Genomic DNA, 247,349 nt, shown 5'->3' on the forward strand with positions numbered 1-247,349 from the left:
GAAATAGGTATTGCTGGTATGTGCTGACCTTTACCATTAGTGGTATTGTTTTTTGTTTTTACCATTGTTGGTATGTAATTACTGCTGTTCTTTACCACTTGTGGTATTGTGGATTTTTTTTTGTTTTTACCATTGTTGGTATGTAATTATTATAATGTAAGTTGACTGTTAACTGTTACCTGTGGTAACACCACCAGGAATGTTCTTTGTTTCTATTTTTCACACACATTTTGGTTCTACAATGTAAATACTGTCAAATGTGTTCATTCTAATTTGGTATTAGCCTGTTTTGTCCATTGTTCTGGCTTGAAGTCAAAGGACAGGAGTGAGTATTTAAAATGTTATTATGTTCAGTTATTTGATGATGAGAGTGGGGATGGGATGAAATAAGTTTTTCTTCTTCCCACTCCTTTTCAAGTGTACAGTAGATGAATGATTTTGGAATTTTGAATTTGCATGTATTCTGTAAACGCTCGAAATAAACAAACAAATGAAATGAATGAAATATATCTGACCATTTACGAAGTATGCTGGGAAAAAATACTTTTTGGGAGGTACTGTTAATTGAACTGGGTCCTGTATAACATGTATGGTCTTTTTGTTTGTCTGTTTTGTATTGGGATGAATGTTTTTGGTTGTTGTTTGTGTTGTTTTGTTTGATTTTGTGTGGGGTGTTTTTGGTGGTTTGTGTATTGCAATGTAAAGACAATTGTGATGGGTATGGACTCCAGGAAGAATAGCAATGGCCTAAGCCAAAGCTAATTAAGATCCAAAGAAATGAAATGAAATGAAATGAAATGAAATGAAATGAAATGAAATGTTCTGCTGCTAATTGTCACATGGAAACATCTCAGCCCTTATCTCGATTATGGGAAAAATGTTGTTGTTGGGTTTGTTGTGTACATAGTGTGGTTTACCTTTGGTTTAACTTTGGTCTTGTCTTAGTATTGATACACTCTGGTCTTGTCATGACTATGTCTGTCTATGTGGTTTTGACAACACCACAGCTAAATGTAGAGCATCAGAACTAAGTACATGACTTTTCAGATTTTTAATCATTCTGCATGTTATTATTTTTCCTGTGGAAGTAAATCTGTCTCATCAGATTTTGAATTATAAAAGCCATTGAATTTCTAGCACTGAGGTTTTTTGCACTGAAATTAAGTGTCTGAATTCACCTATGTTCATAAACTTAGAATAAAAAAATTCAGATGCAAAAAACTCAGAAGCAAAAAATTCAGATACAAAAAATTCTGATGCAAAAAATTCCGATGCAAAAAATTTAGATGCAAAAAATTCAGATCACACATCCGTGCTGACGGTTTTCCTGCATCGGTGTCACATGACCAACCTAACGTAACTCGATTGGCTGGTTGTCGGTTTGACTTGAGATAGAATCGATTGCTTGTCTTTGGTGTCCCAGATGTGTGATTGGAATTTTTTGTGTCTGAATTTTTTGCATCTGAAGTTTTTTGCATCTGAATTTTTTGCATCTGATTTTTTTTTTTATTATAAATTTATGAACATTGTTAAATTGAGAGAGAAAAAATTCAGATACTTAATTTCAGTGCAAAAAAATTCAGTGCTAAAAATTCAATGGCTTTTATAATTCAAAATCTGATGAGACAGATTTACTTCCATACTTTTCTAATTTCCATAAATTCTAGCCCAGAAGGATGGTTGTAATAGTGGTCCAAATATATTATATTTATGTTGGAAAAATGCAGAATTTGAAAGTAACATATGGCCATATTTTTTCAGGTGCAGCTCAGTTATACAGCTCAGCATCATTACCTTACACAACACTGATCTGATGTTTTGTTTTGTTTTGCTTTTCCAAGATGGAAGGTTAGCTTTGCTTTTTAACACGCACATCTGACACACTGCAGCACATATGGGAGAGAGAATTATCACAAATTTGTGTCACATTTATTAATAGACTGAATACTTACATGTTGCACTCAAAATAATCTGTCTCACTGCATATTTTGACTTCTGCATACAGCATTTATTTAATAAAATCTGCATTTGTGTTTATGAGGGATGTCAGTGTTAAAAATGTTTAAAGAAAAGCTGTCAATTTCATTATTCATAGAGGGCTGTATGTTCACCTCTTATATAACACCAAATATCAGATATCTTTGGGCTACAAAGCAGAGGAGGTGGAACAGCTGAAATGCTTAAAAACACACATGTGAGACACTAGTTTCCTTTGCAGCATCTCCTTACAAAACCACTGCCTTTGCCTTTGTCAACATGCCTAATGTAGAGCACACTCATAACAGTCAACTGAGATAGATATCAAAAGCACAGAAGAGAATTTAAAATCACTGTCTGTGCAAGAATCCGAGGAAAACGGTGAAGTTTTAAACTACTTCTGCCTTTCTTTACATTAGATCACAGGTGTCAAACATGCAGGCCGGGGGCCAAAACCGGCCCACCAAAGGGTCCAATCCGGCCCAGAGGATGAGCTTGTGAAATGCAAAAATTACACTCAAGATGTTAACATACTATCATAAAAACCTACAAATAATGACAATTCCAAATTTTCCTCCGTTTTAGTGTAAAAAAAAAATTGAAAATACATGAAAATGTGTAAATTTACAAACTAGCCTTTCGCAAAAAAATATGAAAAACTAGAAATGTCCTAAGAGAAGTAAGTGCAATTTTATTGAAGTCTCTACACTGGCTCCCTGTCTCTCAGAGAATAGACTTTAAAATTCTCTTGCTAGCATATGAAGCACTGAATGGTTTAGGCCCAAAATCCATCAGAGACCTTCTAGTCCAGTATGAACCATCCAGACCACTCAGGTGGTCTGGTGCAGGTCTGCTCTGGGTTCCAAAAGTCAGAACTAAACATGGAGAATCAGTGTTCAGTTTCTATGCTCTGTAGATCTGGAACAAACTACCAGAAAATATCAGGTCTGATATCTGAGAGTCTGAGTTCTTTTAAGTCCAGGTTACAGACTCACCTGTTCACTGCTGCCTTTGACTAAAAGGCTTTCGACTTTTTAAATTGTATATTCTCTTTCTAAACTCTGCACTGCAACTCTTACTTTAATATGTGTGTGTTTTCATATTTTTGGATTTTATGTGTTGTTTTCTTACTTGCTGTTTTTAATCACCTTTTACATGTTTCTTTTATAATGTTTTAAATGTGTTTCTTTTCCCTGTCATTGTATTTCAATGAGCTGTGTGAAGCATCTTGAATTGCCTTGTTGCTGAAATGTGCTATAGAAATAAACTTGCCTTGCCTTGCCTTACTAATATTCTGCCATTTACTAAAATATTTTGTGTATTTGCAGGTCCATTGTGATCTGTAAGTTGTAATGCACATTTACAAATGATAAGCAGAGGCAGAATATAGCTAAAATTGCACTTATTTTTCTTAATAAATTTCATTTTTTTCATGGTTGTTCATGTTATTCACAGTTTTAAAAGGACAGTTTACAGATGTAAATGTTTCCATTATGTAATTTTACTTTTTCCACTATAAAACACATTGAAATGTTTGGAGTTGGCATTATTTATATATTATTATGTTATTAATTTACTGGTCCGGCCCACTTCAGATCATATTGGGAGGATATGGCCCCTGAACTAAAATGAGTTTGACAACCCTGCATTAGATTTTCAATTCAGCCCCTGATAGGCATGTACTTGTTGGCTCAAAACAAGAATAAAACACCATTTTTCTCTCCTTACACCACCTTCCCCTTTTCTTCTACGAGAGCCAACACTCCCCCATGTGTTTGCATTACTTTAACCTGACAATCTGACACTGGGATTTCCTACAAGCAAGTATAGTGTGTGGGCTGCTTTGTTGAGCTAGAAATGCGCAGGGTCGTGTGTGGATGAGTGGGAGGGAACGTACAGTATCACATTCTAAGTATATTCACTCATACACAATGAACTCCAAGACAGATTGGCAATCATGATAATTTAACTTGGTAAGAAGTGATCACAGACATACTTCTCACTTTGCAAAATCTGAAAAGACGTTAATGTCTTTAAAATTATGGTTCTGAGATTTAACAAAACAATCTGTCATCAAGACAGTAAATACAGCTGTGTTTGAGACAGACTGTGAAATCACTCTGCCATCTAGTGGAGGATGAATGAAGGTCCATTTGGATTAGAATAAATAATGAGCAAACTGACAAAACCTTTCTGTATCTAACAGTAAAAGTAACAGAGTACAAATCCCGACTGTCCCTTTTACTTATCGTTATTATTTTGTTTTTATTTGACAAAATTACAACCAATGCATCAAAACTAGGCCTAGATTTTAAAATATGAAGGTAAAATCAGATTATATATCTATTTCAAAGAACAAGCAAGAAAACAGAACAACATCAGTATTGATCATACAAAGATTATTAAAGCTTCATTTGTTTTAAGATTAAATAGTGTAGGCTACAAGCAACAGCATGTTAGTGAAAGCGGAATTTACAAGGGGACGTGAATGCAACGGTTACCACGGCAACGCTACACAAATGAATGGGCTAGCTTGGAGTTGAATGCTACAAACTTTTAGTTTGTACGAGGGGGATCAAACTTAAGGTACGTTTACCGCTTTATAAAAGTGAAACCGATGTGTAACTAAATAGCGAAATAAATAGTAACTAATAGTGTAGCTAAATATTTAACTAAACGTTTAAACGATTTTTACAGTCGGTAATGTCGTCATGTCAAATTAAGTTAGCTAACCCACAGCCACTAACACTAGCTTTGGTTTATGCCAAAGTGTTAGGAGAGCTAACTGATGTGGTGGTTTGAACTCAGACTTTTATTTGACAGACTCTGTCTCTGAACACAGCACAAAGGGGATCATTAATACAGATTTTTTTTTTTTTTTTTTTTGCCTTGAATAACTGCTAACTTAGATGATCTGTGTAATGCATCAGTAAGTTTACCCACATTTGTATGTTCTTTCTTTCTTTCTTTCTTTCTTTCTTTCTTTCTTTCTTTCTTTTTTTTTTTTTTTTTTTTTTAGCAATTTTTTATTTATTTTTATTGTACATCTCAGAAATACAAAACAAAAGAAAAAGAAAGAAATTCACATTTTATGATATAAGATTTTGTGACACACAAAGTATAAACCCCACCCCCCCAGAACCAATGGAGACTAGAACTGGATTGACAAAGACCTTATTTTCATTAATGACCTCTTTGACAAAGATGGGAACTTATTAAGATATGAATAATTCGTGACAGTAAATTTGTTTCCTATTTCAAATAAAGACTATAACGATGTATTCAAAGCAATCCCTAAAGGTATTTTCTTACTTATGAAAAGTCATCTTAGTTATCAAACATTACAGACAGATAAACCTTGTTTATTGATCAATGGCATTAATATTTTTAGCTCAAGCTGTAATAACAAAAATATACGCAATACACTGCATGAAAATCTCCCCAAGAGGTAAAGCATTATGGAACTCAACTTTCTCTAAAATTCAGTGGTCAAAAGCATGGACATCACCATATAAATAACGTATTACAAACAGAATAAGAATTATACATCTCAAGATTTTACATAACATATATCCCTCCAACGCTATTTTGTCTCGATTTTCTGACGTGGAAGAAATATGTAACTTTTGTCATTCTTGTCCTGAAACTACTCTTACATTTACTCTTTCTCTATGAACACTCCTCTAATTTCTGGTCCAAAATTGAAAATTATATCATATCTAAAAGTAATGAAAAAATAGATATAACATCTCAAAATGTAATTACATATTTTGAACATGACATTCATAATTTAGAATTTGTTGTAAATTTGATCATTTTATTTGGAAAATTTCATATACATAAAAATAAATATACCAAAAACACACCCAAATTTTAAAATCTCCCTAATGGAATTTGAAAAATATATTAAATCTTTAGAATTGATCTAAAACAAAAAAAAACCTCTAGCACACTGGCAATTTATAAAGAATTTTTTTAAAATAGACTGAACTCTCTGATGCATTTATTTATTTGTATTAGATATATGTTGTTGTTTTTTTTTAATACCATTATTTGTCTATTCTGCCTTGTGTCTTTAAATCTATGATTTTTTTTTCTTAAATTTATTTGTTCAAATGCTGTTTCTTTTTGACATCTTGATGTTTGTTTGTTCAAAATTTATATGTTTTGTATACCTGGATATTTTCAATAAAGTTGAGGGGAAAGAAAAAAAAAACAGCCCAACACTAGCAGTGGTTTATGTCAGAATGTTAGTAGTGCTAGCTGTTGTGGTGGTTTGAACACACAGACTTTTATTTGACAGACTCTGTCTGTGAACACAGCACAAAGGGGATCATAAATACAGATTTTTTTTTTTTTTTTTTTTTTGCCTTGAATAACTGCTAACTTAGAGGATTTGTGTAAATGCATCAGTAAGTTTACGCACATATGTATGTTTCTGTACCCAGTTGTAGTTGGATTCCAGCAGCAACTTCAGAGATGTCCTCACCACAGATGAGTAAGTATCTGATGCTTTACATGTTAAATAAATAAATAAATAAATAATCATTTAAAATCCTTAAATTCAATGAATGATATATATTAATAGCAGAATGACCAGAGATTTGTTCAGTCCTATTGGTTCAGAATCTGATTGTACAAAAATTCAAGGTACAAAAATGACGTATTAAATGAAAGATATCAAAGAAAATCAACAATAGTGCAGTGCGAGTTTCCAAAAATACCTTCTTTATTCTGTTCTGTGAAGATTTAAGAAGAAGGAGGGCCAGACAGCAGAGTCCATTCAAAGTGCCGCACAGTAGCAGCATTTTTCTACAGAGTTTACATGAAAAAGAAGACAAAAAAGAGGTTGGTTCGTGTTCAAGACAGCTCTGTTTAAAAGCTCTATGATACTTTAGTAACACATCATATCCATTTCTTTTTGCTGTGTGTAAATCCTGCTGTCATTCTCCTTTGTGCAGGAAATAAGTGAATTTCTGGCTCTGCCCATTGTGGAGAAGACAAGCCGTGCCACACAGATGATAGGCAAACAGAGGAAAGAGCTGGCAGCTCAACTGGAGGAAAAGAATGAGGAGCGTGACAATAGAGAGGACGCAGTGAGGAATGCAAAACAAACCAAGCCAACCAAAAGTAAAACCGTTTTCCCTAAACAGACAGCAGCCAGACGTGAGCTGAAGATGGCCATGATGAAACAGGGTGAGGGGAGGTGCTCCTTTTTCTCCACTGAAGCTCAGAATGTTGTTTCAGACATTAACACTCCTCATCTGTCTCATTATGTCCCCAGAGAATATCACTCGAGACAGAAAACATGATTTGATCACCATGGAACGGCAGAAGGCAGTGCTGGAGGTAAATGACCGTTAGAGTCACACACCTGTTTTACAGTCTTACTCATCCAATCTGAATTTGGATTTGTTTTAAAATCTTTTTACTCTTTTATCTTAGGTTTAGGTGGTGCGTGGTTGCTTTTATTTTTATTTTAAGAACTAATGCTTAAAGCTGGGGTCTCAAACATGTGGCCTGGGGGCCAAATGCGGCCAGCCAAAGGTTCCAATCCAGCCTGTGGGATGAATTTGCAAATTGCAAAAAAATCCACAGTCAAGGCTGTGGAACTCATTTTAGTTTGTTCCACATACAGACCAATATGATCTCAAGTAAAATAATAGCATAACAACCTACAAAAGATAATGACTCCAAATTTTCTTCTCAGTCTGATTTGAAAAAAATAATATTACATTATGCCTATTAATAATGACAACTTCAAAGTGCAGAAAATAACATTAAATTATGAAAATATTTACATTTACAAACTACCCCGTAACAATAAAGTGTGAATAACCTGAACAAATACGAACAACCTGAAATGTCTAAAGAAAATTCAGCCCAATTTGAATTCTTTTCTGCCTGTGTTTAGTGTCTTTGTGGATCTGATCCATAATGCATATGGACACATGATAAGTTGAGGCAGAATATTGTTAAAATTTCACTTATTTTTCTGGAGAAATTCCAGTGTTTTCAGGTTATTCACATCTTTTTTGTTTAGATAGTTTTTAAAAGTAAGTATTTTCATAATTTAACAGGGATTTTTTGCACTAAAACAAAGGCAAAAAACCTGAAAGAAAATGAGTTTGAAACCCCTGGCTTAAAGTTCAGTTTTTATTTAGTTTTAGTATTAGTTTGAGTTTTCAAGTATTGTAGGAAGGTCTTTATTTACACTTGAGAATTTCAAGACAGTAAGAAAAGCCTTGTTTCTCAGACATGAGTCTTATTTTTTTCAGATGCATCTATGTTAAGAGGTCTGTCCGTCACTGGTCCATCTATCTGTCCATCCATCAGTCCCCATTATATATCATAAATGTGATATCTCAGGAAAGGCTTGTTAAAATGTCTTCAAATTTGACTTAAACATTCACTTCTTCTCAAGAAATGATACTGAACATTTTGGTGGTCACAGATCAAAGGTCAGAGTACAGATGTAACGGTATGAAAATTTCATATCACGGTTATTGTGACTAAATTATCACGGTTATCATTATTATCGTGGTATTATTGAAATGTGCTCAAAATGTTCAAAAAGTACTTATACACACACTGAAATAATTTAACCAAGTTGTATTTTGGGGAAAAAAAAAAAAAATAATGAAATAGGCACAATGTACTTTCTGTTGGCAGAAACATTTAAATATTAACATGTAAACATCAAACATACAAATGTGCATTAAAGATGGAACCTTATAGACATTGTTGGACCATTTTCCAGATCAAGTCTGAGTTGTTTTAGTTTCTTTTTCATAGATAGATACATAGATAGATAGATACTCTTTCTCTCTCTATGCGCTTGGACCAGGTCTCTCTCTCTCTCTCTCTCTCTCTCTCTCTCTCTCTCTCTCTCTCTCTCTCTCTCTCTCTTTGTCTTTCAAAGTGCGGTAATCAAACACAGTTATCGTGATAATTAGAATTTAAACGGTAATACTACCCGTCTGAAATTTTGCCGCAGTTTATTGTTACTTGCAGCATTGTACCCGTGGTGCCATTGTACAATGGCATGAGAGGCTAAAATCAGCCAGAATACCTCACAACATTTGAATATGGACATAAAATTGTGCCTAGTAGATAGTCAGGTAATGTTTCTATTCATTTGGCGAGTTTGGTGGCGATCGGGCCTGTGAAGGCTGAGGAAAACCAAAGAAAAGCCCTCCTGTGCTGCAACATCGATCGGACACAGAACATGCATTACAGTAGGATACCGGTAATCGTTACACCCCTAGGTCAGAGTCACTAATAAAGTAATCTAAAGGTGGCTAAAGTTGAGTGTCTGTCACGACTGGTAGGTGGCTAATAACTGAGAGAACTGAAAGAACAGTTGTGTATGCTATAACAGTTTATCATGCAAGGATAGTGGGTGCATCTGATTGAACTTCTGGTTGTTGATTTTACAGTCAAATATGTTTTCAGAAAAAAGTAGGATTGTCTAATTTGGTGAAAAGGTCACATCTGTGTTTTTTTCCATTGACAGTTATTGCTTGATGAACAAAAACAATCATGATCTGTCAGCATAAGTGGTGGTGGTCTGAGAGGAGGACATTCTTCTGCATGTACTACTTCACTGTGTTTTCAGCCTGTAGAAAATCTATTAGATGGTGGGCACAGAGAGTGGGGCTGAAGATGTGGCTGACAGCTGTAATTACCATCAGCTAATCAGCTTCTGTCAGATGTAGCCTGGACATGACCCATTACTCCTCTACTGTGTGTCTCAACACAGAAGCGGAGAAAAGTGGCTTCTGTTTTCCACAACAGCATAAAACAAGAACACGTTTATCTGTTTTTATGCTCATTCTTTTAGACCAGGGCTGTCAAACTCATTTCAGTTCAGTTCCACATTCAGCCTAATTTGATCTCAAGTGGGCAAGACCAGTAAAATAAAAACAGTGCAAAAAGTAAACTTATATTATCAGGTTTACATCCACAAAGCTTCCTTAAAAATCTGAGTAACTTGAACAGCTTGAATTCTTAAGAAAAACAAGTGCAATTTTAACAATATTATCCCTCAGTTTATCAGTTTATCATTCACACATGTGCGTTACAATCGCACAAAACATTTAGTAACAGGCAGAATATTGGTCAAATTGCATTTACTTTTCTTAAGACATTTACGTTTGTTCATATTTGTTCAGGTTATTCACGTTTTTTGTAAAATTATAGTTTGGTAATGTAAACATTTTCATGTAATTTTACTTTTTTACACCAAAAAACACAAAGAGAGAATTTGAGGTTGTCATTATTTATAGGTTATAATGGTAATATTTTACTGGTTCTGACCCACTTGAAATCTAATTGGACTGTATGTGTCTGTATGTGGAACCTGAATTAAAATGATTTCGACACCATTGATTGTTAATTTCTTCAGTGTAAATTTTGCATTTCACAAAAACACTTTGGCGGGCCAGATTTGGCCCCCGGGCCGCATGTTTGACACCTGTGTTTTAGAGGAAAAACTCATAGAAAGGAAGTGATTACTCTGAAATTTTGGCTCTTGCAGCTTTAAGGAAAATGCATATTTCCTTAAACCTCTGCAGCTCAATGTAGCTGTTACTGATTTATATAGTGACTCTCATTTTGCATGTTTTACACAGTACCCCTCTGCTCAGTGACACTAAATACAAAATATCACTAAACAGCCAATGGTGTGTTTTCTACCCGTTTCTGCAGTTTGATCTCTGTAAATTATTTTACCTTTAATTTGTGACCTTTATTATGGATGATTTACTTGTACATATACATGTACATATGTACATACATGTACATATACATATATTGCAGTGATGATTGTCATTCGACTAATTGTGCAGCCCTAACTGAAAGTGAACTAATACTGAGAAAATATACCTAGCTTTGTCTTAAAGATATTCTAACAATTTAATATTGGCCTGGATTTAAGCAGTGTCAAACAAAAACTAGGGCATAATATCGCTGCAGAAGAATTAGATTTAGTAGTTTTTCTTACAGTAGGAGTGACACCATTTGCATAACTTTTCTAGTTAACAATATTTAATCGGTCTTAAATAACTGTTTTTTGCTTGCAATAAGCATGACTTCCTGAAATTTTGTCAGCTTTAAGAATTGTTCTAATTGTAAGAAATCCAGCCACACAAAATGTGTTTACCCCTCGGCAGATTTTTTGCTCAGCACAAGACAGTTAGGTTATATTTCAGAATACTTGGCTCCTTTGTTGAAAGGCTGTTTTGAAGTGAAGAAGCTGGGAGGAGAGAATGCAACACAAATATGATGCACAAAAACAGGTACCATATTGTGCAAACAAAAAACATAAAAATTGCTCAATTTTACCAAAAAAAAAAAAATGTTATAAGTGCGCAACTGTTTAATGACTGGATTGAAAACTTACTCTCTGTAATGAGTAACAAAACCATTTTCATTTGTGGGAATTATAATATTGATCTGATCAATCTAACTAAACATAAAATAGTTGCATTTCTCAGTATGAGTTTATTCCCAAGCAATACTAGACCAGGCAGAATTACACAGTGCCCCCCCTCGACTTTCTACTTCAACTTTCAACTTTATTTATCCTTAGGAAAGGAAATTCCGTGTGCAGCAGGGATCATAACACATAAGCACATACACAAAAAACACATACACAGAAACAGCACCACCAGATGCCACCACAATAAAATTACACAATACAGGACAACACACAATGGAGCCACTCCCTTCCCAACACAGGTGAAAAAAGGTCTAGTTAGGGCAGTACACAAGTTAACTGCCATAATGGCCATGAGCATTAATAAATAAATAATCACATAAAAAAATGTAAAAAATTGACATATAAAAAATTTTTTTAGATATCAGCTAAGTGAATTCAGATTCCTAATAGCCACAGGAATAAAGGAATCCTTAGCCCATCCGGTTCTCAACTGAGGAACCCTAAAACGGCGACCAGAGGGGAGCCAATTAAACCCCCCAAAAAGTGGGTGATCAGGACAGTTTAAAATTTGTTTGGCCTTACCGCTGACCCGTTTAACATACATGTCCTGCAGCTGGGTTAGCTGTAATAATAGCTTTATTTATATAGCACCTTTAAAAACAAAGTTTACACAGTGCTTTAACAGACAAAGTAAAGGGCACAACAGCAGGACACAAGATGCAAGTAAAAACATTAAAACAGAAGCAACACGATAACAGAGATGTGCACAGCAAATGCAAAAACATGACACTTCGAATAAATTAAGTGAATCAGAGTAAAGAGGGCAGGGATAACGTAACAATATGCTGTCAAATCAATGTAAAAATGAAGAAATGAGATAAAACAACATCATGTATGAGATTATAAATTAATAATCAAACAGGGTAAAATTCAAATTTAAAAAATTTAAATTAAAAGGGACAGACATCACATAAAAGCAAGTCTATAAAATGTGTTTTAAGAAGTGATTAAAAGATGTACCCCAACCACCTTTGATGCTACATTGACCAGCCTAGTTAGCTTCCTCTTGCTGGTCTTTGAAAGACCACCATACCACAGCACAATGTAAAATGTTAAAACAGATTGAATAAAACACTGGTAAAACAAAGTCATCAGAGTCCTGCAGACATTAAATGATTTCATCTTTCTTAAAAAGAAACGTCTCTGTTGGGCCTTTTTACACACCGCCTCGATATTACTCTCATGACCCTCATGCGTATCATGCATAGTAACATTGAATACATTAATGCCGGTGGCCTAATGGTATATGTGATATAACTGATCATTTGCCAGACCTAACACTTTATGATTAGAACTACAGGAAAAATAATACAGCCAACAAATGTATCTGTAAAGAGTATGAATGGAAAAAGCAATTAATTCACTGAATTCTGACTTAATGGTACAAAACTGGAACATGGTTTACAGAGAGAACAATATGAAGAGAGCATAAAATAATTTCTTTGAAATACTTAGCACTCTATATAATAAACGCTGTCCTATTCAGAAACACAATATCATGAAAAAAATTATGAAATGTCCCTGGTTAACTAAGGGATTTGTTAGGACAGATTGTACGAGTACTGGACCCAGATGCAAGACCCTCAGACAGGAGTACAATTAAAGTGGATTTATTAGAAATAATCAGAGTAACAGGTTCACACAGAATAGTAATGAATGTATCTTCAGCTGGACTGAGATGGGGAATCGTCTCGGCTTCGGATCTAAAGTGAACCTCGTTACGGCCCAGGTCGGGAGCACACGAGGGGAACCCGACTAGGAGAGAGCACAGGAGAATCAGTGGACAGACCAGGTCATACACGGGCAGACTATCAGACAGGCAAACGTACATAGGGTCAGGCAGGCTCACGTACCAGTAGTCCAGGCAGGGGTCAAACCAGGAAAAGGCACCAGGGCGGAGGAACAGACAGGGGTCAGGCGTAATCTCAGGTGTGATGGACAAACCAGGTCGAAGACAGACAAGCAGGCAGACGAGGAACAGGCAGAGTCGGAGGTCGATAGGCAAAACAGGTCACAACAGGCAGGCAGGATCAAAAAACGCTGGTAAGTTATCACACCGAGGGTTGAAAACGAACTGGCAACGAACAGGGGGAAACACAGGGTTTAAATACACAAGAGGGCGGGAAGACAATTGGACACAGGTGGAGACAATCAGGGAGGAGGCAGGTAATCAGGGCAAAGGTGAACACAAAGAGGAAGTAAAGACACCAGACAAGACACATGAGGGAAACTAACAAAATAAAACAGGAAACACACAAAACAAGAAAAAGTCCAGGGACTGATATGACAGGATTACAAAATACTTGTAGAAAGAAAAATACTCTCAACAGACATTTTATTAAACTAAGGATAAAGGAACCAGAAAGTAGGTATAAATTATATAAAAAATAGGTTATTTGATAGAATAAGAACTAATAAGAAATTATACTATATTAAAAAAAAAAAATTAAATGAAAACAAAACCCACACTGAAGGGTTTTGGGGTGTATTAATAATAATAATAATAATAATCTTTATTTATATAGCACTTTTCATACATTAAAAACTGTAGCACAAAGTGCTTTACATATCAGTTTAAAAATCAGTACCGCCCCCCACCCACACCCACCCACTCACCCGCACACACACACATACACACACACATATATATGCAAACCCACAAGCTCACACATACTTAAGAAGACTGGCTGAGCACGGGTAGACCAGAACAAAAATATAAAAGTAAAAGTAAAAGAAAGTAAAAGAGGAGGCGCTGTCTCAGGGAGCCATCCGCACCAGGAGGCAGCCGCCGACCCCGGCAACCAGGCACCAGCAACACAGCCCCGCATCCCAACCAGTGGGAGAGGGCCAACTGGGACCCCACACCCACCAGAAAGGAGCGGACCCCAGTGAGAGAAGGTGCCACAGCCCCCGGAGTTAAACAGTATAATAACAGATGGCACAACAAAGAATAAATATCTAGATTATTTTATTGATGGGAATGTCAATAATTATCATATCAATAATGTAGTAAATAATTTCAATAAATTCTTTGTGGACCAGATTTGGCAGCAAAACGAACTGCTTATAGAAAGAACATGATTTTAGTGTGTGTGTGTGTGTGTGTGTGTGTGTGTGTGTTCTTCACATGTTTTTCATGTTATTTTAATTGATATTTCAGTTAACAAATGTCCCAGTAACATCACCTGGACAATCTGATCAGTCTGCTGTTATAAAACTAGATGGAATTCCTGTGGTACTGACACTCCGTCTGCCCATCCTCAGTTATCATTACTGACTAAGAGGTCGGAGATTCTGAAGATGGACAAAGCCATCATCAAAGAGGAAAAGGAGCTGAAAGAGTTGGAAGCAAGCATCAAAAAGGATAACCTGTTCTTTGAAGAATGTCTCAAGGAGCATGAAAAGAAGTCTGTAGAGGCCAGAACATTGTGAGCAGTATCTACCTGTACTTCCCACTGCCTACAGATTCTGACTTTGTTTTTCCTGTTGGAGGAGAATACTACTAACAATATGTCTTTATATTAGATGTGAAATGGAATAATGGAGTGGTGCACATTGTTGTCTCTGTTATCAGCTTTGAGCGTGAGGCCAAATCCAAACAGGAGAAGATGGCAGAGATCAAGAGACTGACCGCTGAAATAGTGACCATAAGGAGGTACAACTCTACATAACGACATAACTCAACATGTTCATGTGTGTTTGAAGTGGAAATAGTCATTACTGGACATCCCACTGCATAATTTCCATCAAGTTCCCTCATCACTACACTGTAAATTGACTTTACATAAAAAAATCTGAGGTAACCCGTTGCCTTAAAAAATTTAAGTAATGAGTAATGAAAACTCGAGTGTATTAAACTTAAACGCTTGATTTGAATGGAATTGCTATTTTAAGTACAACACACTAAATGCCAAGTTAATTTAACTTAAAATTTGTTTCAATGTCAATTGCTTTAAATAATCACTAGACTTAATATCATCAGTTCATTGGACTCAATTCCAAGTTGATTTAAATTAAAATCTTTTGCAATATACCTTGCTTTGTTTAATTATTAATCTTAATATATTGTAGTGTGAATGGGAGTTAGGCAGGAAGTCTGCTCATTAATTTGCCAGCACAGGACGTGTTCTTAATCTGGTAAAGCATAAAGATTTTCAACAAACATGAATGCTACTTCTTGTTGTGACTACTGATTAATTAGACACACCTGGATTAACCAGTGTGTCCAGTAATGAAAGACAGGAAATAAAGGAGCCACCTGAAGTTCAGGAAGTAGTGGGGCTGTGCACAGAGTCCATTGGCCTAAGAGTCCAGTTTCAACCAGCTCTATTTGCAAAGTGTCATGAGATAACTTTTGTTTTGATTTGGCACTATATAAATAAAATTTGATTAATTGAAATTCTTACAATTAATCTGTTCTGGGTATAATTTCATTCTAATGGTCAAAGGATGCATAATAATAACAGAATGTACATCTAGTGCATTACAATATTTCCTGAAAGGCAGGTTATGTTGGTTATGATATCTGGTTAATAGAACTTTTTCACTACAGATATTTGGATTCCATTTATGTGGATCAGATTCAGGCCTTGGATCTGAACATGCTGGTTCATATGGAGGGATGAATCTTTTTGGACTTAATATCTTTCTGATTGTGCCTATTGTGCATCAGTCAGACTAAAATATTTTATGTCTTTTCTAAAAAAAAAAAAAAAAAAAAAAAGACATAAATGGCAAACAGTTCTTTTCATGTCCTGGTCACCATGAGTTTATTTTTTTGTTATTTTTTTTACTTAGTTGAAAATTTGCAAAGTGAATTATGCTTGTGCTGTTTTACAGTAGTCAATGGCACCACATAAACTGAAAATCAAATCCAGTATTTTACCAGAAAGATTAGATGACGGACAAATTGACATTGAAGTTTAATTATTGCATTGGAAAATGATGCATGGTATACTGAACAGGCTGGCAACTGACAAATATAAAGGTGGAGGTAAATCTGAATGTGCAGGGAGTACCTTACAGTCAAATGTTGTGTGGCTCTAAATCCTGTTTTTCTTCATCGTAGTGATCTGGAAAAGATTGAAGACACCCTGATTAACTACAATAGATACAAGGAGCTCCTGTTTAAACTCTCTCCTCCAGAGTGGCGCGAGGCGCAAAGGGTCAAAGCTCTAAATGCTAAAGGTAAATTCTACTCCTGGGATTTAGTGCAGAAAATACAATAGATATAACAGCTTAACACTGTGGACAAAAAAGGCTGATTTCACTGTAATTCTACCTAGTTTCAGTGTATGTTCCTTTTTTAATATTTTTATTCTGATTTCAGGCTACAAATATTTTTCACTTGTAGTTTTACTTTTTGTTTTAGATTTCATAAACACTAATAAACCTAGTGTCATTTTGGTTTTAATTGTATGTTGCATCTAGTAGAATAGGATAGTGTTTGTAGCTGTAAAAATGTACAGATTGAAACCTTAATAACAACACTGTGGCATTACTACCATTAACATATTGTAATATACAGAGTATATAAAAGTTATTTTGTACCATGATTGAGTTCTGTATCATCTTCACTGTTTGAGTTATTGGTTAAGAAACCATACATGTGCATTAAATGTGAAAATATTCAACACATTCAAACCCTTTAGAAGAATAATCCCACTGTTTACCAGGTTTGGAGGGAACAACATCTGTCCCAGCTGAAGACGAGTCCTCAGACCACAGCAACAAACAGTAAGGAAATGTCAGCTCACTCATTTCACTCAGCAGGGTGTGTGTTGGTCTTTACAACACACTTTTACAGTTAACAACCAATAGAAATGCACTGGAATTGATACATCAGTCAACACAAGTTTGTGTAACTACATCTATTATCCTCAAGCCTTCTTTGCAAAATTGTCATCCCAGGTCACCTTCTTTTTCCAAAGCACAACTGGATCCACATTCTTCTCCTTTCTGTCGACTTTAGATTTTTTCTGTTAGCATATATGCCATTATTTTAACAGGGTGATCACTGGATTAACAAAACATAATTGTTTAAGTATTGTGGTGGAGGTGGATGACATGAGCTGGGGAGGTTTAAATCTTGTAGCTTTACTTGTGTCCTAGCCTGAGATTCAGTAGTAGTCAGTAATAAATAATGATAATAAAGTTGAATGACAGCATGAGGACAAGTGAGAGTCATTCATTATGGGGATAATGTTAAGAATGGGGTTACATTAAGACTAGCGTAACACCAAATTATGTGACTGTTTTTGGATAGGGTTAGGTACTGTGTGCTTGCATGCAAGGCAAGGCATGGGGCTATTGTTCATCATATCTGTTATTATTATTATTATTATTATTATTATTATTATTATTATTATTATTATTATTATTATTATTATTATTATTATTATTATTATGTGGCCTAAAGCTTTGGAAATAGGCCCAAACATATTAATACAAAAATGTGCAGCCTGGTGTCAATAGATTAGCTATGACTTCTGTTAATGGCCCAATGTGCAGATTTTATTAAAATTGCGGGAAAAAAAACAGCCAATTTTGTCCACCCAAAAGGAACGGAGCCATTTCCAAATCGCTACCAATCCCTCAGGATTGAACCTCCAATTGTTCTACCGATACAGAAATTGTGCGGCCCGGCACAAAGAATATGTGTCTGACGTTTGTCACAGATATTATGCACGGTTTTCACACACAACAGTCAACCAAACCACACACACACAGGGAACAGAATGCTGACAGCTGATCTACAGGCCTCCAAGTGCACAAAGGTCTGATTTTCATCCCATTCACTGCCATGTTCATTTCAATCTCTAACATGTTTGTCAGACTCAACGTTCTCACAATCACTGCTTCCTCAGTTCAGACTTTTTTCCCACATATTATAATACATTCAGACTCACTACAAGTCTACTTGCTCACCCCAGCTAAATTCAGACAAGACTGAAGTCCTTGTCTTTGGCCCACAAAAACCAAGAGAAAGTGTCAGCAGTCATCTGGAATCTGTTACTGTAAAGGCTAAAAACCAGGTTAGAAATCTAGGGGTAATAATGGACTCAGACCTAAGCTTTAACAGCCAGATTAAATCAATGACATCATCAGCCTTTTACCATCTCCAAAACACTGGTAGAATCAAAGGTTTACTGTCTAAACCAGACTTAGACTTATCCATGCATTTATCTCTAGCAGGTTAGACTACTGGAACGGCCTTCTCACTGAACACTCTAAACCAGCTGTCAGACAGCTGCAGTACATCCAGAACGCTGCTGCTCGAGTCCTGACTAGAACCAGGAAGCACGACCATATTAGTCCTGTGCTCAGATCTCTGCACTGGCTTCCTGTGGCTCAGAGAATAGACTCTAAAATGACTCAAAATGTGAATTATGAAAGAGCGGCAGCATCTTAACTGTTAGTGGTCTGAGCTTATTTTAGCTGTTTTTGAGTTCTTTTGAGTTTGTCTTTATATACTATATAAAGAAATGTTTACTATACCTATGTTTAGTATCTTCTTTTTCAGCACGACTTCATCTATCTCATCTGCCTATTATTTTTTCACTTTAACCTACTATATCAACACAAAAGGCCAAAAAACACAAAAAATATAAAATCCGATTTGAAAAATGTATATAATTTATTGCATAAATGACACAAAGATGCTTAATGAACCTTTTCAAAGACTTCAAAAGTCAATAGTGGTTCCAAATATTAAGTATATAAAATCAAAATTGTAATAAATTAAAAATATACTCGAATATTTGACCTAAAAGCAGATCTTTACATAGGCGTTTTCTCCGGTTTTCTCAATCAATTACTAGAAATTCCAGGCGACCCCATGTGGGGTCCCGACCCCAAGGTTCATGCAGTTTACAAATTATGCTATTAATTATATGTGATTTGTAAATGTAAGTGTTGAAAAACAGTGTATTTTTTTCATATTTTTCTCTTTCCTGTTGTGCTGTTGCAGTTAAAGTGAACATTTTTTGTAACAAATAACTTGTACATACACATCCAATGTGGAACATCATTTTCATCCAGATATATGCAGCAGGCAAGCACACAGGAATATATTTCCTTCAGGAAATGTGCGCATGTCTAGTTTCTATACAAACCTTTAAATTCCTACTTGCTGATGTTGTTGTAAATAATACTTGTGTTTTGTTCTGTAGCATAATGTAACTGTTTATGGAAAATAAAATGTAAAGTCATCAGAAAGATTTTAATTTTTTATGTGAATATCCACTTCTCTTTCTGTGTCATTTCAGGTTGACTGACTCCAAACAGGAAGTTGACACTGTAGAATTCGAGGTCAGTACTTTCTGAAGTCCAACCGTATGAGGGAACATTTCTCAGTAAAAACTTACACAGCCTGGGCAAAAAAAAAAAGTCCCACACACAAGAGTTTGTTGGACCTTTAGTTTTGGTAACAGGAGACATTCTCTGTGGCATAGTCAGTGCCTCTGCAGTGTTACAGTAAATGTAGTGGTCATAACTGTCCATAGTTGCACTCATTTTTGTCTCAGATCTTGTTTTTTTTTCCCCAGCACTTTAGGCATCTCTATATGTTCTGTGTTGTGATTGTCAAATGTAGTCCATGTCTGTTTTATATGACAGACCAAGGTTCTAATAGTTTTGTATTTTTCATTATAGTTTAGTTTTATTATTTTTGACTTTTTTTTGCTCTAATTCAGTTAGTTGTAATTAGTTTTTAGAGCAGGTTTGCTAGTTTTTGTTAGTTTTTGTTAGTTTTTAAAGGCTTAGTTTTAGTTTAGTTTTAGTTTTTTCATATTTTTTCTCTTCTTCTCCGTCGTATTCAAATAAATCCCAGACAGGACTCTGCTGCTTTCTCCCAACTTTAGTCTCCATGTTTCCAGGTAGAATGGGGACCAGAAGACGACTCTAAACAACAAGTGACGAGAAGTGATGGACCGTTAAATATCATATGGGGTCAGGAGCTAAAATTGGTTGAGGGAAATAAATCGATTTCATATCAATCTGACATTGACAAAGACAAAAACGAAGGGAATTTTATCCATAATTTCTATATGTTTTAGTTAGTTTTGTAAACACACAATACAGTTTCAGTTAGTTATCATTTTTTTCTTTTAATTATAGTTTTTATTTACTTCAGTTAACGAAAATGTTTTTACAATTCTAGTTTTCGTCATTTCATTAGTTTTCGTTAACGAAAATAACCTTGTGACAGACTAACTGTCATTGTTATAATGTGTCCATGTGATGATGTTTTCTATCTTGTCTTGTGAAGCAATGATATGTAGCACTGTGCCCAAGATGAATTCCCCCCAGGGGACAATAAAGTTTATTTTGCTTTACTTATTTTACTTTACTTTACTTTATTAATGATGGAGAGTGAGAATGCTTTGTAAAGTCTTCATCACATCCCAAAGATTCTCACTGGTCTGGACTCAACTGGTGTCCAATTCATGTGTGAAAATGATGTGTCATGCTCCTTAAACCACTTTTTCATAAGCCTGATGAACCTGAGGGTGGTTAAAGAAACGAGACGTTATTCCCTGCATGGAAATCTTGTTTCAGCTCAAACATGCTAATCGCTGCAATAAGTATCCAATGGACGGATCTGAACTATTGGCCTGGTTAAATGTAGGTGGGAACTTTTTTGGCAGGCATATTAACAGTCTTTCACACACTGTGCCTCTCTTTTTGTTTGTGAGGAGGAAGAGCCAGAGTTATACTTCACTGATCCGCAGCAGTTGGTGGACCTGCTGACGGAGCTGACAGAGCAGAACCTGTCGCTGATTCAGAACTCTGCCAGGGTGGAGGAGACGCTGGAGGAACTCCGACAGGCCATGGAGATCACCAAGAAGAAGATGTAGGGCTCACGGTCGAAGGGTTATATCACAGGTGTCAAACACGCAGCCCAGGGGCCAAATCCGGCCCACCAAAGGGTCCAATCCGGCCCTTGGGATGAATTTATGAAATGCAAAAATTACACTGAAGATATTAACAATCCTTTTAGTTCAGGTTCCACTTTCAGACCAATTCAGTCTCAAGTGGGCAGGACCAGTCAAATACTTTCATAATAACATATATATAATGACAACTCCAAATTTTTCTCTTTGTAAATATAAATATTTTCATGTATTTATGCTTAAACAAAGTATAATTTTGCAAAAAAAAAAAAAATGAGAATAACCTGAAATGTCTTAAGAGAAGCAAGTAAAATTTTAACAATATTCTGTTATTAAATGTTTTGTGTGTTTGTAGATCCACTGTGATCTGTAAGTTATAATGTACATGTGTAAATGATAAACTGAAGCAGAATATTGTTAAAATTACACTTTATTTTTTCAGTTTGTTCATTTCATTCACATCTTTTGAAAGGATAGTTTGTAGATGTAAACCTATTTATAATGTAAATATACTTTTTTCGCTCTAGAACAGAGAGAAGTTTGAAGTTGACATTATTTATATAATATTATGGTATTATTTTACTGGTCTGGCCAACTGCGGATCAAATTTAGCTGAATGTGGCCCCTGAACTAAAATGAGTTTGACAGCCCTGAGTTATATGATTGAATTTACAATTTTAACCTTTTCTTTCTTGAAAATGAGCTGATTTCTCACCTCCCCAAAAATTAAGACACTGTACTTTTTTAACATTCTTCCTACTTTCTCTCGTTGTTTTTGATCCGTTTTGGCATTATCTTTCCCCATTTGCAGTGTGTTTCACTTTATATCTATTTAATTGTGATTTCTGTGTGTCTGAAGTGAACAGGATGAGGAGCATCTAACGCTGCAGATAAATGACATCAAACAGAGAATTGACACGGAGAAGGCGAGAGGCGCTAAACTCAAACAGAAAGTCCAACTCCACGTCTCCTTAAACACAGAAGACGAGGTAGGGAAGAAGTAGAACGTACACTAGGAAGTTAAGTCAAAACTAAACACTCCCATCTTTAAACTGATACAGTATGTGTGTCACAGCGTTATTTGACCAATTATTACAGGACATAATGCTGGATGCTCTGGGGGAGAAGGTTTCAGATGTGTATCACTGTTGCGTGGATGACAGGATGACCAACCTGAATACTTTGGAGAAGCTGGCCAACATTGAGAACAGTATGTCTGTGATGCTGCAGAGTCTGGAAAGCATCCCAGAAGAAAACCTAGAACTGATGAAGAAGATCAAAGATAGTGAACGGAGGACTAGGTACGCACTGGTATCAAGGGTCTCAGGCAGTGATTTTCAACCTTGGGGTCAGGACCCCACGTGGGGTCGCCTGGAATTCAAATGTTGTCACCTGAAATTTCTAGTAATTGATAAAAAATTTAAACTTACTAATAAAAATTTACATCATATAACCTAAATGTTGCCTAAAATTAACGTGTATTTGCAACATATTATAGCAAACTATTACACGATCAAAAACAAATTAATTTCAGCAAATAAGATATCTTTGTTTTGAATGTCTGGGGTCACCAGAAATTTCTGTCAGCACATGGTTCGCTGGTAATTGTAAACAGCTGAACACGTATAAGACAACATGTTTTGCAAGAATACTCATAAATATGTGCTTAAGTGGTAGTGACATTTCTTAAAATCAAAACTTATCAAGTTTAATTATTTAAAAAAGTACATATAGAACACCTGTACTCTTGAAACATGTTTTTTTGGTTCTGACATTTATATTACTGGTGTAATATTTGAGGATTTTCTAACACAATGTCAAATACCAATTTGATGCCACTTCTTAGGGAAGCATGTTGATGGATGGACAGATGGCAGCTTTGTGTGTCCTATAACCTGTTGCAGGGAGCGTGAAGAGAAGCTGATAGAGCAGAGAAAGAAACAAAAGGAAAGGATGCAGAGGTACCTGGAGAGATCTCTGGCTGACTCCAAGAAAATAGTAAGTCTGCCTTTACCGTTGGACATGTTTCACAGAACACATTACCACAGTGTTTTTCAACCTTGGGGTCGGGACCCCACGTGGGGTTGCCTGGAATTCAAATGGGGTCGCCTGAAATTTCCAGTAATTGGTAAAAACCAGAAAAACTTACTAATAAAAAATATATGGTGAGTTGAGAGAGACAATCCCAATACAAAAAAGACATGACAAACTGTGAGTGTGAAACTGCAGCACTGTGGTTCTGTTTATCTGTCAAATGTTCATTGTGGTCAGTTTCAGATGCTGCAGCTCTTTCATAATTCATAGTTTGAGTTCTTATTTGTTCAGTATTAATTGTCAGCCTTGTAAATCACAGCTGGACTCACTGTACAGATCCTGACCAAGGAAAATCAAATTCTCCCTTTGTGCAGTAATCTACACCTGGATTTACTGCCTCCGTCCACAAGAATATACATTATATAGACTAAATGTCCTCTAAAATTAACGATTATTTGCAACATAGTATAGCAAACTATTACATGATCAAAAACAAATTAATTTTAGTAAAATAATGTCTACGTTTTAAATGTCTGGGGTCGCCAGAAATTTATGATGTTAAAATGGCGTCACGAGCCAAAAAAGGTTGGGGACCACTGCATCACCATATCCTCTGAAAGACGTAGTATGACACTGGACTGTTCAAATAATGCAGTGGCAGGAAAAGTATATGAACCCTTTGAAATGTCCAGGTGTCTGCATGAATTGGTCATAAATGTGATCTGATCTCCATCTAAATCACCAGAATAGACAAACACAATATACTTAACCTCATACCACGCAAACATTTATAATATTTCATGGTTTTATTGAACACAGCTATTAAACACTCACAGTGTTGCTGGAAAAAGTAAGTGAACCCTGAGGCTACTGACTCCAGAAAGAGAAAATTAGTCAGGAATATGCAAACCTGAATTCTAATCAATGAAATGAGATTGAAGACATGCCTGGAGCCACTTTGACTCATAAAAAACAACAAAACTTCTTGAGTTTTGCTGTTGGCTAGAAGCATATCCTCATATGAACCATGCCGCACAAAAATGAAATCACTAAAGACCTTCAATCAAGAATTGTTGGTTTGCATGTGATTGGAAAGGGGTTACAAAGTAATCTCAAAGACTTCAAGGATTCACCTGTCCACAGTTCGACAGATTGTCTATAAATGGGGACGATTTAATAATGTGGATACTCTCCATAGAAGAAACGTAAGAAAACATTTATGCATGAGGCTTAATAATCAAACCTCAGTGTTTCTTGATTAAGCAATAAATAAATAAGTAAACTGGCCTTTGTTTCTACTACAGTGCCCTCTATGGGTCAGGGTGTGGACTTTTTGGAACTAATGTTCTAATACTAGTTTTGTATTCTATCATTATTATTATGGTACTTTGCAATAGTTTTTGTTTTGTGTAGTGTAGTGTGAACACTTTTGCATTTCCTCTCAATAATGTTTGCAGCCACAAGTCCATGTATCACTTAAATGGATACTTCTACTACATTTCTATTTTGTGGTTCCCATCATTGGCACCTGCAGGTGTGCATCCATATGGCTTATGCATACAGAGTGAAATTAGAGGGGGGGGGTAGATCAAGGTACTTATGAAGAACTCCCTCCCCTCGCTCTTACGTATTATTTCCCCGTTTTATCCCCCCCCCCCCCCCCCTTACAATTCTTAGAGGAAGTAGTAAAGCAGGGTTCTCAAACTCTTCTTCTTTCAGGTTCCACATTCAGCCCAATTTGATCTGCAGTGGACCAGACCAGTAAAATAAGAACAGAATAACCTATAAATAATGACATCTCCAATGTCTTTGTTTTAGGGCAAAAAACCCCCATTAAATTATGAAAATACTTATGTTTATAAACTATCCAGACAAAAAAGATGCGAATAACCTGAAACAAATGAAATTTCTTAAGAAAAATAAGTGCAATATTAAAAATATTGTGCCTCAACTTCTCATTAGTCCATGTGCATTATGGATCAGATCTACAAAGACACTAAACACTGAGGAACAGGAAGTAAAGAGTTCAAATTGGGCTGAATTTTCTACAGACATTTCAGGTTGTTTATATTTGTTCAGGTTATTCACATTTTATTGTTACAGGATAGTTTGTAAATGTAAATATTTTCATAATTTAATGTTGTTTTTTGCACTAAAACAAAGAAAAAAATTGAAGTTGTCATTATTTATAGGCATAATGTAATTTTTTTTTTTTTTTCACATCAAACCCGGAGGAAAATATGGAGTCATTATTTTTTGTAGGATATTTTACTGTAGATCATATTGGTCTGGATGTGGAACCTGAACTAAAATGAATCTGTGGAATTTTTGCACTTTGTAAATTCATTCCACAGGCCAGATTGGAACCTTTGGCGGGCCAGTTTTGGCCCCTGGGACGCATGTTTGAGAGCCTTGTAGTAAAGCCTCTTAAGTTTAACTTTCACTTTTCCTGTTGTATGGTCTGCGTGTACTTGTTGTGAGGTATGGCACGGACCGCAACCCTGTCTTACGATTCACACACACACACACACACACACACACCCCGGTCTGTGCGATCTGTGCATACGTCAGAATTCAGGTCTGCAGGCGTGTCTGGTTCCCATCACAACTTGTGGACATCCTTTCAGCCAGACTGGGAGTTAGTTTAAAAGTATCACAAGGATTGAGTAAAACTGGCAAAGACAGAAACCTCACCATGCACTCAGGACTCCCTATTCTGAATTTAGACTTGCATCCCAGAGGCAAGACTTCAACTCTCTGACTAAACTTTGTTTCAGATTGGGAGAAAGCTCATGCCCAGATGCATCCCTGTCACCCAGAAGGTCAAAGTCACCAATGTGGAAAACATCCCAGCTGAGGATGAGCTGCAGGCTTACCTCTTCACATCTGATGACATGGAATAAGAAGAGAGAAGACAAATAAGGAAAAATGAAAATCACAGGAGGAAAAAGTAATAGTCTGCTTAATCATCTAAGTCAGGGCTGTCAAACTCATTTTAGTTCAGTTCCACTTTCAGCCAAATTTGATCTCAAGTGGGCCAGACCAGTAAAATAATAACAGGGAAAAAAGTTAAAATTCTATTATGATCAGGTTTACATCTACAAAGTTCCTGTAAAAATCTGAACAACATGAACAACTTGAATTGTCTTAAGAAAAAAAAGTGCAATTTTAACAATATTCTGCCTCAGTTTATCAGTTTATCATTTACACATGTGCATTACAATCACACAAAAACATTTAGTAACAGACAGAATACTGGTAAAATTGTATTTACTTTTCTTAAGACATTTCTGTTTGTTCATATTTGTTCAGGTTATTCCCATTTTTTTTTGTAAACGTATAGTTTGGTAATGTGAACATTTTCATGTAATTTTACTTTTTTACACCAAAAAAACAAAGAGAGAATTTGGGGTTGTCATTATTTACAGGTTATTATGATAATATTGTACTGGTTCTGACCCACTTGAAATCTAATTGGACTGTATGTGTCTGTATGTGGAACCTGAATTAAAATTAAAATGATTTTGACAACATTGATTGTTAATAGTGTAATTTTTGCATTTACATTCATCCTGTGGGCCAGATTTGGTCCCTGGGTCGCATGTTTGACACCTGTGCTCAGAGAGCGCAGACCACTGCCAAGGCAGATCAGTACCCCCCCACACCCCCGTCCATCACCACCAAAATGTAATCATTTGTTCCTTGTACCAGTATCAACATTTCCTGAAAATTTTATCCAAATCCGTCCATAACTTTTTGAGTTATCTTGCTAACAGACAGACAGACAGACAGACAAACCCCAATGAAAACATAACCAACAGCAGAGGTAATAATAATAATGTGTGGTAAGAAATGTGTTGTATCTGTCACCTGCAGGTCACCCTAATAGATAATCGTGTTTACTGAATTAACCTGTAGAAGGCTGTGTGCATTAAGTATGTATGATTAAACAGTATGAAGACTACATTCTACAGGTCTGATGTGCTATGAAATTATATATGTTTATTGATAGAATCAAACCATCTGACAAGTGAAACTGCAGTATGTCCATGTTGAGAGTCTGGTTTTGACATATGTAAAGTGTCATTTTGTTGTGATTTGGGTCTAAATAAATAAAATTAGAATTTGAATGTTTGCAGTGTAAGAGTCTCCTTAAGTCATAAATATTCCAGAAGTGTTTCTATGAGTTTTTTTTTTTTTTTTTTTTTTTTTACATATTTATTTATTTAGTGTTTTACAGAGTACAATAGAAACATAGAAAAGTACAATACAATATTAATATAATAACATGAACAGAACAGAACATAGCCAGGGGACAAAATATGAAAACAAAAATGCTATATCAGTTTACGGAAAGATCATAACTGTTACATAGATCCGTGGTTTTGATAGCTTTTTTTATTTACAGAATACTGAATACTTGAAATATATTGAGTAAGCTCAGTTTTAAAGATTACAAAGGAAGGTTTGTGATTGGAGAATTTGGATATATGAATGTGGTATTTTGCTAAAAATAGAATTAGATTGATGACGTAATATTGAACTGATTTGTTAGCAGGATATGAGAAAATACCGACCCTCTTTGCTCATTTTGTCACAATACTGATGAAACATTAGCTCATCTGTTTTGAGAATGTGCCTTCAGTCAAATGTTCTGGTGTGATATCAGTCTTTTTTAAATAGAAAATTGGATATTTCTCTAAACTTTAAAATTGAATATATTTTATTTGGTTTCTCTGATAATGACCTGCCTGTTACTGCTGCCTTTGACTATAAGGCTTGTTACTTTTTAATTTTTTTTTTTTCTCTTCGAAACTCTGCACTGCAACTCTTACTTTAATATGTGTCTGTTTTTATATTTTTGGATTTAATATGTTGTTTTCTTACTTGCTGTTTTTAATCACCTTTTACATGTTTCTTTTATAATGTTTTAAATGTGTTTCTTTTTCCCTGTCATTGTATTTCAGTGTCCTGTGTGCAGCACCTTGAATGGCCTTGTTGCTGAAATGTGCTATAGAAGTAAACTTGCCTTGTTAGAAACTGTTTACTCTTAATCTCATTTCGTTATTTGCAAAATTTCACGTGCATGCAAGCAAATCTGCCAAACAGAACCCCAGCTTTGTGGTCTTTCAATCCTACTTAAATTCCTACTTGGACACTTTTAACTTTTGCACAAACTCTAAAGCTGTGAAAACTAAAGCCTGATGGAACGAATTTAAGTTGTTTTTTTTTTTTTTCCTTCTTGTTTATTCTTTTATTTTTATTTTATATTTATTTTCTTAAACTTATTTGTTCAAATGTTTTTTCCTTTTTGACATCTTGCTGTTTTTTTCAAAATTTATATGTCTTGTATACCCAAATATTTTCAATCAAGTTAAAAAAAAAAAAAAATCATCTGGAGAGGAAGGATGAGGAAGTAGCAGGAGATGACGGGATGTAGCCACCTGCACCCACAGACTGCCGGCTGTCAGCTCGGTACTAGCTCTGCAGCTGGAGTTTAGGAGGATTTTTGACAATGCGATGGGTAACTGCTGGGCATACTGTGTTGGGCTCTTCCGGAGAGAAGCCAACAGGATCCAGAGAGGAGGCGGGTGAGTGGACCGGGACGTTAGCTTAGTGAGCTAGCATGAAAGCATCATCTGAGGCGGCGTATCCGGTTACTGCTAAGGCTAAGGCTAAGGCTAACTAGCATTAGCAGTAGTTTAGATGACAGCTGACACAGTGAGTGTGAGGACCACCACAGGTCTGAGGGAAACAACACTGACTGGAGGAACAAAGGACCACACCTGGGACACAGGAAACCCACACACAGCTGGGTTTGACTGAAAACAGAAAGGCAACTAGCCATAGCAAAAACAGAAGACCCCACCCCTATTGTCAGATGTCTGGACCCCTGTGGTCTGGACCTGATCAGGTTCATATGAAAGAGAATCCCAGACTAAGGCAGACTGGAACACCTCTGGCATCCTCACTGTCACTGCTGATGTGTCGTCAGGTTGACACCAAATATTATTAATAGGGCTGTGTATTGGCAAGAATCTGGTGATACCGTACAAATCACAATACTAGGATCATGATTAGGGGTGGAAGAAAATATTGGTTCTGCAATATATCGCAATATTTCATTTCACAATACTGTATCAATATTAAAAGAACTGTATCGATATTTTTAGGTATTTACTCAACTGCAGATATTGTGGAGGTTCATTTTTGTTTGGTTTTTTGTTTATATTTTATTTATTATTATTTAACACTCTTTTATTAAATAATATCAGCTCCTTTGTTGGGATTGAACTAAAATACTGTTCTGATGTTAGTTCTGAATTAATAGAATATGAACATTTGAACAGGATCTTAAACTGTAACGTCTGTAAAACAGAATTTCAGTTTGAACACAAGAACATTTTGTGATAGAACATTAGATCCTGTTGTGATCAAATAAAATGTGTTTAGTATTTGTGCAGATTTCTGCTGTAATTCAATTCTTCAAGGAAATAATCATTTTTTAAAAATGCCTTTTTAATAGTATCATGATATATCATATCGTTATCCTAGTATTGGGATTTGTATTGTATCGCCAGATTCTTGCCAATACATAGCCCTAATCACGATACGATATATCGTGATACTGTTAAAAAGGCAATTTTTTTGTTTGTTTCTTTTTTTAAGTGATTATTTCCTTGAAGAATTACAGCAGAAATCTGCACAAATACTACACATATTTTTATTGGATCCCAACAGGATCTAATGCTATATCACAAAATGTTCCTGTGTTCAAACTGAAATTCTGTTTTACAGACATTACAGGCGGGGGCCCCCCCACCCCCGATCACCACCAAAATTTAATCATTTCTTCTTTGTGCCAGTATCAAATCAACATTTCCTGAAAATTTCATGAAAATCTGTCCATAACTTTTTGAGTTATCTTGCTAACAAACAAACAAACCAACACGCATACAAAGCAAAGCCATCACAATACCTGGCGGAGGTAAAAACAATATTTCAGGAACAATTAGTTAAATTGTGGCAAAACTGAATGTCAAAAACAAACACTTTTTGTGGCCAAAGGTACCTGTGACCTCATGTCTGTTGTTCTTAAGAGCAGAATTTTGAGGGAATTTCCTCAGTTTTAGCACAAACATTTGCTACATCTGCTGGATACGAGGGTGAATCAAAGGCATTAGTGTGAATCCATTCTAATCTGTAGTAATCGTTCACCGACAGACTCACACTCATACACTCGCACATGTACTCTGTAATGTGTACGTTTGGAGTGATGCATGTATATCAGTCAGCAAAAGAGCATTTTCCGTCATTGTCATCTAAACCATAGTTCTAATTCACATCAGACAGTGCCTCTAGAACAGGGCTGTCAAACTCATTTTGGTTCAGTTCCATATTTAGCCCAATTTGATCTTAAGTGGGCCAGACCAGTAAAATAATGACTTAATAACCTATAAATAATGACAAATCCAAGTTTTTCTTTTTGTGTTAGTATAAAAAAAAACCAAATTAAATTACGAAAATATTTACATTTTACAAAAAAGATGTGAATAACCTGAAAAAACTGAAATTTCATTTTAAAAATTTGTGCAATTTTAACAATATTATGCCTCGACTTATTATTTATACATGTACATTTACACACAGTGTTCCATAAACATTTGGTAACAGGCAGAATATTGTTCAAATTTTGGAGTTTGGAACTAAAATTTGAACAATTTCTACAATATTCCATCTGTTATTATTAACACAACTCCAGATCCCAGTGGATCCATAAATGCACCAAACATTTAGTAACAGGCAGAATATTGTTCAAATTGTACATTTCAGGTTGTTCATCTTTGTTTTTATTTATGTATTTATTTGCATTTTATTGTGAAAGAATAGTTTTGTAAATGTAAATATTTTCACAGTGTAATGTGATTTTTTTCACTTAAATTTTTTCCACATAGTTTTTCACAAAGAAAATTTGTCGCCATTATTTATGGGTTATTGTGTTGTTATTTTTACTTGAGATCACATTGGTCTGCATGTTTGACACCTGTGCTCTAGAGTATATTACCCTGTTCACTAGGGGTGTAAGAAAATATTGGTTCTGCAATATATCACGATATTTCATTTCACAATACTGTATAGATATTAAAAAGTACTGTATCGATATTTTTAGGTATTTATTCAAATGCAGATATTGTGGAGGTTCATTTTTGTTTATATTTTATTTATTATTATTTAACACTCTTTTATTAAATAATGTTGGTTCCTTTGTTGGGATTGAACTAAAATAATGTTCTGATGTTAGTTCTGAACATTTGAACAGGATCTGAAACTGTAATGTCTGTAAAACAGAATTTCAGTTTGAACACAGGAACATTTTGTGATATAGCATTAGATCCTGTTGTGATCAAATAAAAATGTGTTTAGTATTTGTGCAGATTTCTGGTGTAATTCACTTCTTCAAAGAAATAGTCATTTAAAAAACCAAACAAACAAAAAATTGCCTTTTAACAGTATCATGATATATTGTATCGTGATCTTAGTATTGTGATTTGTATCGTATCACCAGATTCTGCCAATACACAGCCCTAGCGACAATGTAACCTAATATATGTGGAAGAAATAAACAAAACTAGTGTGTAGGATAAAACTAGACAGATAAAACATCTGAGCACAGGCTGTTTTCAAATGTCGTCAGTCTGTTCATATTGTGCTTTTTTTTCCATACAGGTCCAAATATTTCCGCAGCAGTACCACAGGGGAGCATTACACAATAGAGGTACAGTCCAACACCCACAGCTGTATCTGGTGTTACTTGTTGTGCTGTTACTGTTCTTGGACTAATTGTGTATTGTGATTTTACAGTTCGAGAACCTGGTGGAGAGTGATGAGGTGAGTGTCCTCCTGAAGATGATGTGAACCTGTTTGCATTCCAGACCTTAAGAGTTTTACTCAGAGCTTTTCTCCCCCACATCGTAATGTAATAAATCAAGTGGATGTGGGTTCATTAAAGGTGCGGGACACTTTCATGACTAATTTTTCATCAAATCTGTCAAACCTCACTCATGTCCTCAGTATCACAAATCTGTAAGTCTTTCTGTCATTACTCACCTGAATCTCTTGCATTATGGTGAATAGTTTCTTAGTGCCATCCACCAGAAACAAACCATGTGTTTACAAACAGAGCTGGAAGGGAACTCGAGCATCTTTGGAATTTTGTCAAGATGTGCATTGTGGGAAACGAAGGCTTGTGCAGCCACTGCAGCACAACCATATGATATGATATAGATCACAGGTGTCAAACATGTGGCCCGGGGCCAAAACCGGCTTGCCAAATGTTCCAATCCGGCCTGTGGGATGAATTTGTAAAGTGCAAGTTAGGACATCAAACTCAAAAAATAATATCATAATAACCTATAAGTAATGACAACACTAATTTTTTCTCTTTGATTTAGAGCAAAAAACATTAATTTATGAAAATATTTACATTAACACACTATCCTTTAATAATAAAATGTGAATAACCTGAACAAATATGAACAACCTGAAATGTCTAAAGAAAATTAAGTGCAATTTTAACAATATTCTGCCTGTTACTGAAAGTTTTGTGCCTTTGTACACTCAAGGAAAAAAGGAATGCACCATTTTCATTTTCTCAATTTTTTTTTTTTTTCACAAATATGACAGTTATTGCAAAATTGAAAACTACAATGAGTTCAGTACTATTCTGAGTCCAAATGAAATGATTGTTTCCCTGGTTCCAGTTGATTGATTTTGATTAGCAGTAAGAACTGTATTTTTGTATTCCTCACCCATGTCTGCTCATGAGTGAAACTCACAGATGAATTGGACCTCTCCTCAATGGTGCACAACCATTCCCTATAAAAGACACCAAAATGGAGCAAAAACACATTTGTCCACAATGCCACGACTACTGCAACCGGAGAGAGATCGGACCATTGGCATGTTTAAGCTGGACGGAGCAGATGGGCCGTAGCCAGGGTGTTTGGAGTCCACCACTCTACCGTTGGACGCCTTGCTGAACGCTACCACACCACCGGCTCCTCCAGCGACCGTCCCAGATCTGGTCGGCCTCATGTTACAACCGCTGCACAGGACCATCCCAGTCGGCTGTTACATCTCCGTGACAGGTTTCGGCCGGCAACAAGAACTGCAGCCGAGACCACTGGGACACATCACAGGCTATTATCTGCTAGAACCATACGTAATCGCCTACGAGCTGACGGTATCAGGCCGTATCGCCCATATGTTGGTTCAGTGCTGACTCCACAACATTGTCGCGCTCAAATCCAATGGTGCAGTGCACATCGTCGCTGGACTTTGCAGAGATGGTCCCGAGTCGTGGCATTGTGGACAAATGTTTTTGGTGTTTTTGGCAATTTGGTGTCTTTTTATAGGGAATGGTTGTGCACAATTGAGGGGAGGTCCAATTCATCTGTGAGTTTCACTCATGAGCAGACATGGGTGAGGAATACACAAATACAGTTCTTATTGCTAATCAAAATCAGTCAACTGGAACCAGGAAAACAATCATTTCATTTGGACTCAGAATAGTACTGAACTCATTGTAGTTTGTAATTTTGCAATAACTGTCATATTTCTGAAAAAATCGAGAAAATGAAAATGGTGCGTTTCTTTACTCCTTGAGTGTAGATCTGATCTGTAATGCATATTTATAAATGATAAGTCAAGGCATAATATTGATAAAATTGTACTTATATTTCTTAACAAATTTCATTTTTTTCAGCTTATTCACATATTTTTAGTTTGGATAGCTTGTAAACGTAAATATTGGCATAATTGAATGTCATTTTTTTACACTAAAACAATTTGAAGTTGTCATGATTTATTGGCTATCATGCTGTTATTTTACTGGTTCGGTCCGCTTCCGATTAAATTGGGCTGAATGTGGCCCCTGGAAGAAAATGAGTTTGACACCCCTGATATGGATGAAACAGCTGAAACACGGAAACAGCTGGAGGAATATGCATAGAGGGAAGGGAGCTCCTGCCGTTTCTGCGTTGTGTCTGTAGCAATTGCCGCTGCTAGGCGGCTGCGCGAACCGGCATTTCCCACAATGCATGTCACAACAAAATTCCAAAGATGCCCAAGTTCCCTCCTGGCTCTGTTTGTAAACACATGGTTTGTTTCTGGTGGATGGAACTAAGAAACGGTTCACCGTAATGCAAGAGATTCAGGTGAGTGACAGACAGACTTACAGATTCATGATACTGAGGATATGACTGAGGTTTGACAGATTCGATGAAAAATTGGTCATGAAAGTCTCCCGCTCCTTTAAGAGTTTTCCTGAGACCTTTTCTCCCCCACATTGTAATGTAATAAATCAAGTGGATGTGGGTTCATTAAAAGCTGCATTCTGCTGGTACTCTCAGTCTCCCCTCTGACTAACTGTCTGCCTTCCATGATGAACAGTAAATGATGGGGGCATCCAGCCATGCTCTTGGATGCGAAATGGCATTCTTCCATCTTTCCTCCCAGGGAATAATTGGTTACCGCCTTCAGAGTGTCAGACTAGTTGTACTTGAGTCAAACAACACAGCAGACTAGGGTACGTTTTGGATTGGAATTCAATATTGTTGAGTAAAATGTGTTGTTTGTTTCATTAACAGGCTGAGAGCCCCCAGCCCTGCCCCAGGTATGACACCTGAATCTCTGAAATAATGTGGAGCATTCGACCTCTAAACACCTCTGAAAACTTGTGTAAAGTGGTGTGCGTCTTTTTCTTCTTTTGACAGGCCCATCAGTGAAGATGAGATCAAGCACCTCCGAGAACACCGCTACGCTGCGATCTCTGACAGACAGGTCCAGATTGACAAGAAGCTACAAGCGGAGGTAAGACATAGATGACACTTTGTTAAATTAGCATGTTGTCATAAGAAACCAGCCCCTTTATTCTTTTATTTTTAGACCTATGTTTGCTTACTTTTTCATTTGCTGCCTTGTTTTTTCTGTTGTGTAATTTTTCTGTTGTGTGTTTTTTGTATTCTGTTTCATTTGTTTTGTTTTGTTTTTTTTTTATTTTATTTATTTCTGCTCAGTTAGAGGCACAAGAGGAGAAGTTAAGGCTAGAAGAGGAGGCTAGAAATGCTGCCCAGCGTGAGGCCGCCAGGTTGGCACGTGAACGCAAAATGAAGGAGGTGAGGCGGCACAGAGCGCTCCCTTCTGCCACTTTACCTCAAAAACAGCAACTAGACAACACTTCTGTTATCTACTAGCCCTGCTCTGCACAGGCTGGTAGAACTTTTTCAAGTCCTCTGGCTTCTGTATTCTGAAAGTCTTCTTCTGGTCCTCTCTGAACTCTGTCACCCACCAAGAGAAAAGCTGATTTGACGGATCAGGCAGATGGACGGCCTGCTGTGACTGGTTGATGCATAGTGTGTGTAAAAAAAAAAAAAAAAAAAGTAGCCCCATGTTAGCCCACTGTAAGTTAAGTAAAAGAAAAGTGACATGACTTTAGTCAATAACATGTGTTCTGCAGTGAACATATAGATCACAGGTGTCCAACTCATGTTAGTTCAGTTCCACATTCAGCTAAATTTGATCTGCAGTGGGCTGAACCAGTAAAATAATAACATAATAATATATAAATAATGCCAACTCCAAACTTTTCTCTATGTTTTAGAGCAAAAAAAGTAAATTTACATTATGAAAATGTTTACATCTACGAACTATCCTTTCAAACAATGTGAATAACATGAACAAACTGAAAAAATAAGTGTAATTTTAACAATATTCTGCCTCAGTTTATCATTTACACATGTACATTATAACTTACAGATCACAGTGGATCTACAAACACATAAAACATTTAGTGACAGACAGAATATTGTTAAAATTGTACTTACTTCTCTAAAGACATTTCAGGTTATTCTCATTTTTTTGCAAAATTATACTTTGTTTTAGTGTAAATACATGAAAATATTTACATTTACAAAGAGAAAAATTTGTAGTTGTCATTATTTATATGTTATTATGATAGTATTTTACTGGTCCCGCCCACTTGAGATTGAATTGGTCTGAATGTGGAACCTGAACTAAAAGGATTGTTAATATCTTAGTGTAATTTTTGCATTTCACAAATTCATCCTAAGGGCCGGACTGGACCCTTTGGTGGGGCCGAATTTGGCCCCCAGGCTGCATGTTTGACACCTGTGATATAGATGGTACAAAAGATGGGGTCATATTAGCCACTATGACTTCACCTTTTGGTTTGTGGGCCACCATTTTGGCTTAGTTATCTTAGAACACACATATATGGAAAAGAACATTGAGCTTGAGTTAAGGAAGAACGAGGGCTGCCACTCACCAAGCTACTAATAACTTACTGAAAAAAAAAAACAACCAAACCAGCACTGGTAGGTTGAAATCTATTATTTACATTGGATCCCCACTGGTTATTACAGCAGTTATAACCATTTTTCAGTTGGTCCACACAAAAATAGACAAGACATTCAAACATCTCATCATTGAGGAGAACCAACAATAAGTGAAATAACACACAAAGTGGAATATTTAGTTCTTACACAAATTAGTACCACAAAAACAAACAAAACCAGTCAATATTGGGAACTGAAACTACAAGAAATACCAGGCGGACTACTTACTTCATAGACAAATTAGTATTGCATCTAAAAACAAGACTAAAGAACAACAAAATAATTAAACTAAGTGATTGAAACTTGGTTCAGAGATACTAGTTTAGTGTTAACACAATGAACTGAGCATTGCATTAAGATCTTATTTAGCCTAAACTGATTTCCTCTGTTAATACGTATTTCAGCCATGTAGATAAATGTTAACGCATGCCATGTTTGTAAAGGTGAGTTAGTTTGTATAATAATTTAAATATGTGAATTACTATTAGCTGGTCTAATTAATGCCTTAGCTGACAGACCATTTACAGTAGTAGTGTCAGATTAACACTAACATTAGTAAATGGAGCTAACAGGCTGGCTAATGTAATTGAACATCAGATCAACAGCCAAGCTGGCCGATGCCAACAGCTAACAGTACTTCAGCAAACAGTATTTTTTCCACTATATTTTACTTAGTTTTTGAAGTAAGGATGTGGGGAGGTTATGATACACTGTCTAATTCTTTCAAATACATTAAACTGTATATAGAAGTAGTGCTGAAACACTTCGTTGATGGACTGTATATTAATGAAATCTATCATTGTAATCTTTTAGGTCAGGGGTCTCCAACTCATTTTCTTCCAGGGGCCACATTCAGCCAGATTTGATCTCCAGTGGGTCGGACCAGTAGAATAATAGCATAATAACCTATAAATAATAAGAACTCCAAATGTTTGTCTTTGTTTTAGTGCAAAAAAAACCCCATTAAATTATGAAAATACTTACTTTTAAAAACTATCTAAACAAAAAAGATGTGAATAACCTGAAAATACTGACCTTTCTCTAGAAAAATAAGTGAAATTTTAACAATATTCTGCCTCAACTTATCATTTCTACATGTGCATTATGGATCAAATTTACAAAGACACTAAACACTGAGTAACAGGTAGAAAATTTTTAAAATTGTGCTTAATTTTCTTTAGACATTTCAGGTTGTTCATATTTGTTCAGGTTATTCACATTTTTATTGTTACAGGGTAGTTTGTCAATGTAAATATTTTCATAATTTAATGTTATTTTTTTACCCTTTGAAGTTGTCGTTATTTATAGGCATAATGTAATATTATTTTTTTCAAATCAGACTGAGAAAAAAATATGGAGTGATTCTTTTTTGTAGGTTATTATGCTATTGTTTAACTGTAGATCATATTGGTCTGTACGTGGAACCTGAACTAAAATGAGATCAACAGCCTTGACTGTGGAATTTTTGCTCTTTGCAAATTCATCCCACGGGCCGGATTGGAACCTTTGGTGGGCCGCATTTGGCCCCCAGGCCGCATGTTTGAGAGCCCTGTTTTAGGTGGTCAAGACACCAGTTTCAATCAGTGTACTAGTTGTATTAGACCATTTTAACAAAACGACCAGTCACAGCAGAGTAAAGCATCTCTCCAGCCAATCCATTTTGTGTCTTAGCATTTGATGCTAATATTTGGAACCTCTGCAAAATGAGGTGATGATCAGAGCTCTGTCATAAAACCCTACTCAGTGTCTCACTAGACTCCATGAATAGAAAAATGTGGACAATTGGAATGTAATATGTTGCAGAAGGGTTTTTAGTCAATATTTTTATCTCATGTTTCCCATAATGTTCCTTGAAGGCCTGCTTTAAGCAACTGTCCTCCCTTATGTAATGCTAAGAAAATGGAACTGATGTAAACACAATGTCAAGAATATGTGGCAGTTGAGATATGTTATTGCATTTCATTCCACGTTCCACAGCCTCTCTGGTGTTGCTTTGTTTGTTTATGTTGTTTTCTGTACCTGCTTTCTAAATGCTTACAGTTGGTATAGGCTTTGCAGGAATATGAGATGTACTTCTTACTCTGTGGTTTTTTTCTCAGCAGCTGTCTGCCCAGAGGACACAGGGGAAAGCAGATGGCTCTGGCAGTGAAACTCAGCAAAGAAAGTGAGTCACATGAGTTCATCAGACAACAGAACAGAATAGTGATGGAACTGTGGTTTACCAGACATGCATTAATGCTGGGTGTATTCAAAGGTGACTCAGTCTCTTAGAAATAATCAGTTGATGCTCATATAACCCATTACATCAGTGTTTTTCAACCTCGGGGTCGGGACCCCATGTGGGGTCGCCTGGAATTCAAATGGGGTCGCCTGAAATTTCTAGTAATTGATTAAAAATGTTAAAAAATTAAAACTTACTGCTAAAAATTTACATTATATAACCTAAATGTCGTCTAAAATTAACATTTATTTGCAACATATTATAAAAGACTGTTACATGATCAAAAACAAATTAATTTTTGGGGTTGGGACCCCACATGGGGTTGCCTGGAATTCAAATGGGGTCACCTGAAATTTCTAGTAATTGATAAAAAAAAAAAAAGACAAAAAAAAGACAAAAAAAAGCTTACCAGTAAAAAATATATGATGAGTTGACAGAGACAATCCCAATCCATAAAAGACATAATAAACTGTGAAGCTGAAACTGCAGCACTGTGGTTCTGTTTATCTGTCAAATGTTCATTGTGGTCAGTTTCAGATGCTGCAGCTCTTTCATAATTCATAGTTTGAGTTCTTGTTTGTTCAGCATTAATTGTCAGCCTTGTAAATCCAAGCTGGACTGACTGTACAGATCCTGACCAAGGAAAATAAAATTCTCCCTTTGTGCGGTAATCTACACCTGGCTTTTCTACCTCCGTCCAGAATAATATACATTATATAGACCAAATGTCATCTAAAATGAACCTGTATTTGCAACATAGTATAGCAAACTATTACAAGATCAAAAACAAATTAATTTTAGCCAAAAAAAAAGTCTGTGGTTTGAATGTCTGGGGTTGCCAGATATTTGTGATATTAAAATGGGGTCACGAGACAAAAAAGGTTGGAACCACTGCATTACATTCCTATAGAAACTTAATTCTGCTTTCCTCAATCAATGTCATGATTTTACAACAGTTGCAGGGATTGGGTTAACCTCTGAACGTACCTTGGAAAAGCAAAGTTTCCATTTGGTAAGGCTCTAATTTCTGATCCAGCCATCCTCAATCACAGTTGATTTGGCACACATCACTTCTATGGCACCATTTGGCCTTTTTATCAGTCAAATTTTATAGTGCAGTCGACTTTTGCCTTTTAAAGGTTTGGGGATTTCTCTTCCCTATATGTAAATTTCCATCAAAACAAGTTCCCCAAGACATATTTTTTACAAAAGTGGCAGTTGGCTGCAGGAGATTGGTCTGATTATGTGAGATTTGTTCAGCCGTAGATGATTTTTGCTGTGGTTTTGTTTTATTAGCTTCTGTTGTGCACATTGTTGTCATTACTCAGATGTACAGTTTATGTTCACATGACTTCCGGTCTATTTCAGACAAATGTCCGGGGAGGATTTTGACGTCTACCTCCAGAATGTACGGGCCCAGTCAGAGGCTTTTAGGAGCAACAGTAAGTAACATTACACAGTGACTCAACCTACCCTGCTTCCACCAACAGAGTTCCTAGGCTGGCTGCAGTTGATGCCAAATCTCAAGCTAGTTCTTTGGGTTTTTAAGATAAGATAAAGTAAGATATGACTTAAATGATCCCACCATGGGGAAATTGCAGTGTTTACAGCAGCAAAAATACAACAAAACAGAGTGCAGAAAGACAGGCAGAAACATTCAAGAGAGAACAGGAAATATAAAAGACAATCTTCTATTTCTGTTCTTTATTTTGTACATATTTACATAGTTGCATATGATTGTATGTGATGTTGATATTGAATTGTTGTACAGTCTGATGGCTGTGGGCATGATCCCTCCTGCTTACACTGGGGTGTAAGAGTCTAGTGCTGAAGGCGCTGGTTTTCTAAAAGCTGAAGAAAAAAAAAAGCTGGTTCCAGAGTGGCATCAACTAGGGGTGTAAGAAAATATCGGTTCTGCAATATATTGCGATATTTCATTTCACAATACGGTATCGATATTAAAAAGTACTGTATCAATATTTTTAGGTATTTATTCAAATGCAGATACTATGGCGGTTCATTTTAGTTTTTTGTTTTGTTTTTTTTTTGTTTTTCTTTTTTGTTTATATTTTATTTATTATTATTTAACACTCTTTTATTAAATAATGTTAGTTCCTTTGTTGGGATTGTACAAAAATCCTGTTCTGATGTTAGTTCTGAACTAATAGAATATGAACATTTGAACAGGATCTGAAACTGTAATGTCTGTAAAACAGAATTTAAGTTTGAACACAGGAACATTTTGTGATATAGCATTAGATCCTGTTGGGATCAAATAAAAATGTGTTTAGTATTTGTGCAGATTTTTGGTGTAAATCAGTTCTTCCAGGAAATAATCATTTAAAAAAAAGAAACAAATGAAAAATTGCCTTTTTAACAGTATCATGATATATCGTATTGTGATCCTAGTATTATGATTTGTATCATCAGATTCTTGCCAATACACAGCCCTAGCATCAGCACTTTGCTGGATTATGACTAACCATACCATACCATACCATACCGACTTTATTTATAATGCACTTTAAGAACTTTACAGCTGGCCAAAGTGCCGTACATGAAACATAAAACACAGGATTAAATACGAGGGGGGGCTGAAAAGTTCATAGCCTGACTAAGAACAAGTTATTGCACCGCAATGAAACTTGGCATACATTAAATTCAACCTTTCCTGACACTAACTGCATGGTTTCCTTCCAGATAAACCCACACTGGATAAATAATGTAGGACTTTGAACAGTAGTACTACAGACATTTCATGAAAATGCTTGCTTTTCACCCCTCCCTCGTTCTCCCTCCTCCTCTTGAATTCAGCTTCCCAGTTTTGCACAGTTGATAAAGCTGGAGCATCATCCCCTATAGCAACCATGTCAGCATAAATGTCCTTGGGGTCAAACCCCTTTTTCTGCAGACATTTGATAAGACCACGGTGCCACAGATGGTTCACATAATGTCTCTGGTACTACTTTTCAAAGTCCTAAATTATTTATCCATTGTGGGTTTGTCTGGAAGGAAACCATGCAGTTAGTATCAGGAGAGTTGAATTTAATGTATGCCAAGTTTCAGTGCTGTGGAATAACTCCTTAGTCAGGCTATGAACTTTTCAGCCCCCCCTCATAAGTAAATAAGTAAAAATAGTGATAACAGAGGCTGCAAAGCGGGCTAAGAACAGCAGAATACAACCATCATAAAAACAAAGACATTAAAATCTGATTAAAACAGCATAAAAAATATACTGTGTGTGTGTGTGTATACATACATATATATATACACACATATATATATATATATATATATATATATATATATATATATATATATATATATGTATATATATATACATATATATATATATATATATATATATATATATATATATATATATATATATATATGTATATATATATATATATATATATATATATATATATATATATATATATATATATATGTATATGTATATGTAAAGAAACATGTCACTCATTGATTGAAAACCAATGCGAAAAAGTGCGTTTTTAGACTTGATTTAAAGACAGGCAGAGACTGAGCCTGTCTAACATCTAAGGACAACTGGTTCCACATGTTAGGTGGCTAGTTCCAGGAGTATCATAACCAACAAGATCCATTACAACTCTGCAGCTGCCATTTATAAGAGAAAAATAGAAGCAGAATAGTGTCTAGTCTCCCTAATCCAAAGACCAGGAACAACTGCTACATTACAACAAAGTATTGATGGCTAGCTTGCTGGTCAGCTAACATCATCAACCAAGAGTTGGTTTACTGTTCTGATCCCATATCAGTGTTCAATGCTTGTAACGCTGACATAATAAATTAGTACCTATGTTTGATTTGGTAATGTGAGCCAACCAACAGCTGGCTTTCTAGCCACCTCTGTAACAACAGCTAACATTAGCATGCTACTTTCTAACATTACCTTTGATTCATCTTCTAACTCAGGGGTGTCAAACTCATTTTAGTTCAGGGCCCACATAGAGCCTAACATGAAATAAAGTGGGCCAGACCAGTAAAATAATGTAAATAATAGGATAAGAACTTAGAAATAATATCAACTCCAAAGTTTTCTCTCTGTTTTTGAGTGAAAAAAGTCAAATTCCATGATTAAAATGTTTACATCTATGAACTGTACTTGAACAAATATGAACAACCTGAAAATTCTTAAGAAAAATGAGAGTAATGTTAACAATATTACACCTCAGTTTATCATTTATACATGTGCATCCCAACTTACAGATCACAGCAGATCTACACATACACACAACATTTGGTAATAGGCAGAATATTGTTAAAATACTACATACTTCTCTAAAGACATTTCAGGTTGTTAATATTTTTTGTGAAAAGCCAGTCTGTAAATGTAAACATTTTTGTGTAATTTTACTTTTTTGATACTAAAACAAAAAGAACAAATTAGCTTTTTTGCATTATTTATAGGTTATTATGATAGTATTTTACTGGTCTGACCCACTTTAGATTGAACATCCTTGATTGATAATTTCCTCAGTGTAATTTTTACATTTCACAATTCATCCCAGGGGCTGGATTGGACCCTTTGGCGGGCCGGTTTTGGCCCCCGGGCCACGTGTTTGACACCTGTGTTCTAACATACAGATTTATTCAGTGACTACAAAAAATGGGAACATTAACTGATACTTAGAAGGTTTGCAATTTCTGCTAACTCCAAATCAGCACTAGCACCAGGTTCACTTGGGAGGAAAAGAGGGTATAAATCTGTGCCACTAATACACCCTATATGTTGTTTACAACGTACGCGTACATGGTCTTCTGCAGGACTTCCATCTGACACGAATGTGGTGACTCCAAACACAGAGTGCAGCTGGGACTTCACCACCAAGACCCGCTCCACCTACGATGATGGTACCTCATTAGATCTAGAGTGGGAGGATGAAGAAGGTGAAGCTTTACCTTTATAATTTCACTGAAAGACTTTGTTTTTTTAAGTTCTGCAGTTGTCCCCAGAGACTGCCTGTCCTTTCACATGAATGAAGTTAATGCAGAAGCAAACTGAATTTTTTTTCTCTATATTTGGGCTGTAGAAAAAACATAGACTTTTAAAAACACTTTCCAAAGAGAGGATTTTTGAAATCTCATGTTTGTGTGTATCAGTATGGAAGATGAGGATGAGGGAAGATGGAGAGATAGGAAAATAATGGTGTCACACCTCATCTGAAGTTACACCTGAAACATCATATTCAGGTGTGTAAATCATTGTGTGTGACCTGTAGTAGATGGAGGTCAGCATGGACACCTTTGGGGCATGGACTGGACAGGCGTTATGGACAAATCCACATCATGTAAAGAATTTACTTTCAAAACCCCAACTAAGGATGGGAATCGATAAGAATTTAACAATTCCGATTCCATTATTGATTTTGCTTATTGATCCAATTCCTTATCGATTCTCATTGGGTGAGGGGATAAAAGAGTACAAATGGGTGTGTTTGCATTAACTGTCTTTTATATTTCCATCTCTGTGCAGAAAATATAACATATACAATATGTACAAATAATAATAACAGATGATGCCAGGCCCAGTTTGGGGGGGGGGAGCATACAGTGAAAGTGAAGCTAAAGATGCTTTACTAATTCCTCTATCTCTGCATTTCCACTACATGGAACCTTTTCGACTCTGTCCGTCTCCTGTTGTTGTGCACCTCATTTCCTTTCTCCTACCCACAGAAACTTGTATTTGAGCGGGTACGACGTTTGTTGCCCGCACCTGAACTGGAACTGGGCCCAGATGACGGCCTGGTGTTCACTCTGCCACTAGATTCACAAGCGCCACTAAGTAGTGAATCAAATGCGTGACATTCCTGTCAATGAGTCACATGCTGTGGACAAATGTTTGAACATATTGGAGGGATTCCACCCTTTTGAAGACGTGGAAGCTTTGACAGTGTTCCAAATGGACCTGGTGTCGTCTTTTTAGACCGTTTCTGCCTCAACGCCATGTTGGCTACATTCTGACCAAAACAATGCAGCGTATGTGTGAGGTCATCACGGATGTGCAACGAAGGCGGAATTGATAAGCAGAATCGTTAAGCAGGCAAACGATTCCAAGGAATCGAGCTACTGGGATCCAGTTCTCAAAAAGAACCAGTTCTTGATTCCCATCCCTAACCCCAACCAACACTTAAATTCATAACTAAACTTGATGTTAAATCCACAGTGTCCATAGTTTTGAGTTCCGCAGAAACAATGATTTGTCCAAACATTTTTTAGCAGCTTGTAGTTGTTTTTGTTTTGCTGTGTGGATAAAGATATTGTATGAAACGACTGTCTTGTGGACAGAAAAAAAAAATGAGGACAAAAAATATGAGTTAGTGTTGACTGGACATGAGTTTTAACTTAAAGTATTTGCATTCCATCAGTTCCCTGCACTCTATAATGCAGGGGTGTCAAACTCATTTTAGTTCAGTTCCACATTCAGCTAAGTTTGAATTGAAGTGGGCCGAACCAGTAAAATAACATAATATATAAATAATGTCAACTCCACTTTTCTCTGTTTTAGAGGGAAAAAAGTAAATTTACTTTATGAAAATGTATACATCTATGAACTATCCTATCAAACGATGTGAATAACATGAACAAACTGAAAAATAAGTGTAATTTTAACAATACTCTGCCTCAGTTTATCATTTACACATGTACATTATAACTTATAGATCACAGTGGATCTACAAACATGCAGAACATTTAGTAACAGGCAGAATATTGTTAAAATTGTACTTACTTCTTTTAAGACATTTCAGGTTCATATTTGTTCAGGTTATTGAGATTTTTTGCAAAATTATACTTTGTTTTAGTGTAAATACATGAAAATACTTACATTTACAAAGAGGAAAAATTTGGAGTTGTCATTATTCATTTGTTATTATGATAGTACTTGACTGGTTTGACCCACTTGAGATTGAATTGGTCTGAATGTGGAACCTGGACTAAAAGGATTGTTAATATCTTAGTGGTATTTTTGTATTTCATAAATTCATCCAAAGGGCCGACTGGAACCTTCGGCGGGCCAGATTTGGCCCCCGGGCCATATGTTTGACATCTGTGCTATAATAGCTTCTGACTCCTTTTGCAGGAATCAACCGGGCACTTCCTCCTTGGGAGCGGTCTCGGACGGAGGAGGACATCTTGCGTGCGGCCTTGAAGCCCGGCTCCAAGCCAATGAACAGTGGGCCGACCTCAGTGTCCGAGGACTCCAATGCACTGGAGTGGGAGAATGATTTTGTGAGTACTCATCCGGAGGACAATGCAGACACTGAGTTTGAGGGCTTTGTTAATCCTGTCCTAGACACTCCGTCTGAGGACACGTCGGACTGTGGCCTCAGGTTGGACACCCAGGACAGATAGTGTCCGGCACCAAAGAGACGTTTCCTGTGCCCTGTTCGTGTCTGAGCTCACCAGCTTTTTGCTTCATCAAATAAAAATGTCCTTATTGCTCTTCATATTGTGTAATATGAGACTTTTATGCTGCAGGAATATGTTGTGTATCTCCACACTTCAGAACAATGTAGTGATGTTTGTCACAAACACTCATTTTTTCAGTGCCTTCATTTGCTCAGTTATCGGACCATTTTATGCATCGTAACAAAATGGATCAGTTATCATGTACAACCATGAGATACATTTTCCATTAAGTGCTCATCAATCTACAGTGCCCTGGTGATCATACACTGACCACTATTTTGCCAAGATACTCTCAAGTGAATCTTAATCACAGAAGCAGGAGCTAATTCATATGAGATAAATTTTAAAAAAAAAAAAGTAAAACATCTTTGAAAGGTTGGAGCTCTGTGATTCTCGATGTCTAATTAAAAAAGGTGTTGAATGACAGAAAGTAAGTTTTGAATGCTTACGTAGTGTTTGGATTGGCTGAAAAGTACCTCGTACAGCTCCACTTAAAAGCATTTGGACCCTATCAGCTACTTACAGGTTCAGTGTGTGATATTTGGTGAAATCCAGTGGTGAAGTGGCAGACTGCAACCAGCTCAATCCCCTACATGTCATCTCCCCCTGTGATGGCTTCTAAAAACATTAAAGCTCTCTATGGAGTCAGTGTTTGGCCTGGTTTTGGTTCAGGTGATATTAATTCTAGTCCACATGCAGGTCTGTTTACACATCTGAACAGGGTTTAGATCGAAGGTTCATGTCAGTGTACCACTGGACACATGATATACAGTTAATTTTAGTTTCAAATTGCAATTTTTTGAGAGGAACTTTACTGCTGTATAGAAGAAGGAGTCAGTGACAAAAAATACATATGGTCAATTAATCTTTTTTTAGCCCATTGCTGCGTTATTCAGCCTTCAAGTCATAGTTTTAATCTTCCAAATTCTGCATCAAAGCAGTTCCAACCTTTTGAAGCTAGTATTTTTCTTGATTCAGTTTTAAATTATTTATCTCACAATCAAATAGTGATGATGTTCGAATCCTACCATAGAAAGGGGGGGGGGGGGCATTTATCCACAGCAGTGGATGGACACAGTGAGTTTGCGTGTTTTTTCGGGGTGAGAAGAACAACACCCCCTTCGTTTTTTTACAGCAATAAAGGAGCAAAATTCCGTTCACAGCAAATTTAAAAGACCAAAAATATTAAAGTGATGTTTTTACTACAGTTATAATTCTAATCACTGTTGTGCATTACAGCAGAGTCTGCATCCAGACTTTTTTCCTCATAATGAATGTTTGACTACTCATCATCATATTTTTCTATGATTTCTGTCACTGATGGTGTAATATGTGGTTATGACTTGGTGCATGGAATGTCATAAAGCAACAAAGCCATCAAACAAGGCATGGCTTTAAAAATGTGCTATCAGTGATGTTCAGAAAACCGGGCTCATCGAAGTCGCCACTGCTATCGTCATGAGTGAGAATTTTTTGTAATGCAAGCTCTGATCTGGTACACAGTAACACTGCTCTATGTATTCTGCTGTTAAAGGATGAACTAAAGGGGTACCAAGGGAAAACGAATGGAACTTATGGGGATAACGGCCCCTCGTGCAGAAAAAACCAAAGCATGAACGCCTCATCATTGACTCTCCTGCAGATGAATTATATTATATAGAAAAACATTTCCAGATTACAAGAACCACTCTCCAAAACCACAAAGCACATGCAGTGACCCAGGCCTGGGCTCTTCACATCAGCACACTGGTGCCTAGCCAGTTCTTGGATATCAGACTGGCCTTTTTCAACAAAGGACACTTTTTAATCTCATATCAGGCTCTTTATTTGGTTTGTTTTTATTGTGTTAATATCTTTCACAACAGCCAGAACAGTATGGAAAGATACAAACAGTTCTGAACCTGACTTTCTGTCACACCTGTGGTGTTTTCACTCATGTTACGTGATTAGACCCCAGCTTTGGGACTGTGAAGGAACATACAGGCTGCACCTGATGAACGTCCCTGTTCTTCTACAGGAACCTTTTTCCAGAAGGGACACTGGATTAAATAGTTGCATACATTAAATAATTCCTAAAGTACATTTTGAAATGAAATGAGAAAACATGGTGTGACAAAGATATATGAGTCTGAGCCACTGCTGGCTCTACAGTCCCCTCATTTGGACCTTTTTCTCCACATACATTAAAGGTGTGGGAGGCTTTCATGACCAGTTTTTCATCAGATCTGTCCATCCTCAGTCATATCCTCAGTATCATGAACCTGTCCGTCTGTCTGTCATTACTCACCTGAACCTCTTGCATCACAGTGAACAGTTTCTTAGTTCCATCCACCAGAAACAAAACCGTGTGTTTACAAACAGAGCCGGGAGGAAACTTGAGCGTCTGAGGAATTTTGTTGCAACGTACATTGTGGGAAAGGGAGGTTCGGGCAGCCACCTGACAGCGGCAGCACGACCACATGATATTATATGAAACAAACACGGAAATGTCTGAAACACGGAAACGGCTGGAGGAATATGCACAGAGGGAAGGGAGCTCCTGCCGTCTCCGCGTCGTGTCTGTTCCAGCTGCCGCTGTCAGGGGGCTGCACAAGCTTTCGTTTCCCACAATGCACGTCGCGACAAAATTCCTCAGATGCCTGAGTTCCCTCCCAGCTCTGAATGTAAACACATGGTTTGTTTCTGGTGGATGGAACTAAGAAACTGTTCACTGTGATGCAAGAGCTTCAGGTGAGTAATGACAGACAGACTGACAGGTTCATGATACTGAGGATATGACTGAGGTTTGACAGATCTGATGAAAAATTGGTCACGAAAGTCTCGAGCACCTTTAAATGTGAGTCTAATCACCTAACTAAATGAAAACACCCATGTAGATGTGTAGGGACTGTAAGAAACTGCACTAAACATTGTTTTAGTATTTATTCTTGACAATTGATTATCAATCAGTTGATGATGGTACCATGATGTAGTTATATCTGAAGTTGTTTTATCATTTAATCTTACATACTGTATTATCTAATTGATTATTTGACTAATTGTTATAGCACCAGTTTTGGCAATCGTGGTTTCTATATTACTTTGGGCAGAGGAGTACATGTGAATGTGGAGGCTGATTTAACTGGGTTAGTACACATTTGAAATCTCAGTGTATTGTATGTCACAAATAAGAACAAGTAGTGTGAAAATAAATATTTAGCCTGTTAATCAATGTGAATGCTACATCTGATATAGAATGGAATAACTGCAAAATATATTGTATATGATGGGTCAAACCTGTTCACCACAACAGAAATATCCTGCTTGGTTCTTTACATTTGGATGTTCAACAGACAACCTGTACTGACGTTTAGTTTGATGTGAAATCCAAAACCAACAGCTTGAACTTAAAGCAGCGTATGACTTTCATCACAAATTTTTTTCAAATCTGTAAAACCCTAGTGATATCTTAATATCACTAATCCATTGTGTGGAATTCCCATTTCCACAATGGACTTTGTGAGAAAATTTCCGAAAACGCACGCGGGACATTTTGGTTTGTTCTGTAAACAAGCGGACTGTGTTTATGATGGAGTCACCTTCGAAGTTTTTTTACCTTGAGGGAAATGATTCATGTGCGTAAGCACGGAAAGACTAAAGCAGTGGTTTCCAACCTTTTTTGGCTCGTGACCCCATTTTAACGTCACAAATTTCTGGCGACCCCAGACATTCAAAACTGAGACTTTTTTTTTTTTTTTTTGCTAAAATTAATTTGTTTTTGATCATGTAATAGTTTGTTATAATATGTTGCAAATAAATGTTAATTTTACATGACATTTAGGTTATATGATGTAAATTTTTATTAGTAAGTTTTAATTTTTTTTACTTTTTTTTTTTTTTTTTTTTATCAATTACTAGAAATTTCAAGCGATCCCATTTGAATTCCAGGCGATCCTACGTGGGGTCCCAACCCTAAGATTAAAAAACACTGCATTAACTGCTCCCAGTCCCCTTTTTAAGTTGTGTGGCACAGTCTGTTCTTTCTCAAACTGACAAAATCTTGTACCACAAACATCTGAAACCAGTGTTCAAGGGGTTAAACTGAAAGGAGGAGGAAAGAGGGTCTTATTTAGAGGCTCACCTGGGGTCTATATCCACCAGCAGCACCAAAGTTTGCATTGGAATAACATCGATCCTTTGACCGTGAAACCTTGCCACTTTAATAAGTTTTTTTTTTTTTTTTTTGTCTTTTTTTTATCAATTACTAGAAATTTCAGGTGACTCCATTTAAATTCCAGGCGACACCACGTGGGGTCCAGACCCCAAGGCTGAAAAACTCTGGACTAATGGATTAGAGATAATTAGGCTAGCACTGGGGCTTTACAAATGTGAAAAAAAAATTTTTTGATGAAAGTCCTACGCTGCTTTAAGTACACCTTTGGAAAGCATGTCATTACAGCTATTTTTCATCCATCTCAAATTAGAAACTAAAGACCAAAGTTACAAAACATTCAAACAGATTTTGTGGTCCGATCTTTCCCTTAAACTGATTCTGAGTGGAAACTGCTGTTCACATATCGCTGATAGTACCACATATACAGGTGGAGACTGATTTGGAATGTGTTTTACTTTGTTTTCTTTTTTAATATGAATCAAAAATAGCTCACTGGTTTCAACTCTGATTTGAATTAGCTCGTAGAAGATGTCCACAGAGTAGGTTTCCTCATGAACTGTGTGAAACAGGAGCTGATCAAACATATGCACTACTGTTGAGAGTATGTAGAGTAGACACAGGAGATTACAGGTTTTTCTTTCTTATGTTTGAATTGTTTGAATGTTTGAATTTTTATCAATATTGGGTTTTGCTGTGATTACACAGTCACTGATCAATCACTGTAATTTTCTGTAAACAAGACAAATGTAACATTCCTTGTCACACTGAGCCTATGAAAAAAATAAAATAAAATACAGTAAACTGTCTTTGGCGTGGTCCACATTCTCTCTAGTATCATGTATGTGGTTTATTTCACAGGGGACGCAGGGCAGCTGTGATTGGCTGCCGTACCTGCGTCAGTGCCATGTTGAGATATTTCACAGTTAAGAAAAGAAAAGGGTCAACAGTCGAGCTTGTTACTTTACTTTGTGCACTTACATGAAGTTAGTGTCTTAATCTGTGGAGCCCTGGGAGCTGGTCTTTATTTTTTGTCAGGTCACTGTTTTCTAAGCTAATGATAACATGGTAGTAGATTATGTTTTCCATCAGTTTAGGCACATGATGGCTGCATTTTTGCAGGAAAACCAATCCCAGACGCAAGGTTATTATCATTAACAAAAGCTAACGAAATGACGAAAACTAGAATTGTAAAAACATTTTCATTAACTGAAATAAATAAAAAGTATAATTAAAAGACAAAAACTATAACTCACTGAAACTGTACTGTGTGTTTACAAAACTAACTAAAACGTATCAAAGTTACGGATAAAATTTCCTTCGTTTTCGTCTTTGTCAATGTCGGATTGATATGAAATCAATTTATTTCCCTCGAACAATTTTAGGATCCTTTTTTGGGCTGTTGTCTTTTTTTTCTTATAGTGGATCATTTTTTGGGCTGTTGTCTTTTTTTTCTTATAGTGGATCATTTTTGGGCTGTTGTCTTTTTTTTCTTATAGTGGATCATTTTTTGGGCTGTTGTCTTTTTTTTCTTCTAGTGGATCATTTTTTGGGCTGTTGTCTGTTTTTTTCTTACAGTGGATCATTTTTTGGGCTGTTGTCTTTTTTTTCTTACAGTGGATCATTTTTTGGGCTGTTGTCTGTTTTTTTTCTTATAGTGGATCATTTTTTGGGCTGTTGTCTTTTTTTTTCTTATAGTGGATCATTTTTTGGGCTGGTTTTTTTTTTTCTTACAGTGGATCATTTTTTGGGCTGTTGTCTTTTTTTTCTTCTAGTGGATCATTTTTTGGGCTGTTGTCTTTTTTTTTCTTACAGTGGATCATTTTTTGGGCTGTTGTCTTTTTTTTCTTCTAGTGGATCATTTTTTGGGCTGTTGTCTGTTTTTTTCTTCTAGTGGATCATTTTTTGGGCTGTTGTCTGTTTTTTTCTTCTAGTGGATCATTTTTGGGGCTGTTGTCTTTTTTTTTTCTTATAGTGGATCATTTTTTGGGCTGTTGTCTTTTTTTTCTTATAGTGGATCATTTTTTGGGCTGTTGTCTGTTTTTTTCTTATAGTGGATCATTTTTTGGGCTGTTGTCTTTTTTTTTCTTCTAGTGGATCATTTTTTGGGCTGTTTTTTTTTTCTTACAGTGGATCATTTTTTGGGCTGTTGTCTTTTTTTTCTTCTAGTGGATCATTTTTTGGGCTGTTGTCTTTTTTTTCTTACAGTGGATCATTTTTTGGGCTGTTGTCTTTTTTTTCTTACAGTGGATCCTTTTTTGGGCTGTTGTCTTTTTTTTCTTATAGTGGATCATTTTTTGGGCTGTTGTCTGTTTTTTTCTTCTAGTGGATCATTTTTTGGGCTGTTGTCTTTTTTTTCTTACAGTGGATCATTTTTTGGGCTGTTGTCTTTTTTTTCTTACAGTGGATCCTTTTTTGGGCTGTTGTCTTTTTTTTCTTACAGTGGATCCTTTTTTGGGCTGTTGTCTTTTTTTTCTTATAGTGGATCATTTTTTGGGCTGTTGTCTGTTTTTTTCTTATAGTGGATCATTTTTTGGGCTGTTGTCTTTTTTTTTTCTTATAGTGGATCATTTTTTGGGCTGTTGTCTTTTTTTTCTTACAGTGGATCATTTTTTGGGCTGTTGTCTTTTTTTTCTTAAAGTGGATCCTTTTTTGGGCTGTTGTCTTTTTTTTCTTACAGTGGATCCTTTTTTGGGCTGTTGTCTTTTTTTTCTTACAGTGGATCCTTTTTTGGGCTGTTGTCTTTTTTTTCTTACAGTGGATCCTTTTTTGGGCTGTTGCACCTCTGGGCCACCGTACAAGACCCCTGACCACACTGACAAACACTTTCTTGTCAGTGTGGTCGGAGTTGTCAGTAAGTTTAGCTTAGCTTAGTTTACCCTTACCTTGGTAAGTTTCATGCCTTTGCTCCTCATCAGCTTCACCACTTTTGTCCAAATATGGGCACTTTAAAAAAACTGTCAATAGCCACTCAAAGCTTCACATCAGCAGTCCACAAATCTGTGGGAGACATCAGGTAGGAGTCATTCACTTGAACGTACTGCATCAGGTGGTTATAGTGGCTGATGTTCACCTCTCAGGTACAGCATGTACTCGTAGACACTGAAACAGAATATTTTGTTGGAACTACCACCATAGAGTGAGAAGTTAGCAGCCGTAAAATGATCCCACTCATTGTATGAGCTGGTAGTAAGTGATGCCACTAAAAACAAAATGTCCCTCCTTCTGCTCTGATAAAATTTAAAAGAAAGTGGATGATTCAGCTTTGACCAGTTCAGGATGTTTGCACATCTGTTGTTTTGAACACTTTGTACCTCGTCACTCTTTCTGGGAAAATGCTCTGTGCACAGGAAATGATACTCTTTATATTTCTGCTTTCGAATTTCATAGAAGAACTTTGACGTTACCGGGAAATGTCAGACACTGTGGAAAAACAATTAAAAAAGACACACTACTGGACACTGTTTTGACAGCGGTGTTGGCACCAATTAAGTCTACGAAAAGAAAATGTGTTTGGTCAGTGCTTCAGTCACTTCTTTGATTACCCGTTAGTGAAGCCTGTTGGGATTTTGTCTTAGGAAATAAAATGTGGGTCAATGTACACTCACACCTATCAGATATATTGTAAATTAGATGAGTTTGTGGATATAAGATAAAGAGGGCCTGTCACTACACCGGCAAACTGAAGACAACCATGTTTTGGAGTATCTGGTTTGACCACCTCACCATCACAGAGGCTCAATATTTTATAGAAGAATGAACTACGCACTCAGTTCTGATCTGAACAATTTGAAGGTTTTATGGGAAAAAGACATTGGGGTTGTTTTTAGGAATGAGGAATGGATGAAAATAATTTCACAGTGTGGAAAATTTTTAAGGGAAGGTGAAGGCAAATTTACACAATATAAGATATTACAAAGATATTATTGGACTCCTGTAAGACTGAACAGATTAGGTCTGATGAATAACTCACTGTGTTGGAAATGTCAAAATAATAATGGTACTCTGATCCACTGTTTGTGGGAATGTCCAGTCATCAAACATTTCTGGATGGTTCTTGTTCATACTCCAAATAACTGGTTGGACAGAGCCGTCCCACTCTGTCCAAGGCTGTGTTTACTGTGTTTACTGGGTGAAAAAGGACAGATAGTTAACATATCAAACAGAACATTTTCTGTTGTCATGGTTGGGGTCTCAGTAGCAGTTAGGATTATTCATAAACACTGGAAAACACCTAAAGCCCCACAGTTTAACCTCCTCAGACCCAGCTATGGGTTTTCTGTCCACATTTGGGGACAAGAGTTTCATGATTTTTTACAAAAAAAAAAAAAAAGAAAAGAAAAGAAAACTGTCCACCACAAAGGACATTCCATAAAAAATTTAAAAACTGCATCTGAAAAAACTGTTGCATCATGATGTTTCCAATATAGGCACTCATTTAATGAAAAACAAAAAAAGCTGGTACTTTGCTGACATGTCCGGGGTCTTAGGAGGTTAAAGAATGGGTCAACATGGTGATAAAGACTGCTTCAGATGAATGTGTGCTTCATAAGCTTAACAAAAGGGATGGGACCACAGCACCAGTTTAGGAGCCATTCTGGTCTGACATAACTATGACCGACAATCAGCAGGATGACGGCTAAACTACTTCCCTCTTGTATTTGTTTATTTATTTACCTATTTAGTTATGTATTTATTTATGTATTTTGTTTTGTTTATTTTTTCTTCTTGAGAACTTCCACACTTTGTAGCATTTTTTGATGCTTTTTCATATATGTATAGAAGCCCCTATTGTTAATATTAAGCAACATTGTATGAATGTCATGTACCAAGTGAAAACTCTAATAAAAACTTGAATTATAAAGGGGTCCACACCAAGCGACTGGGAAATACGGGTCAATCTGAGGAAGCAGCTCAAGTTCTCAGAGGAGATCACCCACACTAGCATTAGACCAGATATTGTCCTCTGGTCAAAAGGCTCCAAACAGGTGGTGTTCATCGAGCTGACGGTACCCTGGGAAGAGAAGATGGAGGAAGCAGGCCCACGAGTGTTAAAGAAGTTAAGGAAATATCAAGCCCTCATCCTCAAGAGCCAGCAGAACGGATGGAAGGCCTGGAATCTGCTGGTGGAGGTCAGCTGCTGGGGCTTTGCTGGATGGTCACTTTGGAGCGCCCTGGGGCTGCTGGGGATCAAAGGGCTGGTGAGGAAGCAGCTGGTAGCCAACACCTCCAAAGAAGCAGAGGCAGCTTTGCAATACATACGGATACGGCAGGAGGTGCAGTGGCAGAGCCGACCGGCCAAGATGTACCAACTACGAATAAATGCATTTAAATAACTGACAATAAATAACACTGGGTTACAAAACAAATGTTTTTTGCAAGTTGTCTAGGTTTTTTCAACTGAATTAGGACCATTCTGCACCGCTAAATCCAAAAATGGCATCTGTTTTTCTCAATCAGGTCAGGTTTTTTTGCTAATTTGATTTTGAAAAATTTGATCTTCTCACAATCTGTGCCCAAACTTTATCTTGGTCACCAAGTTTAATACCAAAATAAGATTGGTAAGCACACTTTATGAAACTTGTGACTTGATTCCTGTTAGGTACAATGGTGTATTCACCGCAGATGGAGCAGAATACGTCAGGCTTATTTTTGCAAGATCTTCTAGTCGAAGCCATTTCATTCACCTGTAATATTAAAAAAAACATTCATCATAAATTGGCAAAAGTAAAATCTTCAGAACTCATTTATTGCAAGAAATATGGAAGAATTTTGTATCATATGATGTGAAAATGCCCATAAATGTAAGCAAAAGTGTTAAAAAGCCAATATGTAGCATAGTTCAGAAAGTTGACCTGAATGAGCAAAATGAATGTGATTTTTGGATTCAGCACCAAAATGATCCTAAATCAGCTCAAAAAACTGAAACAATAAATTTGTTGTTGACCAGTGTAATCAATACCAAAGCAAATACCAATGCAGACTAAAAGATTAAAAGACCCTATTGGTTCTGCTACCATAAAAAAAATCTCATATAAAATGACTTAAGTGGCTGCTGTCAGAGTTTAACCCTTTCATGCGTAGTGGTCACTCAATTGAACCTGAACTTCTAGAACAGTACCTGCATAATATAAAGGCAAGGACATAAAATGTTATTAATACTTAACCCATAGAGACCCAACGCTTTTTTTTATGGCAGTTCCCAAATGATTTTTTCCTCTCTATTCAACCTTTCTTAAGTATTTATCACCATTTATTGTTATACTATCCTCAGTATTTAGCGTTTTTTCATTGTAAAGTCGGTATTTTCCTATATTTAATCTGTTGATCATGTTAATGTCCACTGAAGCTCAGAGAAAATTCAAAGGTTATTAAATCAGAAACAGGAAAAACAGAAAAAAAGTGACTTTCTCAGCAAATTTATCATTAATCCAGTATGTCCATCCACTGTCATTGATCCAACTCCAGGGGTTTTACTGGTAAATCAATGTTGTAGAAGATGACGGTGTTTCCATGGTAACTATGGAGCCTCTGAACGTCCAAATGGGTCATATCTGATGACCATGAAAAGATGAAGAACTGTATTTGACACTAATTATTTACATTTTCATGGAGTTAAAAAATGTCCATCTGAGTGAACATTTTTTTAACTCCATGAAAAATAGGTTCATCACAAAATTTCAACTGCATTGTTTTTTTTCATGCCTAAAGAGGAATAAAAACACTCAAGAAAAAAATACTGACTAAGGTTCTCATAATTCATGCATGAAAGGGTTAAAAGTGTGATAGCTGAAGGAATAAAAGATTTTGAATATTTCATTTTCATTTCATTTTTCTTTTTTTTTTTTTTTCAGACATGTAAATAGTTACAGTCCATAGAGTATAATGAGCATTAAAAATAATAATAAAAAGGGTTATAAATGTCAAAACAACACGCATGCACACACCCTATCTTCAATAACAACTATAAAGATGCTGGTGCCAGTATTTAACAAGTGTAGAATCAGTATAAAAGTCAGAGTTAACAATTGTGAAAATCACAACATTTCTAGAATAACTTGAACGTAGTGTAAAATTCAAAATTGCTTTCCGTAATGTCTTATAATAAGAGTGAACATTATTAAAACAGAACATACCACTAGCACTACAGCTACAATAAAAGAACATGTATAATATGGAAAGCATTGTTAAAAGCAACTCTGACTGAGTGAGCAGTACAACGTTTAAAATTAACCCATAAGTGACAGAGATACATATTCCAGCAAAAAGATAGGAACAATTTATTCTTAACAGTAGTGGAAGAAAAATAAAACCTGCGAGAGATAAAATTCCTCCTGCCATAAAGACTCCTAACCTTAGTTTGAACGTCATTATCATCACTAACATTATCAGATACAATATGTCCAAGGTACTTGTAGGTTTTGACATATTCTGATGCACAGGTGTCAAACATGCGGCCTGGGGGCCAAATCTGGCCCACCCAAGAGTCCAGTCTGGCCCCTTGGGATGAATTTGTGAAAGGCAAAAATTACACCAAGATGTTAATGATCATTTTAATTCAGGTTCCACGTTCAGACCAATTCAATCTCAGGTGGGTCATAATAATCTATAAATACTCACAACTTCAAATTTTTCTCTTTGTAAATGTTTTCATGTATTTACACTAAAACAAAGGATAATACTGAAAAAATATCTGAATAACCTGAAATGTCTTAAGAGAAGTAAGTGCAATTTTAATAATATTCCACCTGTTACTAAATGTTTTGTTTATTTGTAGATCCACTGTGATCTGAAAGTAATAATGTACATATGTAAATGATAAACTGAAGCAGAATCTTATTAAAATTACATTTTTTTTCAGTTTATTCATATTAGTCACATTGTTTGAAAGGATATTTTGTAAATGCAAACATTTTCCTCATGTAATTTTACTTTTTTTTTCATTCTAGAACATAGAGAAAAGCTTGGAGTTGACATTATTTATATATTATTATGTTATTATTTTACTGGTTCAGCCCACTTCAGATCAAATTTAGCTGAATGTGGAACTGAACTAAAATGAGTTTGACAGCCCTGTTCTAATGGAAGGTTATTCAACTCAAGTTTTTGTGTGAAAAAAACTCAGAATTATGCATATTCATAGATAGCGTTCCGTTAGAAATAGTGTCAGAACACACATTTTTTGGTATAATTACTGACAATAAATTAAGCTGGAAATCACACATCAGATTCATCCAAACAAAAGTATCCAAAAGCATTTCCATCATTAACAAAGCTAAACACGTCCTGGATTAGAAGGCACTCTATATATTGTATTGTTGTCTGGTCCTGCCATACCAAACCTACTGCATAGAATTATGGGGCAATAACTAGAAAACTTCTCTACACCCTCTCTTCATATTACAAAAACCTGCAGTCAGAGTCTTACATAAAGTGGGCTATTTGGATCATACTCATTTATTATTCTGGCAGTCAAAACTATTAAAACTCTATGATTTGGTACATTTTTACACAGCTCAACTTCTATATAAAGCCAATAAAAATCAACTACCAGACAACATACAAAGACTATTTGCCTATAGAGAGGGGGGTATAACCTGAGGGGATGTGGGAATTTCACAGTCCCAGCGGTCAGGACATCCAGGAAAAGTTTGTATGTGTCAGTGTGTGGGGTCAGGCTTTGGAATGGGTTGGGGGTAGACCTCAAGCAGTGTCCAAATATTCAACAGTTCAAAAAAATGTACAAAGAAGTGTTATTTTCACAATATCTGGCTCAAGGAAGGGTATGATCATTGTTTGGATTGTCAGGTTGTTCTATTGTATGGTGTGTGTGTGTGTGTATGAACATGGGGGTGCAGATGTGTGTGTACAGCGGTAGACAATAAACTGGTGTGTATGTATGTGTGTATGTGACTGTATGTGTGTATGTATGTGTGTATGTGACTGGATGTGTGTATGTAGATGTGTATGTGACTGTATGTGTGTATGTATGTGTGTATGTGACTGGATGTGTGTATGTATGTGTGTATGTGACTGGATGTGTGTATGTAGAAGTGTACGTGACTGTATGTGTGTATGTATGTGTGTATGTGACTATATGTGTGTATGTATGTGTGTATGTGACTGTATGTGTGTATGTATATGTGTATGTGACTGTATGTGTGTATGTATGTGTGTATGTGACTGGATGTGTGTATGTAGAAGTGTACGTGACTGTATGTGTGTATGTATGTGTGTATGTGACTGTATGTGTGTATGTATGTGTGTATGTGACTGTATGTGTGTATGTATGTGTGTATGTGACTGGATGTGTGTATGTATGTGTGTATGTGACTGTATGTGTGTATGTATGTGTGTATGTGACTGTATGTGTGTATGTATATGTGTATGTGACTGGATGTGTGTATGTATATGTGTATGTGACTGTATGTGTGTATGTAGAAGTGTACGTGACTGTATGTGTGTATGTATATGTGTATGTGACTGTATGTGTGTATGTATGTGTGTATGTGACTGTATGTGTGTATGTATGTGTGTATGTGACTGTATGTGTGTATGTAGAAGTGTATGTGACTGTATGTGTGTATGTATATGTGTATGTGACTGTATGTGTGTATGTATGTGACTGTATGTGTGTATGTATGTGTGTATGTGTGTATGTGACTGTATGTGTGTATGTGACTGTATGTGTGTATGTATGTGTGTATGTGTGTATGTGTATGTATGTGTGTATGTATGTGTGTATGTGACTGTATGTGTGTATGTAGAAGTGTATGTGACTGTATGTGTGTATGTATGTGTGTATGTGACTGTATGTGTGTATGTGTGTGTGTATGTGACTGTATGTGTGTATGTATGTGTGTATGTGACTGTATGTGTGTATGTATGTGTGTATGTGTGTATGTGACTGTATGTGTGTATGTGTGTATGTGACTGTATGTGTGTATGTAGAAGTGTATGTGACTGTATGTGTGTATGTATGTGTGTATGTGTGTATGTGTATGTATGTGTGTATGTATGTGTGTATGTGACTGTATGTGTGTATGTAGAAGTGTACGTGACTGTATGTGTGTATGTATGTGTGTATGTGACTGTATGTGTGTATGTAGAAGTGTATGTGACTGTATGTGTGTATGTATGTGTGTATGTGTGTATGTATGTGTGTATGTATGTGTGTATGTGACTGTATGTGTGTATGTAGAAGTGTATGTGACTGTATGGGGGTACAGGTTAGTAGGGGTGTATTTATGGATAATCACAATCGTATGATTGATCCACGGACCTGTTTTAGCACACGCGGTGACAGGTCTTTTAAAGCTGTGGACCACGTCTATGGAATGACCTGCCTCTACACCTACGGTCCATGGACTCTGTAGAGAGCTTTAAGAAACACCTCAAAACCCTCCTGTTCAAAAAGGCTTTTTAGTCTCCCACCTGACCCAGGACCACCACAAACTGATTACACTCTATGTATTCATCATAACGTACTCCATGTGTCATCCCCCCCCCCCCCCCCAGTCTCTCTATATCTCTATCGCTCTCTCTTTTCTCCTCCTTTACTCTCTCTCTCTCTCTTTAACCCCAACTGGTCAAGGCAGACGTCCATCCTTCAGGAGTCTGGGTCTGCTCGAGGTTTCTGCCCGTTAAAGGGAAGTTTTTCCTTCCACTGTCACCAATCACAAGTGTTTGCTCCTGAAGGATTCTGTTGGGTCTCTGTAAACTTAATTTGATTCTGATTTGAATTGATAAAGCACTTTGTGACTCTGTCTGTGAAAAGTGCTCTATAAATAAAATTTACTTTACTTTATGTTGTATATCAAGTGATTCAGCACTAACAGTCTGAGGACTGGAATCAGGGGGTAGGACTGGATAAGCAGTGGCTTCTTCCTACTCCCTTTCAGGCACAACAGTTGTTCTTTTTTCTATCATTTGATTTTTTTTGTGTATTTATTATTATTATTATTATTATTATTATTATTATTATTATTATTCATTCATCCATTTTCTGAACCCCCTTTATCCTCACTAGGGTCACGGGGGTCTCTTGGAGCCTATCCCAGCTACATAGGGGCGAAGGCAGGGTACACCCTGGACAAGTTGCCAGTTCATTGCAGGGCTGAACATATAGAGACAAACAATCACTATATCACACAATAACTAACCTAACCTAATGTGTGAAAAATATGTGTATTATACATTTAAATGACCAAAAAATTACTACATGGATCATTTAAACCAGTTATAAAACAATAATACCCCCCCCCCAAAAAAAACAAACAGTGAACAGAACAAATGCATTTAGATGAGTAGGTTTCCGTTGAACATGCACATTATAAATAGGCCCAAACAGGCTCTCTGTCTCCCACTAGCGGCCGGACGGTGCCTTGGCTTTAATTGGGAATCCGAACACTCACGGTCCGAACACTATCATGTCGGATAGTAGCACTTCTGGTACCGAAAGGCTGAGGAATTTTAGTTCTTTGTTGCATTAAAAAGCTTCAAACAAACTAACAAAGCAGGAAGTGTGAAAGCTTCAAAGGCCTGAAAACAAAAGACAGCAGCAGACAGCAGCCCGCAGAGCCCAGACTCACTGGAGCCACGAACTTAGGAGACGTTCCAGAGCCGCAGCACGACTACCCGAAGTAAGTACAAGAACTTCAACCATCCAGCTCCAAGGAAAAGCAACAGCAGCGGTAACATCCAGGACAAGGCCAGAGCCTGCTGCTGCGTTTGGTGTTTCCTGGCAGTGATAATGTAGAGCTGTTAAAAGTGGAGAAAAGATGGTGCATTCACTGACCTAGAATGCGCAAAGGAAAAGCACACGATTGCATCGGAGAAAGGTGTGAATTTCGTGTACGTAAATTATTTTTAACGTGCATATTCAACACTAATGAAGGTATATGTTACACTAGAATAGTTTATCAGGACAAATTTTCCCAACTGTAACGCCAACAACCAGGCTCTAGTTTCTCCGTCGAGCGGATTAATATGCACTCCACCTCCCCAGCCTACTTGTCTCCAGGAGCTGGAGAACACGGCATGGGGAGACGGAGGGGAGTTCATGTCGTAAAAACCGGAGAAAATCCTTAAGAACGTACAAACTACGCCTACAACATCCACGGGGGAAACAATTACCGCGGCTTGTGCGCACTGTTAACAAAGGTATGTGACTTTGTTATTGATGTAGTGACCTGAAAGAAAGATGTTAAAGGAGTCAGACTACTATTAGCTACATCCGCGGGGTGCGCTGGGCAGAGGCTCGCCACTTTCCCTCGGACGGCTAGGCTAACTGCTAGCTAGCATAAGTTAGCTATAGTTGTGAGAAGTTCAAAAAAGTTTCTGGAATGGTGGAAGAAGAGGAAGGTGAAGTACAAGGCTAGTCGTCAAGAGGTGCAAAGCTCAATCACACAAAGTTGACTATATTCTAGAAGTACAAGTACCTCAAATTGTAGTTCTTGAACTGTATTTTTGCTCATTGATGCTGTTCGCTGTGAATTTTAGCAAAGACTGTTTGTTCTGTTAGAGTTAACCTAGCTATGCTAGTTAGCAAGTTCCCGAGGAAACTTGCATTAGCTTGCTACATACCAAGGTTAGCTAATGTATCCGAAATGATGTTTTGTGTTAGGCTCAGGTTCGTGGTGCATTTAACCACCACAGCGGCACTAAAAAGTTATTTTTACAACTGTATAGGGATTTGTGTAACTGTATATGTGTCTTTCTTAGTCCCCTTTCAGTCTTTCTCTGGGTGGGGGGTGCCTACTTGTCGCCGAACTGTTCTTCCATATTGTCTGTTCCTAATACTTCATGCTAATCACGAATTTTCTCAGATTAAAACACAGTAACTTGAGGTGCTGATTTTTGTAAGAGTTTACCGCCTTTTGGTTTTTCTCCGAACGTGCTAAACCAATTGAGGTGCACTAGTCATGCAATGGGTAGCTAAATCTAGGAAAGGACTAGGCTTGGGTAATCAGCAACAGGTTTAAGAAGATTTGTACTTTTTGCCATTTTTTATTTTCTCGTTTTTCGATGTCTAGGGTTTTGGCGCTTTGAAAAGTACTTCAAAGACATGTTAATCTTAAATTTGAAGTGATACGTGACATGTTATCATGTGTTGAAAGATGAAAGTATGCTGTGACCTTCTGTTTTGTTGAAATTAACAGAACGGCAATGATCTGATGTTGGTCCAAAAACATATGAATAGCATCACTGCTATATTTAGGGAGTTGACCTAGAACATCATTGTATATGCTGCAAATTAGTGTTTGTGCGCTCTGTGTATTTATTTGTGCTGTTGTTAAGTCTTGAAGTTTTGAGGACATCCTCTGTAAACCCTTGTTTAACATAGCCCAGATCACCTTAAATTACAGATGCATTTAATTTTGACTCAGATCAGTAAATGAGACATGTCTGGTCTCCCCCATGCCCACTATAAAGTGTACCCGTAACATGTAAGTTAGTGTGAGATTAATTTTTAAGATTCCCATCCTGTGAATGCACAAAGATCAGCGTGAACTCTTATCACTCAGTTTTGTCTGAAGGATTAGTCATTCAGAGGTTTTTACATTTATCCATTCGGGTGAATGACTGTATAGCTATGTTACGGTCATCAAACAATACGTTTTTGCATGTCTCAGCCAGTTGGACACGTCTCTGTGTTGAAATCTGTTCCTGTCGTAGTTCACTCTGTACAGTGAAGTGATGAATCACTGTTGATCCAGTCTAAAAGAAGTCTAGCTACATCTGACACCTCCCTCTAACTGCTCAGGTTTTATGGAGAAATACAGAGAACATTTCTTGGCTCATCATGTTTTTGTGTTCTGCTTCCATGTTCTACTTTTGGGAGGTTTCCCTCTGCTTTCATGTGCATGCAGAACAATGAGCTGCAGAAGTGGGTGCAGTGCTGTTGGACAGCTGTGTGCTGGAAGGGAGAGATCAGGGCAGAGATGGGATGAGGGAGGAAGCGGCTCTTTGTGGTCACATCCTCTTCTGTGAGGGCTGGTTTCACAGGCCCCCCAAACAGCTGCTGCAGCCCACAAGTGTCTGATTGTGTACTCTCTTGGACTGTGTGATAGTGTAGAAGTGACAATGAGTCATTTTTTTTTGAAGAGTTGCAACATTAGTGTCAGTGTTTTTTGCATATTAATCTGTTGATTATTTTTTCATTTAGATGGAAATGGTGTAAAATGTTGATCCATGTTTTTCCTCAAAGCCTAAAATGACACATTTTATGTAACATCTACCTGATATTTGAATTATCAATTCTCAGTGAGACTGAGACTTTTTATGGACATGGGAATTTTATTAAAGCGGTGTATGACTTTTGTCACCAATTTTTCATTAAATCTGTAAAACCTGAGTTGTAGCCTAAGTATCACAAATCTGTTGGTCTTTCTGTGATTACTGACCTGAATCTCTTCCCTCACAGTGAACAATTTTGAAGTGTACTCCACTAAAAACAATCCATTTGTTGACAAACAGAGCAGGTAGGTCACTCGGGCATTTTCGGAATTTTGTTGCAACATGCATTGTGGGAAATGGAAGTTTATGCAGCCACATTATGGTTGCAGCGGCCTGGCAGGAAATGCATGGCTGGAGCTTCGCTTCCCACAATGCATGTTGCGACAAATTTAAAAAAAAAAAACAAAAAACAGAGTGACCTACCGGCTCTGTTTATAAAGAAATGGATTGTTTTTGGTGGCGTACACTTAGAAATTGTTGACTATGAGGAAAGACATTCAGGTGAGCAATCACAGAAAGACTAACAGATTCATGATACTTAGGCTATGCCTCAGGTTTTACAGATTTGTTGAAAAATTTGTGATGTAAGTCATATGCCGCTTTAATCAGATTCTTCTTGGAAACTGTTGGCATAAGTTTTCAGTAATGATGCTGTTTGGAGAATTGGGATTCTAAACTGGAAATACTGAATGTGAAGAAAAATGATAGCTTAAAAGATAAAAATGATTCCCATCTTGCCTTTTTTATACTTGGTGTGATATTCAGTTCCAAATTTGAGTATAAATTTGTGTTGGATGATTAAGATTTGTTTGGGTATTTTGACTTAAACATTCAGTTCAACAGTTATCCACTTTCTTATAAAGTTTTAATGTTTCAGCTTTTTCCTGCTCCAGTCTAGTATTATAATGACAGTTTTTAAAGATCCACTACTAGTGGTCCTCTAGTTTTAATTATGCCCTCGCCTGACAAATTAACATTTTTATCACAGTGAGCTGAGTCTAAGCAAACAAATCTTGATTCAAAAAGATTGCCCAGTGTTATGGATGATTTCTGACTGAATTCCAATTTTCTCTGCAGAATCAACAAGGAACATGACCAAAAAGCAGTGATTGGTGCTAAAATAAGAATATAACAAAGTACCTCTTTTCACTGGAGAATCATTAGAGAAACATCTTATAAATCTCTATTAAGTAATAACTTTACAGTAGGGATGTAACGATAAGAAAATTTCATATCACAGTTATTGTAATCAAAATTATCACTGTTCTCATTATTATCATGGTATTGTTGAAATGCGCTCAAAATGTTCAAAAAGTACTAATACACACACTGAAATAATTTAACCAAGTTTTATTTTGAAAAATAAATGAATAAATAAAATAACATGCAAAATGTACTTTCTGTTGGCAGAAACATTGAAATATTAACATGTAAACATCAAGCATACAAATGTGCATTAAAGATGGCACCTTATGATCATAAGAGATGACTGCACTTTGTGCAAATTGTAAATGAGAACTAATAATACTTTACATTCAGCGCTCAAGACCAGATCTAGTCTTACAGGTTTAAGAACTGGTACAGAAAGAACACTTGCACTGTTTCATGGACCTGATCTAGAAATTAAATGTGCATATAAAAGTAACACTACCATTTCAAACAAAGTAATATGCCAGAAACATTATCTACGTTTGTACGTAGCTGGGTATTTTGAAAATGGAGATTTCCCCCTCTCCGTTTAAAAAACAAAAACAAAAACGTTGTGCAGACATGATCTTTTTCAGAAAACTCTGTTTCTTCGGCCCTGTATATCTATACTGTAATGAGCAGGCCAGGCCTGTAGATGGCAGTGTAATGGGACGATCGAGTACCATTAACCAATCAGAATCCTGAAAAGAATGACAATGAAACGTTACTTCCATTATGAACCTGTGGAGATGTGGTTTTCCTGGTTCCATGTGTGAGATGTGTAACCAATGAAATAAAATACAATGCGGATGGATGAGCCGGTGACTTTTTTTTAGCATCATAAACTGCTTTTCTGATATGACAGAGGGGGTGAAAAAAGGTTTGAACTCTGAGTCGAACCGTGTTAGTTCTGTAGTCGTTAACAGCTGCGATCTGTTTTTCAATCACGTTTTGTTTTTAGTTCATGAAGACTGCTGTGCGCAGATGTAAATTATGACTTCATTTACCTTCTACTGAACTGGACAGAACAGATAAAGGATGAACACATAAAAGAAACAAAATATGAAGTATGACAATGTGGAAATACCTCATAAAAGCCTTCTTTTATATCAAATAAATACACAAAGATCCTGTTACGTATATGTAGTGGGCGCTAATTAGCTAAGATGCTAACATTTGCTACCAAACGTCCTTTTTTTCTCATTTAATCCTTGTAACTTCACTTGTCAGCTCCATCCTCTTCTTCTAAACTGTATCCTCACGTGACTTTGTCGTGTAAATGATAGGGACAAATGCAGAGAAAAGTCCATTCTCAAAAATCCCTGGCTACGTGGGGGGGAAAATCTCCAGGGCACTGTCCGTGCGGTGGCCCTCCGCCATGTTTTCAGAGGCCAAACATTGTAAACTGCACATGGACGCCTGGTGTGCTGCTGCTTCTCCAGGAAATGAGCAGTATCACCATGAGTTTTTCAAAGTGTGGTAATTTAACACGGTTTTAATGATAATTACAATTTGAAAAGGTAATACTGTTGGGAATTTTACCGCAGCTTATCATTATACCAGTAATTGTTACATCCCTACTTTACAATTTATTTATTTTTCACATCTATTAAAAAGCAAAAACTCTGCTTATTGAATTGATTCAATATACTACACAGCCCAAATTGATTAGTTTCTTGGTCTTATTGATGAGTCTTTCCAAAGCCCACAATGAAACATCTTAAATCATATTCAGTTTTCTGTCGAGACAAAAGAAATTGGAAAAATATTCCAATTTTGAAGAAATCAGAGAATTTAAACTTTTTAAAATTTTAATTGACTCAAACTGATTAATTGATCATCTTGATTATTGGTATTGAATCTGAGTTGACAGCTAATTGATGTATCTTTCTTTTTGTGGTTCATAAAGTAATGAATGTGTCTATCTCTTTGCAGAATGGTGAAAGACTAAAACCCTGTGTGTGCATTGGTTGAAGAGGAGCAGGCAGCAGCTGAGGAGAATCGTTCACTTCCTTTTTCTTAGTCTGTCATCTTGCACCAGTGCGACCTACTGCAGTCCCGCCTTTAGTTGTGTGCACACTACACCCCCTCTCCATCAGTAGTGGTGACCCAGCTCTGGACAGCTTGCTGCAGGGCTCTTCCTGAGCAGCAGCAGCTGCGTCCTGCTTGCTGACTCCCCTCCCTCCCCCGCTTCCTGTCCTTGGTCAGACAAGGCTAAAGCCTCCTCTACCCTACCCCACCCCTCATCTCTGTCGGCCTCTCAGTCTCTCAAACACTTCTACTGTTGACCACACCTTCAGAGCACCATCTTAGGCTGCTAACTGTAGTTGGAGATAATTAAGGACTTGTGGTGGCCGTAGTCAGATTAGTATTGTCTCCTTGGACTGTCCAGACCTTGTACCAGCTTCAGCATGACTTCCATGTCCAGTCTCTTTTCCTTCACGAGCCCAGCAGTGAAGAGGCTCCTCGGCTGGAAGCAGGGAGATGAGGAAGAGAAATGGGCTGAAAAGGCAGTGGATGCACTAGTGAAGAAGCTGAAAAAGAAGAAGGGTGCCATGGAGGACCTGGAGAAAGCCCTTAGCTGCCCCGGACAGCCCAGCAAGTGCGTTACCATTCCAAGATCTCTGGATGGCCGGTTACAGGTGTCCCACAGGAAAGGCCTGCCCCATGTCATCTACTGCAGAGTGTGGCGTTGGCCTGACCTCCAGTCGCATCATGAGCTGAAGCCCCTGGATGTGTGCGAGTATCCATTTGGCTCCAAACAGAAGGAGGTCTGCATCAACCCATATCACTACAAGAGAGTGGAGAGTCCTGGTATGTAGGGTGCACTAACACTTCTTCCAACAAATACTTACTCACGTACCGTCATTAACCTGCTATTGTCTAAATTAGTTATTTGGTTACACATTATCAGATGAGTCAAAGATAATGTCGTCAAATATCTTCTTTGATCCATAAACCAAAGCTTTTAATTTTCTGTCATGGAGGAGAGAATCAACAAATCATAAAATTTTAAGATCTAAGAAGCTGAGAGCATTGGTCTTATAAAAATTACTCAAACTGATGGAATTGTTTAACAGAATAGTGGGAAATTAACTAAATAGAAGAAGTACTAATGGTGGTGGTTGTAGTAATGGGTGAAAAGAAGAAAAACATTGATCGATTAATTAGCTGTGATCTCTTTCCAGCAACCAATATTGTTATTGTATTGGCTTTTTAAATTTGCTTGACAAATTTGCTGTAGTTTTAATTTGCATATTTTTTTTTTTTTTTTTTTTAATTTGTCTTGGAATGTGGAAGAGGAAGTCATCAAATATGTTTTAATGGATGGTTAATGGATTAATGTTTTCCTTTGATGCCACCTTTCCACATTTGCTTCATAATTTTTGAGTTTAGAGACTAAAAAAAAGACAGAATTGTTCCTTTTTATAAAACATTTCAGGCTAAAAAATGTTTTTAAAATTAAAGTTCAAATTGCCGTTGTGCACATCCCTTTGCTCCACCTCTGAGTAGAATGTGGAGCTGGTAAACAAATCTCCAAAGGTCAGGAGGCTGTCATCACACGGCCATATCTTGCCCACCCCCTCCATTTCACAGAAAATCAATATCACTAGCTCTTTTGGAGTCTTATTAGATTATGTGCCTGAGGCACTCCAGATGGGGTGTGGTATCAGCCAGTGCCTTACTAAATGCATAAAGCACTCAGACTAAATTCCCAGCACTTTCTCTCTCTCTCCCTCCCCGTGTCACTCATAAACATCACATCCACTCACTGATGACTCTGAGGGGGCGGCCACTACTCAAACCAGGCTGACTTACTTCTATGTATTGACTGGTTCAAGGACAAGTATCACGTTGCCCACTCAGACCAAAAGTCATACTGTTTGAGGCACAACTCACCCAGTAGTTTTGGAGGGACATCCTTGGAGCCACGGCACTTACAGTCAACAAATGAAAATCAAGGCTGGGGGACCACACATTTCTTTTAGTTGAAAATAAAAAATAAGGGATGACCTTTGTGACTGCTTTTTACCAAGGTCTAAATTGTTTTTGTTTTGTTTTTTGTTTTTCCCAGGAATTCAGAATATTTTTGTGACAGATACTGGCTGTGTTTGAAAACAGTGAAACTACAACATGGTTAGGGCTGGGTATTATTCAGGAATATTAACTACTGATACCTTGGCTTTAGTACTAGTTTCTGAACAATACTTTTTTCAGTCCAAATTGTCCATTTTAACTGAAACAAAATTACACTTAATGGTACAAACTTTGTTTTCAGCTCCTTGGTAGTTTTGTAAATGCGAAGCAATTTCATAACAAAAACCATACCTATTTAATGAGTTTTTGCTAAGTTGTTTGTAAAAATAATTTTAATAAAAATGTCTAAAATGTATCCACTGACACACATGAGATTGATGAGATTTTTTCTTCAAGTATTGAATTTGCTTTCAAATGATCAGACATTTTTTCCATATTCAAAACAATTCAGTTGTTACCAGTTGTTAGGCCTTGATGATGCTGATACATAAATAAGTGCACACATAAATGAGTAATCTGCATTTGTAAGACACATGGGGACATATAGTCAGACATTTAGGCTACTCTTGTGGGCATTATCATCCAGCTTTTGATTGTGACAGTTTTAAAGCTGGCAATGATTTGGAAATGTTATTAATGATCTGTTATTAAAGCGCTAATAAAGCTCACAATTTACAAACAAACAAAAAACTTTTCTACAACATGAGCATTTTTTTTTTTTATTTTCCATTAAAATTTTTCCCAGTTTTCAGATCCATTGTGGTCTTTCAGTGACTAAATATTTATTCTAGTTTAAACCTAGAACATTTTTACACATATTGCCTAGCTCTAACAATAATAATTATAAATATCAAATCATTTCTTGGCAGTTTAAAGTCCGCTTTTTGGTCCTGAGTGAAATTTTAGGACTCCAAACAGTTTCAAATTAGTCATAAGACAAAATCGGATGGTAAAACGAGACAGTTTGAAATTCAAGAATTTTTGATTTGATATTTGTAGGAGTGTGATATTTTTTTTCCTCCCTCTGCTCACAATACTGGTCCTTAAAATCATCACTGCTTAATCCCTCACTTAAAGAAAAACTACACACAACAAGGGTTATTCATCAGAAATGTTCAGAGGTTTCATCACATATGAGTTATTAGTTTCACATATAAGTTGTTTGTTTCCAAATGATCATTGTGTGCTTTGCATTTTTATTCATTTCATTCAGTTTCCTTTTCGTGTCTCCCTCCAGTGCTCCCTCCTGTTCTGGTACCACGGCACAGCGAGTTCAACCCACAGCACAGCTTGCTCGTGCAGTTCCGCAACCTCACTCACAATGAGCCTCACATGCCCCTGAACGCCACCTTCCCAGAGTCCTTCCAGCAGCCACACAGTGGGAGCAGCAGCACTGGTGGTGGTGGTGGTGGCGGCGGCGGCGGCGGAGGAGGGGGTTCTTTTCCCATCTCTCCCAACTCGCCTTATCCCCCCTCTCCGGCCAGCAGTGGTACTTACCCCAACTCTCCTGCCAGCTCAGGGCCCTCCAGTCCATTCCAGCTCCCAGGTACGCCACATACATTCAGTACCTGACCCTGGGCAGCATGCCAGACTATTGTTTTTCTACACTGTTGCTGTCATTTAGCCAACAAGACACTCACCATACTATCAGTTAATCAACATGTTTCTCCACTGATGTTTCTGAAAGAGTGTAGTAGGTAAAATGTGTACTTAATTCAAGCTTCTGATTGATATAATTTCTAACACTCTGATAAACATTTCTTCAGTGAATATTAGTCCTTTATGACTCAGCTGGAAGTTGAAACCATATGTTGTTAGGCTCTCGAAACTTTGGTGGTTTAGTCCAGCCTTGAAATTTGTGGATTTTTTTTTCCCCTGACAATTAAATATTGTTAAAAACAATAGAGTTCAGTCCAGAGATTCACAATGAGTTGAGCAGAAGACTTGCAGCTACTTGCAAAGCATAGGACTTCAGTCAGTCTGAAAATGTGCCAGTCCACACCAATGTGGCAGGGTGTTGTTCTTTATCCACAGCAACAACACTTTATTCTATTCTAACTGCTGGATTTGGAGGTTTTATGTTACTGGATGTAACTTATGAAACAGTAACAATGTAAAAACCAGAGATGATGAAATGCAGCCCAGAGTTCCTCAGGAAAAAAATAAACAATTGAATGCTGTTTTCTAAAACAAGTGTCTTCAACGTCTTCTGTTTGTTATGAGATCTTATTAACAAGGACAAGTATAAAGCTCAAACAGGTATTAGATAGTTTAATGTTAAAGTCTATGGGAGTGGCCAGTGGTAGATAATTACAGAGAAAAAGAAAAAAAAAAAAAAGATGGTGGTGTTACAAGTTTAAGATACTTCTCTCCCCCCCCCCCCCCCCAGCCTTATTTTGGAGATGTGGTCCTTTCCCCTGGGATTGGCACTACAAAAAATCTGTGTGTGCTATGTTCCCTGCACAGGGAAATGATAACTTAAACTATTACCATGTAACAGTATGTCGTGGACTGGCTTTAAGGTTTCCCCTTATTTGGTGTGAGATTTTATTTTATTAAGGTAAAATGGTGAGGGAGAGAGAGATCTGGGAATCTTCCTAAAAATTCAGGGCTGTGGTCTTTAGATGCTGAGGCTTAACAATGTGTCTGGTCTAAAGCTATTTATGATACCCATAATACTGTAGATGGTAATGAGTAATATTGTACAACTTAGCACTGCTAACCAGGTCAAGTTATTATATTCACCCAAACTGAGCTGCACCCCTAAATGAGAACAAAGGAAGTGCCAGCTAAGCAGTGTGTGCCAGAGCCAGGGCTGCTGGCAGCTGTCAAGGCACTAACTCAGTGGACCAAGCGGTCTTTCCCCCTATTGTTATTGACTAGAGACCAAATGGATGGAAGATAGCGAAGATTAAGAAAAACTGCTAACTGAAACATTCCTCTATGTCCTGTTCAGCAGCCTTGGTGTAACAGAGAGAAACCTCTTAACTATTTGGATTATACTTGGTGTTTAGAAGTGACTACTGCTGTGTGTGTCTGGTTACTACAATAGTAGTCTGCTCCAGTTCAGATCTGCTGACACATCCGATGGTTCCAGGCAGCCAGGCAGAAAGTGTTTTTAATGGCAATCTAGGATTTTAGGGTTGGAGTGTATTAGTACAGAAAAGCCCAGGTCGTCATTGTCCAAACACCAGCATCATAACTATTTATTCTTTTTAGTGCAGTGTGTGTGTGTGTGTGTGTGTGTGTGTGTGTGTGTGTGTGTGTGTCGGGGGGGGTATTGTTTATTACTCTGCACCTCAATTCATGGCTGAAAAGCTCATATTGCATCTCTGTCGGGAATGGGTTTGCATGCGGCTAAGCAAGTGAGGGAAATGTGAAAACTGACACTGTTTCTGGGGCAACAGCTCCTGATCCTGTGCTGATTGTTCTGTGTGTGTGTGTGTGTGTGTGTGTGTGTGTGAGAGAGAGAGTGTGTGAGACCATTTGCCAGCAGCAACAACTGGTCTCATCCTTTTCTAACTGCTCTCTTCTCTGTCTCAGCTGACACCCCACCCCCAGCCTACATGCCCCCTGATGAGCAGCTGGGCCAGGAGAGCCAGTCCATGGAGACCAGCAGCAGCCTGGTGCAGCAGAACATGCCCAGAGGAGGTACAAGTTGTGGAGAAGCTACACTAATGCACATTCTCAGTAACACTAGATTGATTAACCCAGAAACACCACAGAAAGGGACTTAAGGGTCTAAGTCAGTGTTTTTCAACCTTAGGGTCAGGATCCCATGTGGGGTTGCCTGAAATCTCTAGTAATTGATTAAAAAAAAAAAAGTCCATCTATCCATAATCTTCCGCTTTATCCAGGAAACAAAAACGTACTAATAAAAAATATGTGGTGTACTGTTTATGAATGTCTTTGAATGTTTGGGGTTCGCCAGAAATTTGTGACGTTAAAATGGGGTCATGAGCCATTAAAGGTTGGGAAACGCTGGTCTAAGTGCTCTGCCACAGAAGATGATCCAGAACTTGGTTATTCCACAACTATTATGTGGTCGTATTTGAGTTAGGCTGCAATACACAATTGTTTTCATTGTTACTTAATTTGTTGAGCGTTTTCTTGATTAATATTCTTTTTTTTCCCCCTTTATTTGGCTATGAAATGCTGTACAATTCTAAATTAAGAATGTAATGTAAATGATACTGTCTGAATAGGGCTAAAGTTTTGATGGTTTTTGACTGAATTTATTCCAGTGAGTTTGTCAAAATAAAACTAAACTACTTATGCACTATGAAATCATTTTTATTATCATTTTTATTAGTAGTAGTACTTTATTTTACCAGGTAAAATCAATTGAGAACAGCTTCTCATTTACAATGATGACCTGGCAAGAGGCCAGACCAAGACAAAAGAAAAACAGATAAAACAAAAGAAAAACAGACCTGACCTAGACTACAATTCCAAATTTAAAGTAATAAATGTTTCAAAACTTTAATAATCCACCACAGTGGTGGTTATTAAAAAAAGTTAGCCACATTTTTATACACTATAAGGTATTGTTGATGGTTAATCTATTACTTAAACAAAAAAGATCGGAAAACTATGGAAATAATTCCATGCATTGAATGCATGTTCAAAGGTGAAACAGTAGGTTAATTTGGTTACAGATGGTGTCTACAATTCCACATGTGCACACCATTTGTGGAAAATTCTAAAAATGCTTCATGTAAAGTTTTCTGAAACTGGTTAATGCTGTAACGCCTAGAAAAAGTTACTAAAACAAATCAAGTCCTCAAAATGAACGTAAACTGATGTCGAAGACAAAACTGAACTGATCAATAAGAATACAAGCTAATGAAAAATGTCCAACTATAATAAACGTTCAGCTCAGTGATATCTCTGGGAAAAGTGAGTCTCATCATTAACCTCCATATATAGAGAACGTCTTGATTTTAAATTCAGTCCGAGAACTATAAAAATAACTCCACCAAGTCCGTAATCAAAATGAGAAACAAAAAGTGGTTTGGGGAGTGAGCAGAACCTGTGCCAGTTATCATTATCGTCACTGTTGTGTAATTCGACTTCTCCTCCCCCAAGGTATTCATTAATGCCCTAAACACCTGCTAGGTTTTTTCCAATAATTAAAGACTGTTCCCTTCAGACATTTATAATTTGGTGTCTGATCCACACATCACTGGTGTTTAATCTTTAAGATGTGCTAGACAAGGTTACCAAAGCTAATGAACACAACCCTATTAAAACAAATGTTAATACAAGTAATTAAATAGGTGTAATAAAACCTTTAGGCTAGACAGTGAATTAATATCAAACAGCAGTTAACAGCAAGTACGTAGAATTCTAATTACATTCAGTGTTTATTGACCCAAGTTATAAATTAATCCCAGCCAGTGGTGTTTTCATAAAATCTTTACAAGGTTTTATTGCTTAGAAAATATTAGTGTACCTAATGTGCAGGACATTTTGTATTAAAGTCCTGTTGCTTCACTCAGCCTGTCTGTTGTATGTCAGACCTATGAGGGCTTCATGTTGCATTTATTGTCAGTCACACATGTGCACTAGTGACAAATGCATACAGTACAGACTAATGCACAGCAGTACAACACCTCACAATTTTCTCCATTATGTACATCCTGAAGTGTCTAAAACCGTCCTTACGTTTGTAGATGCCATTTATAGACTTGGTTCTTATCTGATCTCTTATGCCATTTCACAGATGTGCAACCAGTTGAGTACGAGGAGCCAAGTCACTGGTGCTCGATTGTCTACTATGAACTCAACAATCGTGTAGGTGAGGCTTACCACGCCTCATCAACCAGCGTGCTCGTGGACGGCTTCACTGACCCGTCAAACAATAAGAACCGCTTCTGCCTCGGACTCCTGTCTAATGTCAACCGCAACTCAACAATCGAAAACACCCGCAGACACATCGGCAAAGGTATGATGAAGTCACACAACAGGACACACATGTTCTGTTTGTTTGTCTGATTAATTGTGGGCTGTCTTTGTCTGATTCCCAGGAGTGCACCTGTACTATGTGGGAGGAGAGGTGTACGCAGAGTGCCTTAGTGACACCAGCATTTTTGTCCAGAGCCGTAACTGTAATTACCATCATGGCTTCCACCCCACCACAGTGTGCAAGATCCCCAGTGGATGTAGCCTTAAGATCTTCAACAACCAGGAGTTTGCTCAGCTTCTTGCCCAGTCAGTGAACCATGGCTTTGAGGCCGTCTATGAACTTACCAAGATGTGCACCATCAGGATGAGCTTTGTTAAGGTAAAGTCTGGATGAGCATGAATGGGACCAAAGGGACGGCACAAAGCACAGTCTTGTAAGACTGGGTATCACCAAAAATGTTTCATACTAATACTGTTGCTTTGTATGCTCCCCAAAGTACTTTTTTGGTCCCCATTTTCTTAAGATGTTTTTTAGCTTGTCTTATTTTCACATACTCAAAACAGTTTGAGAACATACAACAATACATCTATTTACCATCGTTAACTATGATTTAACTTCTGTCTGTCATTTTTTTTTTTTGAGTATTTACATTCTTAGTACATTTTTTCCCCTCAAAGCTTTTTTACAACATAAAAAAAATAACCTCTTGACTTGGCATTGTCTATAAACATATTAAGATGTTTCATTGAACAACAATGAATACTTGATGATATCTGAGCAAATCAGTTGGTGCTTTATGTAAGTATAGTAAAGGCTACTTACATAATTTAACTTGCTAGAGACTATCATTATCTATGTCAAGTGGGTAGTGGTTTCAGGTTTGTAAATTCTATTTTTATAAAAGTCAAGCATCTTAATCAAAACAATAGGAGGAAACTCATACTTGTGCATTATAGATCTACCACCTCTGTCTAGGGGTGTAAGAAAATATTGGTTCTGCAATATATCACGATATTTCATTTCACAATACTGTATCGATATTAAAAAGTACTGCATTGATATTTTTAGGTATTTATTCAAATGCAGATATTGTGGAGGTTCATTTTTGTTTTTGTTTTTCTTTTTTTCATATTTTCTTTATTATTATTTAACACTCTTTTATTAAATAATGTTAGTTCCTTTGTTGGGATTGCAGAAAAATAATGTTATGATGTTAGTTCTGAACTAATAGAATATGAACATTTGAGCAGGATCTTAATCTGTAATGTCTGTAAAACATAATTTAAGTTTTAACACAGGAAAATCCTGTTCTGATCAAATAAAAATTTGTTTAGTATTTGTGCATATTTCTGCTGTAATTCAATTCTTCAAGGAAATAATCATTTTTTAAAAAGAATCAAAAAATTGCCTTTTTAACAGTATCATGATATATCGTGGTAAATCGTGTAGTGATCCTAGTATTGTGATTTGTATCGTATCGCTAGATTCTTGCCAATACACAGCCGTACCTCTGTCATTACTTGTCACAATAAAAGATCTAAATAATAGAAACTGCAACACTGCACTTGTCACTTGGAGGTAACTCAAAAAAAATATCCTAGCTTCATTTACATGACATCTTGTGATGACATGATATTTATATCATGTCTAACAAACCAAAACAACATGTTTCATTCCTGAATAATTGCAGATTTATTCCATGTCACAGCAGGCACAGATATGTGTTGTGGCAGAAAGTAGTTTTGTCATTTAGAGGGAAGTGCGCAGTAGTTTACCCACTTTTCCATATATAGTTATACTGGAGTTTTAGTGCCCTCAGTAGGTAGGATTGTTTGCTCATTTAAATACTGTGTTCTGTAGTTAAGTACAGTGAAGACAAATCAAAAGGAATCTAGCTTAAGTCGTGCAGTAGTGAGATTTCCAGGATCTATAAATCTTCTCACTTAACCCTCTGGGTTTCTTCAGAATCATTATCCACTCAGCCCGTCTGCAGCCAAAAATGACCAAGAAGAGTTAGGTTTTTTTTGCTACTTTTACTACATAAAGTTTTTAACTAACGTCAGTTTTTGTCATAACTATAAAATTTCTATTCCTTTTATTTTTAACCCTTCAAATGGCAGTTTGTTTGCACGATGCATTTGTTAGAAAACAACTTCAAAAAAGACCATTTAAATAGTCTGTGCTTCTGATTTTTCTTGTATTATTAATAGCACAGTCTGAAATATGAAACTGATTAACAACACCACTAAATATTATGCATTGTTGTTTTTGTGCAGAGAAAGAAAATTAGGTAAAACTCCCACTTGGCATGTTCGTGGACAAAAATGGCCACCTACTGTTGCATTCACAAAATACTATAGAATTGGTATATATTTAAAGATTTTTCCATTTTTACAACTTGTTTTTTTTTTTTAAAAATTTGTATCAATACTGGTTACGAAAACCAAAATGTCATTGCAAATTCAGATTTTTAGCCCTTTAAATGGATAATGCTAATGATTTATAAAGGGAGAAAAAACATAAAATCACTTTTTTTTTTAATCAAATGGTACATGCTACCTGATTATTACTTTTTAACCATCATTGCAACTAAATGTATGTATGTCATTAATTAGCAGAATCTGATTTTTCATTCATCATCACTTTTCATGCAGTGACAGAAAAAATATTTAAAAACTCAGATTTAGCATGTTCGTAGACAAAAAATATTTGCCATTTCATTGTATAAATTTAGAATCATGATGATGATGATGATGATGATGCACAGTTTACCCACAGGATTCCCCATAAGCTTCATTGTCCCTGAAGCATCCTGGGCGGGTGATCCTGGCATCAAACCAGATGTTTGTGCTGGTCTGAGCATAGTGGTTAAGGGGGATCATAGCAGGAAATATGGTCCATACTATCTTGTCATCCCACATGCCACGTGCTGCTTCACGTCTCGATCAGTAGATACCAACTAGAGTCAGGATCCTGATGTAGGGTCTCGTCTCCGCTTCATTCACATGCCCCCAATCATCACAACTTCATCTCCCGTGCAGATTTGTGTGGGAGGCGCAGACCTCAGGTTGCTCATGCAGGCGACTTCATACGTAGTGGGCTTTGGGGGTACCAGTGTGTTCTGGATTCTAGTGCAGCAGTGAGAAATAGGGGTGCGTATTGGCAAGAATCTGGTGATACGATACAAATCACAATACTAGGATCACGATACGATATATCACGATACTGTTAAAATTTTTTATTGGTTTTGTTTCTTTTTAAAAGATTATTTCCTGGAAGAATAGAATTACACCAGAAATATGTACAAATACTAAACACATTTTTATTTGATCACAACAGGATCTAATGCTGTATCACAAAATTTTCTTGTGTTAAAACTGAAATTATATTTTACAGACATTAGTTTTAAGATCCAGCTCAAATGTTCATATTCTATTAGTTCATAACTAACATCATAACATTATTTTTCTGCAATCCCAACAAAGGAACTAACATTTTTTAATAAGGCTGTTAAATAATAATAAATAAAATATAACGAAAAAGAAAAAAAAAAAGAACCTCCACATTATCTGCATTTGAATAAATACCTAAAAATATCGATGCAGTACTTTTTAATATCGATATAGTATTGTGAAATGAACTATCACGATATATTGCGGAACCGATATTTTCTTACACCCCTAGTGAGAAACCACATGATTTTCCCATCACAAGAGATCGGACTGTATGGTCCTAACCCCCTGAGGAAGAGGAATCAGGCACTGGCTGGTACTCTTCACCTTCAGTGGTGATGCTGTCGTTCTCTGAGGAGGATATCCCCTCATCTTGGGTGCAAGATGTCTCTTCTTGAAGTGCAGAGGATTTCTCTTCATCTTGCATGCTCGAAGCTGTGCTTTCTTGCCATCTTCTCAGAGAAAAGATGATGTGGGAGCTGTTTGGCGTACTATTACTGTGGACAGCACCTGCATGAACTCCACGACAGATTTATAAACAATGCCAGAGTTTTTTTATTTTCCTGCAGCTGTCTCTTTGACCTTGGAGAGATGGCCCATTATTTTTTTTTTTACGTATTTATGAGATATTAAAAATAATATTTGGGTGTGTGTGACATTTTTCAGTGAAAAGAATAAAGCTACAGGTACTGTCAACATGTGCACCAAAGCCAAGGTTGCCAAGGAGACTCAACAGAAATTGACGGCAACTCTGAGGCATTTGCAATATGCTTAGATTTTTGTTGGAATTTCTTGTCTTTGCAATTTTTTTATGTATAAACACAAATTTTTATCAGACATCCGTAAGATCACAAAATTGTCATTCATTCACTCCATTGGAGTGAAGTAATCCATCATACTCCCCTATTGGAAATTGCATGAAAGTTCGAACTTGGTCAGAAATTAATATTTTGGTAGAACATTTAAAGATTTCCAAATGTGCAATTTTCAGTTGTTGAGTTTAGAATGAAAGCCAATTATATGATTTAATTCTGTAAATTATGAGCAATTAAATGTAGTTTTCATTCATTTTAGTTGGTCAAAAATGGCCATGATAGTCAAGTTGTACAATTTCAGATGTATACAGTATATAATGTTTGAAGAGTTGAAGTTGAAATAAAAAAACAAACTGGACACAAATGGCCAGCATACAGCCTAGAAGGTTAAATCCCTTGATCTGTGACAGATTGAACAAACTGCTGTGTGACCCACTCTCACATCTAAAGGTAAAGTCTTTTACTGTATGGTAGACATGAGTTAACGTCACTGAATATTTGACCTTTTCTCAGGGCTGGGGAGCAGAGTACCACCGACAGGACGTCACTAGCACCCCCTGCTGGATCGAAGTGCACCTGCATGGACCCCTCCAGTGGCTGGACAAGGTCCTAACACAGATGGGTTCCCCTCTTAACCCCATCTCCTCTGTGTCCTAATGGTGGACTTGGGGGAGCGTGGTCCCTAATCCTCTACATTTTCTTTTCTTCTTTTTACTTATCTTTTCCCCCCTCAGTGATTTTTCTTTTTTTTTTTCTTTTTTTTTTGTAATTTAAGTGGTCTTAATGGCTGAACTGTTTACACTAAACTTTGGGAAGGGAGTAAACATGACAAGCAAACACCTGGGGAGAGAAGAATAAGGAACGCCCAAGTAGCAGGAACGACACAGACACACTACTGCTTGGCAATGCAACAACAACTGACGGCTCCATTGTCAAGCTGGAATCTGTCAAATGTTAATTTTTTGCATCAAGTTTTTTTGTTTTTTGTTTTTTTTTTGCAGATGGTTTTATTTCTCTGTACTTGTAGTTTTGAATGAAGCATTACTGTGTCACTACTTTGCCTTATGTCCGACAGACAAATTGGAATTTTGCCGAACACTTTTCTTACATTGTCTCAGTGTCCGATATTTACAGTTAAGATATAGACACATATGTTTACCATTAGGCTGAGATATAACAAATGCTTTCTTTTTATAGTCTTTACTGCTAGAAATGAACACTGAGCTACTGCCTTATCATGAAAGTTTATGTATGCCAACCTGATAGTTTTTTGGTTTTTTTTATATGGGAGATCAATCACTGAACAAGTTTTAACATGCCATAAGCTAACAACATTGTGAATGTTACAACTATTGCAATAGAAGTAGTCATTGATTATATAATCAGACAATGGACATCATTATTGATTCTTGTTTGTACTTTCGAGTTCAAGTAAGAGTGACTGTATTTTCCATACTCACTGTATTAACATCATTGTGCGCTCATGGATTTTGGAGGCATATTGAATTTTGGCGTGGGTACCAAGGCATTACCTTGATAGATAATTGACTTCATTAGCTCAATTAAATAAACAGGATATTTGATAACAATTGTTTTTTTTGGCTTTTGTGTGCTCGTGCTCTTAAATCTTTTAGTTTTACATTACAACATGCTAAGAAAATAAATACATCTTTTTAAATATTAAGGAAAGTGTATGAGAATATATTTTCGCTTTCTCTTTATATTGTGGGAGGAGAAATAATGTTACAGATTATGTATAATCTAACTGATTCTCAAATCCTAATGAACTAATACATTTGCCTTGAAGTATACGCATGGAAGTAAATCTGTCATCAGGTTTTTGAATTATAAAAGCCATTGAATTTCTTGCTCTGAATTTTTTTTGCACTGAAATGAAGTATCTGAATTTTTTGTCTCTGAATTCAACTATGTTCATAAATTAAAAAAAAAAAAAAAATTCAGATGCAAGAAATTCAGACGACACATCCGGGACACCAAGGATAAGCAATGATTCATTCTCAAGTCGAACCGACAGCCAGCCAATCAAGTTATGTTGGGACACCGATGCAGGAAGATGTGTGGATGGATGTGTGATCTGAATTTTTTGTATCTGAATTTTTTTAATTCTAAATTGATGAACATAGACATCAGAGACAAAAAAAATTCAGATACTTAATTTCAGTGCAAAAAAAAAAAAATCAGATACTTAATTTCAGTGCAAAAAAAAATCAGATTCTTAATTTCAGTGCAAAAAAAAAATTCAGATACTTAATTTCAGTGCAAAAAAAAATTCAGATACTTAATTTCAGTGCAAAAAAAAATCAGATACTTAATTTCAGTGCAAAAAAAAAAATCAAATTCTTAATTTCAGTGCAAAAAAATTTCAGATACTTAATTTCAGTGTAAAAAAAAAAAATTCAGATAATTTCAGTGCAAAAAAATTCAGATACTTAATTTCTGTGCAAAAAAAAATTCAGATAATTTCAGTGCAAAAAAAAAAAAAATTCAGATTCTTAATTTCCGTGCAAAAGAATTCAGATACTTCAGTGCAAAAAAAAAAGAATTCAGATACTTAATTTCAGTGCAAAAAAAATTCAGTGCTAGAAATTCAATATCTTTTAGAAGTGAAAATCTGATGACAGACTTCCTTCCATATGTCTGCCCTTCAGTGCAGACAGCAGAGCCAACCTGCTGACTTCCTATTGGTCCACGTCGAATTTTACCGTAAAGCTCCAAAATGTGGATAAACGAACGTCTGAGAATGTAATAAAATCAATTATTTTCGTATTAGTATTACATGTTGGCGTCCCTGAAAACGTCAAAGATAAAGTGACGGTCTTATCCCTCTGCTGCACTCGCAAATATTCAATAATATCAGACACACGGCTGTGAAATAGTTGGTGCGTGAATTTACCGTAAGAGCCGGAAGTGACGTGGCTCTGAGGAGCAAGCCAAAGATAAACACGTAGCCAGACTGTCAGGGGCGAGGAGAAAATATAAAGAGTGTGCGCCGCGAAACCAACAAAATGGAATAACTTCTAAGAATATAGGTACTTCAGCAGCCAAGAAAACATTCGTCAAATTACCCGAGGAGCAACTCTTCCGCAGACATCGTGTCGGTGAGTCCAGTGCAGCTGCACAGGACCGACTGCTGGGATGGCAACGGCGGGCTAACCTCAGCTAAAGCTAGCTAGCGAACAGCAATTAGCTACCTGTCTTTGACAGTTGAGTAGGTTGTGTCCAGTGTAAAGTAATGGTACTTTAAAAAATATACTTTCAGTAAATGTATTGTATATAACTAGCGTATAGTTTGAACAGTATATTAGTTACTTCGGTGGGTAACAAGTTACTCGAATTTCCGAGACTAAGCTTTTTAACTAATTTTTACCATCTTAGCTTTAAGGATATCGAGGTAAGTTAGCTAACTAGTAGCTTTTGATAAATGTTTACAAGCTGTTATTCAGCTCCCCAGTATAGGTACACTATGGTTTTATATAGTTAATAAATACTCTAACAAATTTTGCTTGGAAGGTAGCGATGAATTAGTCGTGAGAATAGTGTTTTTGTTTTGGGTTTTTTTTTTTTGCCAAACTGCTGTTAAGTTTTATGCAGAACAAAATCAACACAGGTTTGCAGGCAACTATTTTATGATCATAATGTACAGCTCTTTATCGGAGCTGGGTAAAAACAGTGCAGGCAGTGATCTGCAAGTTGTGTTAATGAAATTGCATTTAGATTGTACACCGTTGTTCATGTAATTCTGAATAAGTTGTATCCCTCCATCGCTTTTTCATTTAAAATGCATTTACATAACACTCATGTCTGTACCGCTGATCACTCTTTTTAGAGTTGCTTATCTTACTATTATTTATAAAGGGTCAGTAAAGTAATGATAAAAGGCCTGCTTCAGTCTACATTGATTTGGCACATCATCAGCTCTGTGTTTGTTCGCACTAACTGAACCGTTCCAGGTGTTGTGTTTGTTAGCCATGAAAAGTTCACATCTCAGAACATTTAGAGTTTAATTCAATTTCCACTTTGTCATATATTTGAAAAGAAGGAGTCTGTGTTTTGAGCTGTAACCATACTGTCATCTTATTTTGGGCAGATTACTTGACCCTTAAATGAGATTTCTGCATGTGTAGGTGGGGGTTACATCAGCATTGTCTGCTTTGACATATGGTACATGATGCACGAATGAACCACCTTAGATAAAAGGTATTTCTACCGCTAGATTTCAGTTTAGGGACTGAAAGGCACGGCAAGGCAGGTTTATATTTAGAGCACATTTCATGTACAAGACAATTCAAAGTGCTTTACATAAAACATTAAAAGCATTACAGCACAAGCAATAAAAAGTATAGGCATGAGAAAAACAAACAAAACAAAATCAGATAAATCGATAAAACAGATGAAACAGATAAAAACTTTAAGCTTAGAAGAATATAAACTCTGTTCAAATGCATCTGAGAACAGGTGGGTCTTTAACATGGATTTAAATAAACTGAGTGTTTCAGCTGATATGAGGTTTTCTGGGAATTTGTTCCAGAAAGATTAAACAAATGTTACCGTAATAGTCGATTTTTTTTCTTTAAGTGCAGTTTGATGGACACAGTAGCAAGATTTTTCTCAAATATTTGCAGCAGTGTGCTACCCTGTATGTTCGTTGTGTTCCACTCAATGACCTTTCACATTCAGCCTTCTCTCTGGTCTCTTTCCTCTCCACAGTATCTGTTGCCGAGTCCAGAATGGTGCGAGCAGCCTTGGTGACTGCCACCAGTCTAGCACTGACTGGTGCTGTGGTGGCACATGCTTACTTCCTCAAACACCAGTTTTATCCAACTGTGGTCTACCTCACCAAGAGCAGCCCGAGCATGGCGGTATGTTCAGTAAAACACAACTGAACACATCGATTAACATTTGAGACAGAATATATTGCAAACATCAAGTACTTCAGCTCTAAGTGATTGATGCCACCTTAACTATAGAATACTGTCACTTAAAAGACAAACAGCCTCAGGTTTTGCACATTACATATATAATTTGTTTCTGTGTCATCTGATTCATTTGTAGAGTTTAGTAAAAGAATAAAGGGACTCCTCTCAACCGTGAGCTGTATGTTGTTATGCCACATAATCACAGTATAGTTAACATTCTCCTCTATACTTCATGACAGCTCTGTGATAAATGTTCTGCGGTGTACTGTAGTCAAACACTGGTGCACAGACTGGTGGTGAATGAAACAACACATTTCTTCATGATAGTAAGAGCAAATGGTTACATGTGTTTTGCATGAGTGTGGTGATAGTAATAGTTGTATTCTTGAGTTAAAGCTCTTGACTTACATTTACAGCAGATATTTTAGAAAAATATCTACAAGTGCAGCTATAATTTGCCACTATATATGTTAATTTTAATGCAAATATGATAGAAGTTTTGTCATGATGGCCATGAGGTTGCACATAAACCACCTGAATGAACATTGTTTCTACTAATATCAACATAGTTTGTCTTATTTCAACCGTGTTGTTTCATTTGTATTTCAGAGTGCATCACATTTCCATTTAGAGTGATCTGAAGGTTGTGTTCAAAACTGAAAATGAAGTGTTTTGAGCACAGGATCTGAATATCTGAGTTTATGCAGTTTGTTCCAAAGTAATGCAAAACTATACACAGTTTAGTTCATCTACTGTACTGATATGATGAATATGTTAAGTGCTTTAAAAAGGAGGACATGGTTTTGAGAAGAGTGAAAAAGATTGTGGAAACCGTAAAATAGGTTAGTTCTGTACCTATTGTAATATTTAATTTTTAAGGAGCTTCATGCCAGTTTTCATACAGTATGACAGTAATTGAAGAGTTTTTTTTTTTTTTTAAACTGTCTACATCTGTTTTCAGGTGTTGTACATTCAGGCCTTTGTGCTGGTGTTTCTGCTGGGAAAGTTCATGAGGAAGGTCTTTTTTGGACAGCTAAGAGCTGCAGAAATGGAGGTAAAGTGGTTTTACATGTTTTATAACTCTTGAGAGGTCACATTGAATCAAACTTTTAATTCATGATGGGGGTTGCAATGGTCTGACATTTTCACAGAACGATAATCATCAACTTAAGTAATGCACAGTGACATCTGTTGTACTGACCCTTAAAGAAATGAAAACTGAAGGATTTTGATAAAAAAAAACATGATTTATCGTGGAAAACAGTAGAACAGTTGGTGTTTGTATAATTACCAATAGCTACAACAAATGTCTATAACTATTAATACTACTACTACAAGTGGATATACTACTACTGCAACTGTTAGTACAAATAATAGAAACCTCTGCCATCTATAGAACTATACAATAAACACAATCACAACAATATGGATAAGTGAGTGATGACGATGAAGGCAAGAGAGAAGAAGGAGAACAGGAGAGTCAGTCACAAGGATTTCCTGGTGCGTAAATAGAAGAGAAGTTTAGGAGAGAGGAGGAGCAGAGAGGAGGTCAGAGAGGAGGAGGAGCAGAGAGAAGGAGCAGAGAGGAGGTCAGAGAGGAAGAGGAGTCGAGGAGGTCAGAGAAGGAGGAGCAGAGAGGAGTTCAGTGTGTCACTGAATCTTGTACATGGCCGTGGAGGTATCTGGGCCCACTCGTCTTTACAGAATTGTTTGCCTTCAGCCACATTGGAGGCCTTTTGAGCGTGAATGGCCTGTTTAAGGTCAGGCCACAGAATCTCAATCAGATTTTAGTCTGGACTTTGACCAGGCCACTGCAAAACTTTCAGTTTGTTTTTTTGAAGAAGTGGACTTGGTGGTGTGTTTCGAATCGTTGTCCTACTGCAGAACCACTGGATCTTAACGTCATGAAATGAGGACCAGACATTCAGGATTTTCTGGTGGAGAGCGGAATTCATGGTTCCATCATTTACGACTCATCCAGGTCCTGAAACAGCAAATCAGCCCCAGACCATCACATGTGGTACGTGATGGTCTGGGGCTGATTTACTGTTTTTGGTTAAATATGAGACAAGCCTTTGTGCGCTTTTTGCTCATCAGTGGTTTTGACCTTTGACCACTCCCATGGATGCTATCTTTGCCCTTTTGTCTCTATCTTATTGTTCAGTCCTGGACACTGAACTTAACTAAGGCAAGTGAGGCCTGCAGGTCTTTAAATGTTGTCCGAGGTTCTTTAGTGACTTCTTAGATAACTTGTCGATGTGCTCTTGGAGTCAGGTTGGTCATCTGGCCACCCCTAGGAAGGTTCACCGCTGGTTCAAGTTTTCTCCATTTGAGGATTATGGCTTTCACCCTGGTTCCACAGCCTTAGAAAGGCTTTGGAATTCTTTGTAGACAGATAGATGCCAACTTTGCTGACTTTGTTTCTCTTTTGTTCTTGAATTTCTTTAGGTTACAGTGTGATGTGTTGCTTTTTGAGAGCTTTTGGCCTAATTCACTTTGTCAGACATGCTCTGTTTAAGTTATTTCTTGATTCCACTGGTCTGGCAGTAATCAAGCCTGGATGTGGCGAGTGACATTGAACTCAGTTTTCCAAAAATATATGGTTAATGACAGTTAATTTATGATGTAACACTGGGGGGCATTTACTTCTTCCTGAACAAATATGAACAAACAGAAATGTCTTAAGAAAAGTAAATGCAGTTTTACCAATATTCTGCCTGTTACTAAATGTTGTGTGCGATTGTAATGCATATGTGTAAATGATAAACTGATAAACCGAGGCAGAATATTGTTAAAATTGCACTTGTTTTTCTTAAGACAATTCAAGTTGTTTGTGTTATTCAGATTTTTAAGAAAACTTTGTGGTTGGAAAACTGATCGTAATATAAGTTTACTTTTTTCACTGTTATTATTTTACTGGTCTGGCCCACTTGAGATCAAATTGGGCTGAATGTGGAACTGAACTAAAGTGAGTTTGACGGCCCTGACCTGAAACATTTGAAGTGGGACAAATATGCAAAATTGTTAGAAATCAGGAGGAAGGGATAAATACTTTTTCATAGCACTGCATGTTAGTGCAGTATTCCACTGCATCCCTAACCATGATCTCTTTAACATTACTCTTTAAATGGTGATGTTTTTGTCAGGTTTTTTGTTTGTTTCTGGGCATTCTCATACTCTTTCTTTCTGCCATCAGCACCTGATCGAGCGCTCGTGGTATGCGGTGACCGAGACGTGCCTGGCATTCACCGTGTTCAGGGATGACTTCTCCCCTCGCTTTGTGGCCCTCTTCACCCTCCTACTCTTCCTTAAGTGCTTCCACTGGCTGGCAGAGGACCGGGTGGACTTTGTAAGTGAAGACACTGCCTCACCCTGCTCAGCACACCTTCAGTAATTTTAAAAAGGGAAAGAAAAAATGAGACGTAAAAAGATAGAGACTACAGCAGCAGTGTTCCATAACTCTGTAAATCAAAACCTAATGACAATAACTTCCTGAGACCCAGCAATGCATTTTTGTTCTCTGTAGTAGACAAGAGTTTCACAGCTTTACTTTAACCCTTTGATGCATGAATTATCAAAACCTTAGTCAAGATTTTTTTCCTCAATGTTTTATTCCTCTTTAGGCATAAAAAAAACAATGTGATTGACAATTTTTTAATTAACCTACTTTTTATGGCCTTATAAAAATGTCCACTCAACTGGACACCATGCATTTAATTTCTGAGGCAAAGAAACATGTACTTAAAACACAATATCAGAAAGTGATACACTGTGTGAAAACTATGAAATAAAAACATTTTTCATGCTGCTAATCTGATGTTTTCTCACATTTTAGTGTACTCTAATACTAGTTATTACTCACTTCATGGAGATAACATGCAAAAAAAATTTAAGAAAACTGTTAATTATAGTCTAATAACAACTAGCAGTTGATTTATACTCAAACATGTTACTGCAGATCAGGTTTATTAAGAACAGCAGAGTTACAGTAACTTTTTGCAGTGTATGAGATGATGCATAAGTGTCCACTGTGTTGGCAGATATGCAACTAAAACAACAAAACCTGTAAATATATAAGAGAACAACTGGAGAATGACTGTCTACTTAGTGACCAGTATGCACGAAAGGGTTAAAATAAAAAAAATACATAATGTCCACTGAAAAGGACATTATATTAAAAAAACTGTATCTGGAAAAACTGTTGCATCATGCTGTTTCCAATTAAGGAAATTATTTAATGTAAAATGGTAAAAATGTTTACTTACTGGGTGTCAGGAGGTTAAGACACTGCCATGTTAACATCTATGTTTGTGTTTGTATCTGTTTGTGTTAGATGGAACGGAGTCCTAACATATCTTGGGTGTTTCACTTAAGAGTACTATGTAAGTATCAGAAGGCATTTATTGTTTCCACATTAATTTTCTATATTTCAGTTCCTCCGCCCTCTCTTTCTGTTTCTATTTCATTGATTGTTCTTTTGAAACACGTCCTTTGGCTAAAAAAATCTGTATACAAATCATTGTTTTTGCATGAGGGGCCAGGTGCAGCACAGTTACACATGAAAACCAGGAAACAGGAAACATTAGTGTAAATGATTGAAATTAGAATATTTCAGTCCAAACGTTCATGAGACACAGGTGTTGTAAGATGTTGCAGCAGTGTCCAACAGCTTGATTGAAACTTCTGTAACAGAGCCAGACCTACCCTCACACAGAGGTGGCATATGATCTGTTTTTCAGAGGAATCATTCAGATCATGTCATTAGAAACGATAGTAACGCTTTCCCTCTCTGCTAACATTTTTAAAGCCTTCCTTATATTAGCGTCATTATGTGATTTTACAGAGAGTGTTTGACTAACCTCTGTCATCTACAGGTCTGGCCTCTGAACTCTGATGTACAGTGTGTCTGATTTACACAGATGCTTTAGAGTTATGCAACCGTTAGTGATTCACTATACAAAGCAGGCTGGACAAAGTCTTCCACACTGTCGAAGTCATATTTAAATGTTGATATTGTCAAAAAATTGTAATACTGTGGATCCAGAAATGAGAGTCTCTATTCAGCAAGGTTATCATCATAACGAAAACTAACGAAATGACGAAAACTGAAATTGTAAAAACATTTTCGTTAACTGAAATAAATAAAAACTGTAATTAAATTTTAAAAAAAGGATAACTAACTGAAACTGTATTGTGTGTTCACAATATTTAGAAAATAATGAAAACTCATAAAAACTAGCAAACCTGCCCTAAAAACTAATTAAAACTAACTGAATTACAGAAAAAAAGTCAAAACTAAATAAAACCAAACTATTATGGAAAATCTAAAACTATTATAACCTTACTATTCAGATCACGACAACTCACACAGTCCAAGCCTCCAGAACCGAGAGAAAACTAGAGGGCGGCATGTTAAATTTGGTTGCAACTCAACTGCATTTGTTTAAAAAAAATTGTGATCCAGATCATAGATGATGATTCTACCTCAAAAGATTGTCATGTCATCGTGATCTTTTGGCCAGATTGGCCAGCCCTACCTCCACAGTTGGAGAAGGGTCTGACTGGATGAATTCTGAATTCCTTTAAACCAGTCACAGTTGTCTTGATCTGTGCTAAACCAGGGATAGTGGCGTGATTCCTTTGCAAATAGAGGGGAACTAGTTAGTTTTGATGCAACATTTCCACATGACCAAACTTATAGCTTTTCTCATGTCAAAACTTTTTAAAACATGTATTTTAACGTCCACTTTGGGATGTGTATCGTATGAAGGAGGAGATGCAGTCTGCCGAGGTATTTCACACTAAACTGTGCATGTTACTTGACTATCTTTTTGAGGAAGCCTTCTTGAAATGATGTTTTTAGACAAACATGAAGGTTTGAGTCAAACCTGGTCAAAGAACGACTTGTTATATGTAGGGCTGTGTTTTGGCAAGAATTTGGCGATACGATATAAATCACAATACTAGGATCACGATACGATATATCGCAATATATCACAATACTGTTAACAAGGTGATATTTTTTGTTTTGTTTATTTGTTTTAAAAGATTACTTCCTGGAAAAAGTTTTAGTGTAGCATATGGATAAATACAGTTTTAACAGGCAGGTTTACCAGTACAAAAATCACACAAATAAATATATAATGTTTCACAGACATTACAGTTTTAAGATCCTGCTTAAATGTTTGTATTCTATTGTGAAAAGAATGCATTGTGTTCAGTCCCTGAATCATCCAACATCAGAACATTATTTTTGTGCATTCCCAATAAAAAAACTAACATTTGCCTCTTTCAGACAGTAAGAAGTGCTTTTAGGATGCTTGAAATAAACATCATCAATTTAAAAAAAACTACATGTATGATCTGCAATATCACAATACTACTTTTGTAATATACAAACAACAGAACAAAATACCCATGTGAATATAGAAATAAAAGAGTGTGATGAACAAAAAAGAAAAACAAAAATGAATCTCCGGAACCGACTCGACTCGACTCGACTCTGGTATCAGGTCCTATTTCTGGAGACCTTTTCCATTACAGAATACTACCGACTTTACAGTACCTGGACGTCATAGCGATGCGGCGCGTTACTTCTGTGTCGTCTGCTCAAAGAGTTGTAGATAAACTCACTCATTGCGTGTTGTCTCGTCAAGCTCATGCTGAATCTTTACGTCTGAACCTCCTCGACAAACCATGGTGTAGTTTTACAGGCTGTTAACATGTGGATTAACCTACCGCTATATTTACTATCAACTTCTGCATCTGTTTTTTGCAAAACGGCAGGTCACAGAGACGACTCTGACCAATCAGTGGTCTGCAGTGTGTACACGTCACCTTTTAGTATCTGGTCCACAGTCCTGGAACCTCGGTGCAGGTGATGCCAAAAAACTAGCACCGGGTACCAGATTCCAGGTCCTTTTTGTAATGGAAACGCAAAAAGGCCGAGTCGAGTCGAGCCGATACTACGTAGTGGAAACGTGGCATTAGTTGGTCTGATTTTTCAGAAAGGTGTTGAACAGATTATAGATGCTACTGGTCTCATTCTGACTTTTTGATCTGAACTTCGACTTCCAGTATTTTTTCTTTCTGTCATATTGCCAGGAATTACCTCAATAGAGGTTTTATTTCACACAAGTTGATGCACTTGAACTGTCGATAAGTGGGACTGTTTTCTTCTACCGATAACCTCTGAACTGACTGTTGTAGTTCACTCTCCAGGAAATCTTGTTTTTGCCATTGTTTCCATCCAGCTCTCATGGCTCTGCTGGGGATCTTGGACTTCCTCTTTGTCAACCACGCCTGCAACAGCATCATTACCCGAGGAGCATCAGTCCAGCTTGTTTTTGGATTTGAGGTGTGTGTCATTTGTCTCTTTAATTATTCTAATCCCACAGTCCTCTTCAAAAGACACAATCTGTCCAACTGTCTTGGTACATATTCATATTAGTGAACATTTTTCTTGTCAGAATTTGGTCAGAAAATACATTTTACTATTTTTACATTCCTGGTCACGGTCAGGTCTCATATTCTGGTATCACTCATTTTATATCCAGTTAATTAAAGATATCATAATGCAATATGTTTTCATTGAATAATAAACATGAAATAACCACATGAAACACTTATTCCTATTTGTGTCTTATTCATTTTATGTAGAACCTTTTGTGTACATTTTCAATTGCAATATGAATATCTATGAAATGTCAAAAAGTAAAACGCTTTTCAACAAGTAAAATAAATATTGACCATAATGTGTCATGTTCACTCTCCTTCACACAGGTGTGACATGTGACACAATGAAATAAACAATAGCACTTCATTTTTTTAATTTAACGTCCTTTTTATGTCATTGCACAATATAGATTCATATCTCGCTCTTTATCTTCTGTAAACTGCATGCGATCTCTTTGTTCTTCAGTATGCCATCCTGCTGACTATGGTGCTGACTACCTTCATCAAGTACGTTCTGCACACAGTTGACCTGCAGAGTGAAAACCCCTGGGACAATAAGGCCGTCTACATGCTCTACACTGAGCTCTTCACTGGTACGGCAGTTGATCCAGCGTCAAAATGTTTGAGCAGCAGTCATTGTATGTGTGCGGTAGAGTGTGAAAAGGTGGCACTCTGTCTTTCAGGTTTCATTAAAGTGCTCCTCTACATTGCCTTCATGACCATCATGATAAAAGTCCACACCTTCCCCCTGTTCGCCATTCGACCCATGTATCTGGCTATGAGGTGATTCCTTCGCAGATCTGAATCTTGCTGATGTTTTTTGAGCCATGCTTCAGTACTTGACAACTACTGGACATTTGAAATGAATATGTGGTTTTACTTTTCCTCTCAGGCAGTTCAAGAAAGCTGTAACAGATGCTATCATGTCTCGAAGGGCCATCCGCAACATGAATACACTGTGAGTATTGTTATTACTTCCCGATTGGGAATTAGTACCTCTTCTGTCACACATGTAGTAGCCACTGACTTGAATAAATCGACTTCTGTGGATTTCTATACAGGATTTAGCCTATTCATTTTTCACTGGATGGTAACAGACCATACATACAGATACAAGGTGTTTTGTTTCTTTTTCTTTCATCTTTTTCTTCCTTTCAGTGATTAATACAGTTCATGTTAAACAGATGTTTATGCTAGATTTTTAAAATCTTTCAGTTTGGCTGGTAATTTATTCATCCATTCATTCATTCTCTGAACCACTAAATCCTCAAGAGGGTCCTGGGGTGATGGGGCCTATCCTGGTGTAACAGGCCCATGTATCATATCAGTAGTGTTGACTGATATACACAAGAATTGCTTAATTTTCCAACATTTTATTGGGGGTTCAGCTTTGTCATGTAAGTTAAGTGAAAAAGCTAACTGACTTAAATCTTAAAACTTAAAACTCTAAAAAATTACTTTTACCAGAAAGACTTCAATCAGTAAAAATATCAGGCTTCCACAAAGACTTCCACACTTCTCAGTAGTGTTTACACATTAAAATAAAAGCACATTAAAAACAAAACATTGTAATACAACTGGAACATGATGCTCAATTAAGTTGACTTCATAATATAATAAAAGTCATAACATCCTGAAATTTCAAGTTCTAAGACTGGCATTTCATCCATACAGTATAAATGTTCAAAGGTAAACACCTAAGGATGCTCAAGGCCACACTTACACAAGGTCATGCACTCAGGTTAGAGCAGTGAGAGCAGCTTTACTAATTCCTTTAAGCCTCCTGTTGTTGTGCAGCAATTTTTTTCCCCCTATCTTCAGAAACTTACATTTGAGGGGGCAGGACATCTGTTCACTCAGATTTATTTTGCTCTAGCAATTTTAGCTAGCAGCCCCATATGACACTTCACGGTCCGTCACTTGTCGTCATTTGTGGTTTAGAGTCAGCTTTTCGTCCCCACTCTACCTGGAAACATGTAGACTAAAGTTGGGAGAAAGCAGCAGAGTCCTGTCTGGGATTTATTTGAATACAACGGCAAAGAAGATAAAACATACAACAAAACTAAAACTAAACTAAAACTAAGCATTTAGAAAATAACGAAAACTAATAAAAACTAGCAAACCTGCTCTAAAAACTAATTAAAACTAACTGAATTTGAGAAAAAAAAGTCAAAACTAAATAAAACTAAACTAGAAGGAAAAATCCAAAACTATTACAACCTTGATTCACACATTGATACTGAGTTCAAGTCCTGTAAAAAAAAAAAAAAAAGATTCTGCAGACAGTTTCATGTGAGCTTTCACCTCACATATGCTAATTGTGATGATGGTCATAAACCCTGGTATAGATGAATCATAAACCTTCATGAAACCCAAGTGTTACCACATAGATGAAGTTTTCTTTCTGCCTGTCCAGATACCCTGATGCTACTCCTGAAGATCTGCAGGCCTCTGACAATGTGTGTATAATCTGCCGAGAGGAAATGGTCACTGGTGCCAAGAAACTGCCATGTAATCACATTTTCCACTCCAGGTGAGCACAGATGTCAAACATGCGGCCCGGGGGCCAAATCCGGCCCACCAAAGGGTCCAGTCCAGCCCTTGGGATGAATTTGTGAAATGCAAAAATTACACTGAAAATATTAACGATCCTCTTAGTTCAGGTTCCACATTCAGACCAATTCGATCTCAAGTGGGCAGGACCAGTAAAATACTATCATAATGACATATAAATAATGACAATTCCATGTTGTTCTCTTTGTAAATATAAATATTTTCATCTATTTAAACTAAAGCAAAGTATAATTTTGCAAAAAAAAAATGTGAATAACCTGAACAAATATGAACAACCTGAAATATCTTAAGAGAAGTAAGTACAATTTTAACAATATTCTGTCTGTTACTAAATGTTTGGTGTGTTTGTAGATCCACTGTGATCTGTAAGTTATAATGTACATGTGTAAATGATAAACTGAGGCATAATATTCTTACAATTACACTTATTTTTTCAGTTTGTTCATGTTATTCACATCTTTTGAAAGGATAGTTTGTAGATGCAAACCTTTTTGTAATGTAAATTTACTTTTTTTGCTCTAAAACAGAGAAAAGTTTGGAGTTGACATTATTTATAGATTATTATGTTATTATTTTACTGGTTCAGCCCACTGCAGATCAAATTCAGGTGAATGTGGAACTGAACTAAAATGAGTTTGACAGCCCTGAGTTAGATAATATATAATCTGTAACATTATTTCTCCTCCCACCATACTATAAAGAGAAAGCTAATACATATTCTCATATACTTTCCTTTATATATAAGAAGATGTATTTATTTTCTTAGCATGTTGTAATGTAAAACTAAAAGATCTAAAGGAAAGGGAATCAAAGGTACTGCAGCACAGGACACAGCGCATGCAATGGGACTTATTTTAGAGCTGAACAAGTTCTGTTAAAATCATGACACACTGTAGTTTGCGTAAAAGCAGAGACTTTGGTGTATTTGAAGTTTTGAAGTCTTGTGGGCTTTATGTCCGCAGCTGCTTGCGCTCCTGGTTCCAGAGGCAGCAGACCTGTCCCACCTGTCGCATGGACGTCCTCCGAGCCTCCAACAACAACAACCAGACACCAGCCCCAGCCCAGGCCCCACCCCCTGCCCCAGCACCCCCTGCCAATGCCCCTGCAGCTCCACCCGCCAACGGTGAGTCTGCTTCTGCAGGTGCAATAACAATCCTACGGAGCTGAGAGCAGAAACACGCCTCGGCACCTTGTGTAATATTTGACATTGCAGAACCTAAATGTGATATTTCAGGTTGAACATTGTAGCACATAGTGAACCCTCATAGACCATGAATAGCTGGAACAGTTCAAATGCCTCTAGTCTCTAATGTTTTTGCTTTCTTCTTTACAGAATGGTTGTGTTTAGTAGGGCTGTGTATTGGCGAGAATCTGGTGATAAGATACAAATCACAATACTAGGATCACAATTTGATATATCATGATACTGTTAAAAAGGCAATTTTTAATTTGTTTATTTTTTTAAAATGATTATTTCCTTGAAGAATTGAATTACACCAGAAATATGGGCAAATACTAAACGCATTTTTATTTGACCAGAACAGGATCTAATGCTGTATCACAACATTTTCCTGTTAAAACTTAAATTCTGTTTTACAGACATTACAGATTAAGATCCTGTTCAAATGTTCATATTCTATTAGTTCAGAACTAACATCAGAACATTATTTTTGTGCAATCCCAACAAACGAACTAACATTTTTTAATACAAGAGTGTTAAATAATAATAAATAAAATATAAACAAAAAAGAAAAACAAAAATGAACCTCCACAATATCTGAATTAGAATAAATATCTAAAAATATCGATACAGTACTTTTTAATACCGATACAGTATTGTGAAATGAAATATCACGATATATTGCAGAGCCGATATTTTCTTTCACTCCTAGTGTTTTGGTATGTTTGTGTTTGTAATATTTTCCAGGTAGATTTTAGCTCTTAGATAACTAGTGACCATGTGTGCATTCGTGTACAGAACATAAACTCTCTTCTCTGAATCATCTCCAGTGGCTCCCGGCATGTTGCCTGGCTTCCCTCCTGGCTTCTTTCCCTTCTGGGGTCCTTTCCCTGCTGTGCCTCCCCCTCCCCCTGCTCCTGCTGCAGCCACTGCAGCTCCAGCTGCTGCTGATGCTCCACCAAGCACCACCGAGGCTGCGCAGACAGCAGGTAAGGGTGATGGGATGGTATCATGCTGCGTTCCAGTCCACCCGTAACTCGTGTTTTTCCAACCTTCTACCGGTGAAAATGCACTGGAATGTCAGTCAAACCTGTGACTTCCCACCCGTGAACTCATACAAGATCGATGTACTCCCAGTACCGAGTTCTGACGTCACGTAGCAATGGCGCCCCCCCATGGATGTGGTGTTTATGCAGATTGTTTATTACCTCTGCCAAGGAGGTTATGTTTTTGCTAGGGTTTGTTTGTTTATTTGTTTGTTGGTAGGTTAGCAACATAACTGAAAAAGTTATGGACAGATTTTCATGAAATTTTCAGGAAATGTTGATACTGGCACAAGGAACAAATTATTAAATTTTGGTGGTGATCGGGGGGTACTGATCTGCCTTGGTGGAGGTCTGCACTCTCCAAGTGCTTTTCTAGTTAAAACAAGGTATTGCTCTGACATTACTTATCTGCAAATGTTCTGCATAATCAGCAGCTGCTCTAGCGTTAGCTAGTTTTCAGTCCAATGAGGGCAAGAATAAATTAATACCAAATATGAATTCAAATATACAAATGACATAACATAAAAGGTAGAACAGCTTTTCTTGCCTTATGCACTGTTTTTCCTCCTGTTTCCCTCAAATAACCAAGGAGCAAGCACCTTTGGCGATAGAAATGATTGTAAATGAAAATAACATACGGTCCGACATGCTGGTTTGTTTACATCTAGCTCCCACAATTCCTTGCACTCAGGCAGTTTGGCATGACTTGCCTGGAACGTTACAAAGTCGTGAGTCGTGGTTTGAAGTCATGACTGACGGGCTCAAAAAACGGCCTGGGACGCAGCATCAGTGTGCGTTTGAAACCGACCGGTTTACTAGTACCATTGTAGCATTGCAAACTTCCAGATCATGTCGACAGTAGATGAAGCACACACTTCCACACAGTGACGGATGTGTGATGAAACTGCTGCTTAGCTCAGCTTCAGTTGTGTCTCTGCAGGTGTCGGTGCATCACAGTCACATTGTGTGTTTCCATCAGGTACCAGCCAACCATCTTCCTCCACGACAGACTCGTCTACTGGAGCTTCAGCTGCCGCCGCCGCCGCTACTGCTGCTGCTCCAGGCTCAGCAATTCCCGGGTTTCCCCTCTCCTTCCCTCCCCCTCCCTTCCCCACCCCTCCCTGGCTGCCCATGCCTCCACCTCCACCTTTTGGTAAGCTGTGTTTTCAGATACGTTTTTTTCACAGATGATATCCATATGGTGGTCCACAATAATATAAATATTGTGTAAATGAGTCAAACACTAATGAAAGTGAAGGTTTTTTTAAGTCCTTCATAAGTATTCAGATGTTATTATGCACATACTCATCATTATAGTTTTATGTATGGTTAATAAAAGTTTTGTAATAATGATTTTAAAAGGCTACAGCGTGTGAGGGGGCTGGTTTGTACATGTTCAAACCACGTAAAGTCGGTGAACTCCACTTGTACGTTCCGTCTTCCACAGAGTAAACTGTGCACATGACCAGTGTTTCCAGCTACATTTCCACTCCTCATGACAGACTAGTCTCAAACCTGAAGCTGCATCCTGTTTCTGTCCATTTCATATGGACTAGTGGGTGTTGACGTGTCCTGTCCTGTCCTGTCCTCCAGTGTCGTCGATGCCCCCTCCTCCTCCGTCTCTGTCACGGCTGTCTGAGGACGAGCTGAGGGAGCTGGAGGCAGAAGGGAGGCGGGGCCTTGAGGCCAGACTGCAGTGTCTGCAGAACATCCACACGCTGCTGGACGCCGCCATGCTCAACATCCACCACTACCTCACCACCGTGGCCACACTCACGTGAGTCAGACACACACCGCAAAGCAATGGTCAGCACAGGGCTGCCAAACTCACTTTGGTTCAGTTCCATATTTAGCCCAATTTGATCTCAAGTGGGCCAGACCAGTAAAATAATGACTTAATAACCTTTAAATAATGACCAATCCGAGTTTTTGTTTTTGTTTTAGTACAAAAAAAACCCCAATTACATTATGAAAATATTTACATTTTACAAAAAAGATATGAAGAACCTGAAAAAACTGAAATTGCATTTAAAAAATCAGTACAATTTTAACAATATTATGCCTTGACTTATTATTTATACATGTACATTTACACACAGTGTTACATAAACATTTGGTAACAGGCAGAATATTATTAAAATTTTTGAGTTTGGAACTAAAATTTGAACAAGTTCTACAATATTCCATCTCTTATTAACACAACTCCAGATCACAGTGGATCCATAAATGCACCAAACATTTAGTAACAGGCAGAATATTGTTCAAATTGCACGTTTCTGGTAGTTCATCTTTGTTTTTATTTATGTATTTATTTGCATTTTATTGTGAAAGAATAGTTTTGTAAATGTAAATATTTTCACAGTATAATGTTATTTTTTTCACTTAAATTTTTTCCACAGGATTTTTCACAAAGAAAATTTGTTGTTGTCATTATTTATGGGTTATTGTGTTGTTATTTTTACTGGAGATCACATTGGTCTGTATGTGGAACCTGAACCAAAAGGATTTGGACAACCCCGACTGTTCAGGTTCATTTTTGCACTTTCACCCGCGGGCTGAACTGGACCGTTTGGCGGGTTCAGATTTGGCCCCTGGGACGCATGTTTAACACCTGTGGTTCGACACGTCAGTGTCAAGAGTGAAATTAATGACCACACAGCTGCCCTTCTCTGTCATTGTTTCCTTGTGTTAGTCCAGTACTCAGGTTTGTTGTGTTTGTTCACATACAGTCCTCCCCGGACAGAAGCTGCCACTGGAGAGGCCAGTGAGACGAACCCTGTGTCATCGAGCCCTGCAGCTGGAGGCAGCACCAGCACTCCCAGCCCGGACAAGGAGAAGAACAAGGACTCCTCCAGCTGTAAGGAACTGTCTCAGAAAAAGATTTAGTCAGTGGTATTTGATGAAAAAAAAACAAAAAAAAAAACAACCTTGAATTAGGGATGCATCGATCCGGTACCAGTATCGGGCATCGGCTCCGATACTCAGTGTGTGTACTTATACTCATAAAAGTAATCTGATACAACTGCACCAATACCACTTACAGCGTGTGACATTCCCAGTTCAGTGCAGCAGGTACGAGGAGGAGGAATGTGTGTGAGTGTGAAGAGTGTGGAGACTGAACCAAATAACTGACGGCGATAAAAGTAACGCTGAAGTACCGTTCCAGACACAGACCGATACAGACGCAGCGTTCTGTTCGTCCTCTGCGTACATTCCATCCATTTTCCAGATGTTGGCAGATGTGTACCCAGACGGAGAATACCAGTGGAACCGAGGAGGTAGAGGATCTGTTCAAAGAGCCACTGTGTGAGTTAGAGAAAAACTACTGACACATTTAGGACAACTACCCAGAAAAACTACTGACACATTTAGGACAACTACCCAGAAAAACTACTGACACATTTAGGACAACTACCCAGAAAAACTACTGACACATTTAGGACAACTACCCAGAAAAACTACTGACACATTTAGGACAACTACCCAGAAAAACTACTGACACATTTAGGACAACTACCCAGAAAAACTACTGACACATTTAGGACAACTACCCAGAAAAACTACTGACACTACTGACATATTTAGGACAACTACCCAGAAAAACTACTGACACATTTAGGACAACTACCCAGAAAAACTACTGACATATTTAGGACAACTACCCAGAAAAACTACTGACACATTTAGGACAACTACCCAGAAAAACTACTGACACATTTAGGACAACTACCCAGAAAAACTACTGACACATTTAGGACAACTACCCAGAAAAACTACTGACATATTTAGGACAACTACCCAGAAAAACTACTGACACATTTAGGACAACTACCCAGAAAAACTACTGACATATTTAGGACAACTACCCAGAAAAACTACTGACACATTTAGGACAACTACCCAGAAAAACTACTGACACATTTAGGACAACTACCCAGGGCTGGGCCGGTTTACAGAAAAAACTACTGACGTTGACTTCTGGCTCATTTCTCTTTTCTCTTCCTGCTGAAGCTTCGCTTTCAAACCTTAGCAGAAAAAACGCTGCAACATTAGTATCACATTAGTGTTACCTCTGTCGTCTCCATGTTTGTTATTACTGACTTTCTTCTTTTCATAAAACTTTCCTCTTCTTCGTGGTATTTGTCCAGTATGGTTAATTCAGAGCAGCGCCCCCTGGTGGATTAACGGACAAACGCTCATTCCAACACATTAAATGTCAGTAGCAGCACTTTGTTCCAGTCAGACTAATGACAACGACAATAAAGCACATTTACAAAAGGAACTAACAACTGGAATGGGATTATTAAGTACTCGTATCGGTACTCTGTATCAGCAAGTACTCAAATGTAAGTACTTGTACTCGTTCTGGAAAAAAGTGGTATCGGTGCATCCCTACTTTGAAATATTCCATACATATGTTTTGCACACTGAAGAAGTTGAATCCTTAACCATTTTCAGTCCTGATCAATTAATTAACTTATTAATTAATTTAATTAATTGACATGAAAATTATCCCAAACAACAAACATGACAAATGCTGCATTTCCACTACGTGGAACCGGCTCAACTTAACTCGGCTCGACTTTACTCGGATACCAGATCCTATTCCTGGAGACCGTTTCCATTACTACAGACTTTACAGTACCTGGTCGTCATAGCGATGTCGCGTGTTACTTCCGTGTCATCTGCTCAGAGAGTCGCTGATAAACTCGCTCATTGCGTGTTGTCTCATTAAACTCATGCTGAATTTTTACGTCGGCCACCAAAGACTGAATCTCCTGAGTGAATGGTGTAGTTTTACAGACTGTCATCATGTGGATTCACCTACCGACACATTTACTGGAAACTTCTGCATCTGTTTTTTTTAAAAGGGCGGGTCACACAGACGACTCTGACCAATCAGTGGTCTGCAGTGTTTACAAGTCACCTTTTAGTATCTGGTCCCCAGTCCTGGAACCTCAGCGGAGGTGATACCAAAAAAGTAGTACTGGGTACCAGATTCCAGGTCCTTTTCCAAAATGGAAACGCAAAAAGGCCGAATCGAGTCGAGTCGAGTCGATACCACGTAGTGGAAACGCGGCAGAAGTGGTTCAGTCTGAATCTGGTGGCAGTGACTCTTCCCGCTCTTGGATTGTGTGTGTTGTGATGACATACTCCAACACCTGATGACTGACGCTTGTGTCCAGATAACATTTGATACTGAAGTTGTCAATATGTCATGTGCTCCAGCTGAGCAGGTGGGCGGAGCTACAGCCCTGTCAGAGCCCGGCGACTCCACCGCCACCGCCTCAGACACGGAACGAAAAGAAAAGCTGGATGACGGAGCAGCGGAGGAGGACGGGGAACCCAACGCCGCCGAGCTGAGGCGCCGCCGCCTCCGGAAGCTGGAGACGCCGACGTCATCGCCCCCTCCAGATAACTGAACGATGCGCCGTGACTCGGACATGTGGCTCTGGACCAACAGGAACTCTGGAGACAGATCACGTGTTGATGGATGATCGCTTTGGTTCTTCAGGGCATCTCCTGGTTGCGGCTCTGGCCTGGTGCAGGCTCAGGTTTTCAACTGTGTCCAGCTGGACTCAGGCTGCTGGGAGATGCTTCTGGTTCTGTTTGTGTGTCAGACAGCAATAGCACGGCCCCTTTTTTTTTTTTTTCCTGTTGTTTTCACAGCTTTTATTTTTGTCTCCAGAATGACGACTGCAATAAGCATACCACCAGGGTTCAGCAGATCGATCACACACATCTCAGACATATTCAGTCAGCGTGAGGGAGACAGGGTTTGATTTGTGTTTGGTAGTTGTACTGTCCAGGTCTTTGCTTGCACTTTGTCTTTGGGTTAATTCAGCTTTGTTCAGTATAAAGGTGGTCGCACCATTGTGTTACACTCGGATCAGTCAGATCCAATGATCCTGGATTTCTTTTCTTTGTCATTTTTCAGTTTCTTCTGGAGATGTTGCCACTGCAGATGTTGTAACATACAGATGAATGTGTACATACTGTATAAAGAGTTTTAATAGGATGATCTGTACATACTGCAGAATAAACTGTTTGACTGAAGTGGCAGCAGCACATTTTGTCTGTTTTTGGAAAGTAACGATATGAAACGTTCATATCACGGTTATTGTGACCAAAATTATCACAGTTATCTACAGGGTGGGGAAGCAAAATGTACAATATTTTGAGGCAGGGATTGAAAGACAGTGTATGACCAATTAGTTTATTGAAAGTCATGAGAATTTATTTGCCACAAGAAAATGTCCATAATAGAAAATGTTTTTATTCTATGTGTCCTCCTCCTTTCTCAATAACTGCCTTCACACTCTTCCTGAAACTTGCGCAAATGTTCCTCAAATATTGGGGCGACAACTTCTCCCATTCTTCTTTAATAGTATCTTCCAGACTTTCTGGTAATAGTTTTGCTCATAGTCATTCTCTTCTTTCCATTATAAACAGTCTTTATGGACACTCCAACTATTTTTGAAATCTCCTTTGGTGTGACGAGTGCATTCAGCAAATCACACACTCTTTGACGTTTGCTTTCCTGATTACTCATATGGGCAAAAGTTTCTGAAAATGTATGGATAATAGTGTTAGGTATGATTATGACATCAGTATATGTTTGGGTTCAAAACAATTGACGTAGTGTCTGCTGAGAAAAAACAACTAAATGTTCAGTGTACATTTGGCTTCCCCACCCTGTATTATTACTGTATTATTGAAATTGTGCTCAAAATGTTCAAAAAGTACTAATACACACACTGAAATAATTTAACCAAGTTGTATTAAAAAAAATAAATGAATACAAAATAATTGGCACAATGCACTTTCTTTTGGCAGAAACATTCAAATATTAACCCTTAGTGGTCTGAGCCTATTTTGTCTGTTTTTCAGTCCTTTTGATTTGGCCTTTATATACTATAGAAACAAATGTTTACTATACCCATGTTTGGGATCTGTTTTTTCAGCACAACTTCATCTAGATCATCTGCCTATTATTTTTTCACTTTAACCTACTATAAAAACATAAAAGGACAAAAAACAAAAAAATTATTAAAATCCGATTTGAAAAATGTACATAATTTATTGCATAAATAACGCACAGATGTTTAACGAACCTTTTCAAAGACTTTAAAAGTGAATATTGGTTCCAAATATTGGGTATAGAAAATTAAAATTGTAATAAATTAAAACTATACTCAAATATTTGACATAAAAGCAGATCTTTACATAGGCGTTTTCTCCCCTAAAAGTGCAGTAATTAAACACAGTTATCATGAGAATTAGAATTTAAACGCTAATACTAACCGTCTGTAATTTTACTGCGGTTTATTGTTATACCGGTAATCGTTACATCCCTACTGGTAAGTGAAGCTCAGACTGGAGCGCTTTGTCCTTGGCCTGTGACATGAAAACTACACACTAATACATCTGTACAGATTTGACATCAGTTTAGAATATTTCATTTTTTCTGCTGATTGTGAAATACTTTGAAGGTCAGGTGTATAAAATGTGTGCACTAATGGTTTGTGATTGACTGCCTTGGAACAGAGAAACAGACTAAACAGCAGCTGGAGAACAGCCAGGCTGGACAGACTGGTTTCTACAGTTTGAAAACTATGAGTATGACTGAGACCATGAAGCTAATTTACTGCAAAAACAAACAAATCATGTTTTATATTGAATATGACTGTGGCACCAAGTTCCAAGACTAAAAGCGGTGTGTGTCATCAGCAGTAAAAACACAATAACTCCTAAAACTTAAATGGTCAAAGTCCATGATGTTACAAACATGTCAAGAGAAGTCTGACACATTCTGACGTAGACAAAAGCGTTTGTATTCAGTTGTAATGACACGTAATTCACTGCATATGAAGTCATGTTTTTGATGGAGAATTCATGTGATCTTCTATTTCACAGGTGTCAAACATGCGGCCCGTGGGCCAAAACTGGCCCGCCAAAGGCCCCAGTTTGGCCTGTGGGATGAATTTGTGAAATGCAAAAATTAGACACAAGATATCAACAATGAAGGATGTATGGACAAAAATGATCTAAAGTGGACCAGACCAGCAAAAGAATATCATGATAACTTATAATGAAAACCTCAGATTTTGTTTGATTGAGTGTAAAAAGGTCAAATTACATGTAAATGTTTACATTTACAAACAAGTGTTCAGAAAACACAGACCTCCGCTAAGCACCCTGAACAGTGTGCATGTGTGGATCGACTATTTCTGTTTAAATTCAACAGTTTCCAGGTTGTTCCATACAGCAGAAGAAGTTGAAGCTTGGTACCAGTCATGTGTCTGTCAGATTATATTCAATTCCAATCAATATTTGTTGAGTTCTCATTTTAAATGTGTGGTAAATGGGATTTTCAGTGTTAAATGTAAATGTCCACAGAGTCCACATTCCACAGTGGATGTGGACAATTTTGTGTCAGATACAACATATTGTTCTAAGCTACAGGTGGATCCAATTGGAGGCTGATCAGTCATTTTGAATTTTTTGATGAAGTTTTGAAAATTGCTCAATGATGAGAGGCCAGAATGGACCCTTTGGCGGGGGGGCCAGATTTGGACCCCGGGCCGTATGTTTGACACCAGTTATTTAAACGGTCTAATTTCTAAACAGACTTACATGGGGTGAATCTTTCAGTCGGTGATATCAGCTGTCAGCGCCACCTGCTGTTGTGGAGGGTGACTTACACAAATCATCAGCACAGACAGTGGACAGACCGGCCAACAGAACAAATGGAAAGTCTGATGAATGTGGCACAGCTTTGCAACATTCACACAGAGAAGAGGAAGAACACGCTCATGTGATGTGTTCAAGGTTCTGCCGCTGTTTACGGATCTGACTGCAGTCACTGTGGTGTCATACGACTCAGACACAGGTGATCACCAAGGTTATTATCATTAACAAAAACTAACCAAAGAACCAAAACTAGAATGGAAAAAACATTTTCGTTAACTGAAATAAATAAAAACTATAATTAAAAGAAAAAAATATAACTGAAACTGTATTGTGTGTTTACAAAACTAACTAAAACACATGAAAATTATGGATAAAATTCTCTTCGTTTTCATTTTTGTCAGATTGATTTGAAATCGATTTACTTTGCTCAAGCCATTTTATCTAGTGGCACCATACGACACTTTTTGGTCCGTCACTTGTGTTCACTTGTGGTTCCCAGTCGTCTTCTGGTCCCCACTCTACCTGGAAACATGGAGACTAAAGTTGGGAGAAAGCAGCAGAGTCCTGTCTGGGATTTATGCGAATACGATGGCGAGGAAGAGAAGAAATATGAAAAAAAAACCTAAAACTAAGCATTTAGAAAAAAAAAGAAAACTAATAAAAACTAGCAAATAAAACAAATTAAAACGAACTGAATTAGAGAAAAAAAGTCAAAACTAAATAAAACTAAACTATAATGAAAAATCCAAAACTATTAGAACCTTGGTGATCACATGACCAGTTTTTTTCTCCTGCAGTGCATTCTCTACTAAGCAACAGGGCACACACACTCAGTTGTTTGTTAAATTACTGTCATGTTTGCATATTTCCTGTCAGTCATGTGCTAAAGTTCAAGCCACAGGTGAGTGACTCATGTGAGTAAACAGGAACAGATGAAATCAAAGAGAGGAACATTTAGATTCGGCAGCTACGATTAAAAAGATAAAATATTTATAATATACAATAAGTTAAACTTCTATCAAAATACAATTATACAGAGGGGATAAGAATATTGTAAAATAAACCAGTTCATTACAAACATTAGAGAGGACAGCTCTCACTAGCTCGAAAGAAAATGTATAAATAAACCAACAAGAGGAATGTAGCAAACAGACCTGCAACAACAGATGTGGAACGTTTTGTCACTTTGCTGGTAGACATTATCAGGAAATACCTGAAGAGACGATTATGAAAAAAAAAAAAAAAAAATCATAAAAATGGAATCACTGAATACTCTCTCATACACTCGGAGCAGCTTAAGTGACAAGTTCCCTTTTTTCAAAACCAAATCCATCATCAGGATTGTCAGTTCCACATGTTGTCCAGCGCTGCAAGTTTATACAACACATGATAAAGAGGCAGGGGTCTCCAACTCATGTTCTGTCAGGTTCCACATTCAGCTCAATTTAATCTGCAGTGGGCCGGACCAGTAAAATAAAAACAGAATAACCTAGAAATAATGACAACTCCAAATTTTTGTCTTTGTTTTAATGAAAAAAAAAAAACCCAATTAAATTATGAAAATACTTACTTTTATAAACTATTCAAACAAAAAAAGATGTGAATAACCTGAAAACACTGCAATTTTTTTTAAGAAAAATAAGTGTAATTTTTAACAATATTCTGCCTCCACTTCTCATTTGTCCATGTGCATTATGGATCAGATCTACAAAGACACCAAACATTTAATAACAGGCAGAAAAGAGTTCAAATTGTGCTTAATTTTCTTTAGACATTTCAGGTTGTTCATATTTGTTCAGGTTATTCACATTTTATTGTTTCAGGATAGTTTGTAAATGTAAATATTTCCATAATTTAATGTTATTTTTTGCACTAAAACAAAGACAAAAAATTTGAAGTTGTCATCATTTATAGACATAATGGAATATTATTTTTCCCAAATCAAACCGAGTCATTCTTTTTAATCGGTTCTTCTGCTGTTATTATTTGACTGTAGATCAGATTGGTCTGGATGTGGAACCGGAACTAAAATGAGTTCCACAGCCTGGACTGTGGAATTTTTGCACTTTGTAAATTCATCCCAGGGGCCGGATTGGAACCTTTGAGGGGACTCATTTGGCCCCCGGGCCGCATGTTTGACACCCCTGTAATGAGGTGAGTTCATCGAGTAAGGAATGTGAAGAAAGCTTAATGTGCCGTTTTTACAGAAGAGCTTTAACTTTAGTTTATGAACGTCAGATGATGCTCAGCGTCTTCCACCAAACACTGAGCATCATGAGTCTGGTCCCTTTGAACGACAGGGTTTTAAGGTGCATGTTTAATGTCTGCTAATGACGATTCCTGAGGGTTTTCAGTGCAAACGTCGAGGTCCGACAGCCTGGAGTGAATGAATGAATGAATGAATGTCAGCGACCCTGAAGGTGGGCGTGGCTGGAGGGGGTCAGTTCTGTGGGGTGGAGTAGAACGAGTGGTGCTGGTGGCTCTGGTCTGGAGGATTACTGGCAAACAGGAGAGGGGTGGTCTCCGATCCATACCAGCTGAAACGGAAAGAAGAGCACTGATGGTACAGCTGGAAAAATACACTTCAACACAGGAAGAGCTCACAGGAAGTCACATATGGAGCTCCTTAAACAGAATGTGTTTAACAAATGAAAGGCAGTTCATTAACTGACCGTGTGGTTTAAAGATCCAAAACATGCCCACAAATACACATTTATAATATGTCAACAAACACTGCATGCCAAGAACAAGTCCCATTACATGTTGTATTGTATTGTATATGTTCCAAACGTTAGGGCCAGATAAAGAATAATGTCAGAACACTACAGACAAAAAAGTTGGTATTACATACGATTAGGGATGTAACCATATGAAAATGTCATATCACAGTTACTGTGACCAAAATTATCACGGTTATCATTATTATTGCAGTATTATTGAAATTGTGCTCAAAATGTTTAAAAAGTACTGATACACACACTGACATAATTTAACCAAGGTGTATTTAAAAATAAAATAATTGGCACAATGTTCCTTCTGTTGCAGAAACATTCAAATATTAACCCTTAGTGGTCTGAGCCTATTTTGTCTGTTTTTCAGTCCTTCTGATTTTGCCTTTATATACTATAGAAACAAATGTTTACTATACCCATGTTTGGGATCTGTTTTTTCAGCACAACTTCATCTAGATCATCTGCCTATTATTTTTTTCACTTTCACCTACTATAAAAACATAAAAGGCCAGAAAACACAAAAAAAATATAAAATCCAATTTGAAAAATGTATATAATTTATTGCATAAATAACACACAGATGCTCAACGAAACTTTTCAAAGACTTTAAAAGTGAATATTGGTTCCAAATATTAGGTATATACAATTAAAATTGTAATAAATTAAAACTATACTCAAATATTTGACATAAAAGCAGATCTTTACTTAGGGTTTTTTTCCCCTAAAAGTGCAGTAATCAAACACAGTTATCATGATAATTAGAATTTAAACGGTAATACTAACCATCTGCAATTTTACCGTGGTTTATCATTATACCGGTAATCGTTACATCCTTACATATGAAAAAAAGTCATTATGTAAAAACAAAGTCACATTTTCAAGTAAACACCATATTACACAAATAATTTTAATATTATAAGACAAAAAATCATAATAAAAATTCAGTGAGAAACTGAAAGCACTGCAAGAATAAAAACATGTTCTCAGAAATAGTAATAATATCACAATAAGCGATTCATTTGCTTCTTCAGAAAAAAGGCCTGATATTACAAGAGTTGACAAATTTTCCAGCTGACCTACTTCTTTATTCTTGTTATCACAAAACTGTAACACCCTTATAATGTCTGAAAACAGGTGTATTATGTATGTAATTTATGTAAAAATCTTTAGCAGAAATATGGTACAAGGACTGTAACACAAGGCACATGATTATTTTTTATTTATAGAATATATTATTTGTTCTTGTGAGAGATGCAGTACTTTTTTTTTGGAAGCATGATGAAATATAAAACTATTAGAAATATTAGAAAGTAGAAATATGCATTTGTTGGATTAGTTTGTTAATCATGATCTGTATTATTTGCATTTTAATCCACAGTGAATCTCACAAGATACAAGATATAAGATGATTTCTTTGTTTCTTCATCAGTACAAGGTTCTAATAGTTTTGGATTTTTCATTATAGTTTAGTCTTATTTAGTTTTGACTTTTTTTTCTCTAATTCAGTTAGTTTTAATTTGTTTTTAGAGCAGGTTTGCTAGTTTTTATTAGTTTAGATTTTTTTTCTAAATGCTTAGTTTAGTTTTAGTTTTTTTATATCTTTTCTCCTCTTCACCGTCGTATTCTAATAAATCCCAGACAGGACTCTACCTGGAAACATGGAGACTAAAGTTGGGAGAAAGCAGCAGAGTGGGGACCAGAAGACGACTGGAAACCACAAGTGACGGACCGCGAAGTACCGTATGGTGCCGCTAGCTAAAATTGCTAGAGCGAAATAAATCACTCTTGTATCAATCCGACATTGACAAAAATGAAAACTAAGGGAATCTGATCCATAATTTTTATTCATTTTAGTTTGTTTTGTAAACACACAATACAGTTTCAGTTAGTTATCATTTTTTCTTTTAATTATAGTTTTTATTTATGTCAGTTAACGAAAATGTTTTTTCAATTCTAGTTTTTGTCATTTCGTTGGTTTTCGTTAACGATAATAACCTTGCATCAGTACCTTGGATGTGGATTTGAAGAACGCGCCCACGGGACAGGTGCATCATCCTCGCTGCCCTGAGGGTCATCAAAGAAATATGGACGAGGTAGAACCCGATGGTTGATGCTGCTGACCTGTGAGGACCAGAATGCAGATTTGAAGCCATGTTTTGTTTTGGTTTTTTTTTACATTCATGTTTATTTGCTCTCAACCAGACTTTTTACCTCCTGAGCAGGTCGGCGAACCCTGAAGATGAGGATGAGCAGCCCGGTCGGCAGCAGCTCCCATATGAAGAGGATGGCCCCGAAAGCCAGGTACCCCCTGTCACCCAGTTCACTCTGCAAATCAGCCTGTGAACACACACACACTCGGTTATCCAGTGTATGTTGTGAGCGATAACAACACAAATGTCAGCTTAGAGCACAGGTGTCAAACATGTTGCCCGGGGGCCAAATCCAGCCCGCCACAGGGTCCAATCCAACCCTTGGGATGAATCTGTGAAATGCAAAAATTACTATTATTAACAATCCTTTTAGTTCAGGTTCCACATTCAGACCAATTCAATCTCCAGTGGGCAGGACCAGTCAAATACTATCATAATGACATATAAATAATGACAACTCCAAATTTTTCTCTTTGGAAATGTAAATATTTTCATGTATTTACACTAAAACAAAGTAGAATTTTGCAAAAAATGTGAATAACCTGAACAAATATGAACAACCTGAAATGTCTTAAGAGAAGTAAGTACAATTTTAACAATATTCTGTCTGTTACTAAATGTTTTGTGTGTTTGTAGCAAGGTTATTATCGTTAACGAAAACTAATGAAATGACGAAAACTAGAATTGAAAAAACATTTTCGTTAACTGAAATAAATAAAAACTATAACTAAAAGAAAAAAACGATAACTAACTGAAACTGTATAGTGTGCTTACAAAACTAACTAAAACATAAAAATTATGGATAAAATTCCCTTCGTTTTCGTTTTTGTCAATGTCAGACTGACATGAAATCAATTTATTTCACTCTAGCAATTTTAGCTAGCTGCACCATATGATATTTAACGGTCCGTCACTTGTGTTCACTTGTGGTTTCCAGTCGTCTTCTGGTTCCCACTCTACCTGGAAACATGGAGACTAAAGCAGCAGAGTCCTGTCTGGGATTGATTTGAATACAACGAAGAGGAGAAAAAAATATGAAAAAAACTAAAGCTAATACTAAAACTTAACTGAAAATTTAGGAGAAAAAAATCAAAACTAATAAAAACTAGCAAACCTGCTCTAAAAACAAATTTAAATTAACTGAATTAGAGAAAAAAAAGTCAAAACTAAATAAAACTTAACTATAATGAAAAATCCAAAACTATTAGAACCCTGGTTTGTAGATCCACTGTGATCTGTAAGTTATAATGAACATGTGTAAATGATAAACTGATGCAGAATATTGTTAAAATTACACTTATTTTTCCAGTTTGTTCATGTTAATCACATTGTTTGAAAGGATAGTTTGTAGATGTAAATATTTTCATAATGTAAATTTACTTTTTTCGCTCTAAAACAGAGAAAAGTTTGAAGTTGACATTATTTATATATTATTATGTTATTATTTCACTGGTTCGGCCCACTGCAGATCAAGTTTAGCTGAATGTGGAACTGAACTAAAATGAGTCTGACAGCCCTGACTTAGAGCATCATTTACCTGGTCAGAGACATTGTACCAGTCAAAGTTGAACGACTCCACCCGGTGGTTCTGGGACAGAACCAGGACTGTCAGGTTGTAACAGGCTCGACTGGTAAACAGTAAGATCACCGCAGCTCCCAGTACTGCTGTCTGCCACACTGTGGTCCCCTGCACACACAAACACCATACCATTAGACTGAGTCTACAGGAACACTTAGATCCTCATGCCTCCTTTAGCTCTTATACACACATTTTACACTTAAATCACTGTTTCACTTTATATCACTGCCCTGAAATGTGTAAATACAATTGGAACTCTTTATTTACAGTATTGTACAGGAAGCTCTTTTACTGTAGTTCTTTAGCAAGTGTCTTTTAGAGTACATATACTAACCTTAATTTCAACCTGGTTACTAACCCACTGTTGTGTTGTGTTCTGGTCTGTTTGTTTTTGTCTTCTTGTGCTGTATGGAAAGCTGCTGAATACTTGAATTTCCCTCAGCATCAATAAAGTATCTATCTATCTATCTATCTATCTATCTATCTATCTATCTATCTATCTATCTATCTATCTATCTATCTATCTATCTATCTATACCATTCAGGTCGCTGACGTACCTTGCTCATCAGGTAGGGACTGGTGGTGCGCGAGTGTCGAGTCAGGAACAACAGCGAGGCTGCGAGTAACACTGCATCCAGGATGAACAGCGTATCATTGACCAGAACTCGAACCAGAACCAGGCTCCAAGTCCACTTTGAAGACCCACTGCTACTAGACCGGTCTCCGAGAACTGCACAAACCACGTTGACACAGAGGAAGATGGTGCACAGCCCGCCGTACACACACCGAGCCAACCAGCTGAAAGAAATACAAGAGATCAGAAACAGACACTACACAAGTCTGCATGTGAGTCCAAACCACAGACTGTATGTTAAGATGGTCCTGGTGAGAACTTCCAAAAATGAGGCGAAAACATCTGTGCTTCCCCTGGTGACTGGCTGCAGCAAACCGCTCACTTTTACTTTTACATAATGAGAGGAAGCAGCATGGCATGGTTCTTCTTTAGATACAGTCTATGGCCTGAACTGAACATGAACTCTGAATTTCTTAATGTTTTTTTTGTGAAACTTACAGTCCTTTGTGCACTTCAGAGCTGTAAGTCTCTCTCACTTTGAGTAATACCTGTGGTATTAGAAATAAAAAAACAAGCACAACATTGAGAATGAAAGTGAAAGCACCATTGTATGTTAACGTTGCGGTTTGGCAATGAAATGGTTGCTCAGAAAAGGGAATTTCCATGCTTACATACTGGTAACCAAACTGTTCCTCCATAATCTGAATCTAAAATTAGCCTGGATTTTCTCTTATTGTCAGTGTAGTGGGTGTAAGAACTTGTTCTGCCAGTCCTACCTGAGTGAAATACAGGTTAATAAGGCTTAGAGTGAAGAACTGCAGACAGACGGGGAAACAGTACAGCAGCCAGTACACTGCCACAGGGAGGTGGTTGGCTTCCAGAGCGTTCCAGAAGTAAAAGGAAAACAGGGTTGTACGAAGGGCAGCCCAGAGCAGGCAAAGGAACAGGAAGACGCTCTGGTAGCTCCATCTTTTGTGTCGATATAGGAAGAGGAGCCAAAGCTGTACATAGACTACCACGAACAGTCCAGCATACAGAGCCGTGTAGAGGATGGTGAAGCCAAGCTGGACCGAGGGGGCGACAGCCGGGCGCAGGGGGGACGGGGAGGGCAGAGTGGATGAGTTAGGAGGAGGAGGATGAGGTGAAGGGGGAGACGTGACAAAAGCTTCCATTGATGGGGGGTGGGGGGCGTGGCTGACCGGACTACAAACTATACATCATCACAGGAAAAGTGGCCACAAGTTGTCCCCTCAAAGCAAAGGCTTTACATCAGAGACCTGAGGACAGAAATACACAATCAGAGAGATCAACAACTCAGTCAGAAAACTCTTTATCAGCTGTTTCTTCTAATCAACATTTTAGCAGAAAACACACACATTTAGAGCTGGAACTAGATGTCCTTTGAGAAGTTGTGGATTATTATTTGGCAATTGTCTGACTCATTCATGGAGTCAGCTCTCATGAGAACTAAAGCTGTGGAGTGTTTTTTGGCATCACCGGATAAAAATTCCATAATTCCCTTTCACTTTTGTGAAAGGAATTTTCCTTTTGTGATTTGTATAGTCTGATCTGACCTATTCCTGCTCCGAGTTTTCAGGCTGTAGAAAATCTATCCTCTGACGCAGGTTTTTGTCAAAACACAGCGTTAAATATATGATTGACAGCTGAAATAACCAATCACTGTTCAGATTCAGATACCAGCTGGACACAGTTCTACTGCTCCTCTGCAGAGCATGACACTGTGTCAAGTTCATCTGTATTTATATTCAGTCTGTTAATTCTGGTGTTTTTTAAAATTGATTTCAGGTCCTGCAGCTTCAACTGTAGTCAAAATGCATCCGAAATAATTACTGTCAAATTATTTAAAAGCTAAATTTTCATCTTAGTTAAGCAACAGATTTAATACACAAGACTGTGCGATATGTCCAAAAATGTCCATATCAGACATTTCTTTTGAGTTTAAAGGCTTTGGAGCCAACCACGTAAACAAAACAAAAACAACCAGAAGTAACACTGAAAAAGATATGATGATGACAGAAATGCACATTTATCATGTGATATCACGTGAGTTTATGTTATTATGATGGGTTTACTATGTTATAACAGTGACGTAACGAGATGTTTTCATGTTATAACAAGGTGTTTTCCTACCATGACTTAATATTGTAATGGCATAAGAAGATGTTTTCACCTTACAGCATTATATATTTTCATGTCATATACTAAATGAGATATTTTCACAGTATGGCAGTTGAATTTCACCTCATAATAGTATATATTCTCAGTTAGCAATATCTTAACACAAAGTATACTTTAAAGACTGAGTTTAAAGTATAATGTGTAAACGTTATGGTGTAATACTGATTCTGGCATGTAAGCAAAACGCTGCCGACCTTTGAAACACATAAATGTTTAGAATAACATCTTTCTATGCTCTTTGAAACATTAACAACCACCCGTGTTATTGCATTTCGGCTATCCTACAGCTTAGCTAACTGCGTAAGCTAACTTATTTTGTTCACGGACGTGAAAGTTAGCCTACTCGACCGTGTTGTTGTTGTCTTGTGTTTTCATATCTTAATGAATCATTATGAAAACGCATTGTCAGTTATCATTTAGACAAACACAGACCTTATTGGAGTCGTCCGTCCAGCCCAGCTCTCTCTGACCCTAATCCTCCTTCGGTTCCGCATCGGCAAAACCTGCGTAACGTCTGATGGGCGGAGCTAGTACAGTTTTAATTTCAACCATCCAATCAGCGGCGACAGGAAATCGCGGTCTCTTCAATTTCTTGTTGTGATGTCTCGTGCCGTTGACATCAGACCCAAGCACTAACATAAGGTAGGAAATAAAAATACTCGTTAAACTGTTTTGGCGGCTGTATTAACTGCCCAGAGCTGAGTTTTGTCGGTACAGCTTCTGCTCCTACACTCAGCAGCGTTACGTTCGCACATAAACGTGCCTTTTTTTGCTCTCGTCGGAGTCCAGTCCGGGCTCATCCGCCACTGTGTCACCCACAGAACTGCATTATTAAAGATGCCAGTGGTGCTGCGGTCCAGAAAGCACCTCCACCCCAGGGAGGCGGCGGAGGAGCAGGAGTACACACCGGGCATTGAGGTGACTCGGAGGAGGAGTAGTAGTAGAAGGTCCACCCGCCTGAAGGGGAAGCCGGCTGCTACGTTCGAGGTGGGTAGTTATTTTTTTATTACTCAGCTTTTCCACCTCCTCCCCCTCCTCTTTCCCCCGCTGCTGCTGCTGCTGCTGCTGCTAAAAAGTTCGCAGTCGGCCACGTAGCTTCCTAGCTAACTGCAGCGATAGCGACGTTAGGTTAGCGGGCTAAGTGGAGAAAAAGAGGAAAAAAGATAACATTATATGTATTTTAAAACGTGAAACTAAGCCGTAATTATTGTTATAGTCACTTTAATATTACGTAGTTTATATGTGGAGCTGGGAAGTTTGACTATTAAGAGTTAAAATACATCCTACGTGAACCGTTGCTTCCAGCCAAAGTTATTGCATAGCAAGTTGCCGCATAATGGTGAGTTGTGTTTCATGCTTTCTTTATGACCATTGAGTAAAAATATGACTCTTTAGTTATATTTATTTCATTTCATTTCATTTATTAAGATCCCCATTAGCAACTGAATCATCAGTTTCTATTCTTCCTGGGGTCTCCTCTACATTACATTACAATTTAATTATTTACATTAATCTTACACCATTCACGCACACACACACACAAACGGGACATATACAACTGCCCAGTGCAATAAAAATAAATAAACAAACAAAATAAGTACTATACATTTATACTCCTTCACCAAACAATAGCTGTCTGATACAACTAAACAAACAAAATACATACTATACATTTGTTACTATACATTTATACTCCTTCACCAAACAATAGCTGTCTGATACAACTAAACAAACAAAATACATACTATACATTTGTTACTATACATTTATACTCCTTCACCAAACAATAGCTGTCTGATACAACTAAACAAACAAAATACATACTATACATTTGTTACTATACATTTGTACTCCTTCACCAAACAATAGCTGTCTGATACAAATCATAAGACATCTTTCAATATTATCAATACTCTTTCTATTTCATGCCTGCTGTGTGAACAAGAAAAGTTTTAATTTCTTTTAAAAAACATTTTCTGTTATTTTCCAACAACAGAAACCCTGGAAATCCATTCCATGCAACCATGGCCCAATAAATTATATTTATTTCCATTCTGCTTAACAAAGGGTTAGATTAAAACAATCCTCTGCAGTCTGTGATGAACGGAGCATGTGGTAGACCAGGGGTGTCAAACTCATTTTGGTTCAGGTGCTATATTTAGTCCAATTTGATCTCAAGCAGGCCAGACCAGTAAAATAATGACTTAATAACCTGTAAATAATGATAAATCCAAGTTTTTCTTTTTGTTTTAGTACAAAAAACCCCCAATTAAATTATGAAAATATTTACATTTTACAAAAAAGATGTGAATAACCTGAAAAAACTGAAATTTCATTTGAAAAATTAGTGCAATTTTAACAATATTATGCCTCGACTTATTATTTATACATGTACATTACACACAATGTTACATAAACATTTGGTAACAGGCAGAATATTGTGAAAATTTTGGAGTTTGGAACTAAAATTTGAACAATTTCTACAATATTCCATCCGTTATTATTAACACAACTACAGATCACAGTGGATCCATAAATGCACAAAACATTTAGTAACAGGCAGAATGTTGTTCAAATTGCACATTTCGGGTTGTTCATCTTTGTTTTTAGGGGGCCAAGCCCGCGGGGACTGGGGGACGCGTATGCCAGCATACGCGTTCCACAGTTCCAGCGGTGCTGTGGAACCCTATTGTTTTTGTACGGATTTTTATTATTATTCATCATCATCATCAATATTATTCTTTTTATTTTTCCGCCGATAAAACTGTTACTGCAGCCTAAACCGTACATGGCACAGCGGTGCAATTTGGAGGGTTGGTCCAGACCCCTGCAGGGACCTCAGATGCAAAAATGCGCATATATTCACCAGCAGGGGGCGCTATAATCAAGGATAATGCGTTTTCATCTATAACTCCCACACCGTATGTCGCACATTCAAAAACCTTATATCGTCAGATTCCCTGAATAGTAATGAATCAAGTGAGCTAGGCCACGCCCATTTCCGCCATGACTTTTTCCCCCGCAAAATCGCAAAATTGGAAAAACTTACTTTTTCGAACTCCGACTTGGGAGTTTGTCCAATCTGCGTGAATTTTGGCACATACAATCTTCTCATGGACCTGATCTAAACTTATCACAAGAATTTTTTTCAGTCAAAAAATGTGCAAATTATAAACAAACAAATTTCAGTAGCTAGCTAAAAAAATGCTAAGTGTTACATATCTCAGTCAAAGTAAATGCTATCAACACCAGATCTTAGATCCTTGGTTCTCATGTGACTGTGAGGGTATGAGCCAAATTTGGTGAATGTTGGCAACTAGGGGGCGCTGCAAATGTGGAAAATTTATATCTCTGAAATGGCTGCACCAATTTCTACGAAATTTGGTGGGTATGATGGAGGGCCCTTCTTAAGGCAATATCTTGAAAGTGGGTGTGGCTGAACAATGTGGGCGTGGCTTATTACAAGTTAAACAACAAACATTTCCTACAGCTGAACTGTTCTGCTGAGGGCTGTGAAATTTCTATGGACCCTATAGAATAGGACACAGATCTACCAGAGCAAAAACTGTGGATGTACTCCACTAGGTGGCGCTATAACAGACAAATACACGTTTTTGCCTCTAACTTCCACATTTTAAATGACACATTCATAAACTTTACATCTTTGTATTCCTTGGAAAGAGATGAGTTATTTGACATAGGCCACACCCACTTCCACTGCATATTTTACTTTCGAAGTCGCTACATATCGAAAACATACTTTTTCGAACTCCTACTAGGGTTTAAGCCCCATTAGCTTCAAACTTTGCACAGACAATCTCCAGAGGCTTCTGATCTAAAGTTATCACAATCAGCTTGCTGCTGTAAAAAATGTGCTAGTTATAAATGAACAATTTTTTTTGCTAGCTAAAAAAAACATATTGTTGCATATCTTTCTCAAAATAAATGCTATCAACATCAAACTTAATATACTTGTTTTAGAGGTCAGCCAGAGGCTCCGTACCAAATTTGGTACAAATCGCACAATAGGGGGCGCTATAAAAAGAGAAATTTCAAGTCACAAAAAAGTTGGTCCGATTCACAAGAAATTCAGTGAGCATGATGTGGGGTCACTCCTGAGACCAGCTGTAAAGTTTGGTAATGATTGGTCAATGTGGGTGTAATTTATTACAACAAATCCCATTCCCACACATTCCTCCTTTTGCATTCCTAATGCATTGGTCCCATTCCAGTGAATGCAGGGAATCCGGCTCCAACTGTTCCTGCAGCCTAAAGCGTACATGGTAGAGCGCTGACATTTGGAGGGTTGGTCCAGACCCCTGCACGGAACTGAGACGCAAACAATTATATATGTCCACCAGCAGGGGGCCATAGAACCAAGGCATATGCATTTTGGTCTATAACTAACACACTGTATGTCACATATTAAAAAACCTCATATCCTCAGATTCCCTGAATAGGGTTGAATCACATGGGCATGGTCAGGCAGATTTGGGGGACGACTTTTTAACCGGCAAAATTGCAAAAACTGGAAAACCTACTTTTTCAAACTCCTACTTGGGATTTGGTCCAATCTCCTTGAATCTTAGCATGTACGCTCTTCTCATAGACATGATACTAAGTTACCAAAAGGATTTTGTTCGGTCAAAAAATTTGAAAATTATTGATGAATAAATTTCTGTAGGTAGTTAAAAAAATGTTAACTGTTACATATCTCGGACAAATTAAATGCTATCAACACTAAATATAAGATAGTTGGTTGACATGTCACTGTGAGGGTATGAGCTGAATTTGATGAATGTTAGCCTCTATTGGGCAGTGAAAATATGTAACATTTTTATCTCGTAAACGCCTTTACAGATTTCTATGTAATTTGTTGAGTATGATGTGGGGTCACTCCTGAGACCAGCTGTACAGTTTAGTAATGATTGGTCAACGTGAGTGTAATCTATTCCAACTAATCCCAGTCCCACACATTCCTCCTTCCACTCTACTGGTGCATTTGTCCCATTCCAGTGAATACAGCGGCTCAGACGGTGGAATACTAACTCCAACTGTAAACCCTTATGAACGGGGCCCAGCCTCCACCAGCTCAGCCCCAGACCCACGTCCTTCGGGGACGACTTCCGTGGGCTCTGTGGGGCCTGGGGTCCGAGTGGGCGGGGAGGCTTGGCCCCCGTTCATAACTGCTCGCAGTTCTAGTTATTCATGTATTTATTTGGATTTTATAGTGAAAGAATAATTTTGGAAATGTAAATATTTTCACAGTGTAATCTTTTTTTCACTTACATTTCTTCCACATAATTTTTCTCAAAGAAAATTTGTCGTCATTATTTCTGGGTTATTGTGTTGTTATTTTGGAGATTACATTGGTCTGTATGTGGAACCTGAACCAAAATGATCTGGACAACTTAGACTGTTCAGGTTAATTTTTGCACTTTCATCCTGCGGGCCGGAATGGAACCTTTGGCGGGGGGCCAGATTTGGCCCACAGGCCGCCTATTTGACACCTGTGGCTTAGATTAAAACAATCCTCTGCAGTCTGTGATGAACGAAGCATGTGGTAGACTCACCAACACCACACATGTGTAACTACTGATCTAAGTACAAGGGTGTGTCTTTGTTTTTTTTGTTTTTGTTTTTGTTTTTTGGGTTTTTTTGGTGTTTTTTACTAAGAATAAAACGAACTGATCTTATCCCCATCAGGAGACAGATGAGTCCGATTCCGAGTCCATGGTGATGGAGAGCCATGTGAGTCCCCAGGCTGAGCAGGAGGAAGCTGCTGAGGAGACACATGTGACGGTAGGTTGTAATTCACCCTGTTTAGGAAAGCCCAAACAAACACACCTCCAGCCATTTGTGTGACTGTTGTCTGCTGTTGGCAAGAGGAGCACGACCTCTTCAGATGTCTGGGTGTGGTGTTTAGTGCAGCCCTGTGATGAGATGAAATAAGGGGGTTGTTTTAGTTCAGCAGTGCGTAATCATCACCAGGAAACAGCAGCAGACAAAGACGGAAGTTTGTTTATATCTTTTACACTACACAGGAACAGTGTTTTGGTTTTTTTTTTAACTTGTAGCATTAGTTAAATTAATAAAGAGAGATTGATCATTAGTGGTGGGAGCTCCAGTCCACTGTCTTCATTAGTAGGGCTGTGTATTGGCAAGAATCTGGTGATACGATACAAATCACAATACTAGGATCACGATATGATATATCATGATACTGTTAAAAAGGTAATTTTTTATTGGTTTTGTTTCTTTTTTAAATGATGATTTCCTGGAAGAATTGAATTACACTAGAAATATGCACAAATTCTAAACACGTTTTTTTATCAGAACAGGATCTAATGCTATATTACAAAATATTCCTGTGTTCAAACTAAAATTCTGTTTTACAGACATGACAGTTTAAGATTCTGCTCAAATGTTCATATTTTATTAGTTCAGAACAAACATCAGAGCATTATTTTTGTGCAATCCCAACAAAGGAACTACCATTATTTAATAAAAGCATTAAATAAGAACAAATAAAATATAAACAAGAAAGAAAAACTAAAATGAACCTCCACAATATCTGCATTTGAATAAATACGTAAAAATATCGATACAGTACTTTTTAATATCGATACAGTATTGTGAAATGAAATATCACAAATATTGCAGAACCGATATTTTCTTACAGCCCTATTCATTAGTGTTTGTAAGTCCATATTATCAAGTCTCTGTTTTTACTATAATCACATCCAGTGCACGTAGATTTTGCCAATACATCTAATCTTTACATGTGGCTATTTCACAAAATACTCTCACTACACACTCTATTTTTATACCCCCTTTACTTTTGATTACAGCATGCATTAGCTATTGCATTGTTTCAGTAAGCTTGCCATAATCTTTTGGACATGTAGGCTAATATTGCCAAACCTAGACCTGATCAACTAAATTTTCGCCAGCTCAAAACACTGCCCCCACAGGCTTGTACTGTAGGCACTAAGTATGATGGGTAATAATAATAATAACAATGGATTGGATTTATATAGCGCCTTTCTAGACACCCAAAGCGCTTTACACTATTGACCCATTATTCATTCGCTCTCACATTCTCCCTCTGGTGGTGGTAAACTACATCTGTAGCCACAGCTGCCCTGGGACAGACTGACAGAAGCGTGGCTGCCATTTTGCGCCTACAGCCCCTCTGACTACCACCAAACATTCATACACCAGTGTAGGTGGCACTGGAGGCAAGGAGGGTGAAGTGTCTTGCCCAAGGACACAACGGACTGACTAGGACAGAGCGGGATTCAAACCGCCAACCCTTCGGTTATTGGATGACCCGCTCTACCAACTGAGCCATGGCCGCCCCTAAATCAATAATCACTTCATCTACCTCTGTTCTCACCCTGATGTGTCCATCACTCTGGAACAGGGTCAATCTGGACTCATCAGACCACATGACCTTTTTCCATTGAAACACAGTCCAGTCTTTATGCTCTCTATCAAACTGATGGTTGTTTTAAGAAACAAGAGCCTATTCACTGCATCAGTTAGGGTTAAGGAAACTGTTGCATCAAAAACATTCATCAGGGCTCTTGATTGCGACCGAAATGGGCGCATATTCGCCAATAATTTTGGGCGTGCGACTTAATCAGAAATCATGGTCGCACTGGTGCGACTATCAAAAATTAAAGCTATACCTACCGATGTGGCATTTCTCACAGCACTTAGTAAAAGTTTGAACATGAACAACCCGCCTTCCTCCAAAGCCCCGCCCGCTTCCCCCTGCCTGAGCAACACAGTCTCATCCCAAGTCGTCAGAAATCGATGCATGGTCAGAGTCCTGTAGCAGCACTGTTTGACGCAGGGGGAACCCCTTCTGCATCGAAATCCAACGCAGAGGGTGGCCTGATAGAACTGCATGTAAATTCCTCAGCGTCGTTGAGCTCTGACACTTTCCTCTTACCTGATGTGCGTGGTGGCAGCGGAGGTGGAGGTGGAGGTCCGGTCCGCTTTGGCGTGTCCTTGGACCCCTCCCTCAGTAATCAGATACATCATCCACCTGCCGCGGCTCCTGTTTCATCAGTAGACCCAGTATTTAAGGGTCTGGTCTGTGCAGCGCTGGGTCAGTGTCTTCAGCTGATGAGGTGCCCAGGCAATCGGCACGTGCATTGTGAACACGTGGCCTCCACAAATTTTCTGTGGACATTTGAAGTTTCATAATCCATACATTTATCATCCTACATAATCCTACACTGTGTGACACCAAACACATGTACGTGTATGAGTCCCACGGTCATAAAAGCAGAGCTTTGTGCAGACCTGTCTGTTTAGTCCAGTACACCAGACTTCCGGACTTTTATCTCCATCCTTCATTAATCAGACTTTTGTTTGTTCCCCTTAGTTGTTGTTTCTGTTAATAAATCTGTTTTTTCTTTCCACATGTGCATTTCAGTTCTATCCATTCACATCCTTAAACAGTAGACTGTGGTCAGTGACAGGAGAAGCAGCGCGAGTGAAGCGTCAGATTCAGAGGTAGACAGCGGTAATGGATCGGATGCTGAATGGCTATAATGGATGATTGACAGGAGGCTCAGTCAGGTTCGGCCAATTATTTCATTCGGACCGAATAAAATGATTGGTCAGAATTTTATCAGAAATATGAGCAATATATGAGAATTAAACATTTTTGAGTTTCAAAACCTGGTGGATTTCTTTTACATTTTAGTTTGACACACGCTTATTAGTAGCATTTTAAGATGACAAAAGAAAAGTGTAAAAATGCCACATCATACGGTATAGCTTTAAGCAAAAACTATAGGCCTGCAACTCGATAATGGGCTGCAGAACAAAGCCACATGCACAGGAGTGCTGGAAAAAAGCCCCAACGCCTCACTGGCTGACTCAAGCACGAAAACAAACGCCCCACCGGCATAAACAAGCGATCAAATAAACTCCCCTGCCGGCTGACACGTGCCGGTAATGTTACACTTCCTGCGATTCGCCCGCTTGCGTGAACCTGGAAGCGCACTGGCTGGCAGTAGGGCCACCGACAACATAATGGTATGGTTATTTCCATGATGTCATACGTGCTGAGAGTCACCTGATCATGGTTTACGAATCAACTTGCTACACGATCAGCTGACTATAATTGGCAAATCACGGCGCAGATAAGGATAAAAAATCAACCATGAAACCCCGCACAGTTAGCAAGCAAATGGAAGTATTTTTTAATCGTAAGTATTGGTGCTCTCAGAGAGAGCAGACCACGTGCTTAGTCACCATGTATGGTTCTAGTTTGAGCTGATATGAGTCTATCATGTAGCTGTATGATATGTGTTTATAAGTATTAGTGCTCTCAGAGTGAACATATCAGGTGCTTAGTCACCATGTAATGTATGGTACAACAGTCATGTGTCATGGTCCTGTGTCACAGAGTGAGTACAAACTAAGACCACAGGCTGCAGGTATTATTTTTAAGTATTTATTTGTCATCAGTTAAATTGACATCATCAGTGATGACTGAAAATCTGTGGAATAAAGCAGTTGGCTGTAACAAATTGTGTGATTTGTCCTCCATCCCTAAGAACCACCTAGAATACCACAAAGTTCTTTTCTACCAATCAATATAGGACTTTAATGCAGCAGAATTATGTTTTTTTCTTTTGTAATCTATTCAAACACCTTATTCCAAGTTGTTAACATTGATCAGTAAGGGTATTACTTGATATATCCACAAGGGTTTTGCTTTGGCCCCAACTTTATAGTGGTACTCCTAGATTTTTGCTGGTGCTCCCAACTTTTTGGAGTTGAGAGCACCAGTGCTCCTAAGTCAAAAAGTTAGTCTAGAGCCCTGTTCATCACTACAGTAATTACTGCAGAAGGATCTCCTTATTACCTATTTGATTAGTTAAATCCAGGTGGGAACTTTTTTGGCCAGGTAGATTATTTTGCAGGTGCAGACCTTTTGTCCTAAAAAACTAAATAAAAATTAAGTTAATTAAGGCCTCAATCGTTAAAGAAATGCAAAACAAAATCGATAAAAGGCAGTTCAGTAAATGGTTGCAGACATTAAAACAAAAAACAACTGAATAAGCTATAACAATTGTTGTGGAAAAAATACTCTCCTCATTCGTCCTCAGAATAAAAAATGGTCATTAGACGATCAGTGTCTTTTAATTGGAAAAGACGTTTATAACGGTGAATATGTACAAGTGTTGCTTCTGGACGAAGTAAAAGTTATACTTTGTTTACTTAGCACCTGGCTGGAAAAGCACAAGGACTGTCAGTGTTTATGTCATCTGTGTGCAACACTGAGTCCCATTAGAATTTGCTTGTAGAAGTCTTCAGAGTTTGTCTTGAGTAGGCCTGTATGTGTATGTTAGTGAAATTGTCATACTAACTGCGGCACATCGAACTTCTGTTGTCATTGCTATTCTGTGGCTAAATTAAAATAGCTAATAAGAGGAAATTCATGTTTAAGCTGTAAGATTTCTTTTCCAATAACTGCAGTAAATTTGAATGTGGGAGAAAGCTTTCAAAACTAGTTTATCTGCAATTTGCACATTTTTGTGTAATTTATGTTGTAGGCCTCTTACTATAGCACTCTACTTGGAGATTGTCACTAATCGCTAAAAAATGTTTTAAAAGGGTCATTTCATAACTTTATTTGAATAGTGAGTTAATTCGTTTTCAGATTTCAGCCTTAATTAACAGTAAAATGTTTTCCGTTGTGATTAAATATTATTGGAATATTTTAAGTCTTAAAGGGATTGAATGTTATCGTAATACCTTTGTTTTTTATTTCCTTCCTAGCTCTTATGGTGTGTTAAGAGCAAAGTTTTAAGAGTTACAGTGTTATAAAATAAAGATTTTCATAAACCATCAGTTGGAAAGTGGAGACCATCATTCAACCGGGGATGCTACATTCACCACCATACATATTCCAGTATTGTGGAGCAGGCCTTCTGTGGCATGCACCTTTTACATAAGGAATTACCAAGGAACATACTGAGGGTAGGAAAACCGGCAGAAACATGGTATGCATGGTTTGTAAAATAAATAGCAATTTCAGTTCTGTTATTAATTAGTGATTAGAAATTTTATAATTTAATTGCATTTAAAAAAGGGTGTTACACGATTGTAATATAATATTTGCTTTATTGTTTGCACGCTCATGGCATTTTGGTTACTTTATGTCAATGTACAGACAAGTTGCTAAGGATAAATATAAAAGCTTGTAGCTTTAAGATGCTCAGGTGAGCTGGGGGGTGCTACGTGCCTGGGGGGCATACGGCATTAGAGCCGAGAGGAGCTCACGGTTTTCCTGGCTGTGCTCGGACTGTGTGGTTAAGTTTGTATGTATTTTATTCTTTATTTTTCGTATTTTGTTAAATATGAGAAGACGAACTTTAGTGCAGGACACACTTTTTACAACACGAGTCAGCCATAAGCTCTGCTGGGTGGTTTTATTGGAAAACTTACACATGGGATGGATTCTTAAACATTTGGTTTGTACCATGACACAGACCATACGGTGGAAAGTGGCTGACGTGGGTGACTTTACTGGCTTTGGCATGACTTCCTTTATCAGTGGAGTTATCGAGGAAAATTAGGGAGAGAGTGCACAGAGAGTGACAGATTGCCTGTGATGAGGCAGATTTACCCAGTTCTCTGATTGCGGCGTTCTATGTGTTGTGTTCACTACCGTAGTGGCATTGTCAGGAGTAGGAGTAGGGGCAGAGGGTTTTTTTCTAACCAGAATAAAGGTGGAACGACTATGAAAAAAGACAGGAGAATGAGGCAACACAGGGTGCCCCTGAGGCCACAAAATCCAAACCCCCGGAACGGGTGCCATGGTCTAGGTCTGTCCATGATTAACACTTAACATTTACGTTGAACCTTACAGAATACAAGGATAACTATTACAACAACAAGGAGAGAAAAGAAAATGATCAGTACAGTAAGGGTCGCTGCTTGAGATCGTTGGTTATCCCGTACGACGACCATCAGCTGTGTCCAGGCTCTTTCTTCAGGTGCGGATGTAGGAGTGATGTCTCCTGGTGGTGGATGTTCAGCTTATACCTGTTTGTTAGTTTTGTGGATGTTGTTAGTGGCACAACCAGTAAGGCTAACCTGTCAGACGGAGACAAAAAACATTTGGAGAGACAAGAGAGAGTCGATGGGGGGGGGGGGGGGGTGAGTGGTGTGTGTATGAGAGTGAGACTGAGAGGAAGGGAGAGGAGGAGTGAGAGGCGTTCTTCGTGGCCCTATACGCCTCAGCATTTTCTGAGACACGGGATCTGTGGAGGAAATTCATCATGTCATTGTAGTGTTATACCCAAATCACAATTATTCACATCTAAGCAGATGTCACAGTCGCAAAACACGAATGTTAAGTAAGAAAATATAAAGAAATTACAGTACTATAAACGTTTAGGCCCATCGGTGTCTTTACACTTTCACAACAAAATTCAGACTCACATGTTTTCCTATACTGTATCCTTTTGCAGGCGACACAGTGGTGCACTGGTGCCTCACAGACAGAAGGTCTTGGGTTCGATTCCAACACCAGTCGATGGGGGTGGGACCTTTCTGTGTGGAGTTTGCATGTTCTCCCCGTGTCTGCGTGGGTTGTCTCCGGGTACTCCGGCTTCCTCCCACCATCCAAAGGCATGCATTGATAGGTTAATTGGTTAATCTAAATTGTCCATAGGTGTGAATGTGAGAGTGATTGTTTGTCTCTATATGTTCAGCCCTGCGATGAAGTGGTGACTTGTCCAGGGTGTACCCCGCCTTCGCCCCCATGTAGCTGGGATAGGCTCCAAGCGACCCCCGTGACCCTAGTGAGGATAAAGCGGGTTCAGATAATGAATGAATGAATGTATCCTTTTGCATATATTTGCTCTATCAAATATAAAGTACACTTAAATGAAACAACTGATCAGTTTACGTTACTTTACATTCACAAACACTATTTTCACAGTGACGTCAAAACCTCAAGCATCCCTCAGGCAACCCTGAGGTATCACCCCAAGTTAAACCAACACCCAAAATCCACACAAACACTTGTACTGGTACCTTACTCACACAACAAGAACAACAAAACCACAAACATGCAATACAAACATTTTATCACAGCCATGGCACAACACAACAGAGCTCTTAAAAAGCAACAATTTCCGCTCAAGGGTGAACACTTTCTCCAATTTCCTTCATAGGAAAAATGGGTGAGCATACAGGTGAGATGGGGGCGGGTACCATAACTCCAGTGCAAAGGAAGGGGCTAAAACTAGTTTAATACCATTGATGGTTTTCTGTCTAAGAGGATACTGAAAACAAACTGGGTGATAATCAGATTTTAAATGCAATATGGATTGGAGGGCAGTTTTTAATCAGACCTACATCGTACTTATGTGAGGTCCAAACTGCATATCAGGAATTGATTCAAGATCAAAATCAGGCACATGTGAAGGGGGAAACGGTAAGTGCATCATTTCGTTTCTGGGACGACTTTAACTTGGTTCTTAGTAATGAACGCATTTGAATAAGCTGTGCGGTACAATATTCTCAGGAGGATAGAGCACATTGAAATTTGGAAGAACGGAAACTGATGGTGAGGGCTGCCAGTCAGTGATCAAAAAGGCTTGGCATTGCTGTGGGACCTAAGTCCTATTAGCTCTGTGAGCGAGGATGTGCAAGAGACGTGAGGTGTCGATTTTCTCACTGTGAACAGTGGTTGAATTGAGGTTAAGGTTGGATCCTAAAAAGTAATGTAATGCAGTTGGTGGCATACGGTCTAAGGTTTTTGGTGACAGCACTCCTGCTAGGTGTGTCAAGCTGAGATTTAGGGCCGAATTCAATAAGTGCCACTCATATGCATAAGTGTGAGACTGGTGATGTATCAATGAAGTTGAAGGATTGTTGCCCATCGTTGACAAAGAGATACCCAGTTTAACCATAAAATCTCTGGCCAGGAGATTTAAAAAAAAAAAAAAAAAAAAAAAGGGGTGGGAGGGGGGGGTGCCTTTGAAAACAAAAATGAATGTATAAAAAAAAAACAAAAGGTGTCTGACAGTGAGCACAACATTGGGTTAGTGAAATACTCTGACTGTTTCACCACTGGCTGCTTTGGAAAGGATGGGTTTATCAGATAATTTTCGTCTGAGTAAAACCCTCTGTTCCTGATAAAACCGCATTTGTAGCTTCTGAATCTACCATGACAAGAAGTTGTTTACCATTAAAAACCTGAAGATATCATTGACAACTGTTTAAAACATGCGAGTGTGTACTTGGCTTAGGTGTGTGATGTCAGTATAGACCAGGGGTCGGCAACCTTTAACACTCAAAGAGCCATTTCGACCCGGTTTCCACGGAAAAGACAACACTGGGAGCCGCAAACACTTTTTGACATCTGAAATGAAGATGTTAGCCTATATATACCGTAAATTCCGGACTATAAGCCGCTATTTTTTCCCACACGTTAAACACTGCGGCTTATACTCCGACGCGGCTTATACAACGATTTTACCCTGGACAGCTGATGTGCAGATGCAGAATATGGGTTAGTAAGCATGTGTATGACTTCTGCTCCAGGGGAGGGGGAGGAGAGGAGATAGAGAGGTGTAGGTGTAGGTGTCTCACAGCCTAGTTGGTTTGGGAACCGTTGTTGCCTGTATCCTCCAGGTTGTTGCTGCTGGCGACCAAACACTGTTCTCTGTTGTATCTGTCTCGTCTATGTCTCCTGCCTTGGCCACCCTTGCCTTGATGTCTTTCGGTGACCATGGACAATGAACCAAAACTGGACCATCTAGACCAGAGACTTCCACCATGAGACATGAGACGCCGCTAATGTCTTCATATTCAAAGTCTGGTGGGGATTCAGATTAAACAGTCTTTCTCAAATTATAATCAGTCACAATCTCACCCCAGCTGCTTTTCCTTTGGCTCTGAGTTTGTTGCTGATGTTGGTAGTTGCTCTGGCATGACGCTGTTGAGGTTGATGCAGAGGGGGAGGAGGAGGAGGAGGAGGAGTGGCTGCAGGCTCAGGGGGACGGACAGTGGCTTCCTGCTGCTGCTGGTCTGACTCTGGGTGTGCCACTAGCTGTGGTCGACGCAGGCAGGTGTCGTCATCTTCTGGGAGGTGTAGCCTCAGAGCTGTGAGGTTGGGGTACAGAGAGGAGCAGAGAAAGGGGAGGAGTATGGGGCTGGAGCAAAAGTTGATGCACTAGATGCATTTTCCTGTTTTTCCTGTGTTATTCACCTTTTTTCAAGCCTTTTCTGTTACACTTTCTTTAACTTTCAGCAGTTTTTGTAAAGACAAGGTACCTTCAGAATAAAAATCATCATTGTTCAACCCATTCAGAGTAGAGCCCAACTGATTAATCGGGCCGATTATAGCGTATCACCGATTAATCAACATCGGCCAATATGTAGCCGATGTAGTTACTTTTTGCTGTAAAGTAAAGTAAGATAGTTTCACTTTCACTCATGCTTGGACAATGACGCTATCACCCCCACACACATAATCACAGAGCCCCCCCCGACAAGGATGGACTTCTAATACTCAGAATTAGGACATAATTTTAATTGGTAAAACAACCCCTCACCTTTTTTCAAGGAGGACGTAGAGTTTTGAGTTTGTTGGATAGATGTAAAGTTGACCACTTTCACTCCAGACATCGGACCCTCTCGTCTCTTAAGGTTTTAAATGAGGTAGAGGAGAAGCTGTGGATTGTGGATTCTTGGTGGCTAACCTGTCCGACGCCTTCGAGTTTCACATGGTTGATCTTCAGCTATCCTGCTGACAGCGCCAAGCTGTTGTGGAAAAAATACTCTGCTCATTCGTCCTCAGAATAAGAAATGGTCATTAGATGATCAGTGTCGTTCTGTCTATTTTAATTGAAGCTTCAACAAGGTACAGATCGTAAAGAGGCAACGCTGTCTGCAGGAGTGTACAAAAATTACAGTCGGTCATTGTCTCTTATATGAAAACTAACAAAAAAAAGTCTGTGCCAGACTGGAATGTCTTGGAGTACAGGAAGAGATAAAGTTGTTGCGATAAATGTCTGTGAGAACGCTCTTCTCAAACCCAGGTGTCCGTGCATCCTTGATCATCCGACTAAACACAAAGTACAAACAACCATTTGTCTAAAAACCCAGTCTCATATAATACAGAGTTCAACCAGTCTTACATGTAATATGGAATATATGTAAACTTGCCATTACAATACCAACAAATGTAGACACAGACAAAACGAAACAAAATAAAACAAAAATAAAACAAAACAAAACTACTGGGTATGTGTATGTGTGTGTGTGTGTGTGTGTGGGGGGGGGGGGGGGGGCTTTGCTCTTTTGGTTCCAAACACTATGAGCAACACAGGGGCCCATCTCCTTAGGAGTTTCTCCCTCTGGAGCCTTAAATTATAAGTTATATCCTCCATTCTATAAAGTTCCCATACACGGTCTTTCCATGACTGGACTGTTGGAACATTTGGTGTTGACCAATTGACAGTCATACCCTTGTATTCTTGAGAAAGGAAAAAAAAAACAGGTGGTACCTGGAACATAATATTGTCATTTGACCATGTCCCATAGGGCCCACCTTAACAGACAACAGCAAGGTGAGATACAGGGCAAAAGACCAGTAGGGGCTTTATAAATAAATAACGCCCAATGCCTGTCATAGGTTACAAAGGGGTGGGGGTGGGGGGGCTTGCCTGCAGCTCACTGATGTGGATTAGAATCATCACTAATAAGAAAACAACAGAAGCACAATGATGAACACCCTAAGACTTAATAAATGCAGCATCTATAGAATAAGTCAAATTAAATGTAGACATTTTTGATCAGTCAACTTAATGGGAATTACTTGTGATCTGTCAGTTGCTGCCAATGTTCAGTTTTTTTAACAGACTGTTAAATTTCTAAGGCATCCTGGGGCCCTCCATTGGTCAAGAAAGTGAATAACACCTCCTTTTTATAGATTTGCGCCACAAATCACAAGTGGTTCTCACTGCAGAGCAAACAGGCAGGGTTGGTTCATCCATGGGCCATGACCTACTCCTCCACCAAATTTCATGAAAATCAATAACAACAATCACTTTTCAGGTCAGAATTTATGACAATTGACACATTTTACTGGAAAAAACAAACAACACAGTTCTTAATTGTAAGATTCATGTACAGTGCAAGGCAAATTAAATTATGGAGCTTTTTTATACAGCTAAAGATCAACTTAATTTATCTTGTCGTGGAAATTTAGTTTCCATTGACTCAAAACAAAAAGAAAGGCAAATAAAAAATGAAAGTTATCGCTCATCTTAAATTAGATAAAGGTATTGTACAATCTAATGGCAATGGGAATAAAGGATCTTCTTTAGCTCATGCCACCAGAATGTGAAAGTTCAGTGATGTTGTAGCCATGACATGTTAAACAGTCAGTCCTCTGCTTATGCTTATTTGAATAGGTGTGGCTTTTCTAGTCGGAGGCTTCTCTTGGTAATACACAGCATCATATTGTTTTTCAACAGTGTAAACGCAAAGAACAAAGGACCTGGCCATATCAACTTTGAATATGTCTGCTGATGTTTAACTTTTAAAATGTTCAAAGGTGTTATAAAAGTTTTTACAGTCAGTGCTGTGCTCAGAACGCTGCTGCACAAACTGTTGTCACAGAGGACAGTTGCTTCATGTGTTGTATTGTGAAATGTTACTAACATTCTGTCTTCCTTAGGAACTGAAGCCTTGCAGTGTTATGCTGGACCGTCTTGAAGGTGACAAGACTGAAAAAACAGAGCTTGAAGACAAAGAAGATATGAACCGGAAGGGAGGCAAACCCGTCTCCAGAATCCCAACCTTTCATAAACGGCCTACCGGCGTGAGCCAGAACACAGAGCTTCCTGTTCCCAAAAAAGACCCTCCTGCCAGTGTAGTTCCTGAGATGGCTGGAAGTGGAAGTGTGGAGGTTTCAAAGTCCAAACTGCCAGATGTCAGAGAACGAGTACTTCCCCCGCCATCAGTACGAGCCCCCACCACTGGCTTTGATGGCCCCTCTGCATTCACCGGTACGGAATCCACAGCATATAGCTCGTTAATCACTGGACCCAAGATCAGGAGTTTGTTGGAGTCTGTGCAAAACCCTCTGATGACTGTAAGCCCAAGACCTGCGATCAGACCAGGACATGACCAAGAAGTGAGTGAATCTCCTGAAGTGAAGCCTGACGTCCCTGTAGCTCACCTTCCACATGAGCATTCCCCCGGCCACAAGTTGCAGCGCAATGAAGCAGAGAAGACAGAGCCTGAGATCAAAAGCATGATGGCTCCTCCTGACTCTGGTCATCTGAATCTGGAGTCTGGGGAGCCTGCTCAGGTAACGGAGGAGATACCAGACACAGTGGACGCCATTATGGATGAAGAACCGCCGTGGGAGACAGAGCCCAGTAATGTCCTAGAACTAAAGGTCAGTGAATCGTCATCAGAGGCTGAATGTGAAGAAGACGGCCATGATTCAGAGCAGCAGAGTGACCTCCAGGAGATGCAGGTTATCCCCACACAGGTTGCAAGTCTTGCAGAGAAAAAAGCCAGCATTGATGAATTCCCATCAAGTGCAACCCAGGAGATGCCCGCTAAGGCTGGATCAACCCGGTCAAAGAAGGTAAGATGGATAATAAGAGGAATTTCACCACACCCTGCACTCACAGCTTTGGAATGCAGTAATGTCCTGAAGCAGCCCCGCCTGGCACAAAGTAGGAGTCACAGGAGGTAGTCCTGTTGGAGGAAACCTAACATTGGACATACATGTGGTTCTGCCAAGGATGCTCCACCTTTCATATACAATGCACAAATCACAAAAGGTTAAAAAAAAAGTTGATCAGTAAATATGTTATGCTACTGTCAGCTCTAATGACCAAAATAAATCTTTCACTGCAAAAATGTAAATCAGGGGTCTCAAACATGCGGCCCAGGGGCCAAATGTGGTTTCAATCCAGCCCCTGGGATGAATTTGCAAAGTGTAAGAATTCCACAGTCAAGGCTGTGGAACTCATTTTAGTTCAGGTTCCACATACAGACCAACATGATCTACAGTCAAATAACAGCAGAAGAACCGACAAAAAAGAATGACTCCATATTTTCTTCTTGCTTTGATGTGAGAAAAATAACATTACATTATGCCTATAGATAATACAAACTTCACATTTTTGTCTTTGTTTTAGTGCAAAAAAAACCTTTAAGTTATGAAACTATTTACATTTACAAACTATGCTGTAACAATAAAATGTGAATAACCTGAAATGTGTAAAGAAAATTAAGCACAATTTGAACTCTTTTCTTCCTGTTCCTCAGTGTTTAGTGTCTTTGTAGATCTGATCCATAATGCACATGTAGAAATGATAAGTTGATGCATAATATTGTTAAAATTGCACTAAATCTAATTTTTTTTTAAATTTAATTTTCAGTTTTTTTCAGGTTTTTTTTTTTTTTGATAGTATAGAGATATATAAAGATGGTATAGAAGTATTTTCATAATTTAATTGGGTTTTTTTGCACTAAAACAGAGACAAAAATTTGGAGTTGTCATTATTTATAGGTTATTATGTTATTATTTTACTGGTCCGGCCCACTGGAGATCAGATCAGGCTGAGTGTGGCCCCTGACAGAAAATGAGTTTGAGAGCCCTGATCTAAATTTTACCAATCGTATTTTTCTCATTTCTAGTCAAAATGTCTCATCACACATAAAATAACACATAATCACCTAAAGAATAACTTTTCAGTGAGATATAAGAATTTATTTTTAGACAATAGGTCTTGAAAATTTTATTTCAAGAAATCTTACCAGATAATTTTCACTTGTTCTGTTGGCAGATATTTTTTTTTTCTTTTTTGCTTAATTCAAGATTTATTTGCTTAATCAAAAATTGAGTTTTAAGAGGAGTAAATCTATTTTTGGCCAAAACTGTGCAGCTCTACTCTCAATGTATTTATTACCATGTAACATCCACTGACAGCTCATTTTAGGGTTAGGATTTAATGTATGTAAGTATGTAATGTAGTTTAGATTGTTTCAGCCATGTGTGAAATACCAAAATTACAAGGTCCCTAGTCTAATACATGTATTGTGGCCAATACACATCTGTTGTAATACTAACAATAACCTTAAACTGAGCTCTTAAAAGGTTGTCTGTTATTAGATTAAACCAAATAGTAGTCTTTTTCCAACTGTACCAAACACATACATCAGTTAATATCAGGAATTTGTAAATCCACCGTTAATCCCAACTACTTATTGCCTGTTAAGTAAAGTTTTCTTTGAAACAAAATGAAAGCATTTGTAGCAGATGCAAAGCAGACAACCATTCATCTATGACAGGGGTGTCAAACTCATTTTCTTCCGGGGGCCACATTCAGCCCAATGTAATCTGAAGTGGGCCAGACCAGTAAAATAATAGTATGATAGGCAGTAAATAATGACAACTCCAAAGTGTTTTAGTGCAAAAAATAACATTCACTTATGCCAATATTTACATTTACAAACTATCCAAACAAAAAAGATGTGAATAACCTGAAAAAAATAGAATTTGTTAAGAAATATAACTACAATTTTATCAATATTATGCCTCGAGTTATCATTTATACATATGCATTACAGATCAGATCTACAAAGGCACAAAACATTTAGTAACAGGCCGAATATTGTTAAAATTGCCCTTAATTTTCTTTAGACATTTCAGGTTGTTCATATTTGTTCAGGTTATTCACATTTTAGTATTAAAGGATAGTTTGTAAATGTAAACATTTTCATAATTTGATGTTTTTTGCACTAAATCAAAGAGAAGAAAAATGGGGTTGTCATTATTTATAGGTTAATATGATATTTTTGAGTTCAATGCCCTAACTTGCACTGTGCAAATTCATCCCACGGGCCAGATTGGAAACTTTGGCAGGCCGGTTTTGGCCCCTGGGCTGCATGTTTGACACCTGTGATCTATGAGAAAACATAATTAGATTTGCAGTTTAATATGAGTTCAATATGAGCATCATTTCTGTGGTTCTGGTTGCCTGAGCTGGTTCTGTCTCTTCCAGATTTGTTCAAATTCTATTCCTTGTCATTTTCCAGAGGTCAACATTCTGCAGCTTTGCCCTCCTCTGCTTCCTGCCCACCGCCTTGTTGATTCTGGGAGGGTTTGGTCAGCACGTCTGGCACTACGGCCTTCCCTTGTCTGTGGCCCAGCTCACAGCCCAGTTGGAGCTGCACTGGCTGGAGGGCCTCAGGCTAATGCCAGAGCCTTGTAGCACTGACTGTCGGTAAGACATGAGGTTACCTGGGTGTCAGTCTCCAGAGGGGAGGTTAGGATAAAAATAGATACTTGTAAAGTAAGCAGTTGTAGTTTCTTAAAAGATCCAATCATCTGAATTTAAATGTCAAAAATTTCATGAAATTAACATTAATTATTAGGCCTGTAACGGTACACAAAATTTTCGGTTCGGTACGTTTTCGGTTTTCAAAGCCGCGGTTTGTTTTTTTGTTTTTTGTTTTTTCGGTTTGGTACAGGAAGAAAGAAAACCCCTCAAAATGTCTTTAATGCATTTATTATGAATTTTTGAACATTTTTGCCCCAATTTGTGAAAGCAATAGAATATAGAAAAACTAGTAATATAATTCTGCTGCAAAAAATCTACTAGAAAATAAAATGAATAAAATATTACTAAATGTATTTTAAACATTAGTTTTGCACTTTTCCCAGAAAGGGACTTTTGAACAAAGAACAAAAATCAGTCACAGTTCTGTCAGTTCACATTCTGCATATAAATAAGAACAAAAAAATTCCACATGAAGTGCAACATTAAGAAGACTGGTATTCTGTTTGAACAAACTGAAGAGAAACACTGACAACAAAATTAACCCAATTATTTATTTTAGGACAGAGAACAAACTGTTTAGGCCACTTTGTGTATTTGTGTGTGTGTGTGTGTGTGTGTGTGCAGGGTGTGATTTGTCCAAACGGGGGGGGGGGGGGGGGGGGGGGGGCAACTAACGCTGGCGTGAAACTTTACATACTATTCTACAGTATTCCTCTATTATACAGCGTGCGTGAGAGAGAGAGAAACAGACAGACAGACAGAGCTAGTGTAAGTGTTTTAGAACTACCGTAGTTCCTAGGGGCCAAACAACGTTCGTCTTATCAGCATCTCTTTCCTCATTGTTGCCTTTCACCGGGACATGAAGTGATCCCAAACGGGACTGTAATGATGGAGGAGGGTCTTCAGTCTCTTCCTTCCAGGTTCACATCATATTTGTTGCTTTTTTTTAACCTTATATCAGCTACTGTTTCATATTTCAGGTCAATGTGCGCTCCTTCAGTATGTCCGTGTGGAACTTGCGCGGATTTAAAGTTCCGCATCGAATGACGTCTTTTGTTCCTTTTTCTTTTTCTCAACATACTGTGCCGTTTCGGTACAGGTGTTCGGTTCGGTATGTGTACCATTACAGGCCTATTAATTATTATGTTTTATTAACTTAACAGTCTCACTCTTTCATATGTTTTTGGAGAAAATAAGTTAGTTGACATGTTGATCTTGTAACAATATTTGCTGAGTGGTTTGCTGTCTGTTACCCAGAGTTCACCTGGTAGAGAGCATCCCTGCTGGTCTATACGAGTCCTCTCCTCCACCCCATCAGAGCATCGCACAGAGCTGGCTCCGACTCCTGCACAAAGCCAACAGCTCCGTCCACATCGCTGCCTTCTATTTCACACTACGCAGCAGCGACATGGACTCGTCTGACTATGAGGTAAACTGTGTCCATGGTGACTGGTGTGAGAGATTTCTGGGATTCATATCTGATAGTTTTGTGGTCTGTGTGTGTGTGTGTGTGTGTGTGTGTGTGTGTGCGTGTGTGTGTGTGTGTTTTACAGGGCAAAATGGTCTTCAAGCACCTGAAAAAACTTGAATCCAAAGGTGTGAGGTTGCAGATTGCTGTCAATGCACCACAGACCTCAACCCAAGACACAGCAGACCTGGCTGCATCAGGTAATACATCTGGCATCATGGAGCACACATGCTTTAGATTTGATGCTAATATGAAGTGGAACTCTTCTGGTGTGTTTCTTCAGGTGCAGAGGTGAGAGAAGTGAACCTGAAGGCTGTAACCGGAGGCATCGTCCACACCAAGCTGTGGGTGGTGGATCAAACTCACCTGTACGTGGGCAGCGCTAACATGGACTGGAGGTCTCTGACTCAGGTACTGCAGCATGTGGCTACTGCACAGGACACTGAGGATACATGAGCAGAGGCAACAAATGTAAATGAGTTAACACTGTAAAACAGGGGTCTCAAACTCAATTTTCCTGGGGGCCGCTGTAGGTAGAGGCTGGGTGAGGCTGGGCCGCATCAAGTACTCTGCAACAAGAACACTTCCTCTGAACATGAACGCTTCTTCTGAACATGAACATTTCTTCAAACATAAATGTTTCTTCAGAACAGGCTTCTGTTGACTACTTCTTACTACCAGATGTCTGGCAGTGCTTCCTCTTGCACAGATGAGCCACATTTGGCTTCAGGGAGGAAGCAGTTGAGACCCTCAATATGTCTTGAAGATGCTCATCATGCCGAGTTGAATAATGACGTTTGATGTTGTATTCTTTGTACACGGCAACTTTTTCTGTGCATATAAGGCCCGTCAGGCTCCCCCTGTGCTCAACAAAAAAATATTCTGTCTCACACTTCTCCTGGAACTGTCTGTGCTCATCGCTAATCTTTCTCTTCACGGTAGGTTTTGAAAAAGCCATGACTGGGGCAGGATAAATTTTTATGTCACCTACTTGTCACGTCCTCCTTCATTAATCGTGCTTACGTGAGGTGCATTCACAGGCATTGGAATTCCAAACATCAACATTAATGAAGGGGAATGTAACAAGTAGCTATAAATAATTACTATTTAAATAAATTCCCCCACAAAAAATAGATCCTGTGAGAAAAACTTGTGGGCCACACTAACACTAATTTTTGGTATCAAGTGGGGGACCACAGATTCATGTGCTGCGGGCCGCGAGTTTGAGACCCCTGCTGTAAAATGATAAATAGAATGCGTTCATGGTGTCAAACCCGTGCTCCTCTGCTCTGCTTTCAGGTGAAGGAGGTGGGTCTGCTGGTGGAGGACTGCAGCTGCCTGGCTCAGGACGCCTCTCGGATCTTTGACGTGTACTGGAGTATCGGTGGGACCACCAACGGCTCCCTCCCCCCATACTGGCCCGCTCGCCTCTCAGCGCTCTCCAACTCCCAGAATCCCCTGCAACTGAAATTCAATGGCGTGCCTGCTCAAGTCTACCTGTCTGTGAGTTCACCTTGACATATTTAGCATAAGACCAGGAGCAGACGGGGAAAGATTCCTTCCCCCAATTTTTTCCCATGATCCTGTCTGCCTGTGAACAACTAGAAGATTTTGCCCTGTATTCCAATATAATGTTCAGAAGATATGGAGATCCAATCTGAATGTATTGTCATAACCTGAAAAGCAAACTCCACTTCTACTGTCCTGCATACTGCTCTATAGAGTCAGGTGTGTTTTGTGGCCCAGTCTTCCATGCTGCTTTCCCACTGCCTGTAGCTCACTTAGAATGGCTGTTTTTGTTTCCTTTACATGAGAGCAGGGACCGTCAGGGGTGTTCAGATACTGTTTCTAGTTTTCTTTGTTCACCTTCTCTGAGGTTCCAAATGAGCCACAGCAGCACTAAACATGGTGTTACATCGTGTACAGGGTGGGGAAGCAAAATGTACAATATTTTGAGGCAGGGATTGAAAGACAGTGTATGACCAGTTAGTTTATTGAAAGTCATGAGAATTTATTTGCCACAAGAAAATGTCCATAATAGAAAATGTTTTTATTCTATGTGTCCTCCTTCTTTCTCAATAACTGCCTTCACACGCTTCCTGAAACTTGCGCAAGTGTTCCTCAAATATTGGGGTGACAACTTCTCCCATTCTTCTTTAATAGTATCTTTCAGACTTTCTCGTAATAGTTTTGCTCATAGTCATTCTCTTCTTTCCATTATAAACAGTCTTTATGGACACTCCAACTATTTTTGAAATCTCCTTTGGTGTGACGAGTGCATTCAGCAAATCACACACTCTTTGACGTTTGCTTTCCTGATTACTCATATGGGCAAAAGTTTCTGAAAAGGTATGGATAATAGTGTTAGGTATGATTATGACATCAATATATGTTTGGTTTCAAAACAACTGACGTAGTGCCTGCTGAGAAAAAACAACTAAATGTTCATTGTAAATTTTGCTTCCCCGCCCTGTACATCACAGATTGGTGGATCATGAGTAGGAGTGTGTATTGGTGAGAATCTGGTAATGATACAAATAACAATACTAGGATCACGATACGATATATCATGATACTGTTAAAAAGGTAATTTTTGTTTGTTTCTTTTTTTACATGATTGATTCCTTGAAGAATTAAATTACACCAGAAATATGCACAAAGACTAAACACATTTTTATTTGATCTGAACAGGATCTAATGTTATATCACAAAATGTTCCTGTGTTCAAACTGAAATGATGTTTTACAGACATTACAGTTTAAGATCCTGTTCAAATGTTCATATTCTATTAGTTCAGAACTAACATCAGAACATTATTTTTGTGCAATCCCAACAAAGGAACTACCATTATTTAATAAAAGAGTGTCAAATAATAATAAATAAAATATAAACAAAAATTAAAAACAAAAATGAACCTCCACAATGTCTGCATTTGAATAAATACCTAAAAATATCGATACAGTACTTTTTAATATCAATACAGTACTGTGAAATGAAATATCGCAATATATTGCAGAACCGATATTTTCTAACACCCCTAATCATGAACTGTTGCTGCATCAGTGTGTATTATGTATCATCATGTTGCAAAGTGGGACACCAAGCAAAGCTGGAGGGAAATGTCTGAAAATGTTGGCTCTATCTTCATAAATCACAGACAGACTTTAATCTTGGCAACTATTTCCACCTTAAAAAAATTTTAAAATGATGTTTTTTAATTCAGAAATTCTAACTTGTAACCAGCTGTAAAGTTCCTCCTCTACCATCGTTTCCTTGATTGTAACTGCGGTTGAACTGAAGACAAAGTTGCATGTTTCATCATGTTATTCTGACAATGCAACATAAACATGGCATCACTGAGGTGTGTTAGAGATGTCACCAGAAAAGTTGCATTAGGTCCACTCTGTGGTTTTCTTGCAGTCATGGGCTCCAGATGCATCCTTTCTTTTATGCAACATCAAATGTAAATATATGTATGGCTTCCATCTCTCATGTCAATCTAATAATTCCTTCCTTGGTTCTCCTGCAGAGTGCTCCTCCTCAGGTCTCCACTCGTGGTCGTTCTGATGACCTCACCACCATCCTGTCTGTCATTGATGATGCTCAGGAGTTTGTTTACATCTCTGTGATGGACTTCATCCCACTGTCTGAGTTCACAACGCCGCTCAGGTGAGGGATTACTCTGATGGGTCACAGTCCCATGCATTCATCCTTGCGTTCTGCTGACAAAGCAGGGTATTACCATGAAATGGGATGAAGTACAGTACTGATGAAATGATGTTTCATTCCTGTGCCTTTAATTCAATGTTGGCTGATGTTAAAGATGTAATTTTTCAAATATGTCACAGTTTTGGACCAGGATCGACTGACTAAGCAGCTTCTCTAATTAAGATACAAAAGGAGAAGTAAAACACTGGCACTGAGCCTGACTGCTTAGCAGAGTATTGTCTTAGGACACCTGTCTGCATAGCTTTTTTCCCCTGGCATAGTGTTTTAACCACTGGGCTACAGCAATTGATGGGTTAGACAACAGAAAACTCTGATGCATGATAGATTAAACTGTGGCACTCGCCACAAACAGACTGATCTGCTCCATAAATGGGCTTCTTCTGTCTCTGTTGTGATGATTGGAGTAGACTGCTACAGCCACAACAAACTTCTCCACTTTTGATGTTGCCAAGAAGGCCCACTGTAACCGGATTCCACAGAAAGACTGCCGGTGACATCAGCACCAAGGTTATTATCGTTAACTAAAACTAACGAAATGACCAAAATTAGAATTGAAAAAACATTTAACTGAAATAAATAATAACTATAATTAAAAGAAAAAATGATAACTAACTGAAATTGTATTGTGTGCTTACAAAACTAACTAAAACATGTAAAAAATTATGGATAAAATTCCCTTCGTTTTTGTCTGTCAATGTCGGACTGATATGAAATCGATTTATTTCGCTCTAGCAATTTTAGCTGGTGTCACCAAACGGCACTTCACGGTCCGTCACTTCTCATCACTTGTCGTTTAGAGTCGTTTTCTCGTCCCCACTCTACCTGAAAACATGCAGACTAATGTTTGGAGAATTCAGAGTCCTGTCTGGGATTTATTTGAATACGACGGCGAAGAAAATTAAAGATACAACAAAACTAAAATTAATACTAAAACTAAAACTAAGCATTTACCCTAAAAATGAAAACTAATAAAAACTAGCAAACCTGCTCCAAAAACGAATTAAAACTAACCGAAACAGAGAAAAAAAGTAAAAACTAAATAAAACTAAACTACAATGAAAAATCCAAAACTATTATAACCTTGATCAGCACTCAAAAAATTACACTCATAGCAGCCACCCAAAAAAACAGCAGATAAAGAGGCAGTCTCTCTTTTTTTTTTTTTTTTTAACCCTGTCAGAATTTTGCCATTATTTACACATATGTTTGTCAGTGTAAAAGATAATTTAACAAGTCAAGAAAGTCACAGTTTGTTGTAAAGATGTTTTAAGTATCAAACTGTGAAAATACAGGAAAGAAAAACTACACATCTTAAAGTGACTTTACCATACCTTTCTCTCCACAATCTGTTCAGAGTCTGAAGATGTCTCTGTGGCTTCATAACTAGACATGGAATGAGTTTCACCTCTTTGAATGGTTGTAGTCCTAAAAATAATAATAATTAGAACCTTTGTGTTTTCTGCCCATGAATACATTGTTGTATCATCTGTGTGTGTGTGTGTGTGTGTTTAAAAAAAATAAATTTATATATATATATATATATATATATATATATATATATATATATATATATATATATCCACATATGCATGTCTTAATACATATGGATAGGGATGTAATGATATGAAAATTTCATTTCACGGTTATCATTATTATCGTGGTATTGTTGAAATTGTGCTCAAAATGTTCAAATAGTACTGATACACACACTGAAATAATTTAACCAAGTTGTATTTTGACAAAAAAAACCAACAAATAAAATAATTGGCACAATGTCCCTTCTGTTGCAGAAACATTCAAATATTAACCCGTAGTGGTCTGAGCCTGTTTTGTCCATTTTTCAGTCCTTTTGATTTAGCCTTATATACTATATAAACAATGTTTACTATACCCATGTTTGGGATCTGTTTTTTCAGCACATCTTCTATGTCATCTGCCTATTATTTTTTCACTTTAACCTACTATATCAACATAAAAGGACAAAAAACACAAAAAAATATAAAATCCGATTTGAGAAATGTATGTAATTTATTGCATAAATAACACACAGATGCTTAACGAACCTTTTCAAAGACTTTAAAAGTGAATATTGGTTCCAAATATTAGGTATATAAAATTTATATTGTAATAAATTAAAACTATACTCTAGGGCTGTACGATTAATCGATTTTAAATCGAAATTGGATTTGTTAATTAGGACGATTTTTTTAAAAAGGGAAATCGTAAAATCGATTTCATCTCTCTCGTGCCTTCGGGCCGCGCGCCCGCGGGCTACCGTAGGCTCTCCCTGTGACAGCGGTCTGTCACAGAAGTCCATGTAATGACCACGGACGGTAAATCTGTTCATGAACCCGCAGTACTCATAGCAATATAAGCCGTGGCTTCACGCACGAATCCCGCAATTGAAACGTAGCGGCATGGGGATCACTCTTACGTTGTCCCGGATCCGTACCGTACTGTCTTCTTCCGATCCGGGTCCGGGTCTCAGGGTCATCAGCCTCAGCAGAGGAGCCCACACAGCCCTGTGCCCACACACATCCACCAGCTCCACAGACAGAATCCCTCCAGCGTGTCCTGGGTCGGTCTGTTCCACACACAGATCCTCCAGTTTAAATAGAACCGCATGTGGATCACTCATATTAACCTGGTCCACGCACACACGACTGATGCCTGTCACTGACTGACACTGGTATCACTGCTGTGGGCCCAGATACCCAGAAAAGAAAGAAAAAAAAAATTATTATTTATTTTTTTTTTTTATAATTAATTTAGTCCTCTTACTTGCTAAATTTTTCATTCACAAATGTAAGTTCTGTAACACAAAACCAAATAGTATTTATTTTTTGTAAGATGTTGAACTTTATTCAAAGCTGTTAGATAAATCTGGAAACAAAAAGGCTCTAAAAAAACCATAAGTATTTACTCATATTTGGACATTGTATTGTAGTGTATTCCCCCTGGCAAACTTATGTTATTTTCTTGTTGTATACATTGTTTGTATACTCTACTTCATTTTAAAGATTTAATGAAGAGAAAAAACAAACTGTGGGTTCATCACATGATACCATCACAGATTTGAGGTCAGAGCAGTGCCTTGCATTGTGGGCTGCTCATGAAAACGACATGCTGACTTCTGTTGTCTTTTGTAGTTTTACCCAAAAATCGAAACTGAAATCGAAAATTGAGTTTTTAGAGGAAAAAAATCTGGATTTTTTTTTTTTTTTTTTTGCCAAAATCGTGCAGCCCTACTATACTCAAATATTTGACATAAAATCAAAGCTTTACATGGGTTTTTTTTCCCCTAAAAGTGCGGTAATCAAACACAGTTATCATGATAAGTAGAATTTAAGCAGTAATACTAACCATCTGTAATTTTACCGCGGTTTATCGTTATACCAGTAATCATTACATCCCTACATATGGCACAGCATTCATAAAAATGGAATGTATTGCTATTTTTTGCTACTCTGAGATACTTAAGTCATTATTTTGAGATTTTACATCCAAATTATGGGATCTATTTTATTGAAACTGGCATAAGTAGGATGCACTGATTGAAAATGTTCCTTGCGGATATTGATGCAATGTTTATACTGACATTTTTGCCAAACGGGGATGAAATACACACTAGAGCACAGGTGTCAAACATGCGGCCCGGGGGCCAAATCTGGCCCGCCAAAGGGGGATGAATTTGTGAAATGCAAAAATTACACTGAAGATATTAACACTCAGTTGCGTCCTAATCATTTTATTTCAGGTTCCATACATGCACATATAAACCAATTAGATCTCAGTTGGATCAGACCAGAAAAATACTGTCATAATAAGCTATAAATAATGACAACTGCAGATTTTATATTTGTTTTAGTGTAAAAAAAAAAAGTTAAATTACATGAAAATGTTTACATTAACAAACTATCCTTTTACAAAAAAATGTGAATAATCTGAAGAAATATGAACAAGGTGAAATGTCTTGAGAAAAGTAAATGCAATTTTATCAATATTATACCTGTTGCTAAATCTTTTGTGTATTTGTAATTGTAATGTAAGTTGTAATGTACATGTGTAAATGATAAACTGAGGCAGAATATTGTTAAAACTCCACTTGTTTTTCTTAAGACATTTCAAGTTGTTCACGTTATTCAGATTTTAAAGGAGATGATGTCATTATTATAATGTAACTTTACTTTTTTCACTGGTATTATTTTACCGGTCCGGCCCACTGGAGATCATATTGAGGTGAAGGTGGAACTGAACTAAAATGAGTTTGACAGTCCTGCACTAGAGCCTGAACTTTGGAATGACCAGAAGAGCCCAACTTCTGGATCTAAGGCGTGTAGAGAGTTAACAGTTAACAAGAGTTATTTACTTTTATGCCAAAATGTTAGTGCTGGTGATGTGTATTACATGTAATAATACGGTCCACTGAGCTGTTACTGAGCTCCTTACAACAAACTGTGACTTTCTTGACTTTGACTGTCAGGGTAGGACTGAGCTGCTCTGAATTTAACATTGGAAACCAGCTCTATATGTGGATGGGCGCCTAGGGGGTTTTTGTTTTGTTTTGTTTTTTTCCCACTCAATTTTTTTTTTCAAAACTTTATTTACATAATGCCATATACAAATAGATCAACAGAACATGGAAAAAACATAATACTCAAGGTGAGAAAGGAAGAAATTAAACATAAATACACAGATAAGTAAGTAATTTAAATAAAAGTAAAAGAATAAACAAAAAGGGGGAAAAAAATAAAATAAAAATTAACGACTTAAATTTGTTACATCAGGCATTAGTTTTCACAGCTTTAGAGTTTGTGCAAAAGTTAAGAGTGTCCAAGTAGGATTTTAAGTAGGACTGAAAGACCACAAAGCTGGGTTTGTGTTTGGCACATTTGCTTGCATGCACATGAAATTTTGCTAATAACGAAATGAGATTAAGAATAAACAGTTTCTTAACAGGCAGATCATTAATAAAGAAACCAAATAAAATATATTCAGTTTTGAAGTTTAGAGAAATATCCAGTTTTCTATTTAAAAAAAGACTGATATTACACCAAAAAGATTGGCCCTTAGGTGACCCCCCCCCCCATATGAACACACACTTTTGAGTTGTCCGCATCCATCCACCAACATCAGACCCTCTACTATCACACATGCTGTGTCTGTTGTGTGTATTTGTGTGTGTTCACTCTGCCTGTGTGTTGTGTTGCGTTCAGGTTCTGGCCTGCCCTGGACTCTGCTCTGCGTTCTGCAGCCTGTACCAGAGGGGTTCAGGTCCGGCTGATGGTCAGCTGCTGGGAACACTCCAGTGCCTCCATGTTCATCTTCCTCCAGTCTCTGGTGGTCCTCAACAGACCTCCTCTGAGCTGTGACATTGAAGTGGTACGTTCTATTTCCTGAACAGAGAACCACAGGGCACTAAATGGAGTGCTGAAGCCCTCAACTCATTTATTCATTTTTTTTTTCTGTACAGAAAGTGTTCACGGTGCCTTCAACAGCAGAGCAGAAGAAGATCCCCTACGCACGAGTCAATCATGCCAAGTACATGGTCACAGATCGAGTACTCTATATAGGTAAACTTGATCATCACAGTCCACTGGGGTGGCTTCAGTTTCATTTTCTCCTGCTTTATCTTCAGTATTCACATTGTTTAGCTGATGAAGATGAAACTGATGAAGTTTCTTAGATGAAACATTTTTAAGAACAAAAAAAAAAAAACAGTCCAATTGAACTTGAACACAAACTGTGGATGAACGATGAACTGGACAAATGAGAACTTACACAGAAAACTACCAAACCAAAGATGAAATCATTAAAGGTGTGGGAGACTTTCATGACCAGTTTTTCCTCAGATCTGTCCATCCTCAGTCATATCCTCAGTATCATGAATCGGTTCGTCTGTCTGTCATTACTCACCTGAATCTCTTCCCTCATGGTGAACAGTTTCCAGAAACAAACCATGTGTTTACAAACAGAGCTGGGAGGGAACTCGGGCATCTGAGGAATTTTGTCACGACATGCATTGTGGGAAGCGAAGGCTCGGCGGCGCGAGCGTATGATATTATATGGATGAAACTAACACGATGCGGAAACGGCTGGAGGAGTATGCATAGAGGGAAGGGAGCTCCTGCTGTTTCCACGTCATGTCTTAAGCAGCTGCCGCTGCCCAGAACACACTCTCAGCTTCCAAAACCATTCATGAATTCCTGTTAAACCTCCACAGACTGTATCCCCCACTGAATTCATCTGTTATGGTTTCATTAAGATTTCTTCAAACACAAAATAACCATGTGTTGTCATTTTTCCTTGGTGCATCAGCTGATAGTTTACATCATAACTCTGTTAGCTTAGGTCTGTTGTTAGACTGAAACAGCCACAGAAAAACCACAGATCACCTCCATTTTCTGTACCGTTTGTGTTGTCAATAACTGCACTAAAAATCTGTTTGGAATCCAACAAAGGTCAGAACTGTCACAGTTTAGTCCGAACGGTGGATCAACCTGGGATAATAACATCACACAATAACTATACCTTCATAAGCCTCAGAATCAAACTCACCCATTCAGAAGAAAGGCAGGAATCCTGGTATTTCCTTCTAAATGCAGCTCTAGTGACTAGATGTTTTCCTGCCGTACTTTGTGCTGATGTGTGTTTCCTGTGTCCACAGGCACATCCAACTGGTCTGAGACCTACTTCACACAGACTGCAGGTGTGGGTCTGGTTGTGAACCAGACGGGTTCTGATGTCCGAGCGGGCCAGCAGACCCTGCAGAGCCAAGCAGAGGAGCTGTTCCTGCGAGACTGGACGTCCCAGTACTCCGGTCCGCTGACTGTGGACCAGCAGCACGTCTGCTCTCACCGCTCACTCTGACACCGCTGTCATCCAAACCTGCCATGTTGAACATTAGCGTCTGCTTCTCCTGCTACTTGAATTGGAACTGAATCTGCTTTCTGCACTATGTTTACTACAGTTTTCTGTATATAGGAGCTTTTTTAAGTTGAGTTGAATGTGTTATTTTTATACTCTGTAATTTTCTGACTTCTTATAAGGGTCCTATGCTGTGTACAATTAATTTTATGCCTGGAGCATTGTGTATATTTCCGCTAAAGGTGCAAAGCGTTAATGCAGGGAATCCCAGGTTTCCAAAGAGAAGCATGAGGCAGTAGTTCGTGGAGGCTGTCCGCAGCGCTGTACATCCACGTCTTATACTGTCAGTTCTAGGTTGATGTAAATACTAGTCAAATCTGGATGTGCATGTTTGGTAGTGCGATAATTCCTACTTTTACATTTCTGTTTCTGTTCTATTTCTGTGTTCACATCTCATTGTTCCTGTGGTGTTGCTTTTGTTTCCCTCGTTCTTCCTTTGTACCCAGTGTTTGCTTGAACCTGTCCTTGTCAGCTCATTGAAAACGCTGCTTAAACAGTTTTAACTGTTCAACAATAGGACCTCCCAGAGATTTAACAAGCCTTTGGTGAATTCCTGCCAAACGGATGGATGTACTGAGCAAATAAAAGCTGTGCCGTGGTTGGTCATCTCAGAGCTTCTGTAGCCGGCAGCTACAGCTATGAAATAAAGATTAGTGTTCAGTGAGTAGACTGTATTTTCATTATTATTGCAATATGAAAACAAGATGAACCACTCAGTCAGCCTGTAAGTATTTGAACACTCAGATGAAGTCACATTAACTAGTGTCAGTTTGACCAGGACTCCAAGGGTTTTTGTTGCAAGTCAAATGGAAAACTGAACAATGCATCATCCAACAGACACATACATGAAGCTGACTGTCAAATCAAATAAAGTTTAATTCAAAACTGCAACAAACTGGAGGGGCTGGAAACAGGAATTACAAGTAAATGTTTCCTTATTTCAGTGTTTGTTATTATTTATGACACAGGTGTCAAACATGTGGCCCATGGGCCAAAACCGGCCCACCAAAGGCCCCAATCCGGCCCATGGGATGAATTTGTGAAAGGCAAAAATTAGACACAAGATATTAACAATGAAGGATGTATAGACAAATATGATCTAAAGTGGATCAGACCAGTAAAAGAATATCATAACTTACAATGAAAACCTCAAATTTTCTGTTTGATTCAGTGTAAAAAGGTAAAATTACATGAAAATGTTTATCAAATCAAATTTTATTTATATAGCGCCAAATCATAACAAAAGTTATCTCATGACACTTTACATATAGAGTTGGTCCAAACCAGACTCTAAGCCAATTTACAGAAACCCAACAGAACCCTCCAGGAGCAAACACAACATTTACATTTACAAACTATCCTTTTACAAAAAAAATGTGAATAAGCTGAACAAATATGAAAAACCTGGTGTGTCTTAAGAAAAATAAGTGCAATTTTACCAATATTCTGCTTGTTAATAAATGTTTTGGGCATTTGTAATTTTGACACAAGTTGTAATGCACACGTTTAACACGTATGCACACAGAGGCATAATAGTGTTAAAATTGCACTTATTTTTCTTAAGACATTTCAGGTCATTCATGGTATACAGATTTTAAAGGAAAGTTTGAAGATGTAAACATTTTACCGGCCTGTTTCAGATCATATTGGGTTGAATGTGGAACTGAACTAAAATGAGTTTGACGCCCCTGATTTATGACATGTAGCCAATCACATAGTGCTGTGGGCGGGACATACAGAACTGCAAATAGATTTAAGTGATTAATGATATGATCAAAATCTACTATAGTATCATTATTTCCTTTTACATAAACAATGAAAATGTGTGAGAATATACTGTATTTATATATGTATACACATATATATATATATATATATATATACACACACACACACATATATATATATATGGATCCAATCAACCAGTAACACATGGCTACATTTCATGTTCAACAGTTTCTGTCATGTAATCAGAGTAACTTATATGCATGTATTATACAGATTTGAGAAAGTATTTATGAGCCCTTTAACATTATGTACAACAAAATTTGGGGAGATAAAAGTTTAAGGTGAAAAATGTCAAATTACTTCTCAGTAACACGTGATCTTGAAATGGACATCAATTTTTCAAGCTTTACGCAAACATTCAAAACATGCGGTTCTCGACAGAAATTGCTATCAAGTAGTAGGGCAAAATGTTTTAGATATTATGTTCAACTATGATGAAAATACATTTTGGAGTAAAATATTGAAAAGTCTGTTTTATTGACATGACAGTGTGGTAACATGTGGACAGTTTGCCATAGTAACACTTGGAGGACTCTTACCATTGTATGCATCAAACAAAATGTTGACTTATTTTTGAAAACAACAAACCAGATATCATCACAATGGTTTATTTAATGTATTTAAGACTAACACAGTGGTATTTACAACTTGTGGTGGTTCATACTGATATAGGTACATTACAAATAAAGAGTCATTTCTCTGTAACAGTTCACAGTCTTAAGAAATGTGACAGACTGAATACATTTTCAGATTTTTTAGATTTTAATTTTTAGCGTCAAATTTGAGCTATATTTTTAAGTGAGATGTGGCAAAGGTGTAAAAAGTACAATCGATAAAATCAGTTGTAACTTTTTTTTTCTACAAGTGGTATTTTACAAAGGATAACAGTTTCATAAAATAGAGATCTTTAGCTCAAAAATGAGCCCATGTGATAAATGATGTGTGCAAATGTACGTTTTCATGTTGATGTTCACTTTCATGTGATCAGACCCACTTACAAATAAACAAAGCATGATTCTGGAGTCATCAGCTGTAATCTATGACCACAGTGAAGTCATCTACCAACACTCCAGCTTTAGGGTTTTGTGTCTTTATTTTACATTGCAGATATTTTCTTTGACATCACAGTTTATTTAGATCATGTCAAACACTAAAACAACAACAACAAATAACTTCTACGTTTGGAGGACGTGGGTCCACCTGATGCACGTTCCTCTCCTCAGCTCGGCTGACCTCACAGTCGTCCAGTTTGAATTCTGGCTGTTCTGAACTCAGTCCAGTTCATCCAACAGATGCTCAAAGCTCTCAGTCTTTCTCCACACCGTACGGGAACAGATGAGTGGCAGTTGTTGTGACCTCTCTAAGCGCTGGTTGGTTCCAGGTCCTTTCCTGTCTGTGTGTACAGGGTTAAAGGACACACAGCGGTTCAATGTGGCACAAAGGAATGTGTGAGCTCCTCCTCCTCATTCCATAGAGAGCTGGACGCTGTCCGTCTGACCCAGCACCTGCTGCTGCTGCTGCTGCTGCTGCTGCTGCTGCTGCTGCTCAAACTTCCGGGCTAAAAGAAAAGAAACCGTATAAAGATGGTTTATGCAAATGGACAAACTAATCCCACACTGTGAAAACACTCCACTACAGGGAAAAGCTGTACAACTGGGAACTATACGTAAACTAGTGTTCAGAGAACGCAAACCTCCGCCAAGCACCCGAACAGTGTGCATGAGTGGATCACTATTTCTGTTTAAATTCAACAGTTTCCAGGTTGTTCCATACAGCAGAAAAAGCTGAAGCTTGGTACCAGTCATGTGTCTGTCCAATTATATTCAATTCACATCAATATTTGTTTAGTTCTAATTTTAAATGTGTGGTAAATGGGATTTTCAATGTTCAATGTAAATGTCCACAGAGTCCACATTCCACAGTGGATGTGGACGATTTTGTGCCAGATACAAGATATTGTTCTGAGCTACAGGTGGATCCAATTGGAGGATAATCAGAGTCGTTTTGAAATTTTTATGAATTTTGGAAAATTGCTCACTGATGACAGATGGAAAACTGTAGATGTTGTGACCTTGCTGTGACCTTGAACTTTGGCCTATTGGGACCAAAATGTACTGGGTTGGTCCCAGGGCCTAGGCCTATCTGTGGGGAAGATTTGGGAAAGATGGGTGGAATAGTTTGCCTGTAAAGTTGCTAACAAACAAACAAACACACAAAGCAAAGTGATCACAATACCTCCTGGTGGAGGTTAAAAAAAAATAAGGTCCTGTTCAAATGCTCACATTCTGTTAGTTCATAACTAATGTCACAACATCAAATCTAAACAAAAAAGAAAAACAAAAATGAACCTCCACAGCGGAGGTTCTCACAGCCACCTGACAGCAGCAGCTGCTACAGACACGACATGGAAACGGCAGGAGCTCCCTTCCTTCTGTGCCGATTCCTCCAGCCGTATCCGCGTCATGTTTGTTTCATCCATATAATATCATATGATCACGCTGCCGCTGTCAGGTGGCTGCACAAACCTCCATTTCCCACAATGCACATCACAACAAAATTCCTCAGACGCCCGAGTTCCCTCCTGGCTCTGTTTGTAAACACATGGTTTGTTTGTGGTGGATGGAACTAAGAAACTGTTCACTGTGATGGAAGAGATTCAGGTGAGTAATGACAGACAGACGAACAGGTTCATGATACTGAGGATATGACTGAGGATGGACAGATCTGACGAAAAATTGGTCACGAAAGTCTCCTGCACCTTTAAGTACTCGTATCGGTACTCGGCATCGGCAAGTACTCAAATGTAAGTACTTGTACTCAGTCTGGAAAAAAGTGGTGTGGGTGCATCCCTAATCAGGTCCATTGTGAGCTCCGGTGCCTCTTACCCAGAGAGTACATCTCCAGCTGCTGCCGCAGACGGACCTTCTGCAGGCTGTCGTAGAAGTTGGGCTCTGGGTTGGTGCCGACGGTTGGAGGCAGGGCGAAGATACGCATGATCTTCCTCTTGTTTCTTATAGAGACGGAAAATCAGATTTGAAAGGAACACAGCGAGAATGAACCACAAGTCATTATCAGTTAGATTAACGTGAATATGAGGATTAAATGCAAACCAGTCCATAAAATACATTTACAGAAGACACTATGCGAGTCGGTTTCTGCCACTTTGATGGAAAACAGTTCTTCAGTCAAAATATTGACTTGGGATCTCAATGGAAAATCCTACTGAGAAAAAACACTAATATTTTATCTCCAATTTTTGACTTAGTAATTTTCCATTTAAAGCATTTAAAACTACCCAAAGTTCCCAAAGTGCTGTACGAAGCCTGCAGATACAAATGCAAGATGTGCTAAAACTAGTAAAATAAGAACAAATACAAGATAGACTCAAACTGATAGACATGGACACACAATAATAGGATAAATAGCACCTAAAACACAACCAGACGATAAAACAAATAAAAGTCACACACTTGTGTTAAAGCCAGTGCAAATAGATGCGTCTTTAAAGGAGACTGTGCACACATGATGTTGGGGCAGAACAGTTCAGAGCTTTGGACCGAGCACAGAAAAGGCTGTGTGGGCTTTTTGTCTTCAGACAAGTTTATGGTACGTCTTAAATCAGCCAATTCATCAAAGTTTATTATTTTGATAACACTTTCCATTATTCTGAGACACTGAGTCATTACTGTGAATTTCTATGTCGAAGGTACAAGATCATATTAGTTTAAGATGTTAAGTCATCATTTTGAAAATATCGGTTCTGCAATATATCACGATATTTCATTTCACGATACTGTATCGATATTTAAAAGTACTGTATCGATAGTTTTAGGTATTTATTCAAATGCAGATACTGTAGGGGTTCATTTTTGTTTTTCTTTATTGTTTATATCTTATGTATTATTATTTAACACTGTTTTATTAAATAATGGTTATTTGAAGCATCCTACAAGCACTTTTTACTGTCTGAGAGGCAGATGTTGGTTCCTTTGTTGCAATTGCACAAAAATCCTGTTCTGATGTTAGTTGTGAACTAATAGAATCTGAACATGTGAACAGGATCTGAAACTGGAATGTCTGTAAAACAGAATTTCAGTTGAACCCAGGATCATTTTGTGATACATTAGATCCTGTTGAGATTAAATAAAAATGTGTTTAGTATTTGTGCAGATTTCTGGTGTAATTCAGTTCTTCAAGGAAATAATCCTTTTAAAAAACTGAAACAAACAAAAAAATTGCTTTTTTAACAGTATCATGATAAATTGTGATCCTAGTATTGTGGTTTGTATCGTATCTCCAGTTTGTTGCAGGTACACAGTCCTACATGTCAGTCATGTCCCTTTGTTTTAGCATCTGCTGTTTTCTGTGAATGTTCTTCCTCTCTCTCTCTCTTCCATCTTTCCTCCGCAGTCACAGCTGCTCTCATATATTCAGGATCAGACCGTCTGTCTGTCTGTCTGCCTGTGTGTGTGTGTGTGTGTGTGTGTGTGTGTGTGTGTGTGTGTGTGTGTGTGTGTGTGTGTGTGTGTGTGCTGGATGTCCTCTTACTTCCGGGCGTACATGAGCAGGCCGAAGCTGACCAGGATCACCAGCAGGTACACATTGGTGGCTTCGTTCCAGGCTTCATGGACGGAGTAGTCTAAGGCCTCCGGTTCGTTCCCCAACATCCCGTGAGCCCCCATCGAACCAGAACCGGAACCAGAACCGGAACCAGAGCCCACACCTTCAGCCCTTCTGTTCAGAGCGGTCCAATTCAGTGATGTTGAATTCGCTCCTGTTAAGCTAATGGACGCAGCTGAGCGGTGTAAACATCACGACGTCACTTCCGCCGTCTTCCTTCTACATTTCCGGAAACGGGTTACTTCCGGGTCTCAGTGCTGCCCCCTGCTGTTCGGTTCAGCGCTTTGGCTGAAAGTCAGTGGAAACCCTCAGACTGTGCACAGTGTGGACTACAGAGGTTTCACTTTCACACTGTTTTCTGACTGTTTCTGACTTTTACTGATTTTTTTTTTTTTCAGACTGTTTTCAGACTTTTTCTGTTTTCAGATTTTTTTCAGATTTTTTCCTTGACTGTTTTCTAACTTTCTCTGACTTTTTCTGACTGTTTTCTGACTTTTTTTTTTTTTTTTTTTTTACTGTTTTCGGACTTTCTCTGACAGTTGTCTGACTTTTTCTGACTTTTCCCAGACTGTTTTCTGACTTTTTTTTTTTATTGTTTCCTGACTTCTTCTGATTTTTCTGACTATTTTCTGACTTTCTCTGACTTTTCTGTCTGTTTTCTGACTGTTTCTGACTTTTACTGATTTTTTTTTTTTTTTTCAGACTGTTTTCAGACTTTTTCTGACTGTTTTCAGATTTTTTTCAGATTTTTTCCTTGACTGTTTTCTAACTTTCTCTGACTTTTTCTGACTGTTTTCTGACTTTTTTTTTTTTTTTTTTTTTTTTACTGTTTTCGGACTTTCTCTGACAGTTGTCTGACTTTTTCTGACTTTTCCCAGACTGTTTTCTGACTTTTTTTTTTCTTTCCTGACTTCTTCTGATTTTTCTGACTATTTTCTGACTTTCTCTGACTTTTCTGTCTGTTTTCTGACTGTTTCTGACTTTTACTGATTTTTTTTTTTTTTTTTCAGACTGTTTTCAGACTTTTTCTGACTGTTTTCAGATTTTTTTCAGATTTTTTCCTTGACTGTTTTCTAACTTTCTCTGACTTTTTCTGACTGTTTTCTGACTTTTTTTTTTTTTTTTTTTTTTTTTTACTGTTTTCGGACTTTCTCTGACAGTTGTCTGACTTTTTCTGACTTTTCCCAGACTGTTTTCTGACTTTTTTTTTTCTTTCCTGACTTCTTCTGATTTTTCTGACTATTTTCTGACTTTCTCTGACTTTTCTGTCTGTTTTCGGACTTTTTCAGACTTTTTTTCTGACTCTTTTCTGACTTTATTTGACTTTTCTTTTTTCTGTCTTTCTTTCTTCTTTTTTTTTGACCCGCCACCACCCCCCCTCTTCGGGGGACAAGTTTATTATTTATTACAGCTTATACTTAACAAGTGACCAGTAACAATTTCAAGTTTATACTCCTATTGACCTACATTCCTTGCTAGTATATATGTACAGGGGTTGGACAAAATAATGGAAACACCTTAAAAAATCAACAAAATATAATTTAATATTGTGTAGGTCCGCCTTTTGCAGCAATTACAGCCTCAATTCTCCAAGGTATTGATTCATACAACTTGTGAATTGTTTCCAAAGGAATTTGAAGCCATTCTTCAGTTAGAATACCCTCCAACTCTTTTAGAGACGATGGCGGTGGAAATCGACGTCTTACTTGAATCTCTAAAACTGACCATAAATGCTCAATAATGTTGAGGTCTGGGGACTGTGCCGGCCATACGAGATGCTCAACTTCATTAGAATGTTCCTCATGCCATTCTTTAACAATTCTAGCTGTATGGATTGGGGCATTATCATCTTGAGGTGAAGGTGTTTCCATTATTTTGTCCAACCCCTGTACATAGAGGGAGGGGTTCATATAAACAAAAGTGCACAGGGACAAGACTTAACAAAGTGGCAGATTGGCACATGACAGTGGTACAGAACGAACATAAAACAAGACCGTAGGATGGGACAGACATAAGACGAGGTGTGTGATTCCCTTTGTTTCCCATGTGGAGAAGTGAATGGGTTTATTTTGTAGAGTGAAAGTTGGGTTGTGCCAGAGTGGGCTGAACTTATTTGGTGCAAGTGATGACTTTTTGATTCGATTTATTTTCCACCAGGCTGTCAGGGTTGTGGAGACAGTGTTAATCTTACAGATGTTAGATTTACTAATAGATTGTGGGAGGAAGGGGAGATCTGCAGTGGAGATGTTTTTACACTGATACTGTTCTATTTCAAGCCAAGGGGAACTGTGGTTCTGTTTGTGGATCCATTTAGCTAAATACTGGAGTTGATTGGCAAGGAAATAGTGTAGAAAGTTTGGAGCCTCAAGTCCACCATGTGTTTTTTTATTTTGCAGAGTTGATAGTGAAATTCTGGGTTTTTTATTTTTCCAATAGAATTGTGTTGTTATTGTGTTAAGTGTTCTGAACCAATTGTCTGTGGGAGTGGTAGGGATCATAGAGAAGAGGTAGTTCATCTGAGGTAAGGTTTTCATTTTTACTGCTGCAATTCTTCCAATAAGTGTGAGTGAGAGTTTTGTCCAGCATTTATGGTTGTCTTCAATTTTTTTTAGGAGGGGGGTGTAATTGAGAGTAAAAAGCTCTGACAGTCTGGAGGAAATATTCATGCCCAGATATTTAATGTTGGCTGTTTGTAGGGGGAGTGAAGAAACCTGACTTCCAGAATCCCAAGCATCATCAGAGAGGGGTAAAACTGTTGATTTTTTCCAGTTAATGGTATAAATGAGAGATTTCTGAGAATTTGTTGATGATATTGAAGGTTTCTTGGAGGGATGTACGTGGATTCTGTAGGTACAGTAGTAAATCATCTGCATATAAGATGATTTTGTGTTGCGTGTCCATAACCTGTATTCTTTGAATGATGTTGTTTTGGCGTATTGCTGCTGCGAGGGGTTCGATGAAAATAGCAAAAAGGGAGGGTGAGAGTGGGCATCCTTGTCTGGTTCCCCGGTGCAGTGTGAAACTTGGTGAAGTGATTCTGTTAGTAGTAACTGTGGCCCTGGGTGATGAATATAGTGTCTTAATCCAGTGTATGAACGACTCTCCAAACCCAAATTTATGGAGGGTGCTGAATAAAAAGAGCCAGTTTACCTTATCAAAGGCTTTTTCTGTGTCGAGGGATACAATGATAGTTTTTTGTTGGGTTTGTTGTGATATATTGATAAGATTGAAAAGTCTGCGGACATTGTCTGTGGCACGTCTATTTTTTATGAAGCCTGTCTGATCTTGGTGAATAAGAGTGGGGGTAACGCTAATGCTTTAGTTATAATTTTCAAGTCTGTGTTAATTAGTGAAAGCAGGCGGTAACTAGATGGTTGGGTGGGGTCTTTACTGGGCTTTAACGGTATTGTCATGGCGGCGGTGTTCGTATGTGTGGGTATGGTTGAAGTGGCTTTGATCTCTGTGATTACTCTTTGGAACAGTGGTGATAAAATGTCCCAAAAAAGTCTGTAAAATTCAGCTGGTAGTCCATCTGGTCCAGGAGATTTATTATGAGGTATCTTATTTAGAGCAGACGTAAGTTCATTGAGGGTGAGTGGTGCGTCTAAAAACGCCACTTGTTCTTTATGTCATTTTGGGAGATCTAATTTGTTAAAGAATTCCTCAGTGTCGGAGTATGTGGGTTGTTGAGGTGAGGAGTATAGGTCACTGTAAAATTTCTGGAATATGTTGTTTATTTCTTTTGGGTTATCTGACTTTTCTGACTGTTTTTGGACTTTTTCTGACTGTTGTCAGACTTTCTCTGACTGTTTTCAGACTGTTTTTGGACTTTTTCTGACTGTTTTCAGATTTTTTCAGACTTTCTCTGACTTTTTCAGACTGTTTTCTGACTTTATTTTTTCTGACTGTTTTTGGACTTTCTCTGATTTTTCAGACTGTTTTCTGACTTTATTTTTTCTGACTGTTTTTGGACTTTCTCTGACTTTTTCCTGACTAATTTCTGATGTTTTCTGACTGTTTTCTAAATTTCTCTTACTTTCTCTGACTGTTTTCTGACTTTTTGGGACTGTTTTTGGACTATTTTCTGACTGGTTTCTGACTTTTTCTGACTTTTCCAGATTGTTTTCTGACTTTTTTTTATTGTTTCCTGACTTCTTCTGATTTTTTTCCTGACTTTTTTCTGACTGTTTTTGGACTTTTTATGATTTTTTTTTCTGACTGTTTTCTGACTGTTTTCTGACTTTATCTGACTTTTCTGACTGTTTTTGGACTTTTTCTGACTGTTTTCAGACTTTCTCTGACTGTTTTCAGACTTTTTCTGATTTTTTGGGGCTGTTTTTGGACTATTTTCTGACTGTTTAATGATTTTTTTGGACTGTTTTCTGTCTTTCTCTTACTTTCTCTGACTTTCTCTGACTGTTTTCTGACTTTTTCAGATTTTGTCTGACTGCTGGAACAATTCCTGGACGTTTTGCTTTTCAAGTGTCTAAAACCCCTTGCAGATGCTAAGTTCATAGCTGGTGGAGTGATGTTTTATTATTTGTTTTACACTTGGATTTTAACCTAGTGTCTGCATTTTATTCTGTTTTATTGGTTGGTTGTATTTTTTATTTGCAGTGTAATGTTTAACTGCCAGTACATGGAGCCTACTGCAATGAATTCCAACTGACTTTGTTGACATGGTCACAAAGTATTGAGTCTTAATCTAAATCTCTTTTTTTTTTCTTTCTATCTCTAATGCTTTTATCAACAATTAACCAAAACTTTAACAGAGAAGCAAATAAATAACAAAAACAAAAACTGAACTACAGCATGCCAAATATTTTTGTATCTATCAAGTAATTACATACAATATAATATACATATAATGTACAATGTCTCTCCAGAGACTGGAAGTCTAAAGATTTTTGTTTTCAACTTCAAACAAACCTTTTTTATTAAAATGGTATTCACTTAAAAGACACAGAAATGGTATGAAATCATCAGATCCAGTCTCATTCATACCTTTTGTAACAGGGACCAGGACCTGGTCACTTTCCAGAATCCATGAAATTTGATTCAAAAAGTTAAGAACGTGAGTACAAGCACAAATTAAATGAGACAAATAAAGAATATAAATGGGTTTAAATTTATGTATAAATTCATTATATGGACAGTAACTGGATCAAATTTTGTATTAACTTCTATTTTTTTTTAAAGGTCTTAAAGTATTGGTTAAATGTTAGTATTTTAAAGTATAAAGACAAAAAATTCTACCAGTCATTCCAAATATTTCTGCCAATGAGGAATGTGAAGAACTTCCCAATAAGAAGTTAGGACACCAGCTGTGGCACATCTGATGTGAATGTTATTTCACAAACCGTCCTCTAGAGCCTGTCTGCCACTCACCAGTTTGTGCATCTGACTCAGAAATGATACAAAAGTGATGCTTTAACGAGTGACAGCAGCTCAGTGGATACACAGAGATACTGAGAATGACAAACAGTACCCGTTTGTCAGTAATTGTAATTTTGCTTAAGTGCACACTGGGAGTTGTAGTTCTTTCATTTTCCTATAGCTTACAGAGAACATTAACCTCCTCAGACCCAGGAAATGTCAGCAAAGTACCAGCTTTTTTTTGTTTTTTATTCAATAAGTGCCTATATTGGAAACATCATGATGCAACAGTTTTTTCAGATGCAGTTTTTTTAAATTTTTATGGAATGTCCTTTGTGGTGGACAGTTTCCTTTTCTTTTTTTTGTATAAAGTTGTGAAACTCTTGTCCACAAATGTGGACAGAAGACCCATAGCTGGGTCTGAGGAGGTTAATGCTACATAAGAAAACAATTCTTTTCTGTGGTGATACAAAAGCACAGACAGCTGATGGGACTTGAAACAATGAGAACAAAACATTTACACCAAATCAACTTCATCATGTTTAATACAATTTATTTTCAGCAATTACATGGCATCTTATTTACAAAAAACAAGTTGTTGCATAACAAGGAGGCCTGTTTAATTTTATTTTTTTCAAAATTGTCTTATTTCCCAAAATAGAGCTTTACTAGTTAATTACTACAGAATACACAAAGCAGATTTTAACATACTTGCTGCAATTAAGAACTTTATACAAGGGATAAAGATGAGAGCCTGAGCTCAGTCCACAGGGAGCATTTACAAAGCAGTGGTTCATTTCATAAAAAAAAAAAAGTTAAACAGGAAAGAAAATACTACCGTCACTACTGCTACAAATCTGAAATCAAGTTCAGCTGGAGTTCAGCACTGAACCCCAGTACAACCAGTACAGCCAGTACAGCCAGTACGTGGGCAGACACGAAGGGCAAAGGAAAATCTGCTAGTACAATTTCACCAAATTCAGTCGAATCAATCCAAAACAGATACATACATGAAAAACGTTGGAGTGGTAACAGAAAAAAAACAGTAAGACAAAACTTAAACAAGACATTAAAAGAATCGTTCAACACACTGAGAAAAGAACCAGTGGCATTTTCCAGACGGGTCAGGTGACTTTTCTTTTTGTCTATTATACAAACACAGAGGAAAAGCTGGAAATCAAACCTTTATCACCAGGGCAAACCTGAAAGCAAGCAGTAAATGTTTATTCATCTTTTATTTACAACACAGACTCTAGTAGTTAATGTCAGTTGTTAGTCGTCGGACCACAGGCGGTGGTGTAGGTGACAGTTGAAAACATGCAGTGTTTCAGTGCTCCCTCTAAGCCTTAAAGAGTGAAATGAGAGCACAACGCTCAGCGACAGAACGACAGACCGGCTCACTTCACGGCCTCCCACCTCTACTTCTGCACCTAGAACATCTGTGGAGCTCTTCTCGTCTTCATACAAAAACAGAACAGAAACCCGCTGACGGTGCTGTGTGTAGCCCTGCAGGGTTCAGGGTCTGTGGATGTGCTGCCGTTTAACTGATGAGCACAACTGGACACAGCCGTGAGGTGCAGGACTGGGCCACAAACCCATCTGACGACAGAAATGCACGTCGTCGGTTCCAATCCCTTATTGTTGTATTACCGTCTAATATTTACATCTAAGCAACACCCTCCGCTATGGTGACCACCACAAAACAGTTACATAACAAACACAATAGTTGTCGTTTTCTGGTAATTACACACGATCATTAAATTTCTTCGATTAAACCTCTAAATATTGCACATGGGACATTCAGTTATGCTCCTGCATGTTGGTGTATGAGCACCGTCTCATCAGTTTTTACCAAAGTCATTCAGTGAATTTGTCATTTCTCTCTTCCTGCCACTTTCTCCTTTTTTGTCATCCTCTAAACTACTCCTCTGTCACCTTAGGAGCTTTCCGAATGGCGAAGATACTTCATTAAGAACACTTAGCTTTACAAAGAAAATGTCTATACTCACCATTTTTTTTTAGTACGCTGTCACTAGAAGCAACCTGTATGACTATGACTTCTTGCTTCTTCAACAGTTTAAATAGTAAAGAAATGATGATTTGATAGTTGTGAATGAACTGCAGAGGGGCTGCTGAGAGTAGGGGTGTTCGAAAATATTAGTTCTGCAATATATCGCGATATTTCATTTCACAATACTGTATCGATATTAAAAAGTACTGTATCGATATTTTTAGGTAGTTATTTAAATGCAGACATGGCAGAGGTTTTTATGTTTTTTGTTTTTCTTCACTGTTTATGTCTTATTTATTATTATTTAACAGTTTCATTAAATAATGGTTATATGAAGCATCCTAAAAGCACTGTTTACTGTCTGAGAGGCAGATGGGAGTTCCTTTGCTGGGATTGCACAAAAATAATGTTATGATGTTAGTTCTTAACTAATAGAATATGGATATTTGAGCAGGATCATAAACTATAATGTCTATAAAACAGAATTTAACTTTTAACACAGGATGATCCAAAAAATCTAAATCTAAAAATCTAATGTTATATCAATATAACATTAGATCCAGTTCTGATCAAATAAAAATGTGTTTAGTGTTTGTGCATATTTCTGGTGTAATTCAATTCTTCCAGGAAATAATCATTTTCAAAAAAGAAACAAACAAAAAAATTGCCTTTTTAACAGTATCATGATATATTGTGATATATCGTATCGTGATCCTAGTATTGTGATTTGTATCGTATCGCCAGCTTCTTGCCGATACCCAGCCCTACTGGAGAGTGGCCTAACTCCATGGTCTGGTGCCTGATCTGTCCTTCTGCAGCTGAAGGCTGTTATTAGTAGCAGCGGACATAAGCGGTCACATGTAGAAGCAGCTTTATGCTCTTTACACTGAGCTCAAGTATCTGACATTAGAGGTGGATGTGAATGCACATCTGAAGCTTCTAGGCTGTAATGCATTAGCACCATCTAAACGCAAACAAAAACAGAAGTCAGTACTATCAAAGTATTCGCAGTATTTCAGCAGGGCTACCGGAGCTCGACTAGCAGAGCTAACTAGACAAGAGCAGCTATATGTTTGGACACCAGCACCACTACTTTAAATGTATCTCAAGCTATGCTAGAAGCTACTGGCATCAGACGTCCATCTTAAAAAATGCGTTACTACGAGCCACGACTCAAAGCTAAAACATGCAGTTGTGTGGTTGGGTGAATGGGTTAGTGCGGTCTGGATGCTCTATGGCAGCGGCTTGGCGGTGAGAGAGCAGGCGTAGAGGGAGCACTGATTGGTTCACTGGTGTCACATCAGTATGTCCAGGTCGTCTCCGTGGTCGTCCTCCTCCGTCACCCGCAGCGACAGCACCTCCTCGTTCAGAAACAGTCCGCTCAGACGCTCCTTGCGGGCCTGCCGTTGCTCTTTGAGCTGTCGCTTCCGAAGGGCTTTCTGCTGAAGTTTACGCTGTTTTGAACGTTTCTGAAAGGACACGATGGAAACAGGATAAAACACGTCATTTACAAACAGAAGAGCAGGTTTTATTTGGATGTGTTCTGTACAGAGTTCTTACTTTGGAGTCTCGTATGCGTTCTGCAGCACTGGAGAGGTTTCCATCACTGTGAGCTCTGCTTATGTTGGCAACACTGCTTCCACTGCAGGCTGAAGCAGTAGCCCCTGAAACACAAACAAACACTGGGATGAACAAGAAGGACTCCAAACAACTCAAACTGCTCATTATTTTACTTCAATATTTCACCCTTAATTTAAGTTTGGATCTGTGCATAGTCATCTCAAACAATGCTCATGACACTCCAACAGTCAAACTAAATACTACAGTGCAGTTATTAACCCTTTAGGGGCCAGAGTTTTTGGGGTTTTTTTTAACTCAAATTTTAATATCAAGCTTTCAAAAAGCTTTGTGTTTCATTCCTCTATGTGGCTTGTCACAGTATTGTGGCTTTGGTGCTTAAAGGGTTAAGATAACCCCATATTATACTGGCTTTGTCCATTTGCACTGAACCAAAAACAGGTTCCCACATAATTTCCAAGATAAAACATAATACAAATGCCACGATTCTGGCAAACGTAGATGTTTTTACCTGGCCAATTTGGTACCTACAGTTGAGGAATAGTCCCATCTCCACATTAAATATCTCGGTAAGTTGATAGGACCAATATCTTCAGAACTATTAGTCATTTTGGAATACAACTGCCTTACAATCACAAAAGCAATATACCACACTGCATGACAAGAAGCCAAGTTAAAAACAGGAACACTGCATTTACTAGTACAGTCCCCACATATCAGTATTGGGGCTGCTTATGGGGGTGGGGGGTGGGGGCTTAAACAAACATCCTGCCCCCTCAAATGACAGTTTGTAAAGTTTCAGGAGGTAGGGAAAGAGTAAATGAGCTTCACAACAGTGGGAGAAGTAGAGGAATTAATAGCGCATGTTAAGTTTCACTTTCACTTTGCAAAGGGAAAGAGAAGACATACGGTTGTATGGTCTGCACGTACTCATGGGGGGGGGGGGGGGGGGTTACAACCCCCGCCTTACGACGCATTATTCACCCCCCACCCTGTGGTTCACAATTTCACTCTGCTGGCGCGCCTGCAAATTATTACTATATTAATTGTCGTTGACCTTTTAAAGAATTGCTTACCAAACAATTTTTATGTCAGTACTTATATAATATAGACTAACATCTTTTCCCAAAAGTCAGCCCTCCCCAGCATAAAAACAAACACATCTAGAACCAGTGGTTTGCCATGGGTTACACACTAGTAACTACATAAATATTCAAGCCTCATTTGAGCATTACATCACTTTTACTTTCAAGACACAAATAACGGTGTAAGAAAATATTGGTTCTGCAATATATCGCAATATTTCATTTCACAATACTGTATCGATATTAAAAAGTACTGTAACAATATTTTTAGGTATTTATTCAAATGCAGATACTGAGGAGGTTCATTTTTGTTTTTTTATTTTTCTTTATTGTTTATATCTTATTTATTATTATTTAACACTCTTATTAAATAAAGTTAGCTCCTTTGTTGGGATTGAACTCAAATACTGTTCTGACGTTAGTTCTGGACTAATAGAATATGAACATTTGAACAGGATCTTAAACTGTAATGTCTGTAAAACAGAATTTCAGTTTGAACACAAGAACATTTTGTGACATAACAGACTCTGTTCTGATCAAATAAAAATGTGTTTAGTATTTGTGCAAATTTCTGGTGTAAATCAATTCTTCCAGGAAATAATCATTTTCAAAAAAGAAACAAACAAAAAATTGCCTTTTTAACAGTATCATGACATATTGTGATCGTATCATGAGCCCAGTATCGTATCGCCAGATTCTTGCCAATACACAGCCCTAGACACAAATGATCAGTGATTTGCTCTTATGCTCAAAGGACCTCCTGGCCCTCACTGTTCTGCCCATCCACTCATTTTCCACACTCCTTTCTTTGTTAACTGCTCACTGCTTCTTCAGACACTTTAAAATCCCACAGGTGGTGGGTTACACACATAACATCCTATTAAAACATTACATCCCTCTCATAAAATTCAGCTGTCATATCACATCTGCTACCACCTTAAGAGCAGACCAACATGACAACAGTTGCCCCTACTGTTACAGTCAAAAAACCACTAGTTCAATACGTAGTGCAGCAGCTTACCAGCCACAGAGTTGGATGCTGTGGAGCTGGTGGAGGAGCTGGCTGAGCTGACCATGCTGGCGTTGCTGCTGCTGGCTCCACTGACTCCTCCAGTGCTGGCGCTGCTGTGACTGCTCCTCTTCCAGCCCTCTCTGGTGCTGCTGGCCCTCTGCCTCGGGCTGTGCTCTCTGATGTAGTTTCTCACCTGATAGCAGTACACAGCACAAACAATGAAGCACTGCTGTAAACGACCATTCTGGCATACGGGCTTCATCTGTCAGAGGAGTATTCCTGTATGTGATGTGGTGTTGCACAGTCACTGCTCACCTGCTTGAGTTTCTCATCAGTGAGACAGTTGAGTTCTATGATGAACTCGCTGTCAGTGGGGGAGATCTGAGCACAGGGGTCGATGATCTTAATGATGTCCAGTTGTTCTCTGAGGCCCATCTCTGTGCTGACCTTCCGACTCAGGTACTCAATGTATTCCACCTATAAACACACAGCATTCAGAGTCATCGGGTCGACAGTTACATTCTGTGAAAACTATAAAGTAGTAGCATGTCTGAGTAAGACTTTCACGTTATTCAGCTGCACCATCAAAACTATTATCTGCCTGAGAAACATGAGCTTCAAACATTTATAGTACACCCATACACTGCAAAGTGTAATCCTGAGTGGAAAATACCTAGCAGACTTGGACTTGGGAAGTTACAGAAACAAGCGAAAAAGTAAGTGGAGCTTACCAATACCCCCACCCGGTTACACAACACTTTGCTCCTCCTGCTCACTGATACCCTGCCTACCCCAGAATTAATTTTGAGACTTAACTTTCAATCTTTTCAAATATGAAAAAAAAAAAAAAAAAAAACTGAAAGGCACATGTAAAGAACATGTGCGTGAACTCTAAAAAGTATCAGTTGAATGCTGTCCAAGAAATCGGTTGAACAAATTTGCTAAGTTGAAATTTTCAAGAATTTTGTAAAAAACCAAAAACATTTTTTAATTTAGCCATCAAATTGTGCACTGCACCCCACTTAGTGATAAACAACATGTATGCTGAATTAGAAAACAGTTAAGTGAATAGTGTCCACGAAATGGGTTGGAAAAAATTTCGGACGGATGGAATTCCGGGTGTAGCCTATATATTATACCCCCCCTGCCCCAGAGGAGGGGCTATAATAAGAAGAAACATTGAATAGCAGTAGATAAAATTAATAAAAGTAAGGCAACCCAGAAAGACACTTCAGACCAGCCTCCATTCAAACTCAGTGAATAAACAAATACCAACCCCGAACAAACAATGCCGTATTCACAGCTCTGAGTGAGTGGGAAGGGAATAAATGTGCCTTTAAATAATGTAATAATACCAACTGAAATCCACCATTGACTATACTGTAATACTTGCGAACCCTATGCTGTAGTATGACAGAACACAGTTTGTTTACTTGCTCGTCGTTGGTCATGGCACTCCATGGCAGCTCGTCCAGGTTGCGGTGGGGGTGGGGCTTGGGCTTCCTCTTGGAAAACAGACAGGGTGAACTTGGCACACTTGGAATGATGTCAGAAAGGACATCACTGCCACTGGCTATGTCACTGCCTGGCAACTGGAGGAACAATAATCACACAGATGAGAAACCAGAGAACCACAGGGCTCGTATCTTAAGTACTAATGTTTAATTGAAATGTTTGCATAACAAATATCTAAGAACCAACCTGCCACTCAAACTCGCTGTCAGACCAGTCCCAGTAGGTGCTGATGGAAGAGGAAACATCACTGCAAACACTACCCTCTGGAAACAAGTCCAGCGATGTCAGCTCCTGATCATCCAAAAGGGAGTAACAGTCATCCTGATCTCCGACAGACACGGAGGAGAAGAGCTCCTCACTGCACTCTGAACTGGCAACACTGGTCCCACAGGAAGTCAGGTTCCACCTGGATGGAACAAAGGGTGGACAGATACATTAATTTATGACAAATTTAGACCATGCTGCTGCACATATCAAATCAACAGCTATAGTACTTGATCAGTTCATTTATTCATCACTTTGAAATTTAAATAATGCATTAAATCACCAGACTCAGTGCAGTCTACAGATTCAGTTCAAGGTTCAAGGTACTTTATTATCTCTTAGGGGCAAATTATTGTACAGCCAGCAGAACACACATCAAAAAAGAAAAGACAGACACAATAAAAAAACACAAATCACACACTATTCAGGAACCTGATAGCAGCAAGAATCAGAGTTGTTATGCCTACAGGCCCTGCAACGTGGTGGGGCATATCTGCGACCAGATGAAAGCTGCAACCATAGAGGGTGGCTGGGGTCATTCGGGACCCACTAGTCCTTATTCAGAGTTCTGACCTAATGCAGGTGTGTAAGGTCATTAAAGGTCACTCCTGAGATTCTGCTGCACACCTTCACAATACCCTGCAGTCTGATTTTATTTTTGATGTTAAGTAGACTTCAAACAAATCCTTTCAGAGCTTCATACGCTTCTGCATAAATGTTTGTAATTCTGTCACACATCCACAGCAGGACATTCAGCCCCTCTTCAACACCACTGCCGCCTGTTTCCAACTTTGTTGAAATTTTTCTCAATGATGTGGTGGGTAGAGTTAAACACTATGGAAGTGTATTATGTCAATTAACTTAATTAACCCTAACCCTATTATGCTATATCAGGAAAATAACAATTGGTCAGTATCTCCTAATAATGTGAAAAGTTTCACATTATAACATGACAATCTTTATGTTACAATGTGATCATTTTCAGGTTAATATGACATTAGAACTTTAGAACATATTAACTTATCTTATGATAACATGATAGCATATCGAATCTTAACATGATTAACACACATAAAGCATGAAACTCATATTTAAGGAAATGGTTTGTTTAGAACAGAGAAATAGAGGACTGAAGATCATTTATGCAGTTTGTTTCAGTTCTGTTTGATACACAGTGAGACTTTGCTGTTAATGAACTCCAAGGATAATACTGGATATGATGCATGGGGCAGCACAGAAGGAAGAATGAAATGTAATTATGAGATGTAGCAACAGAATCTGGAAATATCATCCATGGGCTATATCCACAAAGCCTCCCAATCCTCCAGCTGATCAATGACAAACACACAAACCTGATCAGATTCCCTCTTCCTTCTGTTCATTTGCATCATCTGCACCAGAGGTTGTGCTACACATTTTTATTGTCCGTCAAAATGACGGACAGGATCGTAAACATTCCGTCATGACACATTTTTATCCATCATTGAAAAATGCTGGATCGGATATCGGTAAAGAAGTGCCGATCCAAAGTGCTTATTTTATTCATCACATCACTTTGCTGATCTGTGTCGCACACTTTGTGATGCCACTGTTAATGCGACGGGCGAGTTATTCATTGTGGTAGAGATCTTTGATTGGGGGAAATTAAAGTTAACAGTAATTTAGCATGGAAGCAGCTAACAGCAAAGGGTCAACGGTGTGGCAATACTTTACACTTGTCATGCCAACAGCTTCCACTGCCATTTGCAGTATCTGTAAAGCATGTGTTTAGAGAAGCAACGGCAGCATTGCAAAGTACAACACAACTAACCTTATTAAGCATTTACAGAAGCATCACCTCAAAGAGTACAGCGAGTAAAGCAAAACTAAGGCTAACAAGCAGTTAATTTTACTGAGTGTCAATAGGCTTAGGTTTCCTGGTCTTGCATGTGCTCTAAAGTTTCTAAGGAACACCTAAAATGTATAACATTTACATTTTTCAGATATATAACATACCAAAACAATCATTACTTTAGATGTGTAAACACATCTTTTTTTTTTTTTTTTACCTTTCTTCATACCAATACCCCTACACAAAGTAGACCTACTGTCACCTGTTGTGGCTCTTCAGTCATGGTTCACGGCACGGCCCAGAAACAGAGGCCAGCCGGTGCCAGTGTCCTGTCGAGCCAGAACACTGGAGCTGCACCCTGCACCCAGCCCCGTTTGAGCCCAAGGGCACGGCGCACAGCTCGGGCTCCACGTCTGGCCCCAGCCAGTCCTTGCACCCGAACAGTGACCCAAGAACCACAATATGGACCAAACCATGGATAACCTGTACCGTTGCATCCCTATTGTTCGCCACTCTTAATGGTTATACGCAACATACAGCCGACAGGTGATCATAGGTCTACTACCATACTTGGTACTCTGTCTCTAGGCACTAAGTTCCTTATATTTTTCTCCCTGGTTGGTTCAAACAGAGGGGATCCTGTAGAAAGACTTCTCATCATGTCCTGCTCTGTCTGAGCAGTCTATTACTGCACAAAAGTTAACCATGACTAAAATTATTAAGTACAATTACCTGTCTAACAAGCCTGGGACTTCTCTTTCTAACTTGTGGGTTGCCTTCCAATATGGCCATCTAAACATAAATCATGTGATCCGTGACGTCATGTGGCTTTGGTCAATACCTGCTTTACTTCTGGTTAACTGAGATGATAAATGTGTTTTACACTAACACACACACACACACACACACACACACACGCACACACAGTTTACATTTTCTCATTTGATGTTCTTAAGTACAGGCATTATATTTCCTGACCAGTTGGGTGCCTCAATTAAAAGACACATTTTCATTGTTCTTTCTTTTTGTCTTGATTGTTTTAGATACAAAGACTGGTACATGTAACAGTGATACAAGTTAAGAACTCAATCAATACTAGTGCTGATACATTAGCTTTAGTATCTATTATCTATGGATATCTATGGATTTACTAAACTACATTTTACCACTCAGTACAGTACAAAACCAATAGTTCTTTCAACTCCTCTGAACTGTAAGCACTTAAGTTGTTTCTCTAACCTTAACCCTATAAAAACGATACATTACGCAATATGGTTAAACTTCAATTATCTAGGTCAACTCTTATGTTTTGTTAATGCACTCTTGCATATTTCCACTCAAAGCAGTTTCATAGTAAAAGAAATAAGCCCATTTACCAGAACGTTTAATTGTTAAATTGCTATTGCTGAATAAATGTATGGTCATGCGTGCATACTGTACAGAAGGTATACAATCAGGACTAAGCCCTACACTAGTGAGATAAAGGCATTTAGTAGACAGACCATTAAATGGTAGAAAAATACACACACACACACACATATATATATATGCAGATATGTAGTCACACATCCAGTTCACCTGTTACTGTGGAAACGGTGCAGAGGATCTGTCCTGTGACAAGAGGACAGCTGACATCCAAAATCGCTGACATCCAGGGTCCCCACATCACTGAGATTGGCTCTCTGTGAGAGGAGAGGGAAAGGCTCCTCTGGGGCCAAAAACTTCTCATAAAGAGATTCTGACATGGCTAAGTGTATCTGAAACGAATGCAAGGAAAGAGAAAATTACACGTACCCTTGATATAAACTGCACTAATGCTGTACTTACTGTATTTGACATCGAGGTTACTAAAGCTACCCTAACCCTAAAGTTACATTATTTACTTCATTAACTAAATTACCAATGCTGCTGAATAAAATGTACATTTACAAAGCTGAACGAGTATTTGACTGAAATGACGTCAAAGAGAAACTCTGGTCAGTGTGTATCTATAGTTTTAATGGTCTAATGACGTTAAAAGGGATTTTTTTTTAGCTAGGTTAACGCTAGCTTAGTTGCCGATGCCAGATGTCCAAGTTAAGCACCCCCTGAACTGCTATTTTATTAAACAAATAACATTAAAACAAGCCCGTAAACCTATCGGTATAAAACATATATCTAGATTTAACATCAAATAAACAACACTTAGTTGGGTATATATTACAATAAGTTACTTGAGCATCTAGCACATCGAATAGGAAGCCTGTGAGTGGAACACAACACCAGCTAACATTACTAGCTGGTTGCTAATGCTCCAAACGTTTACGTAACATTTACCAAGCGACAAAGCCATAATGTACTGCTTCTCTAGCCTCAGAAACGTCTCCGAACTGATTATTAACACGACACAGTTGAAATTTAAAGCCTACTTGCACGTAAAAACCAACCTTTAGTCGTCTAAAGAACGGTCTTTTCTGCCATCTCCATTTCCAAATCCTTTCTTTTCTATCGATGAGCTGAGCTGTCACCGCGAGACTCCCGGGAGCTACGTCACGTGACGTCACTGCGGAAGAAAAGCAGTGGTCACGTAAACAGGGCTAGCATACATAGCACTGTAGAGTTTATCTATCAGTTTTTATATGTACATTCACTTTTCAACGCATTATCAGTCATGTCTACGAGCCATACAAAAGATTCCAGCTTTTTGGGTGGCAGGATACCACCAGAAATTGAATCATTATCCAAAAACCTGAAGGACGTGGACCAGGAGACATTCAGGAAAATACTGAAAGGTAACGTTAGCCTTTAATCCAGTGGTTTCCAACCTTTTTTGGCTCCTAACCCCATTTTAGCGTCACACATTTCTGGCGACCCCAGACATTCAGACATTTTTTTTTTTTTTTTTGCTAAAATTAATTTGTTTTAGATCATGCAATAGTTTGCTATACTGTGTAGCAAATAAACGTTCATTTTGGATGACATTTAGTCTATATAATGTCTATTATTGTGGACAGAGGCAGTAAATCCAGGTGTAGATTACTGCACAAAGGGAGAATTTTATTTTCCTTCGTCAGGATCTGTCCAGTCAGTCCAGCTGTGATTTACAAGGAGGACAATTAATACTGAACAAACAAGAACTCAAACTATGGATTATGAAAGAGCTGCAGCATCTGAAACTGACCACAGTGAACATTTGACAGATAAACAGAACCACAGTGCTGCAGTTTCACAACCACAGTTTGTCATGTCTGTTGTGTTCTGTGATTGTCCCTCTCAACTCACCATATATATATATATATATTTTAGCAAGTTTTTTATTTTTATTTTTATCTATCACTAGAAATTTCAGGCGACCCCATTTGAATTCCAGGTGACCGCACGTAGGGTCCTGACCCCAAGGTTGAAAAACCCTGCTTTAATACTAACCTCCGAAAGTACCATCTTATCTTTTTTTTTTTTTTATCGCTATATGTATCATGTATCGTTATAGACATAACAACATGTCCATTAGTTATTTACATGAAAGAAAAAAACAAGAACCAGACGTTTATCTTTTAGGAAACCCATCTCATCATAAGGATTCAGTTTTTTGGGCATAACAAATGTCTTTAAGTGTTGGAGTGACTGTGTGTTCAGAGTATCTGTGTGATTCATATTGTAATCAGACCTGAGCCCCTGTGATTCTCAACAGGGGGTGAATAATAAATGCCCTGACATCTGAATGGTTGTCTCTCCAGCTGTGGTCAGTGCCCTGGAGGGGAAGGACTGCAGAGAGGTGATGAAGTCAATAGCAGAGAGCAGCGTCATCTCTCAGGAGAGGCTGAGTCACATTGTGGCTGGAATGTACCGAGTTCTGTCTGATGCCATCCGCATCCCCACATCATCACTTAAACAGGAAGTAAGAGATGATGACACAAAGCTAATGTCTAACATTTTAACATAAATAAATATTTAGGTCATGGACCTGAATATGAAGACTTATACCGAGTTCATGAAGGAGCGCAGTGTTTATTTACCTATACAACAGATATTATAGATACTACATAAAACAATAGATATGAGACGAAACCAAAACAATATTGTTCAGACATGCATTAAAATCAACAGGAAAAGTAATACTAATATCATATGTTGATCCTTCTTGGGGAATATTTCAGCAAAACTGTTTTTTCAGTGGTGCTCCAAGGCTATATTTATTAAGATCTTAGGCATACATTTTTTTTTTTAAATTTTTTATGTTGTGCCAAAAACATTCTAGATGTGATAGAACTGTATTGTTTCTAATTTCTTTCTTTTTTTTTTTTTTTTAAGCAACCATTGTTTCATTCACAACACTAGTTGTTTATGTTTTTCAATATGATTTCACCATCATCTCTTTATAAAAATCTATGGTATAAATGATCCTGAGTTTCTTGGATGTTACATAGAAATTAGGCCATTTTATTGAAAATGAATCCATTAATGAGTCTCACAGTACACGTACTGATGATGAAATTTAGACAAACTGAAACCAAAAGTGTATTTGGAGTAGAGTTTTTAGGATTTTGTGAGGTCACTTGAAGTTGATAGATGTGTTTGTATGAGTTTTACCCCAAAAAATCCAGAGCATGATTAGGGAAAAGTAATGACCTCTGGGTGAGTTGACTTAACCTCCTAAGACTCTGCAATGGGTTTTCTGTCCACATTTGTGGACAAGAGTTTCACAACTTTATACAAAAAAAAGAAAAGAAAACTCTCCACCACAAAGGACATTCCATAAAAAATTTAAAAACTGCATCTGAAAAAACTGTTGCATCATGATGTTTCCAATATAGGCACTTATTTAATAAAAAACAAAAAAAGCTGGTACTTTGCTGACATTTCCTGGGTCTCAGGAGGTTAAGGACATTTCATAAAGTCTGCTATGAAAAAGGTGTGTTACAAAAAGGACATTGAGCCCAAATGCACACAAAACTTACAAAATAAAACAAATCTGTAGCACGTGGTAAGTAGAATGACCACTTATAGTAATTTATTTCTAAGCAGAGAATTAATCAAGCTGAAGAACTGAAAACAATTGTGACTGTTGTGTATATTTAGGGCAGCAAACACTGACTTGTTCCTCTTCTTTAACATACTATATTTTGGCTTTTTGTTTTCTTTTTGTGTTTTCATTTGTAGGCTTTTAAAGAAGATCTCAGAGACCTGAGGTGAGACATTTTTAATACCATCACTTTTTGATATCACCTTTTTTTTTTTTTACACAGTATTGAATTTGGTCTTTTTCATTTTTTCATAACAGAATACCCGAAGAATTTATCACAGATTTCTCCAGCGTGGTCTTTGGAAATCGGTATGTTTCATTTGCTCTTATTGATGACTTTCAGAGTAGTTATAGATGTATACAGCTGTTATAGATGATGCAATTCACATGATCATTACTTTACATAACACCTCTGTTGGTATTTGCAGCCGAGCAGCTCTGGAGGCACTGACCTTGCAGAATGATCCACACCTGCCCACTTTAGCTGAGCTTAAATGGAGAGTGGATGTGGCCATTTCTACAAGGTAATAAAGAATAGGACTTTAAAATAAGATTTTAACAACCTTAATCAGTTGCAGTGATCATTTCGATTGTTTATTAAGATTATTAGAACGAGTCAGTGGTAAATAGATTGAGCAAAAGAGCATGCCTTTTGTAATCATCTCACTCTTATTGCCGGTGTCTGTCTTTGTCTCTTCAGTTCCTTGTCCAGAGCCCTGCAGCCCTCAGTTCTAATGCAAATGAAACTATCAGATGGGACTTTTCATCAGTTTGAGGTACTGCTTTGACTTCAGGCTATTTATGAAATTAAAGGAACAGTGTGGTATCATAATAATAATAATAATGATGATGATGATGATGATGATGATGATAATAATAATAATAACAATAATAACAATAATAACAACTCAAGTATATTTAATCAGTACCTGCTGACATTCAATACAACTCTAACTGTTTATATAAAGTAGCTGCTGCCAGGCTGTAATAGAGCTGTAACAGATATGGTCTAAAGGACAATGCATGTGGAATGTAATGTAAATAGCTTAATCTGACAACAAAATACATTTATGGCTTTTGTTATTTTACACAGCAGAGGTAATAGAGAAAAACATAATCATGCTTGTAGTAAAAAGTGTGAAAAGATTTCAAAAACTTAAGCACACATATAGGGTATGAGTCACGAAGAAAAGATACAGTTAATTAAAATCAGGGTCAAAAATAGTTCTTGAGGTGTTTCTCAGCTGAACCTATTTGTCTAATTTGGTGGATCAGACAGTTTGGACTGGTTATAAAGTGTAGCAGGTTCTTGTTTTGCATCAGTAGGTGGAGTGTTTTTTGCTAGTTTGACAATGATCACATCCGTAGGATACAAGGTCTCTGAATGGCATGAGGAGTGAAATGATATGAAGGTCTCAACCCAACTAAATATTTATGGAGGGGCTTCTTACTAATTTCTTAAAGCAGGCTCTCGACCTCCATCTCCAACATCAAATCTGCAACAAGGTTCTGATAGTTGTGGATTTTTCATTATAGTTTAGTTTTATTTAGTTTTGACTGTTTTTTCTCTAATTCAGTTAGTTTTAATTCGTTTTTAGAGCAGGTTTGCTAGTTTTTATTAGTTTTTGTTATTTTCTAAATGCTTCGTTTTAGTTTAGTTTTAGGTTTTTTTTATATCTTTTCTTTTCTTCTCGGTCGTATTCAAATAAATCCCCGACAGGACTCTGCTGTTTTCTCCCAACTTTAGTCTCCATGTTTCCATGTAGAGTGGGGACGAAAAGCTGACTCTAAACGACAAGTGACAGACCGTTAAATATCATATGGTGCTAGCAGCTAAAATTGCTTGAGGGAAATAAATCGATTTCATATCAATCCAATGTTGACAAAGACGAAAACGACGGGAATTTTATCCATAATTTTTATCCGTTTTAGTTAGTTTTATAAGCACACAATACAGTTTCAGTTAGTCATTGTTTTTTCTTTAAATCATAGTTTTTATTTATTACAGTTAACGAAAATATTTTTACAATTCTAGTTTTCGTCATTTCGTTAGTTTTCATTAATGATAATAACCTTGATCTGCAACTAAGGAATTATCTCTTGGTGGAATGGTTTTATCATTCTAGTAGGATTTGCAGATTTTTCAGAAACAACGGAAGATGCATTGCTTGTAAAAAATCTGCATAACTCTAGTTGTTGGAACAGAGCGGGGGAAAAGGAAAATGAATAACTGGAAAAGCACTCGGAGAGCGCAGACCTCCGCCAAGGCAGATCAACCCCCCCCCCCAACCCTACATCCCTAATGAAAGTATGGGTGTACGATACATTTATGAAACATGATGGAGTTCTTATTTTCAGAAACAAAAACCATTACATTCAGGTTTTGCAAACTGTGGATGTTTAAATCCATCAGTAGTCAAACCCTCAGATGTCATATTTATGGGTCCTGTGTCCACATGGCCGCTGACACTTTTATGACACAGTGCAACGCACGTACACTGTTTGAGTAAATAGAGGGATTATCTACCTGTGTCTCAGGTGTTACACAGGACAATCAGGTGGAACAAAGTAACATTTGAAACATACAACCCAACATAAAACCTTTGGCAAGTGTTTATGATGAATAGGGCTGTGTATTGGCAAGAATCTAGCAATATGATACAAATCACAATACTAAGATCATGATGCGATATATCATGATATATCACAATACTGTTAAAAAGGCAATTTTTTGTTTCTTTTTTTAAAATGATTATTTCCTCGAAGAACTGAATTACACCAGAAATCTGCACAAATACTAAACACATTTTTATTTGATCACAACAGGATCTAATGTTATATCACAAAATGTTCCTGTTTTCAAACTGAAATTATGTTTTACAGACATTACAGTTTAAGATCCTGTTCAAATGTTCCCATTCCTTTTGTTCAGAACTCACATTATAACATATTCTTTTTCTTTTTGTGTGTATCATTATTTTATGCTTCCTTGAATTTTCATTTCTATATTATGTTGCGCAATGAAGTGAGTTAGTAGCAATCAGGAAGCTTGTATCATTTCCATATTTGAAATAAATCAATTAAAAAAAAAAAAAAACATTATTTTTGTGCAATCCCAACAAAGGAACTAACATTATTTAATAAAAGAGTGTTTATTCATTATAATAATGATAATAGTAATAATAATAAGATTTTGCTTCTAGCCTATTCCTTTTTTGATTTTTATGTTTATTACAATTAATGTACTGAGAACAATGACTGATGTAAAACCAAAAAAATAAATTTATTCATTCATTCATTCAATAATAATAATCGCTAAGTCGCTTTGGAAAAAAGCGTCTGCCAAATGCATAAACATAAACATAATAATAATAATAATTAATAAAATATGAACAATAAACAAAACTGAACCTCCACAGTATCTGCATTTGAAGAAATACCCACAAATATCGATACAGTACTTTTTAATATCGATACAGTATTGTGAAATAAAATATTGCGATATATTGCAGAACCGATATTTTCTTACACACCTAATGATGAACATACAAAAAAATCCATAAAATCTGAGACAGCAGAAAAAGAACTCCAGGACGGTTGTGCCTCTGGGAAAATTAGACAGTCCTTACTTTTACTGCACTGTTTTCTGTCCATCTTCAAGCAAACCCAAAATAAGTGTATTAGTTCTTTCATTAGGTTTTTAGTCCTGTCTGTCTTATCATGAGAAAACTGTATTTTAGTTCACAAAAAATGAGTGCCATGGGTGCATTACCTCAAATTCTAACCTAGTAATGGAGTATAATCTAAGTCTAATCCAAATGTTTTCCAGTCACAAATATGTGTGTGCTACTTGAGGACAGTTCAGGTTGTTTCTAAACTGTGTTTGGATGTAAGTCCTGTTAACGTGGACAGCAGCAGGAGGGAGACTTGTAATACTGTGGTGGTTGCACCTAGTTCAGCACTTACATAATCAGATTACAGTGTAATGAGAAGATTAGCACTAACAACATCCGATGTAAAGATTCTATTGATGGATTCACCTTATCTGGACCTGATACGTGTTTTCCAGGTTGTGTCTGGGCATGACTGAAGGATAGCAGCTGCTGTTTCCATTCATTGGCATTAGAGCTGAAACGTTTAATGGTGCTTGAAGCGAATGCAAAAATTCACAATTCGATTAATCGACTTGAATTGATTGAAGGGAAATATCCTATTGCAGTTTTCCTGAACTGAAGCTTCTTTGTGCATCACAATAAGCGTCCGTGTGAAACACAACAGTGGAACCAATGTTTAACAGCAGAGAAATGAAGGAAACAAAGGTTTGATTCAGGAGAACTGTGGTTGAAGGATTTTTTTTTTTTGATCACTTTGAGTCTGTGACAAACTGCAGTGGGATGAATAAGAGTGAATGGTTGGGTGTGAATGAATATTTTATACAGATGGGGTTATAAATATGCTTTTTTTTTTTTTTTTTTTTTTTTTTTACTGTTTTTTATTGTTTTAGTTTTTATTAATGTCTGTTTTTTTAATGATAACATCAGCCTGCCCAGGGACTACAGGTGGAAATTAGCACTAGTGCTAGAACCTGGCACTCTACATCTCTCCTTTTTAAGGTTAACGTATAATGTACATTATCCCTGTCTAAATAAATAAATCAAATGAAAAATCAAATGAAAATTAATCATTTCACCTCTAACTGTCATTGTGACTCTCCCTCTAGCAGATATCAGCCCTGAATAAAATATCACACATGAATGCTATGATTTAGGAGGAGTTAGTTGTACACCCTTGTTGCCTGTGATACACTCTCAGTGAATTATTGTTGTCATTTTCCTCTCCAGCTTCCCGTGTCGAAATTTCAGGAGCTCCGATACAATGTGGCTCTGATTCTCAAAGAGATGAACGATCTGGAGAAGAGGAGCATTCTCAAGATTCAAGACTGATATGTAGGACTGTTTTTTAGAATTAAGATGCCCTTTGTACCTTGTGGGATTTGTACATTTACAACAAATGACTACTGTTAATGTAATGTTTATGTTTGATGGGTTGGCATCCAACATGAAGTACTTCGCTGTTGACAATGTAAAATGAGAAGAACTCCTAAATGTGTGAAAGTAAGAGGACGACAGAAGAAGGGCGCATAAGTCTCAGATTTTTTTTCACGTTAACTGATGCTCTAATGCACAGGTCTCAGACATGAGGCTGTTGGGATGACTTTGCAAAGTGCAGAAGATATTAACAGTCAAGGGCATTGAACTCAAAAATAACAGCATAATAACCTAGAAATAATGACTCCAAATGTTCTTGGTTTAATGTGAAAAAAATAATATGATGTTATGCCTGTAAATAATGCCAACTCCAATTTTTTCTCTTTGATTTACTGCAAAGAACATTAAACTCTGATGTCCTTTAATAATAAAACATCAATAACCTGAACAAATATGAACAACCTGAAATTCTAAAGAAAAATAAGTGTAATTTGAACAATATTCTGCCTGTTTTTGTGTCTTAGTAGATCTGATCTGTAATGCACATGTACAAATCATAAGTTGAGGCAGAATATTGATCAAATTTTTCTTATTATTTCTTCCTATTTTTCTGCAGAAATTTCAGTTTTTTTCAGGTTATTCACATCTTTTTTGTTTGGATAGTTTGTAAAATGTAAATGATTTCATACTTTAATGTTATATTTTGCATATAAAAAATTTGGAGTTGTCATTATTTATAGGTTATTATTTTACTGGTCCGGCCCACTGGAGCTCAAATCAGGCTGAATGTGACCCCTGAAAGAAAGTGAGTTTGAGACCCCTGCTCTAATGCGTTCTTGAATGGGAAATGACCATATTTGGACAACATAGGGGGGCGTGAGAGGGGTGAAACTTGTCATGCTAAACACAGACTGCACTCTTGACACTTATTAAACACTGCACCAAAGTAATTTCAGCTCTTTCCTAAATGTTACAGTTGTGTCTGGTAACTGTATAAAGTATAACAGTGGAAAGTGGAAATGCTCTGATTAACACACCCTCACCGAATTAGCAGGCTAGCTAACAGACCATATAATCCACTATGAATGAATGCTAAAATGAGTTTATGAAATGCATTCATTCATTCATTCATTTTCTGAACCCACTTTATCCTCACTAGGGTCACGGCGGTCTCTTGGAGCCTATCCCAGCTACATAGGGGTGAAGGCGGGGTACACCCTGGACAAGTCTCCAGTTCATCTCAGGGCTGAACATATAGAGACAAACACTCTCACATTCACACCTATGGGTGATTTAGATTAACCAATTAACCTATCAGTGCATGTGTTTAGATGGTGGGAGGAAGCCGGAGTACCAGAGAGAACCCACGCAGACACAAGGAGAACATGCAAACTCCACACAGAAAGGTCCCACCCCCATGGACTGGTGTTGGAATCGAACCCAGGACCTTCTGTCTGTGAGGCACATGTGCTAACCACTGCACCACTGTGTCGCCTTATGAAATGCATTTATGCTTAAATGCTTGGTACTGAAATGAAATACAACATTTATGAGATACAATGGTGGTTTTAATGTTCAGTAACTCCATAACTACACAACTGTCATGTAGGAAATAATATTCATAGGTTCATTCAGATGTGTTCACTATCTTGCATCATAGCATTGTTCATGCGGTTCTCTCGATTACTGGGAGTTAAGGCCTTAATTGTGTTTGTGAGATTATGAAATTGACTGAAATGTAATCATTCCATCCTTCAGTCTGAGGTAACGCCAAATTTGAAGAAAATCCCTCAAGGCGATCATTCCTGAGATATTTTGTTTCTAATACCAGACAAAATGTGGTGCCAATAACACGGACCTTTCATCACCATAATCATTTCAGTATAGCTTTGCTTCCAAGTGAACATTTGTTAGTAATTTTCCTGCATTCTGTGAAACTGTTCTTGAGATTTTGAGTTTAAATTCAATGGGAGACAGACCAATGGACCAACACACTGTCGAGTAAAACTGCACTGTAGACACTTCTAAACATGTTTCATTCATTACATTGAAGTTCTGAAAGCCACATTCTTATAAATATGCATAGGTTCTGACCTTAATACAGTTTAAACAGCTGAGTTAAAAAAAAAAATAAAAAATTGGTACTTCTACAGTTGCAGTGAATATAAAAATTAGCTATACAAAAAAAAAAGGATATCAGGCTCCAAACATGTTTATTCTGCTATTACATTGTTATTACATTGTTATTACAAGATGTATTTAATCTTAACATACAAATTTGTAAATGTTCCCACCATAACGTGAAATGCTTCATGTCATAACGTGAAGATGTATTGTTGCAGAGCTTCCTTCTTCATCATAACATGATACATTTGTATGTTGTAATGAGCTAAAAGTACCTTATTACATTATCTTATGATTTTAAAATTTACACATAATAACATGGTACTAATCTATGTTCCTTGCCTTGTATTGTACTCTTAAACTATATAGTCTCTACAATGTTTTATACGGTGTCCATATTAGCATTAATTAGTTCAATGGTTGCACTGAGATTGAACCGCTGCATATGTGGAAGTAAATCTGTCTCATCAGATTTTGAATTATAAAAGCCGTTGAATTTCTAGCACGGAATTTTTTTGCACTGAAATTAAGTATCTGAATTTTTTGTCTCTCAATTTAACTATGTTCATAAATTTAGAATAAAAAAAATTCAGAAGCAAAAAAAATTCAGATGCGAAAAATTCAGATGCAAAAAATTCCGATCACACATCTGGGACACCAAGGAAAAGCAATCGATTCTATCTCAAGTCGAATCGACAGCCAGCCAATCGAGTTACGTTAGGCTGGTCATGTGACACCGATGCAGGAAGACGGTCAGCACGGATGTGTGATCTGAATTTTTTGCTTCAGAATTTTTTGCATTTGAATTTTTTTTATTCTAAATTTATGAACATAGGTGAATTCTGAGACCAAAAATTCAGATACTTAATTTCAGTGCAAAAAAATTTCAGTGCTAGAAATTCACTGGCTTTTATAATTCAAAATCTGATGAGACAGATTTGCTTCCATATCCACAGCCTTTATTGTGCCAAAATACAATTGCAGTCAAGTGAGTTCTTATGGACTTCCTCACAAAATGTCATGATCAGTTATTGAAAATGAACCATATCTGATGATGTGTTTGTGATTTTGTAAGATTTTTTTTTTTTACACCCATGAATGAAAACTAATGATAAATGAAGATGACAAAACAGTGTTTTCCTTTCATTTACTCTTTTGAGCCATATTTCACTAACATTTACTTTTAATAGTCACATTTTGCTCTTCCTCCACACATTCCTCCAGGACTTAGCAATTTCAACTGTTTAGCTGCATTTATTTAGGTTTATAACTGTTGTCCAAGTCACTTTTACCTATTGCTCAGTGTGTTTAACATGTCTTTATTTTTAACAGATATCATTGACGAAGATAAGCTTAAGCTCTTTTGATGATTTGACCTCTATGACTTATAGCACAGGTGTCAAACATGCGGCCCGGGGGCCAAATCCGGCCCGTCAAAGGGTCCAATCCGGCCCTAGGGATGAATTTGTGAAATGCAAAAATTACACTGAAGATATTAACGATCATTAGTGTCAAAATTATTTTAATTCAGGTTCCACATACAGACACATACAGTCCAATTAGATTTCTAGTGGGTCAGAACCAGTAAAATATTATCATTATAACCTATAAATAATGACAACCCCAAATTCTCTCTTTGTGTTTTTTGGTGTAAAAAAGTAAAGTTACATGAAAATGTTTACATGACCAAACAAGTGTTCAGAGAACTGAAACCTCTGCCAAGCACCCCGAACAGTGTGCATGTGTGGATGAACTATTTCTGTTTAAATTCAACAGTTTCCAGGTTGTTCCATACAGCAGAAAAAGTTGAAGCTTGGTACCAGTCATGTGTCTGTCCAATTATATTCAATTCCAATCTATATTAGTTGAGTTCTAATTTTAAATGTGTGGTAAATGGGATTTTCAGTGTTAAATGTAAATGTCCACAGAGTCCACATTCCACAGTGGATGTGGACAGTTTAGTTCCAGATACAAGATATTGTTCTAAGCTACAGGTGGATCAAACTGGAGGATAATCAGAGTCATTTTGAATTTTTTATGAATTTTGGAAAATTGCTCAATGATGAGAGATAGGAAAATTGTAGATGTTGTGACCTTGAACTTTGGCCTACTTGGCCCAAAATGTAATGGGTTGGTCCCAGGGCCGAGGCCTATCTGTGGGGAAGATTTGGGAAAGATGGATAGAATAGTTTTCCCATAAAGTTGCTAACAAACAAACAAACACACAAACACACAAAACAAAGTGATCGCAGTACCTCCTGGCAGAGGGAACTATACTTTTACAAAAAACGTGAATAACCTGAACAAATATGAACAAACAGAAATGTCGTAAGAGAAGTTAATGCAGTTTGACCAATATTCTGTCTGTTACTAAATGTTTTTGTGATTGTAACGCACATGTGTAAATGATAAACTGATAAACTGAGGCAGAATATTGTTAAAATTGCACTTGTTTTTCTTAAGAATTCAAGTTGTTCAGGTTGTTCAGATTTTTAAGGAAACTATGTAGATGTAAACCTGATCAGAATATAATTTTACTTTTTTCACTGTTATTATTTTACTGGTCCGGCCACTGCAGATCAAATCTGGCTGAATGTGGAACTGAACTAAAATGAGTTTAACACCCCTGACTTATAGTTATTTCAACTGTTAAACCACACAATTAAACTACTTTGTCATACACTTTATTGTACCATTTCAGCTGTACATCCATATCCTTTGTTAAGCATTGTATTATTTACATTAGTTTAGCATTTTCACCCCTTTGAGCATTTATCATCTGGAATTCACACCATGACCTGTGAGTTCAGCTGTCTTGACCATTTACATGTGACTTTTAGCTGGTTCAGCTGTTTAACCATACGCAGTCCACTAAACCGTGGATCATTTCCATCATTCCAGTGTCGACTATTTGAAGCTCTTTAAACCTGCTGATGTGGTGAGTAGCCTCTCATTTCTGAGCCCTTGTGCCTCACTCAAAAAAAATTTACTTTGAGTTCATTAAAGAGAAAAATGTCATAGAAATTGTACAGAATATTATCTTCCACTTTATTGGAGATAAGTGTTTTCATAAACTTCACTCATTTATTGTAACTGTATTTATTCATTTGAATTAATACTTTGTTTTAAAATTTTTAAAACTTCATGTTTTAAATATAGAAGAAGTTTTTACATTTTCATTGTTTGGGATATGGTAATAATTTGCAACATTGGTTTTGCAGCATTTTCATGTTTTTTCACCAGGTCACTTTTAATGGAAAAACTACTACTCAAATTAACTACATTAATTAACAAAATAATTAGCATTTTAGTTCACTGCAATGTCTACATCAAAAATAATTCCATAAAAATCTTATATATTAATATTATTTTTCATTTTGACTTAGATAAATCTTTTAATAAACTTCAGTCTTGATCATAACTATCAAATACTTATAATTCTGGGGGAATTTGAATCCTTTACGTGCCATTTTAAAGGGATATAACACTGATTTCATAACGTCTATAAATAAAAATTTTTTTTTATATAATACATGCTATGTGGACTGTTTTTTTATATTTGTTAGTAATTGTTCATGTAATTCTTGTTAATAATAATGAGAAGAGGAAGAACAAAAGAACCCTGGACAAAACAAAAACAGGAAATTCTTTCTATACACCAAATGCCAAGCAGATTATTTAGGTTATTACAGCCTGGAATTTATCCCAGGTGCCAACACTGACTTTGATGTATTTTTATTTTTTGCTGCTTCAGTTTAAAAACAACAACATGAATGAACTGCCAGTTTTACAGTTGATTGTTTTACAGTCTATTGAACATGGCTTTCATTCAATTTGAAGCCTTCCATAACAAAATGCACAACTTTAATGGTCATAAGATCCAAAATGTGTGGGTTTTTTTTTTTTATAATAATAAAAAATAAATTTAAAAAAAAAAAAAAAAATTTAAAAATAAAAATGAAAAAACTAGAAGCACTCGGAGAGCGCAGACCTCCACCAAGGCTGATCAGTGCCCCCCCCCCCCCCCCCCGATCACCACCAAAATTTAATCATTTCTTCCTTATCCCATTTCCAACAAACCCTGAAAATTTCATCAAAATCTGTCCACAACTTTTTGAGTTATGTTGCACACTAACGGACAGACAAACAAACAGACAGACAAACAAACCCTGGCAAAAACTTAACCTCCTTGGCGGAGGTAATAAAAATGAAAAAATAATTTAAAAAACAAAAAATGGTTTTAACTGATTGATATTATTCTGAAAACACACCTTATTTTAGACTTATTATAGGAAATGAGGTTGAAATCTTAAAATTAGAGTAAAAAGACACACCTATGCCAAATTTGATCCCATTTGCAGTCACACATGACAACTGAGCCAAAAAATTACAAGTTAAAAAGAAAAAATGTCCTTCGTGCGGCACAAGGCTAAAACAACCATCAGTTTGATAGAAGGCGTAAAGACGACCAGGATTCATCACGATAAAATGGTGAGAGTGGTTTAGGGAGCACGAGACAGATCTGATCCAGACCTGAACCCCACTGAGAACCTTTGGGACATGATGGAGAAAACATTACACAGTGGTCTGACTCTGCCATCATTAAGACAAGAAGGTGAAAAAATGTATGAAAAATAAACAGAAATAAATGCTGTGACACTGACTGGTTCCAACAGGCACCGTGGCATAAATGGTGCTGCAGCAGATGTGTCCTGTCCAAATGTTGTGTGTGAAACTTTTTTTATTTTTGGCTTGGCAGTGTATGTACCCATGTTTGGGAAACGCTGAGGTCAGTTATAAATAGGGCTGTGTATCGGCAAGAATCTGGCGATATGTTACAAATCACAATACTAGGATCACGATACAATATATCACAATATATCATGATATTGTTAAAAGAGCAATTTTTTGTTTGTTTCTTTTTTTTAATTGATTATTTCCTTGAAGAATTTAATTCCACCAGAAATCTGCACAAATACTAAACACATTTTTATTTGATCACAACAGGATCTAATGTTCTATCACAAAATGTTCCTGTGTTCAAACTGAAATTCTGTTTTACAGACATTCCAGTTTCAGATCCTGTTCAAATGTTCATATTCTATTAGTTCACAACTAACATTAGAACAGCATTTTAGTTCAATCCCAACAAGGAACGAACATTATTTAATAAGAGTGTTAAATAATAATAAATAAAATATAAACAAAAAAGAAAAACAAAAATGAACCTCCACAATATCTGCATGTGAATAAATACCTGAAAATATTGATACAGTACTTTTTAATATCTATACAGTATTGAGAAATGAAATATCACGATATATTGCAGAACTGATATTTTCTTACAGCCCTACTTATAAAATACTTTTAGCTCTATAAAGGAGGAGGGTTAAACACTTGAAACAACATTTTGTCACAGACCCAAAGGGTAAGCCTCTCTTGAAATAACTGTTCACATGTTAAATACTGAAATGAAAGCTGTTGTTACAGTTCAGACGTACTGAGGATGAGGATGGAAAAGGAACTGAATGAATGTCTTCATCTGAGTAATGACCTTTGCATGTTCATGAATTTATTGGTCAAATCTATTGACAATATGTCCAGACTGTACAATCAAACTTTTACGGACAAACGTCTCTTCTCTTGTTTTGGGGGGGGGAGACTTATGCAAACTCCATTTCTCTGTAAATTGGCATCCGATTGTGTTTGAGTGCACATAAAAGCCCTTATTGTCCACACACCATCTGTTCTTTACACTGAAACCTCATTTCCTCTCACTCATCTGAACACAAACCGACCTGCCGCCACACTATAAGAAAACCTACTTAGGATATGAAGCATGGGCGTTTTTAGCCCATTTTTGGGGGTGCTGAATCACCCCTAAAATATTTTAAGCTTGCTGAAATTTTTCTTTTTTCTTGTTTATTTTATGTCCATTCTTAACATGCTAGAAAAATGTCAAAACCATGTACAGTACATGAATGAAACATAATATTTTAACAACAAAAATACAGCACCCCCCCGCCCATCTAGTCTGGAAAATGGTTTGATCCGCTCCACACTGAGAAGCTGCTGTTGAGTCTGTGCATGTGTTCAGATTAAAGACAAGGTGCTACTGATTTTATCTGACTGGATACCCATTTACCCCTAGTGTGTGTGTGAGTGTGTGTGTGTGTGTGTGTGTGTGTGTGTGTGGGGGGGGGGGGGCACAGACAGGAACATACTTTTTTTTTTTTTTCCTTAAAAAAAAAAAAAGAAAAAAAAAAAAGAGCCAGATTCAGGTAACAGATCAACTTGTGTAACCTCATTTTCCACAACAACCAAATACTCTATTACAATGATGTTGTCAGTTGGATAAATGTACCAGTTTATATTTCTTATTAGATATAAAACACATTGTTTGGTTATTTGTCTTTTAGTTAAAGCGCAAAGAGAGAGAGGGGAGCAGAGAGACACTTAATATATACACTGGTCTATAGTTTATAGAAATGATCTGCCTCAGAGATTAAATATGTTAAATGTTACATATTTTAATCAGATTAATTGGAAAACAAATGACCAAAGTGCTGGTTTGCTGATGTTTTGACGGTGTATGATTAAGTGTTATCACACATATATACTGGTTTATCAGACTTTATCAGATTTGATGGTTTAGTCACAGAGTTTCTCATACCCTACTCTTTCATAAAATGTGGGAACGATGGTCTGAAAGTGCATTTCAAATGTACAAAACAGTGACATTTCTCTTGCCTGGGCAGCCAGCACTCTGGGCGCTCAGCCCCCCTAAACCTCGGATCCTAGAACCGCCCCTGATATGAAGTGATAAAATGCCATTTCAAGAGTCATGCAAGTCTGGAGGCATATGGATCCCCTCAGACTCAGTCAGTGAAAACCACCTGGACTGTCCTTCCTGTCTACCTGTGTGTCCCCTTACAGCCAAATGAGATGTGAGTGGTGCGGTGCAGCTCTGGTATTCATGACATGAATATTCATCTTTGTTTCCAACGACATGTGACCTTGTAAAACAGTCAGCTGAGGATAAGTGTGGGTCCCAGTCCAGTATGTGATGTCCAGACAGTCTGCACAAGGAGAGCTGGCCTGACTGCATTGTTGCCCTATTTAAGAACACACACACACACACACACACACACACACACACACACACACACACACTCCAAATTTTCAAGGTGATACAAGAGGATCTCTCCCTGTTATCTGATTGGCCACTTCAGAACCCGTTTGCATAATATTCTCCAACTGTCCTCATTTGCATATATGTCAGCCGGTGTCTGTCTGTCTGTCTGTCTGTCTGTCTGTCTGTGTGTCTGTCTGTGTGTCTGTGTGTCTGTCTGTGTGTGTGACATGTGTGTCAGTCCGTCTGCTCTGGTGTATATGTCCGTCAGAGGCGGTGTCTGTGCGCAGGATTGAGTTCACAGGCTAGACCGGCCGACCTATATTACCAACACCACTACTACGACTGGACTGAGCAGCCTGTAATCCACACACAGCAAACAAGTTTTATTTTGAGATCACAGGAAAGACTACCGATAAGCTCCAGGCCATTCTAATAGTATCGAACAGGAGGGCCATCCCTGCACCTAAGTCACTAAAACTCTGCCCTAAACATAACCAACTTCTAATTCTAGCCTGAACTGTGCATGTTAATATAAATATGCATTTTTTACTGTTTTTTTTATGTTTTAGTTTTTAGTAATGTCTGTTTTATAGTGATATACAGATGGAGTTATAAATATGCGTTTTTTTTTTACTGTTTTCTTTTTGTTTATTTTTTGTTGTATTGATAAATCTGCTGTAATTATTGAAGAAAACTGTTGAATTGTTGAGTCTGTTTGTATGACTGTACTGACATGAGCATATTGTGTATAATTCAGTTACTGCATTATGTATTTGTTGTGGTTCAATGCTAAAATTAGGAAAATAGTATTGTTTGATTCTTGTATTAAGTTAGTGATAAAGGTGTAAAAGCACTGAGGGGTTGGATTAAATAAGTTTAGACTTCTTCCTACTCCTTTTGCAGAATTCAGACTTGTATGTGCTTAAAGATAGATTCTGTCCATTTAAATGTTTTATTTTGTTTCTTTGCATCTTTGAAATAAATTAAAAAATGTTTTTTTTTTTTTTTAAATTAAAAATTTTAAAAATAAATAAAAAAATAAAGCTCCAGGTCATTTTTGCATGCAGCACTTTTATAGGTCATTAAAATAATTCTCTTTTAGTTTGCCAAATAGTTCTATAGGTCACCATTAATTCTGTATTATTTTTAATATTACAGAAGTCTTGCTTTAATAAAACGTAAGATTTTTCTTACTTATTTTTTTCTTTATTCTAATCAGAAAGTAAAGTAAGATTATGCTGACACTTCTACCCAACAATTACAAAACAGCAGGATTTCACAGTTGAGTGAATGAGCGGTGTTTGCCTGCTGGTTCTCTAACTCACTGTTGCGGTGCCACAATTTGATAAGGTCACATCTTGGCAGGTTTTATGAGCGTTTACTTCCTGGTTGGACATCTGAACAGGTGATCAGAGAAGCAGTAACAGGGGTTGGCATCCATCTTAATGGTAAGAATCACGCCATCTTCTGTCTACCTTTACAAAACGGTTTAGGTGGAGTCTTCAGCTGGCGTGTAGGTGTAGAGCACAGGTGTCAAATATGCGGCCCGGGGGACAAATCTGGCCCACCAAAGGTTCCATTCCGGCCCTGCAGGATGAAAGTGCAAAAATGAACCTGAACAGTCCAGGTTGTCCAAATCCTTTTGGTTCAGGTTCCACATACACACCAATGTGATCTACAGTCAAAAGAACAACACGATAACCCAGAAATAATGACGACAAATTTTCTTTGTGAAAAATTATGTGGAAAAAATTTAAGTGAAAAAAAAAAAAACATTACACTGTGAAAATATTTACATTTACAAAACTATTCTTTCACAATAAAATGCAAAAAATACATGAATAAAAACAAAAATAAACAACCCGAAATGTGCAATTTGGACAATATTCTGCCTGTTACTAAATGTTTTGTGCACTTATGGATCCACTGGGATCTGGAATTGCGTTAATAATAACGGATGGAATATTGTAGAAACCGTTCAAATTTTAGTTCCAAACTCCAAAATTTTAACAATATTCTTCCTGTTACCAAATTTTTATGGAACATTGTGTGTAAATGTACATGTAGAAATAATAAGTCGAGGCATAATATTGTTAAAATTGCACTAATTTTTCAAATGAAATTTCAGTTTTTTCAGGTTATTCACATCTTTTTTGTAAAATGTAAATATTTTCATAATTTAATTGGGGTTTTTTGCACTAAAACAAAAAGGAAAACTTGGACTTGTCATTATTTATACATTATTATGCTATTACTTTACTGGTCCGGCCCACTGGAGATCAAATCGGGCTGAATGTGGCCCCTGAAAGAAAATGAGTTTGAGAGCCCTGGTGTAGAGCATCTGCCGATAACAGTCAAAAACGTTGTCACTTCCAGGAAACAGGATTACATCCAAGGGTATTACATATAACAGACTACACTGAGATCTGCTACTTACAGTATGTTCTGTACATTACATTCCTGCGTGATTTTCAACAGACTTTAAAAGAAGTAACTGTTGTTTTCTTTTTGTGCACGACTGAAGCAGAACACAGAAAGACAGTGTTAGTGTCTTCACCCAAGTACATGGTCTTTAAGTCATCCCTCCAGATCAGTTTTTGAACTACATGATAGGCTACCTCATTTCATCAATGAAAATGGTTTTACATACACTGAAACCTTAATATATGAAATGAGATTCACAGTTCTGCCTTTTAACATCCTACCTTCTCATGGAAATGTAATCACCAGTGAGAGTTCATGGATCTTAAATGGGTCACCACTGACCTGGTGTCTGTTCAGATGTTAAAAGTTGTTTATTAGTCAGCATTTGTAAAGGATCCAAAGATAGTGAGTGATTAATCAGATTACACCAGCAATATAATAAAATAAAAATAATATCCAATCCAACTTTATTTGTAAAGCACTTTAAAACAACAACAGTGGACCAAAGTGCTGTACAGAAGAATAAATAAAACCAAAATAGAAGAATAAAAAACAGAACGGAGTTAAAGACACAGAAATTGTACAAAAAAAGAAAACAGTGCTACACAGAAGAATAAATAAAACCCAAATAAAAGAATAAAATACAAAAATTGATTAAAAAGCCATACAATTAAAAACAAACAAATAAATAAATAAGAACAATAAACCACTACCGAATAAAAACAATAGAACACAGGTGTCAAACATACGGCCTGGGGGCCAACTCCAGCCCGCCAAAGGGTCCAGTCTGGCCCTTGGGATGAATTTGTGAAATGCAAAAATAGAGATCAAGAAATTAACAATAATTTTAGTTCAGGTTCCACATGCAGACCAATTCAATCTCCAGTGGATCAGACCAGTAAAATATTATCATAATAATCTATAAATACTCACAACTCCAATTTTTTCTCTTGTAAATGTAAATATTTTCATGTATTTACACTAAAACAAAATATAATCTCACAAAAAATGTGAATAATCTGAACAAATGTGAAAAACTTGAAATGTCTTATGAAAAATAAGTGCAATTTTAACAATGTTCTGCCTGATACTAAATGTTTTGTGTGTTTGTAGATCCACAGTGATCTGTAAGTTATAATGCACATGTGGAAATGATAAACTGAGGCAGAATATTGTTAAAATCACACTTATTCTTTCAGTTTGTTCAAGTTATTCACATTGTTTGAAAGCATAGTCTGTAGATGTAAACATTTTCATAGTTTAGTTTTACTTTTTTCACTGTAAAATACAGAGAAAAGTTTGGAGTTAACATTTATATATTATTGTGTTATTATTTTACTGGTTCGGCCCACTGCAGATCAGCCCTGCAATAGAATAAAGATAGTACCTTCAAACATCTCACATGGTTTCAAAAGCCAAGGAGAAAAAATGGGTTTGAAGACCAGTCAGACCCTGGTCCTCCAGAGCCACTATCCTGCATGTTTTAGATGTGTCCCTCTTCCAACACACCTGATTCAAATGATCAGCCTGAGCCTGATAATGACCGTCAGGTGTGCTGGAAGAGGGACACATCTAAAACATGCAGGATAGTGGCTCTGGAGGTCCAGGGTTGCTGAGCCCTGGTTTAGGAGCTGCTGCAGCAAAGGCACGCTCACCCCTGATATAATGTATAATATAATAATATAGAATAATTTGAGAAAAATCTTCTAACAGTTTTTGGTACATTGTGGTTGGAGTACAAGATGTAAAGGCAGTAGAAAATATTACAAATTTTAAAAAGATTTAATATCTCCACTTCATTACAATGGCATGACCCCCTCCCCCTCCCTATCCCCCTCCCCCGGTGGGGGTGACACCCTGACCCGTCAGTGTTGATCCTACTTGGGTCCTTGTTGCAGGTCAGACGCACTCCTGCCCCCGACACTGAAACTGTTACATGGCAGATTGTTTTGTAACAGTTTCTAAACTGTCCAATGAGAACAGCTGGCCGCCGTCACATGACTCCAACTTTTACATAACTGTTTTTTTTTTCTGCCCCCCCTCTCTCCGCTGTTCCATTGACAGTCCCAGAGGTACTTCCTGAACCGGAGCGTGGCCATGCGGGTCAGTGTGTGTCTGTCCGCAGACCCGCACCTTCACTGGGGGGTCCACAGCGGACATGCGGCTCACACATGAACCAGGACCCGTCCTCCTCCACCCGGCTCATCTGACTCTGAATGGGGATGAAGTGTGACGGCATGCTGCAGCTGGCAGCCCAGGCTTTCCGGGCGAAAAACTTCGACCTAGCGGCGGAGATCTACGAGTGCCAGTTAGCGGGAGCCGGAGACCCGAGGAGCCGGCAGGAGCTGATGGTCAAGCGGGCAGATGCGCTCGCCTTCGGGGGCAAATTCACGGAGGCGTTCGACGTGTACCGACAAGCCTCGGAAATAGACAGACTGAGACCCGTGCACCTGGCCAACCTCCTGGACTACCTGTCGGACAGGATCAGGAGGCGAGACCGAGGAGGGCAGAGCCGACCCGCGGGGCCGGCGGAGGCGGCGGAGGGAGCCGCCGGGCGCCGGTACCAGGACGCGTGGTGCCGGATCTGTCTGAGCTTTCTGTTCGAGCCGGTGACCCTGACGTGCGGACACTGTTTCTGTAAGAAGTGTCTGGAGAGGGAGCGGAAGGACAAGGACAAGGAGCGGCCGGTCCCGTGTAAGGAGTGCGGGGACAGCTCGGTCCAGAGTTACCGGGTCAATGTGGTCCTGAGCAGCCTGCTGGCCAAGTGGTTCCCCCGGCTGCATGAGGCCGGCCGGCTGAGGAGGGAGGGCAACGGGCTGTACGCCGAGCGGAGGATGGAAGCGGCACTGGACAAATACGACCAAGCCATACTGACAGGTAGGACAGCACACATATGAGCACTTGAATTTATTTGGATCAGACATGGACATAGTTCCGGTCCACAGCAGGGCTCTCCAACCCCTGTTCTGTCAGGTTCCACATTCAGCCCCATTTGAGCTCCAGTGGGTCGAACCAGTCAAATAATAACAGAATAGGCTATACATAAATTTTTGTCTTTGTTTTAGTGAAAAAAAAACAAACAAAAAACCCATTAAATTCTGAAAATTAGTCCATGTGCATTCTGGATCAGATCTACAAAGACACTAAACACTGAGGAACAGGAAGAAAAGAGTTCAAATTGGGCTGAATTTTCTTCGGACATTTCAGGTTATTCACATTTTATTGTTACAGGATAGTTTAGAAATGTAAATATTTCCATAATTTGTTGTTATTTTTTTTGCATTAAAACAAAGAGAAAAAATTTGAAGTTGTCATTATTTATAGGCATAATGTAATATTATTTTTTTTTCACATCAAACCTAGTCGTAAATCTGCAGTCATTCTTTTTTGTCCGTTCTTCTGTTGTTATTATTTGACTGTAGATCATATTGGTCTGTATGTGGAACCACAACTAAAATGAGTTCCACAGCCTTGACTCAGGAATTTTTGCACTTTCAAAGCCATCCCATGGGCAGCATTGGAACCTTTTGGGGGGGGGGGCTGCATTTGGCCCCCGGGCTGCATGATTGACACCCCTGCCATAGAGTATAACGAGCATTTTTTAAAAAAATAATAAAAAGGCTTATAAATGTCAAAATGACACGCATACACACACACACACACACACACACCCTATCTTCAATAACAAGTATAAAGATGCTGGTGCCAGTATTTAAAAGTGTACTATTAGTATAAAGTCAGAGTTAACAATTGTAAAAAAAAAAAAAATCACGACATTTCTAGAATGACTTAAATGCTGTACAAAATTCAAAATTGCTTTCTGTAACATCTCATAATAAGAGCGAACATTATTAAAACAGAACATACCACTAGCACTACAGCTACGATAAAAAACATGTATAATACAGAATGCATTGTTAAAAGCAACTCTGACTGAGTGAGCAGTACAACATTTAAAACTAATCCATAAGTAACAGAAATAAATATTCAAGCAAAAAGATATGAACAATTTATTCTTAACAGTAGTGGAACAAAAATAAAACCTTATGAGAATTACATCAAGTTTTGTGGTAGAAAATGCTAATATTATTGAGTCTTCCTTTTTTACCTTTAATTGGTGCAAAAGCCAAAACATGATGGCTAAGAGGAATTAATGTTTAGAAGTTTGTGTGAAATTGCAAATTTCTGATTTTCTTTGTTGCTTTTTAATGCACCTTCACTGTGTATGTGGGTCACATGACCTCTGTAGTAAGAAAAAAGAAAGAGCTAACAGAGTTTATATGAGTCTGACATGATGTAAATGAGCCTTTTTTAATACATTTTGGAACGGATTACAGTCTTGTCATTCGCGTCAGAATACAACTCATACTTTTTTTGTTTTGGATACGAAACATGATGGCTAATAGGATTTAAGGTTTATAAGTTTATTTGTGTGAAGTTGCAAATTTCGGATTTTCTTTGCTGCTTTTTAATGCACCTTCACTGTGTATGTGGGTCACATGACCTCTCTGCTTACAGAGCTAATGAGTACAGAGTGTTACCTACTGTCTGACATGATGTAAATGAGCCTTTTTTTTTGGTTTAATACATTTTGGAACGGATTACATTCTTGTCATTCGTGTCAGAATACAACTCATACGTGTTTTTTTTTTTTTTTTTTTTTTTGGAAACGAACAGAAGTGCCATACAATTGGACTGTGGTCTTTGATAACATTCTTGCTAGCATGTTTGCTACTTTTACACATGTCCTCTGTAGTTCTTTCCCTTTTAACGACTTGGTTAATCGATAATGATATTCTAGTGTTACTGACGTGAAACCGTTCTGAAAAAAAAATAAAAATCTCTAGAAGCACCAAAGTCTGTGTTCTGTCCGTTTGGAGACAGCCGGAGCTGCTGCTGCTCGGCTGGCGGCTGTGGGCCATGCCGCCCCATGTGTTGGATAACAGGGTTATGTAGGCTGGGCCACTGGACCAAACATTGCGTAAGCACGGAACGCCCTCCTCCCTCCAGTCCCTCATTGTATAACGTCAAACAATGATGCAGGCAAATGTGGGTCAAGGGTATTATTGCAGGTCACCGCTAGGTACAGTCTGCTCTGTGCTCCTGCTCAGAAGGACTGGGGTTTCCTGACAGGAGGGGCTGTGGATGGAACAGCTCAGCTACTGGTACTGAGGAGCTGTGGCAGGGGGGTCAAATGCATGCTTTTCCAGGGGCCACATTAAGCCAAATATGATCTGAAGTGGGCCGGACCAGTGAAATAATAACATAAGTAATGTCAACTCCAAACTTCCCTCTATGTTTTAGAGCAGGGGTGTCAAACTAATTTTAGTTCAAGGTAAGGCAGGTTTATTTCTACAGCACATTTCATGTACAAGACAATTCAAAGTGCTTTACATAAAACATTAAAAGCATTACAGCAGAAGCAATAAAAAGTATTGGCATGAGAAAAACAAACAAAAATATAAGATAAATATATAAAACAGACAAGCAGATAAAACGGATAAAAACTTTTAGCTTAAAAGGAACAGTGCAGATCTGAACTGATGAATATAAACTATTCAAATGCAGCTGAGAACAGGTGGGTCTGGAACCTGGACTTAAATAAACTGAGTGTTTCCGCTGATCTGAGGTTTTCTGGGAGTTTGTTCCAGACATGTGGAGCATAGAAGCTGAACGCAGCTTCTCCGTGCCTGGTTCTGACTCTGGGAACTGACAACAGTCCAGATCCAGATGACCTGAGGGGTCTGGTGGGTTCATACTGGGTCAGGAGGTCAGCTGATGCATTTAGGTCCTAAACCATTCAGAGCTTTATAGACCAGCAACAGAACTTTAAAGTCTACCCTCTGACGGACAAGTAGCCAGTGGAAGGACCTCAGAGTTGAACTAATGTGGTCCACTTTTCTGGGGCCACATTCACCCCAGTATAATCTCAAGTGGGCCGGACCAGTAAAATAATACCAGTGAAAAAAGTAAAATTACATTACGATAATGTTTACATCCACAATGTTTCCTTAAAAATCTGAAAAACATTAACAACTTCAAATATCTTCGGAAAAACAAGGTCAATTTTACCAATATTCTGCCTCACTTTATCATTACACATGTGCATTACAGTTTACATTACAATTACAAATACATAAAACATTTAGTAACAGAATATTGGTATTATATATATGGTATAATATTGGCAGAATATTGGTAACATTGCATTTACTTCTCTTCAGACATTTCAAGTTGTTCATATTTGTTCAGATTTTCCCTTGTTTTTTGTTAATATAAACATTTTCATGTAATTTTTTTTTTTACACTAAAACAAAGCTAAAATCTGCAGTTGTAATTATTTATAGGTTATTATGATAGTATTTTGCTGGTCTGACCCAAATGAGATTTAATTGGTCTGTATGTGGAACCTGAATTAAAATGATTTTTACACCATTGATTGATAATTTCTTCAGTATGATTTTTGCATGACAAATTCATCCTATGGGCCAGATTGGACCCTTTGGTGGGCCGGATTTGGCCCCCGAGCCACATGTTTGACACCTGTGCCTTAGAAAATGAAGATCTACTTGGATTTTTATTGGTCTGTGGTTTTTATGACTAGTAAAATCTCCATGGGTCTGCTCCTACCTATACAGGTGCGCTGATAAAAGCTTATGTTGCCCCACAACCACTCCGCTCGTCTAGGGAATGTTGTCTTGGTAGTCCTGAAACATTGCACAAGACAATCCAGGCTCTTTTAATGTGGAATGATCTACCAAGCACTACCAGAACAGAGGCGTCCCTGCCTGTCTTCAAGAAGCTCCTGAAGACCCAGCTCTTCAGAGAGCACCTCCTGTCCTAGCACTTTCAAACATTCCATTTTAAATGGATTATTATGTTTATTCTGTTGTTCTACTTTGTATTTTTATTTCACTGTTTTATTTATACAGCTGTCTTCTTAATCCAGTGTTTTTCAACCTTGGGGTCGGGACCCCTCATGGGGTCGCCTGGAATTCAAATGGGGTCACCTGAAATTTCTAGTAATTGATAAAAATAAAAAACTTACTAATAAAAAATATATGGTGTGTTGACAGAGACAATCCCAATCCATAAAAGACAAACTGAGTGTGAAACTGCAGCACTGTGGTTCTGTTTGTGTCAAATGTTCACTGTGGTCAGTTTCAGATGCTGCAGCTCTTTCATAATTCATAGTTTCAGTTCTTGTTTGTTCAGTATTAATTGTCCTCCTTGTAAATCACAGCTGGACTGACTGGACAGATCCTGACCAAGGACAATCCCATTCTCCCTTTGTGCAGTAATCTACACCTGGATTTACTGCCTCTGTCCATAATAATATATATTATATAGACTAAATGTCATCTAAAATTAATGTTTATTTGCAACATAGTATAGCAAACTATGACATGATCAAAACAAATTAATTTTAGCAAAAAAAAAGTCTCGTTATTGAATGTCTGGGGTCGTCACAAATTTGTGATGTTCAAATGAGGTCACAAGCCAAAAAAGGCTGGGAACCACTGTCTTAATCTATTGTTGTATTTTAGTCTGTCATTTTGCTTTGTTTTATTCTTCTGTGCGACACTGTTTTTAATTGTACAGCTGCTTTATGTCTTTAATCTGTTCTTGTATTTTATTCTTTTATTTTGGTTTTCCCCCTGTAAGTCGCTTTGGAAAAAAGCATCTGCCAAATGCATAAATGTAAATGTAGTAAAATCAGTGATGGGCAGTACGAAGCAGGATGAAGACTTTGGCTTTCTTCTGAGGGTCTCTTCAGTCGTTCTCTACCTGACCTCATTTGACTCGACTGTACAGATCTGGTGCAGCTGAATGCACACACAGCTATACCAACCACATCAGTAGTTTGACCCAGTTAAAGACGACCCGTGCTTTGAGCTACCTCTCATTTGTGTCCAAGTCTCCCATTGAGCTGAGACGGTGCAGCCACTCTGAAGCCGATGCAGTTGTGTAACTTAACCTGAACTCTGAATAACACAGTGTTCCGGAGTGTTCCTGTGTCACCGTATTTGCTGAGTGTTTCGAGTAACTTTGATATGTAATCATTAACAAAGAATGATATAACAGTCTTATTTTGCACAGATGAGTCACACTTCAGTGGCTTGTGGTCATCCTGTCCATTGCACGTGAGCTTTTGACTCTTAACAGGCAAGGCAGATGTATTTGTGTACCACCATTCATACACAAGGCAACTCAAAGTGCTTTACAAAGGTATATAAACACATAACATTACTAGGGATTAGCTAATAGGGAAAAAATGCTATTGGAACTCGTTGACCACTAGCAGACTACAGCTGAGCGGTGGGTAGTGTGTGTTTAATTTTCATACCACTGCCAAGCCCTTGGCTTTAATACTGGTTTATAAATGATTCTTTTTGATACCAATTCACCATTTTATCAAAAATAAAACTACAACACATTGTGATTCTAATTTTTAGTTTTATTTTTCAGTGCATTTGCATTTTTCTACTCTCAAAATAAATGAATTTAGCATAAGATAAAGTTGTCTCTTAGTTAGGGGTGTAAGAAAATATCAGTTCTGCAATACATCATGATATTTCATTTCACAATAATGTATCAATATTAAAAAGTACTGTATCGATATTTTTTAGGTATTTATTCAAATGCAGATATTGTGGAGGTTCTTTTTTGGTTTTCTTTTTTGTTTATATTTTATTTATTATTATTTACTTACTACTTATTTACTTGTACTAAATAATGTTAGTTCCTTTGTTGGGATTGAACTCAAATCCTGTTCTGATGTTAGTTCTGAACTAATAGAATATGACCATTTGAACAGGATCTGAAACTGTAATGTCTGTAAAACAGAATTTCAGTTTGAACACAAGAACATTTTGTGATAGAACATTAGATCCTGTTGGGATCAAATAAATGTGTTTAGTATTTGTGCAGATTTCTGATGTAATTCAATTCTTCAAGGAAATAGTCATTAAAAAAAGAAACAAACCAAAAAAATTGCTTTTTTTAACAGTATCATGATATATTGTGATATATCGTATCATGATCCTAGTATTGTGATCTGTATCGTATCACCAGATTCTTGCCAATACACAGCCCTACTCTTAATATAATATTATCAATGAACATATATAATAGCTGTTTGTGAGCACTGTGTGCACTGATGCTATTGAAATCATGTCTAAAAAGTCATTAAGTTCAGTTATCAGCTTTTAACTCAGCATGACAAGTGGTTCTAAGAGTTCTAGACCGTATATTGAGTAGCAGGACTGTTTCCCTGTGTGTGCCAGGTTGAAGACATTATATCATTGTCAAAATGAACACTAACATACCAACAGCGGCCTCAGTTTAGGATCAGATCTCGTTTAATCTTCAGGCCTGTGCTTCTGTTCAGGCATGTAGTTAGAGTTTAAGTTTGGGCCAAAGCCATCAGGGAATATCTGCAAGTCCCGGTAGTGTCCCCAGCTCTATGTAGGCCAGAAATGAATGTGTTTGTTTGAGCACATGCCTGGCCTTGTTGAGAAGCTAAACAATAGCACCTCAGTGGTGATTTATCATATATTTAGCTCCATCTGCATTCATTGTATTTACTGTTTGTAACCTGAATGACACCTTAATTTCTCTGTCCAAGTAAATCTTTAGGAATTATTGCTTTTATTTTGTCATTATGACTGTTTTCGCTTTTTCTTTCCCTCCTGCCTGTGTATGGAGAGCAGCTAGTGCAATATTTCCTTCTGATCCCCATAGGGCTAACTGCGACATTTGCATAAGTTTTTATAGTTATGAAACCTGGAATGTGGGTGACCTTGATAGTTCTGCATGGTTTTGTAAGGCAGCCATTTTTTTTTCATAATGTGTTTTATAATGTGGAAAGTGATGCATTTAAAATAGTCTTGACTTTATTATATAAGTACCTTGAAACCGTCAACCAGCAGCAAAATGGAGTTTTTTTTTTAGGCCTGTCAACATTGGCAGCATTCTTGTTTTCTTATCAGTAATGGCCATATCTTTATTTATTTATTTATTTATTTTCCCCTCATGTTCTGCAGTCGGTTATGAAACAGCCTCACTGTCACTGTAGGGTTTTCACTGAGTATGTAAACTGTGCTGCGTTTCTGGCGGAACAATTAGTCACATAATCAGTTTATTCACGTAGTGGTTCGGGGAATGTTCTGTTTGTCAGTTGTTTTATCAGGTGCTAAAACATGAACATCTATTGGCAGTAAAAATGTAGATTTTAGAGCAGGGGTCTCAAACATGCGGCCCAGGGGCCAAATGTGGCCCGCCAAACATTCAAATCCAGCCCGTAGGATGAATTTACAAAGTGCAAAAATTCATTTATTTCTCATTTTAGTTCAGGTTCCACATACAGACCAAAATGATCCACAGTCAAATAATAACAGCAGAATAACCGACAAAAAAGAGTGACTTCTTGGTTTGATGTGAAAAAAATATTACACTATGCCTATAAATAATGACAACTTCAAATTTTTTTTAATCTTTGTTTTACTGCAGAAAATAACATTAAATTATGAAAATACCTATATTTCCAAACTATCCTGTAACAATAAAATGTGAATAACCTGAACAAATATGAACAACCTGAAATTTCTAAAGAAAATTAAACACAATTTGAACTCTTTTCTTCCTGTTCCTCAGTGTTTAGTGTCTTTGTAGATCTGATCCAGAATGCACATGGACTAATGAGAAGTTGAGGCAGAATATTGTTAAAACTGCACTTATTTTTCTTTAGGAATTTCAGTTTTTTCAGGTTATTCACATCTTTTTTGTTTGGATAGTTTATAAAAGTAAGTATTTTCATAATTTAATGGGGTTTTTTTCCACACTAAAACAGACAAAAATTTGGAGTTGTCATTATTTATAGGTTATTCTGTTATTATTTTACTGGTCCAGCCCACTGGAGATTAAATCGGGCTGAATGTGGAACCTGAAAGAAAATGAGTGTGAGAGCCCTGATTTAGAGTAACTCCACCTCAAAAGTTTGTCAAAAAATCCAATAAGCATTCATATTGTGTGAGCAGGACTGGACTATAACCTGCTGTATCCGTTCTCTTCCTCAGCACCCATGGACCACATACTGTTCAGCAATCGCTCCCAGATCCACTCCAGCCTGAGGCACTATGACAAGGCTCTGAGAGACGCTGAGATGGCCTGCAGACTGATGCCGCACTGGCCCAAGGTACGGCACGCCGACATCCAATTTCATGTGTTCAACAGAAAAACAGTTGACCTCCTGTGTGTTGTGTTTATATATGTGGTCACATGAAGGGCTGTTAGAAAATATCGGTTCTGCAATTTAACGCAATATTTCATTTCACAATACTGTATCAATATTAAAAAGTACTGTATCGATATTTTTAGGTGTTTATTCACATGCAGATATTGTGGAGGTTCATTTTTGTTTTTCTTTTTTGTTTATATGTTATTTATTATTACTTAACACTTTTATTAACCCTTTCATGCATGAATTATGATAACCTTTATCAAGATTTTTCTTGTGTGTGTGAGAGAGTTTTTATTCCTCTTTAGGCATGAAAAAAAAAACCAATGTGATGGAATTTTTTTTTTTATGAACGTATTTTTCATGGAGTTAAAAAAAAAATGCACTCAGATGAACACCATGCGTTTCATTTTTGAAGCAAACAAACATGCATTTACTGACATACTGTATGAAAACTATGAAATAAATACATTTTTATACTGCAAAAATCAAAATCTTACCATGTGTATTTTTCTCATTTCTAGTCAAAATATCTCATCACACTCAAAATAAGACATAATCACCTGAAGAGCAACTTTTCAGTAAGATATAAGAACTGATTTTTAGACAATAGATCTTGAAAATCTTATTTCAAGAAATGTTACCAAGACAATTTTCACTTGTTCCATTGGCAGATTTTTTTTTTCCTTAATTCAAGATTTGTTATGGCTTAATTCAAGCAAAAAAAAAAAATCTGCCAATAGAACAAATAAAAATTGTCATGGTAACATTTCTTGAAATAAGATTTTCAAGATCTATTGTCTAAAAATCAGTTCTTATATCTCACTGAAAGGTTACTCTTCAGGTGATTATGTCTGATTTTGAGTGTGATGAGATATTTTGACTAGAAATGAGAAAAATACACATGGTAAGATTTTGATTATTGCAGTGCAATGCTGCTAATCTGATGTTTTCTCACATTTTAACATACTATAATACTAATTATTACTCACTCAGATAATATGCGCAAAAAAAAAAAAAACCTTTTTGTTAAGAAAAACCCAAAACTGTTAATTACAGTCTAATAATGATTAGCAATTGCTTTACACTCAAATATGTTACTGCAGATCAGGTTTATCAAGAACAGGAAAGTTGCAGTAATGGTATGAATTGCATTGTATGAGATGATGCATAAGTGTCCACTGTGTTGGCTGATATGCAAGTAAAACAACAACATCCATGAATATAGAAGAGAACAGCTGTAGAACAGCTGTCCACTGGAGTGACTACTATGCATGAAAGGGTTAAATAATGTTAGTTTCTTTGTGGGGATCGCACAAAAATAATGTTTTGATGTTAGTTCTGAACTAATAGAATATGAACATTTGAACAGGATCTGAAACTGTAATGTCTGTAAAACAGAATTTCAGTTTGAACACAAGAAAATTCTGTGATAGAACATTAGATCCTGTTGTGATCAAATAAAAATGTGTTTAGTATTTTTGCAGATTTATGGTGTAATTCAATTCTTCAAGGAAATAATCATTAAAAAAAAAGAAACAAACAAAAAATTGCCTTTTTAACAGTATCATGATATATCGTGATATATGGTATCGGGATCCTAGTGTTGTGATTTGTATCGTATCGCCAGATTCTTGCCGATACACAGCCCTGGTCACACGTCTCTTCTGTTCATAGGGTCATGTTCGTAAGGCCCAGGCCCTGGTGTCGCTGGGTAGGACTGAGGAGGCCCTGAGGGAGTACCTGGTCTGTCTGTCCTTAGAACCCGACTGCAGATTGGCCAAAATGGAAGCGTACAAGGTGAAGGTTATGGGACAGCTCACACTGTGACCCATCCAAGTGAAAAATGAATCTGTCGTGTCTGTACTGAAGTCATACTTTTTGGTTGGTACATTGCAACAATTATGTCTGCACACAAACAGAAGTTAAAGATAAACTGTTTTGAAATTATATTTTTGCAAAGTATATTAATAACATTACTTCATTTGTAGTTTAGTTAATTAAAAGTTTGCTATTAATGAAATGTGTTTTAGTTCTATCCATATGCTTTTCAAACATTCGTTAATGCTTACAATTAATCATTTCTTATTTCAATTAATCTGTAGATTTTTTTTTTTTGTTAACTGAGTGCTTGTTTTGTTTGTAAGGAATGTAAGGAAATGGTGAATACAGTCAATAAGTGACAGTACCATTAAATGTGTTGTTTGTCACCACAACAAAAAGATTTTCAGTTTACTGTCACAGAGGAATTAAAAAACAGGAAATATTGAAATATAAGGTGCTGGAATGAGAGAATTTTAACTTTTTTTTTCTACGATCATTAATCATTTAATTATCACTACTACATTTAATCAGTTAAACATTGCAGCTCTCATCTGCAGGAAAAAAAAAAACAAGAATACAATGTAATTTTCACAATACACACGTATTTTGAAAACAAACATGCACTGACAGTATAATTCAACTAAATTTGTTATATCATCAAAATGACACTTTTGCTGCAGCTTTGAGTACATTTAAAATATATACTAAAGTAGTATGATACTTTATAAAACAGTATTTCTTTTCACTTGTACAACGTTCAGTTTTTCAGTGGTCACATGAGGGCTAAAGTACCTTTTAGAATAACGGTCATTCAACATTTACATTTTCATTCGGTAACATAATACATGGCTCACATTATAAATGCATGGTATGTTATGAAAGTAATCTGAATACTCACATTACTGTCTCTCTTCTTTCAGCTCCTCAGTGATCTCCTGGCTCCGGTCACTGATCAGGTCCCTGAACACATTTCAGATTACACCAACATACTGTCTTCCAGAGTACACATTAAAAGCACCATCAATGCACCTTCGCAGGTAAGTAAGAAAATATCGGTTCTGCAATATATATCACAATATTTCATTTCATAATACTGTATCGATATCAAGAAGTACTGTATCGATATTTTTAGGTATTTATTCAAATGCAGATATTGTGGAGGTTCATTTGTTTTTTAGGTTTTCTTTTTTGTTTATATTTTATTTATTATTATTTAACACTCTTATTAAATAATGTTAGTTCCTTTGTTGGGATTGCACAAAAATCCTGTTCTGATGTTAGTTGTGAACTAATAGAATCTGAACATCTGAACAGGATCTGAAACTGGAATGTCTGTAAAACAGAATTCCAGTTTGAACACAGGAACATTTTGTGATATAGCATTAGATCCTGTTGGGCTCAAATAAAAATGTGTTTAGTATTTGTGCAAATTTCTGGTGTAATTCAATTCTTCAAGGAAATAATCATTTAACAAAAAAGAAACAAACAAAAAAGGGCCCTTTTAATAGTGTCATGATATATTGTGATATATCATATCATGATCCTAGTATTGTGATTTGTATCGTATCACCTAATTCTTGCTGATACACAGCCCTAATAAAGAGCAAACACCCTGATTACACTCTCCTTTTGTCCTTTTTTCCCCCAGCGCTTCAGCCTTGACCATTTGTCTGCAGAGCCTAGTCTTCTCTCCACTTCCCCTCCACTTGAAACCCTGGATGGCAGACAAGTCAAACATCAGGGCAACGTGGAAGCTAGGAGATCAGAACACTGTTTCCCTCTGAAACGGAAACGAGGAAGCCCAGAAAAAGAGGCAGAGCAGGGAGGACAGGAATGGAACGACAACCACAAGAGACCCAAATCTGGTGAACTTCTGGACATTTTTCTAATCCAAACATACGCTCTATGTACCATCTGCTTTTGTGTTTTACTTCTGATCTGTTCTGTCTTTAGAACCGACAGAGGTGACTAAGGTGAACTCTGTAGTCGGTGACATCTTAGACCCAGCAGATGTGGAATGTTCACTTTGTATGAGGTGAGATATATACTGCCCAGCCAAAAAAAGTCACACTATAATCTTCTGTTGACCCCCCTTTAGCTGTTATTACGGCACACATTCACTGTGGCATCGTTTCGAGAAGCTTCTGCAGTGTCACAGCATTTATTTCCACCTGCAGCTCTTGTATTGATGATGTAGAGTCAGACTGCTGTGCAAAGTCTCCTCCAGCACATCCCAAAGATTCTCAATGGGGTTAAGGCCTGGGCCCCATCCCATTTCACCCCTTGGCCCTCCCCCTTACCCCTACCCCTTGCATTTGGCACTACCCCTTGAAATAGAGTTGCAATGAAGTTGGGCAGCCCTTATGAGTAGGGCTGTAAGAAAATATGGGTTCTGGAATATATCACAATATTTCATTTCCCAATACTGTATTAATATTAAGTATTGTATCGATATTTTTAGGTATTTATTCAAATACAGATATTATAGAGGTTCATTTTTGTTTTTTGTTTTTCCTCTATTTATTATTATTAAACAATCTTTTATTAAATAATGTTAGTTCCTTTGTTGGGATTGAACTAAAATACTGTTCTGATGTTAGTTGTGAACTAATAGAATCTGAACATGTGAACAGGATCTGAAACTGTAATGTCTGTAAAACAGAATTTCAGTTTGAACACAGGAACATTTTGTGATATAGCATTAGATCCTGTTGTGATCAAATAAAAATGTGTTTAGTATTTGTACATATTTCTGGTGTAATTTAATTCTTCCAGGAAATAATCATTTAAAAAAAAAAAGAAAAGAAATAAACAAAAAAATTGCCTTTCTAACAGTATAATGATATATCGTGATATATTGTATCGTGATCCTAGTATTGTGATTGGTATCGTACCAGTAATCGTTACATCCCTATTACAGTTACTTTTGCGAATGACGTAATCACAGGTTCAGTCAAGATTTAAAAAGACAGACATTAAAGGCCTTAAATTAATAACCCTCATCTCAAATTATGGATCTAATACCTTGTGTGATTAAAAGTCATTGGAAGTATTTGTTTTTCTCCCCCAGACTGTTCTATGAGCCGGTGACGACACCGTGCGGTCACACATTTTGTCTTCAGTGTTTGGAGAGATGTCTGGACCACAATCCAAAGTGTCCACTCTGTAAAGAGGAGCTGTCTGAGGTATGACGCAGAGTAATTCCACGTTTTATTCTTTGACCCATGGGACCAAATGTAACGTATTTCTAACAAAGTCCTTGACTGTGTCTTTGTGCAGTATCTTGTCCAGAGGCAGTACTGTAAGACAGTACTAATGGAGAACCTGATCTCCAAGTATCTACCTTCTGAGCTCACGGAAAGACAGAAAATCCACCAGGAGGAGATGGCTGAGTTCTCCAAGTAAGGCTGCTTCCCCCTTTTACTGTTCTCCACTGTCTTTATTAGCAACTTCTGCTTCTTATCTTCTGTTCTCTGCTGTAGTATTTACAAATCTTGTCATGAATGTACTTTTTATGTGAATATCCTTGGCTGCTGTTTGACCTACTGACCTAGAGTAGATTAAGCACATGTCTGACACACTGACCTAGAGAAGAGTGCGTCATATCGAGTATCCAGTTTCACTTTCCTGGAGCTTGGGTTCCCAATGAACAGTTCTTAACCTTTGAACATACGCCTGTGTCAGGGAACCCTAAGTGCACGTATCTTGGGGGTTCGGATCATTCACAACGTTGGCTACCAGGAACACACAAACTCATTATTCTTACAGTCAAAATTACTGAAGTTCACAGACATTGTGGACAATCAAACAGCTCAAATAATGTACAAAGCTAAAAATAATCTATTACCAACAAATATACAGAAATTATTCAGTATTCATGAGGGGGGTTATAATTTAAGGGGGAAAATTAACTTTGAAATTGACTTAATATGCACGACTAGGAGGGGTTTTAGTGTTTCAGTCAGTGGGGTGAGACTGTGGAACAGATTCAATATAGAGTTAAAGCAACGTGCAAGCGTGAAAGAATTTAAAAGGACGAACAAAGACACAATGTTTCAGAGGTACAGGGATGAGGGAGGGGTTTGGGAACACTGGGGGTTATAAAGATGTACAAGAATGTGGTATGTATATGTATGTATGTGTATGTATAGGGGTGTGTGTGTGTGTATATATGTAGGTGTATATGTGTGTGTGTGTGTGTGTGTGTATAGATCTGTGTATGAATATATATTTACATATATGTGTTATTACCTCTGCCAGGAGGTATTGTGATCACTTTGCTTTGTGTGTTTGTTTGTTTGTTAGCAACTTTACGGGAAAACTCTTCCACCCATCTTTCCCAAATCTTCCCCACAGATAGGCCTAGGCCCTGGGACCAGCCCATTACATTTTGGTCCCAGTAGGACAAAGTTCAAGGTCACAGCAAGGTCACAAAATCTACAATTTTCCTATCTGTCATCATTGAGAAATTTTCCAAAATTCATAAAAAATTCAAAATGACTCTGATTAGCCTCTAATTGGATCCACCTGTAGCTTAGAACAATATCTTGTATTTGGCACAAAATTGTCCACATCCACTGTGGAATGTGGACTCTGTGGACATTTACATTTAACACTGAAAATCCCATTTACCACACATTTAAAATTAGAACTCAACAAATATTGATGTGAATTGAATATAATTTGACAGACACATGACTGGGACCAAGTTTCAACTTTTTCTGCTGTATGGAACAACCTGGAAACTGTTGAATTTAAACAGAAACAGTCGATCCACACATGCACACTGTTCAGGGTGCCTGGCGGAGGTTTGCGTTCTCTGAACACTTGTTGTATTATGTGTTTATGTAAATCATATTATATTTGTTCATAATACTATAAATCCAGACACCAATTTATTTAATAATAAGTATCAGTCATATTATAGTATATAGTATGGATATGCTTAGACTAGGAAGGTTATTATTGCTATTAATTATATAAGGAGAAGGGGTGGGGTTTATAAGTTGTACTTCTTCCCACTCCTTTTCAAATATGCATTATTTTTCTTATGTTTGTTTTGTTTATTTATTTTCTTCTGTTTTGACATTCATATTTGAAATAAATACATCAATCAATCAAGATTATAACTCAAGTGTGAGGCTGAACATCTTCTAGTGTCTGTCTGACATGTTGCAAAAACACAATGTAAACTATATAATTTTGAACGCAGCTCAGGTGAAATCCCAACCCTAACTCTTAAATGGGTCACCATGACCCAGTGGAGGGGTTTTGAAGCTTGCAGTACCCTTCATTTTCATGTAACCCTCAGGGATGGTTAAGGGTAGGGTTACAGTCGAAGTGTGAGGTCAAAATGCTTGTTTACACTTCATTTGAACAGGACTTTATCTAGCACAGAGTCCAACCGTGTGACCCTCACATGTAACCCTAACTCCAACATCATTTGCCGGTGACCAGTTAAGATGTGCAATGGAACTGATTTAGACCGCAGGTGTCAAACATGTGGCCCGAGGGCCAAAACCGGCCTGCCAAAGATGATGAATTTATGAAATGCAAAAATTCACACTCAAGATATTTACAGTCAATCCTTTTACTTTAGGGGCCATATAAAGCCCTACTTTAGTCTCAGGTGGGTCAGATCAGTAAAATACTATCCTAAAAACTTACAAATAATGACAATTCCAAATGTTTCCTCTGTTTTAGTGTTAAAAAAAATGAAATTACATGAAACTGTAAATTTACAAACTAGCCTTTCACAAAAAAATATGAAAAACCAGAAATGTGTTGAGAGAGTAAGTGCAATTTTACTAATATTCTGCCATTTACTAAAATATTTTGTAAATTTGTAGATCCATTGTGATCTGTAAGTTGTAATGCACATTTACAAACTAGAAGCACTCGGAGAGCGCAGACCTCCGCCAAGGCTGATCAGTGCCCCCCCACGCCAAGGAGGTTATGTTTTTGCCAGGGTTTGTTTGTCTGTCTGTCTGTCTGTCTGTCCGTTAGTGTGCAACATAACTCAAAAAGTTATGGACAGATTTGGATGAAATTTTCAGGGTTTGTTGGAAATGGGATAAGGAAGAAATGATTAAATTTTGGTGGTGATCAGGGGTGGGGGGGCCCACGGGGGGGTCCACTGATCAGCCTTGGCGGAGGTCTGCGCTCTCCGAGTGCTTCTAGTTTATATATTATGTTATTAATTTACTGGTCCGGCCCACTTCAGGTCATATTGGGGGGGATGTGGCCCCTGAAAGAAAATGAGTTTGACAGCCCTGATTTAGATTCTTTGACTTTAATGTTTAATCGAACACTGGTTCTGGTTCTAACATCAATACTTCTTCTCCCCAGTCTCAACAAGAATGTGCCTATATTTGTGTGCACCATGGCCTTCCCCACTGTGCCGTGCCCTCTCCATATCTTCGAGCCCTGCTACAGACTGATGATTCGCCGATGCATGGAGACGGGGACCAACTGCTTCGGCATGTGTCTGGGAGATGATCTGAAAGGGTCAGTGCTATATGTGTGTCGTATAAAAAAACCGGCCAAAGCCTTACAGCCTGGTTCCACGAAGTGATATATGACTCCTCACCTCCCATCCACTCCCATATCTAGGTTTGCAGACTATGGATGCCTGCTAGAGATCCGCGATGTGAAGTTCTTCTCTGACGGACGCTCTGTCGTGGACACCATTGGCAGACGGAGGTTTAAAGTCATTCAGCACAGCGAGAGGGACGGTTATAATACAGCTGATATCGAATACCTGGAGGACATCAAGGTATGAAGTAGTTTTATATACCGTACTTTCCGGGCTATTAGCCGCACCTGAATATAAGCCGCAGGTGTCCAGGTTGTAACATGAGATATTTCCACAGAAAGATGGTAAACAGACAGATTATCTGAATATTTATTTCCATACCTTAACCCTCAGGTGTCAAACATGCAGTCCGGGGGCCAAATCCAGCCCGCCCAAAGGGTCCAGTCTGGCCCTTGGGATGAATTTGTGAAATGCAAAAATTACAATAAGATGTTAATCATTTTAGTTCAGGTTCCACATTCAGACCAATTCAGTCTCAAGTGAGTCATAATAACTTATAAATACTCACAACTCCAATTTTTTCTCTTTGAAAATATAAATATTTTCATGTATTTACACTAAAACAAAGGATAATATTGCAAAAATATCTGAATAACCTGAACAAATATGACCAATCTGAAATGTCTTAAGGGAAGTAAGTGCAATTGTAATAATATTCCACCTGTTACTAAATGTTTGTGTTTGTAGATCCACTGTGATCTGTAAGTTATAATGTACATGTGTAAATGAAAGTGAAGCAGAATACTGTTAAAATTACACATTTTTTTCCAGTTTGTTCATGTTATTCACATTGTTTGAAAGGATAGTTTGTAAATGCATATATTTTCATTGTTTAATTTTACTTTTTTTACTCTAAAACATAGAGAAAAGTTTGGAGTTGACATTATTTATAAATTATTTTATTATAATTTTACTGGTTCAGTCCACTTCTGATCAAATTTAGCTGTATGTGGCCCCTGAACTAAAATGAGTTTGACAGTCCTGCCTTCACTGCTTTTTTCCAAACAGTGTCTGGAACACAGCAGTAAAACAGCAGGAACAGGCTGGTTCAAAAACCCACAACAGTCATTGATCTGTGTCTTCAGCTTGCTCCTGCTCATTAAACCACTGCAGTCGTCTTCTTCAGTGTTCTTCAGTTGAACATCCTCAGAAAGGCTCCGTCACACTCCTTCTACGTCTCTTTTCCGTTGTCTCTCTCATTGTCTCTTCCGTGCTGCAGCTCCATTTCCTTCTTTAGACACCTAGATTGCTTTTACCTTAACCCTTTCATGCATGAATTATGAGAACTTTAGTCAGTAGTTTTTTCATGAGTGATTTTTTTTTTTCCTCTTTAGGTATGAAAAAAAAACAATGCAACTGAAATTTTTTGAGCCTGTTTTTCATGGAGTTAAAAAAATGTCCACTCAGCTGGACACCATGCATTTAATTTTTGAAGCAAAGAAACACATATTTAAAACCCATCATCAGAAAGTGATATACTGTGAAAACTATGAAATAAAAACATTTTTAATGCAGCTAATCTGATGTTTTCTCACATTTGAACATACTCTAATACTAGTTGTTACTTAATTTATGGAGATAATACGCAAAAAAAAAAAACTTTTTGATTAAGAAAACTTAATTACAGTCTAATAACTATTAATTTACACTAAAACATGCTACTGCAGATCAGGCTTTATTAAGAACAGCAAAGTTATAGTGATGGTATGAATTGCAGCTGATGTGATGATGCATAAGTGTCCACTGTGTTGACTGATCTGGAACTAAAACAACCAAACCCATGAATATACAAGAGAACAGCTGTAAAAGAACTGCCCACTGTAGGGACCACTATGCATGAAAGGGTTAAAAGCTGCATCCTGTGCATTTCTTCATGTGTTTTCCATGATGAGGGTTTGTGCAGGACACGCAAAATGATTGTTAAAAGTTCAGCTTCAAACTTCTCCTCTTCATCACCTCTTCCACCTGTCTGTTTCGCTTTTGCGCTTCCTGCTAGAGCGCCCCCTGGAGGCCGTTAGCCCGTAAAAAACTGTACTCGAGCTGCATTGTTGGATAAGCCGCAGGTTTCAAAGCATGAGAAAAACAGTAGCGGCTCATAGTCCGGAAAGTACTGTATTTTCAGTTTAGAATTTTCAGCTAATGCATTGGTACATACCCTGAAGGCACCGCATATTAAAAGTGTGTGTTTTTGTGTAGGTAGAGGGCGTGGCAGAGCGTGAGCTGCAGTCTCTCCATGATGCAGTGTATGACCAGGCCCTGGTTTGGGTCAACTCCCTGAAGGCTGAGCAGAAGGAACGCATTGAAGGCCACTTTGGACCCATGCCTGACAAAGACCCTGAGCTTCAGGTATCTATACTTCTGCGTTTTAATTCTGCACAAATTAGATGTTTCTGGTGCGTTTCAAATAGTTTTATTCTTGCATTTTGGCCCAGTCTACAGTATGTTCAACCACAGAACTAAGTGAAAGATTCAGGAAGTTTTGTTCAAGGTTGGGAGGTGTTAGAAAATATCGGTTCTGCAATATATCGCAATGTGTCATTTCACAATACTGTATCAATATTAAAAAGTACTGTATCGATATTTTTAGGTATTTATTCAAATGGAGATATGGCGGAGGTTTATTTTAGTTTTCTTAATTATTTATATCTTATTATTATTTAACTCTGTTTTATTAAATAATGGTTATTTGAAGCATCCTAAAAGCACTTTTTACTGTCTGAGAGGCAGATGGTAGTTCCTTTGGTGGGATTGAACTAAAATAATGTTCTGATGTTAGTTGTGAACTAATAGAATCTGAACATTTGAACAGGATCTGAAACTGTAATGTCTGTAAAACAGAATTTCAGTTTGAACACAGGAACATTTTGTGATATAACATCCTGTTGTGATCAAATAAAAATGTGTTTAGTATTTGTGTATATTTCTGGTGTAATTTAATTCTTCCAGGAAATAGTCATTTTAAAAAAGGAAAAACAAAAACTGCCTTTTTAATAGTATCGTGATCCATCGTGATATATCGTATCGTGATCCTAGTATTGTGATCTGTATCATATCACCAGATTCTTGCCAATACACAGCCCTATTCAAAGTCAGGACTAGCAGATGGATGTTAAAACCTCAACGGCTGATAATGACCTGCCATAATTTGCTGTGATTCGTGTCAGTGTCTGACCCCATAAAAAAACACTTCTTTTTGTTGCAGCGAGGCTCAGCTGTTTTATTCAGGGGATGTTTTAGTCCTGTAACTCTGGATGAAACTTAAAAATCTCAAAGTATGGATGAAGTGTGAAAATGTCCTAAAACCTTGTAATTCACAAGCAAGGTTATTATCGTAAACGAAAACTAACGAAATGACCAAAACTAGAATTGAAAAAACATTTTCATTAACTGAAATAAATAAAAACTATAATTAAAAGAAAAACTGTACTGTGTGTTTACAAAACTAACTAAAACGGATAAAAATTATGGATAAAATTCCCTTCGTTTTCATCTTTGTCAATGTTGGATGGATACAAAATCGATTTATTTCGCTCTAGCAATTTTAGCTAGCGGCACGATACGACACTTTTTGGTCCGTCACTTGTGTTCACTTGTGGTTTCCAGTCGTCTTCTGGTCCCCACTCTACCTGGAAACATGGAGACTAAAGCAGCAGAGTCCTGTCTGGGATTTATTTGAATACGATGCAAGGTTCTAATAGTTTTGGATTTTTCATTATAGTTTAGTTTTCTTAAGTTTTGACTTTTTTTTTCTCTAATTCAGTTAGTTGTAATAAGTTTTTAGAGCAGGTTTGATAGTTTTTATTAGTTTTCATTTTTTTTTTGTAAATGCTTAGTTTTAGTATTAATTTTAGTATTAGTTTTGTTGTTTCTTTTCTCTTCTTCTCTGTGGTCGTATTCAAATAAATCCCAGACAGGACTCTGCTGCTTTAGTCTCCATGTTTCCAGGTAGAGTGGGGACCAGAAGACGACTGGAAACCACAAGTGAACACAAGTGACGGAGCAAAAAGTGTCGTATGGTGACAGCACAGAAAACTGAGAGAGACAAAGAAATCAATTTCGTATCAATCCGACATTGACAAAGACGAAAACGAAGGGAATTTGATCCATAATTTTTATCCATTTTAGTTAGTTTTGTAAGCACACAATACAGTTTCAGTTAATTATCGTTTTTTTCTTTTAATTATAGTTTTTATTTATTTCAGTTAACGAAAATGTTTTTTCAATTCTAGTTTTGGTCATTTCGTTAGTTTTCGTTAACGAAAACCTTGATACGACAGCGAAGAAGATAAAAGATATGAAAAAACTAAAATTAATACTAAAACTAAACTAAAACTAGGCATTTAGAAAAAAATTTAAACTAATAAAAACTATCAAACCTGTTCTAAAAACTAAATAAAACTATCTGAATTAGAGAGAAAAAAAAGCCAAAACTAAACCTAAACTCTATTATATCCAAAACTATTATACCCTTGTAATTCACAGTCCTTCCTTTTTTCCTGCCTTTTTCCAGGCCAGTCCCAATGGGCCGTCATGGTGTTGGTGGTTACTCGCCGTTCTTCCGTTAGAAGGCAGAGCCCAGCTGCCCTTCCTGGCCCTCACCTCTCTGAAAGATCGCCTGAGCGGCATCCGCAAGGTGCTGCTCTTCATGGCCCAAAGCCAACACCGGTGACATTCTGTCGCCAGGAATCCACCATCTCTTGAAAAATGCAGTAAAATTCTCTCTAACACCCTCCACACCAAGCAGCACCTGACCTGCTGTTTTCCTTTTGATGATGCATCTTCCCATCATTGGACTACACCTGCATATCAACAGCATTACAGCAGAGCAGCTCACAAAAATGGAAATCGAAAAGACTCTGAAACTACATTCAGACAAGAGGACGAACAACATTTCATTATGCATCCAGGTTCCAATTTGGGTTTTTTTTCTTCAATGTCCTCCATGACTGTAACACTTCCTGGTTAAATCCGCATGACTACAAACAAAAGAAATTACAAAAATGTATTTAGCTTCAGAACTAAGATAAAGCAAACATCCTGCAGCATTAATACCCACTCAGTGCAACTCAACAAATGAGAACTCTGCTATAGTCTTCAAGTGTACATAGAACTGCAAGAGACCAAACTATGAATTTGCCTTTTTGTGTCATGCACTTACAGTAGGGGAGTGAATAATAACAGTAATTAAGCTGATCAAATACAACTGAATCTAGAAACATATTTATCCGCTGAAAACATGTAAATGTCCATTAGATGGATATGATAAAGAATTAGGATTACTATTCTGCCACCTTACAGCTATTCTGGTCTTCCTTTCTTGCTTCCTAAATCTTTACATTGGCACGCTCTTGTTCTTGTAATTATTTTTATGTTAAGTTTTTCCATTATTTATTTTTTTTCATTATTTATGCATGCAGAGACATTGTTTACATTTGATATTAACAGATGATGAGCTGCTCACTTTCCAAAGTCTTTTTTTCTGTTTTTTTTTTTTTTTTTTTTCCTTCCATTTGCCCCCAAACGCTTAGACAGCAATAAAACCTGAAGGAAAAATACCATGTTTTTATTCACACTCAACCAGTTTGGAGTAACAGTATGGAGTTACACAGGGCAAAGGCAATCTCAAATTGAGATTGTCTGTCTGAATATCTCTTTTCAGGTCAGTGGTGACCCATTCTCATGGAGTGTGTTTATTACACTTGCACAATATTGAGTTAACATAGTTGGATTCCCTTACTGTCATCAGTCTGTTTATTTAAGAAACTTTTGTAACTCTTGCGGTGCAGTAAGCTGTTAAATCCTTCCAAACAATGCCATCATGGCTGTGTATTTATTCAGTATTTATTCAGACTTATTTTGCATATAAGGGAAAGAAACAGTGCAAGCAGGCCGAGATGTATTTTGACTTGAGTCTGAAAATTTGAAAGTAAAAGAAAAGATGAGCAAAACCTTCTGGTAGATAAATTGATTATGATAAATGTGGCCCTAAAGTGTGAGCCAACATTCACTAGTTGAATTAATTCTAAAGGCAAGTGCCTTCTAACCACAGAATATGTGGTAGGACTTTACATGTGCAGTAAAAGATCCCGGTAGCATCTTCAATATGTTTAATTTCCCCTGTTTTGTAAAAGGCACACATGAAAATGAAAACAAATGTAAACTTGAGACAATGAATACCTACAAACATATTTTTTTGACAAATATATTCTTTTGAAAACTATCGAGGCCTTTATGTCTGTAACAGGACTGTTTTTCAGTGGCAAAAGCAAATCTCTGATTGTTGAGCTTTGCCTTCAAGAGTCATCTTTTATTTTACCTACATGTGTTTGATTTCACATTTCTATGTCAATCAGGTTCTTTTTGTTTTCACGTTTGGTGTATTTGTCTCTGTATTTCATGTGTGTGTACATGAAGTGTCATGTTAAACAAATGACATTCATTGTTTTGTATTGAAAGGGCCAAAGCCATGTAATGCTGTTTTTTTTGTGTTTTTTTTAAAGAGAGGAACTTATAAATCACCCCAGTGTAATGCAATCTTTTGTATTTCCCCCACAATAACTCATTGATATTGTGTCAATGCATTATTATTATTATATACGGTGGCAATATGATGTAGAATCAAACAGCAATACTGCACACAATACTGTTCAATTATACACGAGTGAATCGTTGTAATAACTGTATTGGAAGATTTATGGAAGTAAATCTCTCTCATCAGATTTTGAGTTATAAAAGGCATTGAATTTCTAGCACTGAATTTTTTTGCACTGAAATTAAGTATCTGAATTTTTTGTTTCTCAATTTAACTATGTTCATAAATTTAGAATAAAAAAAAAAATCAGATGCAACAAATTCAGATGCAAAAAATTCTGAAGCAAAAAATTCAGATCACACATCCGGGACACAAAGGAAAAGCAATCGATTCTATCTCAAGTCGAATTGACAGCCAGCCAATCGAGTTACGTTAGGCTGGTCATATGACACCGATGCAGGAAGACGGTCAGCATGGATGTGTGATCTGAATTTTTTTGCATCTAAATTTTTTGCATCCGAATTTTTTTTAGTCTGAATTTATGAACATAGGTTAATTCAGAGACAAAAAATTCAAACACTTAATTTCAGTGCAAAAAAAATTTCAGTGCAAGAAATTCAATGGCTTTTATAATTCAAAATCTGATGAGACAGATTTACTTCCATAAAGGTTTTGAAAAATGTATTTCTGAAAAGAGAATGTAAAGTTTGAAGGAATGCCTCAAGTTAAATTAAAGTTTAAATGAGGCATCCACCAAGTTTAGCATCAATGGCCCGTGACAGTTGATACTGTCAGTAGTTACTATTTAGAAGTAATACTTCGATCTATTTTGTACAGGCTGCATCCTCTAAGAGCTGGAATAAGGGCACAGTTGTCACATAGCGTACAGGGCTATTGTATGAAATCAGCTTCCTATTTTGTAAATCCTCCAATAGGTGTTGCTATTTGGAGAATTCTATCACAGCTTCAGCAAAATAAGGCTTTTTTTCTGCGTACTGTATTCCCAGATTCTAAGTCCTCTAAACGGACCTTTCTCTAACGTAGGGTCAGGGCCCAAAATGGGTCGCAGACCAGTTTTTATTGGGTTGTCATTTGGTAGAAAGGTCTAACAGCGCTAAGATCTGTGAATTAGTTTCCCAGTTTAAGTAGAAGTAAAGCATTCTATTTGGCAAAGCTCTATTTCTCTTGCTCCTTGTGAACCTGAAGCTGAAAACATGATCTCTGCCTTTGGCTGAAGTTATATTGAGAGTGACTTTTGTGACCTGGACATCATCACGCATGTCACCAAGATTGTGGGAATCCATGTACAAGAATGAGTTCAACTTAAGTCCAAACATATGTCAGTGATTCGAATTTCTGACATTTTCTTGTTAGCTGTAATCAGTGTTCAGCTGTGACTGGCAAGTGCATTTGGCTGAGACTGTTTTGGTGGAGGGAGAGTTAGTAAAAAAAAAAAAAAAAAGTTAGAGGTTATGTGATGTAGACACTAGAGCAGTGTAATGGCAAGAATGAGGCGATACGATACAAATCACAATACTAGGATCACAATATGATATATTGCAATATATCATGATACTGTTAAAAAGGCAATTTTTTGTTTGTTTCTTTTTGTAAAAAGATTATTTCCTGGAAGAACTGAATTACACCTGAAATCTGCACAAACACTAAACACATTTTTATTTGATCAGAACAGGATCTAATGTTCTATCACAAAATGTTCCTGTGTTCAAACTGAAATTCTGTTTTACAGACATTACAGTTTCAGATCCTGTTCAAATGTTCATATTCTATTAGTTCACAACTAACATCAGAACATTATTTTAGTGCGATCCCAACAAAGGAACTAACATTATTTAATAAGAGTGTTAAATAATAATAAATAAAATACAAACAAAAAAGAAAAACAAAAAACAAAAATGAATCTACGCAATATCTGCATTTGAATAAATACCTAAAAATATCGATACAGTATTTCTTGATATTGATACAGTACTGTGAAATGAAATATCGCAATATATTGCAGAACTGATATTTTCTTACACCCCTAATTACATGATCAAAAACAAATTAATTTTAGAATAAAAAATGTAGCATCTGTTTTGAATGTTTTGGATCGCCATAAATTTGTGATGTTAAAATGGGGTCATGAGCCAAAAAAGGTTGGAAACCACTGTTTTAGATTTAGAATATTCGTGTAATTTCAACCCATGGCCTTTTGATAGCACCTCTGATCTCAGTGCAACCCACACTTATAAGTATTGTCCACTGCAAAAGGTTCAAGAAGTGTGAAATGAAAAGTAGCCACAGTAAAGCAACTGGAGTAGAAGAATGACAGCATGTATCTGGAGTCTATCTTCAAGTCAACAAGGTCAGATAAGTTCAGTTCATTATTTTAGTTCAATCCCAACAAACAAACTAACATTATTTAATAAAGGAGTGTTAAATAATAATAAATAAAATATAATCAAAAATGAAAAACAAAAAAACAAAAATGAACCTCCACAAATTCTGCATTTGAATAAATACCTAAAAATATTGACACAGTACTTTTTTAATATCAATACAGTATTGTGAAATGAAATATCGCGATATATTGCAGAATCGATATTTTCTTACACCCCTAGTAGACACCAAAATTTGAGCTGAAAAAGTTTGGAAAGTAACAGCTACAACCTTGTGCCAGTAGTAACAGCTCTTCAAGGATACCCATAGAATCTGAGGTTAGAGAATGTGATCGATGTTACTTTCCTTTGGCAAGAAACAAAGGGTTAAAGTTAAGCACATATCAAATGTGAGACTTACAGTAAAAGGGAAAATACACCTAAAATGAAAATAAGTGAATATTTAAACAAAGCATTAGGGACATAAATGTGTGTATGAATTATTGTGACTGCAGTTCTTGTGCCTTATGTTGGATTTCTTCCATTTTTATTGTGGTGTATAAACTGCAAAAAACAACTAAGGTGATGTGTTGCATAACATGTTCATTCAGTAGCACGTAAAAATTACAGAATGTTTGTTTGATTTTATATGAAGCCTCCCCACACCATGGAAATAATGGTCAGCACATCCACTTTGTTCTTTCACTTGCTCATCACAAACAGCTGCTTCCTTTCATAATATCAAATGAGTACGTTTTAAAATGTGTTGAAATGACAAAATGTTATTGTGCACATTTTTGAAATTTTTTAAATAAAAGTTAATCACAAATATCACTCTTTTGGTATCAAATTACACAAAAGATAAATTGGCAAAATTGTTCTAATCGGAGTTAGTGTGTTATTTATCTCATGGTATTGTGAGATTACGTTTACTTATGCAGAGTTTGGAACTGCAACTACAGCGACTTTTTTAACGAGAAGGTAAAACTATACTTTCGTCACTGCTATCCCTAGGCTTCAAGTAGCACAGATGACTTAAACGGAGGAGGTGGAATAGTGGAGGTTCTAAACCAAGGCTGTCAAACTCATTTTAGTTCAGTTCCACTTTCAGCCTAATCTGATCTAAAGTGGGCCGGACCAGTAAAATAATATAAATAATAGAATAAGAACTTAGAAATAATATCAACTCCAAAGTTTTCTCTATGTTTTTGAGTGAAATAGTAAAATTCTGTAATTAAAATGTTTACATCTGCAAACTGTACTTGAACGTAACATGAACAAAGACGAACAACCTGAAAATTCTTAAGAAAAATAAGTGCAATGTTAACAATATTACACCTCAGTTTATCATTTATACATGTGCATCCCAACTTACAGATCACAGCAGATCTACAAATACACAAAACATTTGATAATAGGCAGAATATTGTTAAAATACTGCATACTTCTCTTCAGACATTTCAGGTTGTTCATATTTTTTGTGAAAAGCCAGTCTAAATGTAAACATTTTTGTGTAATTTTACTTTTTTGACACTAAAACAAAAAGAAAAAAATAGCTTTTTTTCATTATTTATAAGTTATTATGACAGTATTTGACTGGTCTGACCCACTTTAGATTGAACATTCTTGACTGATGATATCTTCAGTGTAATTTTTACATTTCACAAATTCATCCCAGTGGCCGGATTGGACCCTTTAGTGGACCGGATATGGCCCCCGGGCCACATGTTTGACACCTGTGTTCTAAACTGTGACCAGTTCAAGTACTGAATGCTCTAAGACCAGGGTGGGCTGAAGACTGTAAACCCTGATCTGTAGCCCCCTGATCCTGTTACAACTGGGACCAACATTTCCTGCTTTTTACTTCCAAAAAATGAGTTTTAGGTTTGCCCAGTTTGTTCATCAAATGGTCCGATAGTTGGACCTTTCTGACCTTTTCTCATCCAGCTATGCAAAAAGTGGTAAACGGTGTCGTGTCTGCCCACCGATGTCCTGATCTTTCAGAATTCAGCTACTGAGCTTTAGAAATGGGGTGACTACCTTTCCTTCCTTTAGCACTTGGACAGAGTAAAACTAACTGAATGCTTCCTGTTATTGTGATTTCATCTTTTAAGTCTTGAAAAGTCTAAACAAGTGTACTGTCAGCAGTCAGATCTGTTCTGAAACATGTTATACTCAGTAAGTTATTAATGCTCACTATTAACAACAAATACAAAGCTCCTCAAACAGAAGTTGATGTGAAGCATTTGGTGTCATCCCAAATATCTGAAGTATTTGGAGAAGAGTTGGGTTGTTTTTGCTGATGTATGAGCAGCTTTCTGTACTTGACCCTCTAAAGCAGGGCTCTCAAACTCATTTTCTTTCAGGTTCCACATTCAGCCCGATTAGATCTGCAGAGGGCCCTACCAGTAAAATAACAACAGAATGAACTATAAATAATGACAACTGCAAATTTATGTCTGTTTTAGTGTAAAGAAAAAAACCCAAAACATTAAATTATGAAAATACTTACTTTTATAAACTATTCAAACAAAAAAGATGTGAATTACCTGAAAAAATGGAAATTTCTTCAGAAAAATAAGTGTGATTTTAACAATATTCTGCCTCAATTTATTTCTACATGTGCATTATGGATCGAATTTACAAAGACACAAAACACTTAAGAACAGGCAGAAAATAGTTCAAATTGGGCTGAATTTTCTTTAGACATTTCAGGTTGTTCATATTTGTTCAGGTTATTCACATTTTATTGTTACAGGATAGTTTGAAAATGTAAATATTTCCATAATTTAATGTTATTTTTTGCACTAAAACAATGAAAAAAGAATTTTGAAGTTGTTAATTCAAGATTTTTTTTGCTTTATTAAAGATTTTTTGCTAAATTTAAGATTTTTTTTGCTTAATTAAAGATATTTTTTTTGGCTTAATTGAAGATTTTTTTTTTTTACTTAATTGAAGATTTTTTTGCTTAATTTAACATTTTTTCCCTTAATTCAAGCTAAACTTTTTTTTTGCTCAATTCAATTCAAGACTGTGGAATTTTTGACTTTGCAAAAACATCCCAGGGGCCGGATTGGAACCTTTGGCGGGCCACATTTGGCCCCCGGGCCACATGTTTGAGACCCCTGCTCTAAAGCTTCAGTTTAAGTGAGTTCAGGAAAACGAAGTGAACTTGCTTTACAGCATCAGTCTGCAGGAACAGCTGCAGACAAATGACTGAGACGCTTTCATATAGTGTTGTGTTCAGAGGCACCAGTTTTTAAGATGAATATTTTCCTGTTCACGCGCAGCTTTATGACTCAAGCCTGGAATTCTCATTTAACACTTTTTGACTGCTAACTGTTTGGTCTCCAGAAATCCTCCAGTCTTACCAAGCCAGTGCTCCTCATAGATCCAGGAGTGACTTCAGCTACTACATTGCCTACTACTCTAAAACATTTGTATAACTTCCATAGAGCTCCACGGCCTCAAAAATCTGTCTGTGTACATATATAAATATATATGCACAAGATGAATGTATGTGTGGACATCTTTGATGTTTTCTGTAAATGTTTTTGATAGTCAGACTTTAGTTTGCGTCATGTTTGCATTTTGAAACTACAGCTTGTGAATAAACCCAAAGGTTTGTGTCCAGCTCCCACAGGGGGTCTGGACACTGGACTGGACACGAGTCTGAGGTCTCCTTTGTGTCTGTTCTTCAGGGTCGGCTACATTTCTTTGGTGGTATTGGATTGTATTACTGGTTATGTCAACAAGCGACTTAATAATTCATGAAATGAATCAAACTCTTAAGGGTAACCCACAAAATCAAAGGCTGATTTCAGGTTATGGTCAGTGAGTCAAGGTTCTAATAGTTTTGGATTTTTCATTATAGTTTAGTTTTATTTAGTTTTGACTTGTTTTTCTCTCTAATTCAGTTCGTTTTAATTTGTTTTTAGAGCAGGTTTGCTAGTTTTTATTAGTTTTTGTTATTTTCTAAATACTTAGTTTTCGTATTAATTTCAGTTTTGTCGTCTCTTTTCTCTTCTTCTCTGTCATCGTATTCAAATAAATCCCAGACAGGACTCTGCCGCTTTCTCCCAACTTTAGTCTCCGTGTTTCCAGGTAGAGTGGGGACCAGAAGACGACTGGAAACCACAAGTGACGGACTGTTAAATATCATATGGTGCAGCTAGCTAAAATTGCACAAGGGAAATGAATCGATTTCATATCAATCTGACATTGACAAAAACGAAAACGAAGGGAATTTTATCCATAATTTTTATATGTTTTAGTTAGTTTTGTAAACACACAATACAATTTCAGTTCGTTTTTTTCTTTTAATTATAGTTTTTATTTATTTCAGTTAACGAAAATGTTTTTACAATTCTAGTTTTCATCATTTCGTAAGTTTTCGTTAATGACTATAACCTTGGAGTGAGTTTCTGCTGTATGTTCTGTCTGTCAGTTTTAGCTGGTGCATTTGCATAACAGTGACATCAAATCAATGATACACACTTCATTTAGTTCTTCACTGTCACAGAAAAAACACAAAAGAAAACTGGAGACTGGAAAACTGTCAAAGTTATGACTCCATGATTTTATATCTAGAAGTACGTATGCTACTAGAAGTAAGGTCATGTTCGAAAACACAAAACTGACAAGAAAAGCCAAACAACATTAGAGTCACTAAGCCATAGGTTAGGCAGATTTAGCTCTGAGCTGTGTCAACTTCATGTATGTAGTAAAGGTAAACACTGGTGCTACTGAAATGTTGTCTGAATTAGAATCATACTAGAAAAAAAACAAAATTAAAACTAAACTAAAACTAAAACTAAGCATTTTGAAAAAAAATGAAAACTAAGAAAAACTAGCAAACCTGCTCTAAAAATGAATTAAAACAAAATGAATTAGAGAAAAAAAAGTCAAAACTAAATAAAACTAAACTATAATGAAAAATCCAAAACTATTAGAACCTTGACTCTGACTAAAATGCTCAGAGTTTTAGTCGACTAAAACTTGACTAGATGAAAAAACTATGAATGTGACTAAAACTAATAAAGACTGAAATGAGAGTTTGGCACAAAGACTAGACTAAAACCTAAAATGAAAACATGCTGTACAAAAACAACACTAGTGGCCATTAGTAGTATTATAAGTTGAAGATAATTCCACACTGGGTTCATTTTAGAGCTGAGGTCCATGCCCGTTGACTTTCACCGCTCACAGTTGCTCTTATCTTTATGCTGAATCTTTTCCTCATGGTTCAAAGTGACCCAGTAACGTAGTTTGCTGGTTGGATATTTTTTAATCTAATGTTTGTACACTTTAGTTTGTGCCGTCAGTGAGATATCGATCTGTTCTCTTTCTAATTTGTGCTCATGCAGCTTACATTTGGCACAAGGTTATCGTTAACGAAAACTTACGAAATAACAAAAACTAGAATTGTAAAAACATTTTTGTTAACTGAAATAAATAAAAACTAGAATTAAAGAAAAAAAACATAACTAACTGAAAATGTATTGTGTGTTTACAAAACTAACTAAAACGGATAAAAATTATGGATAAAATTCCCTTCGTTTTTGTCTTTGTCAATGGCGGATTGATACGAAAGTGATTTATTTCGCTGTAGCAATTTTAGCTGCTGGCACCATACATTACTTGACGGTCCGTCACTTGTGTTCACTTGTGGTTTCCAGTCGTCTTCTGGTCCCCACTCTACCTGGAAACATGGAGACTAAAGTTGGGAGAAAGCAGCAGAGTCCTGTCTGGGATTTATTTGAATACGACCACAGAGAAGAAGAGAAAAGAGACCACTAAACTAAAACTAAGCATTTAGAAAAAACACAAAAACTAACTAGAAACGTACACGGAGACCGCAAACCTCCGCCAAGGCAGATCAGTGCCCCCCTCACCCCTCACCCCCCACCCCCTCCCCCGATCACCGCCAAAATTTAATCATTTGTTCCTTGTGCCAGTATTAACATTTCCTGAAATTTTCCTCCAAATCCATTCACAACTTTTTGAGTTATCTAGCACACGGACAGACAAACAAACCAACGCCGGCAAAAACAGAACCTCCTTGGCGGAGGTAATAAAAAGTATCAAACCTGCTCTGAAAACTAAATAAAACTAACTGAATTAGAGAAAAAAAAAAGTCAAAACTAAATAAAACTAAACTATAATAAAAATCCAAATCTATTATAACCTTGATTTGGCACAATAATCCTTTGTCTTTTTTTTCTATATTTTCCGTTTTCCTTTTTTTTTTTGTCTTTTTTTTAAATCCATGGCCATAATTCATAATTATATAGATCACATAATATTGTGTTACAGCATTTCCATAAACAGACAGTGTTAATGAGTAAAACACTACAGAGGTTATAACATGTAGCCTTTTGCTAAACCTGTGGTTTGTTTAGCAACTGTACTGCCAGTAATAAAATCTATTTGGGTCAAGAAAACATTCCTCCAAAGCAGTGATTCCCCAGAGAAATGTCTGTAGACCACAGATAGACACATTTACAGAACAGCTAGATAAGAAAAAAAGTGGTGAGTGAACAGTGGTGGTTTGTGCGAACGCATGTGAGAGGACACGAACACGAATAAACACATGTGAGACGCCAAGAAATGACTTAATGAAGAGAAGAAAACACCCACTTGTGGAGGTTATATTAGAGAAAGACTAAATGTGTGGATGTAGAACAGGGCTCTCAAACTCATTTTAGTTCAGGTTCCACATTCAGCCTGATTTGATCTGAAGTGGGCCGAACCAGTAGAGTAACAGCAGCATATAGAAATAATTACAACTCCAAATTTTTGTCTTTGTTTTAGTGTAAAGAAAAAACAAAACATTAAATTTTGAAAATACTTACTTTTATAAACTATTCAAACAAAAAAGATGTGAATAACCTGAAAAAATTGAAATTTCTTAAGAAAAATAACTGCAATTTTAACAATATTCTGCCTCAACTTCTCATTAGTCCATGTGCATTCTGGATCAGATCTACAAAGACACTAAACACTGAGGAACAGACAGAAAAGAGTTCAAACTGGGCTGAATTTCCTTTAGACATTTCAGGTTGGTCATATTTGTTCAGGTTATTCACATTTTATTGTTACAGGATAGTTTGTAAATGTAAATATTTTCATAATTTAATGTTATTTTTTGCACTAAAACAAAGAAAAAAATTTGAAGTTGTTAATTCAAGATTTTTTTTTGCTTAATTAAAGACTTTTTGCTTAATTTAAGATTTTTTGCTAAATTTAGTTTTTTTTTTCTTAATTCAAGATTTTTTGGCTTAATTCAAGATTTTTTTTTTAATTTAATTGAAGATTGTTTTTGCTTAATTCAACATTTTTTCCTTAATTCAAGCTAAAAATTTTTTTGCTTGATTCAATTCAAGACTGTGGAATTTTTGACTTCGCAAAAACATCCCACGGGCCAGATTGGAACCTTTGGCGGGCCGCATTTGGCCCCCGGGCTGCATGTTTGAGACCTCTGGTGTAGAAGAACCTTTCAAAGTTAGGTTTCAGCCGCTGAAGTTCAAGATGAACACTGGAGTTAGTGACAGTCGTGTATGTCTCCGCCATGTTTGAACAGCGATCTGTCAGCTTAAATACACCGAACACAGCAAAATAAGGCTGTTAATTTGCACCGGAGACATGCAGAGAAAAGCTGAGCAGACAGGAAGACTACAGTTTATGCAAGTTAGCAATGTAGGTCAGTCAGTATGAGTTCATAAGAGAGCAACAGAGAGCAAGACGTAAAGTTTGAGGAAAAACGAGAAGTAGGCATCATTGAAGATTTTCATACCTTCATCATAATCACATGTTAAGCTACTTTTGTTCAGCCCAGAACTGCTAAATAAAGAGTGAAACATGCTCTTGTGCTCTACTCATTACATGTTTAGATCTGTCCTGTCTGCAAAGTAAAGCTCCACATACAGTAGATCTCCACCATGCAGTGTTTCCCAAAGTTTCACAGACATTCTACAGTACTCTCTAAAAATAACCAACCACTCTCATGCAATTCCCAATAGGTCTATTCTATACGTAGCCCACACTGTGAGAAGAGCAAATCTATACACAAGTGAAAGTCTGGTTTTACTGACTTTTCCATGTCACCTTTTGAAATGACCTTGAACTAAAAATCAAAACAAAAACAAACATTTTTTGGTCCTGTACAAAAATCACAACTTTTTGGAAAGATGTTGGTACAAAAATAGAACAGATTTTGGGTTCTGGACTGTAGTAACCCACTCTTTCACTTTTGTTGGGAGATTTTCCCGACGATTTGATGGTGAATGACAGGTACCTCCTGAAGATTTTTGGTGCTGCAGCAAAGAAAGCAATCACTCTGAGATGACTTCGGCCTGAGCCACCGGTGTTGGAGGACTGGATGAACATGGTGGATGAAATCCACAAAGTGGACAGATTTACACTAATGTTGAGGCTGCAAGCAGAGCTCTACATGAGCAGGTGGAATAAATGGACTGCTTTTTTTAAAGACAATTAATGTGGGGCTTGTCACACGGTAAGAACTGCTGCTCAGATTTAATTTGCATAGCTTAACTGACGCTACAAGACTGAGCCAATTGATAATTTTGCTTCTGAATAGTAACAAGTACTTAATGCCAAATGATGTTTGTTTTGTCTTTGCTTTGCCTTTGTTTTGTGTAAAAAAAGATAAAATGACTAATAAAAAATGTGTCCAAAAAAAAAAAAACAGCAAGTAAAAATAAAATCAAGATTTTAAATATATGCATTTTGGCTGACATATATGTCTAGGTATATTTCTTTTAGTGTCTGTCTTTAAACAAGAATGCATTTAAAGACACTGGACAAAAAAAATGAAAGGAGACTTTAACTCACATGCAGGCTAAATGATGTGTGCTTTTACATAAAATGCTTATTACTTCCCTGATTAATGAATTTAATATTTTGTAAATGATTGAAATCCTATACTGTTTTGTTTTTTTTTTGTCAAAGTTGCATTCACTCTTAACAGACTAGAAATGTTGTCTTAGCTCATCAATTCTAAATATACAGGCCCTTTTTTTTGTCATAAAAGGTCATTGTGTTATATTTTAAGGAAAATAAATAGTGAATGAATGAATGGGGTTATTATTTTTTAGGTGTGAAATTTCTTGATTGGAAACTACGTAATGTCAAATAATGTAATGTGAGCCTTTTTTAACCGTCACTAATGCTGCGTTCCAGGCCGGTTTTTGAGCCCGTAAGTCACGACTTCAAACCACCACTCACGACTTTGTAATGTTCCAGGCAAGTCATGCCAAACTGCCTGAGCGCAAGGAATTGTGGGAGCTAGATGTAAACAAACCAGCATGGCAGACCGTATGTTAGGCTCATTTACAGTCATTTCTATCCCAGAGGTGTTTGCTCTTTGCTTATTTGAGGGAAACAGAGGAGGACAAACAAGGTTCAAGGTTACTTTATTTCTACCTGTGGGTAGATTTGTTTTGCAGATGAGGTGATTGCTTTTGGCATTACAACAAGACATACATTGAACCTGTTTGGCAGGTACGTGATCGAGCGTCCAGACAGGACAAAAAGTGCTCAGTGTTCCACCATTGATCAGTATAGCAGCATGGGTAAGTAAGAGAATAAAATAAATAAATAAGATCAAATAAATAAAAACAAAAGGCAATAAAATACAATGAAAACCCAGAGAAGATTTAAAAAATCTGGGATAAAAACCCGGATAAGAACGTAAAATTTAAAAATTTGAAGTCACAATAATAATAAATAGAGCAAAGAAATCCTACTATAATGGATGTTTCTGTGTCCGGCGCATGTTTGTCCGAAGCGTGTCCCGATGTTGCAGCACGGGAGGGCGTATGTGTGCAATGCCACTGTTGCACCACGGGAAGGCGCTATCGTACAATGGCACCACGGGTACAATGCCACTAGTAGAATAAATAACTAAAATAAGTTAATAAATTGTAATGTCACTATTTCTTATTGAGCTCAGTGACAGCGACAGGAACAAAGCTGTTTTTATAAACGCTGTGTCCTGCACATGGGGACAAAGAACCTCCATCCAGAGGAAAGGAGCTGAAATTCACCTCGTAAAGGATGGGAGTCATTATTAAGAACTGATGAAACCATCCTCTGGACCTGTAAACGGAGCATAAGGCAAGAGAAGCTGTTCTACCTTTTATGTTATTTGTTTATTTGGATTCATATTTGGTATTAATTTATTCTTGCACTCATTGGACTGAAATCTAGCTAATGCTAGAGTCGCAGCTGATTATACAGAACATTTGCAGATAAATAATCTCAGAGCAATACCTTGTTTAAATAAACAATCTGCATAAACACCACATCTATGGGGGGGCGCCATTGCTATGTAACGTCAGAACTTGGAACTGGGAGAACGTGGATCTAGTACGAGTTCACGGGTGGGACATCACAGGTTTAACTGACATTCCAGTGTATTTTCACCGGTAGAACGATGGAAAAACACGAGTTACGGGTGGACTGGAACACAGCATAAATACTAACAGCAGTTTCTCAGGCTGCTGTGTTCACTTCAGTTGGGAGTTGTGACAACTCCTGCAATGTTAGGTCTTTTGTTAAAAAATTAGACTTCTCTTCACATAATAATGAAAATGTTCCTGTAAAAAGCATGATTTTTAAAAACATTTCTCACACTATGGCAACTTTAATTTCATAATAAAATTGTGCATTTAATTCATTTATTCTTGATATATCAGGGTTGTTTTTTTTATTTCTACTTAGAGTGGCTCTAAAACTCAGTATTCTTCTAAACTTACTAAATCTGAGCTGCTTTGGTTAAATTATCTTAATTTCTTTCTTTCTTTCTTTAGGATCCCCATTAACTGTACCACAGCTACAGCTATTCAACCTGGGGTCCTTACAATAATCTTTACAACTAGTCAATGTGAATAACATACAATAGAATCATACAAAACTATTTTCACATACAACATAACATACAAGAAAATAAACAACAGACAAAAATACAGACGCCACAGCTCCTTTAGGTCAGCATTGGTATAGTATATACAGTACATATATTCAATTAACCCAGGTATCGATCATTTATGGTCAATAGATGTTTCTTGACTGATTTCTTAATTTTTTTCATTTTACAGTTTTCTTGTGTGATGTGTTCCAGTAGTTTGTTCCATTCCATTCCATCTTAATGAGCTGAAAATGAAAGCGAAAGGAGCCAAAAACCAGCTTCAATGGCGAAGAGCGCTCCTAAAATGTGATGCCTGTTGAAATGAGCCTGTCTTGTCATTGTCATGTTAGCGTTCAGTGTCACAGAAGGTGGTAGGACTCTTTCTGTAGATCCAGCATTCATCTACTGAGTAACATCCACAAAAAAATAAGGCCTCAACCAGTCCAGGGTCAGTCCAATCTGTGCAGAGGTCAGTGAGTTCAGCCAGAGTGTGTGTGTGTGTGTGTGTGTGTGTGTGTGTGTGTATCTGTTTTCTGACTACATTTCTGATGAAAGCCCAAGACGTCCAGTTCTTACTGTGATGGCAGAGACGTTGTCGTTTGGATCAAGGTTCTAATAGTTTTGGATGTTTCATTATAGTTTAGTTTTATTTAGTTTTGACTTTTTTTTTTTCTCTAATTCAGTTAGTTTTAATTTGTTTTTAGAGCAGGTTTTCTAGTTTTTATTAGTTTTCATGTTTTTCTAAATGCTTAGTTTTAGTTTAGTTTTATCGTATCAAATTGGGCTAAATATGGCCCCTGAACCAAAATGAGTTTGACAGCCCTGGTCTACGGGGTCGGTAAAAGGAGTGGGCCCCAAACCAGATGAGCTGACCTACATAAATAACATTTGTCTGAAATGTAACATAACATTTGTGTAAATCATGTGTTTTTGTGCTTCAAAGCACCTGTAATTACCAAGTTTAGTCTTTGAGGAGTAAACTTCCTTTGCTTTTGTTTGCTTTCTAGTCCTTTGCGGATCATAACGCCCTTAGCTGACCTCAATACATCCTGCTTCTCCTCTCCTTGCTTCCTCACCTCTGAGACGGTGATTGTTGCCAAGTTGGTTAGTTACATAACCTGTAAATGAGAAGGTCAGCACCCAGCCGTCATCGCTATGGATACTTGGCGTGGATGCTCACACATGGTACATCTTGGCTGGTCCACTTTGCAGTAACAGCAGCAGCATGTGAGTGTGTGATCGTGCTTATATATCAGAAGTAGGGCAGCAGCAGCAGCGTTACCTAACTCACCCAGAAAAGACATCTGGGGAGTTTAGGCAGCCCTCTGATTACAGCTTCCTGTACACACACACACACACACACACACACACACACACACACACACACACACACAGACCATTAATCATGCACTTACAGGAATTCACTGTACATAAAACTTACGAGTGCGCACAAACACTGCTCACAATGTGGCTACAGAAACCCAGCAAGACACACACAAATAAAGAAAAAACAGGAAAATGACACTGAATAACACGATAGCAAGAATCGAGTAACAAGAAACAAATGCCATTAACATTATGTGTAAGGCTCAGAAGTTAAAATAATTTATGTTGAAGGAATGTAAGGTTTAACAATGGAATAAATTACAGGGAATAAATTAATTCGTGTATTTGTAAAAAAAATATATTGACAGTGTTTACCCAAATAACTATTTACACTTATGTTTGCAGAATTATTATTTACACATATACACATTTAATTATTTTCATTTGTGGTATATAAGCAGCTAAAATAACCTGTTGAATGTGCCTTTCTAAATCACTTACATTTATCGATTTAGGTGCTGTCCTGACTCCTGATTGGCTGGTTCGGTCATGTGAGATGATGTTTCAGGAAGTGTTGTGGTAGCAGTTACAGTACGTGAAAAGTAAAGCACTGTTGTAAGAAGAAATCCGTCTCCATCCTGCAGTCTAATTTTATAAAGAATGAACTATTAACCACCAACGAACCCTCACGTTACATATATAAAGTTGAATAGTTATGATCATGTATTGTGCTACTTACATATAGAACTACTTTCTTGCAAAAACTAAAGTAGCAAAATTTATTTTTTAAAAGCAGACACCTTATACCAAAAGTCTTATGACAGGCAACTTTTTTTAAAAGTTTAAATAAATAAGCTGTATTGACAAAGTTTGTTAAGACAAAATTTCTGGCCACAATTGCATATGTTTCTAAACTATTACATACTATGTATATGTTGCATATTTTGTACATTTTTTATACATGACACAAGCTTGATAATTTACCCCCCCCCCCCCCAAAAAAAAAAAAAAAAAAAAGGGGGAAACAAGGGGTAAATATTGTTTTTAGTTCGGTTTGTTTGTTTAACACTCTAGCAGCACAACTATTGGGTGAATTCATACCAAATTGGGTTTATAGATTGCCAGTGACCCAGACCAGATGTGATTACATTTTGGGAAAAGTAGGTCAAAGTTCACATTTTTTATGAATTTTGAAAATCTTCCCATTTACTTATAATGGGCAAAATATGTGGGATGGGCAGGGTTGTTATGCCTGGCACCACTTGTGCACTTATTTCTCTTGTTTTGCTTCATACTGTGTGACTCATGCAAAGGGCATTTGTAAAACATATTTTAGTTGTTTTATTTTGCCAATATTTAACTCTATATGCTGCAAATTAAAATATATGTGTAGTAATATTTGATGATAGATCTAAGAAACCTAAAACATTTGAATGGCTTTCAAACAAATACATCTGTTCCATTCCATATTTGAGTTTGAGTCTTTGACTTGACTGTGCTGGTATTTTACCTTATAAATACATGTCCATCTGTCTATTCTCTGAACTGCTTGGTCCTTATTCTCACATTCACACCTATGGGTGATTCAACACTAGAATGATTAACCCATTAGTGCCTGTCTTTGGACGGCAGTAGGAAGCTGGAGTACCCCAGAGAACCCACTACAGAGGAAGCCTGGAATCAAATGCAGGACCTTCTTACTGTGAGGAGACAGTACTAACCACCACCATGTCACCCTCATTTCATTTTGTTATTACAACTTATATATTTTTTGTTTTGACATACTGCATCTGTTCTGCACAGTCATTTTTCCGGCCTGTAAACACTCTGACCACAGTGGGTTCAACTTCTTTGAGACCAAAATCATCAGTGTAAGTCTGTCATCACACAGACATTATTTTCTGTGGAAGTAAATCTGTCTCATCAGATTTTGAATTATAAAAGCCACTAGTACTGAAAATTTTTTTGCACTGAAATTAAGTGTCTGAATTTTTTTGTCTCTGAATTCACCTATGTTCATAAATTTAGAATTAAAAAAAAATCAGATGCAAAAAATTCAGATGCAAAAAATTTTGATGCAAAAAATTCAGATCACACATCCGTGCTGACCGTCTTCCTGCATTGGTGTCACATGACCAACCTAACATAACTCAACTGGCTGTCTGTCTGTTCGACTTGAGATAGAATCGATGGCTTTTCCTTGGTGTCCCGGATGTGTGATCTGAATTTTTTTGCATCTGAATTTTTTTTTATTCTAAATTTATGAACATAGTTATATTGAGAGACAAAAAATTCAGATACTTAATTTCAGTGCAAAAAAATTCAGTGCTAGAAATTCAATGGCTTTTATAATTCAAAATCTGATGAGACAGATTTCCTTCCATAATATTCCCTTTAGACCACAGGTGTCAAACTCCGGTCCTCGAGGGCCACTATGCTGCAGGTTTTAGATATTTCCCTCTTCCAGCACACCTGGTTCAATTAATGATCAGCTCATCATCATGCTCTGCAGAAGCCTGATAACGATGTAATGGCCTCCAGGTGTGATGGAAGAGGGAAATATCTAAAACATGCAGGATACCGGCCCTCGAGGACCGGAGTTTGACACACCTGCTTTAGGTGGAATAAGCCTGTATATCCATGTGAGGCTGTTAATGACACACCAGACTGTCGCCTTTTGCTTAATGTATTGATCACTGTTAACATTTAAAAACCACAACAGCTTCAGCTTGTCTCGCTGATTTTCCACTGATTACATTCCACTTAAATAAAATTAAATCTATTCTTAATGAAATTAAGTCATTTTGATATGATGTCGATTATTTTTGCTGAAGTTGTGTGGTTAAGTAGTTGGAATACAACGAGGTGGGAGTTCTAAGAGATGCTGCATGAATTTGGAACTCTACATTTTGTACTTTTTCTGCTGTTTTATTCTCTGTACTTATAAATGTACTTATAAATGCACTTATAAATGCTTTAAGGTATAAAATCCTGATACTGCGATTTTGCAGAAGCTTGATACATAATAATATCTGTTACTGAAGAAGAAACTGGCCCTACGAAGACAAAAACCACAAATTATGGGTTTATTCCCTGTAATATGGTGTCAGTTTGACAGAGTTAGTGCCTCCTCAACACCCACATATTGACTGTAAACTTCTACGTGGGGCATCAGTGCAAGAAGCAGCAGTGAGTCACACCATGGTGAGTCAAATGAGCTCAGGAGTCCTCTGAGGGAACCGGCACTTTAAAAAAAAACACACACAAAAAACACTGATTTTGGCACCAATGAATATTTATTTATTTATGTATTTATATATTTATATATTTATTACATTAAATATCATTGCAATAATTGAATCATTGGGCTAATTTTGCTCATACTGTCATCTACATCTAAATGCTTTAGAGCAGGGGTCACCAACCCTGGTCCTCCAGATCTACTATCCTGCATGTTTTAGATGTTTCCCTCTTCCAGCACACCTGACGGTCATTATCAGGCTTCTGCAGAGCTTGATGATAGACTGATCATTTGAATCAGGTGTGTTGGAAGAGGGATGCATCTAAAACATGCAGGATAGTAAATCTCGAGGAACAGGGTTGGTGACCCCTGACCTACAGGGTACCAGTGGAAATTGGACGACTGTTGGCCGAAGAAGGAGATGATGAAAGAGAGGAGGAAGGTGTGGCCGTAGACACAGAGAGAAGAGGCAAAGCAAGGCGCTAGAATGGAGTGCAGGGACTATGAATGTTGGGGCTATGACAGGAAAAGCTAGAGAGGTGATTGACATGATGCAGAGGAGGCAGGTAGATGGACTGTGTGTTCAGGAGACCAGGTGGTAAGGCTGCAAGACTCTCTAATGTTTTAGAGGCAAATTTTCTTCATAATGTACCTTTTAAAGTCACCGCTGAGCACTTTGAATATTTAGGAATTACCATCCCTAGGAATCCTAAGCTCCTTCTCAAATTACATTTTTCAGAACTGAAAAATAAACTTAAAGCCATGATTAACAAGTTCAAATTACTTCCATTTTCTTTGATTATAAAAAATCTAACAGTAAATATTGACAAAATGGTAATATTTCCCAAATTTCTTTATCTATTCCAGAATCTACCAATTTTTTCTTACAGCATCATCTTTTACATTGGTCGACTCAGTTCTTATCTCCCACATCAGAAGATGGTCTCAGGCTGCCTGTTATGAGACATTATTACTGGGCCTGCAATGCCAGAGCCTGTGTAGCGAGTGCTATATAATTAAGATTTGAGGATTAGCATTAGCAGGTGGCTTTGCTGTAGGCTAGTTTGCAATGAATGTTAAGAGAATTCAGAAGAGTTCCAGGATATAATATACATAATATATACAAAACAAAGGTTTGATCAACCAGTTATATTATTATGTTCTTTTGCTCGGAAAAAACAACTGTTTATAATTCTTAATTTGGGTGCACCTTAAAGAGTTTCAATCCAGTGGATCTTTTTTCTGCTCTTCCATATGAAATAACTGTCACACAGGTTTACGATCAGTTCCAATTCAAAAAAAAAAAGAAAAAAAAAAAGGCAGAAGTCCAAAATTCCAGAAAAAAGTAGTCCATTGTAGTCAAGAGTCGAAAAAAGTCAAGAGTCCAAAATTAAATAAGGGAATTGGGCTGGGCAGTGTGTGTGTGTGTGTGTGTGTGTGTGGGGGGGCCCGATCAGATCAGTTCAGCAGATCCAAGTTCTTTTTTTGTTCCTAGCTCGCCATCGGGGTTTCCATTCTTTGGAAAAAACCTGCCCTAAATAACACAAGGCCGACCTTACATTCATTCTTTGATAAGGTTAATCAAACCAAACACATTCAAATAAATCACAAATCTACAGCTGTATCCAGTTTTGACAGCAAATTCATTATCCAACTTAATCAAAAGTGCATAATTTCACTTTAAAGCTGCAGTATGTAGGATTGTGGCCAAAACTGGTACTGCAATTACATTCAAAATACTGTACAACGTGGTATCCTCTCCTCCTCCCCCCAGGCTAGGGGTTGCCAGATCCCGCATGAGCGTCTACTACTAGCGTTTCCTCTAATCCTTGCCACCACACCATAAATTTCATACAAAAAAAATCATCACCAGACTTACTCTACATAAGTCTAATATATAACAGGCCAGAACAAACGTCCTGCACACTCAAATGAAAATTTGCGAAGATTCAGGAGCTCTAACCCCCCCACCACCACCACCGAACCACGGACACCGGACTACCGACCCCCCCCCCCACCCACACACACACTTTCCGGACTACTGATCCCCCCCACACACACCAAACCACAGACGCCGAACTACCAACCGAACCCCCCGACCGAACCACGGACACCGAGCTACCGACCCCCCCCCCCCGACCGAACCACGGACCGAACCCCCCCCCCCCCCTCGTTCGGATTACACACCACTAAATGAACAGGTCACTTCCACAGAAAACACTGAACTACAAGGAGCTACCATGGCAACAGACAAGTCCTACAGCGGTACCTGGTCTGTTCACCAGTCCTACAGCGGTACCTGGTCTGTTCACCAGTCCCGGACCGGCAGTCTCTTCACCGGGGCCAGGAGAAGAGACTGCTGCCCGGCCCCGGAAGAAGGGACCAGGTGAAGAGGCCGCGACCCCGGCTCTGAGTGGCTCTTACCGGTGGTCAGACTAAGGCAGGGCCGGCGTCGGTCTTCAAATCCTTCTCCTCTTTCAGCCGTCTCCATGTTTCTGAATCATCTCCTATACATCTCCTTGTTTTATTTCTCACTTTGTCACGATGTATTTGGGAATAACAAGAGTCCTTTTAGGTTTAATAACGTCAGACATTTGTGATCAGAAATGTTCCAGCTGCAGCCCACGGGGATCTGGCAACCTGGAGCTGAAAGGCTTCTGACTCTGTGATTAGCAGACAGGTGATGGGCGGGGCATCAGACCAAAACACACAATGTCAACATAAACATCATTTCAGGGCTGACACTGAGCTGTTCAACTGCACATATTCTGGCTGGACTACTACTGTCAGTGAGATCAGTATTTGAAATGAACATGATTCCTTAATGTCTGGTGACAGTCAAGGCAATTTTACAGTTACTTAGAACATAATTCCTACATACTGCAGCTTTAAATAAACAAAACTTAATTAATATTTCCAATGCATGGTCACTTTTGTCCATAGTAAACATTGAACAGGGTTTATCGATAACAGATAGTACTTTCGGATTAACGGATAGCACTTCCGGTTTAGCATGCTAATGCTAGCAGCTACGAAGCTAGCGCGAACGCTAAGCGCTAACTAGCGTGCGCTAATGCCAAATGCTAACTATTGTCTGCTAACTAGCGACCGCAAATTAGCGAGCGCCACCAAGTACATACATTTTACAGACATGTAGACACGTTAGGTAACATATAGCAGTGGCAATCATAGCAGTAAACCATGAAATACAGAGGACAATAGCAACAGGCTAACGGCAACAGCAATACAACTCACCAATTCAGGAGTTCTGTTCACTTCTCTTCTCTTTTCCCTTTCTCTCATCCTCAGTGGACCTCTATAACTGTAGCGGAAAACACATCTATGCATTGAACTGTCCAAGAATATAAATGTAGTGAAGATAAGTGGTTAAACAGCTGGGTATTTACCAGCTCTCTTACTCTATGTTTGCCGTCCACACCACAGCTCGCTCTAGCGTCTTCTCTCTCTCTTACTTCCTTTACCTGTTGCCACTACTTTTTTTTAAAATTGACAATATACAAATATACAAACGACATGGCATCCGTATTAAAGAAAATACAAAGGCACGGGTGCAAATAGGAATAGAGGGTCTGCACGTGACGTCACCGCTAGCGGAAGTCACTGCAGTTCCACCCACTGAGTGGCAGAAAGAGGGAGATGAGCAGTGGCTTTGAATACTGCGAAAACTTTAGAACAATCTAAAAAATGGGGCAGAGCTGTTGTGCCATTGATCGCACAAATAAGTTTAAAAGCACTGGGAGCTATCGTCTTAGCGGTGACCTAAAGCCAAAGACAGAAGAAGCAGATGGATCGCTGCAATTCAGAGAAAGAACTGGAATCCAGACAACCAAACCTGGATTTGTGGTTGGCATTTTGTATCAGGTAACGTTCATTTCTGCTGTATTCTTGCGTAAAATCATCCCTTAAATTCCATCTGGTTTTGGCTAACGTTCCTTCTTAGTAAAGCTCTTAATGTTAGCATCTGTCATTTAGTTCTAGATTTCAGAACTGAATCGTTTGTGTCTTCAGTTGTGTGATTGTGAACCTTGTGCTCTACATGATTTGTAAACTAGCTTAAACTGAGGCTAACCTAGTTTTCCAGATCAGGGGCTCCTCTAGCACACAGCTGTTGGATCTGTGTTGGATCCAGTATTTGATGTGAACTCTCCTTAAATCTCCACAGTACCAGTAGATCATCCACTCACTTGGGTCAGTACTAAGGGTTCAACTCCAGTAAATCAGTAGTGAACTGTGAGCACTACTGCTGGGCCTTTACCGCCCAAATCACCGCCAACAAAATGCGTCTGCACTGACACAAAACCTCCAAAACAATAGTATGTTGAATGAAAGCACTCACCAGCTGGAATCCTCTAATGAACCAGGACCAGGATGGACACAACTCTGGGTCTGTTGGATGCTTTCAGCCTTTGCATTGGGGATTTTCCCGGCGTTGAACTCAGGTTCATGTAAATGTCAGGATAGGTGATTTCTGTCCCAGATCAGTGCTGGTAGAACACTGGTTGTTTGGTAGCTTGGATGGACCCATGTCCAGTCCAGTTGTCTTTAATTTCATGTTATATTCCACAGTTTTCCAGGTCTGGCTGGAGTTACTGCTATACTCCACCATGTTGAGCCGCTTTGTTTTTGCCGCTCAGTCTGACTGAGAGGGGCGTGGCCTGGGGGCGTGGCCTGGGGGGAAGTGACATATGTGCGTTCCCTCTATACATATATGGATATCAACAACCATGAAGACTGCAATTTTTGAAAAAAAAAGAAAAAAAAAAAAGAAAGAAAGAAAAATAGTTAACAAATAAAATAAGGTGGGGGGCTAGGGCTTGTACAAATTATATTCTTCAATAATTGATAGAAGCTTCAATGCAGGTTTACTCTTCATGTGACTGAGAGTTTTCATATAGAGCAGAAACTCATTATGGAAACTGGAAAATGTGGGTTTCATCTTCAAATGTTTACATTTGTGTTTGTAAAATTGATCCAGAATGATGATGTTATTTAGTAAAAAGCTGTCTTTGACATTATCCAGTACATGTCCATAAGTAATGTCCATTACGGAAAATTCTTCAGGAAGGCAAACGTTTGTGTGAAGCCAGTCATAAATGTCCAGCCAAAACACTTCCACATACATACAGTGGACAAATAACTGAGTTGTGGTTTCAGTCTCAATACAGAAAACACAGTTATTTGTTTCAAAAACCAAATTGTTGTTTTATCAAATCATTGGAGGGATAGACTCCATTCAGCATTTTAAAATGAATTTCTTTGGCTTTGGGGTTTAAAGGAAACTTTAAATATTGGGTTCGCAAAATTCGTATAGATTTATGTGTATAAAATTGAGAAATAGAGTCTCTATAGGACAGGATGGGATTTGAATTGTAGTTGAGGATTTTCCAAATTATTTTATTGGGGATTTTTAGTTCTTTAAAGCTGGATCTTCCAATCAGAAGCTGAGGTAAATAAGGTGTGACTGGATTTGGATCCATGAGGATTCCTCTGAATATGTAGAAAATGGAATTCAAAATGGCTTTGATAATGGAATCATAAGTCTTCTTGCTGCAAGAAAAATCATATTTCTGATAAACATCCCTGTACAATAAAATATTTCCACTACTGTCAACCAAATGAATCACAGACCAAATATTTTTCTCCATCCATTCCATGTTAAACAAGAAAAGCGCTCGGAGAGCGCAGACCTCCACCAAGACAGATCCTAGCCGCCCCCCCCGCCCCCAATCACCACCAAAATGTAATCATTTCTTCCTTGTGCCAGTATTAACATTTCCTGAACATTTCATGAAAATCCATCCATAACTTTTTGAGTTATCCTGCTAACAAACAAACACGTAAACAAACACACAAAGCAAAGTAATCACAATACCTCTTGGCGCAGGTAACAACGATTTTCTCCTGATTGTGATATACCTATTGTTCCATATTGGTGTGTTGTGTGGGGTGAAACTGTGGTTGTAAAGAAGTTTCCAGTACAGTAAAACCTGTTGGTGGAAGCTGGACAATTAACTGGGAGTTTTGAAATGGCAAAGTCACCCTTGAGAAATAGTTCAATCCCTCCCAATTTATTAAATTTGACTCTGGAGATATGAAACCAAAAGTTATTATTATTCAAAAAAGATTTTAGCCAATTAATTTTTAAGGTTCCATTTAAAGAGTCAAAATCAACAGCTTGAAGGCCACCATCCTCAAAATCTTTGGTAATTTCAACTCTCTTAATGTAGTGGATTTTCTTTTTCCAAATATAACCAAATTAATCTGATCAAGTTTTTTAATTGCACTATTAGGAATAGCTAATGAATATGCTGGATATATACACCTGGAGATACTCTCACCTGTTGCCACTACTTATGTTTTACGGCTCAGCCTTGTGCTGATTGGTGCTCTAATCTCGCGATACCGTGACCGGTTCCGGCTACACTGGTAGTGCAGGCATGCACAAAAAATAGAGTAGATAAATAAATACAATCACAGTGACAATACTTCCAGTTGCATTTTGGAAATTATATAATAAATGATTTCAAAATTGGTAAGGAGACCTGGGTTACACCTGGGTTTTCTGGTACCAGAATAATGGTAGAGATGACCAAAAGCCACGCTGGCCTGTGACTGAATGTCATCATTTTGAATCCCTTAATGGAGCGTCTTTATCTGCTTTATTATTCATGACAACATTCAAAAATTATTTGGTTTTGCGTAATTTTTTCAGAATATTGAAACAAATTCAGACTAAGGCCCAATCCCAGTTTCACCCCTTGGCCCCTCCCCCCTACCCTTACCCCTTGGCCCTTGCACTTGACACTACCCCTTGAAACTGAGCTGAAACGGTTAGGGGATGAAACATTCTCCTGTGAAATGGGACAACCCTTCCAGACCTGTTATGCCGTCATCAGTCATCGATGTCGCTATAATCCAGACAGAGGCGACTTCTGTCAGACTGCAGTGGAAGCTCAGCTTCCCCTGAAATGACTCAAATTAAATGCTCAAATCTGTTCGGTTGTGTTGACATTTCATTGACTCCAAATGTGTTGGAACATGTTCATCTCAAAGACGAGTTCGTTCAGAATCAGTTTGATCCCAGATCAGTGGACTGGATGTTGTTCACTTCTCCTCCATTCCCGTGTCTGTGTTTGTTCATTCCATCTCTGCTCAGTGCATTTGTCCGTAGACGCTCAGCGTCCATGCACTTCAATGGGACTGAGTGGAACTGGTTTTTTTCATCGACTCTAAACTGGACAGTAATTGGATAAATGCCACCATGTTGTCCCGCCCCCCGGACACTCAGCGTCTCTGGGGGTGAATGGAGCTGTGGGCGGAGCTCAGCTGGGCTGGATGCTGAGCTTCCACATGCTGATTGGAGGATCGGTCCAAAGGCTGGGGAGGGGCCAAGGGGTGAATTGGGATTCAGCCTATATTGGGTTTCCCTAATCTATCTGTTTACCCCCTATATGCCAAAACCCAGCATTTAAACCAGCTATGCTGGATCCTGTGTTTATGCAGCGGTCTGCTCTCAGTCAAGGACCTCTATATTAATAATGACTTTGCCTCTTTTGCTCATTTGCAAACTAAATTAAATTTCCCACCCAGCCATTTTTTAGGTACTTGCAAATAAGATATTTTGTAAGACAGTCTCTAACTCAATGTGACAATCTGTACAACATGATTTTTATGAGTTTTTGAGAAAACCCTCAACTGCCAAACATTTGATCACACAATTTGCCAGGCTTTTTTCTAGGCCAGCTTTATCTATTCATGTTGAAGAGGCTTGAGTAAAAGACATAAGTGCAGAGATTTCAGTTGATATGTTGGAGAGGGCCTTGTGTGACAGACTCCAGCTTATACATTTTGAAGTTATGCATTGTTTGCATTATTCTAAAACCAGACTAAATAGACATTTTCCTTGTATCTCACCATTGTGTGACAAACATAAAGCTAGGGATGCTACGTTAGGTCAGTTATTTATTTTCTGCCCCATGCTTAACTTTTGGTGTGAGATTTTTCATCTGTACGGTATTATGAATAAGAAAACAATAACACCTAATGTTCTTACAGTAATACTTGGTTGCTCAGATCCAACTTTGTTAATGTTCCCAGTGACTCCAGCAAGTCATTATGTTTGTCCTGATTATGTCAAAGAGGGTCATTCTGAGGGAATGGAAGGCTGCCTCACCTCCCAGTTCTCATCAATGCTTGAATGATATGATGTCCTGCTTGTATCTAAAAGAGATCTGGTTCAATCTGTCTGACAATCACAACAACTTTACAAAGACCTGGGGACCCTTTAGTGATCATATTAAAAAGAAGAGGACTCCACCTGGAACCTGAAAGGACTGAACTGTAGAGCTTCCTCCTGGGATCATCTGTAATCGTAGCGTATGGACTGTATGCACCCACCTCCCTTCATATATGTGTGTTTACCTTGGCACTGGCACTGTTTGTGTGTTCTTGTTTGCAATTTGTACAGTTTTATGTCAGATGGCCTTCATGATACAACCCTCTGCATTTATCTGGGGCTTGGGACCGGCTCAACACTGGCTGGTGCCACCCTTCAGATTGTGTTTAAATGTCACCACATCTGGTCAACTCTCACTCCGGATGAAAAATCAGCCTTTAAACAAAAATGAAATATTAATTTGACATGCATTGTCTTTATTGTTGATGACAACTGACATACAATAAAGAGTATCATCTTGTATGATATAGTCTCATATCAGATTTTTTCCTCGCCTAATACAGGTTTGAATAGATACTAAAACTTGGATGCACAGAGACCAAACAAGTGTTCAGAGAACACAAACATCTGCCCAGCACCCCGAACAGTGTGCATGTGTGGATCGACTATTTCTGTTTAAATTCAACAGTTTCCAGGTTGTTCCATACAGCAATAAAAGTTGCAGCTTGGTACCAGTCATGTGTCTGTCGGATTATATTCAATTCCAATCAATATTAGTTGAGTTCTAATTTTAAATGTGTGGTAAATGGGATTTTCAGTGTTAAATGTAAATGTCCACAGAGTCCACATTCCACAGTGGATGTGGACAATTTTGTGCCAGATACAAGATATTGTTCTAAGCTACGGGTGGATCCAATTGGAGGCTAATTGGAGTCATTTTGAATTTTTTACGAAATTTGGAAAATTGCTCAATGGTGAGAGATAGGAAAATTGTAGATTTTGTGACCTTGCTGCGACCTTGAACTTTGGCCTACTGGGACCAAAATGTAATGGGCTGGTCCCAGGGCCTAGGCCTATCTGTGGGGAAGATTTGGGAAAGATGGGTGGAAGAGTTTTCCCGTAAAGTTGCTAACAAACACACAAACACACAAAGCAAAGTGATCACAACACATCCTGGAGGAGGTAATAAAAACACAACTCATTAGTCTCATCAGTTCTTTACTGCACATTTATGTACATTACAAATTCTCAAAAGGCAATAAAAAATAAAACAAAATGCTTAAACATATATAGATACTGTGATTAGATTTGATACAAAGAAAAATTTTATGTTTAGATCTCATCTCCTTTAGTGATGCTTTGCACCTGCAGCAAACAAATCTCCAAGTGTATTATGTACACATTTGGTTGTAAATGGAAGGCTTCCCACACAACACACTGCCAACAAATGATTCTATGAAAAATATTAAAAAGACACTGAGATCATTGTAATGATAGAATTTTGCCAAAAAATCTTTTAGAGATGGTGTCAGATGCTAACAGACAGTTAATTTTTTATATATATATATATATATATATATATATATATGTGTATATAAAGTTAAAGCTAAAACAGAATTTACACTTACTTGCTAACCTGAAACATGCTGGACACACAGCGCTGCCCACATGCACAAACACACACCTTTAGTTTTTGAGTCTGTGGATGGGTTTGGAAGGACTACATGGGTGACACACAGACAGCAGTTTGAAGCTGTGGCTCACAGACTGGACCAAAACTCATGACCAGCAGCAGTACGGTCCACACACTTCCTTTGTGTAACTTGGATGTTGTCCTGTTGGACTCTTCAGTCACACAGTGTTTTCGTATCACTGCCTTAAAATAAACACACACACGCACGCACACACACACACGTACGCACCCCCCCCCCCCCCCCCCCCACACACACACACACACACACACGCTGACAGACAGACTGATAAACAGGATTCCAAGTCAGGACAGACTGACCTCTGACCTCATTTTAACTGGAAATAAACAGTCTTCTTTATAAAACAACAGCTCTTTTTTTTCTCCTCATAACATTTATGACTTTCAGGAACCTTATGACTGCCCAGATGTTCACTTCAAGTAAAATGTAATAATGTCAATTTAAATAAAACAATCTGAAATGAATAAAAGCTTAAAATAAGGACAGAACAATACAATTGAACCCTTTAACATCCACCCTATTCATGGAGCTTTCACTAAAGTTACGATTAGGCTGAAAACAGCTGAAGTGTTGGACAAAATCTGTGAACTCGACCTCATTTGAATGGGAACGTCTTCTAGTTTCTAACCCTAGAGTGGATCACCTACAGGACTGTCTTCTGTCTCTGGCTGTTATGGACTTGGCTGCTATGGCTAACAGCTAATCTGACAGTTATATATTTGGACAGAGTTGCTCTCTTCACTTCAGTCTGGTTGTATTTGACTAAACACTTGCACAACAGAGCATCAATTAAATATGAACTGTCTACATTTCAGAGGCAAATACTGTACCTTTTACTTCACAACATTTATTAGACAGCTTTGGTTACTATTTTTTTTTTTTTTTTACCGTTTTATCCTGACCTGATCCTGAGTTCATGAAGAGTTAATGAAATATTGAATATTCTATAAGCTAATGTATCAGAAACTGTATTTAAAAAAAAACGAATGCCAATGCTGTCGTTTCATTGCTGCTTTTTCTTCATTTATTTTATTAGAGGTCTGTGCTGTTGGCTGGAAAAAGCAGCATTGTGATAGAGGCACTCTGAGCTCCGAGACCATTTTCTAAATTTGTACAAAGCATTTTGGCCAAACATGTAGCAAATTAGCCAATCACAGCGAAGTGGAACATCCTTTTGTCAGATCCAGTCTAGCATCAAACTAATTGAGCCAAGTTTGAGTGCAGTCATATGTTAAACACAGAAACAGGAAGACGTTCCCTTTCAAATGAAGTCTAATTCATGTATTCTGATCTTACACTTCTAGTGTAGTCCTTCCCATAAACAGATTATGGAGTTTTCATTTCAGTTACACCAAAAATGCATGGACACAACTAGACGTGAAAGGAACGTCTTCTGGTAAGTGTCTGTTTGACGTGACTGAAACACAACTTAAATGACGTCAGTTAAAACTAGGGATGCACCGATCTGATACCAGTATTGGGCATCGGCTCTGATACTCAGTGTGTGTACTTGTACTCGTACTTGTAAAAGTAATCCGATACAACTGCACCGATACCACTTACGGCCGTGTGACATTCCCAGTTCAGTGCAGCAGGTACGAGGAGGAGGAATAATGTGTGTGGAGTGTGAAGAGTGTGGAGACTGAACCAAATAAATGACGGTGATAAAAGTAACACTGACTGACAGTAACGTTCCAGACACAGACAGATACAGACGCAGCGTTCTGTCCGT

At 37.5% G+C, this 247,349-nt stretch overlaps 10 protein-coding genes and 1 long non-coding RNA gene across 19 annotated transcripts; 7 read left to right on the top strand and 4 right to left on the bottom strand.

The window, feature by feature from the left end:
* The first annotated feature begins 4,504 nt into the window (after window positions 1–4,504).
* Window positions 4,505–26,364, top strand: cfap100 (cilia and flagella associated protein 100). The gene is made up of 15 exons (XM_030145861.1): window positions 4,505–4,563; window positions 6,426–6,475; window positions 6,725–6,825; window positions 6,939–7,173; window positions 7,262–7,326; window positions 14,744–14,907; window positions 15,054–15,134; window positions 16,548–16,666; window positions 17,155–17,215; window positions 19,747–19,789; window positions 21,175–21,332; window positions 22,232–22,361; window positions 22,471–22,673; window positions 23,277–23,370; window positions 26,184–26,364. Exons 2-15 carry the CDS (start codon window positions 6,457–6,459, stop codon window positions 26,307–26,309), a joined length of 1,599 nt encoding a protein of 532 aa, XP_030001721.1. The 5' UTR covers window positions 4,505–4,563; window positions 6,426–6,456; the 3' UTR covers window positions 26,310–26,364.
* Window positions 26,365–28,807: 2,443 nt separating this feature from the next.
* On the top strand, window positions 28,808–46,532 carry ap1ar (adaptor related protein complex 1 associated regulatory protein). Of its 4 annotated transcripts, none has more exons than XM_030145862.1 (10): window positions 28,808–28,997; window positions 32,134–32,182; window positions 32,269–32,295; window positions 35,055–35,080; window positions 35,181–35,277; window positions 35,484–35,582; window positions 38,921–38,985; window positions 40,411–40,484; window positions 43,852–43,974; window positions 46,166–46,532. In XM_030145862.1, the coding sequence occupies exons 1-10, from the start codon at window positions 28,927–28,929 to the stop codon at window positions 46,435–46,437; spliced, it is 903 nt and encodes a 300-aa protein (XP_030001722.1). In that variant the 5' UTR covers window positions 28,808–28,926; the 3' UTR covers window positions 46,438–46,532. The 4 variants fall into 4 exon arrangements, with proteins under 4 accessions (XP_030001722.1, XP_030001723.1, XP_030001724.1 ...); XM_030145863.1 differs by having other exon boundaries at window positions 38,924–38,985; XM_030145864.1 differs by lacking the exon at window positions 35,484–35,582.
* Window positions 46,533–62,031: 15,499 nt separating this feature from the next.
* Window positions 62,032–81,877, top strand: smad5 (SMAD family member 5). 3 transcript variants are annotated; one of them, XM_030145541.1, is made up of 7 exons: window positions 62,032–62,286; window positions 68,006–68,884; window positions 71,346–71,654; window positions 73,652–73,759; window positions 75,834–76,055; window positions 76,138–76,394; window positions 80,797–81,877. In XM_030145541.1, exons 2-7 carry the CDS (start codon window positions 68,482–68,484, stop codon window positions 80,938–80,940), a joined length of 1,443 nt encoding a protein of 480 aa, XP_030001401.1. In that variant the 5' UTR covers window positions 62,032–62,286; window positions 68,006–68,481; the 3' UTR covers window positions 80,941–81,877. The 3 variants fall into 3 exon arrangements, with proteins under 3 accessions (XP_030001401.1, XP_030001400.1, XP_030001402.1); XM_030145540.1 differs by lacking the exon at window positions 62,032–62,286 and adding an exon at window positions 62,595–62,806; XM_030145542.1 differs by lacking the exon at window positions 62,032–62,286 and adding an exon at window positions 62,978–63,034.
* Window positions 81,878–83,217: 1,340 nt separating this feature from the next.
* Window positions 83,218–103,532, top strand: syvn1 (synovial apoptosis inhibitor 1, synoviolin). The gene is made up of 16 exons (XM_030145539.1): window positions 83,218–83,402; window positions 85,012–85,163; window positions 86,182–86,274; window positions 88,417–88,569; window positions 89,554–89,602; window positions 92,474–92,577; window positions 93,142–93,268; window positions 93,359–93,458; window positions 93,568–93,633; window positions 95,092–95,208; window positions 96,212–96,372; window positions 97,260–97,418; window positions 98,455–98,628; window positions 99,069–99,252; window positions 100,205–100,332; window positions 102,705–103,532. The coding sequence occupies exons 2-16, from the start codon at window positions 85,032–85,034 to the stop codon at window positions 102,896–102,898; spliced, it is 1,941 nt and encodes a 646-aa protein (XP_030001399.1). The 5' UTR covers window positions 83,218–83,402; window positions 85,012–85,031; the 3' UTR covers window positions 102,899–103,532.
* A 4,844-nt stretch (window positions 103,533–108,376) lies between these two features.
* On the bottom strand, window positions 108,377–114,401 carry gpr137 (G protein-coupled receptor 137). Of its 2 annotated transcripts, none has more exons than XM_030145544.1 (7): window positions 113,982–114,401; window positions 113,704–113,753; window positions 113,189–113,429; window positions 112,589–112,738; window positions 111,113–111,238; window positions 110,910–111,022; window positions 108,377–108,706 (listed from the first exon to the last, which is right to left on the bottom strand). In XM_030145544.1, the coding sequence occupies exons 1-7, from the start codon at window positions 114,375–114,377 to the stop codon at window positions 108,610–108,612; spliced, it is 1,173 nt and encodes a 390-aa protein (XP_030001404.1). In that variant the 5' UTR covers window positions 114,378–114,401; the 3' UTR covers window positions 108,377–108,609. The 2 variants fall into 2 exon arrangements, with proteins under 2 accessions (XP_030001404.1, XP_030001403.1); XM_030145543.1 differs by having other exon boundaries at window positions 111,113–111,300; window positions 112,570–112,738.
* A 1,570-nt stretch (window positions 114,402–115,971) lies between these two features.
* pld7 (phospholipase D family, member 7) lies at window positions 115,972–149,549 on the top strand. 2 transcript variants are annotated; one of them, XM_030145537.1, is made up of 13 exons: window positions 115,972–116,046; window positions 116,226–116,391; window positions 121,111–121,206; window positions 133,136–134,056; window positions 136,519–136,706; window positions 138,021–138,192; window positions 138,317–138,431; window positions 138,515–138,642; window positions 139,531–139,734; window positions 141,761–141,900; window positions 147,177–147,342; window positions 147,434–147,533; window positions 148,628–149,549. In XM_030145537.1, exons 2-13 carry the CDS (start codon window positions 116,242–116,244, stop codon window positions 148,828–148,830), a joined length of 2,583 nt encoding a protein of 860 aa, XP_030001397.1. In that variant the 5' UTR covers window positions 115,972–116,046; window positions 116,226–116,241; the 3' UTR covers window positions 148,831–149,549. The 2 variants fall into 2 exon arrangements, with proteins under 2 accessions (XP_030001397.1, XP_030001398.1); XM_030145538.1 differs by lacking the exons at window positions 115,972–116,046; window positions 116,226–116,391 and adding an exon at window positions 116,490–116,743.
* Window positions 149,550–151,791: 2,242 nt separating this feature from the next.
* Window positions 151,792–155,477, bottom strand: smim19 (small integral membrane protein 19). Its single transcript, XM_030145548.1, has 3 exons — window positions 155,224–155,477; window positions 153,561–153,685; window positions 151,792–152,233 (listed from the first exon to the last, which is right to left on the bottom strand). Exons 1-3 carry the CDS (start codon window positions 155,355–155,357, stop codon window positions 152,139–152,141), a joined length of 354 nt encoding a protein of 117 aa, XP_030001408.1. The 5' UTR covers window positions 155,358–155,477; the 3' UTR covers window positions 151,792–152,138.
* A 5,721-nt stretch (window positions 155,478–161,198) lies between these two features.
* Window positions 161,199–172,509, bottom strand: fam199x (family with sequence similarity 199, X-linked). Its single transcript, XM_030145545.1, has 9 exons — window positions 172,394–172,509; window positions 171,546–171,724; window positions 168,059–168,278; window positions 167,791–167,949; window positions 166,673–166,834; window positions 166,367–166,550; window positions 164,243–164,346; window positions 163,451–164,151; window positions 161,199–162,803 (listed from the first exon to the last, which is right to left on the bottom strand). The coding sequence occupies exons 2-8, from the start codon at window positions 171,710–171,712 to the stop codon at window positions 163,978–163,980; spliced, it is 1,170 nt and encodes a 389-aa protein (XP_030001405.1). The 5' UTR covers window positions 171,713–171,724; window positions 172,394–172,509; the 3' UTR covers window positions 161,199–162,803; window positions 163,451–163,977.
* Window positions 172,499–180,268, top strand: commd5 (COMM domain containing 5). Its single transcript, XM_030145546.1, has 7 exons — window positions 172,499–172,738; window positions 173,684–173,844; window positions 175,107–175,135; window positions 175,228–175,278; window positions 175,398–175,493; window positions 175,670–175,745; window positions 179,811–180,268. The coding sequence occupies exons 1-7, from the start codon at window positions 172,618–172,620 to the stop codon at window positions 179,910–179,912; spliced, it is 636 nt and encodes a 211-aa protein (XP_030001406.1). The 5' UTR covers window positions 172,499–172,617; the 3' UTR covers window positions 179,913–180,268.
* A 13,504-nt stretch (window positions 180,269–193,772) lies between these two features.
* On the top strand, window positions 193,773–218,930 carry LOC115427077 (LON peptidase N-terminal domain and RING finger protein 3). Of its 2 annotated transcripts, none has more exons than XM_030145465.1 (13): window positions 193,773–194,517; window positions 202,719–202,837; window positions 204,557–204,679; window positions 205,624–205,740; window positions 206,352–206,568; window positions 206,657–206,738; window positions 207,774–207,888; window positions 207,983–208,104; window positions 211,052–211,210; window positions 211,316–211,478; window positions 213,495–213,644; window positions 215,809–217,998; window positions 218,500–218,930. In XM_030145465.1, exons 1-12 carry the CDS (start codon window positions 193,857–193,859, stop codon window positions 215,965–215,967), a joined length of 2,187 nt encoding a protein of 728 aa, XP_030001325.1. In that variant the 5' UTR covers window positions 193,773–193,856; the 3' UTR covers window positions 215,968–217,998; window positions 218,500–218,930. The 2 variants fall into 2 exon arrangements, with proteins under 2 accessions (XP_030001325.1, XP_030001326.1); XM_030145466.1 differs by having other exon boundaries at window positions 206,666–206,738.
* Window positions 218,931–221,183: 2,253 nt separating this feature from the next.
* On the bottom strand, window positions 221,184–222,539 carry LOC115427078 (uncharacterized). Its single transcript, XR_003936429.1, has 2 exons — window positions 221,946–222,539; window positions 221,184–221,276 (listed from the first exon to the last, which is right to left on the bottom strand). It is a non-coding gene; the product is annotated as an uncharacterized LOC115427078 (long non-coding RNA).
* Between the last annotated feature and the right edge of the window lie 24,810 nt (window positions 222,540–247,349).

This window comes from Sphaeramia orbicularis, chromosome 10 (genome assembly GCF_902148855.1).
Source record: "Sphaeramia orbicularis chromosome 10, fSphaOr1.1, whole genome shotgun sequence".
In the NCBI taxonomy this organism is placed as follows: Eukaryota; Metazoa; Chordata; class Actinopteri; order Kurtiformes; family Apogonidae; genus Sphaeramia; species Sphaeramia orbicularis.

Excerpts from the sequence above, each read along its gene's own strand:
- cfap100 (XM_030145861.1), top strand. Across the intron at positions 16,667-17,154 it reads CAAAGCTCTAAATGCTAAAG|GTTTGGAGGGAACAACATCT; the intron begins GTAAATTCTACT and ends ACTGTTTACCAG. Across the intron at positions 19,790-21,174 it reads TTGACACTGTAGAATTCGAG|GAGGAAGAGCCAGAGTTATA; the intron begins GTCAGTACTTTC and ends TTTGTTTGTGAG.
- ap1ar (XM_030145862.1), top strand. The coding sequence starts at position 28,927 with ATGGGTAACTGCTGGGCATACTGTGTTGGGCTCTTCCGGAGAGAAGCC. Across the intron at positions 32,183-32,268 it reads GGGAGCATTACACAATAGAG|TTCGAGAACCTGGTGGAGAG; the intron begins GTACAGTCCAAC and ends GTGATTTTACAG. Across the intron at positions 38,986-40,410 it reads AGTGAAACTCAGCAAAGAAA|ACAAATGTCCGGGGAGGATT; the intron begins GTGAGTCACATG and ends GGTCTATTTCAG.
- smad5 (XM_030145541.1), top strand. The coding sequence starts at position 68,482 with ATGACTTCCATGTCCAGTCTCTTTTCCTTCACGAGCCCAGCAGTGAAG. Across the intron at positions 73,760-75,833 it reads GCAGAACATGCCCAGAGGAG|ATGTGCAACCAGTTGAGTAC; the intron begins GTACAAGTTGTG and ends GCCATTTCACAG. Across the intron at positions 76,056-76,137 it reads CCGCAGACACATCGGCAAAG|GAGTGCACCTGTACTATGTG; the intron begins GTATGATGAAGT and ends TCTGATTCCCAG.
- syvn1 (XM_030145539.1), top strand. The coding sequence starts at position 85,032 with ATGGTGCGAGCAGCCTTGGTGACTGCCACCAGTCTAGCACTGACTGGT. Across the intron at positions 89,603-92,473 it reads GTTTCACTTAAGAGTACTAT|CTCTCATGGCTCTGCTGGGG; the intron begins GTAAGTATCAGA and ends GTTTCCATCCAG. Across the intron at positions 92,578-93,141 it reads AGCTTGTTTTTGGATTTGAG|TATGCCATCCTGCTGACTAT; the intron begins GTGTGTGTCATT and ends TTTGTTCTTCAG.
- gpr137 (XM_030145543.1), bottom strand. The coding sequence starts at position 114,377 with ATGGAAGCTTTTGTCACGTCTCCCCCTTCACCTCATCCTCCTCCTCCT. Across the intron at positions 113,754-113,981 it reads TTAACCTGTATTTCACTCAG|GTATTACTCAAAGTGAGAGA; the intron begins GTAGGACTGGCA and ends CTAATACCACAG. Across the intron at positions 111,023-111,112 it reads TTCGCCGACCTGCTCAGGAG|GTCAGCAGCATCAACCATCG; the intron begins GTAAAAAGTCTG and ends TGGTCCTCACAG.
- pld7 (XM_030145537.1), top strand. The coding sequence starts at position 116,242 with ATGCCAGTGGTGCTGCGGTCCAGAAAGCACCTCCACCCCAGGGAGGCG. Across the intron at positions 139,735-141,760 it reads CTGCTCAAGTCTACCTGTCT|AGTGCTCCTCCTCAGGTCTC; the intron begins GTGAGTTCACCT and ends GTTCTCCTGCAG. Across the intron at positions 147,534-148,627 it reads AGATCGAGTACTCTATATAG|GCACATCCAACTGGTCTGAG; the intron begins GTAAACTTGATC and ends CTGTGTCCACAG.
- smim19 (XM_030145548.1), bottom strand. The coding sequence starts at position 155,357 with ATGGGGGCTCACGGGATGTTGGGGAACGAACCGGAGGCCTTAGACTAC. Across the intron at positions 153,686-155,223 it reads CTGCTCATGTACGCCCGGAA|AAACAAGAGGAAGATCATGC; the intron begins GTAAGAGGACAT and ends CGTCTCTATAAG. Across the intron at positions 152,234-153,560 it reads GCTGGAGATGTACTCTCTGG|CCCGGAAGTTTGAGCAGCAG; the intron begins GTAAGAGGCACC and ends CTTTTCTTTTAG.
- fam199x (XM_030145545.1), bottom strand. The coding sequence starts at position 171,712 with ATGTCAGAATCTCTTTATGAGAAGTTTTTGGCCCCAGAGGAGCCTTTC. Across the intron at positions 168,279-171,545 it reads CACCGTTTCCACAGTAACAG|GTGGAACCTGACTTCCTGTG; the intron begins GTGAACTGGATG and ends TGTTCCATCCAG. Across the intron at positions 164,152-164,242 it reads AACGCATACGAGACTCCAAA|AAACGTTCAAAACAGCGTAA; the intron begins GTAAGAACTCTG and ends GTGTCCTTTCAG.
- commd5 (XM_030145546.1), top strand. The coding sequence starts at position 172,618 with ATGTCTACGAGCCATACAAAAGATTCCAGCTTTTTGGGTGGCAGGATA. Across the intron at positions 172,739-173,683 it reads ATTCAGGAAAATACTGAAAG|CTGTGGTCAGTGCCCTGGAG; the intron begins GTAACGTTAGCC and ends TTGTCTCTCCAG. Across the intron at positions 175,136-175,227 it reads GAAGATCTCAGAGACCTGAG|AATACCCGAAGAATTTATCA; the intron begins GTGAGACATTTT and ends TTTTCATAACAG.
- LOC115427077 (XM_030145465.1), top strand. The coding sequence starts at position 193,857 with ATGGGGATGAAGTGTGACGGCATGCTGCAGCTGGCAGCCCAGGCTTTC. Across the intron at positions 204,680-205,623 it reads CCAAAATGGAAGCGTACAAG|CTCCTCAGTGATCTCCTGGC; the intron begins GTGAAGGTTATG and ends CTCTTCTTTCAG. Across the intron at positions 206,739-207,773 it reads GAATGTTCACTTTGTATGAG|ACTGTTCTATGAGCCGGTGA; the intron begins GTGAGATATATA and ends TTTCTCCCCCAG.